Consider the following 288,358-nt stretch of genomic DNA (forward strand, 5'->3'; position numbering starts at 1 on the left):
ATACAATTCATTTGTGTACACAAAAATCCCCTAAAATAAACATTTTCATAATTATATGGTTAAATCGCATTCTCTATCTGCCCATTTAAGCTAAGACATGCTACCTATGCGTATTTCGCATAAACCAGACATTTGCTAAAAGAGAAAGAAATGGTTAAATTGCATCCTAGAGCTGCCCATTTAAGCTAAGACATGCTACATATCTGTTTGGAGCTAAAACTAGACATTTGCGGAAAGAGACAATTATATGGTTAAAGCGCATTCTCTATCTGCCCATTTAAGCTAAGACATGCTACCTATGCGTATTTTGCATACACCAGACATTTGCTAAAAGAGAAAGAAATGGTTAAATTGCATCCTAGAGCTGCCATAATATCAATGCACATGTATGATTCAATGACAAAAGTCATGTATGTGCATCCATTACTGATCATGTGTTGAGCCTATGTAGATTTGCTGTTCATGCAAGCATTTGAATTGAATAAATGAAATGTTATAATAGAGGTAAATGAGACATGTTTCCAATTGTCTACTGTTTGTGAATAATGAAATGTAAAAAATATTTTTCTGTCCGTTTAAATATGATGAAATTTTTGCTACCGATTTCGTATTGGTGTTAATGGCGATTTGCAGTTGATGTAATGTAAATTTATAGAACAATTTGATGTTGTAGTGAATTTCACACAAGTAAAAGCCATAAGTCCATAGGGAAATAGTAATTTCTTGATCTATTTGTCATAGCGGGACTAACGCAAGAAAGAATTAGTTGGTTTCACAATTGTAACGCTGGTATTACGGGTTTTCTTGTCTACGCATTTTACTTAGCTAAATCGTGTTTATTTCCTAATAAAAATCTTATTTGTGTAGGTAATGTGCTGTATATTGTTTGTATATATCGATTAGTGTATGTATGTGATAATATTTGTAGTTAGATGTAGCTAAATGAGTGTATGTTCCCGTCTGTCTCTGTAAGTCAATGGAAAATGGATTTGTGTTTTTTTTTTTCAAACACCCGAGATCTCGTAACTTTGATCCGTTCTATTTTGACATGAAAATGTAAAATCTGAAAATTAAATATTGTGTAATGTTTGCATGAGTGTAAGTGTACTTTGTGTAATGTTTTTGAAGTGATTCATGGATGTTTTTGTTAGCAGTATATGATTAACTACTGGATCTGGGTTTACGTTAATGATTTGAGTGGAGATGGTTATTTTTGTGGCGTTACGGAAACTCGTAATACCAGCGGTAGGGATAAAGCAGAGTTAGGAGGCTTTTTCATGCATAAAGCACAACTCGTAATCTAGCCGAATGTTTGAAAGTATTCCCTATGCATTGCATGGGTGGGGGGTAATCCAACAGCTGTGTTCCAATCCATCAGAGACATGTTTTTAACTTATTTCTAATATAGTTTTAGACTATTCTGATTTGGCAGCTTTTACCCTTTGAAAGCTATTTTTTTACTTATTTTGAACACCATTTCTTGGCTGTTCTTGAGACCGTTTTCATTGTTCATTTTTTTGCATATGCTTAGTTCCTATAATAAATATGATCATTTCCTGGTTTACAAAGTGGGCAAAAATATAATTTATGCTTACCTGATAAATTAATTTATTTCATGGTGGTGAGAGTCCATGTTCCATTAACCCTGGGAATCACTCTTCCTTACCACTAGGAGGAGGAGGCAAAGATTCCCAAACCCCAAGAAATGTATAAAATCCTTATTGGTAATCAGTCTTACATATAGCCAAGCAAAAAATGTAGGAAAAGAAATAAGAGCAAAAAAAAGGAGCAGAATAAAATAGGGTTGGGTCTTGTGGACTCTCGCCACTATGAAAGTAATTAAATTCATCAGGTAAACATAAAAACATCAGGTAAACATAAATTATGTTTTCTTTCATACAGATGGTGAGAGTCCACAATACGTTACTAATACCTAAGCAAAAAAGTCCACGAGTAGTGACGGCGGGAAAAGCATGACATTTAAATAAATCTAACATTCTCTTTTTCACAATACAAAATCAATCAGAGATTACTGTCTGAAAGACTACTTACCAAAAGCTGCTTTGGAAAAGCGAAAAAACTTCCAAAATAAAAGATAAAGAAAAAAGAATTCAAAGAAGACCAGATAGTTGTCTAGGAAATTTGCTCAACAGAAGGTTCAACAACTGGCCTGAAAAAAGGACAGAAATCCATTTAGGAGGAGACTGACCCACCTCTAAAAAAGATTTATGAAACAAATAAAGCTTGAATCAGGGGACGGGTCCGAGCTGCGATCCGGAGAGGAAGCTTATCCTTGCAGCTCTTTAGGATCACCAATAATCTGCTGATTATCTGACAATTTTGACAGCATCTTTTCTCCTGTTGTTCCCTAACTTAGTGGCAATCTACTTAAAGGGACACAGAAGGAAAAAAAACCTTTGCATTAATAAAAAAAATGCGGCTAAACAATACAATTGTTAATGAACTTTTTAATTTCAAATATTTACTGTTTTGCTGCATTCGTTAATTGATTTTTTTAATTTTTCCAAACCCCCTCTGGGGGTACTGGTTCCAGTAATCCTATCCGGGCTGACAACTCAGGTACGAATATGGCGGCATATAGCAGCAATGCGCCTGCGCAAGCATCAGCTATGTCAATGACTACGTCAGTCACTGATTCTCTAGATTGAAAGAAGAGCGTAAGAGGGAACTGCTCTGTCAAGGTAAGTGCGGTGCGCTGTGAGAATCTCCCTAGTTTTAACCAGCAAGTTATTATTGTTATTTTAATCAATAATGAATAAAAGGTTTCTGGCAGCAGCGGCTTCAAATAACTGTGCATGCGCGATAATGCCGGCCTGCCGAAAATTTATTTTAATTATATTCATGGAAACGTTAGCCGATTGGATTATGAAAAAGACAATTGAACAGCACATATTAGTGGGTTGGCTAGAATTACGTAATTATTAGTATTATAAAATCCTTTTTTACTATGTTACAGACATCGTTAGACAGTAAAAGTGAGTGAATTTGAGTATAATCATCACAATACTGTATTTATATTAGTTACACACACACACACAAAATTCAGTAAACCCAATTCTTTTCTTTCATGATTCAGGTAGATCATGCAATTTTAAGCAACTTTCTCATTTACTCCTATTATCAATTTTTCTTTGTTCTCTTGCTATCTTTATTTGAAAAGCAGGAATATAAAAATAAGGGGCCAACACATTTTAGATTCAGCACCCTGGATAGTGCTTTCTTATTGGTGGATACATTTAGCGACCAATCAGCAAGCACTACCCAAGTGCTGAACTAAAAATGGGCCAGTTCCTAAGCTTTACATTCCTGCTATTTGAAATAAAGATAGCAAGAGAACAAAGAAAAATTGATAATAGGAGTAAATAAGAAAGTTGCTTAAAATTGCATGCTCTATTAGAATCATTAAAGAAAAATCTGGGTTTCGTATCCTTTTAAGGCTTTTTTTTTGCTGTTTTTATGATTTAAGAGCATTGAATTGGAAAATGTGGGCTTAAATCGATGGCTTTGTATAAGGCCAGCAGGCACAGCTGGTTTGAAGAAGACTGCCACTGGTATGGTAGACACAGGTTTCTCCGCAGGCACAGGATACTCAGCGGGTACTGTTGGCGAGACTGTCACTGGATTCCAGACAGGTACAGCTTTAGGAACAAGGTGAGCATACACAGGTATCAGGCCAGTCTGCTTGGCTTTCAGGAACCAGGTGAGCATATGCAGGTGCAAGGTAAGTATGCTTGATCTCTGGAACAAGGCAAGCATACATAGGTATCAGGTAAGTATGCTTGGGACTCTGGAACAAGGTGAGCATACGCGGATACAAGTCACGTATGTTTGATCTCTAGAACAAGGTGAGCATACACAAGCATCAGGAAATGTGCTTGGTCTCTAGAACAAGGTTAGCATACACAGGTACAAGGTAAATATGCAAGAGTCTCTGGAACAAGGTGAGCATACACATGTACATAAAAAGTATGCAAAAGTCTCTGGAATAGAGTACCCAGAACTTTTAAAAATATTCTAGAAGATGTAGTCCTCCAGGTGGGAGTTCCTGTAATTAAGATGTGGCCCCTTTCAATCTAGGCAGATCATGAGTGGGTGCGCCTAGAGAGCTGCAGCCACAGCTGATGAAGAACCAGATTCTCAGCATTTCTCCATGTGAGACACCGAGATGGAAGGCACTCTCGGAATTTGCAGAGATCGAAGGCACCGGACTGGGAGGTTCAGGTAAATAACCTTACAATAGATGTGAAGCCCATATTTAAAAACACTGAGCCCAAGATACTGGCTAAGATACATGCCACGTATGATGGTACGACAACAGAGAAAATAAGCCCCCACATAAAGCAGGATATGGGGCAAATTCAGAAACCAAGCTTGTGATTACCTAATCCCTTAACTACTTTGAGCCAAACCACTGTGCAAGCGGCGAAACACTTTCATTGTGGGGTGTAAGGAACCACTGATCTGTGTAAGCATGCTGGTAAAGTAAACCAGCTGGAGAAAATTAAACCCAAAACCCGGCAATCTTAAGAGTAATAGAGTGAGGAAGGTACTGCCAGGCACATACTGGAAGCCATTGTGGATGAACCCCCTAAACTGATATAATTTCTTCAGCACACCTGACAAGTAGAGGAAACTTTGCCATTGAAACAAGCAAATGGAAAAGGATCTGATGCAACAATTGTTAGGCCTACAACTTCCATACAAAGAGCAACTGAAGGAAACAGAACAGACTGAAGATTTGAAGAAGCTGAAATAAACTTCAACCTTCTTTGTTCGGTCAGAAAGATTCTCAGAGAAACCGAGTTTATCTGGACACCCAGAAAAGTGATTCAGAACTGGAAAAGTGATTCTTCAACCATGCTGATGGAGAAACAACAAAAGACTATTGGAGAGAGATACTGCTATAAAAAAAAGACGGAGTCTGTACCAAGATATCATCCAGATAAGGAAATACTGAAAAAAACTCTGGGCTCCTATCACAGACAAGAGAGTACCAAGAACTTTTGAAAATATTCTAGAAGTAGTCCTTGAGTTCCTGTAATTAAGACGTGGCCCCTTTCAATCTAGACAGCTTCAAGCTCTCCCTAAAAACTCCACTATTCAGGGATGCTTACAACCAACACTAACCTTTCCTAACTCCATTGCTTTACCCTTAAACCCCTTAGAATGTAAGCCTACGAGCCCAGCTGTTTGCAGATCGCCTTCATAACAGCTGACTACAACAGTGAAACTCTCGGCAGGGCCCTCTACCTACTTGATCCCTACAAAAGCTATCCTGTATACCGACTATGTTTACAGTGCTGCGGAATCTGTTGGCGCTCTACAAATACCTGATGATAATAATAATAATAATAAAATCTAGGCAGCGCATGGGCCAAAGCCCCTGAGTCAAACCACTGTGCAAGGGGCAAAACACGTTCATTGTGGGGTGTAAGGAATCACTGATCTGTGTAAGCATGCTGGTAACATAATCCAGCTGGAGAGAATTAAACCCCAAACCCAGCAATCGTAAGCCGTAGAGTGATGAAGGTACTGCCAGGCACATACTGGCAGCCATTGTGGATGAACCCCCTAAACTGATATCATTATTCAGCACACCTGGCAAGTGGATGAAACTTGCCAGAACCGACCGGGGATTAACCCTGATACAGCGCTGGGACTAAATATGAGGTAGATGTAATCTGTTTGCTCCCCTGTTACAGTAAACAAATTCATGGATTGGAGCATGCAGTTATGCACTAAGAGCCCAAAGTAACAGTTGAAAATATTTATGTTGCCCTGCTGATGCCAGGTCTAAGTGCTCGGGACTCACTGCTGATGCTGATGCTGCAACCAGCAGATTGTGAACCGATGCAATCATTAAAAATCTGTGACTCGACATGATACACAAGAAATTTTCTACAAAAAGGTTTTATTTTATCCCAAACTTACAGATCAGTGAGATAGCCTGCATGAGTGGCCTACAACAGTTCTTGCGTCAGCCATGGCTGCCTCCGGGTGCTATGTTCGATGATCTCTGTGACAACAGACAACAGTCCTATTACCTAACTTCTTCTGTATAGGAGATTCATATGGTACTGTTGACATATTTATATCATCTATTGCCTTCATGGGTACCATAAGATACTATGCATATACACTTGATTTTGGTCAGAAAGAGCTAATGTGACAGGGTTTGCTAACTTCCAGAGCTGACCTTTAATTGTGATTATGTTTACAGCTCATTTAAATATGTTTACTAAGTTTACTGACATGATTGTTTATTCTTATATACCTCCTCCAAGGAGTTACACATCACTTTCTATTCAATTGTATTATCTATATTGTGACGACTAAGCCTATCCCCCCAGCCGTCACTATGGGGAGAGTGTGGGCATGAAGGGGTTAATAGCACTAAGCCTATGGTTCCCTTACCTTACACTTTTACCTCTACAAAGGACCTAAAGGGACACCAAATTAACCTTAAATCCTGCCTACTCCACCCCTTATTAACAATGCTGTCACCACCAAGAGTTTTGAATAAGGTTGTCTTAAAAAACCCAATAACTCACACGACTAACGATTAGGTAACGTGCCTTTAACCTTGTCTCTTCAGAGTGTGAATTCAGATATTAGAGCCCAAAAACAGAATTAGATTATTATATGTTTAATAACAAAAAACAAATACCAAATAAAAAAAAAAAACAGAAGACGTACAAAAAACAAATCAAGAATAAATGCAAAGATACAGTTCTTGAAAATAAAATGGGACACAAACTAAACATAATAGGTACACTTTAAACATATTACCAAGTTTCAATAGGTATGTGGAGAACTCCCTTCCAATGTTACTCCTTCTGTCCCAGGCAAGTTCTGAATACCTTTTCTGTAACATTTAATTATATCTCAGAGTCTCCCTTTGTCTTGTCAAGACCACGGCTCTTGTATTAATTTACGACTATCTAAAACACCCCTTGCAAGTCTTTAAACCATGGTACCAAGAGGAGGGGGGGAAGGGTTCATTAGATCACTGCATTCCTTAACAAACACAGATGTTACTCAAAGAAAGAACAGTGCAATGCTGAGACACCATACCACCTCTGCTGGGTAGCTATTCCACGTATTAACTACTCCTCCTGAGTGTATCATGACATATATATTTTATTATAAATAAGTATACATGAAGTATGGTGTTAATAAACCATTAGCCTCTATAACAAATTCTATGCTAATCGCATTGGTAATAAACAGGGTAATAGATAGGTATACCAAATATACGCCTAGATTTAGAGTTTTGTCAGTAAAGACCAGCGGTGCTAACGCTCCTTTTTTTTCCAGCGCACCCTTAAGACAACGCTGGTATTTAGAGTTGTCTGAATGGCTGCGTTAGCTTCAGAAAAGGGAGAGTTGAGCATAATTTAGCTCCACTTCAACTCTCAATACCAGCGTTGCCTATGGTAGCGGTAAGCTGGAAAAACATGCTCGTGCACGATATCTCCATAGGAAACAATGGGGCTGAGCTGGCTGAAAAAAAACCTAACACCTGCAAAAAAGCAGCGTTCAGCTCCTAACGTAGCCCCATTGTTTCCTATGGGGAAACACTCTCTAAGTCTACACCTAACACCCTAACATGAACCCCGAGTCTAAACACCCCTAACCTTACATTTATTAACCCCTAATCTGCCGCCCCCACTATCGCTGACACCTGCATTATATTATTAACCCCTAATCTGCTGCTCCGGACACCGCCGCAACGTACATTATCGCTATGAACCCCTAATCTACTGCCCCTAACATCGTCGACACCTATATTATATTTATTAACCCCTAATCTGTCCCCCCCCAACGTCGCAGCCACCTACCTACACTTATTAACCCCTAATCTGCAGACCGGACCTCGTCGCCACTATAATAAATGTATTAACCCCTAAACCGCCACACTCCTCCCTCGCAAACACTATAATAAATTGTATTAACCCCTAATCTGCCCTCCCTAACATCGCCGCCACCTACCTACAATTATTAACCCCTAATCTCCCGACCCAACGTCGCCGCTACTATAATAAAGTTATTAACCCCTAAACCTAAGTCTAACCCTAACACCCCCCTAAGTTAAATATAATTTAAATAAAACTAACTAAATTTACTATCATTAAATAAATTATTCCTATATAAAACTAAATACTTACCTATAAAATAAACCCTAATATAGCTACAATATAACTAATAGTTACATTGTAGCTATTTTAGGATTTATATTTATTTTACAGGCAACTTTGTATTTATTTTAACTAGGTACAATAGCTATTAAATAGTTAATAACTATTTAATAGCTACCTAGTTAAAATAATTACAAAATTAACTGTAAAATAAATCCTAACCTAACTTACAAATACACCTAACACTACACTATAAATAAATTAATTAAATAAATTACCTACAATTAGCTAAACTAAAATACAATTAAATAAACTAAACTATAATACAAAAAACCCCCACTAAATTACAGAAAATAATTTTTTTTTACAAGAAGTTTAAACTAATTACGCCTAATCTAAGCCCCCTAATAAAATAAAAAAGCCTCCCAAAATAATAAAATGCCCTACCCTATTCTAAATTACAAAGTAATCAGCTCTTTTAGCAGACCTTAAAAGGGCTTTTTGCAGGGCATTGCCCGAAAGTAATCAGCTCTTTTACCTGTAAATAAAAATACAATACCCCCCAACATTGCAACCCACCACCAACATACCCCTACTCTAACCCAGCCAAACCCCCCTTAAATAAACCTAACACTAACCCCATGAAGATCTCCCTACCTTGAGTCTTCTTCACCCAGCTGAGTCTAATTCTTAATCCAAGCGGAGCAAGAAGAGGTCCTCGATCCGGGAGAAGTCTTCATCCAAGCGGGGCAAGAAGAGGTCCTCCATCCGGTAGTAGTCTTCATCCAAGCGGGGCAGAAGAGGTCTTCCATCCGATTGAAGACTTCATCCAAGCAGCATCTTCTATCTTCATCCAGCAGCATCCTGAAGACCTCCGACGTGGAACATCCATCCTGGCCGACGACCGAACGACGGTTCCTTTAAATGAAGTCATCCAAGATGGCGTCCCTCGAATTCCGATTGGCTGATAGGATTCTATCAGCCAATCGGAATTAAGGTAGGAAAATTCTGATTGGCTGATTCAATCAGCCAGTCAGATTGGATCAGCCAATTGGATTGACCTCGCATTCTATTGGCTGTTCCGATCAGCCATCAGAATGCGAGGTCAATCTTGGCTGATTGGATTAGCCAATCGGTTTGAACTTCAATCTGACTGGCTGATTGAATCAGCCAATCAGATTTTTCCTACCTTAATTCTGATTGGCTGATATAATCCTATCAGCCAATCGGAATTCGAGGGACGCCATCTTGTATGACGTCATTTAAAGGAACCGTCATTCGTCATTCAGTCGTTGGCCAGGATGGATGTTCCGCGTCAGAGGTCTTCAGGATGCTGCCACTCTGCTCCGGATGGATGAAGATAGAAGATGCAGCTTGGATGAAGAATTCAATCAGATGGAAGACCTCTTCTGCCCCGCTTGGATGAAGCCTTCTACTGGATGGAGGACCTCTTCTTGCTCCGCTTGGATGAAGAATTCGGCTCGGCTGGGTGAAGACGACTCAAGGTAGGGAGATCTTAAGGGGGTTAGTGTTAGGTTTATTTAAGGGGGGTTTGGGTGGGTTAGAGTAGGGGTATGTGGGTTGTAATGTTGGGGGGTATTGTATTTTTAATTACAGGTAAAAGAGCTGATTACTTTGGGGCAATGCCCCTCAAAAAGCCATTTTAAGGGCTGGTAAAAGAGCTGATTACTTTGTAATTTAGAATAGGGTAGGGTATTTTATTATTTTGGGGGGCTTTTTTATTTTATTAGGGGGCTTAGATTAGGTGTAATTAGTTTAAACTTCTTGCAATTTTTTTTATTTTCTGTAATTTAGTGGGGGGTTTTTTGTATTATAGTTTAGTTTATTTAATTGTATTTTAGTTTAGCTAATTGTAGGTAATTTATTTAATTAATTTATTGATAGTGTAGTGTTAGGTGTATTTGTAAGTTAGGTTAGAATTTATTTTATAATAATATTTTTTAATAATATTATTATAATATTAATATTATTATTATTTTACAGGTAATTTTTTAATTATTTTAACTAGGTAGCTATTAAATAGTTATTAACTATTTAATAGCTATTGTACCTAGTTAAAATAAATACAAAGTTGCCTGTAAAATAAATATAAATCCTAAAATAGCTACAATGTAACTATTAGTTATATGAACTGGGTGGAATGCTGGCTTAAGGACAGAAAACAAAGTGTCTTAGTAAATGGAGTTCATTCAGCAGAGGGGGCTGTTACTAGTGGTGTTCCTCAGGGGTCAGTTCTGGGGCCTGTTTTGTTTAACATATTTATCTGCGATATCAGCAAAGGGCTACAGGGGAAAGTATGTCTCTTTGCAGATGATACAAAAATTTGCAACAGAGTGGATGTTCCAGGGGGGGTAGACAAAATGAGAAGTGATATACAACAATTGGAGGATTGGACAAACGACTGGGATCTAAAGTTTAACACAGCAAAGTGTAAAATAATGCATTTAGGGAAGAAAAATCCAAATGTTAATTACAGACTCAATGACACTTTACTGACTGTTACAGACGGGGAACAGGACTTGGGAATTATTATTTCAGATGATTTAAAACTTAGTAAACAATGTAGTAAGGCAGCGAGTAAGGCTAGCAGAATGCTTGGATGTATTGGTAGAGGTATTTGCAGCAGAAATAGTAAGGTTCTTATGCCACTTTATAGATCATTAGTTAGGCCTCATCTTGAGTATTGTGTGCAGTTCTGGAGGCCATATCTTCAGAAGGATATTAACAAACTTGAATCTGTGCAAAGGAGGGCTACCAAAATGGTACATGGTCTAAAAAATAAAACTTACCAGGATAGGCTCAATGACCTAAATATGTATAGCTTAGAGGAGAGAAGGGAAAGAGGTGATATGATAGCAACTTTCAAGTACATTAAAGGGTTTAGTAAAACTGAGGCTGTGGGTATTTTACATAAAATGGAAAATTCAAGAACAAGGGGTCATGAGCTCAAGCTAAAGGGTAGTAGATTCAGGAGTAATTTGAGGAAGCACTTCTTTACAGAAAGAGTGATTGATTTATGGAATAAACTTCCTCAAGAGGTAGTAGCAACAAACACTGTGGGGGACTTTAAAAATGCATGGGACAAGCATAGGGCTATCCTACGAACTAGATAAGTTTATACTGTTAGGTAAGGTGGGGCAGACTTGCTGGGCCTATGGCTCTTATCTGCCGTCAATATCTATGTTTCTATGTTTCTATGTTTCTATGTTTCTATATTGTAGCTATATTAGGGTTTATTTTATAGGTAAGTATTTAGTTTTAAATAGGAATTATTTATTTAATTATAGTAAATTTATTTCGCATTATTTAAATTATATTTAACTTAGGGGGGGTGTTAGGGTTAGACTTAGGTTTAGGGGTTAATAACTTTATTATATTAGCGGTGACGTTGGGGGCGGCAGATTAGGGGTTAATAATTGCAGGTAGGTGGTAGGGGTTAATACAATTTATTATAGTGTTTGCGAGGCTGGAGTGTGGCGGTTTAGGGGTTAATACATTTATTATAGTGGCGGCGAGGTCCGGTCGGCAGATATGGGGTCAATAAGTGTAGGTAGGTGGCGGCGATGTGTAAAGCATACACCATACACCAGGGGAAAAAAAGCCTTCCTAACCTAACTGAAAACCTTTCTGATCACAGGTCAACAAGCCAAAAATAAAGATTCAACTACAGAAACAGATGAAACCTGTTTAAGAACCAACCATTAAACCTCAAAACCAAGAAGCTTAGAAACTTGAGAACCCGATGAAAGAACGGACCTTGAGACAGAAGCCACAGAGAAAGAGGCCATGGAGGGCACATGGACATCTGAACTAGATCTGCAAACCTGATTCTGCATAGCCAAGCCGGAGCAAATGCAATCACAGATGAACTATCCTGCCTGATCCTAGCAATCCCCTTTGGAAAAAGAACCAAAAGAGAAAAAAGATATAGGGTTATATTTATTAAAGTGCGAACGGACATGATACGATGTAGCATATCATGTCCGCCGCACATCGATAAATGCCGACAAGTTATGGAGCAGCGGTCTTTAGAACGCTGCTTCATAACTTGTTTCCGGCGAGCCTGAAGGCTTGCTGGAAACAAGGGGCATCAAGCTTCATACGGAGCTTGATAAATATGCCCCATAGGCGGAAGGAAACATCCAAGAATCAATAAGAACCTACACAAAATTTGCCTGAGGAAGCCTGGACCTTGCAAAAAACCTGAGAAGCTAGATGATCAACATAAAAACCATCAGATCTACCTCTGGGAAACCACAAAAAATCATAATCTAATAGATAACATCCAGATAAATAAAGCATTCCCCTGACCACTGAGAAAAGCTGCTTCCTAATTACTCACCCCTAGAAAATAAACTGCAGAGATTAGACAAACAATTGTCCTCTGCTCAGGAAAGAATCCGATACACATTCCTCATGGCTAAGGAACTTTTTGTTACCCCTTAATGATAGATATATGCTACTGATGAAACAACATAAATTATGCTTACCTGATAATTTTATTTCCATCAAGGGGAGAAGATTCCACGTGTCATTCATTACTAGTGGGAATTAAGAACCTGGCCACCAGGAGGTGGCAAAGCTACCCCAGCCAAAGGCTTAAATACCTCCCCCACTTCCCTCATCCCCCAGTCATTCTGCCGAGGGAACAAGGAACAGTAGGAGAAACATTAGGGTATAAATGATGCCAGAAGAGAATATTAATTTAGGTCCGCCGATCGGAAATGCGTGCGGGGCCATGGACTCTCCTCCCCTCGATGGAAATAAAATTATAAGGTAAGCATAATTTATGTTTTCCATCTAAAGGGGAGGAGAGTCCACGGCTTCATTCATTATAGTGGGAACATATACCCACGCTCTAGAAGACACTGAATGAAACCAGGAGGGTAAAAGGTGGACCCCTAATCTGAGGGCACAGCCTGTAGAACCTTTCTCCCAAAAACAGCCTCTGCAGAAGCAAAAACGTCAAATTTGTAAAACTTAGTGAAGGTATGCAAGGAGGACCAGGTAGCCGCCTTGCAAATCTGCTCCATAGAGGCCTCATTCTTGAAGGCCCAAGATGAAGCTACCGCTTTAGTGGAATGAGCTGTAATCCTCTGAGGAGGCTTATGTCCCGATGTCTTCCCTGAATATACAACAAAAAGAGCATAACATCAGACTCTAGAGATTTGAAAAAAACATTTAACAAGCCTCACACCTAACATCAGATTTGCAAAGCCTAACATCAGACTCCAGAGATTTGAAAAAACATTTTACAAGGTAATTCATCTCACCAATCAAGACACTGAGTGGAATTATTTCTTATTTTTGTTGGGCTATCATGGAAATATTTTTAAATATCATTGTAATATTCCAATATTTTATTCTGCAAAATTTCTGCTAGATTACGAATCTTGCGTTAGCCTTAAAAAGCAGCGTTGAGAGGTCCCAATGCTACTTTTTAACGCCCGCTGGTATTACGAGTCAGGCAGGTACAGGTGTACTGCTCACTTTTCTTCCGCGACTCGAGCTTACCACAAATCCCCTTATGTAAATTGCGTATCCTATCTTTTTAATGGGATTTGCCTAACGCCGGTATTACGAGTCTTGGAAGAAGTGAGCGGTAGACCCTCTCCTGACAAGACTCCTACCACATTTAAAAGTCAGTAATTAAGAGTTTTATGGGCTAACGCCGTAACATAAAACTCTTAACTAAAGTGTTAGAAAGTACACTAACACCCATAAACTACCTATTAACCCCTAAACCGAAGCCCTCCCACATCGCAAACACTTAAATAAAGTTTTTAACCCCTAATCTGCCGACCGGACATCGCTGCCACTGTAATAAATATATTAACCCCTAAACCGCCGCACTCCCGCCTGTATATTTCAGTCCCTCATATTATAGTTGTTTTTATATGTTTTTCCCTACTTTAAGGATGTACTTCCTGCAATATCCTTTACACTTGAGTTTATCTCACCTAAAAGCCATAGTTGGCAACATAGTCTATTTATTAGAACAGAAGCTTATGCTTAATTTCTACTGCTGCTCTCAAAGGATTTATTCATGAAAAAAAACAATATAAGAAGACACAAGAAAGAGTGGAAAACTCAGATGCTTTACTAACAGAAAAAAATTGCAAAAAGAAACAATACTTTCCAAATCAAAAGCACATATGCATAGCCTCAAAAAAAGAGCATCTTGCAAAAACCCTAAAAATCTAATTAAAGGGACATGAAACCCAATTTTTTTATTTTGTGATTTAGAAAGAGCATATCATTTTAAACAACTTTCTAATTTACTTCTATTATCTAATTTCCTTCATTCTCTTGATATCACTTGCTGAAAAGCATATCTAGATATGCTCAGTAGCTGCTGATTGGGTGCTGCACATAGAGGCCTTGTTTGATTGGCTCACACATGTGCATTGCTATTTCTTCAACAAAGGATATCTAAATAATTGAGAAAATTAGATAATAGAAGTAAATTGGAAAGTTGTTTAAAATTGCATGCCCTATCTGAATCATGAAAGTTTAATTTTGACTAGACTGTCCCTTTAAGGTTCCAAGGAGGAAAAGAATAGCTTAAAACCAGGCTAAAATCAAGACATAAAATAATAAGAAGACTGACAACCTTCTTGTGAAACAAAAACAGAAAGAGCCAAAAAATGACCCTTTAAATAACTGGAGGAAAAATCCAAACAAACCTGAAAAAATACAGAATACTAGGATTTCTAAAAGAAAACTAGGATAAAACATACACCATACACCAGGGGAAAAAAGCCTTCCTAACCTAACTGAAAACCTTTCTGATCACAGGTCAACAAGCCAAAAATAAAGATTCAACTACAGAAACAGATGAAACCTGTTTAAGAACCAACCGTTAAACCTCAAAACCAACAAGCTTAGAAACTTGAGAACCTGATGAAAGAACGGACCTTGAGAAAGAAAATCTAGCCACAGAGAAAGAGGCCATGGAGGGCACATGGACATCTGAACTAGATCTGCAAACCAGATTCTGCATAGCCAAGCCGGAGCAAATGCAATCACAGATGAACTATCCTGCCTGATCCTAGCAATCCCCTTTGGAAAAAGAACCAAAAGAGAAAAAAGATATAGGGTTATATTTATTAAAGTGTGGACGGACATGATACGATGTAGCATATCATGTCCGCCGCACATCGATAAATGCTGTCAGCATTTATCATTGCACCAGGAGTTCTTGTGAATTGCTGGTGCAATACCATCCCCTGCAGATTCGCGGTCAATCGGCTGCTAGCAGGAGTTGTCAATCAACCCGATCGTATAGGACCGGGTTGATTTCTGTCCGCGGCCTCAGAGCAGACGGACAAGTTATGGAGCAGCGGTCTTTAGAACGCTGCTTCATAACTTGTTTCCGGCGAGCCTGAAGGCTTGCTGGAAACAAGGGGCATCAAGCTTCATACGGAGCTTGATAAATATGCCCCATAGGCGGAAGGAAACATCCAAGAATCAATAAGAACCTACACAAAATTTGCCTGAGGAAGCCTGGACCTTGCAAAAAACCTGAGAAGCTAGATGATCAACATAAAAACCATCAGATCTACCTCTGGGAAACCACAAAAAATCATAATCTAATAGATAACATCCAGATAAATAAAGCATTCCCCTGACCACTGAGAAAAGCTGCTTCCTAATTACTCACCCCTAGAAAATAAACTGCAGAGATTAGACAAACAATTGTCCTCTGCTCAGGAAAGAATCCGATACACATTCCTCATGGCTAAGGAACTTTTTGTTACCCCTTAATGATAGATATATGCTACTGATGAAACAACATAAATTATGCTTACCTGATAATTTTATTTCCATCAAGGGGAGAAGATTCCACGTGTCATTCATTACTAGTGGGAATTAAGAACCTGGCCACCAGGAGGTGGCAAAGCTACCCCAGCCAAAGGCTTAAATACCTCCCCCACTTCCCTCATCCCCCAGTCATTCTGCCGAGGGAACAAGGAACAGTAGGAGAAACATTAGGGTATAAATGATGCCAGAAGAGAATATTAATTTAGGTCCGCCGATCGGAAATGCGTGCGGGGCCATGGACTCTCCTCCCCTCGATGGAAATAAAATTATAAGGTAAGCATAATTTATGTTTTCCATCTAAAGGGGAGGAGAGTCCACGGCTTCATTCATTATAGTGGGAACATATGCCCACGCTCTAGAAGACACTGAATGAAACCAGGAGGGTAAAAGGTGGACCCCTAATCTGAGGGCACAGCCTGTAGAACCTTTCTCCCAAAAACAGCCTCTGCAGAAGCAAAAACGTCAAATTTGTAAAACTTAGTGAAGGTATGCAAGGAGGACCAGGTAGCCGCCTTGCAAATCTGCTCCATAGAGGCCTCATTCTTGAAGGCCCAAGATGAAGCTACCGCTTTAGTGGAATGAGCTGTAATCCTCTGAGGAGGCTTATGTCCCGATGTCTTCCCTGAATATACAACAAAAAGAGCATAACATCAGACTCTAGAGATTTGAAAAAAACATTTAACAAGCCTCACACCTAACATCAGATTTGCAAAGCCTAACATCAGACTCCAGAGATTTGAAAAAACATTTTACAAGGTAATTCATCTCACCAATCAAGACACTGAGTGGAATTATTTCTTATTTTTGTTGGGCTATCATGGAAATATTTTTAAATATCATTGTAATATTCCAATATTTTATTCTGCAAAATTTCTGCTAGATTACGAATCTTGCGTTAGCCTTAAAAAGCAGCGTTGAGAGGTCCCAATGCTACTTTTTAACGCCCGCTGGTATTACGAGTCAGGCAGGTACAGGTGTACTGCTCACTTTTCTTCCGCGACTCGAGCTTACCACAAATCCCCTTATGTAAATTGCGTATCCTATCTTTTTAATGGGATTTGCCTAACGCCGGTATTACGAGTCTTGGAAGAAGTGAGCGGTAGACCCTCTCCTGACAAGACTCCTACCACATTTAAAAGTCAGTAATTAAGAGTTTTATGGGCTAACGCCGTAACATAAAACTCTTAACTAAAGTGTTAGAAAGTACACTAACACCCATAAACTACCTATTAACCCCTAAACCGAAGCCCTCCCACATCGCAAACACTTAAATAAAGTTTTTAACCCCTAATCTGCCGACCGGACATCGCTGCCACTGTAATAAATATATTAACCCCTAAACCGCCGCACTCCCGCCTGTATATTTCAGTCCCTCATATTATAGTTGTTTTTATATGTTTTTCCCTACTTTAAGGATGTACTTCCTGCAATATCCTTTACACTTGAGTTTATCTCACCTAAAAGCCATAGTTGGCAACATAGTCTATTTATTAGAACAGAAGCTTATGCTTAATTTCTACTGCTGCTCTCAAAGGATTTATTCATGAAAAAAAACAATATAAGAAGACACAAGAAAGAGTGGAAAACTCAGATGCTTTACTAACAGAAAAAAATTGCAAAAAGAAACAATACTTTCCAAATCAAAAGCACATATGCATAGCCTCAAAAAAAGAGCATCTTGCAAAAACCCTAAAAATCTAATTAAAGGGACATGAAACCCAATTTTTTTTATTTTGTGATTTAGAAAGAGCATATCATTTTAAACAACTTTCTAATTTACTTCTATTATCTAATTTCCTTCATTCTCTTGATATCACTTGCTGAAAAGCATATCTAGATATGCTCAGTAGCTGCTGATTGGGTGCTGCACATAGAGGCCTTGTTTGATTGGCTCACACATGTGCATTGCTATTTCTTCAACAAAGGATATCTAAATAATTGAGAAAATTAGATAATAGAAGTAAATTGGAAAGTTGTTTAAAATTGCATGCCCTATCTGAATCATGAAAGTTTAATTTTGACTAGACTGTCCCTTTAAGGTTCCAAGGAGGAAAAGAATAGCTTAAAACCAGGCTAAAATCAAGACATAAAATAATAAGAAGACTGACAACCTTCTTGTGAAACAAAAACAGAAAGAGCCAAAAAATGACCCTTTAAATAACTGGAGGAAAAATCCAAACAAACCTGAAAAAATACAGAATACTAGGATTTCTAAAAGAAAACTAGGATAAAACATACACCATACACCAGGGGAAAAAAGCCTTCCTAACCTAACTGAAAACCTTTCTGATCACAGGTCAACAAGCCAAAAATAAAGATTCAACTACAGAAACAGATGAAACCTGTTTAAGAACCAACCGTTAAACCTCAAAACCAACAAGCTTAGAAACTTGAGAACCTGATGAAAGAACGGACCTTGAGAAAGAAAATCTAGCCACAGAGAAAGAGGCCATGGAGGGCACATGGACATCTGAACTAGATCTGCAAACCAGATTCTGCATAGCCAAGCCGGAGCAAATGCAATCACAGATGAACTATCCTGCCTGATCCTAGCAATCCCCTTTGGAAAAAGAACCAAAAGAGAAAAAAGATATAGGGTTATATTTATTAAAGTGTGGACGGACATGATACGATGTAGCATATCATGTCCGCCGCACATCGATAAATGCTGTCAGCATTTATCATTGCACCAGGAGTTCTTGTGAATTGCTGGTGCAATACCATCCCCTGCAGATTCGCGGTCAATCGGCTGCTAGCAGGAGTTGTCAATCAACCCGATCGTATAGGACCGGGTTGATTTCTGTCCGCGGCCTCAGAGCAGACGGACAAGTTATGGAGCAGCGGTCTTTAGAACGCTGCTTCATAACTTGTTTCCGGCGAGCCTGAAGGCTTGCTGGAAACAAGGGGCATCAAGCTTCATACGGAGCTTGATAAATATGCCCCATAGGCGGAAGGAAACATCCAAGAATCAATAAGAACCTACACAAAATTTGCCTGAGGAAGCCTGGACCTTGCAAAAAACCTGAGAAGCTAGATGATCAACATAAAAACCATCAGATCTACCTCTGGGAAACCACAAAAAATCATAATCTAATAGATAACATCCAGATAAATAAAGCATTCCCCTGACCACTGAGAAAAGCTGCTTCCTAATTACTCACCCCTAGAAAATAAACTGCAGAGATTAGACAAACAATTGTCCTCTGCTCTGGAAAGAATCCGATATACATTCCTCATGGCTAAGGAACGTTTTGTTACCCCTTAATGATAGATATATGCTACTGATGAAACAACATAAATTATGCTTACCTGATAATTTTATTTCCATCAAGGGGAGAAGATTCCACGTGTCATTCTTTACTAGAGGGAATTAAGAACCTGGCCACCAGGAGGAGGCAAAGCTACCCCAGCCAAAGGCTTAAATACCTCCCCCACTTCCCTCATCCCCCAGTCATTCTGCCGAGGGAACAAGGAACAGTAGGAGAAACATTAGGGTATAAATGATGCCAGAAGAGAATATTAATTTAGGTCCGCTGATCGGAAATGCGTGCGGGGCCATGGACTCTCCTCCCCTCGATGGAAATAAAATTATAAGGTAAGGATAATTTATGTTTTCCATCTAAAGGGGAGGAGAGTCCACGGCTTCATTCATTATAGTGGGAACATATACCCAAGCTCTAGAAGACACTGAATGAAACCAGGAGGGTAAAAGGCGGACCCCTAATCTGAGGGCACAGCCTGTAGAACCTTTCTCCCAAAAACAGCCTCTGCAGAAGCAAAAACGTAAAATTTGTAAAACTTAGTGAAGGTATGCAAGGAGGACCAGGTAGCCGCCTTGCAAATCTGCTCCATAGAGGCCTCATTCTTGAAGGCCCAAGATGAAGCTACCGCTTTAGTGGAATGAGCTGTAATCCTCTGAGGAGGCTTATGTCCCGATGTCTTCCCTGAATATACAACAAAAAGAGCATAACATCAGACTCTAGAGATTTGAAAAAAACATTTAACAAGCCTCACACCTAACATCAGATTTGCAAAGCCTAACATCAGACTCCAGAGATTTGAAAAAACATTTTACAAGGTAATTCACCTCACCAATCAAGACACTGAGTGCAATTATTTCTTATTTTTGTTGGGCTATCATGGAATTATTTTTAAATATCATTGTAATATTCCAATCTTTTATTCTGCAAAATTTCAGCTAGATTACGAGTCTTGCGTTAGCCTTAAAAAGCAGCGTTGAGAGGTCCCAATGCTACTTTTTAACGCCCGCTGGTATTACGAGTCAGGCAGGTACAGATGTACTGCTCACTTTTCTTCCGCGACTCGAGCTTACCACAAATCCCCTTATGTAAATTGCGTATCCTATCTTTTTAATGGGATTTGCCTAACGCCGGTATTACGAGTCTTGGAAGAAGTGAGCGGTAGACCCTCTCCTGTCAAGACTCCTACCACATTTAAAAGTCAGTAGTTAAGAGTTTTATGGGCTAACGCCGTAACATAAAACTAAACTAAAGTGCTACAAAGTACACTAACACCCATAAACTACCTATTAACCCCTAAACCGAAGCCCTCCCACATCGCAAACACTTAAAGTTTTTAACCCCTAATCTGCTGACCGGACATCGCTGACACTGTAATAAATATATTAACCCCTAAACCGCCGCACTCCAGCCTCGCAAATAATAGTTACATTTTATTAACCCCTAATCTGCCGCCCCCAACGTCACCGCTACTATATTAAATTTATTAACCCCTAAACCTAAGTCTAAGCCCCCTAACTTAAATATAATTTAAATAAAACAAAATAAAATTACTACAATTAAATAAATTAATCCTATTTAAAACGAAATACTTACCTATAAAATAAACCGTAAGATAGCTACAATATAACTAATAATTACATTTGTATCTATCTTAGGGTTTATATTTATTTTACAGGCAACTTTGTGTTTATTTTAACTAGGTAGAATAGTTATTAAATAATAATTAACTATTTAATAACTACCTAGTTAAAATAAGTACACATTTACCTGTAAAATAAATCCTAACCTACGTTACAATTACACCTAACACTACACTATCATTAAATTAATTTACTAAATTACCTACAATTAAATACAATGAAATTAAATAAACTAAAGTACAAAACCCCCCCACTAAATTACAGAAAATTACAAAATATTTACAATTTTTTAAAACTAATTACACCTAATCTAATCCCCCTAATAAAATTAAAAAAATACAAAAAGCCCACCAAAATAATAAAATTCCCTACCCTATACTAAATTACAAATAGCCCTTAAAAGGGCCTTTTGCGGGGCATTGCCCCAAAGTAATCAGCTCTTTTATTTGTAAAAAAAAAATACAATACCCCCCAACATTAAAACCCACCACCTACACACCCAACCCTACTCTAAAACCCACCCAATCCCCCCTTAAAAAACCTAACACTACCCCCTTGAAGATCACCCTACCTTGAGACGTCTTTACCCAGCCGGGCACAAGTGGACCTCCAGAGGGGCAGAAGTCTTCATCTGATCCGGGCAGAAGAGGTCCTCCAAGAGGCAGAAGTCTTCATCCAGACGGCATCTTCTATCTTCCTCCATCCGGAGCGGGTCCATCTTCAATCCAGCCGACGCGGAGCATCCTCTTCAAACGAAGTCCAAGCGAAGAATGAAGGTTCCTTTAAATGAAGTCATCCAAGATGGCGTCCCTTGAATTCCGATTGGCTGATAGGATTCTATCAGCCAATCGGAATTAAGGTAGGAAAAATCCATTTGGCTGATCCTATCAGCCAATAGGATTGAGGTCGCATTCTATTGGCTGATTGGAACAGCCAATAGAATGCAAGCTCAATCCTATTGGCTGATTGGATCAGCCAATAGGATTGAACTTCAATCCTATTGGCTGATTGGATCAGCCAATAGGATTTTTTCTACCTTAATTCCGATTGGCTGATAGAATCCTATCAGCCAATCGGAATTCAAGGGACGCCATCTTGGATGAGGTAATTTAAAGGAAGCTTTATTCTTTGCTTGGACTTCGTATGAAGAGGATGGTCCACGTCGGCTGGATGGATGAAGATAGAAGATGCCGCCTGGATAAAGCCTTCTGCCCGTCTGGAGGTCCTCTTCTGCCCGTATCGGATGAAGACTTCTGCCCCTCTGGAGGTTCACTTGTGCCCGCTGGGTGAAGACGTCTCAAGGTAGGGTGATCTTCAAGAGGTTAGTGTTAGGTTTTATTAAGGGGGGATTGGGAGGGTTTTAGAGTAGGGTTGGGTGTGTGGGTGGTGGGTTTTAATGTTGGGGGAGGGTATTGTATTTTTTTTACAGGTAAAAGAGCTGATTACTTTGTGGCAATGCCCCGCAAAAGGCCCTTTTAAGGACTATTTGTAATTTAGTATAGGGTAGGGAATTTTATTTATTTTTTTAATTTTATTAGGGGGATTAGATTTTTTCTGTAATTTAGTGTTTGTTGCTTTTGTACTTTAGTTTATTTAATTTAATTGTAGTTAATTGTAGTTAGTTTATGTAATTAATTTAATGATAGGGAAGTGTTAGGTGTAATTGTAATTTAGGTTAGAAGTTATTTTACAGGTAAATTTGTACTTATTTTAACTAGGTAGCTATTAAATAGTTAATAACTATTTAATAACTATTCTACCTAGTTAAAATAAATACAAAGTTGCCTGTAAAATAAATATAAATCCTAAGCTAGCTACAATGTAACTATAAGTTATATTGTAGCTATCTTAGGGTTTATTTTATAGGTAAGTATTTAGTTTTAAATAGGAATAATTTATTTAATTGTAGTTATTTTATTTAGATTTATTTAAATTATATTTAAATTAGGGGGGTGTTAGGGTTAGACTTAGGTTTAGGGGTTAATAACTTTATTATAGTGGCGGCGGCAGATTAGGGGTTAATAAGTGTAGGTAGGTTGCAGCGACGTTGGGGGGGGGCAGATTAGGGGTTAATAAATATAATGTAGGGTTTGGCGATGTTGGGGGCAGCAGATTAGGGGATCATAGGGATAATATAGGTGGCAGCGGCAGATTAGGGTTTAATAATATAATGTAGGTGTCTGCGATGTCGGGGACAGCAGATTAGGGGTTAATAAGTGTAAGATTAGGGGTGTTTAGACTCGGGGTTCATGTTAGGGTGTTAGGTGTAGACATAAAATTCATTTCCCCATAGGAATCAATGGGGCTGCGTTAGGAGCTGAACGCTGCTTTTTTACAGGTGTTTAAAAAAACCTGTAATACCAGCTTTGTCTTAAGGGAGCTTTAAAAAAAAAAAGGCTTGTTAGCAACGCACCCTTGTTACCGCAAAACTCGTAATCTCGGTGATAGTTTCCAAACCTTTTTTCCCACCCTGCTGTGCTTCAAACCACTCCCCCCCCCAAATATTCTCACCAGGCAAGTTTACCCTCTTTCTCTTTCCATAGCCTCACACCTAACATCAGATTTGCAAAGCCTAACATCAGACTCCAGAGATTTTCAAGCCCTAGCCCTCCAGTCCCTTCCCACCACCAACCCACCCTAGTGTTTACCTTAAAGGGACATAATACTCATATGCTAAATCACTTGAAACTGATGCAGTATAACTGTAAAAAGCTGACAGGAAAATATCACCTGAGTATCTCTATGTAAAAAAGGAAGATATTTTACCTCACAATCTCCTCAGCTCAGTATAGTTAGTTCTGTGTAAAAAGTTATACTCAGCTGCTCCCAGCTGCAGGTAAAAAAATTAAAAAAATGAAGAAATGAACAGCAGCCAATCAGCATCAGCAGTGCTGAGGTCATGAACTCTTACTGTGATCTCATGAGATTTGACTTAACTCTCATGAGATTTCATAGTAAGCTTCCTTTACCTGATTGGTGAAATAATATGAGAGTTCACGATGCTCATCCCTTCAGTTGTCCCGGGACAGACACACTAATATGCTGCTTAGAAATCCGTTACAATGGGAGGTGGCTACTGAGGATTTTTTGAGGTAAAATATCTTTCTTTTTTACATAGAGATGTTCAGGTGATATTTTCTAGTCAGCTTTTTACAGCTATTCTGCAACACTTTCAAGTGTTTAAACATTTGGGTATTATGGCCCTTTAATATATACACACACCTTCTAACAGGTGCAGCTGTCACTAATAATCCAGTATAAAGAAACCACTTCAGACTCACAGCATTTGTACTGACATTTTACCACATTCTTTTACACTTTTCCAAACGTCTTTTGCTAAGTCACCATGCACTTTCTTCCCTATATCATCACTCACTCTCAGTTTACCCTGCCTTATATCAGACTTATTCCCCTTCTGTGTCCATTCCCTCTCCTTTAGATTGTAAGCTTGAGAGCCTCTCTACCTGTAGGCTACTTTGTATTTAAAGTGAACTACTACTGATTATGATTCAAAGGGAAATAGACTGTTCAGTCTTAATGCTGTAAATATATATAAAGTGAAAGTTCAGAGGTGAAACCGACTCTGTCCAAGAGTCCCACTAATGCGGATGTCACCTAAACACTGTAAAATATCCAAGTAAAGTTGATCAAAAAAGAGGACTCACCCGATTGTAACCCTCTCGGTGCGGTATTGATTCCTTGTATCGTTTTGCAGGTATTCAGAGCAAACATGTATCCACCGGGCATTAGTATGCATACAGGGCTTTAATCCGGGGCCTCACAGAATATCAATATAATTCCGGTCTGGCTGCTAATACTAACACTGTTGCTGGGGGCTCTCCATACCCCTATATAGGCAAAGTCACAAACAGAAACAGGTATCGCAACAGTGTAGTAATAATATGGAAGAGAGATATGCAGGTAAAAACGTAATTTAATACATGTTACAAAGCGTACATACAAAATTTCAGGCACAGCAAACAAACCCCGCGGGGTTTGTTTGCTGTGCCTGAAATTTTGTATGTACGCTTTGTAACATGTATTAAATTACGTTTTTACCTGCATATCTCTCTTCCATATTATTACTACACTGTTGCGATACCTGTTTCTGTTTACTACTGATTATGCTCAAAGGCAGGCCACTCCTCTCCTTTTGTATAACTCAATTATTGCACCTACAACTGTTATTTACCCCTACTGTAATTGTTTTTGTATTACTGTATCCCTGTAATGTTTTTATTCTTTGTATAGTGTTGCATAATCTGCTGGTGCTTTAGAAAATAAATGATATTAATAATAAATTGTCTGAAATCCTTTGTGGCCTGAAGATAGAATTTCAAAGCACGAACCACGTCCAGATTATGAAGTAACCTCTCCTTGGAAGAAGAAGGGTTAGGACATAAGGAATGAACAACTATCTCCTGATTGATGTTAGGGTTAGACACCACCTTGGGGAGAAACCCCAAGCTAGTGCGAAGAACAGCCTTATCCGCATGAAACACTAGATAAGGGGGCTCATATTGCAAACCGATTCCATGGCCAACAGAAAGAGAACTTTCCATGAGAGAATTTTTATGTCAAGAGAATGCATAGGTTCAAACGGAACCTTCTGCAAGACCTTAAATACCAAGTTTAAGCTCCAAGGGGGAGCAGGCTGCTTAAAGACAGGCTTGATTCGAGACAGAGCCTTGTCAGGGCACAGGTAAATACATATTTATATATATATGTATGTCAATAAGACAGGGAAATGTGTTTATGTATGAAACCATATTTTTATCAGATATTACTGGAATAAGGTTTAAATTCTGATGTCAGGATTTGATTCGCAAAACCCCCACAAGTTTGAATAAACATTTCAGGACTAAACCACAGACAGGATGTCTCCAAAGGCTTGACACTAAAACATTTACTCAATAGATGAAAATACAAACATGTTTTACCATAATTGAGAGTTTAATATAGCCTTGGAGGCCCACTTCCTGCTGTGTCAAAGACAGCCTTTTGATACATAGATCAGGATACCATTTGTCTTTCAAACTGGAAAGGTGTGATAGCATTTCCAAAGTGACATGTTTTGTGAGAATGTCAGCATTACTCTCAGGTACAAAAATGACCCCATGTGGTGAATAAGAGACGAAGAGTCTAGGGAGGATAACACAGAGAAAACACATGGCTCACAATGAAATTTTAAAACAACTATGTTATAGGCAAGTAGAATACACTTCAGCATTATAAGAATATATATCTATTTTTAATGGATATGTGACGGTCTTTTATACGATAATAAATATAAACACATGAATATATATTGAAATTAAACACATTATATTAAATAGATAATTGCTGCATGGGATATTTATATAGGAAATAAATTCAGAATTAGTATAGATTAAATAACCATTTTAATAATCCCATATTTGAAATGCATATATATAACATACATTTTCTATTTTTCAGATGAATCATAGAGGAATACATGCAGGCAGAACTATTGGAAATGTGAAATAGGCTGAAATTGTGTAAATACATATATGACAGATGTTTAAATGCCATTAATTTCAAAATAGTTAGAAGCATAATTCTTTTAATATAATGTAATATTTAAAAAAAACAAAAAAAAACCATGATGTTTCATATCAAAACGATCAGGAAATTGGTCTGATGCTGCTCCATCTATAATTAATATTGGGAGAGATTAATACAAGAAATTATGGCAGTTATTACATAGTTTAACGAAATATTTCACTGTCTAAAAATGTTGGTTAAATGAATTTGTATGTATTGTCATGCTGCATGTATTGCTCTGTCTGTTTGTAATGCTGCCACCCGGTGTTGCCATACGAGAACTACAACCAGAAGGCTTTTTGGCTGTTTTAAAAATGAAATCTCAAAGAACCAATCCGAGACAAGGTTTCCGTTTGGGGCGTTTCCAATTTCACCAGTGAGGAGATCCCATATAAAGTGATTGCAACATAGAGAGATTTTTTCTGCTGAAGCTAAAACTTGTAACTGGTTCCTGCTGGGCGTGAAATACCATTTACTCAAGCAAAGCTAATCTACCTTTCTCATTGATTGCGATACACACTTATTGGGGATCTGAGGTAAAATAATTCCTATTAAGGAATATTGGATATCGACTGCTCTTTACCCTGGTAACGTATTCAAGGTTATTGGTAAGACTATTAGTTAAATTCACTGCAGTTTAAAGTACAGTTGAATGATTTAAAGTAAACATTTACTATTGCTGTATGTAGCAGAGTTAAGCAAAGAGTTTATATTTCAAGTTAGCATTTCATAGCCTATGTATTGTTAAACTAATCCCAATCTTAAATTGTTTATCTATGCAAATATATAATAATATTTCATAAGCCTAGGTATTGTTTAAATTTGTATCTGGTAGGCTAAGTGATTTATCTGTGAAAGTTCTGGTGTTTTAAATCAATATTGTATTAGGATAAATTGCAGTTAAATAGCATAATATATATATTATCCTATTGTTTATAAGCACTGTTTAGGATTGTATTGCTTCGATGTTAAAAGTTAAAGGTTTTAGTCCCATTGTGTTAACTGAATGAAAGGCTATTTGTAAATAAGGCTGATTTGTGAAGGTAAATTTTTCTGGGCTTTGTAAGAAGGATAGCATATCTTAATAGTTGGTTTTAACGTATATAATATTGTGTCATATTCTGGTATTGCAAATATATTTCAAAATGTTCATGGATATTAACTAAATAAAAGAATTCAGGTATTTATATTAATTGTATGGTTTCTAGTAGATGCATGTTGGTTAAGGGTTTCTATTTTTTAAGGATAATTATTAAATATATTGTGTTATAACCCTGCCATAAGCTGATATATTATTTGGAGAGCACTACTTAGATTTTCATAAATATACTGACAGCCTAAACAAAAGATTGGATGTCAGGGAGATCAGTGAGTCTCCTATGTAACAGAACAGATAAAGCCGAAATTTGCCCTTTTAGGGAACTAGCGGTGAGACCCTTCTCCAAACCCTCTTGAAGAAAGGACAAAATCCTGGATACCCTCACCCTGTGCCAAGGGTAGCCATTACTCTCACACCAGGACAAGTAAGTCCTCCACACCTTATGATAGATGCGACGAGTGACTGGCTTCCTTGCCTGAACCAGAGTGTCAATCACATTTTCAGAAAAAAACCTTTTTGCCAAGACTAAGCGTTCAATCTCCACACAGTCAACCTCAGAGAATTGAGATTTTGATGTAGAAAAGGACCCTGCTCCAGCAGATCCCTGCGACAGGGTAAACTCCACAGCGGAGAGGATGACATCCCCACCAGATCCGCAAACCATGTCCTCCTTGGCCATGAAAGAGCAATCAGAATGTAGGACGCTCTCTCCTGCTTTATACGTGCCACTACACGAGGAAGAAGCGGTAACGGAGGAAATATGTATACCAGACTGTTCCACCAAGGCATCGCCAATGCATCTATCAGCTCCACCTGGGGGTCCCTTGACCTCGATCCGTATCGGGGAAGCTTGTGATTCAACCTTGACGCCATGAGATCGATCTCCGGTGTCCCCCATCTGAGACAGATCTTTGCAAACACTTCGGTGTGGAGAGACCATTCTCCTGGATGAAAGGTCTGCTTGCTGAGGAAATCCGCTTCCCAGTTGTCCACACCAGGGATGTGGATCGCAGAGAGCGAACAGTATCCGAGATACCTCCCTCATTGCCAGGGAGCTCCTCGTGCCCCCCTGGTGGTTGATGTAGGCCACCGAGGTGATATTGTCCGTCTGGAACCTGATAAAGCTGAAGTCTCTTAGACGAGGCCACGCCTCCAAAATGTTGTAGATCACTCGAAGCTCCAGAATATTTATTGGAAGAAGAGACTCTATGCAAGACCACTTCCCCTGTGCTATCCTGGCACCCCAAACAGCTCCCCATCCCGCTAGACTCGTGTCCGTGGTAACAATCTCCCAGGACGGTCTCAGGAAGGATGTCCCAATGGACAGGTGATCCGGGAGGATCCACCAGGAGAGGGAAATTGAAGTCCGCGCATCCATGTATATCGGCTGCAATAGATCGGAATGATCGCAGTTCCACTGTCTCAACATGCACTATTGAAGAGGTCTGAGATGAAACCTGGCTAATGGAATGATGTCCATGCTGGAAACCATGAGCCCAATCATTTCCATGCACTGAGCTACAGACTGAAGGGCAAGACAGGTAGATGCCATCTTTGAGTGTCGCTTGTCTGTGAAAAGATCTTCATGGACATGGAGTCTATGATCGTGCCCAAGAACTCCACTCTGGTACTGGGAACCAGAGAACTCTTCTCTAGATTGATCTTCCAACCATGAGATTGAAGTAACTGCAGCAAGTCCCTGGTGTGGACCTCTGCCAGATGGGATGACGGCGCCTGAACCAGAATGTTGTCCAGGTAGGGCGCCACCGCTATGCTCTGGGATCTGGATACTGCTAGAAGGGCCCCCAGAACCTTGATAAAAACTCTCGGGCCGTCGCCAGACTGAATTGGAGGGCCACGAACTGGAAATGCTGATCCAGAAAGGCAAATCTGAGGAACCTGACATGGTCCCTGTGAATCGGAACATAAAGGTAGACATCCCTCAAGTCTATAGAGGTTATTAGGTGCACCTCTTGAACTAGAGGCAGAATGGATCTGATCGTTTCCAGTTTTAACGATGGAACGGACAGGAACTTGTTTAAACATTTGAGGTCCAGAATCGGGCGGAACGTGCCCTCCTTCTTTGGGACCACAAACAAATTGGAGTAATACCCTTGACCCCTTTCTGCCTGGGGTACTGGTACGATAACCCCTAGAGCGGAGAGATCCTGCACACACCCTTGAAAGGCCTCTCTTTTTTCCGGCCTTGAAGACAAGTTTGACAGAAGGAATCTGCCCCTGGGTGGAGAGGACTTGAACCCTATCCTGTATTATTATTATTATACTTTATTTATGAAGCGCCATCATATTCCGCAGCGCTGTCCATGGATACAGATCATTTAAATAAAACAATAGTATAAAACTTCTAAGACTAAGAGACAGGACAGAATTTACAAACACATACAGGAGGAATCAAGGGCCCTATTCCCGTGGGAACTTACAATCTAGAAGGGTAGGAGGTTGAGAAACATGAGGTGAGGACTGCAAGATTGAGAAAGATGTTAATGCAGAGTTAGAGGAGGGAAATTTTGTTAGGTAAAAGGAATATTATTGAGTTGGGTGGTAGGTTTCTCTGAACAGAAAAGTCTTCAGAGAGCATTTAAAGGAAGAAAGATTTGGGCAAAGACTGACAGCACGAGGGAGAATGTTCCAGAGGGTAGGTGCTGCACGACAGAAGTCCTGCAGTCTAGCATGAGAGGAGGTGATAGTCACAGAAGCAAGAAGCAGGTCATTGTTGGATCTTAGTGGGCAGGCTGGAGTATACTTGTTGATTAGAGAGGATAGGTAGAGGGGAGCGGAGTTGATGAGTGCTTTGTATGCAAGGGTGAGAATTTTGAATTTAATTCTGCTATGTATGGGGAGCCAATGAAGGGACTCACAGAGAGGTGCAGCAGATACAGAGCGACGGGAAAGGTGAATCAGTCTGGCAGAGGCATTTAGGATGGATTGAAGAGCTGAGAGGCGGGAAAGAGGAAGGCCAGTAAGTAGGTTATTGCAGTAGTCAAGTCGGGAAATAACAAGGGAGTGGATTATTTGCTTTGTGGTGTTAGCGCACAGAAAAGGTCGAATCTTAGAAATGTTGCGTAGATGGTTGCGGCAGGATGTAGAAAGCATTTGGATATGGGGGGTGAAGGATAGATTTGAGTCATGTGTAACTCAGAGGCTGCGAACTTGGGGCGATGGGGAAATGGTGATGCCGTCAACAGGGATAGAGAAGTCACAGGTCGGCGTAGAGCTTGAGGGGGGATAAGAAGGAGCTCAGTCTTGGACAAGTTAATCTTTAGGTGGTGAGAGGCCATCCAGGAAGAAATACCAGATAAGCAGTCGCTGACATGAGAAAGGACAGAGCGAGAGAGAGCAGGGGTGGAGAGGTAGATCTGGGTGTCATCAGCATAGAGGTGATATTTAAAGCCATAACTGTTGATAAGTTACCCAGTGAAGAAGTATAAATGGAGAAGAGTAGAGGACCCAGAACAGATCCTTGAGGTACTCCAACAGACAGAGGCATTAGAGAGGAGGAGTCATTGGTAAATGACACAGAAAAAGACCTGTGAAAAAGATAAGAGTGAAACCAGAAAAGAGCAGTGCCACAGAGGCCAAAAGAGCTAAGGGTCTGTAGGAGGAGGGGGTGGTCAACTGTGTCGAAGGCAGCTGAGAGGTCAAGTAGGATGAGTATGGAGTAGTGGCCAATATTTTTAGCAGAGAGATCGTTCGTAACCTTGGTAAGGGCAGTCTCAGTTGAGTGTTTGGGGTGGAATCCGGATTGCAGGGGATCAAGCAAGGAGTTGGCGGACAGGAAGTGGGTTAGGCGATTATAAACTAGTTTTTCAAGGAGTTTTGATGTTAGTGGGAGCAGTGATATTGGGCGGTAGCTTTCAGGAGAATTAGGGTCAAGGGAGGGTTTTTTGAGTATGGGAGTGACTATTGCATGTTTGAAAGAAGATGGGAATGAGCCGGTAGAAAGAGATAGGTTGAATATGTGGATAAGAGCAGGAGTGAGGGTAGAAGATAGGGAGGGTATTAGAAGGGAAGGTATAGGGTCGAGTGGGCAGGTAGTGAGGCGTGAGGAAGATAGCAAGGAGGAAACTTCATTCTCAGTGGCTGGATGGAGGATGCAGAGGGTGGCAGAGGGAGTGGCAGGGCCTGTTGATGGAGTATTGCAAGTTGGTGTTGTGATGTTGCCCTGGAAAGAATTTGTTTTGTTTAAAAAGTAGTCTGCCAAATCTTGAGCACTAAAGACAGATGAGGGGGGTGGAGCAGGAGGGTAGAGGAGAGAGTTAAAGGTGGAGAAGAGTCGTTTAGGGTTTGAGGAAAGAGTAGATATAAAGGAGGAGAAGTAGGTTTGCTTGGCTAAGTGAAGGGCACAAGTGTATGAATGAAGAATAAACTTATAGTGTATGAAGTCAGGTTCAGAGTGAGTTTTCCTCCAGACACGCTCAGCAGTACGGGAGCATTTTTGCAAATAGCGTGTTTGCTGAGAGTGCCAGGGCTGCAACTGACGGCGTGATGTTTTGCGCAGCTGGGGAGGGGCAAGTGTGTCTAGTGCAGAGGAGAGAGTTTTGTTATAGTGGGATGTTGCAAGATCAGGGCAGGTTATAGTGGAAGTGTGAGGGAGGAGATCTTGAATAGTTTTTGAAAATTGGAGCGGATCCTGTAGCCCTGTGAGACCACCTCCAGAACCCAGGGGTCCTGAACATCCTGCAACCAGGCGTCTAAGAACAGGGACAATCTGCCCCCCACTCGGTCCGCAGTCCAGTCGGGGGCCGCCCCTTCATGCGGACTTAGTCTCGGTGAGCTTCTTGTGCTGCTTAGACTTGTTCCAAGATTGAGCAAGCTTCCAAGCACCCTTGGATTGGTCCGTCTTTGCAGTCGGCTGTGGGCGTTGCGCCTTATCCCTGCGAAAGGGAGGAAAATTAGCACCCTTAGGTTTCACCTTCTTATCCTGGGGAAGGAAGGCACCCCTGCCCCCTGTAACCGTGGATATGATAGAGTCCAAACCTGGACCGAACAGGATCTTGCCCTTAAAAGTCAAAGACAGCAGCCTCGTCTTAGAGGTCATTTCTGCCGACCAAGATTTTAGCCACAGAGCCCTGCGAGCTAGAACCGAAAAACCTGATACCTTGGCATTCAGGGGCCTTAATCTTTTCCTGCACCTCCTCGAAAGAGGGTTCACCCTCAATCATGTCAAATAAGGCATTGCACCAATATGACGCAGCTCCAGCAACTGCGGCTACTGCCACTGCCGGTTGAAAGTCAAACCCCATGTGTTGAAACATCTTTTGTAACATGTTTTCCAACTTCTTATCCATAGGCTCCATGAATGAAGAACTATCCTCTAAAGGAATCGTTGTGCGCTTAGCGAGCGTGGAGATAGCTCCATCCACCTTGGGAATGGTCCCCCACAATTCTAGCTGGGCCTCCGGAATGGGGAAAAGCTTTTTAAATTGAGAAGGGGAAAAGGAAGAACCTAACCCCGCCCACTTGTTTTTTATAATGTTCGCCTTCTTGACAGGAACCGGTAAAGTCTGGGGAACCACCCTATCCTCGTAAACCTTATCCAGCTTAGGAATGGAGGGCTCCTCTGGAAGCTTGGGTTCCGGAACCTCTAACGTAGCCAGCACTTGCTTTAATAAGAAACGCAAGTTCTCTATCTTAAACCGAAAACCTGGCTCCTCCACTGCCAGAGGTTTAGATGACACAGACTTCGACCCCGAAAGGGCCTCATCCGATGCGTCGGACTGGGCCTCGTCCTCATACTACCCCTCTGGGGCGTCCGACAGAGACAAATCCTTGGTCGGGCCACTATGAAAAGCTCTACGCTTGCACTTAGCAGAATACGACAAGGCATGGATCACCCTAGCGACTGGCGTTTCAAGCTGGTCCACAAAATCCGGGGGCCAAGTAATCTCTCCCGAAGGGGCAACAGTTGGACCCTGGGGCGCTGCATTTGGCATAGGGGACACCATTGGGGAACACACCTTACGGGACGGAGATCCCTCAGAGGTGAACGGCTCAGTAGTGCTAGACATTCTCTTATGTTTGGAAGTCGTAGCCTTCTCAAGGCATGTGGAACACAGTTGCGCAGCCTGGTCTACCAAAACCTCACAATAAACACAGGTATAAGACTTAGATAGAGAGGGAGTACGCGTCAGAATCCTCCATAGCTTTTAGAAAGAAGATAAGATAGGCACCTTTATAACTACCAATGGCCGGGGCACTCACCACCTCCTATGAACCGGACTGCAGAAACCGCTTAGTCCCCTCCATCGCAGATCAGACCGGAAGTGAAGAGGCCCCATCCGGTCACAAGGATGTCTATGCAGGACCGCTCCTGCCGAGGAGAAAAACGCGCCAAAAAAAGACAGCACAAACTCCCGAAAGAGAACCTGTCAGTTCGACAAAAAATGCCAGAGCCACGTGCACATCATCCTACTTTGATAAAGTCATTACCCAAGAGTCAAATGCTGTGAGTTTGACGTATTGTGGCGGATGAGTCAAAAGTCCCTGTTAGACTCTCTGAAATGGGGCAAAAAATTCTTGAGAGGAGTTACCCTAGGGATTTAATTTCTAATACTATTGGAACTATTGCCCGGATGGACAGGGATTCCCTTCTTAAGCCCCAGCAATCCAAGAAGAATGGCAAAAAAGATAAGAAAGATAAGATAAACATTTTTGTGTCTGAATACTCTAGACAAAGCCAGAAGATAGCTAGTATTATTCGCAGACATTGGGACATCTTGTGTAAATGCAATCTGGGGGTTGATGAGGTCAGCTAATTGCCAATGCCAGCTTACAAGCAAAGTAGAAGCTTGAGAGATGTGTTGATTCGGGCTGACATTGGCTCTGGGAGGACTCTTACCCAACATTACATTACATTACCAAGAAATATTTGGGTTGTTTTCCCTGCCTTGGTTGCAGTAATTGCAATTCAATAATTAAAGGCCCTTACTTTCTACATCCACATACTGGTCATAAATGTTATTATAAGGAGCCCTATGCTTGCAATACCAGTTATGTGATATACATGTGGGCAGGCTTATATTGGAGAGTCCTCCAGGAGGGTCCGTGACCGTATTACGGAACACAAAAGTAACATAAGATGTAAAATAATGACAGCTCCTGTGGCACATCATTTTCTAGCAGCAGGTCATCACATTAGCCAACTTCGGTTCCAGGTTATTGAGCAGATCAAAGTACCTAGAAGAGGTGGCAATAGAGATCTATTGCTTAAACAACGTGAGACTTTTTGGATCTTTCACCTTAATAACCTGGAACCGAGGGGTTAAATAGAGATAAATTGGTCAGTTTTTTATTAGGCAAAGATTGTGTGCAACTTCTTCCTTTTTTCTGTGCTACATTGCTATTTTGATTTCTTGTATTTAAGTATACGATTTATGGTGAGCTTATAGATTTTATAGAGTGTATCTATTATTAGTTAAATTTATTAGATATATTGTAATGTTTAGGTTTCAATTGTTGTTAGGGATGCTGTATATATGGATATACACTATTTTTGTATTATAGCAAATTGAGATGGGCTCTGGAGGCTTCATAGCTATTGATGATATGTATATTTGTCAGATTTATCCTATGACATAACAATAGATGGCGCTATTTGTTACAAGCCAAGCTCTTGTCAAAGATTGTAAGGGTTAAACCCCAGGATGCTATTTAAACAGGTGAATCTGTACAATTGTTTAACACATGATTAAGGGGCATGAGCCCCGAAACGTTGTGTTTTTTTCTTGACCTTGTGATGATTTAATACATCACATTAAACACTTTTTGGCATATTTGGATATCCTCCTTCTTTCTTTTTGAATAACACAGCAATTACATAATAAACTTATCATGTGCATACCACCCGTTCAACAATCCCTATGTAGGAATATAACCCCTTGATTCTATAAAGATAAAGGCGCCACACTGTGGCCCTGACTTCTGTGTTATCATTATGTAAAAATGAAACGATCTTACCAGAATCTACGCCGTGGAACAGGAACACGGCCCTTCAAGTGTGACAGGTGGTAGCTGCACTCCTGACATGGACTTGAGAGAAGAAAGCAATCTGCGAAACTCGTCAACGCCGATTGCTATAGGAGCTGTTAATATGAGTCGGGATGGTGTCGCAAAGGGAAGCTCCCTCTGCATCTCTGGACTCTAACGTTCACCCAAGCCCTCAAACTGAGAAGCTTAAAGGGCTACTTAAACTCCTGTCCCATAGCGAAGGGTAGAACCGCTCATAAGAGACCTCCGATATTCCGGCACCTCCCTGTGACAAAAGGCAAAGAATGACTGGGGGATGAGAGGAGTGGGGGAGGTATTTAAGCCTTTGGCTGGGGTGTCTTTGCCTCCTCCTGGTGGCCAGGTTCTTAATTCCCTCTAGTAATGAATGAAGTTGTGGACTCTCCTCCCCTTTAGATGGAAATAGTCTAAGTGTAACTTCCTTTCCCCCCGACTGCACCCCAGCCTAAAAGACTGTGTATGTATTGATCACAGTCCAAATAGGAAAAACAAAAGAAACCCTCAGATTAATGGACTGATAATCCAGTCACCAAGACAGGCACAGTCTTCTCTTGGGCTCTAAATAAGTATTTTGAGAAAACTGAGCATGATCCCTGCACCATTGAAACAAGCAAATGGAAAAGCATCTGATGCAACAATCGTTAGGCCTAGAACTTCCATACAAAAAGCAACTGAAGGAAACAGAACAGACTGAAGATTTGAAGAAGTTGAAATAAGCTTCAACTTTCTTTGTTTGGTCAGAAAGATTCTCAAAGAAACTGAGTTTATCTGGATACTCAGAAAGTGATTCAGAACTGGAAACGTGATTCTTCAACCATGCTGCTGAAGAAACAACAAAAGACTATTGGAGAGAAATACTGCTATATAAAAAGATGGAGTCTGTACCAAGATATCATCCAGATAAGGAAATACTGAAAAAAAACTCTGGGCTCCTATCACAGACAAGAGAGTACCCAGAACTTGTGAAAATATACTAGAAGTAGCCAGAACAAATGTGAGAGCAACAAACTGAAAATGTTTGTCCAGGAATGCAAACCCATAGAAACTGATATGAAGGTAAGCATCCTTAAAATCTATTGTGGACATAAATTAACCTTGCAGCACAAAATCAGAATAGTCCAAATAGTTTCTAACTTGAAAGTAGGAACCATGAGGCTAGAAATCTGGTCAGAAAAAACCCTTCCTTCTTTGGAACAATGAAGAGATTGAATAGAAATCCAATCCCTGTTCCAAAATTGGAACTGGAACAATGACTTCCATGAATTCCAGATCTGAAATGAACTGAAGAAAAGCTTTTGCTTTTAAAGGAGCATTTGAAACATGAGAAAAAAGAAACCTTCCTCAGGAAGGCCTCACTCTGAAACTTATTTGATAACCCTGAGAAACAATATACAGAACCCAGGGATCCTAAACAAATTGGAGCCAAAACTCCTGAAAAACATAATTTATGCTTACCTGATAAATTAATTCCATGATCTATTACTCATGGGAATTACTCTTCTCTACCACTAGGTGGAGGCAAAGATTCTCAAACCCCAAGAGCTCTATAAAACCCCTCCCACCTCACACATACCTCAGTCTAACATATAGCCAAGCAAGTGAGGTAAGAAAAAGGAAAAGACAAAAAAGGAGCAGGGAAAAAAGATGCACTGAAAAAAATCTAACCTAAAAAAAACAAAACAAAGTGTGGTGAACTCTCACCACCATGAAAGAAAGGAATTTACCAGGTAAGTATAAAGTATGTTTTCTTTCATACAGGCAGTGAGAGTCCACGATCCATTAATCATAGGAACTAATACCAAAGCTATGGAGACCACGAGTAATAACATAAAGGGAGGGATTTAAAAAAAATCTTTTTTACTGAGAAAATAAATCCACAATCCCGAATAAATTCTTTTTTTTTTTTAATAATTAATAATGCACTTTCTACCAAAGGCTGCTTCAGATGTATGCATAGAAGACCAAGTAGCTGCCTTGCAAATTTGAAGCCTCATTCTTAAAAGCTCAAGAAGTGGCAAATGACCTAGTAGAATGAGCCATAATCTGCTGAGGGAGAGGCTGACCTGCCTCCAAATAAGCTCTGTGAATCAAAAGTTTTAACCAAGAGGGTAAAGAAAATAGCAGAGGCCTTCTGACCGTTCCTAGGCCCAGAGAAAAGAATAAACTAATTAGAAGTTTGTCTAAAAATCCTTAGTAGCATCAAGATAATATTTCAATGCCCTAACAAAATCCAGAGAATGTAAAGATCTTTCAGAAGCACTTTTAGGATTAGGAGACAAAGAAGAAAAATACATTTCTCTACCAAAGTTGTCTGAAGAAACAACCTTAGGCAAAAGATTAAATAATATCCATAAAACAGTCTTATCTTGATGAAAAAAATCAAATGAGGCTCAAAAGAAAGAGCAGACAAATCAGAAACTCTTCTAGCAGAGGATATAACCAAAAGAAACAACAGTTTCTAAGAAAGTAGTTTAATGTCCAATTTAAGCATAGGCTCAAAAGGAGGAGCCGGCAAAACCCTTAACACTAGGTTAAGATTCCAAAGAGGAGAAATAGGCTTGATAACAGATTAAATTTGAACCAGAGCCTGAAAAAAACAATGAACATTAGGAAGATTATCAAACTTTCTGTGGAACAAAACTGAAAGAGCTGAAATCTGCACTTTCTGGGAACTGGCAGATAAGCCCTTATCTAGGCCATTCTGCAAAAACTGAAGAATCCTAGAAAATCTAAAAGAATGCCCGGAAAAACATAATTTACGCACCAGGAAATAAAAGTTTTCCATACCTTGTGATAAATCTTCTTGGAACCCCTATGTTTTAGAACTAAGCGTTCAATTTCCATGCCATCAAGTTTAGAGACCCGGATGGAAAAAAGGACCTTTGACAGAAGGTCTGACCACAGAGGAAGAGGCCAACGAGGGCAGCTAGACATCTGAACCAGAGCTGCATACCAAATCCTGCGAGGTCATGCTGGGGCTATCAGGATAACAAATGACTTATCTAGCTGTATCTTGGAAATCACTCTGGGAAGAAGAACCAGAGGAGGGAGCAGATAAGCAGGCTGACATGTCCAAGGAACTACAAGAACATCCACTATCTCTGCCTGAGGATTCCTGGACCTTGCAAAGTACCTGGGAAATGTGTTGTTCAAATGAACGGCCATCAGATATATTTCTGGGAGACGCCAAAGATTCTGATTGAACTCATCCTGAAAAAGAGACTACTCCTGTGGATGTAGAGACTGACGACTGAGAAAGTCTGACTTCCAAATCTTCACTCCTGGTATGTGAATCGCATTAACTAGATAAGAAGCTGCAACAAGAGACCAAGTACTTCCATACACAGTCACTGAAGGGAACAAAAGAGACTGAAGGTTCATACAAGCGGACACAAATCTCTGTTAGAGAAAGACTCATGGATAATGAGTCTATTTGGAAACCCAGGAAAGCAACCTTTTTCTGAGGAACCAAATAACTTTTTTAAAACTTGATCCTCCAACCATGGTTTTGAAGAGTGTTTGGTGTGAAATTTGGCTAAAGGAAAAGACGACGCATGAACCAAGATATTGTCCTGGTAAGGAAATACTGCAATACACTGAGCTCTGATTGCAGACAAAAGGGCGCCCAGAACCTTGGTAAATTTTCTTGGAGCTGTAGCCAGACCAGATTGAGGAGCAACAAACTGAAAGTGCTTGTCCAGAAAAGCAAACCTCAGAAACTGGTAATGTTCTCTGTGAATTGGAATATGAAGGTAAGCATCGTTTAAACCTATTGTAGATATAAACTGACCGTGCTGAACAAAAGGCAGAATAATCCTGATAGTTTCTATTCTGAAAGTTGGAATTAGAAGCTTATTCAGAGTCTTTAGAACCAGAACTGGTCTGAAAGTGCCTTCCCTTCTTTGGAACAATGAAGAGATTTGAATAAAATCCCATCCCCTGTTCCAGCAAAGGAACTGGATTAATCAATCCCATATCTTCCAGAACTGAGACAGATTCAAGAGTTTTTAGAGGATTCCTTTGAACATTGGACAGAAATTTTTTTCCCCAGGGAGGCCTATAATTTGATATCCCTGAGAAACAATATTCTGAACCCAGGGATCTGGGACAGACTGAAACCAAATCTCCTGAAAGAGGTTTAATCTGCCCCCTAACAGAACTACTGGGTCAGGGGCCACACCTTCATGCGGTTTCAGAAGAGGGGACAGATTTCTTACCCTGTTCCAGTTAGCATTAGGTCTCCAGACTGAACCAGAGGAACTGTTTTGAACAGGAGTCAGTTTTCTGTTCTTTAGTCTGATGAAAGGAACGAAAACGATTATAAGCTTTGGTTTTTCCTTTAGACTTCCTTTATAGTCTAGATTTAGACACCATATCAGCATTCCAGGATTTAAGCCACAAGCCCCTCCTGGCAAGAATTGCTATTGCTAAAGACATGCTTTTTACATTGATTTTCATAATATCAAACACAGCATCACAAATAAAAGAATTGGCACTCTAAAGCAAACCCAATAGATTTGTACTAAAAGACAAACAGCAGGTAGGTAAAAGCAGCAGCCACATCAGCATAAGAAAGAGCTGGCCTGAGAATATAGCCAGCATGTAAAAAAGCCTTTCTATGAAATGATTCTAACTTTCTGTCTAAAGGGTCCTTAAAAGAAGTACTATCTTCCAAAGGAATAGTAGAACGTTTAACCAGAGTGGAAATGGCCCCATCCACCTTGGGAACTGTTAGACACACCTGTCTTAGACCATTCCCTAGCAATCATGTCAGAGACAACATCAGTCACAGCGAAAAACCTTAGAGAGATTAACAACAGTCCTAAAAACTGAATTTAAATGATTACAATGTTTATCATCACAAGTTTTAGGATCTTTAACCCTTAAAGTGACTAAGACCTCTTTTAAAAGAGAACAAATATGTTCAAGTTTAAATAAAAAGGGAAATATCAGGTTCCACTTCAGATGAAGAATCCTCATCCCAGAGAAAACTTCACCATCTGAAGATACAACAGTATCTATGGGAGCACTTGTAGAAGGTAAAATCTTAACTGAACTTTTACGCTTATTTGAAGGCGGAGAGCAGCCAACGCCTCAGAGACTACAGCCTTGATGACAGATTTCATGGAAGAAGGAACCACTTCAGTATTAACCAATAGACACTCATCCACTAGCAATCAAGTAGCAGACAGCCAAACTAGTACTGAAACATATCAGCAGAGGTTATGGAATAGTAGTATATATGTAGATCTATAAAGGGAGGCAGAAGAGATGTCCCTACGACCGATTACAGAGGGTTTATGAAAGATTTCCCATGAGGTAAAAACAAAGCAACATAAACCATACCCCAAATACATCCCACTGACAAGCCCTGTACTCTGAGGGGAATCGGGCCTCAATGTAGACTGAAAAACCCTCTCTCTGAAGAATCATATGCTTATCTTAATTTTCAACCATCTCCAGCTGAGGCAAAGTAAAGACTGAGGTATGTGTGAGGTGGGAGGGGTTTTATAGAGCTCTTAAAGGGATACTAAACTCAAATGTTTTCTTTTATGATTCAGATAGAGCATGCAATTTTAAGCAAGTTTCTAATTTACTCCTATTATCAATCATTTTTCGTTCTCTTGGTATATTTATTTGAAAAAGCAGGAATGAAGGATTAGGAGACGGACCATTTTTGGTTCAGCTCCCGGGATAGCGCTTGCTGACTGGTGGCTACATTTAGCCTGGTGTTTAATATCTCTTTAAGCTTTAATGTTGCTTCAATAGTAGCAGTGGTTACATTAAAATACTGTCATACATGGGTCACAACAATTACCCTGGTTCAAGGTCTTAAAAATATTCCTATCTTGTTCCTACTGTATCCTAATGCTCTATTGAAAACTACTTACCCCCTGTGAACCCACTTACCCCTCAGTGACAGACTTTACAGTGGCACCCACCCTTAACCCCTTAACGACACGAGTCGTACAGGGTACGTCGCACACAACCTGGTCTTTAAAGACCAGCGACGTACCCTGTACGACTTTGGGGATTAAAGCGGCTGGAAGCGTTCCTGATCGCTTCCAGCCGCTTTACGGTTATTGCAGTGATGCCTCGATATCGAGGCATCCTGCAATAACCTTTTTCCCCCATCCGATGCAGAGAGAGCCACTCTGTGGCCCTCTCTGCACCGGCATCGATGGCCGCAATCGTTGGTGGGTGGGAGCTGACCGTGGGAGGCCATCAATGAAAAACTGAAGAGAGAGGGGGGCGGGATCGGGGGCGGATAGTCGGGAGCGCGCGCGTGCACAGGGGGTGGCGGGCGGGCGCGTGCACGGGGAGGGAGCGGGTGGGAACCGCTACACTACAGCAAATACATGCTATATGAGTGGCAGTAAGGGGGGATAAAATCCCCAACAAAAGTAAATCTAAGGGATCTGGGAGCGGGTGGGTAATTGGTCTGTGGGGGGGGGGGGAAGCTACACTACAGAAAAAATTAAAAAAAAAAAACAAAAAAAAAAAAAACACATTTGTATTTGAAAACAGGGTACTGGCAGACAGCTGCCAGTAACCAAGATGGCTCCCAGTAAGGTAGAGGTGAAGGGTTAGAGAGCTGTTTGGGGAGGATCAGGGAGGTTGGGGGCTAAGGGGGGGTCCTACACAGCTGCATATGTAAATATGCAATACAATTTTTTTTTTAAATATACCTTTTATTTTAGTACTGGCAGACTTTCTGCCAGTACTTAAGATGGCGGGGACAATTGTGGGGTGGGGGAGGGAAGGGAGCTGTTTGGGAGGGATCAGGGGGTCTGATGTGTCAGGTGGGAGGCTGATCTCTACACTAAAGCTAAAATTAACCCTGCAAGCTCCCTACAAGCTCCCTAATTAACCCCTTAACTGCTAGCCATAATACACATGTGATGCGCAGCATTTAGCGGCCTTATAATTACCAAAAAGCAACACCAAAGCCATATATGTCTGCTATTTCTGAACAAAGGGGATCCCAGAGAAGCATTTACAATAATTTATGCCATACTTTGAAAAGTTGTTTGTAAATAATTTCAGTGAGAAACCTAAAATTGTGAAAAATTTTACGTTTTTTTTTATTTGATCGCATTTAGCGGTGAAATGGTAGCATGAAATATACCAAGATGGGCCTAGATCAATACTTGGGGTTGTCTACTACACTACACTAAAGCTAAAATTAACCCTAGACGCTCCCTAATTAACTCCCTTCACTGCTGGGCATAATACACGTGTGATGCGCAGTGGCATTTAGCGGCCTTCTAATTACCAAAAAGCAACGCCAAAGTCATATATGTCTGCTATTTCTGAACAAAGGGGATCCCAGAGAAGCATTTACAACCATTTATGCCATAATTGCACAAGTTGTTTGTAAATAATTTCAGTGAGAAACCTAAAGTTTGTGAAAATATTTGGGAAAAAGTGAACAATTTTTTTTATTTGATTGCATTTGGTGGTGAAATGGTGGCATGAAATATACCAAAATGGGCCTAGATCAATACTTTGGGATGTCTTCTAAAAAAATATATATACATGTCAAGGGTTAATGAGGGATTCCTGAAAGATATCAGTGTTCCAATGTAACTAGCGCTAATTTTGAAAAAAAGTGGTTTGGAAATAGCAAAGTGCTACTTGTATTTATGGCCCTATAAGTTGCAAAAAAAGCAAAGAACGTGTAAACATTGGGTATTTCTAAACTCAGGACAAAATTTAGAAACTATTTAGCATGGGTGTTTTTTGGTGATTGTAGATGTGTAACAGATTGTGGGGGTCAAAGTTAGAAAAAGTGTGTGTTTTTCCATTTTTTCCTAATATTTTATCATTTTTTTTAAAGTAAATGATAAGATATGATGAAAAAAATGGTATCTTTAGAAAGTCCATTTAATGGCGAGAAAAACGGTATATAATATGTATGGGTACAGTAAATGAGTAAGAGGAAAATTACAGCTAAACACAAACACCGCAGAAATTTAAAAATAGCCCTGGTCCTTCAGGGAAAGAAATTGAAAAATGGCCTTGGTCCTTAAGGGGTTAAAACCTTCTGCAATCCCATCATTAGTTAAATTAATGGGTTCAGATGTATGAAAATACCTTTGGTCATAACTGTGTTAGTCATGTGTCTCAAGGTTGTTTACTGTCCAGCTCGGCCCCAGATCAAGAAGGTTAATAACTATAAAAACATGGCGTACATGGCTGAACATAGAATTAGAAGCATGCACACGCATTTCAGTGCAGCGGGCGTTATGGCTTCTCATTGGCCATTCCACCTGATATCCTTAAAAAAAATCATGAAACACATATCACAAAAACAAGGAGAGAACATCCTTGATTGCATTTAGAAAATATTTATTTAGAATACATTGCAGTTACAGTGACTTACTTTAAAACAAAACTAATGTGTGCATATGGAACAGGTCATACTTTCCAATTTACTTTTTTTCCCATCAAATTTGCTTTGTTCTCTTTGTATTCTTTATTGAAAGATAAACTTAGGTAGGCTCACGTGCTAATTTCTTAGTCCTTGAAGGCTGACTCTTATCTCTGTGCATTTTCACAGTTTTTCACAGCTAGACTGTGCTAGTTCGTGTGTGCCATACAGATAAACACTAATTAGCTAAAATGCAAGTCTGTCAAAAGAACTGAGATGAAGGGGCAGTCTGCAAAGGCTTAGATACAAGGTAATCACAGAGGTAAAAAAGTGTATCAATATAATCGTGTTGGTTATGTGAAACTGGGGAATGGGTAATAAATGCAAAGTAGTTTAGCTGCAGACTGGAGCTCCACTCTAGACAGGAAACATGTGACCTCCACTGACCCTAGACAGGAAACATGTGACCTCCACTGACTTTTTTTTTTTAATCAACTTTAATGTAACACACAACCTATAGACAATCATTCTGAAAACGAAACATTTTGCAGTTTTCTTGTTCTTCTTAATGTGCACTCACAATGGTTTATGCTTGTCACGAATATCTCAGGATTCAGCTGCTATGGAATTAACTTTGTGTAGCTTGAACTCAAAACAGTTATTTGTTTTCAAGAAGAATTCTGTTTGTATTTTCTTTGAAGTGCCAGAAGCCCCCTAAATAGCCCACCAAATGTTATTGTGTATGCATTGAGTCATAAAACCACTGGAGCTCTTAGTCCCAGAGATACACAGGATAAAGTTTATGGCTTAAGCTGTCAATAGAATGCCTGATGCAAAACAGGCCCTTCATTACAAAAACTGACCAGGTCACTGACAGGACATTGGTATATTATGTACATATGTGTTAAAACTGTTATAACCTTAAAGGAAGGTAAATATGACAACCTATGGCATATTTGATATCAAACCGATTCTCCCAATAAAACTAAAAGGTTCTAGATATGTAAATATAGAAATGTCTTACCTAGCAGGAATTATAATGGATTGTATAATTTCAGGCAAGAAATTAGTCTATTGAAAGTCATAAAGACAGGGGGGTTTCTTAGCCCGCCCAGGAGGGTGTGGTTAATCAACCTGATCTCTGAAAAATAGGTTTAAGAATCTTATTTCTTAACAATAAGATGTTCATTCTTACAAGGGGAGCTGCTGTACAGAAATAAGGAGCCATCATTTTTATGCCATCCCCGGGCACAGAGCTTGAAGCTAGGAAAGTATTCAATTCTGTTTTTCTCCTTTTTATTTTAAAACACTGTTTGCGTGTGTAATTTTATTTGTAACAACTTTTTATTAATAATGCATTGTGCATAATATTTTTGGCATAATAAATAATTCCTTTATTAAGTTTGGCCTTTGTCTAATAATTGAACCACATTACTGAAAGAGACTGGAATATTAGAACTGTATAATTTAGGTTATTTTTTCCTGCTAAATTGTATTTCTAGAGTTAATGTGTAAAGTCTGGGTTTTTCCTTAGGATTTCCCTTTAATAAATGTTAAGTTGTGGCAGTATTGGAGCTATAGGATTGATAGTTTATTGTGGGTGGCATTAAAAGGGAGTGTTGGGCATTTCTCTTACGTCTAGTACAGATTAAGGGAGTGCGGTTAACTCTTACACCCACTAAACTGAATCACAAGCTTGCATGGTGTGGCTAGATTGTGACCTATTGGTGGCCGAGAGGGGGGTTGTTAACCCTTTCTGTGCCAAATAAGTGTCTGGCGCAGGGTTGGATAACCTTGGTTCGTCACAATGCTGATTGTCATTTATAAGGTAACCACTGTGAGTGCAAATTAAGAAGAACAAGAAAGCTGCAAAATGTTTTGTTTTCAGAATGATTGTCTATAGGTTGTTTGTTACATTAAAGTTGATTTAAAAAAAAAAAAAAGCTTTGAGTGGAGGTCACATGTTTCCTGTCTAGAGTGGAGCTCCAGTCTGCAGCTAGACCCTTCTCAATAAATGGGCAATAAAATTCTGGAGTAGACTATCCCTTTAATCTTTAAGACTACAAACTATGGTTAGGTTTAGACTGTAGAGGATGAAGAGTCGTTAGGCAGTGCAATGTGTTGAGACAGCCCTGTATGGATGTAACTAAGTTATGAGACAAAATAAAAAATGTGCCTTACTATAATTTTATTTTTAATGTCCCTTTACATAGATAGTAGTGCAATCTCAAGTGACTGTCTAGTGAGTGAATTTGCTGCAAACATAACAAAAATACAAACATTTCATTTCTCAAAAAACTTTTTTTTTTTTATTACTTCTCATTAAAACATTCATACATTGTATACCCAAATGGCACATCTTTCCCCCCTGACAAAATATCCCCAAAAATAACAGAAACAATAATAACAATAAATTAAAAAAACAAAAAAAATCCTCCTCAAAATAACACTGGTATCTCCAATCATGATAAATATATTTTCCAAGCCCTGTTACAAGACTGAAACATTCTTAAAGGATACAGTAATTTCCACATTTGTTTGCAGCATACTAAATACCTGTTTTTTCGTCTATTTATATTATGGACTTATTTTTAGATTGAGCTCGAATATGAAATTAGATTAATCACCTTGGATCTAAATGTAATCACTGTAGAAAGTATTTTTTTAATTTGAGATATTTTTAATTATGTTATTAGACTTCTAATGCCGAAGCCTGTTTGGCTGTGCATTCTTTATTTACTGCATGTGCAAATTATTTATATGCAAACCATCATAAAATAATTGGGAATCACTATTTAAAAGCCTATTGTATTAAACAAATGCTAAAAAATATATACCTCTGATCATAAATAAAGAAAAAAATGTTAAATAGATGTATTGAAAAGCTTTACTTAATATAGACCCTGTCTTATACACACCTTTTGGGGTTTATGACAATTGAAAAGACCTTACATAAAAAAATGGAAAATGAATCTATATTACTGCTGCCATACCATATACTGGTTACAACTTTTGGGTAGCTTTAGGGTTGTCAGATTCATGTATCAAGTGTAAACATACTTGTAAAGTGCAACAATTAAAATAAAGAAATAAGCGATTCATTTGAAAATTGTTGTTAACTCTTATATATTGGAACAATAAAGTTTTAGAACTGCCAGAACTTTTGTTCTAGAAGTGGCAGAACTTTTATATGACAAAATGTGATGTCTTTTTGAAGGAAACAGTTATTAGGAGTTTAGGCTCATGATGTGTCTGTGTGTGCGTGTATATATATATATATATATATATATATATATACACACATATGCTCTAGATAATTAGGAAATATTTTTAAAAGAACTAACTATTTTACATAAAAAAATGGAAAACGTGAATTTGTAGTAGTGGTTATCAAGTGCCAAAGCTCAAAAATAGAAATCAGCATTCAGTAGAAGTACTGAGTATCACAGATTCTAGTATACATTTTTTTGGTATATAGACTGTACTTACATTATAGTATTCAGTTATGCTGTCTGGGTGCTGCTAATTCTTTGAGCAGGATTTATGAAAGCACGTCTCCTAAAATTGTGCCTATAAATCTGCATATCACTGAATATTCTTATTTAGAACTGCAAAGTGTGCCTAAAATTGGCCAAGTCTGACTATACATTCCTCTCACTTCATTCACGTTCACCAAGGTACACTGGTGCTTTTAAAAAGGATTCAATTTGCTAGTTTTAATTGCATTTCCTAAAGTCCGCAGTAGCATTATGCACAGTTACCAATTTATCATTTTTTGTGCCTTTGGAGAACACAAAGGTCTCCTACAAATACGCAAATTATAGTTCTCCATAGATACTGAGGAGAACAGCATTAGAAATCATTATGTTTTTGAGCTTGTGTCATGTTCACATCTATTTTTGATGGAGTACTTTCTGATTGTTGCAGGTACATATGCCAAATATAGAATGCCAAATTCCCCCACAAAGAGCAAAATTATTTTAACAATTTGAATGCGTCATAGTTACAAAGGGTCATTATTATAACAGAGTTACATTTAAATTGTATTGTGGTAACACACATAGTCTCACCAAAATTAATGCGCAAATTTGTTCCATGTAAAATGCAAATGTAAAAGATTACTTGAAGAGGGCAACAAATACTACCTAAATAAACATGGGTTTGAAAATGATAAATCAGAAGAACTTCTTTTTTTCATGTGGAGAAATTCATCATAATCCGTCCCAGCTTGCCTTTCAAACAGCGCAAATTAATACTTTTTTTTTTTAGCAATTTGTGCGCACCAATGCGCCTCTCCAAGGACGAGCTGCAGAGAACTCGGAGGAGAATAAAAACAGAATTTATGTTTACCTGATAAATTACTTTCTCCAACGGTGTGTCCGGTCCACGGCGTCATCCTTACTTGTGGGATATTCTCTTCCCCAACAGGAAATGGCAAAGAGCCCAGCAAAGCTGGTCACATGATCCCTCCTAGGCTCCGCCTTCCCCAGTCATTCGACCGACGTAAAGGAGGAATATTTGCATAGGAGAAATCATATGATACCGTGGTGACTGTAGTTAGAGAAAATAAATCATCAGACCTGATTAAAAAACCAGGGCGGGCCGTGGACCGGACACACCGTTGGAGAAAGTAATTTATCAGGTAAACATAAATTCTGTTTTCTCCAACATAGGTGTGTCCGGTCCACGGCGTCATCCTTACTTGTGGGAACCAATACCAAAGCTTTAGGACACGGATGATGGGAGGGAGCAAATCAGGTCACCTAGATGGAAGGCACCACGGTTTGCAAAACCTTTCTCCCAAAAATAGCCTCAGAAGAAGCAAAAGTATCAAATTTGTAAAATTTGGTAAAAGTGTGCAGCGAAGACCAAGTCGCTGCCTTACATATCTGATCAACAGAAGCCTCGTTCTTGAAGGCCCATGTGGAAGCCACGGCCCTAGTGGAATGAGCTGTGATTCTTTCAGGAGGCTGCCGTCCGGCAGTCTCATAAGCCAATCTTATGATGCTTTTAAGCCAAAAAGAGAGAGAGGTAGAAGTTGCTTTCTGACCTCTTCTTTTACCAGAATAAACAACAAACAAGGAAGATGTTTGTCTGAAATCCTTTGTAGCCTCTAAATAGAATTTTAGAGCACGAACTACATCCAAATTGTGCAACAAACGTTCCTTCTTTGAAACTGGATTCGGACACAAAGAAGGCACGACTATCTCCTGGTTAATATTTTTGTTAGAAACAACTTTCGGAAGAAAACCAGGTTTAGTACGCAAAACCACCTTATCTGCATGGAACACCAGATAAGGAGGAGAACACTGCAGAGCAGATAACTCTGAAACTCTTCTAGCAGAAGAAATTGCAACCAAAAACAAAACTTTCCAAGATAATAACTTGATATCAACGGAATGTAGGGGTTCAAACGGAACCCCCTGAAGAACTGAAAGAACTAAATTAAGACTCCAAGGAGGAGTCAAAGGTTTGTAAACAGGCTTGATTCTAACCAGAGCCTGAACAAAAGCTTGGACATCTGGCACAGCCGCCAGCTTTTTGTGAAGTAAAACAGATAAAGCAGAAATCTGTCCCTTCAAAGAACTTGCAGATAATCCTTTCTCTAAACCTTCTTGAAGAAAGGATAGAATCTTAGGAATTTTTATCTTGTTCCATGGGAATCCTTTAGATTCACACCAACAGATATATTTTTTCCATATTTTATGGTAGATTTTTCTAGTTACAGGCTTTCTGGCCTGAACAAGAGTATCAATGACAGAATCTGAGAACCCTCGCTTTGATAAAATCAAGCGTTCAATCTCCAAGCAGTCAGTTGGAGTGAGGCCAGATTCGGATGTTCGAACGGACCTTGAACAAGAAGGTCCTGTCTCAAAGGTAGCTTCCATGGTGGAGCCGATGACATATTCACCAGATCTGCATACCAAGTCCTGCGTGGCCACGCAGGAGCTATCAAGATCACCGATACCCTCTCCTGTTTGATCCTGGCTACCAGCCTGGGAATGAGAGGAAACGGTGGGAACACATAAGCTAGGTTGAAGCTCCAAGGTGCTACTAGTGCATCCACTAGAGTCGCCTTGGGATCCCTGGATCTGGACCCGTAGCAAGGAACCTTGAAGTTCTGACGAGACGCCATCAGATCCATGTCTGGAATGCCCCACAATTGAATTATTTGGGCAAAGATTTCCGGATGGAGTTCCCACTCCCCCGGATGAAATGTCTGACGACTCAGAAAATCCGCTTCCCAATTTTCCACTCCTGGGATGTGGATTGCAGACAAGTGGCAGGAGTGAATCTCCGCCCATTGAATTATTTTGGTCACTTCTTCCATCGCCAGGGAACTCCTTGTTCCCCCCTGATGGTTGATATACGCAACAGTCGTCATGTTGTCTGATTGAAACCGTATGAATTTGGCCTTTGCTAGCTGAGGCCAAGCCTTGAGAGCATTGAATATCGCTCTCAGTTCCAGAATATTTATCGGGAGAAGAGATTCTTCCCGAGACCAAAGACCCTGAGCTTTCAGGGGTTCCCAGACCGCGCCCCAGCCCACCAGACTGGCGTCGGTCGTGACAATGACCCACTCTGGTCTGCGGAAGCTCATCCCTTGTGACAGGTTGTCCAGGGTCAGCCACCAACGGAGTGAATCTCTGGTCCTCTGATCTACTTGTATCGTTGGAGACAAGTCTGTATAATCCCCATTCCACTGACTGAGCATGCACAGTTGTAATGGTCTTAGATGAATTCGCGCAAAAGGAACTATGTCCATTGCCGCGACCATCAAACCTATTACTTCCATGCACTGCGCTATGGAAGGAAGAAGAACAGAATGAAGTACTTGACAAGAGCTTAGAAGTTTTGATTTTCTGGCCTCTGTCAGAAAAATCCTCATTTCTAAGGAGTCTATTATTGTTCCCAAGAAGGGAACTCTTGTTGACGGAGATAGAGAACTTTTTTCTACGTTCACTTTCCACCCGTGAGATCTGAGAAAGGCCAGGACAATGTCCGTATGAGCCTTTGCTTGTGGTAGAGACGACGCTTGAATCAGTATGTCGTCCAAGTAAGGTACTACTGCAATGCCCCTTGGTCTTAGCACCGCTAGAAGGGACCCTAGTACCTTTGTGAAAATTCTTGGAGCAGTGGCTAATCCGAATGGAAGTGCCACAAACTGGTAATGCTTGTCCAGAAAGGCGAACCTTAGGAACCGATGATGTTCCTTGTGGATAGGAATATGTAGATACGCATCCTTTAAATCCACCGTGGTCATGAATTGACCTTCCTGGATGGTAGGAAGAATTGTCCGAATGGTTTCCATTTTGAACGATGGAACCTTGAGAAATTTGTTTAGGATCTTGAGATCTAAGATTGGTCTGAATGTTCCCTCTTTTTTGGGAACTATGAACAGATTGGAGTAGAATCCCATCCCTTGTTCTCCTAATGGAACAGGATGAATCACTCCCATTTTTAACAGGTCTTCTACACAATGTAAGAATGCCTGTCTTTTTATGTGGTCTGAAGACAATTGAGACCTGTGGAACCTCCCCCTTGGGGGTAGCTCCTTGAATTCCAGAAGATAACCTTGGGAGTCTATTTCTAGCGCCCAAGGATCCAGAACATCTCTTGCCCAAGCCTGAGCGAAGAGAGAAAGTCTGCCCCCCCACCAGATCCGGTCCCGGATCGGGGGCCAACATCTCATGCTGTCTTGGTAGCAGTGGCAGGTTTCTTGGCCTGCTTACCTTTGTTCCAGCCTTGCATTGGCCTCCAGGCTGGCTTGGTTTGAGAAGTATTACCCTCTTGCTTAGAGGATGTAGAACTTGGGGCTGGTCCGTTTCTGCGAAAGGGACGAAAATTTGGTTTATTTTTAGCCTTAAAAGACCTATCCTGAGGAAGGGCGTGGCCCTTACCCCCAGTGATATCTGAAATAATCTCTTTCAAGTCAGGGCCAAACAGCGTTTTCCCCTTGAAAGGTATGTTAAGCAATTTGTTCTTGGAAGACGCATCCGCTGACCAAGATTTTAGCCAAAGCGCTCTGCGCGCCACAATAGCAAACCCCGAATTTTTCGCCGCTAATCTAGCCAATTGCAAAGTGGCGTCTAAAGTAAAAGAGTTAGCCAATTTAAGAGCATGAATTCTGTCCATAATCTCCTCATAAGAAGAATCTTTATTGAGCGACTTTTCTAGTTCATCGAACCAGAAACACGCTGCTGTAGTGACAGGAACAATGCATGAAATTGGTTGTAGAAGGTAACCTTGCTGAACAAACATCTTTTTAAGCAAACCCTCTAATTTTTTATCCATAGGATCTTTGAAAGCACAACTATCTTCTATAGGGATAGTAGTGCGTTTGTTTAGAGTAGAAACCGCCCCCTCGGCCTTGGGGACTGTCTGCCATAAGTCCTTTCTGGGGTCGACCATAGGAAACAATTTCTTAAATATAGGGGGAGGGACAAAAGGTATGCCGGGCCTTTCCCATTCTTTGTTTACAATGTCCGCCACCCGCTTGGGTATAGGAAAAGCTTCGGGGGGCCCCGGGACCTCTAGGAACTTGTCCATCTTACATAATTTCTCTGGAATGACCAAATTGTCACAATCATCCAGAGTAGATAACACCTCCTTAAGCAGAGCGCGGAGATGTTCCAATTTAAATTTGAATGTAATCACATCAGGTTCAGCTTGTTGAGAAATTTTCCCTGAATCTGAAATTTCTCCCTCAGACAAAACCTCCCTGGCCCCCTCAGACTGGTGTAGGGGCATGTCAGAACCATTATCATCAGCGTCCTCATGCTCTTCGGTATTTTCTAAAACAGAGCAGTCGCGCTTTCGCTGATAAGTGGGCATTTTGGCTAAAATGTTTTTGATAGAATTATCCATTACAGCCGTTAATTGTTGCATAGTAAGGAGTATTGGCGCACTAGATGTACTAGGGGCCTCCTGTGTGGGCAAGACTGGCGTAGACGAAGGAGGGGATGATGCAGTACCATGCTTACTCCCCTCACTTGAGGAATCATCTTGGGCATCATTTTCTCTAAATTTTGTGTCACATACATCACATCTATTTAAATGAGAAGGAACCTTGGCTTCCTCACATACAGAACATAGTCTATCTGATAGTTCAGACATGTTAAACAGGCATAAACTTGATAACAAAGTACAAAAAACGTTTTAAAATAAAACCGTTACTGTCACTTTAAATTTTAAACTGAACACACTTTATTACTGAATATGTGAAAAAGTATGAAGGAATTGTTCAAAATTCACCAAAATTTCACCACAGTGTCTTAAAGCCTTAAAAGTATTGCACACCAAATTTGAAAGCTTTAACTCATAAAATAACGGAACCGGAGCCGTTTTTATATTTAACCCCTATACAGTCCCTGGTATCTGCTTTGCTGAGACCCAACCAAGCCCAGAGGGGAATACGATACCAAATGACGCCTTCAGTAAGCTTTTTCTATGTATCTGAGCTCCTCACACATGCATCTGCATGCCTTGCTTCCCAAAAACAACTGCGCATTAGTGGCGCGAAAATGAGGCTCTGCCTATGATTAGAGAAGGCCCCCAGTGAAAAAGGTGTCCAATACAGTGCCTGCCGGTTATTTAACATAATTCCCAAGAATAAAATAACTCCTCAAAGCTATAAACTATTAAAAATGCTTATAAATCAATCGTTTTAGCCCAGAAAAATGTCTACCAGTCTTTAAAGCCCTTGTGAAGCCCTTTATTCTTATTTAATAAAAATGGCTTACCGGATCCCATAGGGAAAATGACAGCTTCCAGCATTACCAAGTCTTGTTAGAAATGTGTCATACCTCAAGCAGCAAAAGTCTGCTCACTGTTTCCCCCAACTGAAGTTAATTCCTCTCAACAGTCCTGTGTGGAAACAGCCATCGATTTTAGTAACGGTTGCTAAAATCATTTTCCTCTCACAAACAGAAATCTTCATCTCTTTTCTGTTTAAGAGTAAATAGTACATACCAGCACTATTTTAAAATAACAAACTCTTGATTGAAGAATAAAAACTACATTTAAACACCAAAAAACTCTAAGCCATCTCCGTGGAGATGTTGCCTGTACAACGGCAAAGAGAATGACTGGGGAAGGCGGAGCCTAGGAGGGATCATGTGACCAGCTTTGCTGGGCTCTTTGCCATTTCCTGTTGGGGAAGAGAATATCCCACAAGTAAGGATGACGCCGTGGACCGGACACACCTATGTTGGAGAAAAGGAGAATTTACCTAGCCCTTGATAAATCTAGCCCCTTATACTGACAGCATGTATTCCAATGCCCTCTCTCAATGATGTTAATTTTTTACTGAGAGAATGTATATAAATGATACAGGGAAAGTTTTAACAGTTATAAGAAATATTTTTTTTTAGAAAATTAATATTTTCGTGCAAATAGAAATATTTTATAAAATGTATTTAATCAAGATGTTCCTGCTACTTAATTGCAATTCTAAAATAATAAATTGTAGATAAGTGATCTGAAAACCCAAAATATTAAAGGGATTTAATAGAGATCATTGCAATATGTATTATTCATCATTTTAAAAAGATTTTTACCTTTTATTTCTTTTTTTTTTTTTAACTGTGGTCTATACAGGAAGACTAATCTAGCTTAATGCTAGAGAGACAGTAAGTCTGTTTTGCACATGCTCAGTAGAGGCAGAATGCAACTTAAGTTCAAAACATATCTACTCACTCTTATCTCCTGATGGCAGGGGCTACAATGAGAAATTTTAAGTGTTTAAGTTGCAAAAAAGTTTTTATGTTTACTTTGATTTAACATATTTTTGTTTACTATAGGAGCACTGTTTAATATCCCTTTAAAAAGAGAAGGTGCAGGAGACTAATAACAGGGAGTAACTATATGCCATTTTTTTTAAATCAAGTTATGATATATTTTTATTTTAACAGTTCTACAATTTTTAATATAAAATATGTTATGTGTTTTATTAGCAACATCGTGGCTGTCCTTTTAAATAATATTCCCTAAAAGGATATGATAAATGTTTTAAACAAAAGACCAAGAAAAAAAAAAAGAAACCTATAAAGCAAAATATAAAAAAAACATAATTTATGCTTACCTGATAAATTTATTTCTCTTGTAGTGTATTCAGTCCACGGGTCATCCATTACTTATGGGATATATTCCCTTCCCAACAGGAAGTTGCAAGAGAATCACCCAAAGCAGAGCTGCTATATAGCTCCTCCCCTCACATGTCATATCCAGTCATTCGACCAAAACAAGACAAGAAAGGAGAAACCATAGGGTGCAGTGGTGACTGAAGTTTTAGATCTGCCTTAAAAAAGACAGGGCGGGCCGTGGACTGAATAAACTACAAGAGAAATAAATTTATCAGGTAAGCATAAATTATGTTTTCTCTTGTTAAGTGTATTCAGTCCACGGGTCATCCATTACTTATGGGATACCAATACCAAAGCTAAAGTACACGGATGATGGGAGGGACAAAACAGGAACTTAAACGGAAGGAACCACTGCCTGTAGAACCTTTCTCCCAAAAACAGCCTCCAAAGAAGCAAAAGTGTCAAATTTGTAAAATTTTGAAAAGGTGTGAAGCGAAGACCAAGTCGCAGCCTTGCAAATCTGTTCAACAGAGGCCTCATTCTTAAAGGCCCAGGTGGAAGCCACAGCTCTAGTGGAATGAGCTGTAATTCTTTCAGGGGGCTGCTGTCCAGCAGTCTCATAGGCTAAACGTATTATGCTACGAAGCCAAAAGGAGAGAGAGGTTGCCGAAGCTTTTTGACCTCTCCTCTGACCAGAGTACACGACAAACAGGGAAGAAGTTTGACGAAAATCTTTAGTTGCCTGTAAATAGAACTTCAGGGCACGGACTACGTCCAGATTATGCAAAAGTCGTTCCTTCTTTGAAGAAGGATTAGGACATAATGATGGAACAACAATCTCCTGATTGATATTCCTGTTAGAAACTACCTTAGGTAAAAACCCAGGTTTAGTACGCAGAACTACCTTGTCTGAATGGAAAATCAGATAAGGAGAATCACAATGTAAGGCAGATAACTCAGAGACTCTTCGAGCCGAGGAAATAGCCATCAAAAACAGAACTTTCCAAGATAAAAGCTTAATATCAATGGAATGAAGGGGTTCAAACGGAACACCTTGAAGAACTTTAAGAACCAAGTTTAAGCTCCACGACGGAGCAACAGTCTTAAACACAGGCTTAATCCTAGCCAAAGCCTGACAAAAAGCCTGGACGTCTGGAACTTCTGCCAGACGCTTGTGCAAAAGAATAGACAGAGCAGAAACCTGTCCCTTTAACGAACGAGCAGATAAGCCCTTTTCCAAACCCTCTTGTAGAAAGGACAATATCCTAGGAATCCTAACCTTACTCCATGAGTAACTCTTGGATTCGCACCAATATAAGTATTTACGCCATATCTTATGGTAGATTTTTCTGGTAACAGGCTTCCGTGCCTGTATTAAGGTATCAATAACTGATTCTGAGAAGCCACGCTTTGATAGGATCAAGCGTTCAATCTCCATGCAGTCAGCCTCAGAGAATTTAGATTTGGATGGTTGAAAGGACCTTGTATTAGAAGGTCCTGCCTCAGGGGCAGAGACCATGGTGGACAGGACATGTCCACTAGGTCTGCATACCAGGTCCTGCGTGGCCACGCAGGCGCTATCAGAATCACCGATGCTCTCTCCTGTTTGATCTTGGCAATCAGTCGAGGCAGCAGCGGAAACGGTGGAAACACATAAGCCATGTTGAAAACCCAAGGGGCTGCTAGAGCATCTATCAGCGCCGCTCCCGGGTCCCTGGACCTGGATCCGTAATGAGGAAGCTTGGCGTTCTGGCGAGAAGCCATGAGATCCAGTTCTGGTTTGCCCCAACGATGAATCAGTTGAGCGAACACCTCCGGATGAAGTTCCCACTCCCCCGGATGAAAAGTCTGGCGACTTAGAAAGTCCGCCTCCCAGTTCTCCACGCCTGGGATGTGGATCGCTGACAGGTGGCAAGAGTGAGACTCTGCCCAGCGAATTATCTTTGAGACTTCTAACATCGCTAGGGAACTCCTGGTTCCCCCTTGATGGTTGATGTAAGCCACAGTCGTGATGTTGTCCAACTGAAATCTGATGAACCTCAGTGTTGCTAACTGAGGCCAAGCTAGAATAGCATTGAATATTGCTCTTAATTCCAGAATATTTATTGGGAGGAGTTTCTCCTCCTGTGTCCACGATCCCTGAGCCTTCAGGGAGTTCCAGACTGCGCCCCAACCTAGAAGGCTGGCATCTGTTGTTACAATCGTCCAATCTGGCCTGCGAAAGGTCATGCCCTTGGACAGATGGACCCGAGAAAGCCACCAGAGAAGAGAATCTCTGGTCTCCTGATCCAGATTTAGTAGAGGGGACAAATCTGAGTAATCCCCATTCCACTGACTTAGCATGCATAATTGCAGCGGTCTGAGATGCAGGCACGCAAATGGCACTATGTCCATTGCCGCTACTATTAAGCCAATTACTTCCATGCACTGAGCCACTGACGGGCGTGGAATGGAATGAAGCACACGGCAAGCATTGAGAAGTCTTGATAACCTGGACTCCGTCAGGTAAATTTTCATCTCTACAGAATCTATAAGAGTCCCTAGGAAGGAGACTCTTGTGAGTGGTGATAGAGAACTCTTTTCCATGTTCACTTTCCACCCATGCGACCTCAGAAATGCCAGAACTATCTCTGTATGAGACTTGGCCATTTGAAAGCTTGACGCCTGTATCAGGATGTCGTCTAGATACGGAGCCACCGCTATGCCTCGCGGTCTTAGAACCGCCAGAAGTGAGCCCAGAACCTTTGTAAAGATTCTCGGGGCCGTAGCCAACCCGAAGGGAAGAGCTACAAACTGGTAATGCCTGTCTAGAAAGGCAAATCTCAGGTACCGATAATGATCTTTGTGAATCGGAATGTGAAGGTAGGCATCCTTTAAGTCCACTGTGGTCATGTACTGACCCTCTTGGATCATGGGTAGGATGGTTCGAATAGTTTCCATTTTGAATGATGGAACTCTTAGGAATTTGTTTAAGATCTTTAGGTCCAAGATTGGTCTGAAGGTTCCCTCTTTCTTGGGAACCACAAACAGATTTGAGTAAAATCCCTGTCCTTGTTCCGTCCGCGGAACCGGGTAGATTACCCGCATTACTAAGAGGTCTTGTACACAGCATAGGAATGCCTCTTTCTTTATCTGGTTTTCTGATAACCTTGATAGATGGAATCTCCCTCGAGGAGGAGAAGCTTTGAAGTCCAGAAGATATCCCTGAGATATGATCTCCAACGCCCAGGGATCCTGGACATCTCTTGCCCACGCCTGGGCGAAGAGAGAAAGTCTGCTCCCCACTAGATCCGTTTCCGGATAGGGGGCCGTTCCTTCATGCTGTCTTGGGGGCAGTAGTAGGTTTTCTGGCCTGCTTGCCCTTGTTCCAGGACTGGTTAGTTTTCCAGGCCTGTCTGTAGCGAGCAACAGTTCCTTCCTGTTTTGGGGCGGAGGAAGTTGATGCTGCTCCTGCCTTGAAATTTCGAAAGGCACGAAAATTAGACTGTTTGGCCTTTGATTTGGCCCTGTCTTGAGGAAGGGTATGACCCTTACCTCCAGTAATGTCAGCAATAATTTCTTTCAAGCCGGGCCCGAATAAGGTCTGCCCCTTGAAAGGAATATTAAGTAATTTTGATTTTGAAGTCACGTCAGCTGACCAGGATTTAAGCCATAGCGCTCTCCGCGCCTGGATGGCGAATCCGGAGTTCTTAGCCGTTAGTTTAGTCAAATGTACAATGGCATCAGAAACAAATGCATTAGCTAGCTTAAGTGATTTAAGCTTGTCCATAATTTCATCCAACGGAGCTGTGTGAATGGCCTCTTCCAGAGACTCAAACCAGAATGCCGCAGCAGCAGTGACAGGCGCAATGCATGCAAGGGGCTGCAAAATAAAACCTTGTTGAACAAACGTTTTCTTAAGGTAACCTTCTAATTTTTTATCCATTGGATCCGAAAAAGCACAGCTATCCTCCACCGGGATAGTGGTACGCTTAGCTAAAGTAGAAACTGCTCCCTCCACCTTAGGGACCGTCTGCCATAAGTCCCGTGTAGTGGTGTCTATTGGAAACATCTTCCTAAATATAGGAGGTGGGGAAAATGGCACACCGGGTCTATCCCACTCCTTGCTAATAATTTCAGTAAGCCTTTTAGGTATAGGAAAAACGTCAGTACACACCGGTACCGCATAGTATCTATCCAGCCTACACAATTTCTCTGGAATTGCCACTGTGTTACAGTCATTCAGAGCAGCTAAAACCTCCCCAAGCAATACACGGAGGTTCTCAAGCTTAAATTTAAAATTAGAGATCTCTGAATCAGGTTTCCCCTGATCAGATCCGTCACCCACAGAATGAAGCTCTCCGTCCTCATGTTCTGCAAACTGTGACGCAGTATCAGACATGGCTCTTACAGCACTAGCGCACTCCGCATCTCTCCTAATCCCAGAGCTATCGCGCTTGCCTCTCAATTCTGGCAATCTAGATAATACTTCTGACAGGGTATTATTCATGATTGTAGCCATGTCCTGTTAAGTAATTGCTATGGGCGTCCCTGATGTACTTGGCGCCATATTAGCACGCGCCCCCTGAGCGGGAGTCGAAGGTACTGACACGTGAGGAGAGTTAGTCGGCATAACTTCCCCCTCGTCGTCTGGTGATAATTCTTTTATAGATAAAGACTGACCTTTATTATTTAAAGTGAAATCAATACATTTAGTACACATATTTCTATGGGGCTCTACACTGGCCTTCAAACATAGTGAACAAACAGATTCATCTGTGTGAGACATGTTTAAACAGACTAGCAATGAGACTAGCAAGCTTGGAAAACACTTTAAAATAAATTTACAAGCAATATAGAAAACGCTACTGCGCCTTTAAGAAGCACAAAAAACTGTCACAGTTGAAATAACAATGAACCAAATCAGTTATAGCAACCAAATTTTCACAGTAAATGTATTAAGTTAGCAGAGCATTGCACCCACTTGCAAATGGATGATTAACCCCTTAACACCCAAAACGGATAATCAAATAGAGAAAAAAACGTTTTTAACACAGTCAACACACTGTCACAGGTCTGCTGTGACTGATTACCTCCCTCAAAAATGACTTTTGAAGTCCCTTGAGCTCTCTAGAGACGTCCTGGGTTATGCAGGAAGAAGCAGGAAGACTGAGACTGAATTTTTACTGCGCAAAAAAGCGCTAAAATAGGTCCCTCCCACTCATTATTACAACAGTGGGAACCTCAGTTAACTGTTTCTATGCAGAAATATAAGTCAGCCATGTGGAAAAATTCATGCCCCAATAAGTTTTATCACCAATGTACCTCACAAAAACGATTAAACATGCCAGCAAACGTTTTAAACATCCTTTTTCTAAAGAGTATGTATCTCTATTGATAAGCCTGATACCAGTCCTTCTACTGCATTTTAAGGCTTATTACATTACTTCAGTATTAGTAGCATTTTCTTAGTCAAATTCCATTTCTTAGAAAATTACTTTACTGCATATACATTAATCAGCCTGATACCAGTCACTTTCACTGCATTTAAGGCTGTACTTACATTACATCGGTATCAGCAGTATTTTCTTAGTCAATTCCATTCCTTAGAAAAATATTTTACTGCACATACCTTATTTGCAGGAGACCCCGCACGCTATTCCCTTTCTGAAGTTACCCAACTCCTCAGAACGTGCGAGAACAGCCAGTGGATCTTAGTTACTTCTGCTAAGATCATAGAAAACGCAGGCAGATTCTTCTTACAAATACTGCCTGAGAAAAAAACAGCACACTCCGGTGCCATTTAAAAATAACAAACTTTTGATTGAAGAAATAATTAAGTATAAAATACCACTCTCCTCTCACGACCTCCTTCTATGTTGAGGGTTGCAAGAGAATGACTGGATATGACATGTGAGGGGAGGAGCTATATAGCAGCTCTGCTTTGGGTGATCCTCTTGCAAATTCCTGTTGGGAAGGGAATATATCCCATAAGTAATGGATGACCCGTGGACTGAATAAACTTAACAAGAGAAATATTCATTACAAAGCTCATGACAAATTGAGAAATAAAGTACATTTTAGTTACATTCATAATGACGGCTTAAATAGAAAGCTAATGATTTAAGTACATTCTTTCAAAACAAGCAAAAAATAAAAAAAATAAAAGCAGAAACAAATATTTATATAAAAATGAAAATGTCTTTCCTTTGCACTTTGAAATAAAATATTTGGTATGCAGTGTTACCATGTTTGCTATATTATTTTGGTACATGAAGTTAATCTTGGAAAATTATTTTTGAAGGCCTAAAAAAATAAAGTAACAATATGAAAAAACAATACATGGCAAAAGTGTTATACAAATTCTGGTGCTAAATTCCTCTAAATATAAATACTCCCCCACAAACAAGGTAGTACACATTTAATATCAAAGTATAAATTGCATAAGGCAGTGGGCCAGTAGCAGACAAAACCTGTACACAACTAAGCTTCAACAATCTGCTTCAGGTACCAGAATATTTAATACATACACATACCTGGAAAAAAAAGAAAGAAAAAAGAAAAGAAAAATAAAATATAAAAAGTTAGTAGTAAATTGGTATTTTATATTGAAGAATAAACATGGCATTTAAATAAAATCGAAAATAATTTTCAGCAAATAAATATTTAAACATAAAAAGCAAAATTAAACAAAGAAACATTACAGCAACAATACAAAAAAATATAAATATAATTTTAACTTAACATGATACCTCAGACAATCTTTTATCCCTTGACAGTATGTCAAAACTACTTAAAAAATACACATCTTCAATAGGGCATATTAATGTTAAAATGTAACACTATAAGATAAAATTGTGAATTAAAAATGTAAAACAGGAACTTTTTAAAATAAATAGTTATATTTACACATATAAATAGCAAATTAAATGTAATACATTTTAAAATAAAACTCCACAATGTAAAAAAAAAATATATCTGAAAACATAGTGCAATTAATTAAGAGTATGGGAGAAAAAAATGCAATAAATAAATTCCAGTCTGAATAACTGAGTAAAAAGTTACATTCTGAGACCCCTTTCTAATTCCACTTATATACAAAAATGTTTATATACACAGATAAATATTTGAAAGTTTATTACATTTTCAGAAAATTACCCTAAAAAGCAAAATCTTATTGAATCAATTTCAGTCCCCCAATAAAAATGCAAGTTTTAACTTAGAAATCAAAAAAGTTTACATATTTAGTTTACTTTCAGCAGTTTTTTCCCCACAATATATTTTGTTCCTATTACTCTGTAGTGTACTTCTGACATGGGATTAAAATACAAAGTCCTTCTGATTTTCCTGTTAAATGGTCAGTTAGATCACTAACCTTCCAGCCACTAAAAGACTTCTAATAAAGGGGTTACCTATCTGCAAACTCTCTCCCGATTATTTTTCCTCTACTCATTTATTCATTTCCTCTAGTCTAGATTTTGGATTATCTTCCTTCAGTTATATCAAAATATATAGGAGATGGCTTCCAGCCCTTTCAATGCTTGTAAGATAAATACCCTAACAAGATTTTTTTTCCAAAGGTTTTATAAAAATAAAGGTACGAAGCCACATCTACATTGATTGAAGTTCCAATACACTGGTTATATATTTTTACTTTTATATATTTGCTTTTGAAAACTATATCTACCCCTGTAAATGTTCATTACTATGATCACCCATCTCCAAACAAATTCTAACAATCGTCATGAATAATAAAGAGAAAGAACTGAAAAAAGAAATGTTTTCTTAGGAAAGAAAAAGAGATAACCTAGATTTGGTAAAGGTACGTGCTAAAAAAAGATGGTTATAATATCTGTGCATATATATTATTCTATAAATTATAAATTACAAGGCATACTGCAAATTATTGGTAAAAACTGCCATTATCACAAGACCTTTAACAACTATACCCACCTAGGTGGCATTAATATAGATAAGTATACATCACTTTCTCTAAATATTGCATTTGACATATAAGTAAAGTTAAAATAAAATTTTCAAGAGCAAATATATATTTTAAAAATATCTCAAATGTTTTAAATTAGGATTAAGTACAACTTTAACAACCATCACATTGAAATGTTTTGGATGAAGAGATGTACAGTAGAATAATTCTCCTACTTTAATTTTAATTTTGTCATTCTATCTTCCATACCATACACACCTCATCATGTACATCATGCTTGCCCAAATCTAGTAACATGTACATCAATATAATTTTTCTACAAATTAGAGGTTACAGGGAGAATATTTATTTCCTTGTTATTTTGAGCATTTAATCATTCTTAGACAATTGGATTGCTTAAGAACTATTAAACTTCACCACTCTTTCTTTCTCATAATTATTATATTCCGTAACTGTTTCCCACTTTCATATCATCAGGCCACTCTAAAATGCATATAGCACTTCAGAGCCTCTTGCCCTATGTCCTCTCACCCATCCCTCCCAGAAGAACTTATCCTTGCATGAAAAGCACTTCTCTTTCTGTCACCCACAAATGATCTCCTCCCCAGAGGAATACATATAATCTACGATACCATGCAGAGCCTCTTCTTCAGTTTTATCTCACCATTTACAGAGCAGATATTATTTTCTCATCTGACTCTCTCAACACCTAAATTTATTCCACTGATTCTTCTGGAAATATTATTTCTTAAATCCTAACTACTTTTTAATCACAATGACTATTTTACCCTCCATTCAACTTATCTCTTGTCATGGAGAGCTTTGTTCACCAGGTACCTCAAAAAGTCTCCTTTACCCCATACACACAGTTTATCTTTCTTTTTGCTCTTGCATAAGATCCCTATTTTCTCTGTGCGTCTTCTCTCCGCCCTTAACCCCATCCACAGGGATTCGACCAGCGTCCCTGGGAGAACAGCAAGTTGAGAGTAAGGGCACATGCCTTCAAATGGCAGTGTCCCATAACACAGCCTGTTGTCGGTGGCAGGGTGGGGTTCCCCCCTTGCGTCCCTCTGAACCCCGCCGCCAACTGGGAAGGATAGGCAAGCTTTCTTGCTTACACAGGCCCCTTTCAGCCTTTGGTTGCCGGGACTTGATTTCATGACACAAAAATCGTTTCCGTTCAATCACCTCCTGAAGCTTCCCATCACGTTCTCTGCCTCCTGTGGGCATTTGTGGAGTAGGTGAAGAAACAGCCTGATGGAAAGAGAGGGACCAATATTTAGCTACTTATCAGCAAAAAAAGTACAGTGTGAAAAGAGATAATAATCAAAAAAGAACATGGGTACAGGAACAAAACCCTTTATCCAAACCGGAAAAGGTTTAGATTTCAGAATAGCTGTAGAAATAGCTATTTGCATCAGTAAAATGGGACAGCTTGAAGAGGAGATGGGACCACGATAAACAACAATATTTAATATCATTTAGGCAATATTTAAATCTCATAATACAAAGGTAGGTTTATATACTTTGTAATACTTTTGTATACATAGTGCAGTCAGAAAGATAGGGCAGTACTGTAATCAGAAAGGTAATAGTTGTTTAAAATAAATAAATATATGCTAAATATATGAAAATAAACAAAACAAAGATGAAGGCAGAGAAGATTTTGACACTATCGGGGTGGGGGGAATTTGTACTTCTATAACTAAAAAAAAACATGTTACCTGGTTTTGCCTGTGGATGGATGTTTGTCGCATGCCGGAGGTTGAGGCAGAACGACCTAAGCGATAACTTCCACCAAAGTCTGGAAGAGACAGAGAGAAACATAGTAACAGGGCCAACCAGAAAAAAAATATTGTGACAGGAAGGTCAAAAGAAATGTAAAATAATGTGCAATAAACAGAGAAAACACATACTACTGTGCGGGGGGCGGCATTGCACAAGCATTTCTAGTAAAATGCTTGTGCAATGATAAACGCTGACAGCGTATGCTGTCTGCATTTATCGATGTGCGGTTGGCATGATCCGCTACAGCGGATCATGTCCGCCAGCACGTTGATAATTCTGCCCCTTAGTGCAGTGTAGTCTGTTTTATATTTAAACAGGGAAACACTTTTTATATGAAACCTCTCCGAAACACTTATACTTATCTTGATTAAATTCCATTAACAAGTTATTATGGTCAGTAGTTAATATGAGACCACAAGGCTAAAAGAAGTACACAATTAAAGCTTATGCTGCTAAACTCAACAATAGGTTGAATAAAAAATATAACTTATTTACAAATGGGTCCCTAGCTACGTAAAGTAAATGCCAAAACAACGGGTTGTACTCCCATATGAAAAATATAAACAGTTTATTGTGTAATATTCTCCAACTTGGTTTCATTATGCACAACTTTGTCACAGAAATCATAAGGTCTTTTAAAAAATCAGACAAACCTTTAAAATCTCTATCTACCTATAGGATTAATACTATGATTTTATGTTGCATATAAAACACAGGAAGTATTTATACAAAATTACTTTTTATGAAAAAACGGGAGGACACAGGCGAACACAACCAACACGAGGAATAGTGTACAATTCTACAAAAGGTCCTAATGTATGTATTATTGTTTCGCTAATAACATTTTGGTAAAGTGACCTATGACTGGTGACCTACACTTGTCCAGTTCGGTGCTTTCAGTTAAATCAGGATTAGAAACTTTTCATAGAGGAGATAGTGACAGAAAATGAAGTGCATATGTGTAGTTAATGAGACAGTTAAAAGGACATTAAACACTAAGGGCTAGATTATGAGTGGAGCGCTAACATTAATGAGCGAGAGATAAGGGTCTTATCGCGGGCGTTTGCTCATCTTGGTTTTTTCGCTCATATTACAAGATGAAGCTAACCGCAATCTTGAGCACAATTGAAGTTAATGCGCGTCGAGTTATCACAACCTCAGAGCTCTGGTTTACGGTTTGCAAAACAAAAAAGGGTCACAAAACACATAAAAAAATGCATTGAAATATACAGTTACACTCATAACACTTGTAATACAAGCGCTGCATCCGACGCACGCAAACACCAGTTTGCGTGTAAATGTTCGTGCTCCACACGTAATCTGGCCCTATATTAGTTGTTCAAATAATGAAAAAATAAGGGTAAAGTTAATGTCCATAAAGCAGTGGGCGTTGCCTTTTCTGCTAAAGCCAATTAGGAATAGCTTATTAGAGTGAACAACCAATGACTGTGTAGAATATAGCTGTGTCCGCATGATTAAACATAAATTGGAAAGCCCACAATATTCAGAATTAAATTACATGAAAGGAAAACAAAAAAAAATATTGAAAGTATATTGCAAAGTTGTTTTACTACATGTAATTAAACAATTTATATTAATATCTTGAGGTGTTTAATGTCCCTTTAACATCTTGAGATTCATATATATATAGAATTTTTTATTATGTGTAAAGAAACAACTTTGTAATGTATTTTTATTATTCATTTTGCCCTCATTTCATGTACTTTAGCTTTGAAAATTGAGCCTTGTTGTCTATGGGATAAAAGCCAAGATCGGCTCCTCCAAAAAAGGCAAATGGTGGGTGGACTTTGGCTATTGAAAAATAATTGCAGTAAAAAAGGATGTTAATTTGTATTAAACATGTTAAGACTTGGATGATATGTTATTCTATACTACAGCAACAGAAATGTCTTCAAATTACAAGGTGTTTACTGTCCCTTTAAACAGACAATAGTGTGATAAGAAAATATATTGATCCATTTACTTATTGTACACTGAAATTGTACTGTAAGACTACTGCTTTGCTGTAAAGTGTATTGGTTTTGTTGTGATTTCTCTCTGTTTATCCACTCTAATTGTTAAAGCTAAATTAATTCTCCTTCAATATGATAATAACTGAATCCAGCGCTATGGAATTTGGTTGCGCTATACAAGTAAATGATAATAATAATACTACACATGACGTCTGAAGAAGCAAAGCTTATGTGAAGGTCCCCTTAAAAGGGACACTCAAGTCAAATTAAACTTTCATGATTCAGATAGAACATGCAATTTTAAACAACTTTCCATTTTACTTCCATTAACAGAATGTGCACAGTCTTTTAATATTTACACTTTTTAAATCACCAGCTCCTACTGAGCATGTGCAAGAATCCACAGAATATACGTATATGCTCTTGTGATTGGCTTATGGCTGTCACATGAAACAGGAGGAGTAAAAAGAGACATAACTTTGAAATATATGTCAGAAAAAAATCTACTACTCATTTGAAGTTCAGACTAAGGGGCCAATTTATCTTGGCCCGAATGAGGCCAAATACATCTGTTTCAGAGCGAGCTTTCTTAAGACAGCTGCTCCTTAACTCGTACGCCTCCTATAAGGCGGCAGGCATCAATCCGCCCGATCGCATACGGTCGGGTTGATTGACACCCCCTGCTAGCAAATTTGCAGGGGGCGGAATTGCACAAGCAGTTCGCTGTCAGCATTTAACGATGTCTGGCGGACATAATCGATACAGCGTATCATGTCCACCAGGCACATGATAAATCGGTCCCTAAGTGCTATTGCATTGTCTTTTTATCATGCATTTGTTGATTATGCAAATCTACTGTATCTACTGGTCCTTTAAGAAAAATTACATTATACTTTCAAATCATAATGCGAGGTAAGGTACGAAGAAAACAGATCCCTGTTGTAAATACTTGTAGCTTGGGTTTATAATCCAGCAGAACATACTTATAGTGAGAATGTCAATACTTCTATTTTTATCTTCAACAACAAGTTAATTAAAAAATGAATAATATGAAACACAAACACAATGTAGTTTACTGCAATGGTCACTAGAGAGCAGGGCAAGGAAATGATTCTGTAAGGAGGAGAATTTGAGCTAGTTAAGTGGATCATTATGAAGGATTATAGGGCAATAGGAGATGGTATTAGAGAAGATTTTTTAGGACAGCTATAAGGTAGAGACAGTTATATGGAAAATAAATGGAATTATTAGGAGGTATTATAAAAAAAAAGTACAGTAGCAAGTGATTACAGGAGACTGAAATATGTCAGGTGTACATAATGTATAGAATAATTCAGTTTATAAATGTACTCATGCTAACTACATGCAATCTGACTTTCTTTTCTACATGTCACAATATATATGATTCTAGACCTGGGGTGTCTAAACCTCTAACATGAAGTTCCACAGTGAAATGTTTGTTTCACTGAGCAAAAGGCAGAAACACTCACTAGATTAAAGGTGCCTAATTCTCTAATCCATTGTTTTGCTCTCCATAAATAAATGTGGGAGATGTTCCTTCTCGGCTAATAAGATAAGTTGTGCACAAACATGAACCTCTTGTTAGTTTCAGATTAAATAGCTTTAACGTAACCTTTATTTAGAGTAAAACATATACAGTATAAGGTACAAACTGTGCTCTTTAGTTAATGCCCTCTTAACTGCATACCATTCACCTCTTCCCACTCTGTACTATATAATCCTGAGGTACAACTAGATTCAGCCCTTAAAGCTTAATAACATCTTGTTTTCAATCTACACGTCCAACCTCAGCACCATAACCATACTTGGATTGTGCATACACTATCATCTTAAACTACCTCCATTAGCTATATGTGTTCTCCACACAAGTACAAATGCAGTTTCTGTTATGAATCATAACACTATCACTAAAACGTGCCCCTCGAACTCATAGCTCCATTCAAATTGCAACAACTCCAATATGCCATGCAGGTGTCTTATTCAGTCACATAGTGAATACTGTTGCTTTGCTATAAACTATATCTTTAAATATTGTACAACCGTCCTCCTTGACAACGATCTGACTATACTCCAGTCCTCTGCCAAAGTCATCTACCTTGCAAACCATTGTGGAAAAGTGTGATCTAATCATATAATTCAGCCAGTTAACCCCTTGCTCAGTAAAACTCTTCCATCTATAATTGTTCCCCAAAACACTTTTTTTTCAGGCAAGCCTATGACCTAACCAGTTCAACTGCTTGTCTACTATAGGATGTGGGCATACAGATTCACTTTACTTCTAAATAAGTGTATATTTAAAGGGACACTGTACCCAAAATATTTCTTTCGTTATTCAGATTGAGCATGAAATTTTAAGCAACTTTCTAATTTATTCCTATTATCAATTTTTCTTCATTCTCTTGCTATCATTATTTGAAAAAGAAGGCATCTAAGCTTTTTTTTGGTTTCAGTACTCTGGACAGCACTTTTTTATTGGTGGATGAATTTATCCACCAATCAGCAAGGACAACCCAGGTTGTTCACCAAAAATGGGCCGGCATCTAAACTTACATTCTTGCATTTCAAATAAAGATACCAAGAGAATGAAGACAATTTGATAATAGGATTAAATTAGAAAGTTGCTTAAAATGTCATGCTCAATCTGAATCACAAAAGAAAATTTTTGGGTACAGTGTCCCTTTAAATGCATATAGTGTATATGTAAATATGCATATAGATATGTATAGATGTGTGTACATATGAATTTAGGTATTTGTGTGTTTTACTGTACATATGTACATATTTCACATTCCAATGTTCTTCACTTACAGGATATACTTTTTGCTGTAAATACATATTGTCTATATATATATATATGAACGAAACAGGCTTGTATAGTGAGTGATTTCTGGTTTGCTGTCATATTCCTGTTTAAAAGGATCGCTGTGTTAAAACAGTATTTTGAAGCAAAAAAACTGAGAATTTGCATACCTAATTTGCATATCTTACCCACAATTCTCTTGTGCATTGGAAACATTGCATATTAAGAATTTCTGGGGGCAAGCGGGGATACTTGCTTAGATGTACTAATTTCCTATGCAAATATTTACATTGATTTATATATATATATATATATATATATATATATATATATACATATATATATATATATATATATATATATATATACACACACCTTTATATCTATTCCTATAGATTTATAGGTATCAATATGTTTTTTACATGAAAAGTATCATCAAATATTTAATAATACAAATTACATTATTTTCTATGTAAAGAACATAGGAATGTAAAATATGTCTAATGTGCATCGGGGTTCGTAACTTAGGACTTTCGCGTCGGGTTAGCGCACATGAAAAATTGCTATCTTCAGTGCGCAATAATGAAATATTAAATATAAACTATTAAAAAATATTTTAAGTTATTATGCATACAATACAAATATATAGATATATTCTATGGATTATTTAGAATACTTTACAGTATGTATAATAATTTTAAATAATCTTTATTAATATTTTTAATAGTTTATGTTTAATATTTCAATAGCGCGCATTGAAGACAGCAATTCTTCATGTGTGCTAACCCAACCGCGTTAGTCCTAACTTGCGAACCCCAATGTGCGTTACGCATATTTTACTGTAATAATAATGTACTTTTTATTATTAAATATATATATCTACAGGGAGTGCAGAATTATTAGGCAAATGAGTATTTTGACCACATCATCCTCTTTATGCATGTTGTCTTACTCCAAGCTGTATAGGCTCGAAAGCCTACTACCAATTAAGCATATTAGGTGATGTGCATCTCTGTAATGAGAAGGGGTGTGGTCTAATGACATCAATACCCTATATCAGGTGTGCATAATTATTAGGCAACTTCCTTTCCTTTGGCAAAATGGGTCAAAAGAAGGACTTGACAGGCTCAGAAAAGTAAAAAATAGTGAGATATCTTGCAGAGGGATGCAGCACTCTTAAAATTGCAAAGCTTCTGAAGCGTGATCATCAAACAATCAAGCGTTTCATTCAAAATAGTCAACAGGGTCGCAACAAGCGTGTAGAAAAACCAAGGCGCAAAATAACTGCCCATGAACTGAGAAAAGTCAAGCGTGCAGCTGCCAAAATGCCACCAGTTTGGCCATATTTCAGAGCTGCAACATCACTGGAGTGCCCAAAAGCACAAGGTGTGCAATACTCAGAGACATGGCCAAGGTAAGAAAGGCTGAAAGACGACCACCACTGAACAAGACACACAAGCTGAAACGTCAAGACTGGGCCAAGTAATATCTCAAGACTGATTTTTCTAAGGTTTTATGGACTGATGAAATGAGAGTGAGTCTTGATGGGCCAGATGGATAGGCCCGTGGCTGGATTGGTAAAGGGCAGAGAGCTCCAGTCCGACTCAGGCGCCAGCAAGGTGGAGGTGGAGTACTGGTTTGGGCTGGTATCATCAAAGATGAGCTTGTGGGGCCTTTTCGGGTTGAGGATGGAGTCAAGCTCAACTCCCAGTCATACTGCCAGTTTCTGGAAGACACCTTCTTCAAGCAGTGGTACAGGAAGAAGTCTGCATCCTTCAAGAAAAACATGATTTTCATGCAGGACAATGCTCCATCACGCGTCCAAGTACTCCACAGCGTGGCTGGCAAGAAAGGGTATAAAAGAAGAAAATCTAATGACATGGCCTCCTTGTTCACCTGATCTGAACCCCATTGAGAACCTGTGGTCCATCATCAAATATGAGATTTACAAGGAGGGAAAACAGTACACCTCTCTGAACAGTGTCTGGGAGGCTGTGGTTGCTGCTGCACGCAATGTTGATGGTGAACAGATCAAAACACTGACAGAATCCATGGATGGCAGGCTTTTGAGTGTCCTTGCAAAGAAAGGTGGCTATATTAGTCATTGATTTGTTTTTGTTTTGTTTTTGAATGTCAGAAATGTATATTTGTGAATGTTGAGATGTTATATTGGTTTCACTGGTAAAAATAAATAATTGAAATGGGTATATATTTGTTTTTTGATAAGTTGCCTAATAATTATGCACAGTAATAGTCACCTGCACACACAGATATCCCCCTAAAATAGCTAGAACTAAAAACAAACTAAATACTACTTCCAAAACTATTCTGCTTTGATATTAATGAGTTTTTTGGGTTCATTGAGAACATGGTTGTTGTTCAATAATAAAATTAATCCTCAAAATACAACTTGCCTAATAATTCTGCACTCCCTGTATATATATCAGATAATGTTCATGTAAAATACATATCTATACTTATATATCTATAGGAATATATATATATATATATATATATATATATATATATATATATATAGTTATAAATAGAAATATGTATTTACAATAAATAGTACATAGTTCTGTATGTGAAAAACATTGGAATGTGAAATATTTATAATTCATGTCGGGTTTAGCGCACTTGAATAAACACGATCAGGTTAGCGCACGACTATGGGTGTTGGTTTTATTTCAGTTTGTGCGCTCCATTGAAGTCTATGGGAGAATACGTTAATGTGGTCGGGATATTCAAAGTTGAACTTTTGTGCATGTTGGGTATTCGCTTGCGGGCTAACTTTTTACTTTCAACTTGTAATATGAGCGCATCCCGACGCACGCAAAAAGCCTCCGTCTAGCACTCCACACGTAATCTAGCAGTACACGTATAGCAAACGGAAATGAACCCTTAGATTATAGTAACATACATTGTAGTAACCTGTAATGAATTACTTGGATTTTAACAACAAAAGTGTACAAGCATACCTAACCTTTTGGGTGCAAGTGATTAACACAGTGACCTGTAATTAACCCATCAAATATCAGAAAGATACAGTCATTTTTAATTAACCCGTTGGATTCCAGTAACAGGCAGATACCTGTAGCTAACATGGCCACCATATATAGTAAAAACAAAAAGACCGAGATCTGAGCCATGCCCACTGTAGTTTTCATCTGCAGCTATTTTACATATACATTTGCTGTCACGCACATCATTGAAAGTAAAAGGACAGTTAAATTGATATCACCCTAATAATTTGTGTCTCCAATGAATTGTTATACCAGCTGCAGAGTATGGGAGACTATTTGTATCTTTATTTTTGTATATGAAATAGCGGTTTTGCTCATTGAAAGCACAATCAATTTATATGAGCCGAGCTTGCAAAAAAAGAGCAGATATCCTTATCATATCTCTTTGTCTATGCACAAAGGCTGATGCTTAGAGAGGGCAATTGAAAATTAATATTTTAATATCTGTCACTTCCACCCCCACTGGATTCTGGTTTACATAGATTTTCTTTGAGAGAATACAACAGTATTCATATTTTCAGTGTTATTTTAACAAGCAAAATCAGCAATTTTGAATGACAAAATAAAGGCAAATGTGCTATTTGTAAACAGTTTAATACACTCCAGAAGGTGAAATGGATAATTTGAAACACATTTCAAGGGGAGAACCTTTAAAGGGGATATTCCTTTTAGAAGACAGCAAGGGAGATTTGACAAGCAGCACTGCTCCCTTATTAGAATGCACTGCTAAGGGAAGGAAAAAGGTGAGAAGGGATGATAGAGAGAAGCTGAACTCCCAACAACTGTATTGTTCTTGTGTAGTCACTCAAATTAGTGCCTTACCAAGGAATAACTCAGAGAACACAGAGCTGCATCTAGTCACTAACTGTTTATTATCCTAACTGAACTTGTTACCATATATGGTAGAAACACCAACAGCCAATCAACATTCTGTATGCAAATTGACAAACACATCACATGACATGTTAATAACATTACATCTCCCATTTTATGAAATTTTAGAATATCACATTTATATTTTATATTATAGGTCCAGAATGTTTCTAGGTTTTACCTTACGACCAGGGGCGCGATCCGATAAAGAGCGTAGTTTGCGGCGCAAGCAAGGGAACCCCCACCACCCGCAGTTTCAGCTTGCAACTCGTGCTATCCTATATACGGCGCCGTCAGAGGCTAAAGTGCCGTAAGTCTGACAAACCAGCGATCTCCAGAAATCTGCGTAAGTACAAATTTCTGGAGTCACCAGTGACTTACGGCACTTTAGAACCTGCCGACGCCTACAAAACCTGACTAAAGTTATTAAATCTCCCGTACTGTCTAACACGCCTCCCTAACATAGCCCGACACGTCTAACCCTCTATCCGCTATACCCCCTCACTATCCTAACAATAAAAAAATGTATTAACCCCTAAACCGCCGATCCCAGACCCCGCCGCCAGCTATATTAAATCTATAACCCCCTAATGTGATCCCCCTACACCGTCGCAAGCTACATTACATACCCCCTAATGTGAGTCCCTTACACTGCCGCCATCTATCTTACCTACCCCATAAACTGAGCCCCCTAACCCGCCGCCATCTATTTTACCTACCCCCTAAACTGAGCCCCTACCCCGCCGCCATCTACCTTACCTACCCCCTAAAGTGAGCCCCTTACACCACCGCCATCTATTTTAAAAATATTAACCCCTAATTTACTCCCCCTACACCGCCGCCAGCTATATTAACTATGTTAACCCTAATTATATTAGGGTTAATATAGTTAATATATTATATATATTAACTATATTAACCCTAATTATATTAGGGTTAATATAGTTAATATCGTTATTATAATATATATATTAAGTATAATAACCCTATCTAACGCTAACACCCCTAACTAAATTCTTATTAAAATAGATCTAATTAATATTAATATTATTAATTAAAATATTCCTATTTAAATCTAAATACTTACCTATAAAATAAACCCTAAGATAGCTACAATGTAATTAATAATTACATTGCAGCTATTTTAGGGTTTATATTTATTTTACAGGTAACTTGGTATTTATTTTAACTAGGTACAATAGCTATTAAATAGTTAATAACTATTTAATAGCTACCTAGTTAAAATAATTACCAATTTACCTGTAAAATAAATCCTAACCTAAGTTACAAATACACCTACACTATCAATAAATTAAATAAACTACAAATATCTAAACTAAAATACAATAAAATAATCTAAACTAAATTACAAAAAAAACAAACACTAAATTACAAAAAATAAAAAAAAGATTACAAGATTTTTAAGCTAATTACACCTATTCTAAGCCCCCTAATAAAATAATAAAGCCCCCCAAAATAAAAAAATTTTCCCTGCCCTATTCTAAATTAAAAAAGTTCAAAGCTCTTTTACCTTACCAGCCCTTAAAAGGGCCTTTTGCGGGGTATGCCTCAAAGAAAACCCACCACCCACATACCCCTATTCTAAACCCACCCAAACCCCCCTTAAAAAAACCTAACACTACCCCCCTGAAGATCTCCCTACCTTGTCTTCACCCAGCCGGGCCGAACTCTTCATCCGATCCGGGCGATGTCCAATGAAGCGGCAGTGAAGTCTTCTTCCATCCAGGCGATGTCTTCAATCAAGCGGCAGTGAAATCTTCCATCCGGGCGATGTCTTCAATCAAGCGGCAGTGAAGTCTTCTTCCATCCGGCGATGTCTTCTTCCACCCGGCGATGTATTCAAGCAAAGCGGCATCTTCAATCTTCTTTCTTCGCTCCTCTGCCGCGGAGCATCCATCCGGCATGAAGACTAAACGAGGAATGAGGTACCTTTAAATGACGTCATCCAAGATGGCGTCCGTCGAATTCCGATTGGCTGATAGGATTCTATCAGCCAATCGGAATTAAGGTAGAAAAATCTGATTGGCTGATTGAATCAGCCAATCAGATTCAAGTTCAATCCGATTTGGGGGGCTTTATTATTTTATTAGGGGGCTTAGAATAGGTGTAATTAGCTTAAAAATCTTGTAATCTTTTTTTTATTTTTTGAAATTTAGTGCTTGTTTGTTTTTGTAATTTAGTTTAGATTATTTTATTGTATTTTAGTTTAGATATTTGTAGTTTATTTAATTTATTGATAGTGTAGGTGTATTTGTAACTTAGGTTAGGATTTATTTTACAGGTAAATTGGTATTTATTTTAACTAGGTACAATAGCTATTAAATAGTTAATAACTATTTAATAGCTACCTAGTTAAAATAAACTATTTAATAGCTATTGTACCTAGTTAAAATAAATACCAAGTTACCTGTAAAATAAATATAAACCCTAAAATAGCTACAATGTAATTATTAATTATAGGTAAGTATTTAGATTTAAATAGGAATATTTTAATTAATAATATTAATATTAATTAGATCTATTTTAATAAGAATTTAGTTAGGGGTGTTAGCGTTAGATAGGGTTATTATACTTAATATATATATTATAATAACGAGGTGCTCACTTTAGGGGGTAGGTTAGATAGATGACGGCGGGGTAGGGGGCTCAGTTTAGGGGGTAGGTAAGGAAGATGGCAGCGGTGTAAGGGACTCACATTAGGGGGTATGTAATGTAGCTTGCGACGGTGTAGGGGGATCACATTAGGGGGTTATAGATTTAATATAGCTGGCGGCGGGGTCCGTGTGCGGCGGTTTAGGGGTTAATAACTTTATTAGGGATTGCGGCGGGGCTTCGCGGTTGACAGGTAGATAGACATTGCGCATGCGTTAGGTGTTAGGTTTTATTTTGCAGGTAGTTTAGGGAGTAACGGGGCTCCAATAGACAGCGTAAGGCTTACTACGGTTGCATTTTGTGGCAAGGTGAAAATGGAGTAAGATTTCTCCATTTTCGCCACGTAAGTCCTTACGCTGTATATTGGATACCAAACTGCGCTGGTTTTGTATACCTGCCTATGGCCCAAAAAACTACGGGCGACGGCAGAAATATACGGGCGTAACTTCTAGGTTACGCCGTATATAGGATACCAAACCAGCGCAAATTTCGGCGTCGCCGGCTTTTGCGGGCGACGCTGCATATCGGATCGGGCCCTTGAACGTGTGAATTGAAAATCTGCTGTGCATGTTTCAGCATTGTCAGTGTCTTCTTTCAGTTGTTCTGGGATTGCAGGTGTATTTGTGGTTGTGCTTGGGATCTCAAGGGTTGGCTGATGTGCTTCTAGTAGCGGTTCTTTAGTTTCCATCAGGTGTCGTCGGTTGCGACGGAGAACTTGATCATCGCTGTTGCGGATGAGGTAAGATCTTTGTGTGTCTGCAGGCTGCAGAATAGTGGCAGGCACCCATTGACCACTGGCTTGCTGAAAACGAATAGTATTTTCTTGTGTCAATGTGGACAAAGGCTGTGCAGTGCGATTATAGTAATGTCTTTGTTTAGCTTGTGTCAGGGTGCCAGGAATCAGACTGAGACGAGAAGTGCAAAAATAATCACACCTTTATTAATAGCAAAAAATAATAAAAAGTCCACAAGTCAAATAACAAGCCAGGAGTCAAAACCAGAGCTGGTAGTCAGACGAGCCGAGTCAGGAGCCAAAGCGAATAGTCAGACGAGCCGGAATCCGGAACAAGGAAAACAGCAGAGTCAGGAACAAGCCAGGGATCAGGAACCAGGAAGGACGTCAGGCAGACAGGTAATACACAGGAACTCTCACAAACAGGTCTGAGACAACACAAAGGCAAAGCATACTGAACAGAGGCCCTTTAAATAATAAGTGATGCCATCACAATTTTGAGACTGCATCCTGTCTCACATGGATGATGCACACCAGTCTGGCCATAAAAGGAAGTGTAGGAAATGAGCAGCATCCCCCACAATGCACCATAGTCAGGAAGAGAGGCGAGTAAAATGGCTGCCAGCAGCACATGGCAAACAACAGGGATAAAACCCTGACAGTACCCTCCCCTCAACAACCCCTCCCCCGCGGGAGGACAAAAGGCTTATTGGGGAAACGGGCATGGAAGGCACGGAGGAGGGCGGGAGCATGAACATCAGAGGAGGGAACCCAAGAATGCTCCTCCGGACCGTAGCCCCTCCAGTGAACCAAATACTGTACACAGCCCCTGGACATACGAGAGTCAATAATGCTGCTGACCTCATACTCCTCATGGTTGTCAACAAAGATAGGACGGGGACGAGGCAACACAGTGGTAAACCGATTACAAACCAATGGTTTCAAGAGGGAGACATGAAAAACATTGGAGATGCGCATAGCAGGAGGAAGGTCAAGAGCGTAGGCCACAGGATTAACCCGTCGGAGTATTCGAAAAGGACCAACATAATGGGGAGCCAATTTATTGGAAGGCACACGAAGGTTCAAGTTGCAGGAGGACAGCTCTCTCACCAACCTGGTAGGAAGGTGCGGGCAGACGCCTACAATCAGCTTGGAACTTTTGGCGCTGCATAGAACGATGAAGGCAATCCTGAATCTGCACCCACGTGGAACGGAGTTGCCGGAGATGCTCCTTCAAAGCCGGAATACCCTGAGACATGAATGAATCGGGCAACAAAGATGGTTGAAACCCATAATTCGCCATGAACGGGGATAACTTGGAGGAAGCATTAATAGCCCTATTACGAGCAAACTCTGCCCAAGGTAAAAGTTCAGACCAATTATTGTGGTGATCTGAGACATAGCAACGGAGGAACTGTTCCAGACCTTGATTAGACCGTTCCGCAGCCCCATTGGATTGAGGGTGATATGCCGAGGAGAAGGAAAGCTGGATCCCCATTTGAGCACAAAAGGAATACCAAAATCTGGAGACAAACTGGCTACCCCGGTCCGAAATACTATCTCCTTGGGTAACCCATGTAAACGGAAGACCTCCCGGGCAAAAATTGAAGCAAGGGAATGCAATGTGACATTTTAGAAAAACGGTCAACCACCATAAGGATAACAGTATTGCCATTGGAAACAGGGAGCTCGACAATGAAGTCCATGGAAAGATGTGTCCAAGGACGCTCACCATTAGCAATAGGTTGAAGAACACCCACAGGAAGACGTCGAGGAGTTTTATTCTGTGCACAAACTGAGCAGGAGGCAACATACGCAGCAATATCAGAACAAAGACCTGGCCTCCAGAATTTTCGAGTGACAGACCAAATCATTTGTTTCTTGCCTGGGTGACCTGAGGCTTTAGGATAGTGGTAAGTGTGCAAAAGTTTAGTTTGAAGATTCTCAGGAACAAAACACTTACTACTAGGTTTCTCAGGAGGTGCATTGGTTTGTGCAGCCAGGATCTCCTCCCCCAAGGGAGAAGTCAAATTAGTACGTATGGTAGCCAAAATATGGTCAGGAGGTATAACAGGAGTAGGTACAGACTCCTCCTTGGACAGAGGCGAAAATTGTCGAGAGAGGGCATCAGCCCTAACATTCTTACTACCAGGCAGGTAGGAGACCACATAATTAAACCGAGACAAAAATAGTGCCCATCTGGCCTGTCGGGGCGACAAACGTTTTGCTTCAGATAGATAAGTTAAATTCTTGTGGTCAGTAAGAATGAGCACTGGCACGCTAGTACCCTCGAGAAGATGCCTCCATTCCTTGAGTGCCAAAATTATGGCCAGTAATTCCCTGTCGCCAATTTCATAATTGCACTCCGCTGGAGACAATTTCTTAGAGAAGAAACCACACGGATGCAAGGAACCGTCATGCGTTGAGACAAGAGGGCACCTACTCCAGTCTCAGATGCATCAACCTCAAGAACGAAAGGCAGGACAGGGTTAGGATGAGCCAGAACTGGAGCGGCAGCAAAGGCAGTCTTAAGACTATCAAAGGCCTTAATGGCAGTAGGTGACCAATGGAGTGGATCATTCTCTTTACGGGTCATGTCTGTGATAGGTTTGACCAAGGAAGAAAAGTTTTTAATAAACTTTCTATAGTAATTGGCGAACCCCAAAAAACGTTGAATAGACCGAAGACCAACTGGGCGAGGCCACTGCAGAACTGCAGATAACTTATCAGGATCCATGGAGAACCCTGCAACAAAGATAACATAACCTAGGAAGTTTACTTGAGTCTGATGGAACTCACATTTCTCGAGTTTACAAAACAGGCCGTTCTCACATAGTCTCTGAAGAACCTGTGTAACATCAGAACGATGAGCTTCAAGTGTGGGTGAGTGTATGAGGATGTCGTCTAAGTACACCACAACACACTGTTGCAACATATCTCGTAGGACATCATTAATAAATTCCTGAAAAACCGCAGGAGCATTACATAGGCCAAAGGGCATTACAAGATACTCATAATGCCCGCTCCTGGTGTTAAATGCTGTTTTCCATTCATGACCCTCCTTAATCCTAACGAGATTGTACGCTCCTCCCAAATCAAGTTTAGTAAAGACCGTAGCTCCCTTGAGGCGGTCAAAGAGTTCCATAATGAGCGGAATAGGGTAAACATTCTTAATGGTAAGACGATTAAGACCCCTATAATCGATATTTGGTATTAACTCGCCACCCCTTTTCTTCACAAAGAAGAAGCCAGCCCCTGCAGGAAAGCAGGATTTGCGGATGATTCCCCGCGACAGAGCATCGGCAACATACTCCTCCATAGCACAATTCTCTGCAACAGACAGAGGGTACACCCGGCCCCGAGAAGGAATGGCACCTTGTCAAACATGTCTAGGAACTCTCGGTACTCCTCTGGCAATTGAGATACCGAAGAAGTGCACAAGACTTTAAGTGGAAATACATTGCGGGGACCACGACAAAATTTCGGACCTGCGCCAGTCGAGACTGGGATTGTGCTTTTGGAGCCACGTATAACCCAGAACAACCGGAAAATGCGGAGAGTTAATCACCTGGAACTGGAGGGTTTCAAAATGGAGAGCCCCAACAGCCATGGACAACAGAGCAGTTTCGTGAGTAACGAGTGCGGGCTGAAGGGGCATGCCATCAATGGCCTCAATAGCAAGCGGAATGGACCGAGGAAAAACAGGAATGGAGTGCTTTGATACAAAAGCACTGTCAATGAAATAGCCCGCAGCACCGGAGTCAACAAGAGCCTGAGTGACTATGGAGGAGTCCACCCAGGAAAGGACAACCGTGACAAAAGGTTTCTCCTTAAGCGGTTCCGGGGACGAGGATAAACCACCCAAGGTCTGCCCCCGACAGGACCTTAGATGTGAGCGTTTCCCGGCCTTGTAGGACAAGACTTCAAAAGGTGGCCCTGTAACCCAAAATAGAGGCAGAGCCCCTCCCTCCTCCTGGTGACTCAGGACCAGGAGGCATGGGAGGAGAGGGAGGCATGGGTGGGAACGAACACGTAGGAGACAACGGAACAGGAGGCTTCCGCAAGCGCTCCTTGAAAGAGGGCCTCTCTCTGAGTCTGATGTCAATTAGGATCAAAAAAGACACCAATGCCTCGAGATCCTCTGGTAAATCTCTGGCAGCAACTTCATCTTTAATCGCTTCAGAGAGCCCATGAAAGAAGGCGGCAACTAGGGCTTCATTGTTCCAACCTACCTCTGCAGCAAGCGTACGGAACTCAATAGCATACTGAGCAACAGATCTTGTACCTTGCTGAATGGACATGAGTCGTTTAGCAGCAGAGAAGGAGCGAGCCGGAACATCAAATACCCTTCGAAAGGAGGCCACAAATTCAGGGTAATTAGAAATCACAGGTTTATTAGTCTCCCACAAGGGATTAGACCAGGCAAGAGCTGTGTCAGAGAGCAACGAGATGAGAAATCCCACCTTAGCTCTGTCAGAGGGAAACGCCTGAGGTAACATCTCAAAGTAAATGCCCACCTGGTTCAAAAACCCTCTGCACTGAATAGGATCGCCTCCATATCGCTGAGGTAGAGGTGCATAACCGGACATGCTCCTGGTAGGCATAGGTGCAGCAGCGGAAACAGGAGCAGCCATAACTTGCGGGACACTTTGGTCCAAATGTGCAGTGCGAGTCAGCAGGGTTTGCAGGGCTAGTGCAAATTGATCTAAGCGGTGATCCTGTTCATCCATCCTGGAAATGATGGAAGGTAAAGGTGGATTATTAGCACCATCAGGATTCATGGCCTTTGCGTAATCTCAGGGTGCCAGGAATCAAACTGAGACGAGAAGTGCAAAAATAATTACACCCTTATTAATTGCAAAAAATAATAAAAAGTCCACAAGTCAAAAAACAAGCCAGGAGTCAAAACCAGAGCTGGTAGTCAGACGAGCCGAGTCAGGAGCCAAAGCGAATAGTCAGACGAGCTGGAATCAGGAACAAGGAAAACAGCAGAGTCAGGAATAAGCCAGGGATCAGGAACCAGGAAGGACGTCAGGCAGACAGGTAATACACAGGAACTCTCACAAACAAGTCTGAGACAATGCAAAGGCAAAGCATACTGAACAGAGGCCCTTTAAATAATAAGTGATGACATAACAATTCTGAGACTGCATCCTGTCTCACATGGATGATGCACACCAGTCTGGCCATAAAAGGAAGTGTAGGAAATGAGCATCATCTCCCACAATGCACCATAGTCAGGAAGAGAGGTGAGTAAAATCGCTGCCAGCAGCACATGGCAAACAACAGGGAAAAAACCCTGACAGCTTGTTTATGTTCCCTTTTGGCACGCACACATTTTTGATCAACTACGTGAGGCTGCAGTTGTTGCCAGTTGTAGGCAGGATAGAACGTAGACGTCTACTCATGAGCAATTGTGAGGGAGACTTGAATCCATCCACAGGGGTATTTCTGTGTTCCAGCAGGCTGAGGTACGGGTCCTTTCCTTCAGCTTTTGCTTTGTTTAGTATGGTCTTTGCTGTTTGCACTATCTTTTCTGCAAGACCATTGCTTTGTGGATGGTGGGGACTGGACGTTACATGTGCTAAGTCCCAATGAACTGCAAAGTTTTCGAAGTCATCTGATTTATATTGCAGACCATTATCTGAAATTACCTTTTCAGGTATACCATGTCTTGCAAATATAGCCTTTAGCTTGCGGATTATGGTCGCTGATGTGGTTGAGTGGAGTCTTTCCAATTAAAAAAATCTGCGGTTGTAATCAACAGCGATTAAGTAGTACTGACCATTCCACATAAAAAGATCTTTTGCAATGATTTGCCATGGACGCTCTGGAATCTGATGAGAGATCATGGGCTCTTTAGGGTTAGACTTTCGGCATTCTAAGCAGGTAGGGCATTTTTCGACCATATCCTCAATTTGTTTGTTCATTCCTGGCCAAAATAATATGTCTCTAGCTCTTTGCTTACTCCTCTCAATTCCCATATGCCCAGTGTGTATACGCTCTAGCATATTTGGCCTCAGCACAACTGGGACAATGATTTTCTCGCCTTTGAATAGGATCCCTTCAATCTCTGAAATTTTATCTCTGTGATTCTAGTATTCAACAAGGCTGGAAGGACATCTTTTCCTTACGTTAGGCCACCCAGATTTGATTATGTTTTTCAGCATGAGTTGAGGATCCTGTTCTGTAGCTGTTCGAATGTCAGTCAGTTTCCTGTCACTAATAGGGAGTTTGGTTATGACTGTGTGAATCTGTGCATCCATTCCTTCATTCAGTGATTCAAGTCTGTATGGCATTGATTTCCTGGACAGGTTGTCAGCTATTGGAATATCTTTTCCTGAACGATGTACTATTTCAATGTCATACCTCTGTAGTTGCAAGATCATTCTCTGAAGGCGTGGTGGTGCAGCTGCAAGGGGTTTCTTCATTATGGGTATTAAAGGTTTATGGTCAGATTCAACAACAATCTTTCTGCCATAGACATACGTGTGAAAATGTTTGCATCTAAACACCACAGCATATAACTCCTCAATTTGAGCATAGTTTTCTTCTGTTGGTGTGAGAGATTTAGAAGCATAGGCAATTGGCTTACCTTCTTGGAGCAATACAGCACCTAGGCCACTCTTTGACTTATCAACCTGCAGGCAGAGCTCTTTGCTAGGATTATAGTAACATAGAATGGGACCAGGTTCCTTTGTAATCAGCTCTTTCATTTTATCAAATGCTTTTTCGTCCCATACAAACTCATTTGTCTGTTTCAGAAGCTGCCTCAATAGCGCATTAATCTCAGATAAGTTTGGTACGAACTTGGACAGATAATTAACCATACCTAGGATGGTCTCCAGCTCTGACTTGTTCTTGGGAGGAAGCATATCTTTTATGGCATTAATCTTCTCTGGATCAGGTTTGAGGCCTTCACTTGTTAGCTTGTGCCCAAAATAACTGACCTCTGAGACACATATCACACTTTTCTCTGGGTTAAGGTGTACTCCTTTTTAACGGGTTCTCTTGAGTACGGCGTGCAAGTTTGCATGATGTTCCTCTTTTGTTTTTCCAAACACTAGTATGTCGTCAACAATGGCTGTTACCCCCTCAAGCCCTTTATAAGTCTCATCAATCTTTCTCTGAAATTTGTCTTGAGCTGAAATCAATCCAAAGGGTAAGCGGAGAAATCTGTATCTTCCGGCCACTGTATTAAATGTTGTTAGCTTGGATGATTCTTTTGAGAGTTTGACCGCCCAGTATCCAGATTTTGCATCCAGTACACTGAAGAATTGTGCTCCAGCAAGTTTTGCGGTGATGTCATCCAAAGTTGGAAGAGGGTAATGTGGCCTCTTGATTGCTTTATTCAAGTCTCTGGGATCTAAACAAACCCTGAGTTTTCCAGTGCGGGGTTTTTCCACAACTAGCAGGGCATTGACCCAGTCAGTGGGTTCAAGCACTTTCACAATAATCCCTGATTTTTCCATATTGTCTAGCTCCTCCTTGAGGCGACTACACAGCATGAATGGAATTCTCCTGGGTGGGTATACAACAGGGACTGCTGTGGGGTTTAGGTGTATAGTGCATTCACCTGGAAACTGTCCAATGCCTTGAAAAACATCAGAAAATTCCTGTATTATAGCACAGAGTTTATCTACATCTGCGCACACTGAGAAGACAAGCTTAATTAACCCCATGTCTAGACATGCTCTCAAACCAAGTATAGGTGGGGCGTGTGTGTTGACAATGTAGAATTCAAGCACAGTTTTAGTGTCTTTGTATTTACATTTTAACTGACAGGTCCCTTTAACATCAAGCAACTCACCTCCATAGCCTGTAAGACGGCGTGCTGTGGGCTTCAGTGCTACAGTACTGAGGAGATTTTAAAATCTGTTGGTAGGAATTATATTTACCTGAGCACCAGTATCTAATTTAAATTTGACTTTATCTGCTTGTGCACCTAACTCAATTTCTGCGAAAGCCTGCTTACATTCTTTGTCTTTGTGCTCTTTGTTAACTGCATCAATAAACAGTTCATCCAGCTCTTCAATATTTGTGTTTTGAACTGTATGTACAGTTTTACGTGTATCTGGCGGCCTTGACTTACATGCCTTTGCAAAGTGGTTTAATTTATTGCATATTTTGCACTGACGTCCTTTTGCAGGGCACGTGTCTTCCTGGCTGTGTTGAAGAGCACAATGACTGCATAGCCTGTCTTTAGTGATGCTCCTGTCACTTCCTTCCACAGTTGTCCAATGCTTTTGCTGGGCTGATGCTGTTTTTTTACTAAACACTGCATGAGCTGACTGGCTCTGGGTTGCCATTGCACATGTGTTTATTGTCTTAAGCTGCTCTTGTGCAATTTCGTGCGACCGTGCTATATCAATGGCTTTTTCAAGTGTCAGATCAGCACCCTGATAAAGTAATTTCTCTCTGACTTTTGGAGAATTAGTGGCAAAAACAATGCGGTCTTGTACCATCTCATCACTGTTAACATATCCACAGTCTTTTACAAGCAATTTAAGTTCTGTTACAAAATGTTCAAATGTCTCATGTTCCCCCTGCATTTTTTGAGGAAACTTGTATCTTGCAAAGATTGGATAAGCTTTGGGCATAACATATTCCTCAAATTTGTCATAATAAGACTTCAACTTTTTAGACTCCTCAAATGTTAATGTCCAAGTATTATAAACATCTCTCCCTTTTTCACCTACCCAGAGAAGCAAGTAGCTGCACAAGGTTTCCTCAGGCTTGCCACAGAGAGGGTCAGAAAATATGAGCTGTACATGCTGGCGAAATCTCCTCCATGCATCTGGTAAATTTTTTGAGTCCCAATCCATCTGTGGCATAGGCACACCTGATAAATCCATTTTGCAGAAAGAAACCAGCTTCTGACACAATGTATTGTTCTTGTGTAGTCACTCAAATTAGTGTCTTACCAAGGAATAACTCAGAGAACACAGAGCTGCATCTAGTCACTAACTGTTTATTATCCTAACTGAACTTGTTACCATATATGGTAGAAACACCAACAGCCAATCAACATTCTGTATGCAAATTGACAAACACATCACATGACATGTTAATAACATTACAACAACCATCCAGCTTCAGTGACAGAGGAGGCATAATACTGAAACAGGTTGTTGGGTACCAAGTTCCAGGTTTTAGTCACCATGGTGACCTGGCATTTGATATTGGTCAATCTGCATTAGTGTAATAAAATAACATTAAAAAAAATCTTCAAAGTTAGGAGAATATCTGGTCAATTTTACACTACTTATCAAGGCTGGAATATTATGCTTAATCCATAAACAATTTGTCTTTTCAATCTCAATCCTAATGTTAGGATTCCCTTAAGTCAGTGAGACCTCAGTGTGGTCAGAAAAGAGGTCTACACAAAATGCATCTGTAAGGTAGAGAAGAGTTGACAAGTACTTTTTAGTAGACAGACAAGTGGATTTGTATATGTGTTTATATACAGAATAATCCATAAAGTTAGGAGCCAGAAGTAAAATTCTAGAACCTGTGAATTCCTGGCACTATGATGTTTCTACCCTGGTGCTATAGGAAACCAACATAAATATAAATCAAATCACAAAGCAAAATCCTAGGTATTGAAGAAACATGCACCCTCTTGAGCCTATCTCAGTATGCCCTCATGGAAATAATGCCTCTATTTGAGGTCAAATTTCAAATAGATGTAAATTGTACAAGTCATGGACGTTTACTTTTGAATTCCTTGTTTCTTTGATAAAACTGTAATTGTCCTAATATACATTTATTAAAAAGCTTCTTTTAAATAAGTACAACAAGAAATCTGTACGCAGGGACCCCTATTGCAAACAGTTGTGACTCATGAATGATCAAAATGATGGCAAAAAAAATAGAATAAAAAACACACAGCTCACACGAAACTGTCTTTATACTTTCTATGGAACATGCAAAATGCATTTAACACAAGCATCACTTGCAAATCGTTGATATGAACATGCAAACTGGTTTCATCATAAATGATTTGACCTGGTGTAAGTCACAAAGCAGGTACTAGTATTTTCCCTGTTTCTTCTGATGCTCTCAAACAACCTAATTACATACTCCCATTGCATTAACCTTAAAGAGACATGAAACCCAACATTTTTCTTTCCTGATTAAGATAGAACATCATACATGCAATATTAAATAACTTTCCAATTTACTTCTGTTATCAATTTTGCTTCATTCTCTTGATATTCTTTATTGAAGGTGCAGCAATGCACTACTGGGAACTAGCTGAACACATTGGTAAACCAATGGCAAGAAGTATATATAAGGACAAAGGATAACAACAGAACACAGCAAATTAGATAGAGAGATAGATAAGTACACTGGAAAGTTGTTTAAAATTGTATACTGTATCTGAATCATGAAAGAAAATATTTGGGTTTCATGTCCCTTTAACCTTTCCCACTGCCATAAACCCAAACCACAACCTTCCTCACCTTAACTTTTAACCAGAACTACTACACTGTGCAAGTTACCTCCAAGTACCTAATATACTCCGGCATCCATTGTGTTCATGACTTTTAATAATAGCCACAAAGCACAGTAGTTCTCCCCATAGTGTCAAACGCCTACCCATTACCTATGGGCACTACCCTCCACAGCCCCACACAACTGACACTTACCTGACACCCAAGGATATTACCCTCCATGTCCCTTTCCAGTGCAGGGAAATCCCTACCATCCAAGGAACTCCTCATTGCAAATGCTTGCACCCTAAAACACTTACCAATTACAAAAACCTAGTATCCAAATAAAATCCAGGACCTTAAAACTACCTATAAACCCAAAAATGTTCTTCCCTATCTTAAACCTTGTTCCTGCAATTATTTAATTGTTGTCTTGAAGAACCATCACTAATCTCTAACCTCATTCAGGCACTTTTGGATGGAGAGTTCAGTAGTTTTGCGATAGGGCTCAGATGTTACCCTTAATTCATATTCAATTTCATATTTTTGACCAGCTTGTGAGACACCTGTGCATGCATAAAAAACTGGACCCTCAGAGGGCTAGATTACAAGTGGGGCCCTAAATGTAGAGTGCAAAAGATAAGGGGTTTATCCCGGCTCTTTGCGCACATCAGAAGTAGCGTGTGTATTACATGTTGAAAGTAAACGCATTTGCTTGAGCACAGTCGGGATAGAGCAACTTCAGAGTGCTGATTAACTGAAAAATACATTCTACAGTTACACTCATAATAAAACTGTCTGATAAAAATTATTTAAAAATTATTGCATAAAAAAAAGTTATAAGGGCTCAAAGATATGACGTCTATGCAAAGGGCTTTAACATAGAGATACATACATACACATGTCTAAATATGTATATATATATATATATATATATATATATATATATACACAGTGGATATAAAAAGTCTACACACCCCTGTTAAAATGTCAGGTTTCTGTGATGTAAAAAAATGAGACAAAGATAAATCCACCTTTAATGTGACCTATAAACTGTACAAATCAATTGAAAAACAAACTGAAATCTTTTAGGTAAAGGGAAATAAAAAAAATAAAAAAAATAATATGGTTGCATAAGTGTGAACACCCTTTCATAACTGGAGATGTAGCTGTGTTCAGAATTAAGCAATCACATTCAAAATCATGTTAAATAGGAGTCAGTACACACCTGTCATCATTTAAAGTGCCTCTGATTAACCTCAAATAAAGTTCAGCTGCTCTAGTAGGTCTTTCCTGACATTTTCTTAGTCGCATCCTACAGCAAAAGCCATGGTCCACAGAGAGTTTCTAAAGCATCAGAGGGGATCTCATTGTTAAAAGGTATCAGTCAGGAGAAGGGTACAAAAGAATTTCCAAGGCATTAGATATACCATGGAACACAGTGAAGACAGTCATCATCAAGTGAAGAAAATATGGTGCTACCAAGAACTGGATGTCCCTCCAAAATTGATGAAAAGACAAGAAGAAAACTGGTCTGGGAGGCTGCCAAGAGGCCTACAGCAACATTAAAGGAGCTGCAGGAATATCTGGCAAGTACTGGCTGTGTGGTACATGTGACAACAATCGCACGTATTCTTCATATGTCTGGGCTATGGGGTAGAGTGGCAAGATGGAAGCCTTTTCTTACAAAAAAAAAAAATCCAAGCCCGGCTAAATTTTTCAATAAGACATCTGAAGTTTCCCAAAAGCATGTTGCAAAAGGTGTTCTGGTCTGATGAAACCAAAGTTGAACTTTTTGGCCATAATTCCAAAAGATATGTTTGGCGCAAAAACAACACTGCATATCACCAAAAGAACACCATACCCACAGTGAAGCATGGTGGTGTCAGCATCATGCTTTGGGGCTGTTTTTCTTCAGCTAGAACTGGGGCCTTAGTCAAGGTAGAGGGAATAATGAACAGTTCCAAATACCAGACAATATTGGCACAAAACCTTCAGGCCTAGATTTAGAGTTCGGCGGTAAAAGGGCTGTTAACGCTCCGCAGGCTTTTTTCTGGCCGCACCATAAAATTAACTCTGGTATCGAGAGTTAAAACAAATGCTGCGTTAGGCTCCAAAAAAGGAGCGTAGGGCATTTTTACCGCAAATGCAACTCTCGATACCAGAGTTGCTTACGGACGCGGCCGGCATCAAAAACGTGCTCGTGCACGATTCTCCCATAGGAAACAATGGGGCTGTTTGAGCTGAAAAAAAACCTAACACCTGCAAAAAAGCAGCGTTCAGCTCCTAACGCAGCCCCATTGTTTCCTATGGGAAAACACTTCCTACGTCTGCACCTAACACTCTAACATGTACCCCGAGTCTAAACACCCCTAACCTTACACTTATTAACCCCTAATCTGCCACTCCCGCTATCGCTGACCCCTGCATTACACTTTTAACCCCTAATCTGCCGCTCCGTAAACCGCCGCAACCTACGTTATCCCTATGTACCCCTAATCTGCTGCCCTAACATCGCCGACCACTATATTATATTTATTAACCCCTAATCTGCCCCCCACAACGTCGCCGACACCTACCTACACTTATTAACCCCTAATCTGCCGAGCGGACCTGAGCGCTACTATAATAAAGTTATTAACCCCTAATCCGCCTCACTAACCCTATCATAAATAGTATTAACCCCTAATCTGCCCTCCCTAACATCGTCGACACCTAACTTCAATTATTAACCCCTAATCTGACGACCGGAGCTCACCGCTATTCTAATAAATTGATTAACCCCTAAAGCTAAGTCTAACCCTAACACTAACACCCCCCTAACTTAAATATAATTTACATCTAACGAAATAAATTAACTCTTATTAAATAAATTATTCCTATTTAAAGCTAAATACTTACCTGTAAAATAAATCCTAATATAGCTACAATATAAATTATAATTACATTGTAGCTATTTTAGGATTAATATTTATTTTACAGGCAACTTTGTAATTATTTTAACCAGGTACAATAGCTATTAAATAGTTAAGAACTATTTAATAGCTAAAATAGTTAAAATAATAACAAATTTACCTGTAAAATAAATCCTAACCTAAGTTACAAATAAACCTAACACTACCCTATCAATAAAATAATTAAATAAACTACCTACAATTACCTACAATTAACCTAACACTACACTATCAATAAATTAATTAAACACAATTCCTACAAATAAATACAATTAAATAAACTAGCTAAAGTACAAAAAAAAAAAAAGAACTAAGTTACAGAAAATAAAAAAATATTTACAAACATAAGAAAAATATTACAACAATTTTAAACTAATTACACCTACTCTAATCCCCCTAATAAAATAACAAAGCCCCCCAAAATAAAAAATTCCCTACCCTATTCTAAATTAAAAAAGTTACAAGCTCTTTTACCTTACCAGCCCTGAACAGGGCCCTTTGCGGGGCATGCCCCAAGAAGTTCAGCTCTTTTGCCTGTAAAACAAAACATACAATATCCCCCCCAACATTACAACCCACCACCCACATACCCCTAATCTAACCCAAACCCCCCTTAAATAAACCTAACACTAATCCCCTGAAGATCTTCCTACCTTGTCTTCACCATCCAGGTATCACCGATCGGTCCTGGCTCCAAGATCTTCATCCAACCCAAGCGGGGGCTAGACATCCACTGAAGAAGTCCAGAAGAGGGTCCAAAGTCTTCCTCCTATCCGGCAAGAAGAGGACATCCGGACCGGCAAACATCTTCTCCAAGCGGCATCTTCGATCTTCTTCCATCCGGTGCGGAGCGGGTCCATGTTGAAGCAGGCGACGCGGATCCATCCTCTTCTTCCGATGTCTCCCGACGAATGACGGTTCCTTTAAGGGACGTCATCCAAGATGGCGTCCCTCGAATTCCGATTGGCTGATAGGATTCTATCAGCCAATCGGAATTAAGGTAGGAATTTTCTGATTGGCTGATGGAATCAGCCAATCAGAATCAAGTTCAATCCGATTGGCTGATCCAATCAGCCAATCAGATTGAGCTCGCATTCTATTGGCTGTTCCGATCAGCCAATAGAATGCGAGCTCAATCTGATTGGCTGATTGGATCGGCCAATCGGATTGAACTAGATTCTGATTGGCTGATTCCATCAGCCAATCAGAAAATTCCTACCTTAATTCCGATTGGCTGATAGAATCCTATCAGCCAATCGGAATTCGAGGGACGCCATCTTGGATGACGTCCCTTAAAGGAACCGTCATTCGTCGGGAGACATCGGAAGAAGAGGATGGATCCGCGTCGCCTGCTTCAACATGGACCCGCTCCGCACCGGATGGAAGAAGATCGAAGATGCCGCTTGGAGAAGATGTTTGCCGGTCCGGATGTCCTCTTCTTGCCGGATAGGAGGAAGACTTTGGACCCTCTTCTGGACTTCTTCAGTGGATGTCTAGCCCCCGCTTGGGTTGGATGAAGATCTTGGAGCCAGGACCGATCGGTGATACCTGGATGGTGAAGACAAGGTAGGAAGATCTTCAGGGGATTAGTGTTAGGTTTATTTAAGGGGGGTTTGGGTTAGATTAGGGGTATGTGGGTGGTGGGTTGTAATGTTGGGGGGGATATTGTATGTTTTGTTTTACAGGCAAAAGAGCTGAACTTCTTGGGGCATGCCCCGCAAAGGGCCCTGTTCAGGGCTGGTAAGGTAAAAGAGCTTGTAACTTTTTTAATTTAGAATAGGGTAGGGAATTTTTTATTTTGGGGGGCTTTGTTATTTTATTAGGGGGATTAGAGTAGGTGTAATTAGTTTAAAATTGTTGTAATATTTTTCTTATGTTTGTAAATATTTTTTTATTTTCTGTAACTTAGTTCTTTTTTTTTTTTGTACTTTAGCTAGTTTATTTAATTGTATTTATTTGTAGGAATTGTGTTTAATTAATTTATTGATAGTGTAGTGTTAGGTTAATTGTAGGTAATTGTAGGTAGTTTATTTAATTATTTTATTGATAGGGTAGTGTTAGGTTTATTTGTAACTTAGGTTAGGATTTATTTTACAGGTAAATTTGTTATTATTTTAACTATTTTAGCTATTAAATAGTTCTTAACTATTTAATAGCTATTGTACCTGGTTAAAATAATTACAAAGTTGCCTGTAAAATAAATATTAATCCTAAAATAGCTATAATGTAATTATAATTTATATTGTAGCTATATTAGGATTTATTTTACAGGTAAGTATTTAGCTTTAAATAGGAATAATTTATTTAATAAGAGTTAATTTATTTCGTTAGATGTAAATTATATTTAAGTTAGGGGGGTGTTAGTGTTAGGGTTAGACTTAGCTTTAGGGGTTAATCAATTTATTAGAATAGCGGTGAGCTCCGGTCGTCAGATTAGGGGTTAATAATTGAAGTTAGGTGTCGACGATGTTAGGGAGGGCAGATTAGGGGTTAATACTATTTATGATAGGGTTAGTGAGGCGGATTAGGGGTTAATAACTTTATTATAGTAGCGCTCAGGTCCGCTCGGCAGATTAGGGGTTAATAAGTGTAGGTAGGTGTCGGCGACGTTGAGGGGGGCAGATTAGGGGTTAATAAATATAATATAGGGGTCGGCGGTGTTAGGGGCAGCAGATTAGGGGTACATAGGGATAACGTAGGTGGCGGCGCTTTGCGGTCGGAAGATTAGGGGTTAATTATTTTAAGTAGCTGGCGGCGATGTTGTGGGGGGCAGATTAGGGGTTAATAAATGTAATATAGGGGTCGGCGGTGTTAGGGGCAGCAGATTAGGGGTACATAAGTATAACGTAGGTGGCGGTCGGCAGATTAGGGGTTAAAATTTTTAATCGAGTGTCGGCGATGTGGGGGGAGCTCGGTTTAGGGGTACATAGGTAGTTTATGGGTGTTAGTGTACTTTAGGGTACAGTAGTTAAGAGCTTTATAAACCGGCGTTAGCCAGAAAGCTCTTAACTCCTGCTATTTTCAGGCGGCTGGAATTTTGTCGTTAGAGCTCTAACGCTCACTGCAGAAACGACTCTAAATACCGGCGTTAGAAAGATCCCATTGAAAAGATAGGCTACGCAAATGGCGTAGGGGGATCTGCGGTATGGAAAAGTCGCGGCTGCAAAGTGAGCGTTAGACCCTTTAATCACTGACTCCAAATACCAGCGGGCGGCCAAAACCAGCGTTAGGAGCCTCTAACGCTGGTTTTGACGGCTACCGCCGAACTCTAAATCTAGGCCTCAGGCTTCTGCTAGAAAGCTGAACATGAAGAGGAACTTCATCTTTCAGCATGACAACGACCCAAAGCATACATCCAAATCATCAAAGGAATGGCTTCACCAGAAGAAGATTAAAGTTTTGGGATGGCCCAGCCAGAGCCCAGACCTGAGTCCAATTCAAAATCTGTGGGGTGATCTGAAGAGGGCTGTGCACAGGAGATGCCCTCGCATTCTGACAGATTTAGAGTGTTTTTGCAAAGAAGATTGGGCAAATATTGGCAAGTCAAGATGTGCCATGCTGAAAAACTCATTAACAAAAAAGACTGAGTGCTGTAATAAAATCAAAAGGTGCTTCAATAAAGTTATTAGTTTAAGGGTGTTCACACTTATGCAACCATATTATTTTATTTTTTTATTTTTATTTCCCTTTACCTAAAAGATTTCAGTTTGTTTTTCAATTGAGTTGTACAGTTTATAGGTCACATTAAAGGTGGAAAAAGTTCTGAAATGATTTATCTTTGTCTTATTTTTTTACATCACAAAAACATGACATTTTAACAGGGGTGTGTAGACTTTTTATATCCACTGTATATGTTTATATGTGTGTACATATTGTGACAGGAACACTTTTAACCACGGTCTTCTAGGGCACAAATGCAGCACAGGACAATCCACTGTAGTTTAAAAGGCTTTATTTTTCACAGCAATAACAAACAGGCAGTTAATTTTCAAAAGAGGGAAATCCTTCCTCTGCAGCAAAGTTAAGTACTTTTAAATGTGTCCCAGCACTTCACAGCATTCCACAAGTGCTTTGTAAAAATAATGTCTTTTTACAGTTCACAGGAACAAAAGTCTTTTACACAGTGTAACAAACACACACACAAGCTTTTGTAGCTGGTAACTCTCTCTCAAGGCCTAAGTGAGGCTGCTATTTAAACCCTCACAATTTCTAATTAGCCACACCTGTGATTAGCTGCTGGACAGCTTCACAGCTGTCTGGGATAATCAAATACACACTCTTTCTTCCTGGGGTTTTAACTTAAAGGAGAAATAGCATGTACAATGCTTTGTCTTAAATATCTTCCATTTATAACCAGGCCTTGCTTTCTGTCACATATCCTCCCCCCCAGGTCACACCCAGTGGGTTGAGCGACCATGGACATCAATGAATGTACCCGAGACAAACCATCTGCATTGCCCTGCAAAAGACCGGCCCTGTGCTCAACAGTAAAATTGAAGGGTTGCAAGCTAAGAAACCACCTAGTAACCCTTGAATTTGTTTCCTTATTCTGACTCATCCATGTGAGAGGAGCATGATCTGTTATTAATTTAAATTTTCTTCCCAACAGATAGTACCTAAGGGTCTCTAAAGCCCACTTAATGGCAAGGCATTCTCTCTCCACTATAGAATAGTTCTTTTCCTGTGAAACAAGTTTTCTGCTTAGGAAAAGGACAGGATGCTCTTCTCCCTGACACTCCTGCGAGAGAACTGCTCCTAAACCAACATCAGAGGCATCTGTCTGTACAATAAAATCTTTATCGAAATTGGGGGTTACCAAAACTGGATGGGCACAAAGGGCATCTTTCAAATGCTTAAAAGCTTGTTCTGCTTCTGGGGACCATTTTATCATAATTGGGGCCCTTGCTTTTGTGAGATCTGTCAAGGGTGCCGCAATTGTAGCGAAATTCGGGATAAACCTTCTATAATAACTAGTTATCCCAATAAATGCTCTTACTTGTTTTTTAGTTAGAGGCTGTGGCCAGTTCTGTATGGCCTCTACTTTTGTTGTCTGAGGTTTAACTAATCCTCTACCAATAGTATAACCCAAGTACTTAGCTTCCTGTAAACCAACAGTACATTTTGCAGGATTGGCAGTTAACCCAGCGGACCGTATTGCATCAAGTACTGCTTGAACTTTTGGAAGATGGGATTCCCAATCTGTACTATAAATTATAACATCATCCAAATATGCTGCCACATAACGAACATGGGGTTTCAGAATTCTATCCATCATCCTCTGGAATGTTGCCGGGGCCCCATGTAAACCAAATGGCAACACCGTATACTGAAATAAGCCCTCTGGGGTTGAAAAAGCTGTCTTTTCCTTTGCTTGACTAGTGAGAGAGGCACCTGCCAATACCCTTTCGTTAAATCAATTGTAGTGAGATAACGTGCTTTTCCTAGCCTTTCTATTAACTCATCTACTCTAGGCATTGGGTAGGTGTCAAATTTGGAAACACAATTAAGCTTACGAAAGTCATTACAGAACCTTAATGAACCATCCGGCTTTGGAACAAGCACGATTGGACTGTTCCACTCACTTTGTGATTCCTCAATTACCCCAAGCTTTAACATTTTTTCTACCTCCAGTTTAATAGCCTTTCTATGAGCCTCAGGGACCCTATAGGGTTTAAGGCAGACCTTCTTCCCTGGTTCTGTTATTATGTCATGCTTAATAACATTAGTTTTTCCCGGTACCACAGAAAATACCTCTTTGTTTATTCTAATAAAATCCTTGACCTCTCGCTTCTGATGTACAGATAGGGTTTCCGATATATTTACCTCTGGTTCAGTGACAGGGAGTTCTGTAGGTTTTAAGGCAACTAAAACTTCCCTATCTTTCAAAGGTTTTAACAGATTTATATCATATATTTGCTCAGGTTTCCTTCTCCCTGGCTGACTTACTTTGTAATTAACATCACCCACTTTCTCAATTATCTCATATGGGCCCTGCCAAGTAGCCAAGAATTTATTTTCAACTGTAGGGACCAGAACTAACACCCTATCCCTAGGTTGAAACACCCTGGCTCTAGCATTACGGTTGTAGCTGTACTTTTGTGCTTCCTGTGCTTTTCCCATATGTTCCCTTACAATGGGCATGACAGCTTCCATACGATCCTGCATTTGGGAAATATGTTCAATAATACTTCGATAAGGTGTTGTCTCTTGCTCCCAAGTCTCTTTAACTATATCTAGTAATCCCCTGGGATGCCGCCCATATAACAGTTCAAATGGGGAAAAACCTATAGAAGCCTGGGGAACCTCCCTGATAGAGAACATTAAATAGGGTAACAGAAGGTCCCAATTTCTCCCATCTGTGTCAATTACCTTTCTTAGCATACTTTTGAGAGTTTTGTTAAACCTTTCAACTAAACCATCAGTCTGAGGGTGATATACTGAGGTCCTTAGTTGTTTTATCCCAAACAACTTACACAATTCTTTTGTAACCCTGGACATAAATGGAGTTCCTTGGTCTGTCAAAATTTCCTTAGGTATCCCGACCCTGCTAAACATTAGCATGAGTTCTTTTGCTATGGACTTTGCAGAGCTGTTACGAAGGGGAACTGCCTCAGGATAGTGCGTAGCATAATCAAGGATTACCAGTATATACTGATGTCCTCTAGCAGATTTAACCAGCGGACCCACTAAGTCCATAGCAATTCTTTCAAAAGGCACATCAATTATAGGCAAGGGCACTAAAGGGTTACGAAAATCTTTAGCAGGAGCTGTAAGTTGACACTTAGGGCATGAAGCACAATAATCCTTGATGGCTACAAATATCCCTGGCTAATAAAACCTTCTAAGAACTCTCTCTTTGGTTTTCTCAACTCCCAAATGCCCCCCTAGAATGTGGTTATGTGCAAGATTTAATACAGTGTTCCTAAAAGTCTGGGGCACCAAAAGTTGTTTAACAATGTCTGTTCCTTTCTTCTCTACACGATATACCAAATCATTAACTGCTTCAAAATAAGGATAGGGTAATACATTTTCTGGCTGTGTCACAACATCATTTATAACCCTGATATTATTTCTTGCCTCTACCAATGTTGGATCCTCCCATTGGGCTTTTTTAAAATTACCAGGGCCACCAACCAGATCTATCAAATCATCAATATTTTCCGAGCTAGTACTTGGTACTTCATTACTCTGAGAAGGTTGATCACCTACTAATACAGGCATAGGGCAATAAATCTTATTTTTCTCCTTTTCAATGGAACCCCCTTCAAAATCAGTTTCAGAGAAAGGAAATACATACATATCAGAAGTTTGACATATTTCTGGAGATTCCCATAACTCCAGAAATTTTGGAAAATCTCTCCCTATCACCACCTCATGGGCTAAATTTGGTACTACACCAACACAATATTTTAATTTACCACACTGAGTCTCAATCTCCACCTCAGCTGTAGGATATTCCCGTTTATCTCCATGAACACAGATAATTCCCATTTTTTTCCCATAATCTAATACTGCATCTGGTACTAAAGATTTAGCCACTAGTGTGACCATACTTCCTGAATCAAGCAAAGCCCTAGACACTTTACCATTAACCGTCACAGTACACCAATGAGAATCATTATTAACAGAGCTGTTGCTATTAGACAATAGTGAATGTGCAACATTACAGTCCATAAATTCATCTTTATCACAGTCTCTAGCAATATGCCCAACCTCATTACATTTAAAACATCTTACAGGTTGGTTATATTTAAATGTTTCCTTAATTCCTGGGGAAATGTCTCTGGTGTTTTGCCTATACACCTGCTGCTCTCTTATCCCCTTTATCCCCTGAACAGTCTTACCAGTTCTTGTAGAGCTCTGGGACTTGGGATTGTGGGGCTGATCCATTGAAGATTGTTGCAAAACTTCTCCTGAAGCTATAAACCTTTCGACCAATACAATCAACTGATCCGCTGTTTGAGGATCACCTTGATTAACCCACCGCCGCAGGGAAGCAGGTAATCCACGCTGAAACCGGTCCATCACCAGTAGTTCCACTATTTTGGTAGCCAAATTAACCTCTGGTTGCAGCTACTTCCTGGCAAGGTGTATAAGGTCGAACATCTGGGATCTTGCAGCATTATGAGATGAAAACATCCAGGAATGGAATCTTTGTGCACGGACTGCCGAAGTCACCCCCAGGCGTGCAAGGATTTCTGCTTTCAATTTCTCATAGTCACTGGCTTGTGCTGGCTCTAAATCAAAGTAGGCCATCTGAGGTTCACCACTAAGAAATGGCGCAAGTATACTCGCCCACTCAACTGTCGGCCATTTTTCTCTTTCTGCTGTGCGTTCAAATGCCAAAAGATACGCCTCAACATCATCAGCTGCTGTCATTTTTTGAAGATAATGACTAGCCCTTATTACTCTGGAACCTTGGCTGCCACCAACATATTCAGAGTTCAGTATTTCTGATATGGCTTGAACCTCTCGTTGCAGAGTCTGTGTAGCACTTTGCTGCTCCTCCCGGGTCTTCCTGAATGTCTCAGCTTGCACAGCAACCATCTGTTGTATCAACAATTCAGTGTTCTCCTTCTGCGATTTAGCCAGCAGCATAGCACTCTCTGACTGGTCCAAGACCAACTGTTGCAGTGCTGCACTATTTTCAGCAGCTTTTCTGTTAGTCTCCTGCTGTATAGCATTAGAATGGATCAAAGCTTTAATGACTTCCTCCATGTTGCTTGCAGATTATTATGCCCACAGACATACAACGTGGTTGCCCGTATTCTCCACCAAGTGTGACAGGAACACTTTTAACCACGGTCTTCTAGGGCACAAATGCAGCACAGGACAATCCACTGTAGTTTAAAACGCTTTATTTTTCACAGCAATAACAAACAGGCAGTTCATTTTCAAAAGAGGGAAATCCTTCCTCTGCAGCAAAGTTAAGTACTTTTAAATGTGTCCCAGCACTTCACAGCATTCCACAAGTGCTTTGTAAAAATAATGTCCTTTTACAGTTCACAGGAACAAAAGTCTTTTACACAGTGTAACAAACACACACACCAGCTTTTGTAGCTGGTAACTCTCTCTCAAGGCCTAAGTGAGGCTGCTATTTAAACCCTCACAACTTCTAATTAGCCACACCTGTGAATAGCTGCTGGACAGCTTCACAGCTGTCTGGGATAATCAAATACACACTCTTTCTCCCTGGGGTTTTAACTGAAAGGAGAAATAGTATGTACAATGCTTGGTCTTAAATATCTTCCATTTATAACCAGGCCTTGCTTTCTGTCACAATATGTATTTATGCATTTATATGTGTATATATGTATTTACAGACATATATACACATAAATACATATTTATAAATAAATGTCTTACTCCAAGCTGTACAGGCTTGAAAGCCTACTACCAATTAAGCATATTAGGTGATGTGCATCTCTGTAATGAGAAGGGGTGTGGTCTAATGACATCAACACCCTATATCAGGTGTGCATAATTATTAGGCAACTTCCTTTCCTTTGGCAAAATGGGTCAAAAGAAGGACTTGACAGGCTCAGAAAAGTCAAAAATAGTGAGATATCTTGCAGAGGGATGCAGCACTCTTAAAATTGCAAAGCTTCTGAAGCGTGATCATCGAACAATCAAGCGTTTCATTCAAAATAGTCAACAGGGTTGCAAGAAGCGTGTGGAAAAACCAAGGCGCAAAATAACTGCCCATGAACTGAGAAAAGTCAAGCGTGCAGCTGCCAAGATGCCACTTGCCACCAGTTTGGCCATATTTCAGAGCTGCAACATCACTGGAGTGCCCAAAAGCACAAGGAGTGCAATACTCAGAGACATGGCCAAGGTAAGAAAGGCTGAAAGACGACCACCACTGAACAAGACACACAAGCTGAAACGTCAAGACTGGGCCAAGAAATATCTCAAGACTGATTTTTCTAAGGTTTTATGGACTGATGAAATGAGAGTGAGTCTTGATGGGCCAGATGGATGGGCCCGTGGCTGGATTGGTAAAGGGCAGAGAGCTCCAGTCCGACTCAGACGCCAGCAAGGTGGAGGTGGAGTACTGGTTTGGGCTGGTATCATCAAAGATGAGCTTGTGGGGCCTTTTCGGGTTGAGGATGGAGTCAAGCTCAACTCCCAGTCCTACTGCCAGTTTCTGGAAGACACCTTCTTCAAGCAGTGGTACAGGAAGAAGTCTGCATCCTTCAAGAAAAACATGATTTTCATGCAGGACAATGCTCCATCACACGCGTCCAAGTACTCCACAGTGTGGCTGGCAAGAAAGGGTATAAAAGAAGAAAATCTAATGACATGGCCTCCTTGTTCACCTGATCTGAACCCCATTGAGAACCTGTGGTCCATCATCAAATGTAAAATTTACAAGGAGGGAAAACAGTACACCTCTCTGAACAGTGTCTGGGAGGCTGTGGTTGCTGCTGCACGCAATGTTGATGGTGAACAGATCAAAACACTGACAGAATCCATGGATGCCAGGCTTTTGAGTGTCCTTGCAAAGAAAGGTGGCTATATTGGTCACTGATTTGTTTTTGTTTTGTTTTTGAATGTCAGAAATGTATATTTGTAAATGTTGAGATGTTATATTGGTTTCACTGGTAAAAATAAATAATTGAAATGGGTATATATTTGTTTTTTGTTAAGTTGCCTAATAATTATGCACAGTAATAGTCACCTGCACACACAGATATCCCCCTAAAATAGCTATAACTAAAAACAAACTAAAAACTACTTCCAAAACTATTCAGCTTTGATATTAATGAGTTTTTTGGGTTCATTGAGAACATGGTTGTTGTTCAATAATAAAATTAATCCTCAAAAATACAACTTGCCTAATAATTCTGCACTCCCTGTATATATATATATATATATATATATATATATATATATATATATATATATATATATATATAATATATACACACAGTTGTGCTCATAAGTTTACATACCCTGGCAGAATTTTTGATTTCTTGGCCATTTTTCAGAGAATATGAATGATAACACAAAAACGTTTCTTTCACTCATGGTTAGTGTTTGGCTGAAGCCATTTATTATCAATAAACTGTGTTTACTCTTTTTAAATCATAATGACAACAGAAACTACCCAAATGACCCTGATCAAAAGTTTACATACCCTGGTGATTTTGGCCTGATAATGTAACTATCCTCACCTGTGATATGTTTGCTTGTAATTAGTGTGTGTGTATAAAAGGTCAATGAGTTTCTGGACTCCTGACAGACCCTTGCATCTTTCATCCAGTGCTGGATGAAAGATGCGACGTTTCTGGATTCTGAGTCATGGGGAAAGCAAAAGAATTGTCAAAGGATCTGCGGGAAAAGGTAGTTGAACTGTATAAAACAGGAAAGGGATATAAAAAGATATCCAAGGAATTGAGAATGCAAATCAGCAGTGTTGAAACTCTAATCAAGAACTGGAAAATGAGGGGTTTTGTTGAAACCACGGTCAGGTAGACCAACTAAAATTTCAGCCACAACTGCCAGGAAAATTGTTCAAAGACAAACCCACAAATAACTACAGGTGAAATACAGGACTCTCTAAAAACATGTGGTGTGGCCGTTTCAAGATGCACAATAAGGAGGCATTTGAAGAAAGATGGGCTGCATGGTTGAGTCGCCAGAAGAAGGCCATTACTACGCCAAACAGCACAGAGACAAGCCTCAAACTTTCTGGCACAAAGTCATTTGGAGTGATGAGACCAAAATTGAGCTTTTTGGTCACAACCATAAACGCTACATTTGGAGAGGAGTCATCAAGGCCTATGATGAAAGGTACACCATTCCTACTGTGAAACACGGAGGTGGATCGCTGAAGTTTTGGGGATGTGTGAGCTACAAAGGCACAGGAAATTTGGTCAGAATTAATGGCAAAATGAATGCAGTATGTTATCAAACAGAACCCCTCATTTTCCAGTTCTTGATTAGAGTTTGAACACTGCTGATTTGCATTCTCAATGCCTTGGATATCTTTTTATATCCCTTTCCTGTTTTATACAGTTCAACTACCTTTTCCCGCAGATCCTTTGACAATTCTTTTGCTTTCCCCATGACTCAGAATCCAGAAATGTCAGTGCAGCACTGGATGAAAGATGCAAGGGTCTGTCAGGAGTCCAAAAACTCATTGACCTTTTATACACACACTACACTACTTACAAGTAAACAGATCACAGGTGAGGATGGTTACCTTTAATAGCCATTCAAACACCTTTGTGTCAACTTGTGTGCATGTTATCAGGCCAAAATCACCAGGGTATGTAAACTTTTGATCAGGGTCATTTGGGTAGTTTCTGTTGTCATTATGATTTAAAAAGAGTAAACACAGTTGATTGATAATAAATGTTCATCACATAAGGGAATATGTTCTATGTATTTTTAAATCGATAATCCTATATATATCTAGATCAATAAATATATATATATATATATATATATATATATAGATTTGGGTTGCAACAACTAATCAATATAGTCAATAATGATGGATTATAAAAATAGTTATCAATGAATCTCATTATTGATTAGTTGGTTTGCAATTACTTTGTCTGTACACGGCACCAGCTGCTTCCCTCCAATGAGCTCCTGCACATGTTATTGTTTTTTATGGTTATGCCCTTGGCCTAAAGGATGTCTACAGATGTTAACTTTTCACTTTTTCAGGACAGTATATGTTTACAACTACTCCTGGTTTATGTGCAACCCAGAAATAATAGGAGTCATCATTTGGATTATTTTAATAGTTGTTTTATATTTTTCATTAATTGTAATATGTACCAGATTTAACCTCTATAAGTATATAACTTATTTTAAGAGCAGACTATATATTCTTCCCCTATTTACTACTGCATATAGATATTCAAGATATATTTATGTTAGAATGAAGTCCAGGCTTGCTTTGTTAAGAGGCACCTTGCATTGGTGGAGAGCTAACAAAGATAAATATCCCACCTTGGTGAAATTGGCAAAACCCAATTTATGCATCTCTGGCACCTCAACAACATCTGAGCGCCTCTTCTCTGCTGCAGGCAAAATAGCTTGCAGAAAAAGAGAGCCAGCCTCAGGCAGGAGTATGTTGACATTTTTGCATTTCAAAAAGTGAATAACAGAATGTTATAAACAGTGATAGTCTACCTATTTCTAGATCTTCATCTTTTCAAACAGGTTGTGGTTTTGTTTTGCTTAATTATAAAAATTTGTTTGGCTGCTTAAAAATTAGACAAACAGTTGTGTTAATGTACAGTTTTAGTCTGAAATTTATTTATTTGTAACACTCAGCATGTGGATTTTATTTTAAATATAGGATTCTTTTTTTTTTATCCGATTAATCAAAAAAATTATCGCCCGATTAATCAATTATGAAAATAATCGTTAGTTTCAGTCCTAATATACGGCTAGATTACAAGTTTTGCGTTATGATCGGTGCGGTACTAACTTGCAAGTTATTGTCATTGCCCACTTACCTACAGCGCTGGTATTACAGGTTTACAAAAACCCGGTGTTAGCAGGCAAAAAGTGAGCGTAGAGCAAAATTGAGCTCCATACCGCACTCCAATACCAGCGCTGCAGTGAGCGGCAGTAAGCTGGTTTTATATGCTCATGCATGATTTCCCCATAGACATCAATGGGGAGAGCCGGCTAAAAAAAAGCCTAAAACCTGCAATAAAGGAGCGTAAAGCTCCGTAACGCAGCCCCATTGATTCCTATGGGGAAACTAAATTTATGTTTACACCTAACACCCTAACATGAACCCCGAGTCTAAACACCCCTAATCTTACACTTATTAACCCCTAATCTGCCGCCCCCGACATCGCCGACACCTACATTATACTTATTAACCCCTAATCTGCCGCCCCCGACATCACCGACACCTACCTACATTTATTAACCCCTAATCTGCCACCCCCAACGTCGCCGCCACTATACTAAAGTTTTTAACCCCTAACACTAAGTCTAACCCTAACCCTAACACCCACTAACTTTAATGTAATTAAAATAAATCTAAATAAAAACTACTATTAATAACTAAATAATTCCTATTTAAAACTAAATAATTACCTGTAAAATAAACCCTAAGCTAGCTACAATATAACTAATAGTTACATTGTATCTAACTTAGGTTTTATTTTTATTTCACAGGCAAGTTTGTATTTATTTTAACTAGGTACAATAGTTAGAAAATAGTTATTAATTATTTACTAGCTACCTAGCTAAAATAAATACAAATTTACCTGATAAATTAACCTAACCTGTCTTACACTACAAATAAATTACATTAATTAAATACAATTAACTAAATTACAAAAACCAAGCAAACACTAAATTACACAAAATAAAAAAAGAAATTATCAGATATTTAAACTAATTACACCTAATCTAATAGCCCTATCAAAATAAAAAAGCCCCCCAAAATAAAAAACCTAGCCTAAACTAAACTACCAATAGCCCTTAAAAGGGCCTTTTGCGGGGCATTGCCCCAAAGAAATCAGCTCTTTTACCTGTAAAAAAAAAATATACAAACAACCCCCAACAGTAAAACCCACCACCCACACAACCAACCCTCCAAATAAAATCCTAACTAAAAAAACCTAAGCTCCCCATTGCCCTGAAAAGGGCAGTTGGATGGGCATTGCCCTTAAAAGGGCATTTAGCTCTTTTTCAAGTGCCCAAACCCCTAATCTAAAAATAAAACCCAGCCAATAAACCCTTAAAAAAGCCTAACCCTAACCCCCGAAGATCCACTTACAGTTTTTGAAGACCCGACATCCATCCTCAACGAGGCGGCAGAAGTCTTCATCCAACTGGGCAGAAGTCTTCATCCAGACGGCATCTTCTATCTTCATCCAATCGGCACGGGTCCATCTTCAAGACATCCGGCGCGGAGCATCCTCTTCAATCGACGTCTTCTTCCGAATGAGGTTTCCCTTTAAATGACGTCATCCAAGATGGCGTCCCTTAGATTCAGATTGGCTGATAGATTTCTATCAGCCAATCGGAATTAAGGTTGAAAAAATCCTATTGGCTATTGCAATCAGCCAATAGGATTGAGCTTCAATCCTATTGGCTGATCCAATCAGCCAATAAGATTGAGCTTGCATTCTATTGGCTGATTGGAACAGCCAATATAATGCAAGCTCAATCCTATTGGCTGATTGCAACAGCCAATAGGATTTTTTCGACCTTAATTCCGATTGGCTGATAGAAATCTATCAGTCAATCTGAATCTAAGGGACGCCATCTTGGATGACGTCATTTAAAGGGAAACCTCATTCAGAAGAAGACGTTGATTGAAGAGGATGCTCCGCGCCGGATGTCTTGAAGATGGACCCGATCTGTGCCGGATGGATGAAGATAGAAGATGCCGTCTGGATGAAGACTTCTGCCCAGTTGGATGAAGACTTCTGCCGCCTCGTTGAGGACTTCTGCCGGCTTCGTTAAGGATGGATGTCGGTTCTTCAAAAACTGTAAGTGTTTCTTCAGGGGTTAGGGTTAGGCTTTTTTAATGGTTTAATGGGTGGATTCTATTTTTAGATTAGGGGTTTGGGCACTTGAAAAAGAACTAAATGCCCTTTTAAGGGCAATGCCCATCCAAATGCCCTTTTCAGGGCAATGGGGAGCTTAGATTTTTTTTAGATAGGATTTTATTTGGGGGGTTTGGTTGTGTGGGTGGTGGGTTTTACTGTTGGGGGGTTGTTTGTATCTTTTTTACAGGTAAAAGAGTTGATTTCTTTGGGGCAATGCCCCGCAAAAGGCACTTTTAAGGGCTATTGGTAATTTAGTTTAGGCTAGGGTTTTTTTTTATTTTGGGTTTTTTTTCTTTTATTTTGATAGGGCTATTAGATTAGGTGTAATTAGTTTAAATATCTGATCATTTCTTTTTTTTATTTTCTGTAATTTAGTGGGGTTTTTTTGTAATTTAGGTAATTGTATTTAATTAATGTAATTGATTTAATTGTAGTATAAGGTTAGGTGTTAGTGTAAGGCAGGTTAGGTTTTATTTTACAGGTAAATTTGTATTTATTTTAGCTAGGTAGTTAGTAAATAGTTAATAACTATTTAGTAATTATTCTACCTAGTTAAAATAAATACAAACTTGCCTGTAAAATAAAAATAAACCCTAAGCTAGATACAATGTAACTATTAGTTATATTGTAGCTAGCTTAGGGTTTATTTTACAGGTATTTAGTTTTAAATAGGAATTATTTAGGTAATGATAGTAGGTTTTATTTAGATTTATTTTAATTATATTTAACTTAGGGGGTGTTAGGGTTAGACTTAGGTTTAGGGGTTTAGAAATTTAGTATAGTGGTGGCGACGTTGGGGGCGGCAGATTAGGGGTTAATAAATGTAGGTAGGTGGCGGCGATGTTAGGGGCGGCAGATTAGGGGTCAATAATATTTAACTAGTGTTTGTGATGCGGGAATGCGGTGGTTTAGGGGTTAATATGTTTATTATAGTGGCGGCGATGCCGGGAGCGGCAGATTAGGGGTTAATAATTTTATTTTAGTGTTTGCAATGCGGGAGGGCCTCGGTTTAGGGGTTAATAGGTAGTTTATGGGTGTTAGTGTACTTTTTAGCACTTTAGTTATTATGAGTTTTATGTTACGGCGTTGTAGCATACAACCCATAATTACTGACTTTCAGTTTACGGTATGGATCTTGGCGGTATAGGCTGTACCACTCACTTTTTGGCCTCCCAGGCAGACTCGTAATACCGGCGCAAAGGAAGTCCCATTGAAAAAGGACTTTTTGAAAGCTGCAGTAATTATGTTGCGTTATGGTCCAAAAAGTGTGGTGATATAGTTATAGTTATATATTTTACCAAAAAAACATCAAACATATATAGAAATATTTATCTATGAATAAATAGAACATATTATTCAATGCAAAATATTAATATTTCATAACGAGTTAGTGCACTTGACTAAACGAGATTGGGCTTGTGTGCAAGTAAAAAACTAAATTTATGCTTACCTGAAATTTATTTCTTGACACGATGAGTCCATGGATCATCATTACTGTTGGGAATATAACTCCTGCCCAGCAGGAGGCGGCAAAGAGCACCACAGCAAAGCTGTTAAATATCACCTCCCTTCCCTCCCACCCCAGTCATTTGACCGAAGTAAAGGAGAGAAAGGAAGCAACAAGGTGCAGAGGTGTCTGAAGTTTATAAAATACTAACAACCTGTCTAAATAACAGGGCGGGCCGTGGACTCATCGTGTCAAGAAATAAATAAATTTATCAGGTAAGCATAAATTTTGTTTTCTTTCTAATGACACGATGAGTCCACGGATCATCATTAATTACTGTTGGGAATCAATACCCAAGCTAGAGTACACAGATGATAAAGGAGGGACAAGACAGGAAACCGAAATGGAAGGCACCACTGCTTGAAGACTGAAGAACCTTTCTCCCAAAAAAACGTCCCTAGCTGAGGTAAAGAGTCAAATTTATAAAAGTTTGAACAAGTGTGAAGACAGGACCCAATTGCCTTGCAAATCTGTTCCATAGATGCTTCATCTTTGAATGCCCAGGAAGAGGAAACAACCCTCGCAGAAAGAGCCATTACTCCCTCAGGAGGCTGCTGTCCAGCAGATTCATAGGCAAAGCAAATGATACTCTTCAGCCACAAGGAGAGAGAAGCAGCCGTAGCTTTCTGCCCCTTATGTTAAGCAGAAGACTGATGAAACTCCTTAGTCGCCTGTAAATAGACTTGTAGTGCACAAACCCCGTCAAGACTGTGTAGAACCTGTTCTTCCTGAGAAGAAAGATTAGGACACAAGGAAAGAACAACAATCACCTGATTAATGTTCCGAACTGCAACTACTTTAGGGAGAAACCCTAATTCAGTAATAAAGCCACCTTGCCTGAAGAAAAGTAAGGTAAATGAACTCATACTGTAACGCAGAGAGCTCTGACACTGTATGAACAGAAGAATAGCAACAAGAACCGAACTTCCTAAGATAACAACTTAATATCTAAGGAAAGCCTAGGCTCCAACGGAGCCCCTTAAGAACTAAAATAAGGCTCCAGGAAAGCGTAACTGGTTTGAACACAGGTCTGGGCCTGACTAAGGCCTGACAAAAAGATTGCACGTCTGGGATATCCCCAGACGCTAAATTAACAAAATAGAGAAGGCAGATATTTGACCCTTTAGGGAACTTGCCAATAAACCCATCTCCTACCTTCTTGGAGAAAAAACAGAATTGTAGGAATCCCACCTCTACTCCAAGAGTAGCCTTAGAATTCTCACCGATATAGCTATCTTATCGAAAATGTTTCTAGTCACAGGTTTACGTGAATCAAGGTCTCAATGACCAAGTCCGAAATTCACGCTTTGATAAATTTAAGCTTTCAATCAATCAGACTCTGAGAAACTAAATCTGTATGAAAGAAGGCCTCTTGAAATAGAAGGTCCTTCCCCGGCTGAAGTCTCCAAGGTGGAAGAGATGACATGTCCACCAGGTCTGCATACCAAATCCTGCGAGGCCACGCTGGTGCAATGAGGGTCACCGACGCCCTCTCCTGCTTGATTCGAGCAATGACTCGAGGGAAAAAAGGCGAACGGAAACAATAGGTATGCGAGATTGAAAATCCAAGGTACCGCTAGAGCATCGCTCAGTACCATACCTCGAAAACTTGGCATTCTGCTGAGATGCCATGAGATCCAATTCCTGCTGACCCTATTTGAGAATCAGGTTGGAAACACTTCCGTATGGAGCTCCCCCTACCCCTGTTGAATGGTCTGCCTGTTTAGGAAGTCCGCCACAGCAATTGTGGGACTCTGCACACTGAATAATCTTGGTTACCTCTATCATGGCCAAGGAACTCCTAGCTCCTCCCTTATGGTTGATGAAAAACAACTGAGGTTAAATTGTCCGACTGGAACCTGAAGAACCGGGCCGAAGTTAACTGAGGCCAGGTTAGGAGAGCATTGAAGATTGCTCTCAGTTCCAGAATGTTTATGGGAAGAACACGCTCCAACCGAGTCTCTGTTTTCTGAGCCTTTAGAGAGCCTCCCAGAAGGCTGGCATCTGTTGTCCCAATCACCCACAAGGTTCTGCGAAAGCAGGTTCCCTGGGAAAAATGATCCAGAGACAACCACCAAAAATAGAGAATCCCTTGCCTCCTGCTCCAGCAGTAATCGCGGAGACAGATCCGCATAATCTCCGTTCCACTGCCTGCGCCTTAACTGCAGAGGTCTGAGATGGAAAATGGATGACCGGGATGATGTCAATTGCCGCTACCATCAGCCCGATTACCTCCATACACTGAGCCACTGATGGCCGAGCAGAGGACTGAAGTGCTAGGCAAGAATCTAAAATCTTTGATTTCCTGACACTGTCGGAAAAATCTTCCTTGATAAGGAATCTATTATGGTTCCCAAGAAAACACCTTTGTATTTGGAACTAAGGAACTCTCTTCCAAATTCACCTTCCATCCGTAAGACAGCAGGAAGGATAACAACCTTTCAGTGTGAGATCTTGCTTGTTGAAAGGAAGACGCCAGAACTAGAATATAGTTCATATAAGGTGCCACTGCAATGCCCCGCAATCGGAGCACCACTAGCAGGGATCCCAGAACCGTTGAGGAAATTCTGGTAACTGTGGTAAGACCAAATGGAAGAGCTGAAAGTGTTTGACTAGAAAAGCAAACATTAGAAACTTGTGATGGTCCCTCCATAGGGGAACATGCAGGTATGCGTCCTTTAAATCCACCATTGTCATAAATTAACTTTCCTTGACTAAAGGAAGAGTGGAACGAATAGTTTCCATCTTGAAGGACGTCACTCTGAGGAATTTGTTTAGACTCTTGAGGTATAAGATCAGACTGAAGGTTCCCACCACGAACAGATTGGAATAGAACCCCACACCTCGTTCCTGCGTTGTAACAGGAACCCTCACTCCGAGGTCGAAGAGGTCCCAAACACAGTGTAAGAACGCCTCTCTCTGTGTCTGGTCTACAGATTATCTGGAAAGCAGAAAACTGCCCCTGGAAGGAAAGGTCTTCTGTATCCCTGGGACATGATGCCCACCGCCCAAGGATCCTGAACATCTCGTACCCAAGCCTAAACGAAAAATGAAAATCTGCCCCCCCCAAGATCCGGTCCCGGATCTTGGACAGACCCCCTCATGCTGCTTTTGATGTCAATAGCAGGCTTTTTGGATTGTTTTCCCCTGTTTCAAGACTGATTGGGACTCCAGGAAGGCTTGGACTGCTCATGCTTGGAGGAGGAAGTGAGAGGATTTCCTTGACAAGTCAAAGGAACAAAATTACTCTGACATCGCTATTGATTATTTATCCTATCCTGAAAGTCCCTTTCCTCCCGTGATGTCAGAAAGTATATCTGTCAACCCTGGCCCAAACAAAGTCCTTCCTTTGTAAGGAATCGCCAAAAGTTTAGGCTTAGATGATACATCCGCAGACCAAGATCTGCGTGCCAGTGCAAAAAACGAAAATTTAGCTTCCAGCTTAATAACTTGAAGGGAAGCATCCGTGGTAAAGGAGTTGGCCAACTTAAGGGCCTTTATCCTAACCTGGACTTCTTTAAGGGAAGAGTCTGATTAAAATAGATTCAGAAAAGGTATCAACAGTATGCTACTGCACTATAGACAGTAGCCATACAAATCACGGGTTGTCATTGTAAACCCTGTGGTACATATCCTGTAACTTCTTATCCATAGAATCCTTAAAGAAGCAACTATCCTCTATAGGAATAGTAGTTCTCCTGGATAGCGTGGAAATTGTTCCTTCCACTTTGGTTATCGTCCGACAAGATTCCTTGATAGAACCTGTTATAGGAAACCCTCTAACTACAGGTGATGGAGAAAAAGCGGATACCCAGTCTCTCCCATTCCATAGCAATAATCTCAGTAGCTCGACCTGGTACAGGAAAAAACTTCCACTATGGAAGGTACATCAAAATACTTATGTAGCTTACTGGAACTTTTAGGATTGACAACAACCCTGGTGACGTTGTCATCCAGTGTAACTAAAACCTCCTTAAGTAACAGACGGAGGTGTTCTAGCTGAAAACTGAAGGATACAACTTCAGAATCAGTAGGAGGAATTACACTGTCAGATTTCGCCTTCAGATGCTATCGAAGTATCCTCCTCCTCATCTAGGAGGGGGCATTCAAAATAACAACAACAGCGTCAGTAACCTCACTACTGAATGTTTACTTTTCCTCTTGCGCTTTCCCTGCAGCACGGGGAAAGCAGACAACGCAACAAAGACTGTCAAGGACATAAGGTAAGCGATGTCTTGCAACTTGACTCCAGGTGGAGTTAGAGGAAAACGCAGGGCACTGTAAGAGTGGGCAATAAATTATATGCACACATGAGGAGAAAACTGCGGAATATATTAAACATAGTCGTTAGGCACCTGAACAGTATCTGCCTAGACAATGTTGGCTCAGATAAAAAAAATTCTATCCCTGTAATATAAAGTTCTGTTAAAACATAAGAAACAGAAGGGATAGGTGGTTCTACATTATCATCAAAACAAGTATTTTGCAAGGCATCTTGGTCCATCTGACTCACAATGGAACAAATAATCACAAAGAAATACATAATTTTTACTAAAATTTTAAACACAAAAAAACGTTACTGTCACTTTAAATTTTAAAACGTTTTTCTTTTTCCTTTTATTTGCATTTTGTCATAAGCAACTGAATAACGTGGTTGCAACAATTATTAACAACCTGTACACCTCAGCTTAGTTTTGCTGAGGTGCCTAACTGCCCTGCTGAAAGAGGATAAAATTTCTCTAAGACAAGATCCGGAACTCGCAATAGCCCTTATGCTGCTTAACAATCTCAGCGTCTGCAGCATAGAGGCAGCTGTCCGGTCCCAAGAGCGCAGACAAACTTAATATGCGCCCTTCAGAGAAATCAATACTAGGTCACAGTACGACAGGGAAAAATGGCGCGCACTAGTAAAGTGCCATCTCAGATAGCCCCACCCATCATGGGCGCCTGCAAAATAAAAATATCGGTCGGCATAATACTAAGTCGAGCAGAGTGGAACCAAATAAAATGAACCATATTTTAAAAACCTCAGCCCCAGTGCTATAACATACTGCCAAAAGTAAGTTCCCCTTAACCTACAGGGGAAAAAACTGTGTGTCCTTATAGAAAAAAGTGCAGACTTTTTCCTGATTGTTTATCCCAGAAAAATAAAGTCGGCACTTACCTCATAAATCTGCCAGGCAGCATGGCAGCTCACTAGGTTTGAGAGGTCCTCTCCCTCACATGGACTTGTGGAAAAAGGAGATAAATACTGAGTAATCCTACTCAGACTGTCAGTATTAGGACAGCATTAACCATATGGAAGACGCAGTGAGAATAATGTCCCACAAGTTCCCATTGCTCTAAAGCCTCCACTGCTCTACTGAAGAGACTGATATGGACTACGGCTACACCCCAGAACAAAGCAGTACAATCTTGCACTGCTTAAAAAATAATAAACTCTTGATTGAAGAATCTTTTACTAACACCTAACTTTACCACTTCCTTTCTCTAACATAGGCAAAGAGAATGACTGGGGTAGGAGGGAAGGGAGGTGATTATTTAACAGCTTTGCTGTGGTGCTCTTTGCCGCCTCCTGCTGGGCAGGAGTGATATTCCCAACAGTAATTAATGATGATCTGTGGACTCATCGTGTCATTAGAAAGAAATCACAACATGAGTTTTCTAAATATTTTGCATTTAAGACATCTCTTATGCTGGGCTTACCATATTTGGTATGAAATGTATGGTCCATTATAACGTTTCTGGGGTTAGCAGCACCTGAATATAAAATATAGTGTATATATATATTTTAAGCTAGTTTTGGTATGAGTTTATGACCCCTTGTAAAAGCCCATCCCAGAGTCCCCTGTGTGCCTCCCCAGCAGGGGCAGAATTAGCAACCTGATATCACTGATATTATTTATAAAATATTTTGGAGAACTAAGAACTTTGTCATTTATAAATGGGATCCTGTGTAAAACAGCAAAACTGACCATCTTTCTGTGCCAAGCTCCTTTGAGACAGATATCTAACGAAGTACAGTGATAGGCTCTGTTTTTTTACTCCTTTTTATTTTTTAAAACTGTTTTGCTTTTGTGTTTCTGTGTTTGTTAATTCCTTTTCTATATAAATGCACTGTGACTCTTTTTTGTTCATAATAAATGTTCCTTTATTAAGTTGTCTAATATTTGAACCACATTACAGAAGAGACTAGTAATAACAGTATTATGTTTTTAGATCGATTTTTACCAAATTGCGTTTTGGGGATTTTTAAATCTGTTAGTCTGTGTTTTTCTTTAGGATTTCCCAAATAATAATCTTAAGGTGGAGGCAGCAGAGTTAGTTTAGTGTGGGTGGCATTAAAGGGAAGCTTGGGAACTTTTCTGGGTCTAGTACAGATGAGAGAGTGTTTGTTAACCCTTGCACCCACTGAACTATGTTACATGCTTGTCTGTAGTGGCTAGACTGTGAAAAACTGCTTAAGGTGATAAGGTTCAGTTAACCCTTTCTGTGACAAATTGGTGACTGGTGTAGGGTTGGTCAACATTATTTTGAGAGCTTTAGCTTAAGAATTATGAGTTTTGGAGTGCATAAATAAACATTAGAGCCTTTTTGTCTTCAAAAACCGAGTAATGCAATTTTAAGATTTCAACCACAGTACAGTTTTGCATCATTGGTCTTTTAAAAAAATAAAAAAAAATAAGACAAATGTAATTTGGTATCTAAGTGTAAAAAGTAATCACAATTCTCTTTTGCAAAGAAATGGAAACGATTTCATACTTCATACTGCTAATTTATATATTTATGCTTATAAATGTACATTCTGTTCTATGGTGCATAATAGATGTATATTAATAAAAAAAATATCCCAGTACATAAATATATTATTTTACATTTTTCTCTGCTACTCTTTTTGATACATAAATGTTTTTCTGAAGCATAGTCAGAGCATTAATTTCATATCAAACCCTGTAAATCTGCTTGTTTCTCCGTATTCATAAATGAACAAACCTGATGACAATATTATTTCCATTTCAACTTTCAATGACCACTTCGTTTTATAACAGAAATTGCATATCAGTCTCCTTCCCCTCAGAGCTACTAAGATGTTTCTCATTCAATGTCAAAATACATTAGTCTACAAAAATGTACCACAACCAGCAGTAGAATTACAGGATTAGACCATCATTAAATGAGTAATTATGAATTAATTATATGAATTTAGGAAAAACAGTGTATTGATGGAAGTGATTTCTTGAAGATGGTATAAAGTATAGGAAATGGATATATGGGAGATAACTTATAAGAAGAATGTATACATATGGTGGAGGATTTACCTGTGTTCCGGTGACAAGCTGGGAATGTTTGACAGGGCACAGGTAATCCAGTCCTGCCCACACCCCTGCCAATTGCACTATCCAAACTCTGCTGACTACGGACAGGGATACCTGAAACCATAGTTCCATGACCAGTCTTTTCTGACCTCCCAGGCGTCCCATTCCATACACGTGATCCATCTGTCAATGCTAGAAATAAAGGGTAATGGTCATTATATTAGTGTAATAATAATGATAATTAAGAATAATAAAAATTCGCCACATACTCACAGTTATCTTGTGTTTTATAAAGGCCACCCCAAATGTACTAGTTTTGTTTAGTCAGTTATGTTTTTTGTATCTTATATTATCACAAATTTTTGTCATATAGCCCTATCTCTGTACTCAGCACTACAGAATTTTGTGGTGCTATACAAATAAATTATGATAATAATAAAAATAATAACTAGGATTTTCTAGCACTGAAAATGTTTTTCCTAAGCGGGGGAGCAGATCTGGCCCAGAAACAATAAACAAGAGAAATAAATAGGGAGGGTGAGAGAGCTCAGCTGGTTATTGAGGGAGAGAGCAGGTTGTCCACAGTGGGAGCTGTCCAGAGAGGCAGGTGCTGGAAAGAGAAGTATGAAGTGGGGGAGGAGAGGCAGACTTGCAGGAAGATGGTTGATTCCATAAAAGCACATAGTGATGCATTCTGCAGTACGATATTAGTAAATAGGCTAAATAATACCCCATGAATGAGCGACAATAACAGAAACGAGATATGAATCTATTTTGCCTAGTATGCCCCAGTACACAAAGATACACCAATAAAGATGTCTGCCCAGGGAAACACTGTCAAAAGGAACAAGTACAGGCCTCCCATAAATGGTTACTCATTAATGAACCCAGAAAGAAATCAATTACCATGAAGGTATTGGATCCTACATTAAATAAAAATTCAAATAACTCAACAGAGAGCAAGTATTTTGCAATTCCTTTATTACTGAGAAGAGCTACAGTACTGTGCAAAAGTCTTAAGCCACCATTAGATTTGTTGTTTTAGAAAAGTTTTAATGACCATCCATATTTATTTTTTTCGGTCTCTATATTAAGATATATACAGAAAATACAGGAAATATGTACAAAATATATATATATATATATATATATATATATATATATATATATATATATAAAAAGAAATTTTCAGAACAAAATGGCTTCTTCAGGCGAAAGTCAGTATTTAGTGTGACCTCCATTGGCACTAAGCACATCTTGAACTCTTTTGGGGAGACTGCCCTGAAGTTTACTGAAGTAATCTTCTGGTATATTATACCAGGCTTCTTTCAGCACTTACCAGAGTTCTTTAGATTTAGGCTGTCTTTTATTTCTTTTTCTGTCCAGGTGATCCCATACTGTCTCTATAATATTCAGGTCTGGACTATGTGGAGGCCAGTCTATGACTGTCAGTATTTTATTAGCTGTTTTTTCTCTCCAAATATGATTTCATTGCATAAGCAGTGTGCTTAAGATCGTTATCATGCTGAAAACTAAACCCATTTCCAATCAGACGCTTTTCAGCATTCATGATCCCATCAATTCAGACAAAATATCGCCAAGACCACTGGCAGAAATGCAGCCCCAAACCAGGGCAGACCCTGTTTCACTAAAGGCCACAAGCACCATCTCTCTCCAACTCTACTTCTCACATATTGTCGATGATTGGACCCAAAAATTTCAAACTTGGATTTGTCACTCCATAATACTCTTTTGCACTGATCTTCATTGTAATCTTTATGAGCTTTAGCATATTTAAGCCTTTTCACCTGTTCCCCTTCCGAAAAAGTGGTTTCTTGGCTGCTACCCTTCTACAAAGACCATTCCTGATCAAGCTTCTTCGGACTGTAGTAGGGTCAACTTGGCATCCCGATGAAGCTGCCAGATGCTGAGCCAGGTCCTTGCTGGACATTTTTTTCTGGTTTCTCAAAGAAGAAACTCTGAGAAACTTCTCATCAAATGTTGAACGTTTTCTTGGCCTTCCAGTCATTTTTTGTCCTTGACCTCTCCTTATTCTTCAAATTTATTTATAACAGCTTGAATACCACATCTTGAGTATCCATTTTGTTTGCTAATTTCCCTTAGAGAGTGGCCTTACTGATGCAAAAGTATGTCTTTATGTGTGTCAAATTCTGTAATCTTTGGCATTTTAAGGGAATTATGTGATTGAAAGTTGGTCTTATTAGCAAACTTCCAATGAATTAAACTCATACCACATGTGTATGTAATGTTCAAACACGTCTTGCACAAACCTGGTGTAATAGACCTTTTTCACAGCAGTCATTTTGACATGAAAAAGTAGGACAAATACATGTGTTAGAAATTACATTAATTAGGGTTCCATTCCATTTGAGTTTACGAGAGCCAGGTTCCAGGGCTAACTGGAGTAGGCGTGGTCAGCTTTGTATTGACTGCTGAGTTACCCAATGGAAACCAATTAGGCTTGTGGGTACCTGAAAAATTATAGGATTTGCCTTAAACCTTATGAATTCCTCCGCAGTAAGAGTTGAGACTGCTGCGGTGTTCTGACATCCTGACACAGGCGGAAGACAAGCCAAGGAACATACGGGTAAATACAGACACCTGGAGCATCTGACCGCATTTGTAGCTGCTGCCCTGCCACTGACACGGACTGTAGCGTGGCTAGCCAGACAGACCCCCTGACAAAAGCAGCCTTAACAAGTATTACAGGTATCCTGCGTGCTATGTGCACTTAAGAGCGGATACGCTATTTTTACCAACATCTAAATCGGCTGGAAACGCTGTGACTAGGAGAACTGCCCTGACCAATAGGATTACAGGATCAGGACAGCTCCCACACACGTGACTTCATCGGCTACATACTGGTATCTCTACGGAGGTGAGAAGTCTTGTGAGTCTGTTGGATTGGGACACTATCCGGACGAATAAGGTAATAGAAATCCTGATATTTGGGACTGCCTGGCCATTTGTTTGGATGCTCATGTCCTTTGGAACTGTTTAGTGGCCGACAATGGCTTTTTTTCTCCCCCCTGTATTTTGTGGTGGCAACATTAAGGTTTTATTTATTAACATCGGAGACGTCCGATTTTTACATTTAGTTTTATATGTTTTATTGCTTTATTGCTTGATATTTCTAAATTGGCATAGCCTTTTGTATATTTTTTTATATTTTACTCACACAAAGACTTTTGTCTTTTCACATTTGCTTTGATTGAAGGGATATCTTTTTTATCTTATTTGTCTTTAATACACCTTTAGCCTTGGCGCTCCTATTTACTGTGTTTTCTACTGGGCACACACAGTCTTAATACTGTCACAGTCAAAAGTTCTCTGCTTATATTTGTGTGAGAAACTGTGCCAGTGTCATGTAAGATGCCAAGCTAGTGCCATGTGCTGTTTTAGGTGTGCACTATGCAGCACTGAATGCTAAGCCCTAACTCGGCATCTAGCCAATCCCACTGCATCAGAAAAGTTCCTGCTGGGGTTGCGACTGTTACCAGGTAACTGCTCTGGTGGTGGGGATTGTTCAGGGTAGGGCTGACTGTAGGCATGCAGCAGAAAGCTGGAGCGGCAGGCAAGTGAGGATTTGAACATCTGTGCAGCTGCAGACACTGCTCTCTTCAGTCTTGAGGCTGTGTGACTCGTCTCACACTGTATCCCTGCAGCCTTGGACAGACAGCATCCAGTCTGCTTGTCCCCTTAGCCCTGCTCTTTCTGTTGTGGCCCTCAGATCAACAAACTGAAGTTTGTTAGGGGAACAGTGCTTTGTAGAAAGATGTCAGTGGGAAGAATAAGTGAGTGCACACATGCCCCTCCCCCATGCAGCATTGTCTAGTGCAGGGTTAGAGGGAACGTGTACCTAGCAGAGAAGTTACATGTGCTGCTGTGGCTGATGTATAGTGCCATGCTGATACTTTACAATTAAGGTAAGGTTTATTTTTTATAGATTTTTTTCTCTCTGTCTCAGATTTTACAGCTTCCCATAGCAGTTTTGCTGTTTCAGTCAGTAAACTTATATTTGTCTGCACCTCCAACCATGATTCCTCCTTAGTCTTTACCTTGCTTTGCTCCTATTGTCTGCCCTAAATTTGATTGATTAGATGATCCATAGCTGATCTTGTTCTCCCCAAATGTCAGGATTCCCCCTTACAGGTCAGACACACCTCAGTATACTGCACAGTGCACAAATACTTGTATTTTTAGTATTGGCCCCAGCATAGATTACTAGAGCCATTTCCACATTCATTGGAAAAAAAAAAACACCCCATCTAAATGTGAGATGAATTCTGTGAGATGCCATTTAGTTGTCGTTTATTTAACGTGTGCTGCTTGTTATGCCAAGTGTGGTTATATTATTATGTATGCTGTAAAGTATGTGTGTGTAAGAGGGAATGTGTGTGATTGTAGTATCTGTACATGTATATGATTATATACAGTGTGTACATACTTTTGTGTGTGTGTACATGTATATGTGTATGCTCTGGAGAGTGTGTGTTTGTGTGTACATGTGTATGCTCTGGAGAGTGAGTGTTTGTGTGTACATGTGTATGCTCTGGAGAGTGAGTGTTTGTGTGTACATGTGTATGCTCTGGAGAGTGAGTGTTTGTGTGTACATGTGTATGCTCTGGAGAGTGAGTGTTTGTGTGTACATATGTATGCTCTGGAGAGTGTGTGTTTGTATGTACATGTGTATGGTCTGGAGAGTGTGTGTTTGTGTGTACATGTGTATGCTCTGGAGAGTGTGTGTTTGTGTGTACATTTGTATGCTCTGGAGAGTGTGTGTTTGTGTGTACATGTGTATGCTCTGGAGAGTGTGCGTTTGTGTGTACATGTACATGTGTATGCTCTGGAGAGTGTGTGTTTGTGTGTACATGTGTATGCGCTGGAGAGTGTGTGTTTGTGTGTACATGTGTATGTTGCTCTGGAGAGTGTGTGTTTGTGTGTACATGTGTATGCTCTGGAGAGTGTGTATTTGTGTGTACATGTGTATGCTCTGGAGAGAGTGTTTGTGTGTACATGTGTATGCTCTGGAGAGTGAGTGTTTGTGTGTACATATGTATGCTCTGGAGAGTGTGTGTTTGTGTGTACATGTGTATGCTCTGGAGAGTGTGTGCTTGTGTGTACATGTGTATGTTCTGGAGTGTGTGTGTACATGTATATGTGTATGCTCTGGAGAGTGTGTGTGTGTGTATATGGGTTAGGGGAGTTTGTTATGTTAGGCATTCCCTTGGTATTCATAAAAGTGGTAATTTTGCTGTACAGTGGCTGTCTAAACAATAAATATGTAGTGAATATCCCAAAACTGGTGAGATGCTTTTAGGAGGCCCAAAATAAATTCTTGCACCGGAGCCCTCTAGACATTAGGTCCGCCACTGATTTTTACTATGCGATGCCGTGCATCGCATTAAATTTGATATACTTAAAAATATATAATGTATAATATATAAATAAATGAAAAACCAACATTTAATTAATTAATTAGTAAATAAATATATTAAATTAATCCACAGTGGAGGACTTTATATATTTATTTATTTATTAGTACTGCTTAGGTCCAGTTTCACATATTGCAATTTATTTCATTTTTTTTATTAAAATGATTAGCCCAGCAGTGCCATCATTTAAAAAAAAAAAAAAATTGATTTAGTGATGTTGGGGTGGAGAGCGAAATTGCATGGGGGGGGGGGGGGGGCAAGAAAATGTTTGCCCAGAATCCAGTCAATATTAAAGACAGCCCTGTGTGCAGGTTTGGGTGCATATTACACGTTGAAAGTAAAATATTGTTTTTTCGAGCGAAACCCGATACGCTAACATCAGGACTTTTGATACTGCGCATTTTCGAAAAAACCCTTAACGCGCATTGTTCCTGCGCTAAATTGACACTGTGTTAGACCTATAGCACTTACCCCGAAGGTAGTTATGAATATTTTACATTAAAATATTCTTTACGTAGAAGAAAATGTTCTTTTCATTTTTAAATATATATTTCTATATTTTTTTTAAAAAAACCTAAATTTATGCTTATCTGATAAATGTATTTCTTTCCGGATCTGGTGAGTCCACGGCTTGAGTAATTACTGTTGGGATATCTCTCCTGGCCAGCAGGAGGAGGCAAAGAGCACCACAGTTAAACTACCAAGTATCACTCCCTCACCCACAACCCCCAGCCATTCGACCGAAGGGAAATGGAGAAAAAGGAGTAACACAAGGTGTAGAGGTGCCTGAGGTTATAGTAAAAAAAACTGTCTTAAAATAAAGGGTGGGCCATGGATTTTGTTTTTCTTTCCTAAGAAATGGCGAGTCTACGGCTTGAGAAATTATTGTTAGAAACCAATACCCAAGCTAGAGGACACGGATAAATAGGGAGGGACAAGACGGGCAGTCCTAAACAGAAGGCACCACCGCTTGAAGAACCTTTCTCCCAAAAGAAGCCTCAGCCGAGGCAAAAATATCAAATTTGGAAAAAATATGTAGAGAAGACCAAATTGCAGCCTTGCAAATTTGTTCCAAAGAAGCTTTATTTTTAAAAGCCCAAGAAGAGGAAACAGCTCTTGTGAAATGAGCCGTAATTTTCTCAGGAGGCTGCTGTGCAGCAGTCTCATAAGCCAAACAAATTATCCTTTGTAACCAAAAAGAAAGAGTAGTAGCAGTAGCTCTCTGACCTTTACGTTTCCTAGAGAAACAGACAAGAGGGCAGAGGACTGGCGAAAATCCTTAGTCGCCTGTAAGTAGAATTTAAGAGCACGTACAACATCCAGATTGTGTGACAAATGTTCTTTGGAAGAAGAAGGAATAAAACACAGAGAGGGAACAACAATTTCCTGATTGATATTTCTATTAGAAACAACCTTAGGAAGGAAACCTAACTTAGTACGAAGAACTGCATTATCGGCATGAAAAATAAGATAAGGGGAATCACACTGCAGAGCTGAGCATTCCGTGACTCTTCAAGCAGAAGAGATAGCAACAAGAAACAAAACCTTCCAAGATAACAACTTAATGTCTATGGAAGCTTTAAGAACAAGGTTAAGGCTCCAAGGAGGAGCAACAGACTTAAAGACAGGCCTGATTTTGACCAAGGTCTAACAAAAAGACTGCACATCCGCCAAACATTTATGTAGTAAAACAGATAAAGCAGAAATCTGACCCTTCAGGGTACTGACTGACAATCCCTTCTCCAGGCCTTCCTGAATAAAAGATAAAATTCTAGGAATTCTAATGCTACTTCAAGAGTAGCCCTTGGATTCACACCAATAAAGATATTTACGCCATAACATGGTAAATCTTTCTAGTAACAGGCATGTGAGTCTGAATCATGGTCTCAATGACCGACTCAGACAGAATTAAGTGTTCAAACTCCAAGCAGTCAGCTTCAGAGAAACGAGATTTGGATGAAGGAAGGGACCCTGAATCAGGAGGTCCTTCCTCAGAGGTAGTCTCCAAAGTGGGAGAGATGACATCTCCACTAGGTCTGCAAACAAGCTCATGCAAGGCCACGCCGTGGCTATTAGAATCACTGACGCCCTCTACTGTTTGATACGAGCAATGACTCGTGGAAAGAGAGAGCAAACAGAGGAAACAGGTATGCCAACCTGAAAACCCAAGGAACTGCAAGAGCATCTATCAGAACGTCCTGCGGATCTCTTGACCTTGAACCGTACCTTCGAAGCTTGGCATCCCATTTGAGGACTAAGCTGGAAAACACCTCCGGATGGAGTTCCCACTCCCCGGGATGAAAAGTCTGTCTGTTTAGAAAACCCGCTTCCCAGTTGTCTACTCCTGGAATGTGGACGACATATAGACAGCAATTGTGGGTGTCTGCCCACTGAAGAATCAGAGTAACCTCCTTCATGGCTAAGGAACTCTGAGTTCCTACCTGGTGATTGATGTAAGCCACAGAGGTTATGTTGTCTGACTGAAACCTGATCAACTGGGTTGAGGACAACTGAGGCCAAGCCAATAGAGCACTGTAAATCACCCTCAACTCCAAGATGTTGATGGGAAGAGCAGACTCCTCCCGAGTCCAAAGGCCCTGAGCTTTTAACGAGTTCCAGACTGCTACCCAGCCCAGCAGGCTGGCGTCCGTGGTCACGATCACCCAGGAAGGTTTCCGAAATCATGTGCCCTGAGACAGATGTTCCTGAGAAATACACCACGGGAGAGAGTCCCTTGACGACTGATCTAACTCTATTCTCTGAGATAGATCCGCATGGTCGTCATTCCATTATCTGAGCATGCACAACTGGAGCGCTCTCAAATGGAATCGAGCAAAAGGAATGATGTCTATGGAAGCCACCATCAGACAGATTACCTCCATACATTGAGCCACTGAAGAATGAGCAGTAGCCTGAAGAGAGAGGCCAGGGGAAATGATTTTGTTTTTCCTGACCTCTGTCAGAAAAATCTTCATCAATAGAGACTTTATTATGGTCCCTAAGAACACTACTTTTGTAGCAGGGGAAAGGGAACTTTTTTTTCCAGATTTACATTCCATCCGTGGGAACAAAGAAAAGACAACAATATCTCTGTGTGAGATTTTGCTTGTTGAAAAGATGGCGCCTGAACCAATATGTCCTCCCGGTAGGGTGCCACAGCAATCCCAACGGATCACTGCCAAAAGAGCCCCCAGAACCTTTGAAAAAATTCTGGGAGCTGTGACTAGACCAAATGGAAGGGCCACAAACTAAATGTTTGTCCAGAAAGGCAGATCTCAGGAATCTGTGATGGTCCCTGTGAATAGGAATATGAAGATATGCATCCTTTAGGTTTATGGTTGTCATGAACTGACCCTCTTGTACTAAAGGACGAATGGAGGGTATAGTCTCCATCTTGAAGGATGGAACATTGAGAAACTTGTTTAGACACTTCAAGTCTAGAATGGGACGGAAAGTTCCCTATTTTTTGGGAACCACAAATAGGTTGGAGTAGAACCCAAGACCTTGTTGCTGCACTGGAACTGGAACTATCACTCCCAGGGAGGAAAGATGTTGTATACATTTCAAGAACACCTCTCTCTTTATCTGGTCTGCAGATAATCTTGAGAGATGGTATCTGACTCTAGGAGGAAAAGTCTTGAATTCCAATTTTTAACCCTGGGATACTATGTCCACAGACCAGGGATCTAGGACATCTCGTATCCAGGCTTGACAGAACTGAGAAAGTCTACCCCCCACCTGATCCGATTTGGAATCAGATGCGAGTTTCTTTGATTGTTTCCCCTTGTTGAATTTCCAAGAAGACTTGGATTGTTCCTGCTTGGAAGAAGAAGGGGAAGGCTTTCCTCTGAAGTTACGAAAGGAATGAAAATTACTCTGACGTTGTTTAGGCCTGTTCTTCTTATCTTGAGGTAGGTAGAAAAGACCCTTTTCCACCCGTAATATCAGAGATAATTTCTGCCAAACCGGGTCCAAACAAAGTTTTGCCCTTGTAAGGAATTGCCAAAAGCTTGACTTTAGAGGAAACGTCCACACACCATAAAGCCCTACAGGCTAGGACAGCGAAACTAGAAGTTTTAGCTCCAAGTCTAACAACCTGTAAAATGGCATCTGCAATAAAGGAAATGGCCAATTTAAGAGCTTTAATCCCATCTTGAATTTCATCCAAGGAAGTCTCTACTAGAAGAGAATCAGACAAAGCGTTGAACCAATAAGATGCCGCACTAGTCACGGTGGCAATACACACCGCAGGTTGCCATTGGAGACATTGATGAACATAAATCTTTTTCATATAAGCCTCCAGCTTTTTGTCCATCGGATCCTTAAAAGAGCAGCTATACTCAAATGGAAAAGTTGTTCTCTTAGCCAGAGTGGAAATGGCCCCTTCAACTTGGGGTACAGGATACCAAGGGTCTTTAATCGAGTCCTCAAAATGAAACATTTTCTTAAAAATTGGAGACGGGGAAAAAGACACCCCTGGTGTCTCCCATTCCTGTGAGATAATCTCCCTGTAATCTGGGAATGGAAGCTAATGCCGCAGATACCGCTGAAGATACCTGGGCAGCAATTTCTGCTTTTAAATAAACTCCACTAGGAGTTATAGAGGAACCGCAGGGCACAGCATGTGATGCCATTGAGGTTTGGGACGTAGCAGGAGAAAGCTGAGGTATTATTTTAACAGCATCATCCTGAGAGACATTAGGCTAAAAAATGTTACCTTTATTTCTCCAACATAGGTGTGTCCGGTCCACGGCGTCATCCTTACTTGTGGGATATTCTCTTCCCCAACAGGAAATGGCAAAGAGCCCAGCAAAGCTGGTCACATGATCCCTCCTAGGCTCCGCCTACCCCAGTCATTCTCTTTGCCGTTGTACAGGCAACATCTCCACGGAGATGGCTTAGAGTTTTTTAGTGTTTAACTGTAGTTTTTATTATTCAATCAAGAGTTTGTTATTTTGAAATAGTGCTGGTATGTACTATTTACTCAGAAACAGAAAAGAGATGAAGATTTCTGTTTGTATGAGGAAAATGATTTTAGCAACCGTCACTAAAATCCATGGCTGTTCCACACAGGACTGTTGAGAGCAATTAACTTCAGTTGGGGGAACGGTGAGCAGTCTCTTGCTGCTTGAGGTATGACACATTCTAACAAGACGATGTAATGCTGGAAGCTGTCATTTTCCCTATGGGATCCGGTAAGCCATGTTTATTAAGATCGTAAATAAGGGCTTCACAAGGGCTTATTAAGACTGTAGACTTTTTCTGGGCTAAATCGATTCATTATTAACACATATTTAGCCTTGAGGAATCATTTATTCTGGGTATTTTGATATAATAATATCGGCAGGCACTGTTTTAGACACCTTATTCTTTAGGGGCTTTCCCAAATCATAGACAGAGCCTCATTTTCGCGCCGGTGTTGCGCACTTGTTTTTGAGAGGCATGACATGCAGTCGCATGTGAGAGGAGCTCTGATACTTAGAAAAGACTTTCTGAAGGCGTCATTTGGTATCGTATTCCCCTTTGGGCTTGGTTGGGTCTCAGCAAAGCAGATACCAGGGACTGTAAAGGGGTTAAAGTTAAAAACGGCTCCGGTTCCGTTATTTTAAGGGTTAAAGCTTCCAAATTTGGTGTGCAATACTTTTAAGGCTTTAAGACACTGTGGTGAAAATTTGGTGAATTTTGAACAATTCCTTCATGTTTTTTCGCAATTGCAGTAATAAAGTGTGTTCAGTTTAAAATTTAAAGTGACAGTAACGGTTTTATTTTAAAACGTTTTTTGTACTTTGTTATCAAGATTATGCCTGTTTAACATGTCTGAACTACCAGATAGACTGTGTTCTGAATGTGGGGAAGCCAGAATTCCCATTCATTTAAATAAATGTGATTTATGTGACAATGACAATGATGCCCAAGATGATTCCTCAAGTGAGGGGAGTAAGCATGGTACTGCATCATTCCCTCCTTCGTCTACACGAGTCTTGCCCACTCAGGAGGCCCCTAGTACATCTAGCGCGCCAATACTCCTTACTATGCAACAATTAACGGCTGTAATGGATAATTCTGTCAAAAACATTTTAGCCAAAATGAACACTTATCAGCGTAAGCGCGACTGCTCTGTTTTAGATACTGAAGAGCATGACGACGCTGATAATAATGGTTCTGAAGGGCCCCTAACCCAGTCTGATGGGGCCAGGGAGGTTTTGTCTGAGGGAGAAATTACTGATTCAGGGAACATTTCTCAACAAGCTGAACCTGATGTGATTACGTTTAAATTTAAGTTGGAACATCTCTGCATTCTGCTTAAGGAGGTATTATCCACTCTGGATGATTGTGACAAGTTGGTCATCCCAGAGAAACTATGTAAAATGGACAAGTTCCTAGAGGTCCCGGGGCTCCCAGAAGCTTTTCCTATACCCAAGCGGGTGGCGGACATTGTTAATAAAGAATGGGAAAGGCCCGGTATTCCTTTCGTCCCTCCCCCCATATTTAAAAAATTGTTTCCTATGGTCGACCCCAGAAAGGACTTATGGCAGACAGTCCCCAAGGTCGAGGGAGCGGTTTCCACTTTAAACAAACGCACCACTATACCCATAGAGGATAGTTGTGCTTTCAAAGATCCTATGGATAAAAAATTAGAAGGTTTACTTAAAAAGATGTTTGTTCAGCAGGGTTACCTTCTACAACCAATTTCATGCATTGTCCCTGTAGCTACAGCCGCATGTTTCTGGTTCGATGAGCTGATAAAGGCGGTCGATAGTGATTCTCCTCCTTATGAGGAGATTATGGACAGAATCAATGCTCTCAAATTGGCTAATTCTTTCACCCTAGACGCCACCTTGCAATTGGCTAGGTTAGCGGCTAAGAATTCTGGGTTTGCTATTGTGGCGCGCAGAGCGCTTTGGTTGAAATCTTGGTCAGCTGATGCGTCTTCCAAGAACAAGCTACTTAACATTCCTTTCAAGGGGAAAACGCTGTTTGGCCCTGACTTGAAAGAGATTATCTCTGATATCACTGGGGGTAAGGGCCACGCCCTTCCTCAAGATCGGCCTTTCAAGGCAAAAAATAAACCTAATTTTCGTCCCTTTCGTAGAAATGGACCAGCCCAAAGTGCTACGTCCTCTAAGCAAGAGGGTAATACTTCTCAAGCCAAGCCAGCTTGGAGACCAATGCAAGGCTGGAACAAGGGAAAGCAGGCCAAGAAACCTGCCACTGCTACCAAGACAGCATGAAATGTTGGCCCCCGATCCGGGACCGGATCTGGTGGGGGGCAGACTCTCTCTCTTCGCTCAGGCTTGGGCAAGAGATGTTCTGGATCCTTGGGCGCTAGAAATAGTCTCCCAAGGTTATCTTCTGGAATTCAAGGGGCTTCCCCCAAGGGGGAGGCTCCACAGGTCTCAGTTGTCTTCAGACCACATAAAAAGACAGGCATTCTTACATTGTGTAGAAGACCTGTTAAAAATGGGAGTGATTCATCCTGTTCCATTAAGAGAACAAGGGATGGGGTTCTACTCCAATCTGTTCATAGTTCCCAAAAAAGAGGGAACGTTCAGACCAATCTTAGATCTCAAGATCCTAAACAAGTTTCTCAAGGTTCCATCGTTCAAGATGGAAACCATTCGAACTATTCTTCCTTCCATCCAGGAAGGTCAATTCATGACCACAGTGGATTTAAAGGATGCGTATCTACATATTCCTATCCACAAGGAACATCATCGGTTCCTAAGGTTCGCATTCCTGGACAAGCATTACCAGTTCGTGGCGCTTCCTTTCGGATTAGCCACTGCTCCAAGGATTTTCACAAAGGTACTAGGGTCCCTTCTAGCTGTGCTAAGACCAAGGGGCATTGCTGTAGTACCTTACTTGGACGACATTCTGATTCAAGCGTCGTCCCTTCCTCAAGCAAAGGCTCACACGGACATTGTCCTGGCCTTTCTCAGATCTCACGGATGGAAAGTGAACGTGGAAAAGAGTTCTCTATCTCCGTCAACAAGGGTTCCCTTCTTGGGAACAATAATAGACTCCTTAGAAATGAGGATTTTTCTGACAGAGGCCAGAAAAACAAAACTTCTAGACTCTTGTCGGATACTTCATTCCGTTCCTCTTCCTTCCATAGCGCAGTGCATGGAAGTGATCGGTTTGATGGTAGCGGCAATGGACATAGTTCCTTTTGCGCGCATTCATCTAAGACCATTACAACTGTGCATGCTCAGTCAGTGGAATGGGGATTATACAGACTTGTCTCCGAAGATACAAGTAAATCAGAGGACCAGAGACTCACTCCGTTGGTGGCTGTCCCTGGACAACCTGTCACAAGGGATGACATTCCGCAGACCGGAGTGGGTCATCGTCACGACCGACGCCAGTCTGATGGGCTGGGGCGCGGTCTGGGGATCCCTGAAAGCTCAGGGTCTTTGGTCTCGGGAAGAATCTCTTCTACCGATAAATATTCTGGAACTGAGAGCGATATTCAATGCTCTCAAGGCTTGGCCTCAGCTAGCGAGGGCCAAGTTCATACGGTTTCAATCAGACAACATGACAACTGTTGCGTACATCAACCATCAGGGGGGAACAAGGAGTTCCCTAGCGATGGAAGAAGTGACCAAAATCATTCTATGGGCGGAGTCTCACTCCTGCCACCTGTCTGCTATCCACATCCCAGGAGTGGAAAATTGGGAAGCGGATTTTCTGAGTCGTCAGACATTGCATCCGGGGGAGTGGGAACTCCATCCGGAAATCTTTGCCCAAGTCACTCAGCTGTGGGGCATTCCAGACATGGATCTGATGGCCTCTCGTCAGAACTTCAAAGTTCCTTGCTACGGGTCCAGATCCAGGGATCCCAAGGCGGCTCTAGTGGATGCACTAGTAGCACCTTGGACCTTCAAACTAGCTTATGTGTTCCCGCCGTTTCCTCTCATCCCCAGGCCGGTAGCCAGGATCAATCAGGAGAGGGCGTCGGTGATCTTGATAGCTCCTGCGTGGCCACGCAGGACTTGGTCTGCAGATCTGGTGAATATGTCATCGGCTCCACCTTGGAAGCTACCTTTGAGACGAGACCTTCTTGTTCAGGGTCCGTTCGAACATCCGAATCTGGTTTCACTCCAGCTGACTGCTTGGAGATTGAACGCTTGATCTTATCGAAGCGAGGGTTCTCAGATTCTGTTATCGATACTCTTGTTCAGGCCAGAAAGCCTGTAACTAGAAAGATTTACCACAAAATTTGGAAAAAATATATCTGTTGGTGTGAATCTAAAGGATTCCCTTGGGACAAGGTTAAGATTCCTAAGATTCTATCCTTCCTTCAAGAAGGATTGGAAAAAGGATTATCTGCTAGTTCCCTGAAGGGACAGATTTCTGCCTTGTCTGTGTTACTTCACAAAAAGCTGGCAGCTGTGCCAGATGTTCAAGCCTTTGTTCAGGCTCTGGTTAGAATTAAGCCTGTTTACAAACCTTTGACTCCTCCTTGGAGTCTCAACTTAGTTCTTTCAGTTCTTCAGGGGGTTCCGTTTGAACCCTTACATTCCGTTGATATTAAGTTATTATCTTGGAAAGTTTTGTTTTTAGTTGCAATTTCTTCTGCTAGAAGAGTTTCAGAATTATCTGCTCTGCAGTGTTCTCCTCCTTATCTGGTGTTCCATGCAGATAAGGTGGTTTTGCGTACTAAACCTGGTTTTCTTCCAAAAGTTGTTTCTAACAAAAACATTAACCAGGAGATTATCGTACCTTCTCTGTGTCCGAAACCAGTTTCAAAGAAGGAACGTTTGTTGCACAATTTGGATGTTGTTCGCGCTCTAAAATTCTATTTAGATGCTACAAAGGATTTTAGACAAACATCTTCCTTGTTTGTTGTTTATTCCGGTAAAAGGAGAGGTCAAAAAGCAACTTCTACCTCTCTCTCCTTTTGGATTAAAAGCATCATCAGATTGGCTTACGAGACTGCCGGACGGCAGCCTCCCGAAAGAATCACGGCTCATTCCACTAGGGCTGTGGCTTCCACATGGGCCTTCAAGAACGAGGCTTCTGTTGATCAGATATGTAGGGCAGCGACTTGGTCTTCACTGCACACTTTTACCAAATTTTACAAGTTTGATACTTTTGCTTCTTCTGAGGCTATTTTTGGGAGAAAGGTTTTGCAAGCCGTGGTGCCTTCCATTTAGGTGACCTGATTTGCTCCCTCCCTTCATCCGTGTCCTAAAGCTTTGGTATTGGTTCCCACAAGTAAGGATGACGCCGTGGACCGGACACACCTATGTTGGAGAAAACAGAATTTATGTTTACCTGATAAATTACTTTCTCCAACGGTGTGTCCGGTCCACGGCCCGCCCTGGTTTTTTTAATCAGGTCTGATAATTTATTTTCTTTAACTACAGTCACCACGGTACCATATGGTTTCTCCTATGCAAATATTCCTCCTTAACGTCGGTCGAATGACTGGGGTAGGCGGAGCCTAGGAGGGATCATGTGACCAGCTTTGCTGGGCTCTTTGCCATTTCCTGTTGGGGAAGAGAATATCCCACAAGTAAGGATGACGCCGTGGACCGGACACACCGTTGGAGAAAGTAATTTATCAGGTAAACATAAATTCTGTTTTTGCAAGGTTTTCTTGACACATGAAGAACAAAATTGCATAGGAGCTGCAATTTGTGCATCTAAACATAAGCATGAATTCATGAGAGCAGGCTCTTGCTCCATATCAGACATGTTGTGAAACAGTAAATAAACTTGTACAGATAAGTTTCAAAGATTTTTATATTCAATTAAAATAAGCCAAGGAAAAAATACACTTTAAATTTTATCCCAAATTAGGATCGATCCCCAGCTAAAATTCTGTAAGATAAGTTAAGAAAAAACATTTAATAAACATCAAATAAACTTCTAAAATACCCCTCAGGCAACCCCACACCTCAATTACTGAGGTGCCTTACCGCTATCAATTAAGACCGGATCACCCAGAAATGGAGAAAAATTACTTTTTAAAGTAAAGCCGGTCATGTGACTGCAACTGCCGAGCTCAAATTACTGCTGCTACACAGAGAGGCACTAAAAATAGCTTCTTGGTACACCGAGTACCAGAAATATCCGGTTTTTCAAACCTGACAGTTTAAAATGTTGCATCGTTTTATTTTAAAGCAAAGAGGAAATGAATAAACTGCTGAAATAGAAAATTCAGCCTTACTTTCAGTTTAAACTTCTATTGTTTTATCAAGTAAATATGTGCCAGAAAATAATGCCTAATAAAAACATTTTACCCTTTCTATTTAAGAGAGTTTAAATGTTAGTCTCACACATGCTATAGTGCCTGCTTCATGCCCCAGTGTAACCCATACAACAGGATTATCTATGTCCCAATAAAAAAGCAGTGTCTTTGGAGGCGGAGCTTGCCACAAGATGGAGAAGACGTATATTCTTTAAGATCAGTGTTCAGAGTCTCAGATTGCCCATATTCTGATAGCCTATGTCACTCATTTTATCCCTACTCCAGCCCTTAAACTCCTTATTAACGATGGGACTTGCTATTTCGATCCCTGTCACTAGACAAACTGTGTATCCAGACTACACTTCCAAGAACTGACAGGTCTGCTTGGCGCACTTGTACGCAACCTATACTAACAGGAAGGCCCTTGCTTGAATACGGCGCAGATTCACCCGGCAAGGAACGGATCATCTCTGAGTAAGCCGATTTTTGTCTATACCGCTCCTTCTGACTCTCCGGACAAGTCTGAGTGGTGTCCATGTGAAGGATCATACAGCCACACTCTTGACTCAGTCACGAGACGTGAAGCCTGTGGCCTATAATCGGCGGCCGTAATGTACGGGCGGCTGTACGCCATCTAGCGAATGCAACATCAGGAGGTCTACATTAGCTACCTGACATAATCTACCACATCCAGCCCCTCCTGATATTGCTCCCATAACATTGACTGCAGTTTTGAAGGCCCGAGGAAAATCGCATACACAATTCTGGGGGATATAAAAACTATGTAAAACATCTTACTTGATAAGGGCTGTGCAACCCACAACTGTTAGGGTCGATCTGCAACAAAACCTATTAGTGGGTCATCTCATCTAGACTGGACCGAGGCAACTTTTTAGTGGCTCAGTAGAAGACAAGAAGCTCTGCTCCCCCCCCCCAGGGTTACCGGGTCTCTCCTTGTTGAACTTGTAGTGAAAATGTGCGAGAGTTTTGACAGCCTAGGCCGATTGTTAAGGGCAAGTGAGGTAATGGACGTTGGTGAAACGTTGGGATATGTTGTGCTGGAGGAGGTGCAAAGTTATTCTTCAACCACTAATACTGAGGTAGCCTTGGCATGGAATTCGGAAAAAAATAAAACTCACCAGCATGTTACATAGAATTCTCTAAATAGGGTCCTGAAACCTGGTGTAGCCTCAATCCTCCTAATAAAAAGCGAGCAGTCTGCTAAGAATCTTGTAGCTAAAAGAGTAGCGGTTTCTGTAGTGCAAGGGCCCTCAACCATATTTGCTGCGACAGGCACTAGTGCAAGCTATTCCCAAAATGGGGCTGTTGTTCTTTTGCGCCCAGAAGATAGGCAGAAAAGTGTGGCCGACCTCCTAGCCTTTACATGGGACTTACAACAGAAGAAGCACCATACTTTTAACATGTGGAGACAATTTATTCTGGAACTCGGATCACTCAGGAACCTTTGCACAGACTTTAGATGTCTCCAAGAATTAACACTGGTCATTTACCCCAGAGGACTGACTGCTCCTCACGCTACCGATATTGCCAGGTCCGGAGTGGGCTAATAGTAATAGCAGCAAAAAGGAAGTTTGCTAAGACTGTTAAGTAGTCATTAAGGATATAATTTTATTTGTTAGTACAGTTTAGCACCTCATATATAAATCCTTACCTAGCTTCTTCTGTATAACGTGTCTAAATAGCCCCTGCAAGGTTTGCCTTTCCGAGGTAAGAATTGAAGTGATTGCCTATGAAGTGACTATATTACATGAAGACTTACTCTGATTTTCCATAGTCACAACATAATACTCCTCATGTCTCTTCCATCATAGCAATGGGTATAAAGATAGTTAAATCAGTTAATCTTCCTATTCACTACCCTACTTAATTTCCTATGTGTTACTGACTAATATACCACACCATAACGAGCACACACAAACTAATTACAGTTATTGCTTTACTATATATAATAATGGAAGCTAAATTGAATCCGACTTTTCATCCTCACTAATGGATTCCATAGTATATTAAGGGAAAAGCCCATCACTGAATAGGTCTGGATTCTAGTGATTTTTTTTTAGATCATAATACTAAAAGCAAACACCTAAGGATGGGTCAAGATTTGGGTGGGGGTGTTTATATCGCAAAATATATATATTGCCGTGTGCACATATACTTACGTAGGAGAGCTCATATAGCAGTTTACCAATAGTTTATCCTTTCCGCTTCAGTACCGTACAAGAGTCATAACTAAATAAGTTTGTAGGTTTTTCTAATTTTATTGCATACCAATCTCATTTATAGTACATTTCTGCAAGCAGTGTTTATCTGCTGACAAACATGCAAATGCATGTTCTTAAGTATTAAGTGACATTAGACCCACTAGGGTCACAAGCATGGCTATTAGGTTTAACCAGTAATACCTACATCAAAGGGTCCATATGTGGCCAACTAATTAGTCATATAAAAAAAGCTTTAAAAAAAGGTGAAAATGAGGTTTCATTTATGATTGTTTGACCAGATTGACACTTGGTTATTTGCTGTTACTAAGTATGTTTTAAATGTATGCACTCAGTTTGCCAGTTAATATTACCATATTGTTATCCCTGAAGTAAGGCTGTGTATCATTTTCTGCAAACTGTATTTTCTTAGCCTGAAAGAACCCAAATTTTTTTCTTTTGTGATTCAGATAGAGCATGCAATTTTAGGCAACTTTCTAATTTACTCCTATTATCAATTTCTTTCTTCATTCTCTTGCTTTCTTTATTTGAAAAAGAAGGCATCTAAGCTATTGTTTTGGTTCAGACTGTTATAAACAGTACTAGTGAGTCCCACACATTGTAAATGGCACTCAATGCACGTAAGCAAATATATTACATAGGAGGATGTACAGTTGAGGCAGGCAGAGATTTTAAACACCTCACCCGTGACCTCGGAGTGAAATTCCTCTGAAGTAATGCTAAACTCACATGGTTTGCATCTTGATTTGCCGCACTTATACATCCCCCTATGTCTGAGCCAGGACCCTTGTTCATTAACTGAACTGCGAGGTAGTTCAGATGGAGATAGAATATTTCCTAAAGTTCTGCTTTATCTAAAGGAACAACGTAAACCTTTGTCTACACAACTCACCAGCCTGTCATCAGCTGATAACAGTCTAAAGTTTTTACTCACAATATTGCAGATGTCTTTATACTCCGTACTGTAATCTGTGACAAAGGTTACCCTATCAAGGGTTTTGTGGAGTATATATTGAGGGTCACACGCTTTATGCTCACACATAACTATTTTCGTTTTGAGGATACTTTTTATCAGCTATGGAGGCCAAATTTGCGCCCTCATATGCCAACCTTTTTATGGGTTGGTGGGAGCTGTCCCACATCTATGGAGATGAAAACCTAGACAAGGATCATATCGCCTTTTATAGGCGTTACATAGATGATCTCTTTGTGTGGCGAGGCACCATTTTTGATTTTGTAGATTTCATCGATAGACTCAATGTGAATACCGTGGGCTTAAGTTTTACGTTTGACCATCATTCGACTGTTATAAACTACTTGTATCTCTCCTTGACAATAGATAAGGGAGGACGAGTCCTCAGCAGTATTTACAGGAAACTCATTACTAAGAATACTTTATTGCACGCCAAAAGCTGCCACCCTAAACATGTACCATTGACAGTAGCTAAGGGTGAATTAATAAGGATTAAGAGAAATTGTACTGAAGAATCAGTCTATTGTACACAAAGTCAAGACCTAAGGAAAAAATTACAAGAGAGGGGTTATCCTAAATATGTCATTGACCAAGCACAATTACAGGTAGACAGAATAGATAGAAAAACGCTACTCAGAGGCCCTAAATCCACTGCAAAACAACAGGACATCTTGTCTCTTGATAGGGTAACCTTTGTCACAGATTACAGTACGGAGTATAAAGACATCTGAAATATTGTGAGTAAACACTTTAGACTGTTATCAGCTGATGACAGGCTGGTGAGTTGTGTAGACAAAGGTTTACGTTGTTCCTTTAGAAAAAGCAGAACTTTAGGAAATATACTGAAGTGAATGCCAGGATACGCAACCACCTGTGTACTATTAAAATCAGAGAAGCAACAACTCCCCTTGTAAAACACTTCAAATTTGTTCATAACAAAAGTAGCGCCACCTTGAGGTGGCAAGCCATTGAATGGGTTAAAACTCCCTTACCTGGAGGTGATAGAGGTCAGATTTTAAGCAAACGAGAGATGTTTTAAGTATTCAAGTTACAGACTCGAGTCCCCAAGGGTCTTAATTCTGAATACGACCTAATCAATTATTGGAAGTAAGAGGTTGATCAGATATATGTGAATAATATTCAATGCTTATATGTTTGTCACCTATGATGGAATACCTGATTATTGGTATAAAGGGCACTTATTGAGGCCATAGATGTATATACTTATATTAATGGCTTTATATTATTCCATAACTTAAAAGTGCTCACTCCATCTGTACTCTTATCTCTTTTTCCCATTTAAATCCTCCTAAGTTTTTATTTTTATTTTCAATTTCTAACTTTCGATTTTCAAACAACATAATCTCTATTATGTTTTCTTATTTTTTCTGATTGTACCCTTTTGCCTCTGTGATTTCACTTATAATTGGTAATGCTCTAACACACAAATTTTTACATAGACTTTTATTATTTCTATATACAGTTGTTACATTCCTTGTTCTCTTCATTTCCCTAATATTATTTACAAGTTGTAGCATATAGAAGGCAACCAACTCTTGATGTTAGTAAGAAGGCTCAGATTGTTTTGGTACAATAGCATATAGTATATGTTTGCCTATAAAAAGGAAATTTATGCTTACCTGATAAATTGATTTCTTCTACGATACGACGAGTCCACGGATTTCATCCTTACTTGTGGGATATTATCCTCCTGCTAACAGGAAGTGGCAAAGAGTACCACAGCAGAGCTGTATATATAGCTCCTCCCTTCCCCTCCACCCCCAGTCATTCGACCGAAGGTTTAGGAAGAGAAAGGAAAAGCTAAAAGGTGCAGAGGTGACTGAAGTTGTAAAAATAAAATATAATCTGTCTTAAAATGACAGGGAGGGCCGTGGACTCATCGTATCGTAGAAGAAATCAATTTATCAGGTAAGCATAAATTTCCTTTTCTTCTACAAGATACAATGAGTCCACGGATTTCATCCTTACTTATGGGATACAATACCAAAGCTATAGTACACGGATGAAAGGGAGGGACAAGACAGAGACCTAAACGGAAGGCACCACTGCTTGAAGAACTTTTCTCCCAAAAACAGCCTCAGTATCAAATTTGTAAAATTTGGAAAAAGTATGAAGGGAAGACCAAGTCGCAGCCTTACAAATATGTTCAACAGATGCATCGTTTTTAAAGGCCCATGTGGAAGCCACAGTCCTAGTAGAATGAGCCGTAATTCTTTCAGGAGGCTGCTGTCCAGCAGTCTCATATGCCCAGCGGATGATACTCCTCAGCCAAAAAGAAAGAGAGGTAGCCGTAGCTTTCTGACCCCTACGCTTTCCAGAATAAACAATGAATAATGAAGATGATTGACGGAAATCCTTAGTTGCCTGTAAGTAAAACTTCACGGCACGGACCACGTCCAGGTTATGTAACAGACGCTGCTTCTTAGAAGGATTAGGACACAAGGAAGGAACAACAATTTCCTGATTAATATTCTTATTTGAAACAACCTTAGGAAGAAATCCAGGATTGGTACGTAAAACCACCTTATCAGAATGAAATATAAGATAAGGCGAATCACATTGTAACGCTGAAAGCTCAGAAACTCTTTGAGCAGAAGAAATAGCAACTAAAAATAGAACTTTCCAAGATAGCAATTTAATATCTATGGAATGCATGGGTTCAAACGGAACCCCTTGAAGAACTTGAAGAACTAAATTTAAACTCCAGGGAGGAGTAATTGGTCTAAATACAGGCTTAATTCTAGTTAGAGCCTGACAAAAAGACTGAACATCTGGCACATCTGCCAAACGTTTGTGAAGCAAAATTGATAAAGCAGAAATTTGTCCCTTTAAGGAACTTGCTGATAATCCTTTCTCCAATCCTTCTTGGAGAAAGGACAGAATCCTAGGAATCCTAATCTTACTCCATGAGTAACCCTTGGATTCACACCAATAAAGATATTTACGCCATATCTTATGATAGATTTTTCTAGTGACAGGTTTTCAAGCCTGTATCAAAGTATCAATGACCGAATCAGAGAATCCTCGCTTAGATAGAATCAAGCGTTCAATCTCCAAGCAGTCAGCTGCAGAGAAATTAGATTTGGAACGGACTTTGAATGAGAAGGTCCTGTCTTAAAGGAAGTTTCCACGGTGGTAGATAGTATGCGGATCTAGTGGACATGTCCTAAGTCCTGCATGGCCACGCAGGCGCTATCAGGATTACTGAAGCTCTCTCCTGTTTGATTCAAGCAATCACGCATGGAAGGAGAGGAAACGGTGGAAACACATAAGCTAGGCTGAACGACCAAGGCACTGCTAGGGCATCTATCAGTTCGGCCTGTGGATCCCTCGACCTGGATCCTTAACGTGGAAGATTGGCATTCTGACGAGATGCCATCAAATCCAGTTCTGGTCTGCCCCACAATGAAGCAAACACCTCCGGTTGGAGTTCCCATTCCCCCGGATGAAAAGTCTGCCGACTTAGAAAATCCGCTTCCCAGTTTTCTACTCCTGGGATGTAGATTGCCGACAGATAACAAGAGTGGGCCTCTGCCCATCGGATTATTTTGGATACTTCTATCATCGCTAAGGAACTCCTCGTTCCCCCTGATGATTGATATAGGCCACAGTCGTGATGTTGTCAGACTGGAATCTGATGAATTTGGCCGAAGCCAACTGAGGCCATGCCTGAAGCGCATTGAATATTGCTCTCAGTTCCAGGATATTGATTGGAAGTAGAGGCTCCACCTGAGTCCAAACACCCTGAGCCTTCAGGGAATTCCAGACTGCACCCCAACCCAGAAGACTGGCGTCCGTTGTCACTATCACCCACAAGGGTCTGCGGAAACATGTACCCTGGGAAAGATGATCCAGCGACAACCACCAAAGAAGAGAGTCTATGGTCTCTTGATCCAGATTTATCTGAGGAGATAAATTTGCATAGTCCCCATTCCATTGTCCGAGCATGCACAGCTGCAGTGGTCTGAGATGAAAGCGGGCAAACGGAATGATATCCATTGCCGCTACCATTAATCCAATGACCTCCATGCACTGAGCCACTGATGGCCGATGAATGGACTGAAGTGCTCGGCAAGTATTCAGAATCTTTGTTTTTCTGACCTCCGTCAGAAATATTTTCATGTCTACCGAGTCTATAAGAGTCCCTAAGAAGGGAACCCTTGTCCGTGGAACTAATGAACTCTTTTCTATGTTCACTTTCCAACCGTGAGTTCTCAGGAAAGACAATATTATGTCTGTGTGAGATTTTGTCAATTGATAAGTTGACGCCTGAATCAGAATATTGTCCAGATAAGGTGCCACTGCTATGCCCCGCGGTCTGAAAACCGCTAGAAGAGACCCTAGAACCTTTGTGAAGATTCTGGGTGCTGTGGCTAACCCGAAGAGAAGAGCCACAAACTCATAATGTTTGTCCAGGAAGGCAAATCTTAGGAACTGATGATGATCCTTGTGGATAGGGATATGAAGGTAAGCATCTTTCAAGTCCACGGTAGTCATATATTGACCCTCCTGGATCATTGGTAAAATAGTTTGTATAGTCTCCATCTTGAACGATGGGACTCTGAGAAACTTGTTTAGACACTTGAGATCTAAAATGGGTCTGAAAGTTCCCTCTTTTTTGGGAACCACGAAAAGATTTGAGTAAAACCCCTGTCCCTGTTCTGGTTTTGGAACGGGACAAATTACTCCCATGGTAGAGAGGTCTTTTACACAGCGTAAGAACGCCTCTCTTTTTATCTGGTCTACAGATAATAGTGAAAGATGAAATATCCCTCTTGGAAGAAAATCCTTGAATTCTAGTTGATACCCGTGGGTCACGATTTCCAGCGCCCAGGGGTCCTGAACATCTCTTGCCCAAGCCTGAGAAAAGAAAGAAAGTCTGCCCACTACTAGATCCGGTCCCGGATCGGGGGCCGCCCCTTCATGCTGTCTTGGTAGCAGCAGCGGGTTTCTTGGATTATTTACCTTTATTCCAAGTCTGGTTGGGTCTCCAGACTGACTTAGATTGGGCAAAATTCCCTTCCTGCTTTGTGGAGGAAGAGGAAGCAGAGTGCCCTCCTTTAAAGTTTCGAAAGGAACGAAAATTATTTTGTTTACCCCTCATTTTAACAGACTTATCCTGAGGTAGGGTATGGCCTTTACCTCCAGTAATGCCAGAAATAATTTCCTTTAACTCAGGCCCGAATAGGGTCTTACCTTTAAAAGGAATAGCTAAAAGTTTAGATTTTGATGACACATCAGCAGACCAAGATTTGAGCCATAACGCTCTACGTGCTAGAATGGCAAATCCTGCATTTTTCACCGCTAATTTAGCAATTTGAAAAGCGGCATCAGTAATAAAAGAATTAGCTAGCTTGAGAGCCTTAATTCTATCCAAAATGTCATCTAATGGAGTCTCAACCTTCAGAGACTCTTCTAGAGCATCAAACCAAAAAGCTGCTGCAGTAGTTACTGGAACAATGCAAGCCGTAGGTTGTAAAAGGAAACCCTGATGAATAAATAATTTCATTAGAAGACCCTCTAGCTTTTTATCCATAGGGTCTTTGAAAGCACAACTGTCCTCAATAGGTATAGTTGTATGCTTAGACAGGGTAGATATAGCTCCCTCCACCTTAGGGATCATTTGTCACGAGCCCCGAATGGTGTCTGATATGGGAAACATTTTCTTAAAATTAGGAGGGGGAGAGAACGTTATACCTGGTCTATCCCATTCCTGTTTTACAATTTCCGAAATTCTTTTAGGAACCGGAAAAACATCAGTGTAAGTAGGCAGATATTTGTCCATCTTACACAATTTCTCTGGTGGTATCACAAAAGCTGCTATAAATCTCTTTGGGGAAATCCCACACAGGAATTCCTAGCAAACTATAACATCTTAATCGAAACAGCAAAAAAAGACGAATTGATAGACAAGAGAGAATACAAATTCCTAAGTGTCAGTAACCCTAAAGTAGCGACGCTATACTTGCTACCAAAAGTGCATAAAAATCAGAAAATACCTCCAGGCAGACCAATTGTGTCAGGCATTGGAAGCCTATGTGAACAGGCATCAGGATATATTCATCTAAGACTTAGGGACATAGTACTCTCTCTCCCCTCATATACAAGGGACACTATGGACATTCTGAATAAAATTGAAGGCATGACCCTTAACTCTGATACTTTGCTTGCAACATGCGATGTTGAGTCCCTATATACGTTGATAGAGCATAAATGGGGATGTCACGCAGTGGAATACTTCCTAGAAATGGAACCAAGTGCAAACATACTCAATTTTGAACAAACATGTTCACATATTACATACTGATGGAGATCTAGCCAAAAATGTGGGAGATAAGGTTGCCATCAGTTGGAAAAAGGCTCCAACAATCAGAGACAAAATAATGAAGAGTCATTTTGCAAGGAGACCTAGCACTAGAAAGGATGGCCTAACGGGCACCTATCCATGTGGTGCATGTAAATTTTGTATCTATATGAAGAACATCAAAGAAATGCCCATCTTCCCAGAAGGTGTGAAAAAAATCAATGACTTATTCAACTGTAGAACGTACAATGTAATATACTGCTTGGAATGCAGCTGCAACAAAAAATACGTGGGAATGTCCACTAGAGAACTCAGAAGAAGACTAGGTGAACACCTGGGAAATATAAAAAATGCAAAGAAAGATCTTGAGAAAGATAAAAAAACTCACATCTGTTGCAAGACACTTTTTAGAATGTCATGACAGTAAACCAGAATTAAAATGTTGGGTCTTACAAAGACTCACTTTGGGTATCAGGGGAGGTGGGAGCTGAATCCAAGTGGATCTTTTGGTTACAGAGCATGAAACCCAATGGTCTGAACGAAATGATACAATATAGTGCATATCTACATTAATCCTCACAATTACTAATTCTTGTACCAAAAGAGGATTAAGCCAAAACAAGATCATTCTGTACCATATCAAATATATATATGAAAACATAAATAAAGATATAAATGAAAGATTTAATAATCCAACCACACTGATATATTTGTGGGACCCTAGTCCAAGTAATATACATAACATTGATTGGAGTCTAATAATAATATCAAGAAAATATAGAACCAGCCTGATATGGATTGATATACATTATCTAATGGAATATCAAAATGGGGTTGGCCTAATTTTTAACCCTAAAATTCAGGATATCGTGCGTAACCATATAATTCTAAAAGTGTAATCAGTCAACTATAAGTAAGAATATTCCAACAATTTGAGAATTTCATGTATAACGATATAACATATCCCACCAGCATAGAAATTATGTTATATGAGTTTTATGTCTCTGACCACACAAAGACTCAAACATTGAATTAAATTGTAATTTCATGTCCTTCTAACATTAAAGATATGAACACAAACCTTGCAGTAGAAACATATTGTAAAAAATTAATGTAGAATGAAATGTAACATAACTACATAACAACTATTGTGGAAATAATAGTGATGCCACAATAGCGATGAATTGCCCCTCTGCCATGTATCAGAATTGCACATATGTATAAGTAAACCGTTATTAATGCTGATCGTCAAATGTATATGAATAAAGAATTGATAGGAGTACACAAATCATCCCATCATAAGATCCAGTAGAAAGGGCAAGGTAATAGCCGCGATAAAAATGGGAGTGTTAAAGTATTATGATCTCTACTTTGGCCATCAAGCAATATATATTGTTAACCTTTACGAACAGATGTTCTGATACTTGACCGGTACTTAATAATAAACATATGGGGTATTTGTAACTCCCGTTGATCGCTTAAATGCACGTCATGACAAGCTGACATGAAAACATAAACACCACACAAGAAATCTATTGGACCACGATAACAGACACCCCCCCCGCATCTTATAGGCCACAGCTGACGATGACGCTACCATGTCATCGTAACAATGTAAAATGCAAGAGAGCAGCTGATAGGTTGATATCTACTGGCAAGAATATAATCGGCCATGTGATTGGCTGATGATCCTTTAAAAGTAGCGTGTGGCGGTCGGGCCGGACGCCTCTGCTCCTCTCACTTAGTCCGTCAGGCGTTCGCACTGCTCCTCTCACTTAGTCCGTTGGGTTTAATATTAATTGTTGGCCTCTTTTAGGCACTTTATCTTTAACCTTAAAAACTTTAATTTAAATCATTGGTAATCCACCATAGCGAGTATTAGCCTGCAAACAATATTGAATTAGGTTCAAGTTAGCCTTACTTGTATCGGAGCACATTGCTCAAACTTTAGGCTATCGCTAGGGGACAGATTATCTTAGTACCAATCGATTCTGGGTAATATTCAAGTATAACAAACAGCACTTTTTCCAAAGAGTGATATTTATATCTTGAGTTTAAATGGTTTTGGCTACTTAGCCTCATAATATAATTGTGTATAATTCAGGCTATCGCTGTCCATAAGCCTGTATAGTGCTACTTGACTCTGTACAACCTTAGAATCATACGTTTTTTGTATAAACATCTATTTGAATTCAATTAGAAACAAAAGTGCAAACAGTGTCATCAAAAACACGAATAAATAATCACACTTCCAGTAGCAAAAAAATCTTTTTCTCTGAATGATTTTTATTGAAAAGCTAATCTGATATATACGTATCCTTTATAAGTCATTCTCTATACAATTAGAATTTAGTGATCTGTGCTACAACTTCAAGGTCACAGACACCTACCAATAAAATTGTACTGGACACAATAACACTTTTTCCAATTAAAACTGTAAATAATCATGTTGTGATAACAACATACTCCTACATAAATCAAAGTAGTGGTTTAAATAGAGTTACATCCTCATTATACTCTTAACCTATGGAAATGGAGTAGGATTGGAATGTACAATTATCACTTGCTATCATTTACTAATATAACCAATGGTTATGGTACTAACATCTTATGTGAATAAAATTTAGTTAAGGTTATTTGTATTGATTTTGTTGAATTACCCTAACAGGACAGTGTGATACAGACTGATCACTGTATCACACCTGAGAGGAGCCTTTGCGTACCGAGTATCACTCGGACACAATTTTAACATATTTTTAAACACCCAATGGCGGAAATCTCCACATTTTTTTATTCAAATTGATATAAAAGTTAAGTTTTAATAATACACGACACACCACACTGCAATATAGTATTGGTTTTGACCCTTATAAGTGTGCCCAATATGCTTCACTTTCTCTGTCCTTCTTTTGTTAATAATACTGATTATTTGGCATAAGGCACTACCTACTGTAAACACTCAGGTCCTGTTTCAATAGGTTCCAAGGGACAAAACCCAAATACCCCCCCTCTTTCCCTAGAGGTCATAGGGACTCCACAAACAGGTATCACAATAGGGTCACAATCATCCAGAGTCGCTAAAACCTCCCTAAGTAACAGGCGGAGGTGTTCAAGCTTAAATTTAAAGGACATAACATCCGAATCTGTCTGAGGTAACATATATTTCCTGGGTCTGAAAGTTCTCCCTCAGACAGCAATTCCCTAACCCCCAACTCAGAACACTGTGAGGGTACATCGGAAATAGCCAATAAAGCATCAGAGGATTCAGTATTCACAGCAATACCTGACCTACTGTGTTTACCCTGTAATACTGGTAATTTAGATAATACCTCTGTAAGGGTAGTTGACATAACTGCAGCCATCTCCTGCAGAGTAAAGGAATTAGACGCACCAGAGGTACTTGGCGTCGCTTGTGTGGGCGTTAAAGGTTGTGACACTTGGGAAGAATTGGATTGCATATCCTGATTCTCTTCAGACTGAGAATCATCCTTAGGTACACTTTCTTTACCTAAAATATGCTTTTTACATTGTAAGGCCTTTTCAGTACAAGAAGTACACAAGGTAAGCGGGTGTTCCACAATGGCTTCTAAACACATAGAGCAATTAGTATCCTCAATGTCAGACATGTTGAACAGATTAGCAATAACCACAATAGTCGTTAAACACTTGATTTATTGATTTCAATGATTTTACAAAAAAGTGTACTGCGCCTTTAAGAAATAAAAAAGCGTACAAATTTCCCAAAACTGCCTAAAAATGCTAAATAACGCAATAAGAATACATACACATGTTCAATGTGGCCAAAAATTATTGCACCTTAAGAGCAAAGGTCTAAATTGAAAAAATGACCACTGCACCTCGCCAGGCCTACCTGCCCTCAGGGTACCGCAAAACGACTCTATAATGATCCGGTCATCAGAACATAAGTTTAGGCCCAACCGGAGCTAATGCCTGCTGCCTTCTCAGTCAGAGTATACTGCGCGTCTGAGCGCGCGAAAATAGGCCCCGCCCATCATGGACGTCAAACAAGTAATCTGTAATACCGCATGGGAAGTGGTTAGAAAGAAAATCCATGTGGTCCCCAAAAAAACATAATTTATGCTTACCTGATAAATTCCTTTCTCCTGTAGTGTAGTCAGTCCACGGGTCATCCATTACTTATGGGATATTAACTCCTCCCCAACAGGAAGTGCAAGAGGATCACCCAAGCAGAGCTGCTATATAGCTCCTCCCCTCTACGTCACACCCAGTCATTCGACCGAAAATCAAACGAGAAAGGAGAAACTATAGGGTGCAGTGGTGACTGGAGTATAATTTAAAATTTAGACCTGCCATAAAAAACAGGGCGGGCCGTGGACTGACTACACTACAGGAGAAAGGAATTTATCAGGTAAGCATAAATTATGTTTTCTCCTGTTAAGTGTAGTCAGTCCACGGGTCATCCATTACTTATGGGATACCAATACCAAAGCTAAAGTACACGGATGACGGGAGGGACAGGCAGGATCTTTATACGGAAGGAACCACTGCCTGAAGAACCTTTCTCCCAAAAACAGCCGCCGAAGAAGCAAAAGTGTCAAATTTGTAAAATTTGGAAAAAGTATGAAGAGAAGACCAAGTTGCAGCCTTGCAAATCTGTTCAACAGAGGCCTCATTCTTAAAGGCCCAAGTGGAAGCCACAGCTCTAGTAGAATGAGCTGTAATCCTTTCAGGAGGTTGCTGTCCAGCAGTCTCATAGGCTAAACGTATTATGCTACGAAGCCAAAAGGATAGAGAGGTAGCAGATGCTTTTTGACCTCTCCTCTGTCCAGAATAAACGACAAACAGGGAAGAAGTTTGGCGAAAATCTTTAGTTGCCTGTAAATAAAATTTCAGGGCACGGACTACGTCTAGATTGTGCAGAAGTCGTTCCTTCTTTGAAGAAGGGTTAGGGCACAATGATGGAACAACAATCTCTTGATTGATATTCTTGTTAGTGACTACCTTAGGTAAGAACCCAGGTTTAGTACGCAGAACTACCTTATCTGAATGAAAAATCAGATAAGGAGAATCACAATGTAAGGCTGATAACTCAGAGACTCTACGAGCCGAGGAAATAGCCATTAAAAACAGAACTTTCCAAGATAACAGCTTGATATCAATGGAATGAAGGGGTTCAAACGGAACACCCTGTAAAACGTTAAGAACTAAGTTTAAACTCCACGGTGGAGCTACAGTCTTAAACACAGGCTTAATCCTAGCCAAAGCCTGACAAAAAGCCTGAACGTCTGGAACTTCTGACAGACGTTTGTGTAAAAGAATGGACAGAGCTGAGATCTGTCCCTTTAAAGAACTTGCAGATAAACCCTTTTCTAAACCTTCTTGTAGAAAAGACAATATCCTAGGAATCCTAACCTTACTCCATGAGTAACTCTTGGATTCGCACCAGTGTAAGTATTTACGCCATATCTTATGGTAAATTTTCCTGGTAACAGGTTTCCTAGCCTGTATTAAGGTATCAATTACTGACTCCGAAAATCCACGCTTTGATAAAATCAAGCGTTCAATTTCCATGCAGTCAGCTTCAGAGAAATTAGATTTTGATGTTTGAAAGGACCCTGAATTAGAAGGTCCTGTCTCAGAGGCAGAGACCAAGGTGGACAGGATGACATGTCCACTAGATCTGCATACCAGGTCCTGCGTGGCCACGCAGGCGCCATTAGAATCACCGATGCTTTCTCCTGTTTGATCCTGGCAATCAAACGAGGAAGCATCGGGAAGGGTGGAAACACATAAGCCATCCTGAAGGTCCAAGGTGCTGTCAAAGCATCTATCAGGACCGCTCCCGGGTCCCTGGACCCGTAACAAGGAAGCTTGGTGTTCTGGCGAGACGTCATGAGATCCATATCTGGTTTGCCCCAACGTCGAAGTATTTGGGCAAAGATCTCCGGATGAAGTTGCCACTCCCCCGGATGAAAAGTCTGGCGACTTAGGAAATCCGCCTCCCAGTTCTCCACTCCTGGGATGTGGATCGCTGACAGGTGGCAAGAGTGAGACTCTGCCCAGCGAATTATCTTTGATACTTCCATCATCGCTAGGGAACTCCTTGTCCCTCCCTGATGGTTGATGTAAGCCACAGTCGTGATGTTGTCCGACTGAAACCTGATGAACCTCAGAGTTGCTAACTGAGGCCAAGCCAGAAGGGCATTGAGAACTGCTCTCAATTCCAGAATGTTTATTGAGTCTATGATCCCTGAGCCTTCAGGGAATTCCAGACAGCGCCCCAACCTAGTAGGCTGGCGTCTGTTGTTACAATTGTCCAGTCTGGCCTGCTGAAGGGCATCCCCCTGGACAGATGTGGCCGAGAAAGCCACCATAGAAGAGAATCTCTGGTCTCTTGATACAGATTCAGAAGGGGACAAATCTGAGTAATCCTCATTCCACTGACTTAGCATGCACAATTGCAGTGGTCTGAGATGCAGGCGTGCAAAAGGAACTATGTCCATTGCCGCTACCATTAAGCCGATTACCTCCATGCATTGAGCCACTGACGGGTGTTGAATGGAATGAAGGACACGGCAAGCATTTAGAAGCTTTGTTAACCTGTCCTCTGTCAGGTAAATTTTCATTTCTACAGAATCTATAAGAGTCCCCAAGAAGGGAACTCTTGTGAGTGGTAAGAGAGAACTCTTCTCCTCGTTCACTTTCCACCCATGCGACCTTAGAAATGCCAGTACTAACTCTGTATGAGACTTGGCATTTTGGAAGCTTGACGCTTGTATCAGAATGTCGTCTAGGTACGGAGCTACCGAAATTCCTCGCGGTCTTAGTACCGCCAGAAGAGAGCCCAGAACCTTTGTAAAGATTCTTGGAGCCGTAGCCAACCCGAAGGGAAGAGCTACAAACTGGTAATGCCTGTCTAGGAAGGCAAACCTTAGATACCGGTAATGTTCTTTGTGAATCGGTATGTGAAGGTAAGCATCCTTTAAATCCACTGTGGTCATGTACTGGCCTCTTTGGATCATGGGTAAGATTGTCCGAATAGTTTCCATTTTGAACGATGGAACTCTTAGGAATTTGTTTAGGATCTTTAAATCCAATATTGGTCTGAAGGTTCCCTCTTTTTTGGGAACCACAAACAGATTTGAGTAAAACCCTTGTCCGTGTTCCGACCGCGGAACTGGGTGGATCACTCCCATTAGTAAAAGGTCTTGTACACAGCGTAGAAACGCCTATTTCTTTATCTGGTTTGTTGACAACCTTGAAAGGTGAAATCTCCCTTGTGGAGGAGAAGCTTTGAAGTCCAGAAGATATCCCTGAGATATGATCTCCAATGCCCAGGGATCCTGGACATCTCTTGCCCAAGCCTGGGCGAAGAGAGAGAGTCTGCCCCCCACTAGATCCGTTTCCGGATCGAGGGCCCTCACTTCATGCAGTCTTAGGGGCAGCAGCAGGTTTTCTGGCCTGCTTGCCCTTGTTCCAGGTCTGGTTAGGTTTCCAGCCTTGTCTGAAGCGAGCAACAGCTCCTTCCTGTTTTGGAGCAGAGGAAGTTGATGCTGCTCCTGCCTTGAAGTTACGAAAGGCACGAAAATTAGACTGTCTAGCCCTAGGTTTGGCTCTGTCTTGAGGCAGGGCATGGCCTTTACCCCCGTAATATCAGCGATAATTTCTTTCAAACCGGGCCCGAATAAAGTCTGCCCCTTGAAAGGTATGTTAAGTAATTTAGATTTAGAAGTTACATCAGCTGACCAGGATTTTAGCCACAGCGCTCTGCGTGCCTGAATGGCGAATCCGGAAATCTTAGCCGTAAGTTTAGTTAAATGTACTACGGCATCCGAAATAAATGAATTAGCTAGCTTAAGGGTTTTAAGCTTGTGTGTAATCTCATCTAATGGCGCTGAGTCAAGGGTCTCTTCCAGAGACTCAAACCAAAATGCTGCCGCAGCCGTGACAGGCGCAATGCATGCAAGGGGTTGCAATATAAAACCTTGTTGAACAAACATTTTCTTAAGGTAACCCTCTAACTTTTTATCCATTGGATCTGAAAAGGCACAGCTATCCTCCACCGGGATAGTGGTACGCTTAGCTAAAGTAGAAACTGCTCCCTCCACCTTAGGGACCGTTTGCCATAAGTCCCGTGTGGTGGCGTCTATTGGAAACATTTTTCTGAATATAGGAGGGGGTGAGAAAGGCACACCGGGTCTATCCCACTCCTTAGTAACAATATCAGTAAGTCTCTTAGGTATAGGAAAAACGTCAGTACTCGTCGGTACCGCAAAATATTTATCCAACCTACACATTTTCTCTGGGATTGCAACTGTGTTACAATCATTCAGAGCCGCTAACACCTCCCCTAGTAATACACGGAGGTTTTCCAGCTTAAACTTAAAATTTGAAATGTCTGAATCCAGTTTATTTGGATCAGATCCGTCACCCGCAGAATGAAGCTCTCCGTCCTCATGCTCTGCAAATTGTGACGCAGTATCAGACATGGCCCTAGCATTATCAGCGCACTCTGTTCTCACCCCAGAATGATCTCGTTTACCCCTAAGTTCTGGCAATTTAGACAAAACTTCAGTCATAACATTAGCCATGTCTTGTAGAGTGATTTGTAATGGCCGCCCTGATGTACTTGGCGTTAAAATATCACGCACCTCCTGAGCGGGAGATGCAGGTACTGACACGTGAGGCAAGTTAGTCGGCATAACTTCCCCCTCGTTGTCTGGTGAATGTTGCTTAACATGTACAGATTGACTTTTATTTAAAGTAGCATCAATGCAATTAGTACATAAATTTCTATTGGGCTCCACCTTGGCTTTTGAACATATTGCACAAAGAGATTCCTCTGTGTCAGACATGTTTAAACAAACTAGCAATTAGACTAGCAAGCTTGGAAATACTTTTCAACTAAATTTACAAGCAATATGCAAAACGTTACTGTGCCTTTAAGAAGCACACAAAAACTGTCACAGTTGAATAACAATGAACCGGAATAGTTATAGAAACCAAATTTTCACAGTAAAAGCATAAATTTAGCAAAGGATTGCACTCATTAGCAATGGATGATTAACCCTTAATATCAGAAAAAACGGATAACAATTGAAAATATAAGCGTTTTTATCACAGTCAAAGCACAGTCTCACAGGTCTGCTGTGAGTGATTACCTCCCTCAAAACTAGTTTTGAAGACCCCTGAGCTCTGTGGAGACGTCCTGGATCATGCAGGGAGAAAAAGGCAGACTGTGACTGAATTTCTGATGCGTAGTAAAAGCGCCAAAATAGGCCCCTCCCACTCACAATACAACAGTGAGGGAAGCTCAGTAAACTGTTTTAATTTAAAACAAACGACAGCCATGTGGAAAATAACGCCCAAAACAATTTTTCACCAAGTACCTCAGATAATTAAACGATTTAACATGCCAGCAAACGTTTAAAATCTAATTTATGAAATGTCATTAAAAGCCTGCTGCTAGTCGCTCCCACTGCAAGTTAGGCTAAAAGTTATATGCATACAGTATTTTCCCAGTGAAGTGCCATTCCCCAGAAATACTTAAGTGTAAACATACATACATATCAGCCTGATACCAGTTGCTACTACTGCATTTAAGGCTGTACTTACATTATATCGGTATTAGCAGTATTTTCTCAGTCAATTCCATTCCTTAGAAAATAATATACTGCAACATACCTCTTTGCAGGTGAACCTGCCCGCTGTCCCCTGATCTGAAGTTACCTCACTCCTCAGAATGGCCGAGAACAGCAAATGGATCTTAGTTACGTCCGCTAAGATCATACACAAAACTCAGGTAGATTCTTCTTCAAATTCTGCCTGAGAAGAAAATAACACACTCCGGTGCCGTTTAAAATAACAAACTTTTGATTGAAGATATAAAAACTAAGTTTAATCACCACAGTCCTCTCACACATCCTATCTATTAGTTGGGTGCAAGAGAATGACTGGGTGTGACGTAGAGGGGAGGAGCTATATAGCAGCTCTGCTTGGGTGATCCTCTTGCACTTCCTGTTGGGGAGGAGTTAATATCCCATAAGTAATGGATGACCCGTGGACTGACTACACTTAACAGGAGAAAAAAACAGCACAGTAATGCTGCAGCCATACTGATATTTGTGTCTCAAATAAAACGATAAGCTGCCTCTCCCAGTGTCCCTTTTTATAACACTTCAGCCCAGAACTATGTCAATAAAAAACGTTACATAAGAAAAAGAACTCGGTAGTGCTGAGAAACAAATACGTGAGTAACCACTTCTGGTCAGCTAATATTATGGTAGATTCCAAACGGTGTACCAGCTTTCAGAAAACTTTCATAAGTGACTGCAGAAGCAATTTGTCAAAATCAATCACCCCACTGTTGCCCAAGCCTGCTTACTCTACCGGAAATTTTGGGATCTGCGATGCACGGGTACCTTGTACCACCTCCAAGTGCTCGTCTCTCCACCGGCTCAGCTGCTTGGCGTCCTCGTGGGTCTGCAGATGTACAGCGTCTCTCCTTCTTGATGAGCGCTAGATCCTATTGGCTGGTATTAGTGTCAATCAGCGGGAACCAATCCATGGTAAGAAACAATGCTGAAAGTTCACCAATGTCTATTAGCTGCAGACACACACCTCCCCACAGCTCAGCAATCCAGGATTCACTGGCAAAATAATGAAATATAGAAAAACGGTAGTCCTGGAGAGTATAATTAAAACGTCTTTATTTCAAACTCAGATTAAAAGCGAATGGCAAAAACAAGTAAAAGCATAACAGGTGTGGCACTGTCTGGCTTACGCGTTTCGGCTAGGAGCCGTAGTCATAGCCTATAGTGCTATGTGACACACCTTTCTAAATACCCATACCTAAAATCCCATTGGTTAAAAAATAAAACACACCTGTTAATTACCTACTCTATACATAGTGAAACTAATTTCTACAAAACCTCCAAAGCAATTGAGCACTAACAAAAGTGCCAGTAACACGATTACATATGACAGGGAAATAAACATAGTGAAATGAGAAAATACACACAATAAACTTGATAGAACAATACTGAGTAATGGTTAATAAATGAAGACAAAATAATGGTAATGCGGTATACAATCAGAAAGACCAAAAATGAAAAAACCAAAAAATCAAAAAAGTGTACCAAAGTCAAATGTACAAGTGATCTATGAATCAAAAAATATATAAGGGGTCAGAGGGCTAACATAAAAGTGTATTTACACATTGAAAGATATATTTAAGATGAACCCTCACCCTATAGCACAGGATTTTAAGTAACAATCTTTGTGTACAGGTCTACTTCTTACCCCTTCCCTTGCAGGGAATAAAATGTCAGCCAATTCTGAAATAACAGGTCTCCTCAAAAATAAAAGACAGAACATACCTCAATGCTTGTAGCATGCAACCATTCTCCACACTGAAGATTTCTCTTGCACTACCTTCAGCACTCTGTGGGAACCAACATGGATCTTAGTTACGACTGCTAAGATCATCAACCTCAGGGCAGAAATCTTCTTCCATATCTCCCTGAGGAAAATAGTATGCACCGGTACCATTTAAAAATAAAAAACTTCTTGATTGAAGAAACTAAAACTAACACCTCACTTTACCTCTTCCTAGTATAACACAGGCAAAGAGAATGACTGGGGGTGTAAGTAAGAAAAGAATAAGGTTATCTTATCCACTTAAGTTTAATACTTTGCAACTGTGTATGTGTATATATATTTCTTGCCCGGTATGACAATGGTTAAAGTTTAAAGTTTTATGTTTACCAACTCACACATTGGAAAACGTTCCAATTAACCAATGAAAATGTTTTCTGCTTTTTAAATAGAACAGCACAGGTGCATACAATCAGCTATGATTACGACATTACGCCGAAACATGTTAGCTTGAAGTACCATGTGCTGACTGTTTGTACTGACCCCCATGGGTTATTTTATCCTATTTGGAATACAATAAATATTGAATTTTTTAATGACCTCCAGATCAACTTTCTTATATATATATAAAAAAAATAAGTGTAGCAGTTTATTTGAATGTATAAATGTTGTGTTTAGTGCACTTTTTTTTTTTTTTTTTAGCACTTAGCCTTTTCACAAAGGGGCCGATTTATCATTGGTCTGTCTGACATGATCCGCTCAGTGGATCATGTCCGACACACATCGATTAATGCCGACAGCATACGCTGTCTGCATTTATCATTGCACAAGCAGTTCTTGTGAACTGCTTGTGCAATGCCGCCCCTGCAGATTCGCGGCCAATTGACCGCTAGCAGGGGTGTCAATCAGCCCGATTGTATAGGATCGGGCGGATTGATGTCCTCAGCCTCAGAGCAGGCGGACCAGTTATGGAGCAGCGATCTTAAGACCGCTGCTTCATAACTGCTGTTTTCTGCTAGCCTAAAGGCTCGCGCAGAAACAGGGGCATCAAGCTCCATTCAGAGCTTGTTAATTCGGCCCAAGGTCTTTAATTTAGCTAACCTGATGAGCGCAAATTTAGTTTGCGTTAAAGCGAATGAGTTTACATTAGTTAGCCCGGTCACAATATCGCTTATCGCAACTTGCGCAAACAATAGCGCCACTTGCAATCTAGCCCTCTGTAATTAAAGCAAGTTTGTTATATTAATATACATCCTTTATATGAACCAGATCTCATGAACAAGATATTAATATATCTACCTATGGGTATATATATATATATATATATATATACACATACATACAGTGGGGCAAAAAAGTATTTAATCAGCCACCAATTGTGCAAGTTCTCCCACTTAAGAAGCTGAGAGAGGCATGTAATTTTCATCATAGGTATACCTCAACTATGAGAGACAAAATGTGGAAACAAATCCAGACAATCACATTGTCTGATTTGGAAAGAATTTATTTGCAAATAATGGTGGAAAATAAGTATTTGGTCAATATCAAAAGTTCATCTCAATACTTTGTTATATATCCTTTGCTGGCAGTGACAGAGGTCAAACGTTTTCTGTAAGTCTTCACAAGGTTGTCACACACTGTTGCTGGTATGTTTGCCCATTCCTGCATGCAGATCTCCTCTAGAGCAGTGATGTTTTGGGGCTGTTGCTGGGCAACATGGACTTTCAACTCCCTCCAAAGGTTTTTTATGGGGTTGAGATCTGGAGACTGGCTAGGCCACTCCAGGACCTTGAAATGCTTCTTACAAAGCCACTCCTTCGTTGCCCGGGCAGTGTGTTTGGGATCATTGTCATGCTGAAAGACCCAGCCACGTTTCATCTTCAATGCCCTTGCTGATGGAAGGAGGTTTGCACTCAAAATCTCACGATACATGGCCCCATTCATTCTTTCATGTACACGGATCAGTCGTCCTGTTCCCTTTGCAGAGAAACAGCCCCAAAGCATGATGTTGCCACCGCCATGCTTCCCAATAGGTATGGTTTTCTTTGGTTGCAACTCAGCATTCTCTCTCCTCCAAACAGTTCTACTTTGGTTTCATCTGACCATATGACATTCTCCCAATCCACTTCTGGATCATCCAAATGCTCTATAGCATGCTTCAGACGGGCCTGGACATGTACTGGCTTAAGCAGGGGGACACGTGCACTCAAAATCTCACGATACATGGCCCCATTCATTCTTTCATGTACACGGATCAGTCGTCCTGTTCCCTTTGCAGAGAAACAGCCCCAAAGCATGATGTTGCCACCCCCATGCTTCTCAATAGGTATGGTTTTCTTTGGTTGCAACTCAGCATTCTCTCTCCTCCAAACAGTTCTACTTTGGTTTCATCTGACCATATGACATTCTCCCAATCCACTTCTGGATCATCCAAATGCTCTCTAGCATACTTCAGACGGGCCTGGACATGTACTGGCTTAAGCAGGGGGACACGTCTGGCACTGCAGGATCTGAGTCCCTGGCGGCGTAGTGTGTTACTGATGGTAGCCTTTCTTACGTTGGTCCCAGCTCTCTGCAGGTCATTCACTAGGTCCCCCTGTGTGGTTCTGGGATGTTTGCTCACTTTTCTTGTGATCATTTTGACCCCACGGGATAAGATCTTGTGTGGAGCCCCAGATCGAGGGAGATTATCAGTGGTCTTGTGAGAGCCAGAAATCTTGCTTGTTTGTAGGTGACCAAATACTTATTTTCCACCATAATTTGCAAATAAATTCTTTCCAAATCAGACAATATGATTGTCTGGATTTGTTTCCACATTTTGTCTCTCATAGTTGAGGTATACCTATGATGAAAATTACAGACCTCTCTCACCTTCTTAAGTGGGAGAACTTGCACAATTGGTGGCTGACTAAATACTTTTTTCCCCACTATATATATATATATATATATATACATATACAAAACATGGAAGGGGACTGCACTCTCATACCAGACCGGGTACACATCCCATGACCCTGCAACATGCTCAGCTCTGGGTGCTCACGGGCACTCACAGGAAGCTGTGCTGTCCCCAGAGTCACGGCCAGTTAACCCCAGACAGGTCTGGGTGCAAGAACCATAGGGAAAATTACAAAACAAATTAATACAACACACAGAGAAAGTCCAGCACTCACTTACAAGCTCTCAGCTAAGATTTAAAAGCAAAAATGGAAAGGTTAGTTACCGCATTTGGCCAAATGGGACAAGCCCAGGTACCACATCAGGTCTGGGTGCAAGAACCATAGGGAAAATTACAAACCAAATTCTTGCACCCAGACCTGTCTGGGGTTAACTGCTTGTTACATCATTGAAGCAGAATCTAAGGTTTTACCAATTTGAGGTGAATCAGTGATTGAGCAGTGGTCTAACCTAGGCAGGGAAATACTCAATATATTTTATGGACTCTTTTTTTTCTGGACACGTTTTAACATCTTCCAATGAGAAGCCGGGCCAACAGACGTAGTTGGAAGACACACACGCCCCTTCATCTGAGATCGCATGTGCTAAATATTTTTTGAGTCAACGTATTCTAATTTGCATGCACTAGATTCCCAGGAGTCTTTCGAAACAAAATATCATACTGTCAGAATAACATCGCAGCAGCGCATATACCTGTCAATATGAACTGCTGTGATGTTATTCTGACAATGCAGCGTTTCCCTGTTACGAGTGCTCTAGGGTAGAAATGAGAAGCACACCTTACTCTGATATGTCATGCTTACAATAGCTACATCAGGAAAAAAATAATGAAGCCCAATCACTGGAGTACCCCTTGCCAATTCCCCAAGTACCACAGGTTGAGAAACTAGGCCATAGAAGACAGTAGACGCAGCTTTCTTGTTTTGCAATAATGTGCTTTTTAAACGTTGCACTGTGTAAAATGTGTTTTTGAAAGAAAACATATTAAAATAGAACAGTGCAGTCACGATATTAGAACTAAAAAGTTATTGTGTAAACCTGTATCTTTAGAAATACAATGTAAAATAAGCCATCTTCTTTAAGAAAACATAATTTATGCTTACCTGATAAATTTATTTCTCTTGTAGTGTATCCAGTCCACGGATCATCCATTACTTGTGGGATATTCTCCTTCCCAACAGGAAGTTGCAAGAGGATCACTCACAGCAAAGCTGCTATATAGCTCCTCCCCTCACTGCCATATCCAGTCATTCGACCGAAACAAGCCGAGAAAGGAGAAACCATAGGGTGCAGTGGTGACTGTAGTTTAATTAAAATGTAGACCTGCCTGAAAAGGACAGGGCGGGCCGTAGACTGGATACACTACAAGAGAAATAAATTTATCAGGTAAGCATAAATTATGTTTTCTCTTGTTAAGTGTATCCAGTCCACGGATCATCCATTACTTGTGGGATACCAATACCAAAGCTAAAGTACACGGATGATGGGAGGGACAAGGCAGGAACTTAAACGGAAGGAACCACTGCCTGTAGAACCTTTCTCCCAAAAACAGCCTCCGAAGAAGCAAAAGTATAAAATTTTTAAAATTTGGAAAAAGTATGAAGGGAAGACCAAGTTGCAGCCTTGCAAATCTGTTCAACAGAGGCCTCATTTTTAAAGGCCCAGGTGGAAGCCACAGCTCTAGTAGAATGAGCTGTAATCCTTTCAGGAGGCTGCTGTCCAGCAGTCTCATAGGCTAAACGGATTATACTCCGAAGCCAAAAAGAAAGAGAGGTCGCCGAGGCCTTCTGACCTCTCCTCTGTCCAGAGTAAACAACAAAGAGGTTAGATGTTTGGCGATAATCTTTAGTAGCCTGTAAGTAAAACTTCAAGGCACGGACTATGTCTAGATTTATGCAAAAGACGTTCCTTCTTTGAAGAAGGATTAGGACATAATGATGGAACAACAATCTCTTGATTGATATTCTTGTTAGAAACCACCTTAGGTAAAAACCCAGGTTTTGTACGCAGAACAACTTTATCTGAATGAAAGATCAGATAAGGAGAATCACAATGTAAGGCAGATAACTCCGAGACTCTTCGAGCCGAGGAAATAGCCATCAGAAAAAAGAACTTTCCATGAAAGAAGTTTGATATCAATAGAATGAAGGGTTCAAACGGAACCCCTTGAAGAACTCTAAGAACCAAGTTTAAGCTCCATGGAGGAGCAACAGTTTTAAACACAGGCTTAATTCTAACTAAAGCCTGACAAAATGCCTGAACGTCGGGAACTTCTGCCAGACGCTTGTGTAAAAGAATAGACAGAGCAGAAATCTGTCCCTTTAAAGAACTAGCTGATAATCCATTGTCCACACCCTCTTGGAGGAAGGACAATATCCTAGGAATCCTAACCCTACTCCATGAGTAATTCTTGGATTCACACCAATGAAGATATTTACGCCATATCTTGTGGTAAATTTTCCTGGTGACAGGCTTTCGTGCCTGTATTAAAGTATCAATTACTGACTCAGAGAAGCCACGCTTTGATAGGATCAAGCGTTCAATCTCCATGCAGTCAGTCTCAGAGAAAGTAGATTCAGATGATTGAAAGGACCTTGTATGAGAAGGTCTTGTCTCAGAGGCAGAGTCCATGGTGGAAAGGATGACATATCCACTAGGTCTGCATACCAGGTCCTGCGTGGCCACGCAGGCGCTATCAATATCACTGATGCTCTTTCCTGTTTGATTTTGGCAATCAGACAAGGGAGAAAAGGAAACGGTGGAAACACATAAGCCAGGTTGAAGAACCAAGGCGCTGCTAGAGCATCTATCAGTGCCGCTTCTGGGTCCCTGGACCTGGATCCGTAACAAGGAAGCTTGGCGTTCTGGCGAGACGCCATGAGATCCAAATCTGGTTTGCCCCAACGGAGAACCAATTGAGCAAACACCTCCGGATGGAGTTCCCATTCCCCCGGATGAAAAGTCTGATGACTTAGAAAATCCGCCTCCCAGTTCTCTACACCTGGGATATGGATCGCTGACAGGTGGCAAGAGTGAGTCTCTGCCCAGCGAATTATCTTGGAGACTTCTGACATCGCTAGGGAACTCCTGGTTCCCCCTTGATGGTTGATGTAAGCCACAGTCGTGATGTTGTCCGACTGAAATCTGATGAATCTCAGTGTTGCTAGCTGAGGCCAAGCTAGAAGAGCATTGAATATTGCTCTTAACTCCAGAATATTTATTGGGAGGAGTTTCTCCTCCTGAGTCCATGAACCCTGAGCCTTCAGGGAGTTCCAGACTGCACCCCAACCTAGAAGGCTGGCATCTGTTGTTACAATTGTCCAATCTGGTCTGCGAAAGGTCATACCCTTGGACAGATGGGCCCGAGATAACCACCAGAGAAGAGAATCTCTGGTTTCCTGATCCAGATTTAGTAGAGGGGACAAATCTGTGTAATCCCCATTCCACTGACTGAGCATGCATAATTGCAGCGGTCTGAGAGGCAGGCATGCGAATGGCACTATGTCCATCGCCGCTACCATTAAGCAGATTACTTCCATGCACTGAGCCACCGTGAGGCGCGGAATGGAGTGAAGAACACGGCAAGCATTTAGAAGTTTTGATAACCTGGACTCCGTCAGGTAAATTTTCATTTCTACAGAATCTATTAGAGTCCCTAGGAAGGAAACCCTCGTGAGAGGAGATAGAGAACTCTTTTCTTCGTTCACTTTCCACCCATGCGACCTCAGGAATGCCAGAACTATCTCTGTATGAGATTTGGCAATTTGAAAGCTTGACGCCTGTATCAGGATATCGTCCAGGTAAGGAGCCACCGCTATGCCTCGCGGTCTTAGGACCGCCAGAAGTGAGCCCAGAACCTTTGTAAAAATTATTGGGGCTGTAGCCAACCCGAATGGAAGAGCTACAAATTGGTAATGCCTGTCTAGAAAGGCAAACCTCAGGAACTGATGATGATTCTTGTGAATCGGAATGTGAAGGTAGGCATCCTTTAAGTCGACTGTGTTCATGTACTGACCCTCTTGGATCATGGGTAAAATGGTTCGAATAGTTTCCATCTTGAATGACGGAAATCTGAGGAATTTGTTTAGGATCTTTAATTCCAAAATTGGTCTGAAGGTTCCCTCTTTTTTGGGAACCACAAACAGATTTGAATAAAACCCCTGTCCTTGTTCCGTCCGCGGAACTGGATGGATCACTCCCATTACAAGGAGATCTTGTACGCAGCTTAGGAATGCCTCTTCCTTTATCTGGTTTGCAGATAATCTTGAAAGGTGAAATCTCCCTTGTGGAGGAGAAGCTTTGAAGTCCAGAAGATATCCCTGAGATATGATCTCCAACGCCCAGGGATCCTGAACACCTCTTGCCCACGCCTGGGCGAAGAGAGAGAGTCTGCCCCCTACTAGATCTTAGAGGCAGCAGCAGGCTTTCTGGCCTGCTTGCCCTTGTTCCAGGACTGGTTAGGTTTCCAGGCCTGCTTGGATTGAGCAAAAGTTCCCTCTTGTTTTGAAGCAGAGGAAGTTGATGCTGCACCTGCCTTGAAATTTCGAAAGGCACGAAAATTAGACTGTTTGGCCTTTGATTTGGCCCTGTCCTGAGGAAGGGTATGACCCTTACCTCCAGTAATGTCAGCAATAATTTCTTTCAAACCAGGCCCGAATAAGGTCTGCCCCTTGAAAGGAATGTTGAGTAATTTAGACTTTGAAGTGACATCAGCTGACCAGGATTTGAGCCATAGCGCCCTACGCGCCTGGATGGCGAATCCAGAATTCTTAGCCCTTAGTTTAGTCAAATGAACAATGGCATCAGAAACAAATGAGTTAGCTAGCTTAAGAGTTCTAAGCTTGTCAACAATTTCAGTCAATGGAGCTGTATGGATGGCCTCTTCCAGAGCCTCAAACCAGAATGCCGCCGCAGCAGTGACAGGCGCAATGCATGCAAGGGGCTGTAAAATAAAACCTTGTTGAATAAACATTTTCTTAAGGTAACCCTCTAATTTTTTATCCATTGGATCTGAAAAAGCACAACTGTCCTCAACCGGGATAGTGGTACGCTTTGCTAAAGTAGAAACTGCTCCCTCCACCTTAGGGACAGTCTGCCATAAGTCCCGTGTAGTGGCATCTATTGGAAACATTTTTCTAAATATAGGAGGTGGGGAAAAGGGCACACCAGGCCTATCCCACTCCTTACTAATAATTTCTGTAAGCCTTTTAGGTATTGGAAAAACATCAGTACTCACCGGCACTGCATAGTATTTATCCAGCCTACACAATTTCTCTGGCACTGCAATTGTGTCACAGTCATTCAGAGCAGCTAATACCTCCCCAAGCAATACACAGAGGTTCTCAAGCTTAAATTTAAAATTAGAAATCTCTGAATCAGGTCTCCCCGATTCAGAGACGTCACCCACAGACTGAAGCTCTCCGTCCTCAGGTTCTGCATATTGTGACGCAGTATCAGACATGGCTCTTACAGCATCTACGCGCTCTGTATCTCATCTAACCCCAGAGCTATCGCGCTTGCCTCTCAATTCAGGCAATCTGGATAATACCTCTGACAGGGTATTATTCATGATTGCAGCCATGTCCTGCAAAGTAATCGCTATGGGCGTCCCTGATGTACTTGGCGCCATATAAGCGTGCGTCCCTTGAGCGGGAGGCGAAGGGTCCGACGCGTGGGGAGAGTTAGTCGGCATAAATTCCCCCTAGACAGACCCCTCTGGTGACAATTCTTTTATAGATAAAGACTGATCTTTACTGTTTTAGGTGAAATCAATACATTTAGTACACATTCTCCTATGGGGCTCCACCATGGCTTTTAAACATAATGAACAAGTATCCTCTGTTTCAGACATGTTTGTACAGACTAGCAATGAGACTAGCAAGCTTGGAAAACACTTTAAAGCAAATTAACAAGCAATATAAAAAACGTTACTGTGCCTTTAAGAGAAACAAATTTTGACAAAATTTGAAATAACAGTGAAAAAAGGCAGTTACACTAACAAAATTTTTATAGTGTATGTAACAAGTCAGCAGAGCATTGCACCCACTTGCAAATGGATGATTAACCTCTTAATAACAAAAACAGAATAATAAATGACAAAAACATTTTTTAAACACAGTCACAACTGCCACAGACTACTGTGATTGTTACCCTCCTCAAACACGACTTTGAAGCCTTTTGAGCCCTTCAGAGATGTCCTGTATCATGCAGAGGGAAGCTGAATGTCTCTGTCAGTATTTTTATCTGCACAGAAAAGCACTAAAATAGGCCCTTCCCACTCATATTGCAACAGTGGAAAGCTTCAGGAAACTGTTTCTAGGCAAAAATCAAGCCAGCCATGTGGAAAAAAACTAGACCGCATTAAGTTTTGTCACCAAACACATATAAAAACGATTAAACATGCCAGCAAACGTTTTATATTACATTTTTATAAGAGTATGCATCTCTATTAATAAGCCTGATACCAGTAGCTATCACTGCATTTAAGGCTTAACTTACATTAATCCGGTATCAACAGCATTTTTCTAGCAAATTCCATCCCTAGAAAAATATTAACTGCACATACCTTATTGCAGGAAAACCTGCACGCCATTCCCTCTCTGAAGTTACCTCACTCCTCAGAATATGTGAGAACAGCAATGGATCTTAGTTACTTCTGCTAAGATCATAGAAAATGCAGGCAGATTCTTCTTCTAAATACTGCCTGAGATAAACAGTACACTCCGGTACCAATTAAAAATAACAAACTTTTGATTGAAGTTAAAAAACTAACTATAATACACCACTCTCCTCTTACTACGGCAATCTTTGTTGAGAGTTGCAAGAGAATGACTGGATATGGCAGTGAGGGAAGGAGCTATATAGCAGCTCTGCTGTGGGTGATCCTCTTGCAACTTCCTGTTGGGAAGGAGAATATCCCACAAGTAATGGATGATCCGTGGATTGGATACACTTAACAAGAGAAAACTTGTTTTACATAGTGCAAAATTTAAAAAAAAAAAAAGCTCTATTTTAAAAGGAAAAAGTAGTAGCTATTCTATGGGATATTAATTAATAACCCATTCACAAAATCTTGTTCATAAAAAGAAAAGAACATGCTAAAAGTTAAAAACAATTTTTTTTATATAATAAACATACTTTAAATGCATATTATACTATTTTACATTTGATATGTACAAATAACACACCATATACACATGTACAATTTACCCACATTCCCCCAGCTCATATAGATTTATTATTAAGGCTTTTTTTTTTATTTGAGAATTAAGTGAGTTTGGGGGATGGCAGAATTTATTTTACTGTGACAGGTATCCCGTGTATTATTATCTGTATAGTAGCAATTAAATGCTTAATTTATTACAAGGGAGGCCTGTTGTGGTTGACTGGTTAAAAGAAGTATATAACAACTAGTTAAAATATTTGTAACAGAGGATACAATCCAGTTTAAAGAAAGAACCAGTTACCACAATGGTGTAATACCAAAGGACTCTGCTATGACAGAGATTATATAAATGTTAAAAAATGTTCCATATCATTCATACATTTAAATTTTATTGTTAACAACTAGGAACATGCACACATTCAGTAGCAAGGCTGAAGATTAAAAACACTTAAACTCAGTGGATTGCACAATCGCAATGAGTACTAGTATAAGTAATAAACCATAGTATTAAGATATCCTCAGTCCATAAATTATTAGCAGTAAACTAAGCCCTTACAATCCGAGGGCTGATTAAATTTTACTTCTATTTCTTATAAGGACCGGAGGATATGATACTAAGTCTTTAAATTAATAGTACATAACTATTATCCACATAAGCAAGCAAATTAAAAAAGGACAAACAGGAGAGACAGAGCTGCTCCTGACGGACCCCTGATGCGCGTTTCACGAACGCTTCCTCAGAGGGGGTGCGGGCCGCTGCTACTCAGCGTGGTATATTGCAGCAATTATCCCACCTCCTTCTGATCATTGGACTATGCGGTAGGTGTTGTCTGCCTCTGATTGGACGTAGCGGCTGTCAATCAAATGAATCAAGTTTAAACAACTCCCACACTAAGCGTCATACAGTAGGCGTATTCCGACCAGTGTTTGGATCAATGTGTCATCAATGCTGTTGGCCAATCAATAGATAGTAATAGATGTCAAGAATGGGTGTGTGGAAATAGGCTAATATTATTGGCAGATCATGTAAACACAATATCAACCTTGATGCAGCAATATTAATCGTTTGGATATCAATATGTAAAACATCCTTGATATAAAATTATACACATTATATGCATGAATAGAGTATGTCCCGGTGGGTAGTCGGAAAATAAAGATTTAAAATATGCAGATTATAATGTGCATAGATCGGGCTCAACAGGTCACGGAAACCATATGAGGATACTTGTAGTTTTCAATTAAAGGGACAGTCTACACCAGAATTGTTATTGTTTTAAAATATAGATAATCCCTTTTTAAACCCATTGCCTAGTTTTGCATAACCAACACAGTTATATTTATATATTTTTTACCTCTGTGATTATCTTGTATCTAAGCCTCTGCAGACTGCCCCTTTATTTCAGTTCTTTGACAGACTTGCAGTTTAGCCAATCAGTGATGGCTCCCAGGTAACTTCACGTGCAAGAGCACAGTGTTATCTATATAAAAAACATGAACTAACACCCTCTAGTGGTGAAAAACCTGTTAAAATGCATTCTGAAGAGGCGGCCTTCAAGGTCTAAGAAATTAGCATATGAACCTCCTAGATTAAGCTTTCAACTAAGAATACCAAGAGAACAAAGAAAAATTGGTGATAAAAGTAAATTGGAAAATTGTTTAAAATGACATGCCCTATCTGAATCATGAAAGTTTTTTTTGGACTAGACTGTCCCTTTAAGCACAAAGATAGAGGCAACCTGATACAATGAGACTGTAGTGCTTTTGTTAACTCATTTTATGTATTACTTGAATGGTCACAAAGTTGAATCCAAGTGGATGGATTCTTTACTCCATATACAGTTTTACCCGAGGTTTTTAATTCACACTCCCAGAAAATATTAATATAACTTGATGATTGTCTGTATTCTAAATAATCGCTTTCTTGGTACTTATAACTTGTATTGAATGATGAAATATGGGGAATACCGATAAGTGTATAAATGAAACTATAGTCATAACAGTATCTAACCAGGTCTCAAAGTGAAGGAATTTTATATGTGTTTAAAATAAAGGGGGCAGAAAAGTGACTGTGTGATATAATGTGACTTGGTACCGTTACAGAATTGTAGAAATATCTCTAAAGGGAAAGAGTGTAAAAGGTGAAAAACAAATGATGACGTATTGCAATGTGAATAAACACTGATTAAAGTGTTAAAAAAATTGAATTTAAGATTAATGTGCTAAGGTGAATTGTTTGACAGTGAGGTGACAATAAAAAATGAAAAATAATAAACGGATAGGAGTGTTGAATATAATAAATGTTATAATGCGTTGATAAAAATAGAAAAAATAGCAAAAATTGAAAAAAATTTTTTAACACTTTAATCAGTGTTTATTCACATCGCAATACATGTCATCATTTGTTTTTCACCTTTTACACTCTTTCCCTTTAGAGATATTTCTTCAATTCTGTAACGGTACCAAGTCACATTATATCACACAGTCACTTTTCTGCCCCCTTTATTTTAAACACATATATACACATATAAAATTCCTTCACTTTGAGACCTGGTTAGATACTGTTATGACTATAGTTTCATTTATATACTTATCGGTATTCCCCATATTTAATCTAATCTTGAAAATAATATCCGTCAGCTTAGGTGAACCTTTTCCTATTTACCTGTCTCGTCACCCTTTTAGTGGTGAGATTAGCAATTGTAAGAAATCTACTGCATTTACAATGAAACTTGGTTTCAATACATATTTTTTTAACTAATTTTTATATTTATTGAATGCACGGAATGTTTTGTGTAAACATGCTTTGAAAACATGCCCCCAGAACACTGCCAAGATCTCCATTCACTGACGGTGTGATCGGATTGTTAAAAAGGCAGCAATCCCTATACTATCCTATGGAAGGCACATTGCCACCCGTCTATATAGTGAGGGTTAGCAAACTTTTTAATAAAATTTCACCCAGTGGGCGATTTGCGAGACTGAAATGTGTATTTGTGGCGAACCTTACGATACTTTAAACATTAGGCTCTCAGAAACAATTTTCTGCTAATCTTACTAATCACCATCAGAACATGTCATAAAAAAAATTAATTTTCCCAATATTAGAGTAATGTTACTTACGTTCCCCAAGTTGACTCCTTCGTCCACACGACATCCGTCTCTGTAACTCCCACACTGATCCCATCCTTTCTTCATCCACTGCACTCACAGCTCCTCCTCTGTTATCAGTTGTCTGCACTGTACCTGCTCCCCTGGTGGTTTTAACGCTGTTCTCATATGCTGGTGGCCTCCTGCCTGCAGGATATGTCCAAACTGTGGGAGATGCCTGCTCCCCATGCCCCTGGTGGATGTTTGCTGAAGGTGGGCGGCTAGGCAACTGTGTTCCTGCCACCCGTGATGTTGGGCAGATGAGTCCAGCGAGCACAGAGATTTCTCTCTCTGTTTTCTCTTCCATTTGTGAAGCTGGAAGAAGGGAATGTGTCACCTTAACAGATGAGTAGACCATAGTATAGGAGAGGGCTTTGTCTCTTGTATGGCCATGGGGGATAGGCAACATTGATGAACCCTTCTCTTGTAGGGAGCCACGAGAACATGGAGTTTCAGATTCTGGTCTGCGTTGTGCAGAAGTCTGAGGGGGTAATGGAGTCGAGTGGCTGCGGGCACGGCCAGAGGGAGGCAAATGAACAGAAGACATGGAAGAAGAGGGCTGATCCTTATGAGGCACAGGTAATTTAGAGGAGATTTGTGGTGTATGCTTGGAGATCTTGTGTCCCTTCCCAGAGGGAGCTCCAAGGAGAGCTGGACGATGCTGAAGGAGGTTTGGAAAAGGAGGGGGAATATCTACTTCAGGAGTCCTAGGAGGTGGTGGCCTCCTGCGTTGTGGATGACGTGGGTGTGCTGTGTTTTCCTCATGCACTGGATACTTCATTTCCTCATAAATGGCCTCTTCACCTCCATCTGATTCATCATCTGGCGGGGCGGGAGTGGGAGGAGGTGGAGGAGCCCTAGAAATATTGCCCACCATTTCAATGTACACAGGCTCCTCTGGAGAAGGGTCAGAGGGTCGAGGTGTGGGAGGTAGCACAGATGATGAGGAGGCTGGTCGGCTTGTGCAGCTCTCATCAAAAGAGGTGGAAAGGTGTGTGTGGGGGCTGCGCTGTGGCTTTTGAGGGGGCATCTTGCGAGACTCAGAGGAATATTTTAGAGAACCTAAAAAGAAAATCCAATATGGAAATTACAGTAATTCCTAGGTAAATTAAAGGGATAAATATTAGAGCAAATCTATACAAAGTAACTAACTTCTAAGACTGGCATAAGAATGTAAGCATGCAATAATTGCCCCTTTTACAATACATAGAATGGATAACATGTTTGCATACTGCAGTAAAATCAAGAAATACCCAGTCTAATTTTCCGAAAACTAACATCTAAGTGCTAAACTGTTAAAATGTGCAACATTAAGATTGGTACGGATAATGGCGCATTTGTATATTGTCGTTAAACACTTTTAGACCTCTTACCTTCTTTTCTAATTCTGCGTTCATCCTGTGTCCTCCCATCTCCCCCTAAGCTTAGTTTTGTGCTGGGGTTCCTTTTAGGTTTAGCTGGGGGTCTCCTCCCTGGGGCACCTCCTTCAGCCCCACTTTCCTCAGGAGCGCTACCCACAGAATGGCAAGACAAGGATCGAGGGGCCATAGCACTAGCACAAGGTAGCGGATCTCGTTCCTGAGAAGCCGGCATTGTCATAAAACCCATTCGGAAGTGCTTGCGGAATGAGGCCATATCCCGAACCTTCCCCAAGCTATCAAAAAAAATTAGACGTAAAAAAGTTAGACATAAAAACACACATAACCTTATCCAAATTCAATCAAATTCCTCTGTATTAATTCTGATAATCCCATTTAGTTCTTTCTTGCTTTCTCACTGTTATATAACTTGCTCTAGTATCCACTCCCCAACACACTGTTTCTGTATTTCTCCTGTCCTGATTACCTTGCTTTCTTGTATGACTCCGTCTTTTATCATATATACATACAGTATATATACATAATAAGGCCAAATGTATGTAGACACCTGATAGTCACACCTATATGAGCTTGTTGGACATCCCAATTCAAAACCATAGGCTTTAATATGGACTTGGCCGCCCCTTTGCGGCTATAACAGCTGCAACTTTTCTAAAAATGGCTTTCCACAAGATGTTGGAGTGTGTCTGTAAGAATGTGTGCCTATTCAGCCAAAATGAATTTTTGTGACTTTAAGCACTGACATGAAAGTCTGGCACAAAATCAGTGTTCCAATTCATCCCAAAGGTGTTCAGTGGGGTGTAGGTCAGGGCTCTGTGCAGCCCACTTAAGTTTTTCCACACCAAAATAATCAAACCATGTCTTCATGGACCTCAATTTGTGCAAAGGAGCACAGTCATGCTTGAACAGGAAATGGCCTTCGCCAAACTGTTGCCACAACGTTGGAGGAACTCAATTGTCAAAAACATCTTTTATATCCATTAGCATTAAGATGACCCTTTACTAAAACGAAGTGGCCAAGCCCAAACCCTAAAAAACAGCCCTAGTCCTCCTCTACCAAACTTTACAGTAGGCACTATGTATTCCAGTAGGTAGCATTCTCCTGGCATCCTCCACACCCGTTCTTCCATTAGACTGCCAGATAAAGAAGCATGAGTCATCACTCCAGAGAACACATTTCCACTGCAGCAGCTTTTCAACACTCCAGCTGATGCTTGGCATTGCGTATGTTGATGTGAGGCTTGTTTGCATCTGCTCAGCCGTGGAAACTTATTTCATGAAGCTCCATACACACAGTTCTTGTGGTTGCTTACAGAGGCAATAGATGATAGGTGATTTTTACATGCTATGCGCTCCAGCACTCAGCAGCCCCGCTCTGTGAGTTTGCATGGTCTAACACTACCTGGGACAGTTCACTTCACTTGTTAGTAATGGGTGTGGCCTCAAAACCTGAACTCAACATTTAGCCGGGGTGTCCCCATACTTTTGGCCATATAGTATATATAAATATATAACAAATATTTAACTAATTTACCGTTTAAATTCATCTGCAATACATCATGTTCTTTGCAAGATCTCACCTCTTTTTAGGCTCTTCTTCTTTCTGTCTCCACTCCACCCTACTCTTTCTGTACAGCAGATTCATGGCTCCACCCTTGTCAATCCCAAGAACGCTCACAAGTTCAGAGGAGCAGGGGGTCATCTTCTAGAGTCAGACAAGTAGACCCCAGAGGAGGAGGAAGCTGCTTAAGAAAAATGTACAGGTTCAATTAACTGTAAAAAGGTTAATGGAATGGTAAAAAAAAAAGGATACAAATGGTTAGAAGATAGACGATTAATGGGCCACATCAGGGAATGTGTGTTATTTAAAGGGATACTAAACCCATTTTTTTTCTTTCATAATACAGATAGAGCACTGGTTTTTTAAACCTGCCCTCAGGCCTCCCAACAGTCCAGGTTTTCTGGATAACCTTGGCTGAGAGCAGGTAAAATAACCATGTTTACTATACAGCTGATTATTTCACCTGTGCTCTAGTTCAGATATCCACAAAATGTGGCCTGTTAGGGAGGCCTGAGGACAGGTTTGAAAACCATGCAATTTTAACCAACTTTCTAATTTACTCATATTACCAATGTTTCTTTGTTCTCTTGCTATTTTTCTTTGAAAAGCAGGAATGCAAAGTTTAGGATCTGGCCCATTGTTGGTTCAGAACCTGGGTAGCACTTGCTGATTGGTGGATGAATGTAGCTACCAGTAAGCAAGCGCTGTCCAGGGTGCTGAACCTAAAATGGGCCGGCTCCTAAGCTTTACATTCCTGCTTTTCAAATAACGATAGCAAGAGAATGAAGAAAATTTGATATTAGCAGTAAATTAGAAAGTTGCTTAAAATTACATGCTTTATCTGAATCATGAAAGAAAAAAACATAATTTATGTAAGAACTTACCTGACAAATTAATTTATTTCATATTGGCAAGAGTCCATGAGCTAGTGACGTATGGGATATACATTCCTACTAGGAGGGGGCAAAGTTTCCCAAACCTCAAAATGCCTATAAATACACCCCTCACCACACCCACAATTCAGTTTAACGAATAGCAAAGTATTGAGGTGATAACAAAAGGAATAAAAAAGCATACAAAAAGAGGAACTGGAAATATAATTGTGCTTCTATACAAAAAAAAACATAACAACCATAAAAAGCGTGGGCCTCATGGACTCTTGCCAATATGAAAGAAATTAATTTATCAGGTAAGTTCTTACATAAATTATGTTTTCTTTCATGTAATTGGCAAGAGTCCATGAGCTAGTGACGTATGGGATAGAAATACCCAAGATGTGGAAGTCCACAGAAGAGTCACAAGAGAGGGAGGGATAAAATAACAACAGATATTTCCACTGAGAAATTAAATCCACAAAATAATTAAGTTTTTCTTAAAAAAACTTAAATCAAAAGCAGTAGAATCAAACTGAGACAGCTGCCTGAAGAAGTCTTCTACCAAAGACTGCTTCAGAAGAAGCAAATACATAAAAAATGGTAAAAACAAGAAATGTATGCAAAGAAGACCAAATTACTGCTTTGCAAATTTGATCATCTGAAGCTCCATTCTGAAAAAGCCCAAGAAATGGCTACTGAACTTATTAGAATGAGCTGTAAATCTCTGAGGCAGAACCTGCCCTGCTTCCAAATAAGCCTTGAGAAACAAAAGCTTAAACCAGGATGTCAACGAAATGGCAGGGGTTTACATCCAAAGAATGTAAAGAACTCTCAAAGAATTCTTAAGGATTAGGACACAAAGAAGGAACAACAATTTCTCTACTAATGTGGTTTAAATCCACAACCTTAGAAAAAAAAGAAGTCCACAAAACAACTTATCTAGATGAAAAAAATCAGATAAGGAGACACACAGGAGAAAGCTGATAAATCAGAAACTCTTCTAGCAGAAGAGATAGCCAAAGAAACAACACTTTCTAAGAAAGTAGATAATCTTCAAAGAAAATATAGGCTCAAAAGAAAGAGCCTGCAAAATCCTTAAACCAAATTAACGGCTAGATTTAGAGTTCTGCGGCCAAAGGGGTGCGTTAGCAACGCGTGCTTTTTTTCTCCCGCACCTTTTAAATACTGCTGGTATTTAGAGTTCACAGAATGGCTGCGTTAGGCTCCAAAAAGGGAGCGTACAGGCATATTTACCGCCACTGCAACTCTAGATACCAGCGTTGCTTACGGACGGGGCCAGCTTCAAAAACGTGCTCGTGCACGATTCCCCCATAGAAAACAATGGGGCTGTTTGAGCTGAAAAAAAACCTAACACCTGCAAAAAAGCAGCGTTCAGCTCCTAACGCAGCGCCATTGTTTGCTATGCGGAAACACCTCCTAAGTCTGCACCTAACACCCTAACATGAACCCCGAGTCTAAACACCCCTAACCTTACACTTATTACCCCTAATCTGCCGGCCCCGCTATCGCTGACCCCTGCATATTATTATTAACCCCTAATCTGCCGCTCCGTACACCGCTGCCACCTACATTATAGCTATGTACCCCTAATCTGCTGCGCCTAACACCGCCGACCCCTATATTATATTTATTAACCCCTAATCTGCCCCCCTCAACGTCGCCTCCACCTGCCTACACTTATTAACCCCTAATCTGCCGAGCGGACCGCACCGCTACTATAATAAAGTTATTAACCCCTAATCCGCCTCACTCCCGCCTCAATAACCCTATAATAAATAGTATTAAACCCTAATCTGCCCTCCCTAACATCGCCGACACCTAACTTCAATTATTAACCCCTAATCTGCCGACCGAATCTCGCCGCTACTGTAATAAATGGATTAACCCCTAAAGCTAAGTCTAACCCTAACACTAACACCCCCCTAAGTTAAAACATAATTTATGCTTACCTGATAAATTTATTTCTCTTGTAGTGTATTCAGTCCACGGGTCATCCATTACTTATGGGATATATTCCCTTCCCAACAGGAAGTTGCAAGAGGATCACCCAAGCAGAGCTGCTATATAGCTCCTCCCCTCACATGTCATATCCAGTCATTTGACCGAAACAAGACAAGAAAGGAGAAACCATAGGGTGCAGTGGTGACTGGAGTTTTAATTAAAAATTAGATCTGCCTTAAAAAGACAGGGCGGGCCGTGGACTGAATACACTACAAGAGAAATAAATTTATCAGGTAAGCATAAATTATGTTTTCTCTTGTTAAGTGTATTCAGTCCACGGGTCATCCATTACTTATGGGATACCAATACCAAAGCCAAAGTACACGGATGATGGGAGGGACAAGGCAGGAACTTAAACGGAAGGAACCACTGCCTGTAGAACCTTTCTCCCAAAAACAGCCTCCGAAGAAGCAAAAGTGTCAAATTTGTAAAATTTTGAAAAAGTGTGAAGCGAAGACCAAGTTGCAGCCTTGCCAATCTGTTCAACAGAGGCCTCATTCTTAAAGGCCCAGGTGGAAGCCACAGCTCTAGTGGAATGAGCTGTAATTCTTTCAGGGGGCTGCTGTCCAGCAGTCTCATAGGCTAAACGTATTATGCTACGAAGCCAAAAGGAGAGAGAGGTTGCCGAAGCTTTTTGACCTCTCCTCTGACCAGAGTACACGACAAACAGGGAAGAAGTTTGACGAAAATCTTTAGTTGCCTGTAAATAGAACTTCAGGGCACGGACTACGTCCAGATTATGCAAAAGTCGTTCCTTCTTTGAAGAAGGATTAGGACATAATGATGGAACAACAATCTCCTGATTGATATTCCTGTTAGAAACTACCTTAGGTAAAAACCCAGGTTTAGTACGCAGAACTACCTTGTCTGAATGGAAAATCAGATAAGGAGAATCACAATGTAAGGCCGATAACTCAGAGACTCTTCGAGCTGAGGAAATAGCCATCAAAAACAGAACTTTCCAAGATAAAAGCGTAATATCAATGGAATGAAGGGGTTCAAACGGAACCCCTTGAAGAACTTTAAGAACCAAGTTTAAGCTCCACGGAGGAGCAACAGTCTTAAACACAGGCTTAATCCTAGCCAAAGCCTGACAAAAAGCCTGGACGTCTGGAACTTCTGCCAGACGTTTGTGAGAGAATAGACAGAGCAGAAATCTGTCCCTTTAACGAACTAGCAGATAAGCCCTTTTCTAAACCCTCTTGTAGAAAGGACAATATCCTAGGAATCCTAACCTTACTCCATGAGTAACCCTTGGATTCGCACCAATATAAATATTTACGCCATATCTTATGGTAAATTTTTCTGGTAACAGGCTTCCGTGCCTCTATTAAGGTATCAATAACTGACTCCGAGAAGCCACGCTTTGATAGGATCAAGCGTTCAATCTCCATGCAGTCAGCCTCAGAGAAATTAGATTTGGATGTTTTAAAGGACCTTGTATTAGAAGGTCCTGCCTCAGAGGTAGCGACCATGGTGGACAGGACGACATGTCCACTAGGTCTGCATACCAGGTCCTGCGTGGCCACGCAGGCGCTATCAGAATCACCGATGCTCTCTCCTGTTTGATCTTGGCACTCAGTCGAGGTAGCATCGGAAATGGTGGAAACACATAAGCCATGTTGAAGACCCAAGGGGCTGTCAGAGCATCTATCAGCGCCGCTCCCGGGTCCCTGGACCTGGATCCATAACAAGGAAGCTTGGCGTTCTGGCGAGATGCCATGAGATCCAGATCTGGTTTGCCCCAACGATGAATCAGTTGAAGTTCCCACTCCCCCGGATGAAAAGTCTGACGACTTAGAAAATCTGCCTCCCAGTTCTCCACGCCTGGGATGTAGATCGCTGACAGGTGGCAAGAGTGAGACTCTGCCCAGCGAATTATCTTTGAGACTTCCAACATCGCTAGGGAACTCCTGGTTCCCCCTTGATGGTTGATGTAAGCCACAGTCGTGATGTTGTCCGACTGAAATCTGATGAACCTCAGTGTTGCTAACTGAGGCCAAGCTAGAAGAGCATTGAATATTGCTCTCAACTCCAGAATATTTATTGTCCATAATCCCTGAGCCTTCAGGGAGTTCCAGACTGCGCCCCAACCTAGAAGGCTGGCATCTGTGTTACAATTGTCCAATATGTCCTGCGAAAGGTCATCCCCTTGGACAGATGGACCCGAGAAAGCCACCAGAGAAGAGAATTTCTGGTCTCTTGATCCAGATTTAGTAGAGGGGACAAATCTGAGTAATCCCCATCCCACTGACTTAGCATGCATAATTGCAGAGGTCTGAGATGCAGGCGCGCAAATGGTACTATGTCCATTGCTGCTACCATTAAGCCGATTACTTCCATGCACTGAGCTACTGACGGGCGTGGAATGGAATGAAGGACACGGCAAGCATTTAAAAGTTTTGATAACCTGGCCTCCGTCAGGTAAATTTTCATTTCTACAGAATCAATCAGAGTCCCTAGGAAGGAGACTCTTGTGAGTGGTGATAGAGAACTCTTTTCCACGTTCACCTTCCACCCATGCAACCTCAGAAATGCCAGAACTATCTCTGTATGAGACTTGGCAATTTGAAAACTTGACGCTTGTATCAGAATGTCGTCTAGGTACGGAGCCACCGCTATGCCTCGTGGTCTTAGCACCGCTAGAAGTGATCCCAGAACCTTTGTAAAAATTCTCGGGGCCGTAGCTAACCCGAAGGGAAGAGCTACAAACTGGTAATGCCTGTCTAGAAAGGCAAATCTTAGGTACCGATAATGATCTTTGTGAATCGGTATATGAAGGTAGGCATCCTTTAAGTCTACTGTGGTCATGTATTGACCCTCTTGGATCATGGGTAGGATGGTTCGAATAGTTTCCATTTTGAATGATGGAACTCTTAGGAATTTGTTTAAGATTTTTAGGTCCAAGATTGGTCTGAAGGTTCCCTCTTTCTTGGGAACCACAAACAGATTTGAGTAAAACCCTTGCCCTTGTTCCGTCCGCGGAATTGGGTGGATCACCCCCATTACTAAGAGGTCTTGCACACAGCGTAGAAATGCCTCTTTCTTTATTTGGTTTGCTGACAACCTTGAAAGATGAAATCTCCCTTGTGGAGGAGAAGCTTTGAAGTCCAGAAGATATCCCTGAGATATGATCTCCAACGCCCAGGGATCCTGGACATCTCTTGCCCAAGCCTGGGCGAAGAGAGATAGTCTGCCCCCCACTAGATCCGTTTCCAGATCGGGGGCCCTCACTTCATGCTGTCTTAGGGGCAGAAGTAGGCTTTCTGGCCTGCTTGCCCTTGTTCCAGGGCTGGTTAGCTTTCCAGCCCTGTCTGTAAAGAGCAACAGGTCCTTCCTGTTTTGGAGCGGAGGAAGTTGATGCTGCTCCTGCCTTGAAGTTACGAAAGGCACGAAAATTAGACTGTTTGGCCTTTGATTTGGCCCTGTCCTGAGGAAGAGTATGACCCTTACCTCCAGTAATGTCAGCAATAATTTCTTTCAAGCCGGGCCCGAATAAGGTCTGCCCTTTGAAAGGAATATTAAGCAATTTAGATTTAGAAGTCACGTCAGCTGACCAGGATTTAAGCCATAGCGCTCTGCGCGCCTGGATGGCGAATCCGGAGTTCTTAGCCGTTAGTTTGGTTAAATGTACAACGGCATCAGAAACAAATGCATTAGCTAGCTTAAGTGCTTTAAGCTTGGCCATAATCTCATCCAATGGAGCTGTGCGAATGGCCTCTTCCAGAGACTCAAACCAGAATGCCGCAGCAGCAGTGACAGGCGCAATGCATGCAAGGGGCTGTAAGATAAAACCTTGTTGAACAAACATTTTCTGAAGGTAACCTTCTAATTTTTTATCCATTGGATCCGAAAAAGCACAACTATCCTCCACCGGGATAGTAGTACGTTTAGCGAAAGTAGAAACTGCTCCCTCCACCTTAGGGACCGTCTGCCATAAGTCTCGTGTGGTGGCGTCTATTGGAAACATTTTTCTAAATATCGGAGGAGGGGAAAAGGGCACACCGGGTCTATCCCACTCCTTGCTAATAATTTCTGTAAGCCTTTTAGGTATAGGAAAAACGTCAGTACACACCGGTACCGCAAAGTATCTATCCAACCTACATATTTTCTCTGGAATTGCAACCATGTTACAATCATTCAGAGCCGCTAATACCTCCCCTAGCAATACACGGAGGTTCTCAAGCTTAAATTTAAAATTAGAACTCTCTGAATCCAGTCTCCCTGGATCAAATCCGTCACCCACAGAATGAAGCTCTCCGTCCTCATGTTCTGCAAATTGTGACGCAGTATCGGACATGGCTCTCACATCATCAGCGAGCTCTGTCCTTAACCCAGAGCTATTGCGCTTGCCTCTTAATTCAGGCAATTTAGATAATACCTCTGTCATAACAGCAGCCATGTCTTGTAAAGTGATTTGTATGGGCCTCTCTGATGTACTTGGCGCCACAATATCACGCGCCTCCTGAGCGGGAGGCGAAGGTACTGACACGTGAAGAGAGTTAGTCGGCATAACTTCCCCCTCGTTGTCTGGTGATAATTTCTTTACAGATAAAATTTGACTTTTATTCAAAGTGACATCAATACATTTAGTACACATATTTCTGTGGGGCTCCACATTGGCCTTCAAACATAGTGAACAAACAGATATGTTTAAACAGACTAGCAATGAGACTAGCAAGCTTGGAAAATCCTTTCAAATAAGTTTACAAGCAATATAAAAAACGCTACTGCGCCTTTAAGAGCACAAAAAATCATCACAGTTGAAATAACAATGAACCAAATCAGTTATAGCAACCAAATTTTCACAGTAAATGTATTAAGTTAGCAAAGCATTGCACCCACTAGCAAATGGATGATTAACCCCTTAATACCCAAAAACGGATAATCAATTTAACAATTAACGTTTTTATCACAGTCAAACACACTGTCACAGGTCTGCTGTGACTGATTACCTCCCTCAAAATGAATTTTGAAGACCCCTGAGCTCTCTAGAGACGTCCTGGATCAAGGAGGAAGAAGCAGGAAGACTGTAACTGAGTTTTTACTGCGCAAAAAAAAGCGCTAAAATAGGCCCCTCCCACTCATATTACAACAGTGGGAAACCACAGTTAATCGTTTCTATGTAGAAATAAACGACAGCCATGTGGAAAATCATGCCCCAAAAGATTTATCACCAAAGTACCTGACAAAAAAAACGAATAACATGCCACTAAACGTTTTAAACAGGCACTTTAAAAGTTAGGTAGTGTTATTAATAAGCCTGCTACCAGTTGCTTCTACTGCAGTTAAGGCTCATACATTACCTCAGTATTAACAGTATTTTCTTAGTCAATTCCATTCCTTAGAAAATTACTTATTGTACATACATTCATCAGCCTGATACCAATCGCTACTGCATTTAAGGCTGTACTTACATTACATCGGTATCAGCAGTATTTTCTTAGTCAATTCCATTCCTTAGAAAAATAATTTACTGCACATACCTTGTTTGCAGGATTCCCCACACGCTATATTCCCTTTCTGAAAGTTACCCCACTGCTCAGAATGTGCGAGAACAGCCAGTGGATCTTAGTTACTTCTGCTAAGATCATAGAAAACGCAGGCAGATTCTTCTTCCAAATACTGCCTGAGAACAAACAGCACGCTCCGGTGCCATTTAAAATAACAAACTTTTGATTGAAGAAATCAACTAAGTATAAAAAACACCACAGACCTCTCACAACGTCCTATCTAGTTGAGTTGCAAGAGAATGACTGGATATGACATGTGAGGGGAGGAGCTATATAGCAGCTCTGCTTGGGTGATCCTCTTGCAACTTCCTGTTGGGAAGGGAATATATCCCATAAGTAATGGATGACCCGTGGACTGAATACACTTAACAAGAGAAATTTAATTTAAATCTAACGAAATAAATTAACTCTTATTAAATAAATTATTCCTATTTAAAGCTAAATACTTACCTGTAAAATAAACCCTAATATAGCTACAATATAAATTCTAATTATATTATAGCTATTTTAGGATTTATATTTATTTTACAGGTAACTTTGTATTTATTTTAACCAGGTACAATAGCTATTAAGTAGTTAAGAACTATTTAATAGCTAAAATAGTTAAAATAATTACAAAATTACCTGTAAAATAAATCCTAACCTAAGTTACAATTAAACCTAACACTACACTATCAATAAATTAATTAAATACAATATCTACAAATAAATACAATGAAATAAACTAACTAAAGTACAAAAAATAAAAAAGAACTAAGTTACAAAAAATAAAAAAATATTTACAAACATTAGAAAAATATTACAACAATTTTAAACTAATTACACCTACTCTAAGCCCCCTAATAAAATAACAAAGCACCCCAAAATAAAAAAAATGCCCTACCCTATTCTAAATTAAAAAAGTTCAAAGCTCTTTTACCTTTCCAGCCCTTAACAGGGCCCTTTGCGGGGCATGCCCCAAAGAATTCAGCTCTTTTGCCTGTAAAAAAAACACATACAATACCCCCCCCAACATTACAACCCACCACCCACATACCCCTAATCTAACCCAAACCCCCCTTAAATAAACCTAACACTAAGCCCCTGAAGATCTTCCTACCTTATCTTCACCATGCCAGGTTCACCGATCCGTCCTCGGAAGTCTTGATCCAAGCCTCGGAAGTGTTGATCCAAGCCCAAGCGGGGGGCTGAAGAGTGACGTCCATCCTCGGGCTGAAGTCTGGATCCAAGCGGCGGCTGAAGAAATCCATCATCGGGCTGAAGTCGGAAGTCCATCATCGGGATGAAGTCTTCTATCAAGCAGCATCTTCAATCTTCTTTCTTCCGGAGCGGAGCGGAGCCATCTTCTTCCCAGCCGACGCGGATCCATCCTCTTCTAACGACGCCTACTAGCCGAATGACGGTTCCTTTAAATGACGTCATCCAAGATGGCGTCCGTCGAATTCCGATTGGCTGATAGGATTCTATCAGCCAATCCGAATTAAGGTAGGAAAATTCTGATTGGCTGATGGAATCAGCCAATCAGATTGAGCTCGTATTCTATTGGCTGATCGGAACAGCCAATAGAATGCGAGCTCAATCTGATTGGCTGATCGGATCAGCCAATCGGATTGAACTTGAATCTGATTGGCTGATTCCATCAGCCAATCAGAATTTTCCTACCTTAATTCCGATTGGCTGATAGAATCCTATCAGCCAATCGGAATTCGACGGACGCCATCTTGGATGACGTCATTTAAAGGAACCATCATTCGGCTAGTAGGCGTCATTAGAAGAGGATGGATCCGCGTCGGCTGGGAAGAAGATGGCTCCGCTCCGGAAGAAAGAAGATTGAAGATGCTGCTTGATAGAAGACTTCATCCCGATGATGGACTTCCGACTTCAGCCCGATGATGGATTTCTTCAGCTGCCGCTTGGATCCAGACTTCAGCCCGAGGATGGACGTCACTCTTCAGCCCCCCGCTTGGGCTTGGATCAACACTTCCGAGGACGGATCGGTGAACCTGGCATGGTGAAGATAAGGTAGGTAGATCTTCAGGGGCTTAGTGTTAGGTTTATTTAAGGGGGGTTTGGGTTAGATTAGGGGTATGTGGGTGGTGGGTTGTAATGTTGGGGGGGGTATTGTATGTGTTTTTTTTACAGGCAAAAGAGCTGAATTCTTTGGGGCATGCCCCGCAAAGGGCCCTGTTCAGGGCTGGTAAGGTAAAAGAGCTTTGAACTTTTTTAATTTAGAATAGGGTAGGGCATTTTTTTATTTTGGGGGGCTTTGTTATTTTATTAGGGGGCTTAGAGTAGGTGTAATTAGTTTAAAATTGTTGTAATATTTTTCTAATGTTTGTAAATATTTTTTTATTTTTGTAACTTAGTTCTTTTTTATTTTTTGTACTTTAGTTAGTTTATTTCATTGTATTTATTTGTAGATATTGTATTTAATTAATTAATTTATTGATAGTGTAGTGTTAGGTTTAATTGTAGATAATTGTAGGTATTTTATTTAATTAATGTATTGATAGTGTAGTGTTAGGTTTAATTGTAACTTAGGTTAGGATTTATTTTACAGGTAATTTTGTAATTATTTTAACTATTTTAGCTATTAAATAGTTCTTAACTACTTAATAGCTATTGTACCTGGTTAAAATAAATACAAAGTTACCTGTAAAATAAATATAAATCCTAAAATAGCTATAATATAATTATAATTTATATTGTAGCTATATTAGGGTTTATTTTACAGGTAAGTATTTAGCTTTAAATAGGAATAATTTATTTAATAAGAGTTAATTTATTTCGTTAGATTTAAATTATATTTAACTTAGGGGGGTGTTAGTGTTAGGGTTAGACTTAGCTTTAGGGGTTAACCTATTTATTACAGTAGCGGCGAGATTCGGTCGGCAGATTAGGGGTTAATAATTGAAGTTAGGTGTCGGCGATGTTAGGGAGGGCAGATTAGGGGTTAATACTATTTATTATAGGGTTATTGAGGCGGGAGTGAGGCGGATTAGGGGTTAATAACTTTATTATAGTAGCGGTGCGGTCCGCTCAGCAGATTAGGGGTTAATAAGTGTAGGCAGGTGGAGGCAACGTTGAGGGGGGCAGATTAGGGGTTAATAAATATAATATAGGGGTCGGCGGTGTTAGGCGCAGCAGATTAGGGGTACATAGCTATAATGTAGGTGGCAGCGGTGTACGGAGCGGCAGATTAGGGGTTAATAATAATATGCAGGGGTCAGCGATAGCGGGGGCGGCAGATTAGGGGTTAATAAATATAATATAGGGGTCAGCGGTGTTAGGGGCAGCAGATTAGGGGTTCATAGGGATAATGTAGGTGGCAGCGCTGTGCGGTCGGCAGATTAGGGGTTAAAAAATTTTAATAGAGTGGCGGCGATGTGGGGGGACCTCGGTTTAGGGGTACATAGGTAGTTTATGGGTGTTAACCAAAACCAGATGGTGTATAACCTAGGCCATACACCAGAGGGCGCTATGAGCTTTACACAGACTCCTATATAACCCTAAATCACAATAAACATACAAATATATATGCTAAATACATACAATATCCCTCAAGGAAAAGAAATCTGTCCAATTTATGAAAGTCCAAAGTCTTTTTTCAAAGTCCAAATTACAGAGTTGGTTTCACACTTAGGGGCTTGTATACCGAACACCCAGGCTGCTCTCTCCCTTCCTCCACTGTGTGGTAGTAGCTCTGAAAAGACAAAAACACAAGAGAGGCGCCCAAATGTGTGTATCCGTAGCAAACTGTGATATGAAGGTGTGATATGTTTTAACACAAACTACTCACAATTTGAAAGAGCACACTTATGTGCTTGTAGTATCGGGCTGAATATCTGAGCTACCCAGCTGGCTCCCTCCGGTCTCCACTCACTCCCAGTCTGTAAATACAAACACGCCCAAATGTGTGTATCTGTGATAGTATAATCAATTAGCACCAAACATTCCACACAGGGTACTCACAATTTGTTAGAGCACACCTATGTGCTTGTAGACGCAGGCTGGTTATTTAGAGCTAACCAGCTGGCTCCCTCCGATCTCAGAACTCCTCCACTGCAGGTGTATGGTAATACTAGGCTCACCCAATGAGTATCAAAGCCAATAGATAAAAACAAAGTATTTTATTCTTGTAACAATAATGGCTATGATACAATAGTTTGTATGGGTGGGCATACAGAAATATGCTACGCGTTTCTCGGCTATGACGGCCGTTTCATCAGGCCTGCGTCTACAAGCACATAGGTGTGCTCTAACAAATTGTGAGTACCCTGTGTGGAATGTTTGGTGCTAATTGATTATACTATCACAGATACACACCTTTGGGCGTGTTTGTATTTACAGACTGGGAGTGAGTGGAGACCGGAGGGAGCCAGCTGGGTAGCTCAGATATTCAGCCCGATACTACAAGCACATAAGTGTGCTCTTTCAAATTGTGAGTAGTTTGTGTTAAAACGTATCACACCTTCATATCACAGTTTGCTACGGATACACACATTTGGGCGCCTCTCTTGTGTTTTTGTCTTTTCAGTTTATGGGTGTTAGTGTACTTTAGAGCACAGTAGTTAAGAGCTTTATAAACCGGCGTTAGCCCAGAAAGCTCTTAACTACTGTTTTTTTTCTGCGGCCGGAGTTTTGTCGTTAGATTTCTAACTCTCACTTCAGCCACGACTCTAAATACCGGCGTTAGAAAGATCCCATTGAAAAGATAGGATACGCAATTGACGTAAGGGGATCTGCGGTATGGAAAAGTCGCGGCTGCAAAGTGAGCGTTAGACCCTTTCCTGACTGACTCCAAATACCAGAGGGCGGTAAAAACCAGCGTTAGGAGCCTCTAACGCTGGTTTTGACGGCTACCGCCCAACTCTAAATCTAGCCGTAAGACTCCAAAAAGGAGAAATGAATAAATGAACAGGCTTGATACAAACCAAAGCCTGAACAAAACAGTGAATATCAGGAAGTTTAAAGGGACAGTCTACACCAGAATTTTCATTGTTTTAAAAGATAGATAATCCTTTTATTACCCATTTCCCAGTTTTGTATAACCAACACAGTTATAATAATATACTTTTAACCTCTGTGATTATCTTGTATCTAAGCCTCTGCAAACTGCTCCTTTTTTCAGTTCTTTTGACAGACTTGCAGTCTAGCCAATCACTGCCTGCTCCCAGATAACTTCTCGTGCACGAGCACAGTGTTATCTATATGAAATACGTGAACTAACACCCTCTAGTGGTGAAAAACTGTTAAAATGCAATCTGAAAGAGGTGGGCTTTAAGGTCTAAGAAATTAGCATATGAACCTCCTAGGTTAAGCTTTCAACTAAGAATACCAAGAGAACAAAGCAAAATTGGTGATAAAAGTAAATTGGAAAATTGTTTAAAATTACATGCTCTATCTGAATCATGAAAGTTTATTTTGGCCTAGACTGTCCCTTTAAACAATCTTTCTAGGAAATAAAACAGAAAGAACAGAGATTTGTCCCTTCAAAAATTTTGCAGACCAACTTTATCTAAACCATCCTGAAGAAACTGAAAAATCCTAGGAATTCTAAAAGAATGCCAAGAGAATTTATGAGAAGAACACCATAAAATATAGGTTTTCCAAACCTGATGATATATGTTCCTTGAAACAGACTTATAAGCCTGCAACATAGTGATAAAAACGGAGTCGGAGAAACCTCTATGACTAAACACTAATCAATTTCCATATCTTCAAATTAGTAATCTGAGATCCCAATGGAAAAATGGCCTCTGAAACAAGAGGGCTGGCCAAAGAGAAAGCGGCCAAGGATGGCAACTGGACATCCGAACAAGATCCACATACCAAACCTGTGTGGCCATGCTGATGCTATCAGAAACACATGAGACTGTTCCAATATGATCTTGGAGATCACCCTTGAAAGAAAAAAACAGAGGCGGAAAGATGTAGCCAGGTTGCAAAGCCAAGACACTGCAAATGCATCCACCATTTCCGCATGAGGATCCCTGGACCTGAAAAGGTATCTGGCAAATTGAGGAAACACATTTGTATAGAGATACCACTCTCCCGGATGTAAAGACTGACGGCTGAGATAATCCACCTTCCCAATGTCTAAACCTGAAATAAAAATCCTAGAAATTAGACAGGAGATGAATTCCATCTAAGAACGTATTCAAGATACTTCTTAAACTGCGAGTCCCTATTTGATGATTGACATATGCCACCGTTGTGATACTGTCTGTCTGAAAGCAAAATGAAAATTCTCTCCTAAAAGAGGCCAAGCCTGAAAGAGCTCTGAAAATAGCACTGAGTTCTAAAACATCGATTGTAAATCTTGCCTCTTGAAGTTTCCAAACCCATTGTGCTGTCAGAGACCCTCAAACAGCTCCCCAACCTGTAAGACTTGCATCCATTAAGAATACAGTCCAGGAAGGACGAACAAAAGGAGGCCCCCTGAATAAAACAATGATAATCTAATCACCAAAACAGAGAGAGAGTTGAGTGTTGAGATTTAAGAATATCAACTGTGATATCTGAAACAATCCCTGCACCATTGATTAAGCATGCAAAGCAAAAGAGGTCTCAGATGAAAAACGAGCAAAGGGAACCACGTCCGATGCTGTAGTTATGAGACCTAAAACTTCCATGCACATAACCACTGAAAGGAATGTTCTAGACTGTAAGTTAGACAGGCTAACACCAATTACAATTGACTTTTGTCCGATAAAGACAAAGTCATGAACACAGAATCCATCTAAAAACCCAAAAAAAGATGACCCTTGTCTGAGGAATCACGAAACTCTTAGGTAAATTAAATCCTCTAACCATGTCTTGAAGAAACAAAACTAGTTGATTCATGAGAGATTCTAATAAAAGAAAAGATTAAGCTAATACCAAGATACCATCCAAACAAGTAAACACCACAATACCCTACTGTCTGAGAGCTGGCTCTGAGGCCTTGGCTCTGAAATTCAAAGTGGCTCTGAATTATAAGTGGCCGAGTTAAGAAATGGAGTTAAGAAACTGGAGGGGAAACTGCAGACCCCACTAACAGGTAATCATTACTAACTGTACACCTGCACAATGCTCTCTATGTCCTTTCTGATCTTTCTGTCTGCCATCTTCCTAAAACTCACTGCATGCCCTTATAACATCAATAATCCCCACACTATCCTTATCTCTCCCTCCCTCCTCTCATCCCCTATGCTGTCCTCTCATGAACTACTCTGTTTCCTTAGAAACACTTCCCCATCTTACTCTCCTGTGTCTAGTCATACGCGCTCCTACAAGTCTCACTCTCACCTTCTGTCACTCTCACTGCTACTACTGCTTGCTTGTGGTGACATCTCTCCTAACCCTGGCCCTGCAGCAATCACCACACTCATACACTCTCGCTCAGTCCCCCACAATACAAACTCAAGGTCACGCAATCCCAACAATCTCATCTCCATTAACCCACAGCGCTTATCCCCTCTCTTTTCTTGTGCCCTCTGGAATGCACGCTCTGTCTGTAACAAACTTACAACTGTTCACGACCTGTTTGTTTCTAACGCTTTCAATCTTCTAGCAATTACTGAAACCTGGCTTTCTTCCTCTGACACTGCTTCCATTGCTGCTCTAACGCACGGCGGTCTCCACTTTAGCCACACACCTAGGCCAGGTGAGAGACATGGTGGCGGTGTTGGAATCTTACTGTCCCCTTCCTGCTCCTATCAGCACCTCCATCCTCATCCATCTCTCTCCTTCTCCTCCTTTGAAGTCCATTGCATCCGCATTTTCTCCCCCCTCTCCCTCAAGGTGGCAGTTATCTATCGCCCCCCTGGACCAACCTCCCAATTCCTCGACAACTTTGCTGCCTGGCTTTCTCACTTTCTCTCTACAAATACACCTGCTCTAATCTTAGGGGACTTCAACATCCCCATTGATAACCCATCTACACCTGCTGCCTCTAAACTTCTCTCACTCACAAATTCCTTTAGTCTTTCACAATCCACCCTATTCCCTACTCACCGTGACGGACACTCTATTGATCTGGTATTCTCCTACCTCTGCGCCCCTTCTGATGTCACCTGTCGCCTATTTCCCATCTCAGACTGCCATCTGCTCACCTATAATCTCAATGTACAGGCTAAACCTATTTCTACCCCTCGCCTCCGCACCTGTAGAAATCTGCACACTGTGGATCCTCTCCAACTTTCTAACCTTATTCAAAAACACCTTCCCCACACTTCCATGGTATCCTGCCCTGACCTTGCTACAGACCACTATAACAATACTCTTTCCTCTGCACTCGACACCCTTGCTCCTCCACAAATACGCAAAACCCAACGTCGTCAGCTCCAGCCCTGGCACTCTCAGCAAACACGCTATCTACAAAAATGCTCCCGTGCTGCTGAACGTGCCTGGAGGAAATCCCGCTCTGAACACGATTTCCTACACTATAAGTTCATTCTTTATTCTTACTCCTCTGCCCTTCACTTAGCCAAGCAAAACTACTTCTCTTCTCTCATATCTTCTCACTCCTCAAACCCTAAACGTCTCTTCTCCACTTTCAACACTCTCCTCTATCCACCTGCACCACCCCCCTCATCTGACTTTAGTGCTCAAGACTTGGCAGATTACTTTTTCAACAAAACACTTACCATCAGAAGCAACATCCCACCACAAGACTGCAACCTTTCAACTGCACCCCCGGTCACCCCCTCCAACACTCTCAGTACCTTCCCCCCAACCACTGAGAATGAAGTGAGTTCCCTAATATCTTCCTCACACCTCACTACATGCCCCCTTGACCCTATCCCTTCACATCTAATACCCTCTCTGACCTCTACCCTCACCCCAGCTCTTACTCACATATTCAACCAATCCCTTACTACTGGGTCATTTCCATCATCATTCAAACATGCAAAGGTCACCCCCATCCTCAAAAAACCCTCCCTCGACCCCAATTCTCCTGCAAACTACCGCCCCATATCACTACTTCCGCTAGCTTCTAAAGTCCTAGAAAAACTAGTTTTCGATCGCCTAACACACTTCCTATCCTCCAACTCACTGCTTGACCCCCTGCAATCTGGCTTCCGTCCCCAACACTCAACTGAGACTGCCCTCACCAAAGTTACGAACGATCTTCTTTCTGCTAAAAACAATGGCCACTATTCGATACTTATCTTACTTGACCTGTCTGCTGCATTTGACACTGTTGACCATCCCCTCCTCTTACGGACTCTCAGCTCCCTTGGACTCTGTGACATTGCCCTCTCCTGGATCCACTCTTATCTCTCTAATAGATCCTTTTCTGTCTCATTTGCTGGTGACTCATCCTCTCCACTGCCTCTGTCTGTTGGAGTACCTCAAGGCTCTGTTCTAGGCCCTCTACTCTTCTCTATTTATACTTCCTCGCTGGGTCAACTTATTAGTAGCTATGGCTTCAACTATCACCTCTATGCTGATACTCAGATCTACCTATCCACTCCTGCACTCTCTCCGTCTGTCCTTTCCCACATCAGCAGCTGCTTATCTGGCATTTCTTCCTGGATGGCCTCTCACCACCTAAAAATCAACATGTCCAAGACTGAGCTTCTTCTAATCCCCCAACTAATTCTACTCCAGTTTCTAACTTTACTATCACTGTCGGTGACACCACTATCTCCCCATCACCCCAAGTCCGCTGCCTTGGAGTTACACTCGACTCCAATCTGTCCTTCATACCCCACATCCAATCGCTCTCTTCATCCTGTCGCAACCACCTACGCAATATCTCCAAAATCCGTCCTTTTCTGAGCGCTGAAACTACTAAACAGCTAATCCATTCCCTAGTAATTTCCCGGCTTGACTACTGTAACAACCTACTAACTGGCCTTCCTCTCTCCCGCCTCTCCCCCCTTCAATCCATACTAAATGCCTCTGTATCTGCCGCACCCCTCTGTGAGTCCCTTCACTGGCTCCCCATTCACAGCAGAATTAAATTCAAAATTCTCACTTTGACCTACAAAGCCCTTACCAATGCAGCCCCCCCCATACCTGTCCTCACTCATCAACAAATATACTCCAGCCCGTCCCCTAAGATCCAACAACGATCTACTCCTTGCCTCTTCTACCATCACCTCCTCTCATGCTAGACTACAGGACTTCTCTCGTGTGGCACCAACCCTCTGGAACGCACTTCCTCGTGCTATCAGACTTTCCTCCAACCTCTCCTCCTTTAAACGCTCCTTAAAGACCTTCTTGTTCAGGGAAGCCTATAACCAAATCAGTAACTAATGAATTCCACTTGCCTAATAGTTGCCCTCATCTAACTTCACACTAACATCACTCCCACCTTTGCAGCCCCCACCTCCTGTTTCTCACCCTCCTACCCATTTAGATTGTAAGTTCCCACGGGAACAGGGCTCCCAATTCCTCCTGTATTTGTTTGTTAAATTTTGTCTGGTGTCTCATATTGTACTGTCCTTTTATCTTTGTTACCTATGAACAGCGCTGCGGAATCTGTTGGCGCTTTATAAATAAAGAATAATAATAATAATAATAATACTGTCTGATTACAGAATGAAGGGCACCCAGAACCTTTGAAAAGATTCATAAAGCTGTCGCTCGACCAAATGGAAAAAAAGAGACAAAATTGGTAAAGCTTATCTAAAAAAAGAGAATCTCAGAAACCAAAAGAGGTCTAAATGATATAAAATAGAAGGATAAACGTCCTGTAAAATTGAGTGGACATGAAATTACCTTGCTGAACAAAAGGCATAATAGTCCTTATAGTCGCCAACTTGAAAGTTGAGACTCTTACAAAACAATATAAAGTCTTCAGATCCAAGATTGGACTGAATAAACCTTTCTTTTTTGGGACAAAGAATAGAATTGAATAGAAGCCCAATCCCTGTTCCTGCTAAAGAACTGGTATAATCACTCCTAAAAAAAATGTACAGAGTGTACTGAGATAGAAAGAATCTTCCCATAGAAGGTCTCATTCTAAAAATCTATTTAAACCCTAAGAATAATATAGATTTTGGACTGAATTCATCCAAAAACAATTTAATCTGCCCCCCACCAGAAGGACTGGTTTGAGAAACCGCACCTTCATGCAGTCTAATAACTAGTACTTATATAGCGTTTTTCTCCCAGAAGGAAACAAAAAAACAAACGCTTTTTCAATGCTTGCATTCAGAGTTAACCAAATTAGCAGCTAATAAAAACAGTTGTTAGTATTACCCAAATAAATGGTACACAATAAATTGACCTGAAAAGGCCGAAGGGCTGTATTAACCCTGCCGGGATATGAATCTATTACCCTTGGATCTAGAACAAGTGTTTGTAGACAGGACATTCACCAACTGAACTACATCACCGGACTAAAAGTAGTGCAGAAAAAACTCTAAACCTCCAGAAATAATGGAGATAACAGAAATCAAACAAATTATTATCCTAACAAGATTGAGATCCCAGAGGCAGAACTTTTTTTCACTTTCTGCAATGAGATTTTTTTTGTGCAAATGTTTCTGCAGGTCATTTTTAAATAAAATTCAATTTTAAATTAGGCAGTTACACTAAAGCACCAGTACAATTGCAATATGTTGGTTAACTGGAGAATAAAGCCATTTTTAAAGTTTTATAATATAGTGCAGTAGTTGAAAATTGCATTGGCAATTAGCTGCAGACAAAAAAAAAATGGTAAAATGTCCCTTGAATAAATTTGTTTCCTTTTTCTCTTTATCTAACATAGAAGTGTAGTATTAAAAAGGTGCATTGCGCATACTAACGTCTTACATTCAGAAAAAACAGCTCTGCAGACTGGGAAAGGCTAGGGGGGCGGGTTTGGAAAAATCCCTGAGAGCCAGTCAACAATCCATACACTGCTGCTTTGGAGCTCTACTGCATATTTGACTGTTCACTTCAAACAGCACTTTGCTCTGAATGCACTGAGTTAAGAAAAACGTACACAATGCAGCCAAAGCACAGCTCTTTTTGAAAAGAACAGCCTAATGTGGAGCAGTGCTGCAAAGTTAAATCGCTGACAGTTCCTGCATGTGTCCCATTCTTTATGCAGAAATGCTGCATTTTCTGCGATGACATCTCAGATCACTGTATGTTCTGCCTTGGGGATTTATCACTATACACCCTGCACATCTATGTGTTTAAACCTCACAAAAGGGTTAAACCCACAGGTAAAGTATGACTTAGGAGTCACAGAGAACTGCTGGTCCAAATCAGAAACTGTTGGTAACCCAATCAGCAGCGTTAGTCACACAGATGGGAGAGTGTAACATAGATTGTATTATGTATATTCTATATAAGGTGATTTTTGGTAAAAGTATTTTGTATTTGCTCACTTAGGTTTAGTGTTGTATCTCTTTGAAAACCACAACTCATTAAAGAACCAGTAAACACAGTAGATTTGCATAAACAACAAATGCAAGATAAAAAGACAATGCAATAGCACTTAGTCTGAACTTCAAATGAGCAGTAGATTTTTTTCTGACAATTTTAAAAGTTATGTCTATTTCCACTCCCCTAGTACCATGTGACAGCCATCAGCCAATAACAAATGCATAGACGTACCATGTGACAGCCATCAGCCAATCACAAATGCATATACATACCATGTGACAGCAATCAGCAAATGCATATACGCTTAGTCTGTGAATTCTTGCACATGCATAATAAAATATATTTGAAATCATAATAGATATAGTAAAAATAATAAAATTAATACATCAGAAGTAAATAAACAGTTATATACTTGAGAATTTGAAACTGCTTATGCTAATTGTTCAACAACAAAAAGGTTGAAAGAACAGTAATGTCAGCCACAGAGAAAGCTGAGCTAAAAATATAAACAGTACGTGAATATGCTCTACTAAGGTTATATTCAAACTCTAAAGAATCCTAAAATAAAGTACCAATTTCTATAGAAATAGTACAGTCCCAAAAGGGAATCAGGATAAACCATTATTTAGAACATAATACAGATAGTATATTGAATAGGAAAAAACCTTAGGAGCAAATTAAAATCTTAAAATAAAGATTTTAAAATAACATTCGGCTAGATTACAAGTTTTTGTCGGTAGGGCTGTGCGGTGCTAACGAGGCTTTTTTTTCTTACCGATTACTTAAGACAAAGCTGGTATTACAAGTTTTCTTCAAGCCGGCGTTAGCCTCAGAAAAGTGAGCGTTGAGCAAAATTTAGCTCCACATCTCACCTCAATACCAGCGCTGCTTAAATCAGCAGTAAACTGGCAGAACGTGCTCGTGAACGATTTCCCCATAGGAAACAATGGGGCTGAGCTGGCTCAAAAAAAATCTAACACCTGCAAAAAAGCAGCGTTCAGCTTCTAACGCAGCCCCATTGTTTCCTATGGGGAAATTAATTTTATGTCTGCACCTAACACCCTAACATGAACCCCGAGTCTAAACACCCCTAATCTTACACTTATTAACCCCTAATCTGCCGTCCCCGACATCGTCGCCACCTACATTATATTATTAATCCCTAATCTGCCGCTCCGGACACCGCTGCCACCTACATTATACTTATGAACCCCTAATCTGATGCCCCCAACATCGCCGAACCCTACATTATATTTATTAACCCCTAATCTGCCCCCCCCCAATGTCGCCGCAACTATATTAAATTTATTAACCCCTAATCTGCCACCACCAACGTCGCCGCCACTATAATACATTTTTTAACCCCTAAACCTAAGTCTAACCCTAACACCCCCCTAACTTAAATATAATTTAAATAAATCTAAATAAATTTACAATTAAATAACTTAATCCTATTTAAAACTAAATACTTACCTATAAAATAAACCCTAAGCTAGCTACAATATAACTAATAGTTACATTGTAGCTATCTTAGGATTTATTTTTATTTTACAGGCAACTTTTTATTTATTTTAACTAGGTACAATAGTTATTAAATAGTTATTAACTATTTAATAACTTCCTAGTTAAAATAAGTACAAATTTACCTGTAAAATAAATCCTAACCTAAATTACAATTACACCTAACACTACACTATCATTAAATTAATTAAATAAATTACCTACAATTAACTACAATTAAATAAAATAAACTAAAGTACAAAAAACCCCCACTAAATTACAGAAAATAAAAAAAGATTTACAATTTTTTAAAACTAATTACACCTAATCTAATCCCCCTAATAAAATAAAAAAGCCCACCAAAATAATAAAATTCCCTACCCTATACTAAATTACAAATAGCCCTTAAAAGGGCCTTTTGCGGGGCATTGCCCAAAGTAATCAGCTCTTTTACCTGTAAAAAAAAGACAATACCCCCCCAACATTAAAACCCACCACCCACACACCCAACCCTACTCTAAAACCCACCCAATCCCCCCTTAAAAAAACCTAACACTACCCCCTTGAAGATCACCCTACCTTGAGCCGTTTCCACCCAGCCGGGCACAAGTGGAAATCCAGAGGGGCAGAAGTCTTTATCCGATCCGGCCAGAAGAGGACCTCCAGACCGGCAGAAGTCTTCATCCAGCCGGCATCTTCTATCTTCTTCCATCCGGAGCGGAGCGGGTCCATCTTGAAGACATCCAACGTGGAGCATCCTCTTCCATTCGACGGCGACTGAAGAATGAAGGTTCCTTTAAGTGACGTCATCCAAGATGGTGTCCCTTCAATTCTGATTGGCTGATAGAATACTCAGCCCATCAGAATTAAGGTAGGAAAAATCCTATTGGCTGATGCAATCAGTCAATAGGATTGATCTTGCATTCTATTGGCTGTTCCAATTACAGTTTGATAGGCTGAGTGTTTGGTTGTGATTGTGTGTGATTGAACTGGGAGTGAGTGTGTGTAGTGTGACGATGGCAGGGAGAGGTAGGGAGGTGGGGAGAGGAGTGGCAGGGAGAGCAATATTAGAGTGGACAGGAAGAGCAGTGGGCCCCCCGTCAGTGAGTAAGTGGAGTGGGGAGAGCTAGAAGGGATGATGAGAGGGGAGATGCCCGAGAGCCCCAGAAAGCAGGCACATCTAGGAGAGGGACAGAGTGTACACATGGGGACAGAAGGGGGGAGGAGGGAGAGGATAGGGATGAACCCACACCTGGGACATCACAGGGAGGAAGCCAAGTGTCCATGGAGGATGAGAAATGTTGCCCTTGTCCAGGCCATCATGGACAATTACAGTGCCCTCTTCGGGTAGGAGAATGGCAAAGGCATTGCCAGAAAGAGAAAAATGGCATGTTTGGCGGTAGAGGATGCCGTCAACAGTGTAGCCCCACAGAGGAGGATTGTTGAAGACCTGAAAAAGCGGTGGAATGACTGCAAGAGGCAGGTCAAAGAAAAGATGGGGCAGGAAGCTATGTACCAGAGGGGAACAGACAGTGGCCCATCCCTGGATATTGAGTATAACACCTGGCAGGAGATGATACGCAGGTCCCTGAGTATCACAGCAGTCCGTGGACTTCCAGGGGCTCGTGACTCAGGGGCTGCAACCATAGCACATCATGCTGGTGAGTAACATCCCACACAACAGTATTATATATATTTGAGATATAACATCCTTTAATATCACACATTCATGTACACAATGAGGAGCATGGTATTTGGCCTACTAACAAAAACATCTACAATTATATTTGACATTACTCCTACTTAACACAATGCAATTCATGATATGAGGTGGAATAGTGCAATACACAGTCTCACAAGTCTCAGAATAACACAAGACACATGTTATAGAGTTTGACATGAGAATCAGTATAGGCCCTAGCATGTATCAATGTATATTGTATGCCCACGTGGACATATATCTGACTGTACTAATCCCTCTCATCCTTTGACTCCTTCACAGAACCTTCTGTCATGAGGATACAGACATCCATGCCGCCACCACCAGTCTTCAGGCAACCGCAAGAACAGTATGCTCCCAGGCATGAGCATGGCTGGATGGCTTCAGTTGAGGACCCGGGAGTGATGCCACCACCATTGCCATATGACCCCTGGCAAGATTCCTGGCCAGATGGAATATCCTCCCTTTGGCTTTGAGGGGGAGCCAAGACAGCCACAAAGGGTCCATGTATTTACTCCCCCACAACACAATCTCATGGCAGTCAGGGATTCTACCCACAAACAATGTCACAGGAAGTGCCAATTGTACAGGCTGAGTCATCACACACTGGTCACCAGTGGGACTATCAACCAACCATGAGAGCTCCACCATCATCAGCAATTGGCCAAGCTCCACCATCATCAGCAATTGGATGAGCTCCACCATCATCAGCAATTGGACGAGCTCCACCATCGGCAGAGGGAAATATAGCAGAATCTACAGCTGCACCTTAAGCACCATCAGATGCAGGTGACCCTGCCCCACATGAACCAGCAGCTGAAGCTGACCGTGCACCTCCAGCAACAGCAGATGCAGGTGACCCTGCCCCACAAGCACCTAGAAGCCCTGCTGCTCAAGAGACTGTGGATGCATTGTATTCTCCCCTGGGTGAGAAATACATAGCACTCCAGAGGAGGCTCATAACAAGCACCGAGAGCATACAAAGAGGCCAAGAGAGGTTTATCAGGAACCACGAAAGGTTCATCAGGAGCAAAGAGAGGATACAACAACATAGCATAGAGCTACAGAGGGACATGGCAGCATCGTTAAGTGCAAGTGTTCATAACCAGTCACAGATAATGCGAATTCTGTCTGATATGCAGATGCAAATGGACAATAGATGGAGAGAACAAAATCAACTCTTGGGTGTGTTGGTTGAACACTTTACACACCAGCAGGACACTACCTCCAGTCTATCATTGTGGCCAGCACACCAGCAGAAACATCAGAATCTTCTCAAACCAGGAGAACAAGGAAATCCACTAGTCACCTCAGCTCCCTCATCCAAAAAGCCAAAAAAGAAATAAATATTCTTATAGTTCACCATAAATCTTGTCCTCTGTTATTTACCATATAATTTTAATCCACACCCATGTGAGGTGTGTTTTAGTACACTAATATTGTTAAAACATATAATATGACCTGTGTGGAAATGGCAATAAAAACAGGTAATATTATCATGTTTATGACATATTCTTGTACTATAAATCACATCCACAATAGTTGTTTATGAAGGGTACATATAGTAATATATTTACTTCTAAGATGTAAATCAATGTATCTCACATCCAATATAAATTGACACATGGATAAAATAGTGATGTTACTGATAGGGTATGCATTATCAGGTGTTTTAAGGCTGCAGGTGAGAGGTTCTGTTGTCTGTGATTGGTTTGCCACAATTGCAAAGAGACGGCCTTCAAGAAGGTCTTAGACATTATCATATGAGCCATCCTAGGTTTAGCTTTCAACTAAGAATACCAAAAGAACAAAGCAAGTGTTAGGATTAAATCTGAAAGTAGTTTGAAATGACATGCCCTATTTGAAACAAGAAGGTTTTCTTTGAACTTGACAGTCCCTTTATATATTTTGGCATCAATGCCAAGCGGTGTTAACATTAGAATTAATTACACTCCAGTGGGTTCTAAAGAGATGAAGGTAATACAATTATGATTTCCCTTTGTTCTCTCCTCGAAGTATTGTTGATTGTTTTGAGAACAAATGTAAAGTAAATAAGCAAGTATATGTACACAATGTGATAAAGTGATGAGATCTGGTTCTACCTACAAGCTCAATCCATTTGATTATGTTGTGGCTTCAAACAACAAAATCAGCTATTTCAAATACACAAATAAACCTTAAAAACCAATATCATAGTATACTGTCCCTTTAACCTTGAGATGCTGCTTAAATGTATGTGTTTGTTAAGGCTTCCAGGGAGTTATGTTGCTTTTTTAGTCAGTGCAAGGGTTGCTGCGCCTGCAATATGTGGCAAGATGAGAATGGAGTAGATTTTCTGAATTCTGCGTGCGTAAGTCCTTACGCTGTATATTGGATACCAAATTGCGCGGCTGTTCTATTTTACTCTATGGGAATAAAAATTACGGCCGAAGGGTGAAATATACATGCGCATACATAGACCTGACTCATGGCAAATATAAGTAAAATACATGTATTTAAAACTTTATATTAATATCCTATATAATAAAAGGCCAAGTGTGTTTGTCTGAAGCTGTAGTAGAGACTGTGCGCAAGGACAAACACAATTGGCCTACCTCACCTGGCATCTGGCGTGGAGTGGACGTAGCCGGACGGGCGTGATGTGGGCGGGGTCGGACATGACGTGGGTGGGGCCGAATGCTCCGTGAGAGATAGAGAGTTCTAAAGAGGGGGGATAGAGAGCAGAAGATGGGGGATAAAGAGAAAGGGGAGAGACAGCAAAAGAGAGGGGGAGAGAGCAAAAGAGGGGCATAGAGAGAGCAAAAGAGAGCGGGTAGAGAGCAAAATGAGGGGGGGAAGAGAGAGCAAAAGAGAGGAAGAGAGACAGCAAAAGAGAGATGGGAGAGAGAGCAGAAGAAGGGGAGAGAGAGAGCACAAAAGAGGGGGAGAGAGAGCACAAAAGAGGGGGAGAGAGCATCAAAGAGAGGGGGGGTAGAGAGAGCGCAAAAGTGAAGGGGGAGAGAGCGCAAAAGAGAAGAGGGAGAGCGCTAAAGAGAGGGGGGAGAGAGAGCTAAAAGAGGGGGGAGAGAAAAAGCAAAAGAGGGGAGAGGGGGAGAGAGAGAGAGCAAAAGAGAGGGGGGAGAGAGTGCAAAAGAGAGGGGGGAGAGAGAGCGCAAAAGAGAGGGGAGAGAGTGCAAAAGAGAGGGGAGAAAGTGCAAAAGAGGGGAGAGAAAGCGCAAAAGAGGAGGGAGAAAGCGCAAAAGAGGGGAGAGAAAGCGCAAAAGAGGGGGGAGAAAGCGCAAAAGAGGGGGGGGAGAGCGCAAAAGAGGGAGGGAGAGAGCGCAAAAGAGGGAGGGAGAGAGCGCAAAAGAGGGGGGAGAGAGCAAAAGAGAGGGGAAAGAGCGCAAAAGAAAGGGGGAGAGGGAGCAAAAGAGAGGGGAGAGGGAGCAAAAGAGAGGGGAGAGGGAGCAAAAGAGAGGGGAGAGGGAGCAAAAGAGAGGGGAGAGAGCGCAAAAGAGAGTGGGGAGAGAGCGCAAAAGAGAGTGGGGAGAGAGCGCAAAAGAGAGGGGGAGAGAGCACAAAAGAGAGGGGGGAGAGAGCGCAAAAGAGAGGGGGGGGAGAGAGAGCGCAAAAGAGAGGGGGGGGAGAGAGAGCGCAAAAGAGGGGGGGAGAGAGAGAGCGCAAAAGAGGGGGGGAGAGAGCAAAATAGGGGAGAGATAGCAAAAGTGGGGGAGAAAGAGAGAGCAAAAGAGGGGGGAGAGAGCAGAAGAATAGCGGGGAAGAGAGAGCAAAAGAGAGGGGGGAGAGAGAAAGGGTTGGAACCGCGGTACTTAGAAAATTTGGCCCGTGTACACGGGCTTTAGAACTAGTCCTATAATATAAAAGGCCAAGTGTGTTTGTCCGAAGCTGTCATGCGCAGTAGAGACAGCACGAGGACAAACACACCCGGCCTTACCTGGCATGCTGTTTGCGGCGGTGAGGCGGAAGTGGGCGTGGCCGGCGTGGCTGGGGGCAGTCTGCACAAGAGAGAGGGGAGAGAAATAGAAAGAGAGGGGGAGAGACAAAAAGAGATAGGAAAGAGTTAAAGAGAGGGGAAAGAGCAGAAAAGAGGGGGAGAGGGAGCAAAAGAGAGGGGAAAGAGCAAAAGAGAGGGGAAAGAGCAAAAGAGAGGGGAAAGAGCAAAAGAGAGGGGGAGAGAGAGAGCAAAACAGTGGGGGGGAGAGAAAATAAGAGGGGGAAAGAGAGAGAGAGCAAAAGAGAGGGGAAGAGAGAGCAAAAGAAGAGAGGGGGAGAGAGAGCAATAGAGAGGGGAAGAGAGAGAGCAAAAGAGAGGGATGGAGAGAGAGCATAGAGAGGGGAAAGAGCAAAAGAGATTGGGGAGAGTAAAAGAGAGGGGAAATAGCAAAATAGAGGGAAGATAAAGAAAAAGAGAGGGGGAGAGAGAGCAAAAGAGAGCGGGGAGAGAGAGAAAAAGAGAGGGGGGAGAGAGCAATAGAGAGGGGGAGAGAGAGAGCAAAAGAGAGTGATGGAGAGAGAGAGCAAAAGAGAGGGGAGAGAGACAGAGCAAAAGAGAGGAGGGGGAGAGAGCAAAAGAGAGGGGGGAGAGAGAGAGCAAAAGAGAGGGGGGAGAGAAAGAGCAAAAGAGAGGGATGGAGAGAGAGAGCAAAAAAAGGGGAGAGAGACAGAGCAAAAGAGAGGGGGGAGAGAGAGAGCGCAAAAGAGAGGGGAAGAGCGCAAAAGAGTGGGGGAGAGAGCGCAAAAGAGAGGGGGAGATCGCAAAAGAGAGGGGGAGAGCGCAAAAGAGGGGTAAGAGAGTGCGCAAAAGAGAGAGACAGAACGAAAAGAGAGGGGGAGAGAGAGAGCATAAAAGAGGGTGGAGAGAGAGCGTAAAAGAGAGGGGGGAGAGAGAGCGTAAAAGAGAGGGAGAGAGCACAAAAGAGAGGGGGAGAGAGAGCAAAAGAGAGGGGGGAGAGAAAGCAAAAGAGAGGGGGAGAGAGAGAGCATAAAAGAGAGGGGGGAGAGAGAGCGCAAAAGAGAAGGGGAGAGAGAGCAAAAGAGAGGGGGGGAGAAAGCAAAAGAGAGGGAGGAGAGAAAGCAAAAGAGAGGGGGAGAGAGGGAGCAAAAGAGAGGGGGGAGAGAGAGAGCAAAAGAGAGGTGGAGCGAGAACGCAAAAGAGAGGAGGAGAGAGAGCAAAAGAAAGAGGGGAGAGAGCGCAAAAGAGAGGGGGAGAGAGCACAAAAGAGAGGGGGAGAGAGAGCAAGGGGTGGGACCACTGTACTGCAAAAAATGGCCCGTGTAAATGGGCTTTAGGACTAGTTAATACATAAAGCGCCAAACCATAGCGGAGTGTGTCTTAAACAATGAATCAATGATACATACTTACCGAAAAGACACCCATCCACATATAGCAGATAGCCAAACCAGTACTGAAAACTATCAGCAGAGGTTATGGTATATAAGAGTATATATCGTCGATCTGAAAAGGAAGGTAGGAGATGAATCCCTACGACCGATAAGAGAGGACCCTTGAAAAGATTTCCTGCGAGAGAAACCATAAAATCAATACTCTCTTCACAGCCCTCTGACAAACACTGTACTCTGAGAGGAATTGGGCTTCAATATGCTGAGAAGCGCTTATCACAGAAGAAAAATCAAGCACAAACTTACTTCACCACCTGTATAGGAGGCAAAGTTTGTAAAACTGAATTGTGGGTGTGGTGGGAGGTGTATTTATAGGCATTTTGAGGTTTGGGAAACTTTGCCCCCTCCTGGTAGGAATGTATATCCCATACGTCATTAGCTCATGGACTCTTGCCAATTACATGAAAGAAAAACATAATTTATGCTTACCTGATAAATTTATTTCTCTTGTAGTGTAGTCAGTCCACGGGTCATCCATTACTTATGGGATTATATCTATTCCCCAACAGGAAGTTGCAAGAGGATCACCCAAGCAGAGCTGCTATATAGCTCCTCCCCTCACATGTCATATCCAGTCATTCGACCGAAACAAGACGAGAAAGGAGAAACCATAGGGTGCAGTGGTGACTGGAGTTTAATTAAAAATTTAGATCTGCCTTAAAAGACAGGGCGGGTCGTGGACTGACTACACTACAAGAGAAATAAATTTATCAGGTAAGCATAAATTATGTTTCTCTCTTGTTAAGTGTAGTCAGTCCACGGGTCATCCATTACTTATGGGATACTAATACCAAAGCTAAAGTACACGGATGAAGGGAGGGACAAGGCAGGAACTTTAAACGGAGGGAACCACTGCCTGAAGTACCTTTCTCCCAAAAATAGCCTCCGAAGAAGCAAAAGTGTCAAATTTGTAAAACTTTGAAAAAGTGTGAAGTGAAGATCAAGTCCCAGCCTTGCAAATCTGTTCAACAGAAGCCTCATTTTTAAAGGCCCAGGTGGAAGCCACAGCTCTAGTAGAATGAGCTGTAATTCTTTCAGGAGGCTGCTGTCCAGCAGTCTCATAGGCTAAACGTATTCTGCTACGAAGCCAAAAAGAGAGAGAGGTAGCCGAAGCCTTTTAACCTCTCCTCTGTCCAGAGTAAACGACAAACAGGGAAGAAGTTTGACGAAAATCTTTAGTTGCCTGCAAATAGAACTTCAGGGCACGGACTACGTCCAGATTATGCAAAAGTCGTTCCTTCTTTGAAGAAGGGTTAGGACACAATGATGGAACAACAATCTCTTGATTGATATTCCTGTTAGAAACTACCTTAGGTAAGAACCCAGGTTTAGTACGCAGAACTACCATGTCTGAATGAAAAATCAGATAAGGAGAATCACAATGTAAGGCAGATAACTCAGAGACTCTTCGAGCCGAGGAAATAGCCATCAAAAACAGAACTTTCCAAGATAACAGCTTAATATCAATGGAATGATGGGGTTCAAATGGAACGCCTTGCAGGACGTTAAGAACTAAGTTTAAGCTCCACGGCGGAGCAACAGTCTTAAACACAGGCTTAATCCTAGCCAAAGCCTGACAAAAAGCCTGAACGTCTGGAATTTCTGCCAGACGCTTGTGTAGAAGAATAGACAGAGCAGAAATCTGTCCTTTTAACGAACTAGCGGATAAGCCCTTTTCTAAACCCTCTTGTAGAAAAGACAATATCCTAGGAATCCTAACCTTACTCCATGAGTAACTCTTGGATTCGCACCAATACAAATATTTACGCCATATCTTATGGTAAATTCTTCTGGTAACAGGTTTCCTAGAATGTATTAAGGTATCAATAACCGACTCCGAGAAGCCACGCTTTGATAGAATCAAGCGTTCAATCTCCATGCAGTCAGCCTCAGAGAAATTAGATTTGGATGGTTGAAAGGACCATGAATTAGAAGGTCCTGCCTCAGAGGCAGAGACCATGGTGGACAGGACGACATGTCCACTAGGTCTGCATACCAGGTCCTGCGTGGCCACGCAGGCGCTATCAGGATCACCGATGCTCTCTCCTGTTTGATCTTGTCAATCAGTCGAGGAAGCATCGGAAATGGTGGAAACATATAAGCCATGTTGAAGACCCAAGGGGCTGTCAGAGCATCTATCAGCACCGCTCCCGGGTCCCTGGACCTGGATCCGTAGCAAGGAAGCTTGGCGTTCTGGCGAGACGCCATGAGATCCAGATCTGGTTTGCCCCAACGATGAATCAGTTGAGCGAAGACCTCCGGATGAAGTTCCCACTCCCCCGGATGAAAAGTCTGGCGACTTAGAAAATCCGCCTCCCAGTTCTCCACGCCTGGGATGTAGATTGCTGACAGGTGGCAAGAGTGAGACTCTGCCCAGCGAATTATCTTTGAGACTTCCAACATCGCTAGGGAACTCCTGGTTCCCCCTTGATGATTGATGTAAGCCACAGTCGTGATGTTGTCCGACTGAAATCTGATGAACCTCAGAGTTGCTAACTGAGGCCAAGCTAGAAGAGCATTGAATATTGCTCTTAACTCCAGAATATTTATTGGGAGGAGTTTCTCCTCCTGAGTCCATGATCCCTGAGCCTTCAGGGAATTCCAGACTGCGCCCCAACCTAGAAGGCTGGCGTCTGTTGTTTCAATCGTCCAATCTGGCCTGCGAAAGGTCATCCCCTTGGACAGGTGGGGCCGAGAAAGCCACCATAGAAGAGAATCTCTGGTCTCTTGGTCCAGATTTAGTAGAGGGGACAAATCTGAATAATCCCCATTCCACTGACTTAGCATGCACAATTGCAGCGGTCTGAGATGCAGTCGCGCAAATGGTACTATGTCCATTGCCGCTACCATTAAGCCGATTACTTCCATGCACTGAGCTACTGACGGGTGTGGAATGGAATGAAGGGCACGGCAAGCATTTAGAAGTTTTGATAACCTGGCCTCCGTCAGGTAAATTTTCATCTCTACAGAATCTATAAGAGTCCCTAGGAAGGGAACCCTTGTGAGTGGTAATAGAGAACTCTTTTCCACGTTCACCTTCCACCCATGCGACCTCAGAAATGCCAGAACTATCTCTGTATGAGACTTGGCAGTTTGAAAACTTGACGCTTGTATCAGAATGTCGTCTAGGTACGGAGCCACCGCTATGTCTCGCGGTCTTAGTACCGCCAAAAGTGAGCCCAGAACTTTTGTAAAGATTCTTGGAGCCGTAGCTAACCCGAAGGGAAGAGCTACAAACTGGTAATGCCTGTCTAGGAAGGCAAATCTTAGGTACGTGAAGGTATGTGAAGGTAGGCATCCTTTAAGTCCACAGTGGTCATGTACTGACCCTCTTGGATCATGGGTAGGATGGTTCAAATAGTTTCCATTTTGAATGATGGAACTCTTAGGAATTTGTTTAGGATTTTTAAGTCCAAGATTGGTCTGAAGGTTCCCTCTTTCTTGGGAACCACAAACAGATTTGAATAGAATCCCTGCCCGTGTTCCGTCCGCGGAACTGGGTGGATCACCCCCATTAGTAAGAGGTCTTGTACACAGCGTAGAAACGCCTCTTTCTTTATTTGGTTTGCTGATAACCTTGAAAGATGAAATCTCCCTTGTGGAGGAGAAGCTTTGAAGTCCAGAAGATATCCCTGAGATATGATCTCCAACGCCCAGGGATCCTGGACATCTCTTGCCCAAGCCTGGGCGAAGAGAGAAAGTCTGCCCCCCACTAGATCCGTTTCCGGATAGGGGGCCCTCTCTTCATGCTGTCTTAGGGGCAGCAGCAGGTTTTCTGGCCTGCTTGCCCTTGTTCCAGGACTGGTTAGTTTTCCAGCCCTGTCTGTAACGAGCAACAGCTCCTTCCTGTTTTGGAGCGGAGGAAGTTGATGCTGCTCCTGCCTTGAGGTTACGAAAGGCACGAAAATTAGACTGTTTGGCCTTTGATTTGGCCCTGTCCTGAGGTAGAGCATGGCCCTTACCTCCCGTAATGTCAGCGATAATTTCTTTCAAGCCGGGCCCGAATAAGGTCTGCCCTTTGAAAGGAATATTAAGCAATTTAGATTTAGAAGTCACGTCAGCTGACCAGGATTTAAGCCATAGCGATCTGCGCGCTTGGATGGCGAATCCGGAGTTCTTAGCCGTAAGTTTGGTTAAATGTACAACGGCATCAGAAACAAATGCGTTAGCTAGCTTAAGTGCTTTAAGCTTGTTCATAATTTCATCCAATGGAGCTGTGCGAATGGCCTCTTCCAGAGACTCAAACCAGAATGCCGCCGCAGCAGTGACAGGCGCAATGCATGCAAGGGGCTGTAAGATAAAACCTTGTTGAACAAACATTTTCTTAAGGTAACCTAATTTTTTATCCATTGGATCTGAAAAGGCACAACTATCCTCCACCGGGATAGTGGTACGCTTAGCTAAAGTAGAAACCGCTCCCTCCACCTTAGCATGCACAATTGCAGCGGTCTGAGATGCAGTCGCGCAAATGGTACTATGTCCATTGCCGCTACCATTAAGCCGATTACTTCCATGCACTGAGCTACTGACGGGTGTGGAATGGAATGAAGGGCACGGCAAGCATTTAGAAGTTTTGATAACCTGGCCTCCGTCAGGTAAATTTTCATCTCTACAGAATCTATAAGAGTCCCTAGGAAGGGAACCCTTGTGAGTGGTAATAGAGAACTCTTTTCCACGTTCACCTTCCACCCATGCGACCTCAGAAATGCCAGAACTATCTCTGTATGAGACTTGGCAGTTTGAAAACTTGACGCTTGTATCAGAATGTCGTCTAGGTACGGAGCCACCGCTATGTCTCGTGGTCTTAGTACCGCCAAAAGTGAGCCCAGAACTTTTGTAAAGATTCTTGGAGCCGTAGCTAACCCGAAGGGAAGAGCTACAAACTGGTAATGCCTGTCTAGGAAGGTAAATCTTAGGTACCGATAATGATCCTTGTGAATCGGTATGTGAAGGTAGGCATCCTTTAAGTCCACAGTGGTCATGTACTGACCCTCTTGGATCATGGGTAGGATGGTTCAAATAGTTTCCATTTTGAATGATGGAACTCTTAGGAATTTGTTTAGGATTTTTAAGTCCAAGATTGGTCTGAAGGTTCCCTCTTTCTTGGGAACCACAAACAGATTTGAATAGAATCCCTGCCCGTGTTCCGTCCGCGGAACTGGGTGGATCACCCCCATTAGTAAGAGGTCTTGTACACAGCGTAGAAACGCCTCTTTCTTTATTTGGTTTGCTGATAACCTTGAAAGATGAAATCTCCCTTGTGGAGGAGAAGCTTTGAAGTCCAGAAGATATCCCTGAGATATGATCTCCAACGCCCAGGGATCCTGGACATCTCTTGCCCAAGCCTGGGCGAAGAGAGAAAGTCTGCCCCCCACTAGATCCGTTTCCGGATAGGGGGCCCTCTCTTCATGCTGTCTTAGGGGCAGCAGCAGGTTTTCTGGCCTGCTTGCCCTTGTTCCAGGACTGGTTAGTTTTCCAGCCCTGTCTGTAACGAGCAACAGCTCCTTCCTGTTTTGGAGCGGAGGAAGTTGATGCTGCTCCTGCCTTGAGGTTACGAAAGGCACGAAAATTAGACTGTTTGGCCTTTGATTTGGCCCTGTCCTGAGGTAGAGCATGGCCCTTACCTCCCGTAATGTCAGCGATAATTTCTTTCAAGCCGGGCCCGAATAAGGTCTGCCCTTTGAAAGGAATATTAAGCAATTTAGATTTAGAAGTCACGTCAGCTGACCAGGATTTAAGCCATAGCGATCTGCGCGCTTGGATGGCGAATCCGGAGTTCTTAGCCGTAAGTTTGGTTAAATGTACAACGGCATCAGAAACAAATGCGTTAGCTAGCTTAAGTGCTTTAAGCTTGTTCATAATTTCATCCAATGGAGCTGTGCGAATGGCCTCTTCCAGAGACTCAAACCAGAATGCCGCCGCAGCAGTGACAGGCGCAATGCATGCAAGGGGCTGTAAGATAAAACCTTGTTGAACAAACATTTTCTTAAGGTAACCTTCTAATTTTTTATCCATTGGATCTGAAAGGCACAACTATCCTCCACCGGGATAGTGGTATGCTTAGCTAAAGTAGAAACCGCTCCCTCCACCTTAGGGACCGTCTGCCATAAGTCTCGTGTGGTGGGGTCTATAGGAAACATTTTCCTAAATATGGGAGGAGGGGAAAAAGGCTCACCGGGTCTATCCCACTCCTTGCTAATAATCTCTGTAAGCCTTTTAGGTATAGGAAACACGTCAGTACACACCGGTACCGCATAGTATCTATCCAACCTACATAATTTTTCTGGAATTGCAACCGTGTTACAATCATTCAGAGCCGCTAATACCTCCCCTAGCAATATGCGGAGGTTCTCAAGCTTAAATTTAAAATTAGAAATCTCTGAATCCAGTCTCCCTGGATCAGATCCGTCACCCACAGAATGAAGCTCTCCGTCTTCATGTTCTGCAAATTGGGACGCAGTATCGGACATGGCTCTCACATCATCAGCGCGCTCTGTCCTTAACCCAGAGCTATCACGCTTGCCTCTTAATTCTGGCAATTTAGATAATACTTCTGTCATAACAGTAGCCATGTCTTGCAAAGTGATTTGTAAGGGCCTCCCTGATGTACTTGGCGCCACAAAATCACGCACCTCCTGAGCGGGAGGCGAAGGTACTGACACGTGAGGAGAGTTAGTCGGCATAACTTCCCCCTCGTTGTCTGGTGATAATTTCTTTGCATGTAAAGACTGACTTTTATTTAAAGTTACATCAATGCATTTAGTACACAACCTTCTATGGGGCTCCACATTGGCCTTCATACATAGTGAACAAACAGATTAGTTATAGCAACCAAATTTTCACAGTAAATGTATTAAGTTAGCAAAGGATTGCACCCACCAGCAAATGGATGATTAACCCCTTAATACCCAAAAACGGATAACAATTTAATAATTAACGTTTTTATCACAGTCAAACGTCTGCTGTGACTGATTACCTCCCTCAAAATGAATTTTGAAGACCCCTGAGCTCTCTAGAGACGTCCTGGATCATGGAGGATGAAGTAGGAAGATTGTGACTGAATTTTTACTGCGCAAAAAAGCGCTAAAATAGGCCCCTCCCACTCATATTACAACAGTGGGGAAGCTCAGTTAACTGTTTCTATGCAGAAACAAAAGTTATCCATGTGGTAAAAATCATGCCCCAATAAGTTTTATCACCAAGTACCTCACAAAAAAACAATTAACATGCCAGTAAACGTTTTGAACATACATTTTAAAAGTTATGAAGTGTTATTAATAAGCCTGCTACCAGTCGCTTTTACTGCAGTTAAGGCTCACACATTACTTCAGTATTAACAGTATTTTCTGAGTCAAATTCCATTCCCTAGAAAAATACTTCAGTGTACACACACTCCTCAGCCTAATACCAGTCGCTACCACTGCATTACATTGGTATCAGCAGTAATTTCTCAGTCAATTCCATTGCTTAGAAAAATAATTTACTGCACATGCCTCGTTTGCAGGGGGGCCCTGCATGCTATTCCCCTTTTCTGAAGTTACCTCACTCCTCAGAATGTGAGAGAACAGCCAGTGGATCTTAGTTACGTCTGCTAAGATCATAGAAAACGCAGGCAGATTCTTCTTCTAATGCTGCCTGAGAAACAAACAGCACACTCCGGTGCCATTTAAAATAACAAACTTTTGATTGAAGAAATAAACTAAGTTTAAAAACACCACAGACCTCTCACAACGACCTATCTTTAGTTAGGTTGCAAGAGAATGACTGGATATGACATGTGAGGGGAGGAGCTATATAGCAGCTCTGCTTGGGTGATCCTCTTGCAACTTCCTGTTGGGGAAGAGATATAATCCCATAAGTAATGGATGACCCGTGGACTGACTACACTTAACAAGAGAAATTGGGTTTAGTATACCTTTAAAAGGGACAGTCTACAATAAAATTGTTATTGTTTTAAAAGTTAGATAATCCCTTTATTACCCATTCCCCAGTTTTGCATATCCAACACAGTTATATTAATATACTTTTTACCTCTGTGATTACCGTGTATCTAAGAACCTTCTTCCAGCCCCTGATCACATGACTGTGACTGTTTATTATCTATTGGCTTGCATTTAGCATTGTGTTGTGCTAAATCTTAAATAACTTTCTGTGCCTGAACACAGTGTTATCTATATGGTCCACGTGTACTTTCAGTCTATTTGTGTTGAAAAGCAATTTAAAAAGCATGTGATAAGAGGCAGGCTTAGAAATTAGCATATGAGTCTGTCTAGGTTTAGTTTCAACTAAGAATACCAAGAGAAAAAAGCTAATTTGATTATAAAAGTAAATTGGAAAGTTGATTAAAATTACAAGTCCTATCTGAATAATGAAAGTTTAATTTTGACTAGACTGTCCCTTTAAGGATAGCAACACTTCAAAACACCTTATATATTTAAAGATATTTTAGCTACGAAGAACAATTCACCCTAAAATTCATTTGTGTACAACCCATATCAACAACAGAGAACTGCATTGCAAAATATCCATGTACAAAAGAAATATTTTAAAATAACACTTATTTTGTTAGCACCGTTTACAAGGTTTTGCAGTTCATGTTCATAGTATAATTTGTTGTGGACAGATATAAATGACATCTAAGCAATCACTCTATAGAATGTTGCATTTTACCATGTTTAACCTCTTAAGGACATATGACGGAATTTTTCCGTCATAAAACAATTGAGCAAACTGAAAGCTGTGTCCTTAAAGGGTTAAAGGGACAAAAACGTTTTTTGTTGCATATAAAGTGGCTGGCATTTTAAAATGTATTACAGTGTTTTGCTTTTGGAAAACGGATGTTCCTACACTGGTTAGTATGCTCGTGAAGCATGTCACTGTCCACCAGTAAAGCAGTGGGAGATCTATTTATCAGACAGTGAACAATCAGGGCTTATTTGCACTTTCTTTTACCTTTACAATTATAATGCATTAACTTACTGTATTTTAATGGGAAAAAACACAATATATATTTAACATGTTTAAATAGTGCTACTTTATTTGCATGATAGACATTTTCAGAGCTTTCTGTCACTTTAAATAGGATGGAGGCATTCCAGCCTCTCTGGGAGGTACCACATTTTTCAGCTGTATTTTACAACAAAAAACAGGGAAAATAAGTGATTATTGTTTACTAAAATGCTATTTTATTTTCCAAAATTAAAAGTTTTAAGGGAGATTCCATTTTTGCATTTAAAATGATTGTAAAGTTTAAGGAATTATTGCCCAGTATCTAAAAATAATCTTAAAAACAGGGGCAGTATCCCTTTAAAATTCATTAAACTTTGCAAACGCTTCTTTTTTAAAATACTTACCATTGCATTATGGTAAACATAATGCCGATCCTCCGCCTGCATCTCCTACTGTATTGAGCAGATCGATGATGAATCTGACCTCCTCCAATCATTGCGTGCCCCCTTTGGCGCCCAGCTCGTGGGGCATGCAAGAATTGGAGGAAGCCGGATTCAACATCAATATGCTAAATACAGCAGGAGATGCGGACGGAGGATCAGCGTTATGTTTACCATAACGCAATGGTAAGTATTTTAAAAAAGAAGCGTCTTTGCAAAGTTTAATGAATTTTAAAGGGATACTGAAACAAATATTATCATTTTTTTCTTCGTTCTCTTGCTATCTTTATTTGAAAAAGAAGCATCTAAGCTAAGGAGTCAGACAATTTTAAGTTTAGAACCCTGGACAGCACTAGTTTATTGGTGGGTGAATTTATCCACCAATCAGCAAGAACAACCCAGGTTGTGAACCAAAAATGGTCCGGTATCTAAACTTACATTCTTGCTTTTCAAATAAAAATACGAAGAGAAGGAAGAACAATTGATAATAGGAGTAAATTAGAAAGTTGCTTAAAGGGGCAGTAAAGTTATAAACTAATGTTATATAATTCTGCACATAGTGCAGCATTATATAACATTAGCTCAAATCCACATTTATACTTTAAAGGATTGCAGAGAAATTGTAACTAAAACCTCCTTTTACCAGAACGCTGCTCCTTGATCTACTGAGCGGGTCTGGATTTTACACAGTGCATCTCTGCAACACTGTGTGCCCGGTCACGCCATTAAAATTAAGGTATCTCGCTCCCGCTCTGGTCTAGTAGTGAGAGCAAGCTACATTCATTTTAATGGTGCGACCGGGCACACAGTGTTACAGAAATGCACTGTATAAAATCCAGACATGCTCAGTGGAGCAAGGAGCAGCGTTCTGGTAAAAGGATGTTTTAGTTACAATTTCTCTGCAATCCTTTAAAGTATAAATGTGCCGGTAAGCTAATGTTATATAATTCTGCACTATTTGCAGAATTATATACATTAGTTTGTAAGTTTACTGCCCCTTTAAAATTGCATGCTCTCTCTGAATCATGGATTAAAAAAATTGGGTTCAGTGTCCCTTTAAGATTATTTTTAGATACTGGGCACTAATTCCTTAAACTTTACAATCACTTTAATGTTCCTTTAACTATCAAAATCTATCGACATAAAAGTATCCATATGATATACAGATGATGCCAGGTTTAGTTCAAGGTAGTCCCCCTCTGGAATGTAAACATGACGATATAAAAGACCTTTATACACCTTCTGCTTCTGTGTAAAACTGGTGCTTTGGCCACACTCCCTAGAGATTCCACAAAGCAAATTTTATAACACACAAATGCTGCAAATCAAATAGTTGGTATACGCAATTTACAGCATTTTGAAAACCTAGATCACAGCTTGCGTTTTGACCTCTCTAGGGAGTGTTTAACAAAGAACAATTTGTACACTGAAGTTTAATGTCCCTTTAAGTTCTAAACCACATGGGCTGCAAAATTATTCTATAGATCTAATAACATTAAAAGAAAAATCATACAGTGGCTGTATACGGATTTTATAATTCATCACTCAGTATGGTTTTAATATAATTCATTTTTATTAATAAAAAAATATAGATTTATATATATATATATATATGACATGCAGTAGTCTTACCTTGGGGTCTCTCTCTTCAGCTTCCTCAACCCCCACCCATTGCTCTGGATGTAGCATCTGGGTAATTAGAAATATAAAAAAAAAAAAACCTCACGAGCCTTACTGTCACATTCTCATGCTCAGTTTCCAATCATTGCTAAAGGAATAAACTCCTTACTCCAAACATCTGGAAGTTTGTCAGTAGCACATTGTTTGAGAAACTTTACAGGGTTTTTTTGTGCCTTCTAACAGGAAAATCTTTATATAACCGATTTTCCTACCAAAGTCATATTTTGTATCATATGAAAAAATTAAGATACATTCTTCATTATGTTCCTAGGGTAAAAATAAATAAAGAGCGTCTTCTTTAATCCGGAACTTTTTTAGAAGAATACAAGTTTGTTAGAAAAAAAACTCCCTTATATAGATATATTCTTCTGGATTAATATGAGACCAACCTCTGTTTCCTATAGATAATATTAATTCAGTCTCAAATCCAGTTTTTTCCCAATCCCAGTTGACTTGTATCTTTTGTACACAGAAAAGCTGAATACGTTCATTTTTGGGGGGTTGACATGGTTGTAAAATATATAAACAAACAATCAATGCGAAAACAAATTTCTACTTCTGAAAAGATGGGATCTCAATGTTGTCACTAGTATAATGTGAAATATTTTTCAATCAAATAGACTTGTTCATTGTAGTTTAGTGAAAGTGAATTATTTTTTAAATCCCTGTAAACTCACAAGGCACTGTGCAATCTAAAATCAAATCAGATTTCCATTCTTCTGTTGCTTATATACGGAAAATTAATTTGGTAATTCAGGCCGAGGTTGGCAGCAGCTGGGTCCAGATATAAAAGTACCCAAGGCTGAATCATGGAACAGAAGATGTGCTGGATACCATTATAAGAAAAACAACTGTGTATCTGTCATCTGCAAATGTTACTGGAAACTGTTTCATGGGAATCCATAGTAGATTGTCCTATGATATCCTAGTTGTAGAGAAGAGTCTGTTGCTTTCATCTCAGTCGAACTGTTGAGGGAATATCTACAGAATGAAGACAGACAATTGACAATTCACAAAATTTAATTTAAAAAAAATCACAAAATGTTATTTAAAAAAATAATCACAAAATGTAATTAAGATAGTGTTTAACTTACTAAATAACAAGAAAAAAATCAGGCAGAATCCCATCTATATTTAAGACAGACAATAATATATTTTTGGTCAAGCTGAGCCTTCTTATAGTAACTATATTATTTATATTTCTTTCATGATTCAGATAGAGAATGCAATTTTAAAAATGTTTTCAATGTACTTCTATCATCAAATTTGTGTTGTTCTTATGTTATACTTTGTTAAAGAGATATCTAGGTACAGTGTCCTCTACTAATATTAGCACCCTTGGTAAATATAATAAGATTATTTTTATTGTTTTACAGTTTGATCTTTTGTTAAAAAAAAATACACAAAAATACTCTGCTCTCATGAATATCAAACAACGCAGGTTTATCGAAAAAATAAATAAATCTTTCTTAAATATATGTGTGGCCCAATTATTGTCACCCTTTTAGTCAATACGTTGTGCTACCTCCCTTTGCCAAGATAATAGCTCTGTGTCTTCTCCTATAATGCCTGATGAGTTTGGAGAATACATGACAAGGGATCTGAGACCATTCCTCCATACAGAATCTCACCAGATCCTACAAATTTCGAGGTTGACGCTGGTGGACTATTCTTCAGTTCACCCCACAGGTTTTCTATGGGGTTCAAGTCACGGAACTGGGATGGCCTTTGCAGGACCTTGGTTTTGTGGTCAGTAAACCATTTATGTGTTTATTTTGATGTAGGTTTGGATCATTGTCCTGCTGGAAGATCCAACCACGGCCCATTTTAAGCTTTCTGGCAGAGGCAGTCAGGTGTTCATTAAATATCTCTTGATATTTGATAGAGTCCATGATGCCATGTATCCTAACAAAATGTCCAGACCCTCTGGCAGAAAAGCAGCCCCAAAACATTAGAGCCACCACCATATTTAACCATGGGCATGAGGTACTTATCCATATGGCTACCTCTCTGTGTGTGCCAAACTCACCATTGATGTTTATTGCCAAAAAACTCTATTAACTCAGACCATAGAACACAATCCCATTTGAAGTACCATTAGTTTCTGGCAAACTGAAGATGCTTGAGTTTGTTTTTGGATGAGAATAGAGGCTTTTTTCTTGAAAGTCTTCCAAACAACCTGTGGTAATGTAGGTGACGTCAGGTTGTAGTTTGGAGACTTTCTGACCCCAAAATCAGCTGTGATCCTTGGAGATACTTTGGCCACTCCAACCATCCTCTTCACAATGCGTTGAGACAATATAGACACAAGTCCTCTTCCAGGATGATTCATAACATTTTCAGTTGACGGGAACGTTTTAATTATTGTCCTAATGGTGGAAATGGGCATTTTCAATGCTTTTGCTATTTTCTTATAGCCACTTCCCATTTTGTGAAGTTCAACAACCTTTTGACACACATTCCTCGGTCTTACCCATTGTGATGAATGACTAAGGGAATTTGGCCTCTGTGTTACCTCCTATTTATACCCCTGTGAAACAGGAAGTCATGGTTGAACAATTTCCTGTTCCTAGTCATCCAGGTGTACTAAAAAATGTAAAATATCAATGGGAATATACTTCAAATATTTGTCTCATATTAATTCATAGGGGTGCCAATAATTGTGCCACACATATATATTTAACAAAGATTTTTTTTATTTTTCAATAAACCTGTGTTGTGTTTGCAATTATTTGATATCCATGAGAGCAGAGTATTTTTGTGTATTTTTTGAACAAAAGATGAAAAGGTTAAACAATAAAAACAAATTTTCACAGCCTTCTTTGCTCATATTTACCAAGGGTGCCAATATTAGTGGAGGGCACTGTAGGTAGTGTGCAAATACATGTCTGGAGCACTACTTGACAGGAAATAGTGCTGCCATCTAGTGCTCTTGTTTATGTATAACATTGTTGCAAAACTGATGCCATATTATACTTCAGACATGTGCACGCTACTGAACTGACCTCCCTGCTTTTCAACAAAGGATAACAAGAAAACAAAGTAAATTTGATACTAGAAGTAAATTGGAAAGTTGTTTAACATTGTATGCTCTATCTGAAACATGAAATACTTTTTTTGGGTTTTATGTACCTTTAAGAAATATAGGGATAGATTACAAGTGGAGCGCTAATTTAATGTGTGCCTGTAAACAGACAAATTTGCCCGTTTACGGGCACAGGTTAAAGGGACAGTCTACACCTTAGTCATCTTAAAGTCTTACCTTAGATTAAACTGCAAATAGCCTCCTGCACCTTTTCTATATCATGCAGCAGGAATGTTAAAAAAAACTTATGTTAAAGGACCACTTAATGCAGTAGAATTGCATAATTAACAAGTGCATAATAAAAAGACAATGATTTAGCACCTACTCTGAATTTCAAATAAGCAGTATTTTTTTTTCTGACAAATGTATTTTTTCTCCCATTTTCCGGCCCCCTGTATCATGTGACAGACATCAGCCAATCACAGACTAGTATATGTATACCCTGTGAGCTTGTGCACATGCTCAGTAGGATCTTGTTCCCCTGAAAGTGTGTATATAAACAGACTAATAAATCTAATAATGGAAGTAAATTGGAAAGTGTCTTAAAACTGCATGCTCTATCTGAATCATAAAAGTTTATTTTGACTTGAGCGTCTCTTTAAAATGAATATTGTTTCTGGACGCCTTGAAATGGCTGCCAAGCACTCTGCTGAATAGCATTGCCATATGCAGCCCAGATCGTGATGTCATCACTGGGCAGAGCTTGGCAGCCATTTCAAAGTGGCAAGAAACAATATTTATTTTAAAAAAACTGTTTTACCATTCCTGCTGCATGATATATAAAGAGGTGCAGGAGGCTATTTGCAGCTTAATCTAAGGTAAGACTTTAGGATGACTAAGGTGTAGGCTGTCCCTTTAAATAACCAGCCATTACAAGTGGCTGGTTAATGCAACCGCAAGCTAGTTGTAGCAATAAACGCTCCGAGGTCAGACCTCTGGTTAATTTAAAAAATGACCCCCAATTGCCCCCAAAATACAGTGTAGTGTGCCTTAATAAAAACAGTAGTAGCATCTTTATTTTATTAAATAATAACTGGACAAAGCAGTTATAAGGGGTTAAAGTGAGCGGGTGTGGAGTGTTAGGAAAAAAACGACACTGAAAAGTGCCTTTACATCGCAGTCTATGGGAACTGTGTTAAAACTGCAAATATATGTGTATAATATATGCTTATATACATATATATTTTACATTTGCTGCCCATCACTGTGTGACTTACCCCCTTCACTGTTCTAGGTTCGGTGCTGTGTATGACGGCATCGGAATGAGGCTCCCATTGGAGCCTATGTAATCGCAAAGCATTGCATTACGCTTTACCTTTAATACCAGCGTATTACAAGTGCTGGTATTACCAGTGGAGCACAAATATCGCTCTCGCGAAAGCACAATTTTGCGCCCCATTCGTAAACTGGCCCATAATGTTCTACATGTGCTCAGCAAAAAAAAAAAAAATAATAAATAATATATATATATATATATATATATATATATTTGTTTAAACATGTAATTTACAGGGACACCACTGTTAGCGTATGAGTTTTGCATTACTAATCCTAGCCAACTATGGGGTTGATCATGATTTGCACTTATTTTCAGCAGATGATTTCTGAACTTTAGACAGTATTGTCAGTGTGTTTTTCCAGTGACCACAATCCCAAAATGATTCTACTATTAATACGACTGAAGCTCTAAATCATGCCTCAAAAAAATAACACAAAATTGTTGCCTGCATATTTCCTAATCCAAAACCCAAATAAAATACTGATGACAAACAAAATGGTCATGTGGTTGGTTTACCAATTACATTGCAGGTTGCAAGACAAGTATAGTGTGCAGAGATGCTAGTTGTGATGTGTGCAGTTAGAGATATGTGTGTATGCCTTTCTCTTATTAAGTGATTTGAATAGAGATATTATGGGTACAGTGGGCATGTGTGTTTGTTGGGTTACTGATTTTGCCAATTATATTATTGTGAAAGTGCTTATTATTATTTTTAATTTTAAAAGGCCATAATAGCCGACAAATGTGCAAAAGCATTTTCATTAACCCCTTAAGGACAAGGCCATTTTCCAATTTCTTTCCCTTAAAGTGAAGGTAAAGTTAGCATCTTTCGATCATTTCAAATGTAAATAGCCTAAAAAATAATGGTAGTTTAATTCATCAATTTCGTTCAAAATCAATATTTACCGTTTTATCCGCTTTTTCTAACTCTACTCTCCTCGTTCTGTAATCTGCCCGTATTTTTTATTTTTTTTGGCAGCCAGGTCCCGTTGTTCTAGTATCCAATTATCTGTCTGGCCGTTAGGCGGCCGTCATTTGACGTCACTGCATAACTATTTGTTCTGCGCATGCGTTAGATACACTTCCTGTATCTTATAAGCAGTGCTCGTTCCAGCTTTGCGCATGCGCAAATCGCCTTCACTCAAGCAATGGTAATAGTTTTTAGTCGCGCAGGCGCAAATTGAGGTTGAGGCGTAATGTGCGCATGCGCAAGATTTAAGAAAATCGCGAACGCGCATTTACCATACGTATAGAGCGGGTGGCAACGCTGTATACGTAATACATCAAGAAAGCAGGAAATAACTGGAAGGAGGAGCTTTAATCGGCCGGACATGAAAAGAAAAAGTATTTATTTTATATTTATATATATAGAAATATATCCTACCAACTTAGCGATCTTGCTATATTTTGACCAATTAGCACACTACTGCTTTCATTTCCTGAAAACTTTACCTTCACTTTAAGGACCAGGGCCATTTTTACATTTCTGCGGTGTTTGCGTTTAGCTGTAATTTTCCTCTTGCTCATTTACTGTACCCACACATATTATATACCGTTTTTCTCACCATTAAATGGACTTTCTAAAGATACCATTATTTTCATCATATCTTATAATTTACTATAAAAAAAATTATAAAATATGAGGAAAAAATTGAAAAAAACACACTTTTTCAAACTTTGACCCCCAAAATCTGTTACACATCTACAACCACCAAAAAACACCCATGCTAAATAGTTTCTAAATTTTGTCCTGAGTTTATAAATACCCAATGTTTACATGTTCTTTGCAAGTTATAGGGCAATAAGTACAAGTAGCACTTTGCTATTTCCAAACCACTTTTTTTCAAAATTAGCGCTAGTTACATTGGAACACTGATATCTTTCAGGAATCCCTGAATATCCCTTCACATGTATATATTTTTTTTAGAAGACATTCCAAAGTACTGATCTAGGCCCATTTTGGTATATTTCATGCCACCATTTCACTGCCAAATGAGATCAAATAAAAAAAATTGTTCACTTTTTCAGAATTTTTTTCACAAACTTTAGGTTTCTCACTGAAATTATTTGCAAACAACTTGTGCAATTATGGCATAAATGGTTGTAAACGCTTCTCTGGGATCCCCTTTGTTCAGAAAAAGCAGACATATATGGCTTTGGCTTTGCTTTTTGGTAATTAGAAGGCCGCTAAATGCCACTGCGCACCACACGTGTATTATGCCCAGCAGTGAAGGGGTTAATTAGGGAGCATGTAGGGAGCTTCTAGGGTTAATTTTAATTTTAGCTTTAGTGTAGTGTAGTAGACAACCCCAAGTATTGATCTAGGCCCATCTTGGTATATTTCATGCCACCATTTCACTGCCAAATGCGATCAAATGAAAAAAAACGTTAAATTTTTCACAATTTTAGGTTTCTCACTGAAATTATTTACAAACAGCTTGTGCAATTATGGCACAAATGGTTGTAAATGCTTCTCTGGGATCCCCTTTGTTCAGAAATAGCAGACATATATGGCTTTGGCGTTGCTTTTTGGTAATTAGAAGGCCGCTAAATACCTCTGCGCATCACACGTGAATTATGACTAGCAGTGAAGGGGTTCATTAGGTAGCTTGTAGGGAGCTTGCAGGGTTAATTTTAGCTTTAATGTAGAGATGAGCCTCCCACCTGACACATCACACCCCCTGATCCCTCCCAAACAGCTCTCTTCCCTCCCCCACCCCACAATTGTCCCATCCAAAATAAAAGGTATTTAAAAAATATATATATATTTTAGCATATTTACATATGCTGATGTGTAGGATCCTCCTTAGCCCCCAACATCCCTGATCCCCCCCCCCCCCCCAAACAGCTCTCTTACTTACTGGTAGCCATCTTGGGTCTGCCAGTACCCAGTTTAGTAAAAAAACATAATTTATGCTTACCTGATAAATTTATTTCTCTTGTAGTGTATCCAGTCCACGGATCATCCATTACTTGTGGGATATTCTCCTTCCCAACAGGAAGTTGCAAGAGGATCACCCACAGCAGAGTTGCAATATAGCTCCTCCCCTCACTGCCATATCCAGTCATTCGACCGAAACAAGCCGAGAAAGGAGAAACCATAGGGTGCAGTGGTGACTGTAGTTTAATTAAAATTTAGACCTGCCTTAAAAGGAAAGGCCGGGCCGTGGACTGGATACACTACAAGAGAAATAAATTTATCAGGTAAGCATAAATTATGTTTTCTCTTGTTAAGTGTATCCAGTCCACGGGTCATCCATTACTTGTGGGATACCAATACCAAAGCTAAAGTACACGGATGATGGGAGGGACAAGGCAGGAACTTAAACGGAAGGAACCACTGCCTGTAGAACCTTTCTCCCAAAAACAGCCTCCAAAGAAGCAAAAGTATCAAATTTGGAAAATTTGGAAAAGGTATGAAGCGAAGACCAAGTCGCAGCCTTGCAAATCTGTTCAACAGAAGCCTCATTTTTAAAGGCCCAGGTGGAAGCCACAGCTCTAGTGGAATGAGCTGTAATCCTTTCAGGGGGCTGCTGTCCAGCAGTCTCATAGGCTAAACGGATTATACTCCGAAGCCAAAAAGAAAGAGAGGTTGCCGAGGCCTTTTGACCTCTCCTCTGTCCAGAGTAAACAACAAACAGGTTAGATGTTTGATGAAAATCTTTAGTAGCTTGTAAGTAAAACTTCAAGGCACGGACTACGTCTAGATTATGCAAAAGACGTTCCTTCTTTGAAGAAGGATTAGGACATAATGATGGAACAACAATCTCTTGATTGATATTCTTGTTAGAAACCACCTTGGGTAAAAACCCAGGTTTTGTACGCAGAACTACTTTATCTGAATGGAAAATCAGATAAGGAGAATCACATTGTAAGGCAGATAACTCAGAGACTCTCCGAGCCGAGGAAATAGCCATCAAAAACAGAACTTTCCAAGATAAAAGTTTGATATCAATGGAATGAAGGGGTTCAAACGGAACCCCTTGGAGAACTTTAAGAACCAAGTTTAAGCTCCATGGAGGAGCAACAGGTTTAAACGCAGGCTTAATTCTAACTAAAGCCTGACAAAATGCCTGAACGTCTGGAACTTCTGCCAGACGCTTGTGTAAAAGAATAGACAGAGCAGAAATCTGTCCCTTTAAAGAACTAGCTGATAATCCTTTGTCCAAACCGTCTTGGAGGAAGGACAATATCCTAGGAATCCTAACCCTACTCCATGAGTAATTCTTGGATTCACACCAATGAAGATATTTACGCCATATCTTGTGATAGATTTTCCTGGTGACAGGCTTTCGTGCCTGTATTAAGGTATCAATGACTGACTCGGAGAAGCCACGCTTTGATAGAATCAAGCGTTCAATCTCCATGCAGTCAGCCTCAGAGAAATTAGATTCGGATGATTGAAAGGACCTTGTATGAGAAGGTCTTGTCTCAGAGGCAGAGTCCATGGTGGAAAGGATGACATGTCCACTAGGTCTGCATACCAGGTCCTGCGTGGCCACGCAGGCGTTATCAGAATCACCAATGCCCTCTCCTGTCTGATTTTGGCAATCAGTCGAGGGAGCAGAGGAAACGGTGGAAACACATAAGCCAGGTTGAAGAACCAAGGAGCTGCTAGAGCATCTATCAGCGTCGCTTCTGGGTCCCTGGACCTGGATCCGTAACAAGGAAGCTTGGCATTCTGGCGAGACGCCATAAGATCCAGTTCTAGTTTGCCCCAACGATGAACCAATTGAGCAAACACCTCCGGATGGAGTTCCCACTCCCCCGGATGAAAAGTCTGACGACTTAGAAAATCCGCCTCCCAGTTCTCTACACCTGGGATATGGATTGCTGATAGGTGGCAAGAGTGAGACTCTGCCCAGCGAATTATCTTGGAGACTTCTAACATCGCTAGGGAACTCCTGGTTCCCCCTTGATGGTTGATGTAAGCCACAGTCGTGATGTTGTCCGACTGAAATCTGATGAACCTCAGGGTTTCTAACTGAGGCCAAGCTAGAAGAGCATTGAATATTGCTCTTAACTCCAGAATATTTATTGGGAGGAGTTTCTCCTCCTGAGTCCACGATCCCTGAGCCTTCAGGGAGTTCCAGACTGCACCCCAACCTAGAAGGCTAGCATCTGTTGTTACAATCGTCCAATCTGGTCTGCGGAAGGTCATACCCTTGGACAGGTGGACCCGAGATAACCAACAGAGAAGAGAATCTCTGGTTTCCTGATCCAGATTCAGTAGAGGGGACAAATCTGTGTAATCCCCATTCCACTGACTGAGCATGCATAATTGCAGCAGTCTGAGATGCAGGCGCGCAAATGGCACTATGTCCATTGCCGCTACTATTAAGCCGATTACCTCCATGCACTGAGCCACCGCAGGACGCGGAGTGGAGTTAAGATTACGGCAAGCATTTAGAAGTTTTGATAACCTGGACTCCGTCAGGTAAATTTAAATTTCTACAGAATCTATAAGAGTCCCTAGGAAGGAAACCCGTGTGAGAGGAGATAGAGAACTCTTTTCTTCGCTCACTTTCCACCCATGCGACCTCAGAAATGCCAGAACTATCTCTGTATGAGACTTGGCAATTTGAAAGCTTGACGCCTATATCAGGATGTCGTCTAGATAAGGAGCCACCGCTATGCTTTGCGGTCTTAGAACCGCCAGAAGAGAGCCCAGAACCTTTGTAAAAATTCTTGGGGCTGTAGCCAACCCGAAGGGAATAGCTACAAATTGGTAATGCCTGTTTAGAAAGGCAAATCTCAGGAACCTATGATGATTCTTGTGAATCGGAATGTGAAGGTAGGCATCCTTTAAGTCCACTGTGGTCATGTACTGACCCTCTTGGATCATGGGTAAGATGGTTCGAATAGTTTCCATCTTGAATGATGGAACTCTGAGGAATTTGTTTAAGATCTTTAGATCCAAAATTGGTTTGAAGGTTCCCTCTTTTTTGGGAACCACAAACAGATTTGAATAAAAAGCCTGTCCTTGTTCCGTCCGCGGAACTGGATGGATCACTCCCATTACTAGGCGGTCTTGCACGCAGCGTAGGAATGCCTCTATCTTTATCTGGTTTGCAGATAATCTTGAAAGGTGAAATCTCCCCTGTGGAGGAGAAGCTTTGAAGTCCAGAAGATATCCTTGAGATATGATCTCCAACGCCCAGGGATCCTGAACATCTCTTGCCCACGCCTGGGCGAAGAGAGAAAGTCTGCCCCCTACTAGATCCGTTGCCGGAAAGGGGGCCGTTCCTTCATGCTGTCTTGGAGGCAGCAGCAGGCTTTCTGGCCTGCTTGCCCTTGTTCCAGGACTGGTTAGATTTCCAGGCCAGCTTGGATTGAGCAAAAGTTCCCTCTTGTTTTGAAGCAGAGGAAGTTGATGCTGAACCTGCCTTGAAATTTCAAAAGGCACGAAAATTAGACTGTTTGGCCCTTGATTTGGCCCTGTCCTGAGGAAGGGTATGACCCTTACCTCCAGTGATGTCAGCAATAATTTCTTTCAAACCAGGCCCGAATAAGGTCTGCCCTTTGAAAGGAATGTTGAGTAATTTAGATTTTGAAGTCACGTCAGCTGACCAGGATTTAAGCCATAGCGCCCTACGTGCCTGGATGGCGAATCCGGAATTCTTAGCCGTTAGTTTAGTCAAATGAACAATGGCATCAGAAACAAATGAGTTAGCTAGCTTAAGTGTTCTAAGCTTGTCAATGATTTCAGTCAATGGAGCTGTATGGATGGCCTCTTCCAGGGCCTCAAACCAGAATGCCGCCGCAGCAGTGACAGGCGCAATGCATGCAAGGGGCTGTAAAATAAAACCTTGTTGAATAAACATTTTCTTAAGGTAACCGTCTAATTTTTTATCCATTGGATCTGAAAAAGCACAACTGTCCTCAACCGGGATAGTGGTACGTTTTGCTAAAATAGAAACTGCTCCCTCCACCTTAGGGACCGTCTGCCATAAGTCCCGTGTAGTGGCGTCTATGGGAAACATTTTTCTAAATATAGGAGGGGGGGAAAAACGGCACACCGGGTCTATCCCACTCCTTACTAATAATTTCTGTAAACCTTTTAGGTTTTGGAAAAACATCAGTACACACCGGCACTGCATAGTATTTATCCAGTCTACACAATTTCTCTGGCACTGCAATTGTGTCACAGTCATTCAGAGCAGCTAACACCTCCCCAAGCAATACACGGAGGTTCTCAAGCTTAAATTTAAAATTAGAAATCTTAGAATCAGGTTTCCCCGAGTCAGAGATGTCACCCACAGACTGAAGCTCTCCGTCCTCAGGTTCTGCATATTGTGACGCAGTATCAGACATGGCTCTTACAGCATCTACGCGCTCTGTATCTCGTCTTACCCCAGAGCTATCGCGCTTGCCTCTTAATTCAGGCAATCTGGCTAATACCGCTGACAGGGTATTATCCATGATTGCAGCCATGTCCTGCAAAGTAATCGCTATGGGCATCCCTGATGTACTTGGCGCCATATTAGCGTGCGTCCCTTGAGCGGGAGGCAAAGGGTCCGACACGTGGGGAGAGTTAGTCGGCATAACTTCCCCCTCGACAGAACCCTCTGGTGACAATTCTTTTATAGATAAAGACTGATCTTTACTGTTTAAGGTGAAATCAATACATTTAGTACACATGCTCCTATGGGGCTCCACCATGGCTTTTAAACATAATGAACAAGTAGTTTCCTCTGTGTCAGACATGTTTGTACAGACTAGCAATGAGACTAGCAAGCTTGGAAAACACTTTAAAACAAGTTAACAAGCAATATAAAAAACGTTACTGTGCTTTTAAGAAAAACAAAATTTGTCAAAATTTGAAATAACAGTGAAAAAAGGCAGTTACACTAACTAAATTTTTACAGTGTATGTAACAAGTTAGCAGAGCATTGCACCCACTTGCAAATGGATGATTTACCCCTTAATACCAAAAACGGAATAATAAATGAAAAAAACGTTTTTAAAACTAGTCACAACAACTGCCACAGGTCTACTGTGGTTGTTACCCTCCTCAAACACGACTTTTGAAGCCTTTTGAGCCCTTCAGAGATGTCCTGTATCATGCAGAGGGAAGCTGAGTGTCTCTGTCTGTAATTTTAGCAGTGCAGAAAAACGCTAAAATAGGCCCCTCCCACTCATATTACAACAGCGGAAAGCCTCAGGAAACTGTTTCTATCAAGCCAGCCATGTAGAAAAAAAACTAGGCCCCAATAAGTTTTATCACCAAGCATATATAAAAACCATTAAACATGCCAGCAAACGTTTTATATTGCACTTTTATAAGAGTATGTATCTCTGGTGATAAGCCTGATACCGGTCGCTATTAAATCACTGTATTTAGGCTTAACTTACATTAATCCGGTATCAGCAGCATTTTTCTAGCAAATTCCATCCCTAGAAATATGTTAACTGCACATACCTTATTGCAGGATAACCTGCACGCCATTCCCCCTCTGAAGTTACCTCACTCCTCAGAATATGTGAGAACGGCAGTGGATCTTAGTTACTTCTGCTAAGATCATAGAAACCGCAGGCAGATTCTTCTTCTAATGCTGCCTGAGATAAAATAGTACACTCCGGTACAATTTAAAAATAATAAACTTTTGATTGAAGTTGAAAAACTAACTATAATACACCACTCTCCTCTTACTACCTCCATCTTTGTAGAGAGTTGCAAGAGAATGACTGGGTATGGCAGTGAGGGGAGGAGCTATATAGCAGCTCTGCTGTGGGTGATCCTCTTGCAACTTCCTGTTGGGAAGGAGAATATCCCACAAGTAATGGATGATCCGTGGACTGGATACACTTAACAAGAGAAAAACTGCTTTTTTTATTTTTATTAATTTTTTCTGTAGTGTAGCTTCCCCCAGCCAAAGACCAACCCCCCACCCCCTCCCAGATCCCTTAGATGTCTTTTTTAAAATTAATTTTTACCCCACTCTATCCTACTTTTTTTAAAAAATATTTCTTTAGTGTAGCCGTTCCCACCCGCTTCCACCCCGTGCACGCGCCCTCCCCTGCCCTCCCATGCACGCGTGCGCGACTCCGTGCGCACCCCGACGTGCACGCCCACAATCCCGCCCCCCTCAACGTCATATGGCCTATCGATGGCTGCCCACCCGCCTCCTACGTAAGCTCCCACCCACCAACGATACCAGCCATCGATGTCCGGTGCAGAAAGGGCCACAGAGTGGCTCTCTCTGCATCGGATGGCCAAGGGGTGTTATTGCAGGATGCCTCGATATCGAGGCATCACTGCAATAACCGGAAAGCGGCTGGAAGCGAGCAGGATCGTTTCCAGCCGTTTTAAACCCCTAATGTTGTACAGGGTACGTTGCTGGTATTGAAAGTTTTGTGTGCGACGTACCCTGTACGACATGCGTCGTTAAAGGGTTAAAAAAAGACTATCAACCGCAAACGGGTTAAAAACACAGTAGAAGTACCACAGCGCACTGCTTGTCCTGAGGGAAAACTGATGCTGATCCAATCAACAGCGCTAGTTCCACATCTGAGTTGTGGGACTAATAGTGTTGATTGGATTAACAATGGTTTCCACTCTGTACCAGCAGTGCTCTGGGTACTTCTACTGTGTTTCGAACTTGTTTGAGGGAGTTAAATACACAGTAGCTTAGGGTCTAAAGTCTTAAAATTACATGCTCTAACAAATTAATTGATTAAGCAGGTAGTATCTCTATATGTTTGGTGACCTTGCTTCCTAACACCATCCAATAATTTCAGTGTGCTTTGCTCATGCGCAAATGTTATGTTCAAAAACTTTTTTGGGGTACTTGGCAATATTTGAAAAGTTTGGGTTTATCAAGTCCTTTAAGCTGCTTATTTGAAAAGTTAAAATTGACCTTGTAAAGGTGCTGTTAAGTATTGAGAATCTGATTTATAATCAGCCAAACGGGACTGGCACATGTTAAGTGCTAGACCGACAATGGAAAAAAGGCTGCTGATAAACAACCAAAAATGGATTGTGATCACGTAGACATCAAAAGGACTCATCATAGATAATGATCAATTGATAAATTGCGATCAACCACTCAGTGATTAAAGGGACATTCTGGTCAAAATTAAAATGCATATAGATGATTTACATATTTCCTTAGAAACGTGTCCAATATTCATATATTGGCAAAAATTATTCTAGTAAAAGTTATCACTGTTTTAGTGTTAACATTTCTTGCTGCATGTGAAGCATAGAAATATTCTCAGTGCACCAGCATTTTAAATATTGCAGCTGCTCAGAGAGCCAGTGGGGCTTGTATCAAGTCAACAATTATTCAAATTGAGTCATTACCAGATGATACAAGCAGCTTAGGACCTCTGAGCAAGTGCTGCATTTAAAATGCTGGTACACAGAGCAGTGCGACAAACCCAGACGCCAGGAAGTCCCTGGCTCCTAGCATCTTACCCCTAGCTCCTAACTGTTTTGGTTATTCTCCATAAATCTACATACAAATAACACTGTATGGCTTATAAAAGTATGTCTGGCTCCTAAATATTCTTACTGGATTCAACATTTAAAACATATTTGTCTATCCCTGACTTAAAGGGACATAAACCCCCCCCAAAAAATCTTTCATGATTCAGATACAGCATACAATTTTAAACACCTTTTCAATTTACTTCTATTATCTAATTTGCTATTTTCTTTTAATATCCTTTGTTGAAAAGGATACCTAGATAGGCTCAGGAGCTGGGAGCTAGCTGCTGATTGGTGGCTGCAAATATATGCCTCTTGTCATTGGTTTATTGATGTGTTCAGTAAGCTCCCAGTAGTGCATTGCTTCACCATCAATAAAGGATACCAAGAGAATGAAGCAAATTTGATAATAGAATGAAATTGGAAAGTTGTTTAAAATTGTATGCTTTATCTGAATCATCAAAGAAAAATTTGAGGTTTCATGTCCCTTTAAGTACACTCTTAACCCCTTGAGTGCTAATGACGGCTCAGAGCCGTCATTAGCACTCAACTACTTTTTTCCAATCTGGGGGCCCCCACCAGCTCCTACCCCGGCGATCGGGCCTGCATAGTGACAGGCATCGCCGGGGCTTCCTGTTACACGCGGTGACGTCACGCGCAATGACGTGATGACGTCACCACGCAACTTTATTTAAAATTGTCCATACAAACCTGTATCTCAGGGATCTAAGCAGCTACAGACCCCCAAGAACTACCATTGGAAAGGTAATCGCCTAACCTTTCCAATGGTATAAGTCTTGGGGATCTGGGGGGGAAAATAAAAAAAAAACTAAGTAAAAAACTGAAAAATATAGAATTCAGCTTAGCACTCAAAGGGTTAAAACAGCTATAGCTTTAACTAGAAGCATTTTTGCTAATACATGTATATTGCAAAAATGATTCTATTTAAAACTGAAATGCACCCATGTGCATTTCAATTTTGGCTGAAATGTCCCTTTAAGATCATAGGTAACACCCACCAGTTCAGCTTCCAATATAAACTTGACCAGTGATTGGTAGGTTGTGTGACAGATGCTCCTGATTGGTCTGGAGCTGCAATGTTTGTGGCTGGCACACAACAGAGGACTAGATTACAAGTGAAGTGTTATCTTTATCATGAGTCACGCAAACAATATCGTCGTGAGGCTGCGATAATTTTATCAAATCCGTATCACAAGTCGGGCATTAAAAAAAAAAAAAATTTCAGAAAGATATAGTTTCAATGACAAACACCAAGCAGAAACTAACATTTGCATTACAAGTTAATGTTTAAGCATTAGAACTAAACTAAAGTCGTAAAGTCAATGTGACTGCCCATACAGGACTTATTTATTGCATAAATAACAAGTTCATGATAAAAAGACAATGATGTCACACATAGGGGTCAATTTACTAAAGTGAGAGCGGACATGATGTAGCGTATCATGTCCGCTGCACATCGATAAATGACAGAAGTTCTTGTGAACTGCTGGTGCAATACCACACCCTGCAGATTTGTGGTCAATCGGCTGCTAGCAGGGGGTGTCAATCAACCCGATCGTATTCGATTGGGTTGATTTCTGTCCGCCGTCTTTAGACCGCTGCTTCATAACTTCTGTTTCCGGCGAGCCTGAAGGCTTGCCAGAAACACGGGGCATCAAGCTCCGTATGGAGCTTGATAAACTGACCCCCTACTCTAAATTTCAAATAAGTGGTAGATTTTTTTCTTACCATTCCCCCCCCCCAATTTTCTGCCCAGTGACAGACATCAGCCAATCACAGACTAGTATACCCTGTGAGCTTGTGCACATGCTCAGTACGATCTTGCTCCCTAGAAAATGTGCATATAAAAAGATATTGTGCAAAATTTGATAATGGAAGTAAATTGGAAAGTGGCTTAAAACTGCTGCTCTATCTGAATCATAAAAGTTTATTTCGACTTGAGTGCCCCTTTATAATAAACAGAAAACGGAACAAGGGCCATTATACACTCATTTTTTCTTTGCATAAATGTTTTGTAGATGATCTATTTATAAAGCCCATAAAGTTTTTTTTTTTTAAAATGTATAATTTTGCTTATTTTTAAATAACATTGCTCTGATTTTCAGACTCCTAACCAAGCCCCAAAGTTTTATGTGAATACCGTCAGCTACCTTCTCCAGCTTGCTCCTTTTTGTGTAAAGGGTCTTTTCATATGCAAAAGAAGGGGGAGGGGGGGTGTCTTATTTCCCACTTGCAGTGGGCTCTCCAACTGCCTTTTCAACAGAGCTAAACTGAGAGCTTCTAAGTAAGTTTTTAAACCGTTTTATACTGGATTTTTATATCAGTATCTGTGCATCTTATTCTTTATAGTAGTGTCTATTACATGCAGTTATATGAAAATGAGTGTATACTGTCCCTTTAAAGACATTTTAGAAAGAAGCATTGCTTTTGTGGATGGGCAAAACACACAGATGACATTTTAGATGTATTTAATATACAATGGTTTAAATTCGTTATGGCTTTATTCGTATCTGTTTTATAGTTCTTCCGTATTGTATGACACAAATTAATTATTCGCCGACACAATAAACACCACTCTCTCAGCAGACATTTGAATCCTGATCCTCTAGTCCAGTGTTTCCCAACCGCGATCCTCAAGTACCCCCAACGGGCCTGGTTTTCATTATAGCTGAACTAGAGCACAGGTGAAGTAATCAGCTGATCAGTAACCAACCTGCTCTCATCCATCAGCTGATTATTTAACCTGTGCTCTAGTTCAGCTATAATGAAAACCAGGACTGTTGGGGGTACTTGAGGACCTTAAGCATATGTGTTTATGCTGCTGAAACAGTAAAAACTTTTACTAGAAGCATTTTTTCTAATAGAAGCATTTTTGCAATATACTTCTATCTAACATTTAAATGCATCCATGCACCTTTCAATTTTTAACTTTCTATCCCTTTAAGTCACTTGGCTGAAAGTACCACACACTGAACAGGGAATATACACCTGCAAATGCATCACTGAAGCCTCAATCAATTTCATAGATGCAAAATGGCAGAAAAAAAGAGCTACTGCCCATTTGCAGCGCCACTCTTCTCTAGCAACATATTGTAGTTGTAAACTATTGAGGCATAGGTGACTTTTAAAAATCATAGATACCAATCAGAGGACCTAAAACACTGCACGTTTATGTGAACAGCATTTTTTTTAGATTTTGTTAAAAGTACTGGACTATCCAGTCCAAACTTGGACACCTGGCAACCCTCATGAGACCACTTACTTAATTATGAGAAGAATATCCCCTTTCAACTAATGGGTTACATGATCCACTAAACAAGAGCTCAACATACCCGGGAGACAGGGAGCCACTGGCTCCTAGACGTTTACGGCAGCTCCTAATTTTGTGTGTTATTCTCCATATATCTATATACAAACACCACTGTCTATTCTTACTGGCTCCTAAATTTTAAACAGTTCTTTCAACCCCTGCACTAGACCTAATAATAAGCTAATAATAATATCCCTATTTTTTCTTCATATATTTAGCTAAAAACACGCAGACCACATAAGTATCCCCATATCTTCTGGAGAGAGGTAATCTCTTGATGTGTTGTGTGTGCCCTGACGATCAGATGATTTACTTATCAAGCTGTGTATGCAGCTTTAGAGCTATTGCCCTTAAATAGGACACATTTACTTATGCCCTTCCTGTCTTTTTTTTTTTTTTTTTTTTAAACAAGTCAGCCATCATTACAGTCAATCAGGAGGCCTTTTTAAACTAAGCAGAATATTCTCTCACATTAAAGGGATAGGAAACCCCAACATTTTCTTTCATGATTTGGATAGAACATACAATTTTAAACAACTTTCAAATTTACTTCCATTATTAAATTTGCTTCATTCTTTTGTTATCCTTTGCTTAAGGAACATCAATGCACTACTGGCAGCAAAGTGAACACATCTAGTCAGCCAATCACAAAAGACAAATGTGTGTAGGCACCAATTAGCAGCAACTCCCACTAGTGTAGGATATGTGCGTATTCTTTTTTTAACAAGGGATGCCAAGAGAACAAAGCACATTTGAAAATAAAAGTGAATTTAAAGGTGTCTTAAAATTGCATGCTCTATCTGAATAATGCAAGTTTAATTTTGACTTTTCTATCCCTTTAATGTCAAACAGAGAGAAGCACTAAAGTCCAATATGAAAAGAGAAACAGTCTTTTCCTCAGAATGAAACAATGTAGCAAAGTTACAGTCTTACTTGGTATAGATGATAAAGCAGGTAATACGTAGGTAAATTAAAGGGAGAGGAAACTCCAAATTTTTCTTTCATAAATTTGGATAGAACATACAACTTTAAACAATTTTCCATTTACTTCTATTATCAAATTTGCTTCATTATCTTGTTATCCTTTGCTGAAGGAGCAGATTTGCACTACTGGCAGCTAGATTTACACATCTAGGGCGCGATCAGATATAGATCGTAGTTTGCGGCGCAAGCGAGGGAACCCCCACCGCCCGTAGTTTCAGCGCGCAACTCGAGCTATCACATATACGGCGCCGTCAGATGCTAAAGTGCCGTAAGTCGGATAAACCAGCGATGTCCAGAAATCTGCGTAAGTACAAATTTCTGGAGTCGCCAGTGACGGCGCCTACAAAACCTGACTAAGTTATAAAATCTCCCGTACTGTCTAACACGCCTCCCAAACATAGCCCGACACGTATACCCCTCTATCCCCCTCACTCTCCTAATAATAAAAAATGTATTAACCCCTAAACCGCCGCTCCCGGACCCTGCTGCACCTAATAAAGTTATTAATCCCTAAACCGCCGCTCCCGGACCCCGCCGCCACCTACATTAACTACCCCCTAATGTGAGCCCCTTACACCGCCGCCACCTACATTACCTACCCCCTAATGTGAGCCCTTACACTGTCGCCAGCTATATTAAATTATTAACCCCTAATCTAATCCCCCTACCCCGCCGCCAGCTATATTAAATTATTAACCCCTAATCTAATCCCCCTACCCCGCCGCCAGCTATATTAAATTAATTAACCCCTAAAATACTAAACTATCCCTACCACTAAACCTAAGTCTAACCCTACAAATAGCCCTGAAAAGGGCTTTTTGCGGGGCATTACCCCAAAGTAAACAGCTCTATTGCCTGCCCTTAAAAGGGCTTTTTGCGGGGCTTTGCCCCAAAGTAATCAGCTCTTTTACCAGCCCTTAAAAGGGCTTTTGGGGGGGCATTGTCACAAAGTCAACAGCTCTTTTGCCTATAAGCTAAATCCCCCTACACCGCCGCCACCTATAATAACTGTATTAACCCCTAATCTAGCTATTATAGGATTTATATTTATTTTACAGGTAACTTGGTATTTATTTTAACTAGGTACAATAGCTATTAAATAGTTAATAACTATTTAATAGCTACCTAGTTAAAATAATTACCAATTTACTTGTAAAATAAATCCTAACCTAAGTTACAAATACACCTACACCACATATACATACACACACATACATGCATATATATAATCATCCAAACACCAGCATATCCCACACATTGACAACCGCTTGGGTGCAAACATATATACAGTATATAATAGATCATTATAGTTGAAAAATGACATGGTCTAAGACTATCTACCACAAAGGGGTTAAATAAAAAACACTATAGAAGTACTGCTCATGAACCGCAAAGTACTGATTGAATAGGCAGCGCTAGTCGCACTTCTCAGATTCTCATAATTTGTGCTGCTGAGCTGTGATTTCTGCTCTGGACCAGCAGTAGCGCAAGGTTGAAAGTATTAAAAAATATATGCTCTAAGATTAAAATTACAGCTTGTAATTTTTTGACTATGATGGCGCTTCAATACTTACTTGAGACTTTCATTATTTATTTTGTCCCCTTTTCCTGCATTGTGAAATTTCCAATTTTCCTGAGTTTCTATGAAGTAATGGGTACTGCCATGTTAAAAAGTAGTTATCCCTTGTCTAGTCTCTTCTACTGAGGACAATTGAAGACAAAAAGTGTGCAAATGAAAACTTTTAAAATATAGCAATGCTAAAGAAATGTTTTAAAATGATAAAATTACTTTAACATTTGTTTCTTCCACAAACCATTGTTTGCACAGTTGCACACTCTATAATGTCCCTAATTGCCCTCAGCAGAAAAGATTAGATAAGAGAAACCTAGGTTTTAACATGTCAGTGCCTATTTCTTTATAGAAGCTAAAATTGTATACATTAGTTCTTAAAATTTAAATTTGTATTTTAAAGATACAACATCTACATATCCCTAAGGTAACCTTTGCTTTCATTATATCACAACTTCATAATTATTTTTCCCAGAGGGAAAAAAATAACATTGCAAACCCCTGATTCAATGAACACATCACCAGGTCAATAAAGATGCAATAGTTTTGGCTAATGTTTTTGGTAAGGTAACCAAAATGGTTCTTTAACCAGCTGAGCCTGAAAGCCATAGTCAACCACAGTGATCACATTTTATTCACATGCGGCTAGAAGGAGGAGCTTAGAATAAAAAACAATGTTTTTTTAAAAAAAAAGCACAGGTCTACAAAATCCCAGGCAAAAAGCTCTTTGTGAAAGACAGACAGTACTTTTTAAAACAACAGTTATTCTGAAGTCTGAACAAAATGACAGATCATGCTTTGCATTTTCCTTTTAGCACGGATTTCATGGCTCAGATGGCTGCTATGAAATTTCCTGCTGGGGTATGTAGTCAGGCTTAAAAGAAAATGATTCACTTTTTTTTATACAAAACATCATGCAGCATGAGCACCATAGTTAGTAACTATATACCAGCCAGCCAGGTCCCAGGATTTAGGAACTAAACATTTTGCTGATCATCTTCTTACTATCACGTCTGACTCTTATGGACAGTTCTGACTCTTACTATATCACCGGGACCACAACACGCTCATCACCCCCCTCCTCACCAGTCCTCCCACCTGGTCACCCCTGCCCTGCTGGCCCCTCCCTCCTCACCAGTCTTCTCCGCTCCGGCCTCGGTGACTGTCCTCCTGGGCTGAGTCCTGACTCCTATTCGATCCCACTCACACTGCGATCATGCGTATCAGTGCGTTCGATCCTCACAGCCGCACCTCACTGCCCTGGGAGGGAGATCACGTGCGTGTCTCCCTCCATCCATGTGCTCGCTAGTCGGCAACAGTCTGGGACAGGAAGGCGGGCGGCGGAAGTAAGGAAAACGTCACGTGACCTCGGCAAAAAGCCGGGTCACGTGACCGCAGAACGAAAATTATTTTTTTTATAAATTTACCGGAAAAAAAATAAAAATATAAAAAAAAAAAAAAAAAAACAGTTGAAAGTGCCACTTTGCCGCCCCCCAAATATGTCGCCCTAGGCACCGGCCTTGTTGGCCTAGGGATAAATACGCCCCTGACCTACACTATCAATAAATTAGATAAACTACAAATCTCTAAACTAAAATACAACTAAATACACTAAACTAAATTACAAAACAAAAAAACCCCACTAAATTACAAAAAATAAAAAAAGATTACAAGAATTTTAAGCTAATTACACCTATTCTAAGCCCCCTAATAAAATAAAGCCCCCCAAAATAAAAAAATGCCCTACCCTATTCTAAATTAAAAATTAACCAGCTCTTTTACCAGCCCTTAAAAGGGCTTTTTGCGGGGCATGCCCCAAAGTAAACAGCTCTTTTGCCTGTAAAAAAAAAACAATACCACACCCCAACATTAAAACCCACCACCCACGACATACAAACACCCAGTCCAGGATCCGCTGACCTATGCCGATAACAAGACCAACATTCTGGGAGGGGAGGAGTGCCGGACCGCCACAACTGTTAATACCGCTCATCATAAGAGAGAGATGCTTACCTTTACTATTCACACTTCGAGACCAGAGGACATTTGTCAAAATTTATATGGACTTTATTTTAATTTCCCCTTCTTTTTTGTTAAGATTATGTTAACAGTTTGATTAACTCATTTATCTGAGTGATGCTCAAATGGATGCAGAAGGAGCCTTTTGCCTACTTGCCCGGCTTACTGATGAAACCTATGGTGTCTTAACACTGGGACACCTCATGCACTTAGTGGGGAAAGTGGACTCCTTGCAATATTGAACTATGCTATATTTGATACTAATAATGTTATATTTTATGGTTGATGCTTCTTGACTTGTACATCACTAATAAAAAATAATAAATTAAAAAAAAAAAAAACACCACCCACATACCCCTACCCTAAACCCACCCAAACCCCCCTTAAAAAAACCTAACACTAAGCCCCAGAAGATCTCCCTACCTTGAGTCTTCTTCACCCAGCCGGGCCGAACTCTTCATCTAATCCGGGCGATGTCTTCATCCAAGCGGCAAAGAAGAAGTCTTCCATCCGGCGATGTCTTCATCCAAGCGGCAAAGAAGAAGTCTTCCATCGTGGCAAAGTTTTCCTCCAAGCAGCATCTTCAGTCTTCTTTCTTCAGCCCTCCGACGCGGAACATCCAGCTGGCCCGACGACTGAACGACGAATGAAGGTTCCTTTAAATGACGTCATCCAAGATGGCGTCCGTCGAATTCCGATTGGCTGATAGGATTCTATCAGCCAATCGGAATTAAGGTAAGAAAATCTGATTGGCTGATTCAATCAGCCAATCAGATTCAAGTTCAATCCGATTGGCTGATCCAATCAGCCAATCAGATTGAGCTCGCATTCTATTGGCTGTTCCGATCAGTCCACGGATAAACCACTAGGATGGTCAGACAGGCAGGGTTTGGCAACAGAGAGGCAATCCAGAGCAATAGGAGTTAATCCAGCAGAGTAGTCAGACAGGCAGGGTTCAGCAGCAGTATATCAATCCAGCAGTTTAGGGGTTAACAGGCAGAGTGGTCAGACAAGCAGAGTTCAGCAGTAGTATATCAATCCAGTAGTTTAGGGGTTAACAGGCAGAGTGGTCAGCAACAATATAACAGTCCAGCATACAGCAACAATAACACCTATACTTTGGCAGTGATAGGTAACAAGTGAGTAACTTACATAAGCAGGATCAGTGCCACAGGAGATCCTGACCGGTTTCAGAACGGAGGAAGCATGTGACGATGACGTCAACCCCGCACACAGACAGGAGCCGACTCCCCCCTAGGCAACGAGTAGAACAGCAGGCGCTGCGTCCCTAGCAACAGCTAGAGCGGCGCAACAGAAAGTGCATTAAGAAATACTTGAAATAGCATTGTTCTTCACCTAGAAGAAAATGTTATTTTTAAATATATATATATATATATATATATATATATATATATATATAATCCAATTAGCACGTGTTCCAGCACTCCAGCTTCAACTAATAATGAAGCACCTGGGTGCAATCCTCAATGGATTGTAGATAAGAGTTAGGAAAGGGAGGGCACTCTCAGGATTTATATACATCAAAGTTAGTTTATTGTTTATAACAACAACGTTAGAAAGTCATAAGGATAGGTCGACGTTTCGGCTTACATAGAAGCCTTCATCAAGACAGATGAACAGAATGTTTTGTTGGTGGTGTTGTGTGCGTTGTGAGTTGTTCATCTGTCTTGATGAAGGCTTCTATGTAAGCCGAAACGTTGACCTATCCTTATGACTTTCTAACGTTGTTGTTATAAACAATAAACTAACTTTGATGTATATAAATCCTGAGAGTGCCCTCCCTTTCCTAGCTCATATATATATATATATATATATATATATATATATATATATAAAAACATCTGAACAGAATGCACTCCTGAGGTCCCAATGTTAATGCCCTGGGTGCTGCTCAAAAAATTCAAATATCTCCAGACAGAAGAGCACTCCAAGGGTCTTGATGAAAAAAAGTCACTTTTATTGTCAATAAAAGTGATTTTTTTCTGGAGATATATATAAGCAATAGTTCAAAAAATATATGCACTCTCACCACCGTCCTGCAACTGCCAGGGTGCTCTTAAGGACTGTATAGCAGATTATCAAGATTGAAGCACTCACTGGACTTTGGATATCAAAATAGAATAATTTATTTGTAACGTTTCGGGACCTCAAACGTCCCTTCTTCTGACAACCAGATTGTGTAAGTGATCAAACATAAATAGGCCTATCTGCCTCTCCCCCAATAAGGTCACCAATCACAGGAGACCGTGTGCAAAGATTAAGGGACTAAACCAACTGGCTATCCCAAACATAAGTAAAAATGTAACATCATCAAATATAATAACATAACAGGTTATAGTCTCAAACTTAGTGTTGACATACTATAATAAAAATTAATAAAGTGTCTGTTTATAATATAAATGCAAAAAGTGGACAGTGATCACACATATCCCCCGTATCCCTCACTTGACTCAGCCCCGGTTCAGTGTATAAATGGTACATACCGCACAGAAACTCATTCTATTGGGCATCTCCAAAGCTATACAAATGCGCACACACACACACAAACATATACATACATATATATACATATATATATATATATATATATATATACATACATACACACAAATCAATTGCACTCACAGGAATTTTGGATATCGCCAGTGTCAAACTTTGACTTTTCAGGGACTACAATATCCCCTTCATCAGAATATCGGGATATTGTAGTCACCTAAACGTCAAATAAAGTTTGACACTGGTGATATCCAAAATTGTGCAATTGATTTGTCTACGTATCTGAACCATAGTTGCACCGAGGTGGCTGAAATTAAAGGGTGGACTATATATAATATATATATATTGGCCATTTTATTAGGTACGGCCCTACTATGTACACAATTGGTTTGTTCCACTACGTTTCACGTCACGTGGCCACAGTTTTGCAGAATAACCTTCCTACTATCAGTTAAGCATACAAACCGCAGCAAGAATGGGTAAGAGCAGTGATCTAATGGACTTGGAACGTGGCATGATAGTAGGTGCAAGATGTGCTGGACAAAGCATATCTGAAATGGCAGTACTCCTGAACATTTCACATACCACAGTTTCAAGGGTGTATCAAGAATTGAGGAATTAACAAAAAACATCCAGTCAGTGGCAATACTGTGGAAGAAAAACGCTTGTTGATGAGAGAGAGGTCGTAGGAGGATGGCTAGACTTGTGCAAGCAAACAGACAAGCCACAATTTCTCGAATCACATCAGAATTCAACCTTGCTGCAGAGAAAAACATATTGCAACGCACCATTAGGCGCACCTTGTCGTGGATGGACTACAACAGCCGGTGGCCACGTCGGGTGCCGTTGTTATCAGTAAAGAACAAGAGAGCACACCTTTTGTAGGCACAACACCAGCACCGGACCATCGAAGACTGGAAAAAGGTCGCTTGGTCTGACAAGTCAAAGTTCCTAGTGAGTGATGTTGATGAAAGGCTCAAAATTTGGCAAAAACAACATGAATCCATGGACCCTTCATGCCTGATGAAAATTGTACAAGGTGGTGGGGGCATGGTATGGTGTGGTTGGGAATATATTCCTGGCACACGTTGGGTCCATTGTTACCCCTAAATTCACGTTTGAATGCCACAGCGTAGTGCATCTGTTCATGTTGACAGTTTATCCTCAGGCAGATCGTTACTTCCAGCAGGATAATGCGCCGGTGCACAAAGCCTGCATCAATATGGGATGGTACCTGGAATATGACAATTACTTTTTTTGCTGCACTGGCCCCCTCAGTCCCAGATCTCAATCTTATTGAATATCTTTGGAATTAGCTGGAAAGGGCTATTTGCTGCAGGCCTACACCTCCGTCAAATCTCCAGGAGTTGCGTGACACACTTATATCTTCATGGTACACAATACCGCCACAACATTTTCAGCATCTTGTTGAATCCATGCCTAGACGAATTCAGGATGTTTTGAAGGCTAAAGGAGGCTCAACACGCTACTAGGTAGCTGTACCTAATATATATATATATATATATATATATATACTGTATATATATATATATATATATATATATATATATATATATATATATATATATATATATATATATATATATATATATATATATATATATACACACACACACCTTTGAGCTCTTCCCTGTCAAACACCTTGACATATACTATATCCCTTTAAAACACTTTTTAAACATTTTAATTGTAAATATACATTTTATATTTAACATGTATATGTATCAACATAATACTTCATTTTAATATGTTTTACATGTGTTTTGATATACTTTTATTGTAGTCCTAACACTTTACTTCAATTCTCAAGTCACACTAACTTTTGTATCGCTGTTATAACTTTCAACTTGTCATATGGGCGAAGTTTAGCGCGGTTGCTCTATCCATTGAAATATACAGTGCACTAAACTGTTGTTGGCAGCGCTAAACATTCTCTGGTAATTCTGTTTTACCATGGACTTGTAATACCAAGTTGTGCGCTAATCTTACCACAGTCCTGTGATACTGAAAGTGCACCCTGTGCGATCAATAGCACTCAACTTGTAATATAAGCCAAAATATCTACAATCCTATCTCTATTTTAACTCCCTTATTCTACACTCTCTTACACACACACAATGGGCGTAAACATGTTTGCGCTTGTTAAAAGTACTGTGATGCCATTTTGGTACTCAGCAGATGCAGTGAATCTGGTAGTCTATTACTGTGGGGAAAAAAACTTGCTAATTTAGCTCTAAAAAAGAAAACTCACGAAAGAAAGAAAAATCCAATTATGAGTAAAAAAACACAAATGAGAGAAGACATACGCTGCAGGTAAAAACAGAGATTAGATTTAAGGGACATGAAACCCAAAAGTTTTCTCTTCCATGATTCAGATAGAGAATACAATTTTAAACAACTTTCCAATTTACTTCTATTAGTTAATTTGCTTCCTTTTCTTGTTATCCTTTGCTAAAAGTTTTATCTAGGAAAGCTCAGGAGCAGTAAAAAACATAGGTTATAGCCGTTGATTGGTGGTTGCATATATATTGATTGTCATTGGCTCACCCATGTCTTCAGTCAGCAACCAGTAGTGCATTGCTTCTCATTCAACAAATAACACCAAGAGAATGAAGAAAAATTGATAATAGGAGAAATTTAGAAAGTTGTTTAAAATTGCATGCTCTATCTGAATCCCCTTTATTTGTTCCAATCGTAAATGCTAACGTTTTACAAACACTAGGTTTTACAATCACTTTAAGCTAATTACATGAAGTGCAATAATATTGTACAATAAAAAGAAAAGCAATTAATCTCTCAAAGTAATGTATAGGGAATGTCACAATTAATTTACAGAAAAAGATTTCTAGGCTGTGGCTAGTTTTCTGTGGGGTATGGCAAAGAGGGAGGTACAGCAGTATGGGGGACAATGAGAAAGTGAGATGACTAATAGGGGGTGAGGGGAGATATGGGAGGTGACCACATGGGGAGAGAAAATAATGCAAGATAACACATTTAGAACACGCTTACAATGTACTCAAACATTGTGCTATAAGAGTAAACTAATTTGCAAAGCAGCTACAGCAACACCCTTCAAATGGGCTGGGCGCTCTCTCCCAACCCCACCTCCCACTAGCAGGTTGATTTCTGCTACTGTCTTTTGTCTCATAGCATTTCTAAAGCTAATATTGCAGTATTAGAATTTTCAGAATATGTGGTGGCAGTAGCGGACCTACTCAACAAAGGGCCCTGGTGCAAGTTTTTTTGGTGGCCCCCAAACTTAACTCAATAAAAAGCAAAAGTAATAAAATACATTCTGCTCAATTTTAATGATTTTGAGGATAGATAGATGGACCTGCAACTTGCACTAATAAAAGGCTTCCCTGCATTAGGATTGTACACATTCTGCATACGCCTATGTGTAGGCTGGCTTTTATGGGCCCCCTCCAACTCTTGGGCCCTGGTGCCACTGCAACTGCTGCACCAATGGTAGTTCCAGCCCCTGGGTGGTGGTTTCTACAAGTTCTACAAGTAAAAGACGCATTTTCAATAACACAATAAAAGGTAAATAAGTTATTTGTAAACAATTAACATATTCCAGTAAGTAAAAGGGATAATTGAGAACATTAAAAGGTAGACATTTACAGTGCAATATCCCTTTAAGCATCTAGAATTCCTCTTAGTAGATATCAAGAATATACACTGGGCAAGATTCTAAAAACAAATGAAACCACTATTATATGCAGATCGAGAAAACATTGTGACTACATTTTTGCTTTAATAATCCACTCCACTAGCCATAAAGTTTCAAATATTGCTTATAACAAAACTGCCACTCTTTTTGTGTTTACAATTTAGTTTGAAACATGGTAGCCACCTAAAATAGAAGATAGCCCTATATTTTAAACATATCTTCCAAAATTTGTAGCTGGGTATCAGGGACTCAGGAGGTTGATGGTGACCTGTATTTGTTTTGTGGGTGGAGCTGTGTTGGGAGGAGTAGGATCATGGGCGATTAGTAAGCGGGATTGTGGGTGTGTCTGGGTGGTCACTGGGTGTGTCTGGGTGCTCCGTGGGTGGGGCTAAGGGAAATTCTGCAAATAGAGACACATGACTGTCTCAGAGCGAGAGTGGGGCAGAGCTCAGAAACAGGGACTGTCCCATCTCAAATAGTAAAACAGTTGGGAAGTCTGTTTTTATGAGCCAATTATCTAACATTTTAGGAGGCGTTATCAATATAGCTTTGCAGGATGTGTTGGCACTTTCCAAATAAATTATAAGTTTAATACGAAGCAAGGGATTTGTGGGTTAACAAAACCGTGACCCCCACACACACACGCATTAACTATTTACTACCTGCACCCCTATCAGAATCACACTTTAAAGCACTAGCCCCCCCATTGCTATGAATACATTACTAAACTAGCCCTAATCTTTATAACCCCTTACCACTATGACCCCCAGCATTAACCTCTTGGTCTAATAGCCTCACTGTCTCGCATGCTGGTGGTGAGAGTAAGGTCTTGGATGTCCTGGAATGCCTATCCATGAACTCCATCTTTTTGTATAGTGCTTGCTTGCACCAGACTCATCACCTAATAGGATGTGCATTTTCCTGCTACACCCCTTTTATGACAGTTCCAGTGCCAATGAGAAAGAACGGAGCCCAGACCCTGAAAGCTCTGCCACCACCCTACCAATCTCCTTTCCTTCCCAGTGAAGTATGTACACTTGCACTGACACATGCCAGTAACATCCCTGTCCTGTCCGCCCCAGGAAGATGCAGGGAAGTGATATCTAGCAGGAAGCATGCAGTATACAGTTTACACTCATTTAAACAGGACAAAATAAGGAGCAGAAAGCATTCCCTTACATTTGTGTGTATTACTTAACCATGGGGTAAATTAATTTCATGTGTGTTTCTAGAAAAACCAGCAGGTTAATTTATGTGACATGTGATAAAGGGTTAATTAATAGTTTATGTTACTGGCGTGCAAGGAGTTAATCAACTATCTCTGTGTTACTCTTGACCAAGAGGTTAATTTTCTCTGTCTTACTGACAAGCAAAGTGTTAATTATGTTTCTGCGTGTTAATAGCAATCAAGAGGTTAATGCTCTGTGTTACTGGCACCATAATGGGGTTAAATACTGGCAATAAAAGGGTTAATGAAAAACAAGGGTTTATATACTTTTCTGTGTGTTACTGAGCAATGGGTAACATACATTTTCTACATAACTGGTAGCCATAAAGTGTGTCATTGGAAAATAGGGTGTTAATGTTATGTATATATTACGTGTGTGTGTGTGTGTGTGTGTGTGTGTGTGTGTGTGTGTGTGTGTGTGTGTGTAAATTTGCAGTGTGTAAAAGTGTATGTGTTTGTACACTATATGGCTACAGAATTATTTTTGGCCTAGGCTTCTATATTTTAAACAAATTTGACAAGCCCTGCCTAGCATACACCTAATCAAATAGTGCAAAGCTGTAATTCCAATACATGTGTATATAATGGAAAAAACAACATATAAATAATATACAACATCATATTATAATTGTCTTCTACAGCAACGGCCACACACTATTCCACTGCAAATTTGCCAGTAAATACACGACCACCTCCTATGTGGCTACATGGGTATGCAATGCATTTCTATTTTAATACAGCATAATATGTGACACCTTCATTCCAAGCAAGGCCTGTTATGTTTTGTGTATTGAAAGATGCTTAAATATACGTTGTATGTATTTAGGTGTACGTGATAAATAGGTTTACAGGGGCACTAGTAAGGGGGACATTAATAAATAACAAGGAGAAGAATACCCCATTTGGCTGCAATTAAAATAATAATAGCCATTGACGCACCTTTCTGGGTCCGTCCGCCTTGTTTTCCTTTTAAGTCCTCGCCTCCTGGATGTGCTTCTTCTCCCTCCCCTTACCTCCGTTACACCGGCAGGCAGGCGGGGGGAGGGATGAGGTGACGGTCCGGTGGGCAGGGAGGTGTAAAGGGAGGGTGCGGGGAGAGATGACGGGGAGGGGAGACTGACTGCACACTGCAGCTGTCTGATCTTCGCGCATTGTGTGTGAGGCGAGTGTATGGGAAATAGAGGGTGATCAGGGTATGTGACAATGTGTGTAAATATGTGTGTCAGTATCCAGTGTTTGTTATATGCTCCATAAGCACCTTGTTTGCGGGAATCCGTTTAAGAGCATGCAGAGATAGATATCATCTATATGGATGTGAGCATTTATATGTGTGGCAACGTCTAAGCTTTTTATGCATGGTGAATGTGACTATATTCCTGTAATCCTGAGAGCATTTTATGTGAACATATGTATGTGTGACAGCTCCCTAGCCAGATTAACCATAAACACTATACTGTACTGCTGTAGATATCATTAATCCTATCCCCAACACCAAAATAAACCATTCATAGTATACCCACCCACTATATCCCCTAACCAGGGTTCCCAGCTGTCCTCCACAAAAATGTGACCTGGCACAATGACAAGTGGGGTCACACAATGCTTCCCTAAGGCTCTGCTCTTTTATTCCAGTCCACCATATATATTTTACAACATTTATTTTCATCCATTGGCTGCCAGTAAACAAAAACAATAAACACACATAAACAATAGTGATTTGACCCCTTTGACTGCCCCTCACTTCTTTCTTTTGCATATTTGTAATGCATTGTTGCATTGTACTTGTTATATTTAGCTGATAATCAGGGACTTTAAAAAACTGGACATTTAAGTGACCAGCATTTTTTTCAAGATTTTACAGGACAGCCTGCTACCCTAGCCCTTATTAAGAGGCCTCAACCAAAAGGGACATGCCACCCACATTTTTTCTTTTATGATTTAGAAAGATAATGCAATGTTAAACATATTTCTAATTTACTTATATTATCTAATTTGTTTTATTCTCTTGATATTCTTTGATGAAAAGCATATCTAGATATGCTCACTAGCTGATGATTGGTTGCTCCACATAGAAGCATAATGTGATTGGCTCACCATGTACATTGCTTTTTCTTCAAATAAGGATATTTAAAAAATGAACCAAAATAAATTATGGAAGTAAATTGTAATTTTGTTTACATTTATATTCTCTATATGAATCATGAAAGAAAGATTTTTGGTTTAGTGGCCCTTTAACTGACTTAAACCCTAACTATAAAACATTTAAAACCAGACACAGCACCTTAAAGTAAAGGTAAAGTTGCGGCTCTCGGATCATTCATATATGTAGCCTATGCGCTAATATATGAAAACGCTAACTTTTAATAAAAAAAAAATAATTGTAAAATTATATTTTTTATATATTACATTTGCTATTGACAGCACCGTCGCTCCACCCTCGATTTGACTTCCTGGTAAGTGCTCTATCCCATGTAGAAAGCGGCCCCACCCGCTTTCTACGTAAGCAGCCAGGCTCACTCCCTATTAACTAAGATGTGCGCATTGTGTTGGGCATGCGCTGTAGATAGAGGGGGCGGTTTGTCTACAATCGTGGGCACCTAATGGCCAGGATTTCAATTGGATGCCGGCGTTTACGTCACCATAACAAAATATGTGACACAGAGCCGGGCATTACGCTGAACTCTAGTATTCAAGGTTTGCAATGTCATTATATCGTTTATTATTCAAAATGAAAAAAATTTATGAATTAAACTTATGTTTATTTTTATTGATCTTTCAAAGCCTGCTTTTCATATGGTGCAACTTTACCTTCACTTTAAAGTAAAGGTAAAGTTACCTTCATGTCTATCTATTATATTATTCATTTTTCCAAATAAATATAACTTTCATTCATTAATTTTTATCAATTTGCTTGGAAAGAAAGTTATTACCGTTTCTAATCTTTTTCTGAAGGTCACGAAAATAAACCTGTTTTTTTTTCTGTCTTGATCACGCTTTTCTGTGATCCAATTGAAAATCTTTCCGTTAGGTGGCCGTCACTTCACGTCATCCAACTCATTTCTCATATGCGCATGCAGTATTCATTTTTTCGGAAGCTAGGAATCCATGATCGCTCCCATTTCACGCATGCGTATTGGTATTGTTTAGAAATTCCGATACAACGTCATCGGCATAATACTGAAGGCTCCGATTCAACGATCTGTGAAAAAAGCAGCTCCTCTCTGTCTTGCATAACATAGTACTGAATGAATACATTTATTCATTGGATACTATGTTACAATTAAGATTGACGCATGTGCAGTTTAGAACGGGTTCGCCGATTATCGCATGCACAGAAGAAAGTGAGATCGCCGATAAGCGCATGCTCAGTTAATCTGAGCATTGTGAACGCGTTTTTCAGAGACGTAGAGATCGGGTGGGATCGCTCTATACATTAGAGGGCAGAAAACCAGGAAATAAGGGCTGGGAGGAGTCAGTATGGAAATGGTAGGGATTTTTATATATATATCTTCTGAAAAATAGAAAAGTAATAGATAAAATAAATTAGGGATTAGTTTCTGGTCATATTAGCAAATGCATTGATGTGTTCAAATTGGAAAAACTTTACCTTCACTTTAAAGGGACACTAAACCCAAAAAAATTTCTTTCATGATTCAGATACACCATGCAATTTTAAGCAACTTTCTAGTTTACTCCTATTATCATTTTTTTGTTCTTTTGGTATCTTTATTTGAAAAAGCAGGAATGTAAGCTTACGAGCTGGCCCATCTTTGGTTCAGAACCCTGGATAGCACTTGCAGATTGGGGCCTGCATTTAGAAAGAAAAAAAATCAAAGGAGGCAACCTCAAGGCAATATTGCCTGTAAGGCATTCTTTCCACGGTTCCACCCATAATAACTCTAATGCAAACCCACTTAAACCTCCCAAAATCCCAATATTGCAGATAGCTTTTAAGGATCCCCTAACAACTTCACCCAAAAGGTATTTTGCCAATCCATGCAGTTCCTTTTGTTTTGATTGAAGCATTGTCTCCCTTTTCAGCCTCTCTATTCACTGAGGTCCTGTAAAGTAGTCCACTCCTTGCCAACTGAGAATAAGGGAAAATGGCCTATAATAAACCCCCTCCCAAAAGACATTTGAAAACCATAATAAACCACTATTTGGAAGCTTGCTCGAGAAATGAAACATTTATGAAAATTCATCAATTTATGAGGGCCATTTTCCCTTATTCTCAGTATATCATATATATTTTCCCTTATTCCTTCACCCATAATACACCTGCAGATACAATTTATAGGTGCAGGTGTATTATGGGTGAAGGGGTGTTTTGAGTTAGGGAGGTTTTAAAGTGGAGTTGTGAGTGATGGGGTTATGCATCAGCGTTTCTTAGTATTAGTGAGGGGTCCATTATGGGTAGGGGGAAGCAACTTAGGTTTTAGATGTAGTTTAGAGAAGGAAGAGGTCAATGCAGTTAGGGGTTATTGGGTGATGGATGGTACATTATGGCTGTGTTATCCTGTAAGGGTGCAGGTGTGGCTTGACCTTTCTTTACGTGAGTAGTAGCTGTTTAAGATACAAAGAGATTGACGAGATGTGTGGTGGAAACTATTTGGATTTATTAGGAGTTGTAGATTTTCTTGGTGGGAATATATATTCATTCTCTCTCTCTCTTTTTATATATATATATATATATATATATATACATATATATATACATATATATATATGTAATTATTATTAATATTATTATTTTTATTTGTTTATTTAAATTATGGCTTGTCATGTAGCGGTCAATGAGTGCTAAAGGGCTTCACTGGGTGGAAGACCATTACGGCTCTCACTCCTAACCCTAACCAAACTTGCAACCTACACCCGACTACCATCTCATGCCTAGCATCCCTGCCACACTAGCATTTTTACAACACCAGCCCCAGCATTCTCAGTTCACTTACATCTCCAGCACAACTAGCACTACAAGAATTTCCAGCCCCACTTGCAACCACTACTGCATATAAACCCAGCTTCCTTCCATTAGCAACCCTAGCCCTCCTACCTGAACCCTCCCTGTTCAACCACTCTATCACAAATATGGTACCTAGTTCCTAAGGGAACCTCCCTAACAAGAAGCCTCACACCTTAACTCTGCACCCAAAAAATACAACCCTATTAAAAAAACACCCCTTCCATTATATATGGAACACTAACATTAATTTCCCTCCTAGTGTAAGACCTCTGGGTCTCAACACAAAGTAGGTTCCTACATTAATCATGGTTCTAGTTTTGTATTGTTCTTTATTCAATCTTGATTTCAACCATTGTTTCTCAGCGTCACCCCCACAAAAAAATGGGTTCCTTCTCTTAGCAGTCCTTTACAAAGCAAAATTACTGTAGTGGGATCATACCATTGGGAGAAACCCAGTCATGGTTATAGACATTGATTATTTAATACTAATTGATTATTTATGTAACCAACCAATAAAGGGACTGCAAACACCTTGAAATTAAATGACATTTCAATTGTGTTGCTATAGAGAAGCATATCAGCCAAGTCTAAAGGACCATTGAACTTAACATTTTAAAAAAATGTATTGAAATATATAGTTATTGTAGTATACATTTATTATTTATTTTGCACCCTTTTGCTGTAAAATACATCTTAAAATTGTGCTTGTTCCACTTTCTCCCAGGGGGGCTTGGGCTAATAATTTTAGCTAACATTCTGTGAGCCTTTGTTTACCCCCTCCTCCTTCACATTATCTGTACTCATTTGCTCTTTTAAAAGGAAATGACACCCAAACATTTTCTTCCACGATTCAGAAAAAACATGTGATTTTAAACAACTTTCTAATTTACTTCTATTATAAAATGTACTTAATTCTTTTGTTGTCATTTGTTGGAAAATAAACTATGCATTACTGGGAGCTAGCTGAGCATATTTGGTGAAACAATGACTAGAGGCATTTGTGTGCAGCCACTGGCTCCCTGTAGTGCACTGTTGCTCCTGAGCCTACCTAGGTATGCTTTTCAACTCCCCCTGCAGGGTTTAACACACAGTAGTCTATGGCCGATAGTCTTAAAATGACATGTTCTAACAGATTAAAGCATGCCAATTTTTTACTATAATGGCCCTTTAAGCCGAATCAGTGCTAAACCACCTTAAGGGAAGGTTATACCAGTCTCTTTCCTTAATTGCACATGTGCAACATGAGTTAATGCAATATGTGTGTATTCGTTTGTGATTGGTTAGCAAGGGTTCTTTTGTTCTGGGGGCAGGAAAATCAGTTAAAAGAATAAAAAAAGCATAAACAAAATGCTAATTTGATCAAATGAAGCTGCATTGTTCATTGAAAAATTATTCTCCAATATGAAGGTACGTTATCATATACAAAAAAAAAAGTTTAGTTAACAAAAACAAAGCCTCAGGAAAGCTGTGCTGCAAGTAAGTTTCTCTGCAGTAAGAGTCGTGGAGGTGATGCATACCTTATGACCACAAGAAGAAGCAGTGGTACATATCCCTTTAACATGATTCAGTGAACTGGGACATTGTAAATCCCCAGTTTGCTCCTTAAAGGGACAGTCTACTCCAAATTTGTTATTGTTTTAAAATATAGATAATCCCTTTATTACCAGTTCCCCAGTTTTGCATAACCAACACTGTTATAGAAATATACTTTTTACCACTGTGATTACCTTGTATCTGAGCCTCTGCAGACTGCCCTTTTATCACATGGTTATTTATTTATTATCTTTTGACTTGCATCTTAGCCAATTAGTGTTGCTTCCTGCACAACTCCACGTGAGTGACCACAATATTATCCATATGGCACACATGAATTAGCAGTGTCTTGTTGTTAAAAGCTAATACAAATGCATGTGATAAGAGGCTATGGGGTAGATTTATTATACCCCGGGCGGATATGATTGGCTATAGAGAATCATGTCCACCCTGCATCACTAAATGCAGACAGCATACACTGTCGGCATTTAACATTGCACAAGCAGACCTGGTGAACTGCTTGTACAATGCCACCCCCTGCAGATTCGTGGCTGCTAACAGGGGGTGTCAATAAACCTGATCGTATAAGATTGGGTGGATTACTGCCCGCCACCTCAGAGGCGGCAGACAAGTTAAGGAGCAGCGATCTTAAGACCGCTGCTTCTTAACTCCTGTTTCTGGCTAGCCTGAAGGCTCGCGCGGAAACAGTCACATTTAGGCCATTCGGCTCTTGTTTAATCGGCAACTGTGTGTAGTGGCTTAGAAACAGGAAGAAAATTAGAGGTTTAATGTTATAAAGTATATAAATATAACAAGGCTGGTTGTGCAAAGCTGGGGAATGGATAGTAAAGGCGTTATCTATCTTTTTAAACAATAAAAATTTTGGTGTAGGGGGCGGAGCTAACCGCCATTCTGCATAGTCGCATGTAGCTGGAGCTCTCCCAGAGACTGCTAATTAAAATCCTGAGATTTGTGTCTAAATTAGCTCCAGCTTACCTATTTTTATTAGCCATCAACTACACAATACTCCTGCATACTCCAGGAGAAGAGGGGCAGCCCCTTGGAGGTCCCTGACCGAGTTTGAGTGGCTTCGCTATACCCGCCATTAGGCCTGCAACTAACGACTGGAAACCCACCCACAGAGCGATAGCCAGATTGCAACTAGGCATTTGTCCTCCGGAGGGTCAGGGCTCCGCTCCGGGGACCAGCTGCTCACGACTGAGACACCACCTGGCTGTGCCTGCGACCTATACCTCGGGGCCTAGGACCGGAACACCGGGAGGTCTGTTCCGTCAGAGTGAGGAGCTCTTACCCCGCAAGCTACCCCTGCCGAGCCTTACAGAACTCTCTTTTTCTGCACCGGAGGGTCGGGGCTCCGCTCCGGTGCACTTACTACCAACCGCCACTTACCGCAGACCAGGCTTTGAGAAGACCGTTACACGGCACCCACGTGGCCTCCCCTGAGGCCATCCGACGCAGACTGTCGGCTTCCGCTGCCCAGCAGTGCAGAACACAGCAGTGATCACCACTTGGGCCGGGGAGGGGGGGCCGCATCTCCGGTCTACCCCACCACTGACCCACCTGCCAAAAACCTCTAACTGAGAGGACCGGGAGATTAGAGATAGCCGCCATCTTACCCCCGCGGCCTACTGAACCTTCAGCCCCCTGAGGCCCTCACAGCCAAGAGACGCATCTATCACTGGCTGCCTCGGACTTCACATAGGTGAGCCATATTTGCCTTTTGACTCTAGCCTGGTCCCAGGTCCTCTTTCCCCTCCCGTGTGTAGGCTGCTGCGGGAGGGAGCTGCTGGGGCTGCACGTCTGCCTCCTTCCACCGGGCCCTTCCTACTGCCCCTGGCCCCCTAAGTCTACCATCTCTGGGAGGGTGCTGTTTTGGTGCTTTGTTCAAGCGGTTTCACTGGGGCACTAAAAATCCCCCCTCTTTTTGCAACCATCTTGAGCTCTATACTAAGGATTCCTCTGCAGAGCCCAGATTCACTCCTCAACTTGCCCTATTTAGGGCCTGCAATCCTGAGCACCATTCCATAGGCTGGGCCTGCTCATATAAGTATCACTGCAGCTCATTTAATCTCCCTACTTATTTGCAACTCTCAAGCAAGTGGTAAAAACAGCTGCAGTACTTTTCCACCTAGCAGACCTCTCTCCCAGGTTTTGGCCTGCAAAGTTATACCCTCCTATATCTCTCAGACTGGTTTGCTTATACCCATTGCTGAACTTAATAACAGGGGGCATTGTCATATAAATGTGATTAATTGTGCTGCTGCGTCAGCTTCTGTTTCTCTGGTGCCCAGGCCCAGAGTGGAGTGTTTATTTTACCTTTTATAAAATGCATTCCTCACATACACTCAACTAGTTGATGATACTTGCTTAATTCTAGCCCTTCTCTATTAGTACATCTCAGACTAGGATCTAGATTCCCTTACCTAGACCACACATATCTACTTAGTTCTATACCTCTATCTGAGTGGTAAAGCCCAGTTCCTCAACCCACATACTTGCTTCCCCCCCCCCCGCCCCCCTAGAATAACATTTTGGCTGGGTTAGCTACATAGGTGATTACAGTAATCTGACACATTTGTGATTTCCCCTCACCTCCCCACCCTCATCCTACTAACCTGACACTTAGGCCCTCACTCAATATATTAAAGGATAACCCATTAGTTCTGGCCTCGGATTACTTAATCCCCAACACTTGAGGCGTAGTGCTCCCCATCATTTCTACCCAGTTATCTACTAGGGCCTTTGCTACCTAGAGCTGTTCTAAACATTGAAGCATTTTTTTGTGTGTCCTTATTGCTCTGTGTTTTTGTGATAATCCTGTAGGTCCCGCTGCACGGGACGGGCCGCATTGGTCCCCCTCGCGCCTCCACCGCTCCGGCCCAGCTTGTCTGGGTTGGTCACTTCCACTTCCCCTTTTCCCTTCCTCTTGGTCGTATCCCTCTCCCTGAGGTGCGTGGGGGCTCTTTGGAGCCGTCAACATTACTGAGGTGTAGTACTATGTGCTAGGTGTCACTCCTTACGAGGACAGTGCGGGCCCCGCTCTTACAATATACCATATAATGCTAATGTATTACCCAGGTGTTGAAGCTTAACCCTTCTTTCTCTCTGAGTTTAATCCAGGGTTTTAACGACTTCTCTGTGGGTACATGGTCAGGGTGGATCTTATCTCCACCATACCGACAAACTCCTTGGTCTCCTTTAACTATCAATCATGTCACACTCAGCTAGAAAAAATACCAAGTCCCAAGCGGCCTCGAAGCAGTCTGTTCTAGACCATTTCTCTCAACCGTGCAAGAAACCTCCCTCTATGAGCAAAGACATTAGCGACCCAGAATCTCAAGATGAGGGTTCGCAATCAAGTTCCTAGTCTGTTGCGCATCTCAACCACTACATCACTGAAAGTACTCTCCAGAAACTCCTTGCAGCTCAGACTAAATCTATCACTGCTGAGATTCAGAGAAGTTCGGCTGAACTTAAGAAGGAATTCCAAGAAATAGGAGATAGGGTTGATTCCCTCGAACGGCAACAAGACGACCTGGCCACTGATAACTCGAACCTCCTGGCCTATGCAGAAAATCTAGCCGAACAAATCTCCCAGCTGGAGCTGAAGCTGGCAGATGTAGAGGACAGAGCTAGGAGGAACAATATAAGATTTAGAGGCATACCTGAGACGATAAATACGGGTGGTTTACAGGAATTTCTCACAGCTTTGTTCACCGCATACTTGGGCCCCCTGGAGGGCAACATGAATGCTATGGAGAGGGCCCACAGGGCTCTCCGGCCACGTTCCGTATCATCGGATAGACCGAGAGATGTGGTCGTCTGCTTCCACCACTTTACCTTCAAAGACCGGTTGATGCAGGCAGCATACAACAGACCTACTTTGCCCGATAATCTCAAAGATATCCAACTCCTACCTGACCTCTCCTCACATACCTTGCAACAACGAAAGCTCTATGCTCCAATTACTACTCAGCTGAGGAAAGCAGGGATCAAATATAGGTGGGGATTCCCCACTAAGCTGATCGTGACCAAGGACAATCAAACCCACACAGTCTCTTCACCCTCTATGGGAGGTACTCTACTAGCTAATTGGGGCCTTCAAGCTGCCCCCAGCAACCAGCAGGACTCTCGCTCCAGATTGAGGGTTACAGCTCCTGAATGGTCTGTCAAAGAACAGAGACCAAAGCGGTCAAAACCGAACCCCCCTGACCACACCCTGAGGCCTCAAGCCTCACCCACTTGAGAGTGTCGGCATGCCTTTCAATACCACTGTCAGGTTCATATATTGTGATTTGTTTCCATTTTCAATATTTATTGTAACTAATTTAAGTTAGAGTTCAAGTTGTTATATATGGTTAATTAACTATTCTGTGATTTTCTTACAGTTGAGCGGGGCTACTTGCACTAGTCCCTCTGTCTTTTAGACAAGGTTAACTCCCCCCCCAATTTCTGGTGCCCATTCTAGGGCCCCACATAGGTGGACTACTTCCACTTGCTATCCTTCATCCCTCATCCCCCCTCCAACCAACCTTTGATATTTCTCTCCCCCCCCCCCAAGAATTCTGAATGGCCTCCCTCAGACTCCTCACTCATAATGTCTCAACACTGTGGGCAAGAGATGCCTTCCATTACGATCCCTCCGTCACCACGGAGTGGACGTGGCCTTCCTTCAGGAGACGCACCTCCTGGCGGACTCCCCCCCCCCCCACATTTCCAAGGACTTCCCAGTCTTTGAGGCGGCTTCCTTCACAAAGAAAGCCAGAGGGGTAGCCGTCTTAATACACAAAAGAGTGGCTTACGAGCCCCTCTTTATATTCAGAGACCCTCAGGCTAGATATCTCATCCTTATATGTAATTTGGATCATGTCACATATACCCTCGTTTCGGTCTATCTCCCAAACTCACTTCAACCCAGATACCTCAGGAAAGTCCTTCTGCATGTGGAGAAGGTCAAACAGGGCAGAGTTATCCTCGCCGGTGACCTGAACATGGTATGGGACGAAAAGATAGATAGGAAAACAGGCTCCTCTAAGAGACTCCCCTCCAACCATGACCCTACCAGTCGTAGGTTCCGGGAACTCATTTGCCAGTTCACGTATTTTGACATTTGGAGGTCCCTATATCCTCTAGATAAAGATTTCACCCACTTCTCCCACCCTCATTCTACACACTCTAGGCTTGATTACTTTTTCTGCCACCCCACCGACCTGGATCTGGTCCGCTCCGTGAATATTCACCTTACCCCGTGGTCAGACCATGACCTTATCACCTTAGACATTGACTCCAGTCATACTACTAAAACCAGAGCCCCATGGAGACTGCCACACCATCTCCTTTCGGATGTCCCGTTTAGGGAAGAGATCAGGAAGGAGATTGGCTTTACCCTCCAGACCAATGATACCCCAGAAGTTAGTGATAATACTATATGGGGGGCATTTAAGGCTACTCTACGAGGCCTTTTCATTCGAAAGCAAGCTCATCTCAGGAGACAAGCAGGCCTTTCCCTCTCCCAAGCACATTGCAGACTGCGGGTGCTTGAAACCCAACGGCGGATCCCGGACTCGATAACCTACAACTCTGAGGTGGAAGACCTTAGACGGCACATATGCCAATTAGAATTTCGTAAAACACAATCCAATCTCCTCCGTCTGAAACACCTCCTATACTCAAAGTCAATAAAGCAGATTCTTTACTAGCCAATAAAATCAGACAGCGTGCAGGTGCCACTCGTATCCATGAAATCAAACAGGGTGGCTGTTCAGTCCGACTTCCTTCCCAGATTGGCCAACAGTTTCATAAGTTTTATTCTGAACTCTATAATATCGGCAATACCGTGACACCCGTGAAAGCCCCCTCGGAAAACATAGATTCTTTCCTTCACTCCCTTGAGCTTCCCACCCTCGATGACTCCCATAAAGAGTGCATTGACTCCCCGATTACTAGCCAGGAGGTTAAATCGGTTATTAAAAAACTAAAATCCCTTAAAACCCCTGGACCTGATGGCTTCACGGCCATTTTCTACAAGACATACCTAGCAGAACTTGCCCCTATGCTTACCAGATTTTTCAATAAGGCTATGTCCACAGGGAAATTCAACAAGGAATTCCTTGAGGCCTCTATCATCACCATTCCCAAACCCAACAAAGATCCTACCCTCTGCGCTAATTATCGACCCATTTCACTCATCAACACAGACGTTAAGATCTATGCCAAAATCCTGGCTAATCAGCTAGCAAAATTACTCCCAACACTTATTAACCCAGACCAGGTCGGGTTCATACCAGGAAGAGAAGGCCCAGATAACACCAGGAGGCTCCTTAACATACTCCTAGAGGCCAAGAGACTGAATAGGCCACTTGCGGTGCTCTCTCTGGATGCCGAGTAGGCCTTCGACCGCGTCAGATGGGAATACCTCTGGCGGGTCTTAGAGAACTTCCAGTTCCCTGCACGAATTGTCTTGGCAATTAAACCTTTGTATTCCTCCCCAGTGGCCTCGGTGAGAGGACTGGGATTTGACCCTACTCCCTTCCCTATATCTAATGGCACCCGTCAGGGTTGCCCCCTTTCCCCGATCCTGTTCGCACTGGCCATGGAGCCTCTGGCTGCGGCCATCAGGACAGATAACGAGATTTCGGGAATCACCCTACACGGTACGGTCCACAAAGTTGCCCTATTTGCAGATGATACTACCCTGTTCTTCTCCAGTCCCTCTCGAGAGATCCCGAGACTCCTGTCCATCTTAGAGACATTTAGTTCCCTGTCGTACTATAAATTAAATCACTCGAAATCTGAATTGTACACCTCTGGGTTTCCCGAGGAGGTCTCCAAAAACTTATGTAAAAAATATAAGTTTAGCCCCAGCCATAAGTACGTATCCCACCTCGGTGTTAAATTATCCAACTCTCTCCCTCAAATTCTTGAAGATAATCTCAAACCACTTTTGACCGAGCTAAGGTCCCTGCCCACACGTTGGAACTTCAAATGTGTATCCTGGTTGGGACGCATAGCAGCTCTAAAGATGAGCTATCTTCCTAAACTCACGTATGCACTACGGTGTCTACCAATAAGAGTTCCCAGAACCCTTTTGGTACAGTTCCAGAGTGCCTGTACCAAATACATTTGGCAGGGTAAATCCCCCAGAGTTGCTCATAACGCCCTGCAATACCCTAAAATACACGGAGGGGTTGCCTCTCCCTCTATTGTTAGGTATGCGGATGCCGCTATGCTCACCCACATCTCTCAATGGGGTGTCAAAGACTCAGACAGCAAATGGAGGTCTATTGAACAAGCCTCCCTGCCACATAACCTTACGTTAAGGGACCTAATATGGACACCACCCCATTGCAGAAGGAATCTGGGTGCCTCTAATCCGATTATACAGGAATGCCTAATCACCTGGGACCGCCTAAGGCATAACCCCAAGGTAGCCCCTCACCCTTCCCCAATTACCTCCATAACTGGTCTTCTGTCCGGTTTACCGGACTCCCATCCAAATGCTTGGGCTCGGCTGGGTATTATGAAGGTGGGTGACCTTTGGTCAACCCCGCCACATAAACCTTTCCTCCCTACACTCATCTCAACGTAACCCCATCTACACCCTTGTATATGAAATTTGAATACTCCAGAGTTACAAGTTTCTTATCTAGGTGGGGTTTCAAACCATCTCTGCCTTGACAGCCTACCATCTGGGAAACTAGATGGCAACAGGGGCTCAGACTAGGCAAACCATTGTCCTTACACTATTCCCTTATGGAAGGCGCGGCCCCAGTTGACAAAGCCCAACATATCCTGAAATGGGAACGGAGGTTAGACTTTACGAAACCCTCTTTGGAGTGGCAACGCACACTCCTTTTTACAAAGAAAACCCTTCATTGCATCACCATCCTTGAAACCTACATCAAGGTGCTCACACACTGGTATTATGTCCCAGCTAGGCTTGCGAAGATCTTCCCAGAGGCCTCCCCCACTTGTTGGAGAGACTGCTCGCACATAGGAGATATGATCCACATTTGGTGGAGCTGTCCCAGACTCCAACCTCTCTGGAATAAATGTTTCTCCACATTAACCAGTCTGGGTATTAACCTACCCAGAACTCCTGAGACGGCTCTGTTTCACTTGGGCGTATGTAAAATACCCAAACATTATGGTGCACTCTGTATTTACCTTCTATCAGCTGTTAAACTTAATATAGCGAGATCTTGGAAAAGATCCCTTCCCCCAGCCTGGTCGGATATTTTATCCACTATGGCATACATGTACTCTATGGAGAAGAGTATATATTATGCCTCGGGTAGGACTGATTTCTTTGAGCTGATCTGGTCCGATTGGAAAAACAGATTTGATACTCTCTGGCTCCCCACCTTTGACACCTAAATGGCAGTACACCCCTAACCACATAAGCAGTAGATCTGACCTCACCTTTGCACATCTGAATTAGCCCCCCTTTTAAAGTCAGCTTAGCGTATCTTCCTACCCTTTTCCCCTTCCCTTTCTCCCCGCCCTCCCCACCTATCCTATGTCCTGTCAAGACACTGACTCCCTTTTCATAGAAATTTACATTATGTCTGAAATGATTACGTAAATGCTATGATGTATTTGTACTTGATGTACTATTGTCTCGTACAGTTGTTGTATCTATCACTCTTCTTTTCTATTAAAAATCAATAAAAATTACATTTAAAAAAAATAAAAATTTTTTTTTTGGTGTAGACTGTAACTTTAAAGCACAAGTTAGTGCTGCTTCACTTGTTAGTATGTTGGTTATCATACTGATTGCAGAGGCTTGCAAGTGAGTTATTGATCTGCACTAGGAGGTGCTTTCTATGATTTTTTTGTATTACAGAGTTTTGATAAGGTACATTGCCATGAAGCTTACAATTTGTGTTTAATGTCCCTTAACATTTTTAAAACAAAAAAATATATTTTTTTACTATAATTCCACCCACCATTTGCCTTATTTGGAGGAACCAATCTGTGCTTTAGTCCGCAGACAACAATGCTAGCTACGATCATAAGGTTAGTATAAAATGAATTATTTTGCACTTGTTATCTGAAAAAGCCAATTAGGGACATATGTAGCAGAGTTAGCCTTGGAAAGTCAACAAGGTGTATTCCAAGTTCTGAGAATTAGAAATTGCTCAATTTTCAGAGATAAATTACATGAAAAGGGGGCAAAATAAACAATGAAACTCTGAGGAGGAACTTAGAAATAACAAAAAAAATGTATTTCATTGCCCCCTCATCAATCATGACTGGTGAATCTGTTAACCAATCATAATTACCTTACATTCCCAAAAACAGAAATAAATGCCAGAAAGATGAAAAGCAATGCAATGGAACCAGTTACTGTGGCCAAATGAATATATATTGACTATGTGGGATTATTTATATATATATTTTATTAATAATGTTTTTTTCTGTAGCATAAACACAGCAGCTTTTTTCAGTCCAGGAGGCAGACCCTAACGAAGAGGTAGAAGGTACTGGTAAACCAATCTTTACCTAGGGCTAGCGTCCTGTATGTGACTCACGAGATAAAGTAGAAACCAAAGAGCTGACGATTAATGTTAGCTTTATGTACTTAGGCCAGCAGGTGAAACCAAGTGCTTTCAGGCTACTACTGATACACAGTACAGACAAGCAGGCAAGACAGGGAATCCAGAAGAATAATCTGTAAATAGTTCATGGTCAAAAAAAAATGTATGCTTACCTGATAAAATATTTTCTTTCGGAATGATGATGGTCCACAGTCCTCCATAACATATGGGATATATTTCCTGCCACTAGAGCCCATATCAGAGCTTAAAATCGCTTCCACCATCTCCCTCTAGTTTAACGTATAGGTGAGTAGAGAATAGGAAACATATAGGTAGGAAAGACAAAGAATATAACTATAGAAGTGTCATTAGAACTGTTGCCGGTGTTCCGGTGGGAGGAGCTAGCATCATGCAGGTGCTGGTAAGCTGTTCACGAAAAAGCACTGTCCAACTGACCCACGAAAAACGGAGGATTCCTTAGCCTAAATTTCACTGGGCCTGGAAGCTTGTGTATACAAACAAGTGTATCCGAGTGCCTGGGCACTCTTGCATCAATAGAGGTCCCTTGGGAGAGACGCTCAAACGGATCTACCCTGTGAGCCACAGCCTGCGAGATCTTGCAGAGGAAACATCATCATTTACGAGGCGCTTATATGCTTACACGGCAGTGGGGGCATAAGTGACACTAACTGGGGACACTTACTGGTGAGAGAGATATACGAGGAGGAAAAAACACTGGATACAGTCTTTGCTGTAGGATAGCGGACATACACAGCCGATACCCCTGGTTCATTGTGCTACTGCTGTAAAGGAGATAGCAGAGAGCTGTCAACAGGGGATTATACAACGCCCTGGCGAGAACTGTACCCACGGGCTGGGACGCAAAAGGCAGTCAGCCTGCAATACAAGCTAAACGCAAGTATCCATCTTTTATTCATATCAGGATCTGTCTGTGTCGTATACCTCCCCAGTAGTGTATTTCTAAAACCTGAACTACAGCCGTACTCAGGACACTTATAGCCCCAGAACTCAGGCAATATTCCGCACCTCTACCTGTTGAAGGAAAGGACGCCGAGTAAAAGGTATCATTAGAGGGTGATATTGAGTACCGTGGAGTACCATACTATCGTACCCACAGCCTGGGAAGCAGCATTTCTCGGTTAATACTGGGCAAATACTGAGAACATAACAAAGGGAAGAAGGTGGAATATCATCTTTGTTGTTTAAATGAACTGGATATCTGATTTAGTTTAGAGTGGCAAAATGTTGTGGGTAAAAAACAGATCTCCCTGTATCTAAAAAGAATACAATATGGCTAAACAGCTAAAATAGATCTGTATCAGAACATACGGGTTTACAGCGGATCCTGTCCACCAAAGGAAATTCCTAAGGAGGGACTTGTGTCTCTTGAATGAGAAATTGGGGACAGTTTAGTTTGTTAAAACCTCCACTATATAACTACATGCCCTATTATGGAGTTCTGGACAAACATAGAACTGTAAATAGGCATTGGGAATAAGGCCTTAATAAGTATGTAAGAAGTGGTTCTGGAGCCTTTAATATATTATAGAGTTTTAATAGAAGAGGTCCTTTCTTTTTGCTAGGTTTAATTACTGGTTACCTTTAGATTTTTAGGTTGTATCCTATACCATTAACTATATTTATATTCAAAGAGGATCTCTATACCATAGAAATCTAGTTAATTCAAACTAGTCCTCAAAAGGTACAATCTAACAGTAAAGATTCCACAGGTTTCAGTATAGTTTTTGTTTATTGAAAAGTTAAGTGAAACTTTGGCAATCTCAAGATTTGGTTAAGGAATGCAAATGTATATAATAAAACATGATTGCTGGTTTTGTTGAAAATATTGGGGTTGGAGCTCTTAATTCCCCTTTTTAGGGTCATATTTGCTCTTCACTGTCAGAGGTTTCTGTTTTTTCTTTTTCTCTTTTTATATATATATTTGTTAATTCACGTGTGTATTGTTCTGATAATGACTATATTGCACAGGCTTCACTATTAAAGGGCCATAATACCCAAATGTTTAAACACTTTAAAGTGATGCAGTATAGCTGTAAAAAGCTGACTAGAAAATATCACCTGAACATCTCTGTGTAAAAAAGAAAGATATTTTACCTCAAAAGTTTCTCAGTATCCACATCCCATTGTAAAGGACTTCTAAGCAACAAATCAGTATGTCTGTCCCGGGACAGCGGAAGGAGCGAGCATTTGTGCACTCTCATCTTATTTCCCTATTCAGTGTAAGGAAGTTTACAATGAAATCTCATGAGAGTAAAGTGAAATCTCATGAGATCACAGTAAAAGAGTTCATGACCTGCTGATGCTGATTGGCTGCTGTTCATTGCTTCATTTTTTTTTTTTTACCTGCAGATGAGCAGCATCTGAGTATAACGTTTTACACAGAACTTACTCTGCTGAACTGAGGAGATTGTGAGGTAAAATATCTTCCTTTTTTTACATAGAAATTCTCAGGTGATATTTTCCTGTCAGCTTTTTACAGTTATACTGCATCAGTTTCAAGTGATTTAGCATATGAGTATTATGTCCCTTTAAATTAATCTTGGTATAGAGGTAAAATTCACTCTACTCCACTGTAATCTGAATTCTCAGGCTCAAGAGAGCCCTTAAATGGATACATTTGTTTCACTGAATAAATCTAAATCACCTGCAATGGCCCCAAAAATTAAAGATAAAAAATCTTATGTATCTAAAAACACAGATACAATTATGACTATGAATGAAGAAATACATTTGAACACCTCAGATAACCAATCTTTAGTACAGCAAATTGCTGACCTAATGAATCCCCAGTTAGAAGGAATAAGAAAGGAAATATCTAATCTAACAACTGAAATTTTAATATTTTCATCTAGGCTTTCAGAACTTAGAAGACCAAGTAAATATAACAGATAGCAAAGCCACTGCCCAGGGAAAAGAGATAGCTGTACTGTGCTCAAGGACTGAGGATCTTGAGGATAGATCAAGATGTAACAATATTAAAGTGATAGGTCTACCAGAAAGCACAGAATTTAGAGATCAGTAATGATCTGTCCTGTTCCTTTAAGGAATAGCTACCAAGGTTATTTAAAGGGACAGTCTACCATAGAATTGTTATAGTTTTAAAAGATAGATAATCCCTTTATTACCCATTCCCCAGTTTTGCACAACCAACACAGTTATATTAATATACTTTTTACCTCTGTGATTACCTTGTATCTAGGAACCTTGTTCCAGCCCCCTGATCACATGACTGTGACTGTTTATTATCTATTGTCTTAAATTTTGCATTGCTTTGTGCTAGATCTTAAATAACCCCCTGTGCCTGAACACAGTGTTATCTATATGGCCCACATGTACTTTCTGTTTCTTTGTGTTGAAAAGAAATGTAAAAAGCATGTGATAAGAGGAAGCCCTCAAAGGCTTAGAAATTAGCAGATGAGCCTACCTATGTTTAGTTTAAACTAAGAATACCAAGAGAAAAAAAAGCTAATTTGATGATAAAAGTAAATTGGAAAGTTGATTAAAATTAAAAGTCCTATCTGAATAATGAAAGTTTAATTTATACTAGACTGTCCCTTTAAGGCTCCTCCTTATCCTTTCTCGGGGCTAAGTATTTTGACTTTGAAGGTAGAACAGCCGGATCTCTAGCATTCTGCTTAGCCCTAAACCAGGATTTATCCCTGATATCCACATTCCCAGCTACTGGAGCTGGAGTTCAAGAGAAAAGCTTTATTGCAAAGTAGATAACAACAAAGTTGCTAAGCACGGTGTCCAATTTGTAACTAATCACGCAGCTAACGCTGCACTCGAGGATACACAGCCTCTCGCCACTACGACACACATCCGGAATAGAGACACAGAACCACGCTGTGTACAACACGCTGTCTCTCATTACCGCTCCTCTCAGTTACTGAGTCGGCAGCTCACCCGCTCTGTCAGCTTCACGATTGCCCGGACTCAGGAAGAGTGCAACATACCCCGGTCTCCTCCGGATGTGTCTGTAAGCCTGCACACAGCAAAACCGCAAGTATTTCAATTTAAGCCTCTCTGTCTTGCACCTCCCTCTCAGAGGAGACAAACTACCTCAGTGTCTAACAGTAAGCCACATAAGTTACGGCAATGATTGCCTGAATAACAATTACGCAGTGAACCTTCAGAGACTGTCTGGATTTATTCAAACATACACTGTTGTTTACAAATTGATCAGGACTGTCTAAACTGGTGTTTGTTCTAATAACCTGATACCCTTAAACCGCTGATCTTAGTCTAAACAACATTTCTTACAAAAACATAAAAAGCCAATCTTTACTTTATTGGCAATCTTGCAGATAACTAAACTCTCCTCAGCTACTGAAACCTACGCTATCTTCTGCTTGCTGTGCCACTCCTTCTATATTGTATCACTTATCACGATTAGTCACTCTCACATACTTTTCAGACTACTCTTAGTCCCCTCACGTCTATGAGCAAGATCTTGACTCTAAATAATCATAGAGTCACAGGTTTGGTGTGAGACTGAGCGGAACACATAGGTTGCATGCATTACAGCTCTGAGACAAACCTTACATACCTTACAAGATCTTCTCTCCTTTGCGTCAGTGCAGCTACCCCAAATTCTAGGCTTAACTGAGAACACCACTTTAATAATAGAAAGAGCACACCGGATAGGTCCAGTCAGAAAAGAGATGGAAGGCAATAATAAAGGTCGCCCCATTATGATTCCTTATCTTAACTTTCAAGATAAAGTTAATATCCCCAGGAATTACTGTAAATTGAGTGAGTGCACATTTTAAAATCCTACTCTTCCAAGATTATTCGGCAGAAACAGCGGCAAAAAGGAAGGAAATGGCCCTGTTCTGCACTCGCTTAATCAAAGCTAATGCCAGATTAATTTACCCGGAAAAAATCCTCCTTGACCTAAATGGGGTAACGGGAGTTTTAAATAACACTTCTGAAGCTGAAATTGTATTCAGAGAACTTAAATTAGAATAAAAGATTGTGTTAAATATATATTGCAATGATGTACAGGAGTAGATTGCGTGTTTTTGGTTTTATCTTTTTTTTTCTTTTCTACTCTCTCTTCTCTCTTTTTCTCTCCTTATCCCCCCCCCCACAACATCTTTTCGTGGAATGTCGGGGGGATACTAAAGCAGTTAAATACATTTCACGCCCAGATAGCTTTAATACAAGAGACACACTTGAATCTTTTGGAAGTTGCGAAACTTAGAACTTATTGGGTAAGAAAAGGTTTGTATACACCGTACTGTGGACTTAAAAGGGGGGTTAGAATCCTTTTCCATAAAAAATTAAATTACAATATCATATCACAAGATATAGATTCTTCCACTAGGTTTATAATTATCGAGATCAATATACAAAACACTAACCTTGTTATCTGCAATGTGTATGGACCAAATAAACCAGACAGTATAGGAACAACTGAGAACCAAATTGATGAATTACAATAGGAACAAAATTATAGTTGCAGGTGATTTTAATATGTCTCCTAGTCATTTTCTAAGATAGACCTCTTCCTGGTAACATATAATCTGATGGGCAATAACATTAAAGCAGATATTAAAGAAATTGAGGTTTCAGATCATGCTGTGATCTCCCTACAATTACAGTGCTATCCATGTGCTCCTCCTAGACTTTCCACTTTTTTTCCCCCCAGATACTTAGCAGACGACTATCATTTTAATAACTGGTTAAAGGAATAGTGGAAGGAATATGCATATAACAATAGAGAAGCAATAAATAAGCCTGAGATCTATTGGGGAGCTTTTAAGGCATTTATTGGAGGGGAAATTATAGCTTATCTTTGTAAATGGAAAAACATTTTTTAAAGCTAGAGATATCCAGCTGGCACGGCAGGTGAAAAACAGTTACAAATCCTATATAAATTCACCAACTAAAAATACTTGGGAGAGATATCTAAAGAATAGACAAGAAAGAGAACTGTTTTTGAAGCAAAGGGCTAAACAAGAAGATAGAAAACAAAAAATTAAATTCAGAGGGAATTATGGAAAATCGGCCAAATTTTTTGCCTACTAATGAAAAATGATACTAGCTATAACTCGATAGCGGCAATTAGAGTAAATGATCAGATAATTACCGACCAGAAGATGGTTAGAGAGTGTTTCTTTAAATACTACCAAGGGATCTATACTAAAAGCGAGGTAAATTTATAAAACAAAGATACATTTTGGAAGAAATGTATCACCCCTGTCTTAAACCCACAGGATTTCTTAGAATTAAACACCCCCATCTCTAGGGACAAAGTCCTAGCCCATATACAAGCTGCCAAGGGAGGTAATTCACTAGGACTTGATTTTATTCCGGCCAAATTATATGTGTCTAAAAGAACAGATAACCCCTGCTCTGGTCAAGCTGTTTAATCAATACTTTATTAAAAACAAAATTAATTAAAAGTATTTTACTGCTTCCACAATCACGTTAATCCTTAAAAAACCCTGCAGATGTAACTTCTCAGGGCCGCCACTGGAAATTTTGTGGCCCCTGACTTAACCATTGATCAGGCCCCCCCCTCCTTTGACATGTGCAATTTTTTACCAAGTGACTAAAACGTATATGCATTTTATTCTTAAGTGTCTTTTTAAACTTGGAAATGTTGTAAAGGTAGTAACATGCACACACACAGACACACTCATACACTGAAACACACACACTCACACATAAGGATTCACATATAGACACTCTAGCAGACACGTAAAGAAACACACTCAGACACAGACACCCAAACAGACACTCAACACTTGTTTACATTGACCTGACAAGTAATGAGGTAAACTTCAGTTTTGTAAAAAAAAGAAGATTTAGAAAACAAAATATGGAGTTCTGATTATGTTTTTGTAAAGGAAGATGCCAACTAAATGATGACAACAGCATGCAGTTGCTGATAAGGGCCCTGAACTGACTAAACAATAATTTAAAGGTTAAATGGTGGATTGGTGACTTCCGGAAAGGTCTTGTTAGTCTCAAAGTCTGTAGAAAGATGCGAATAATCAGTAGTAAGGTCAAAATGTCCTAAAAAGGAACAGACAATGGACACACACACACAAACTCAAACTTTCACATACACCCAAGGAAACACCGACAGAGACAGCCTCAGAAAACACACAAAGACATACACACACAGAGACACCCACAGAAAACACACAAAGACATACACATACAGAGAGACAACCACATAAAACACAGAAAAACATACATACACACACCCTCACTGAGCCATCCACAGAAAACACACAAAGACATATACACACACAGAGACACCCACAGAAAACACACAAAGACATACACATACAGAGAGACAACCACATAAAACACAGAAAAACATGCATACACACACCCTCACTGAGACATCCACAGAAAACACACAAAAACATACACACACCCTCACAGAGACACCCACAGAAAACACACCCCCTCACAGAGACATCCACAGAAAACACAGACATGCATACATACACACACACACCCACCCTCACAGAGACATCCACAGAAAACACAGACATACACACACACCCTCACAGAGGCATCCAGAGAAAATACACAAAGACAAACATACACACACCCTCACAGAGACACCCATAGAAAAAGCTCAAAGACATATGCACACACCCTCACAGACATCCACAGAAAATGTACAAAGACATACACACCCACCCTCACAGAGAGACCCACAGAAAAAAAAATACATACACACTCATAGAGACACAAACCAAAGCAAAAAGACATAAACACAGACACCCACAGAAACACTCACAGGAGGAAACATTTATGCACCTTGCATCCCCTAAATCAACATGCATGATAAAAAAATTGCAGAAATTAAGAGATCACTTTTTAAAGAATCATATTTGTAAATGTGCTAACAAAAATAATTCTGTGAATTCAAAATTGTACATTAATCATCTGGGTAGATGGCTAGATGAAGAAAAGTACTTTTAAAAGGTTGACATGTGTTTGTTTGTTTTTTCCACATTTTCCCCAACCAAGAGCACCACTTGAAACATAGTGTAGAAATGTCAGCTGTACTTATGGATTTTGAAAATGCTGTACTCTATATGGTCTTGGTGGAACCATAAGCTGTGGTACTCATACCATTAGATCTGGTTAAATGGAGGATTTAGGTTTGTTGGTATGTATTTCAAAATTAATTCAGCTGTAGTGTAAACTGAACAGTTTTAAGTTAACCTGTCAAACACTAAGCAATCTTAGTCTGAGAGTATAACATTTTATGCAGATCTAAAAATCTTAGATAAAATGCCTCCTTGCATCTGGAAAGTCATTGCATAAAGAGGCAGTAAACTGGAATGATATATATATATATATATATATATATATATATATATATATATATATATATATATATATATATATATATATATATAAATTAATTAATTAAAAAAATGCATATCTGCCAAAAGGGCACCTACCATTTGGTATTGAGGAGGAAACATTTCTGCATGGTTTTAAATATAGAATTTCTACAGCATTGTCAAATAATCATAAATACACTGCTGCTAAAAAATGCGGTTTTATGGACCCCTGGCCCCAGCATACAACTACTACCACACTGAAGTTAAAATTCAAAATTGCACAAAGAAATAAAAAACATTTGCTAAGTAATTCCTACCTCCTCTGCAAATGAAAGTGATCTGCCCTCTGACTCAGGCACACACTGTACAAACAAAGTGCCAAGTCTGTCTCACACTGTGCATAGTGGTTTAGTGCACATAAATCCTCTCAAATGCTAATACTTTACTCCTTGCAATAACATTTCCCATGCTCAATTAGCACTCTGCTGTAGTACCCACTGGTGGCTGCCAAAATTTAAAAAAAAAAAAAAAAAGTTTTTTTTGCTGTTGTTTTTTAGTACTTGCCTCATTGGGCCCCTGACAGGAGTCACCCCTGTCACCCCCTGATGGCGGCCAACTTCTTATAAACCTATTTCCCTCCTTAATAATGATGATAAAATTGTAATGTCTATACTGTCCGATAGAATGAAAAAACATCTTGGATCATTAATACACGAAGATTAGGTGGGCTTTATGAAGGGCAGAAACATCTCTAAAATAATCCGTAGGGTATTTACGATAACAGAATATATTTGGAACAAAGAGACTGAGAACAGGAGGAAAAGCAAACCTGACCTAGCAATACTTTCAGTGGATGCCGAGAAGGCATTTGACCTAATTAGCTGGGACCATCTTTTTATGGCTCTGGAACGATTTGGGTATCAGGGGAATTTTTTACAAATAATCCAATTATTTTACCAAAAGCCTATTTCTAATTTGAAAATCATTAATTGCCGTACTGAAAATTTGACCTTAGAGAGAGGGACATGGCAGGGGTGTCCGTTATCTCCCCTCCTTTTTAATATCTCACTGGAACCTTTTGCTCCTACGCCAGGAGATAGCGGGCATCCTTGTTGGACATTATACATCTGTATTGACTCTTTTTGCAGATGGCTTGTTATTATTTTTGATCAATACAAAATCCTCTATTAAACTATTTCTTGAGCTTGCGGATTTATTTGAATCATTTTCAGGCTACAAAATTAACCCGAATAAATCAGAGATGCTATGGATCTCACCACCAAGGCTAAAAAGCTTTCAATGTCCCTTCAAAATAGTTGATACAATGAACTATCTTGGAATTAAAATATGTAAAGACCCAGATAGATGGTACAACTTGAATCCCCCCCCCCCCCCCCACTGTTTTCTGGACTGATTGAGAGCCTTAAAAGATGGAGCCAGCTACCAATTTCTTTATCAGCTAGAATAGCTCTGATCAAAACTATCCATTTCCCCAAGTTACTATACCTTTTACAAAATCTACCTTGGTCAAGCGATCCTCTTTTACAGTGACCTGGAGAGAATTACAGTGTAATCTTTTAAATAGAGTTTATATAACACCAGCACAAATTGGTAGATGGGCTCCAAGTAGCCCATCAAATTGTAACAGATGTAATTTTGTGCCAGCAGACTTAATACATTGTTTCTGGCTCTGTCCTAAAATTAGACAATACTGGTATAAAATCAACTACTGGCTAAATAGGGCACTGGAGGGGAATTTTAAAATTGACAGGAAAACTATTTTTTTCCTATGTCCAGTGGAAAGACTTAGAAACTATAAACTAATTAATACAGCTATTTTGCTAGCAAGAAATCTTATTCTTGCAAATTGGAAAGCAAAACAGGCCCTATCGTTTTCTAGGCTCTCTAAGGAAATGCTAGACCTAATAATAATTGAACAATATCTAGTATCAACAAATATAGATAAATCCTTAAATCGTTACTTAGGCAAATGGACAGGAGTAATTAAGTCCTACCCCGCAGAGACACAACTACAATTAATAGCCCCCCTCAGAAAACTACAAACATTTAGGTATATGTCTCAAATGGGGATCCTCCCAAGATTCTGGACTGAATAGTAAGCTGTAAATAAACTTTTTTCTTAGAAGGGGGAAAGGGGAGGAGAGAGATTTCCCTTTTTTTGTGTTTTTTGTTTTGTTTGTTTTTTCTGTATACATCCAGATAGAGTATGGATATATAGGAACTATATGATGTGGAATATATTCTCGGATTTAATAGAAATGTAATGTAGGTAGGAAAAAGAAGAAAGCCTTATAGTCCTTGTCTGATATTGCCGCTTAAAATGGATAGACAAGTAATATGAGCGGTAAGAAGGGTTATTATATTGTTCCAGAAATATCTAATGTACAGAGACAATGATATTTCCATGACGCATTTTGTATTAAGATGTAGATAAAATATAAAATTCCAACAATGTAAACATAAGAAAGTATATATGTCAAGTTAAAAGAGAATGTTGTCAGGATCCACTTGTATAATATTTGTAATTTTTTTCTTTTTCTGTTGTTTTTTTCCCTGCCCTACGTGACATTGACTGTGTTTATATATTTTGGCATCATTGTGGGTTTTAAATAAATTTAAAAAAAAACAACAACAAAAAAAAACTGTTGCCTATACAATAAAACGGGCAGGGCTTGTGGACCATCATCATTCTGAAAGAAAATAATTTATCAGGTAAGAATAAATTTAGTTTTCTTTCTTAAAAAAATGATGATCCACAGTCCTCCATAAATATGGGATTAATACCCATGGCGATGGTCTATATTACAGAAAGGGTGGGACAATTGTTTCTGGAAGTTCTTATTCTGCCGACACTGCAAAATGCTGCTTGCAAAAAAACAAAACCTCAAAGCGATAAACTCTGAAAAAAGTACACAGAGAAGACATGTTGCAGCTCTGCAAATCTGCTCCAAAGATGCATAAATTTTAAAACCCCACAATGTTGAAACTGCTGTTTTAGAAGAGCCGAATACACTTACGAGGGAACTTTCCCGCCTTCAAGTAAGCCTTGAGAATCACTTGTTTGAGCCAAGAGGCCAACACTAACTTAGTCTATGACTACGGTAGTTTGGGCCAAAACCGGTCAGATGTATTTTTACTAGCTCTTATTTTTATGGAGTCTGTATGATTCTTATCCATATACAATAAAGATTTTCTAATTTTTACTACTTTTTACTTCTGGATTATTACACCCACTTCCCTACCTGGACGTGCAACAGGATTTATTTTTTTCTCACTAACTTTCTGCCCCTTACGAGTCCCAGAGCATTGAAAAAACAAACTAGAAGTTTGTCTGAAATCTTTAGTAGCTTGAAGATAGAACTTCAAAGCATTGGCTATCTCAAGATTATGTAAGAGCCGCTACTTAGAGTTAGCAGGATCTGAACACAATAAAGGAACAACCATTTCTTGATTGGTGTTTTCCTTTGAAACTACCTTAGGAGGAAATGTATATTTAGTACAAAGTATAGCCTTCTCCTTGTGAATAAGTAGAAATGGAGATCACAACATTAAAAACTCAGAAATTCTCCTTCCTGAAGAGCTTGTTAATATTAAGAGTACTTTCCAAGGTAAAAGTACATATCAATAAAATGCATTAGTTCAAACAAAGAACCTTGTCATGCAAAGAATAGTAGATTCAGATTTAAGTATACAGAAATAGGAATCATAATTGGAGGCCCATTTATCAAGCTCCAAATGGAGCTTGTGGGCCTGTGTTTCTGGAAAGTAACAGCAGTTATGAAGCAGCGGTCTAAAGAATCGCCGCAATTCAACCTGATCAAGTACGATCAAGTTAATAGATACCTCCCTGCTGGCGGCCGATTGGCCGCGAGTCTGAAGGGGGCGGCATTGCACCAGCAGCTCTTGTGAGCTGCTGGTGCAATGCTGAATACGGAGAGCGTATTTCTCTCCGCATGCAGCGATGTCTGTTGGACCTGATCCACACTGTAGGATCAGGTCTGACAGACATTTGATAATTCGACCTCTTGGCCTAATTCTAATGAACACCTTAACAAAAGTCTGGTCCTCTGGAAGTTTAGCCAACTTCCTATGAAAAAGAAAAGATAAAGCAGGAATTTGATCTTTTAGAAATTTGTGAACAAACCTTTGTCAATGCCATCCTCAGAAAAACTGAAGGAGTCTAGGAATCCTAAGCGAATACCAAGAAAACCTTCTGGAAGAGCACCATTAAAAAAAAATTGCCTTCCAAAATCCAGTAATAAATTATTTGTGTTACAGACTTTCTGGCCTGCATCAAAGATTTTATAACCAAATCCGAGAAACCTCTGTGTCTCAAAATTAGGCGTTCAAGCTTTACGCCATTAAATGTAGAGATTAGAGGTCTTGTCTCAGAGGAAGAAGGTATGGAGAGAAAAAAAATAATCTGCACAATATCCACATGCCAAGTCCTGCAGAGTCAGGCTGGAGCAATTAATATTACTGATGTTGACTCCTGTTTGGTTCAAGTATGATACTTGGAAACAGGTATGCTAAATGTCCCATAGAGACACCAAGGTGCTATTAGGAGAGCCTTTGGATCTTTTGATCTTGCACAATAACTTGGAAGCATGTGATTTAAATGGTCATCAGATCTATGTCCTGTAATCCCATTTTGATCTCTGAGTGATTGAAAATGAGCTAATGGAGAGACCACGCTCTTGAATGGACCGATAGACCACTGAGCTGATCCACCTCCCAGTTGTTCACACCTGGTATGTGAATTACCAAAAGAGTCATCTCTTCCTATGACAGAGTTTTAGACACTTCCTGCATGGCCAATGGACTGTGAATATCCCCCTTGATAATATATGTAGAACACCACCAAGATGTTTTTCAACTGGAAACTGATAAACTTTTGCTCAAAGTTTCAGAATATTGATTGGTAACCTTGCCTCTAGAGGAAACCCAACTCCTTGCACTCTTCAAGAAATCCAGACAGCCCCCCAGACAGAGAGACTGGTGTCTTTCGGCACAATAAGCCAAGACTTATGACGGAAGGATGTCCAAAGGGTCAAAGACATACTTTGTATCCTAAAGAAAAAGATTGACTGACGGAAAATCAACAGCAAACCGTATGCCAAATGTAAATAATTATTTGACCACTGATGTAGCAAACCATTAAAGGGGTCTTGAGTAAAAATGGGGCAAAATAAACTGCGTCTGAAGCAGCTACCATTATTCCCACTGCCACCAGGCACTTAGCTATTGAGGGGAGGTATTTCATGGTAGGAAGAGACACACCCTCTGAATCCTACATTGCAAAGTTCTGTCAGGAAGCTAGATGCATAAGGATTGAGTCTAATATGACTCCTGTAAATGCTACCCTTATAGAAGAATATAATGAGCCTTTGGGGTACATCAATACTCCAACCATGCTTTTGAATGAAGACAGAAGCTGGAAAGTATGAACAATAGCTATTTACAGGAAATAAACTTGTACTAGTGTCATTCAGATAAGGAGCAACTGAAATGTCCTGATTCTGAGTATGACAAGATTTCATCCAACACGACTGGTAAACTGGCAAATTTTTGCAGATATACAAACCTCATGAATTGAAAGTAATTCCTGTGTATAGGGTTGTGCAGATAAGAATCCTAGAGGTCTATACTAGCCATAAATTGACCATTTAGATGAAGGGTAAAAAACATTGAGGAATGTTCCCATTAACCCTGACCAACATGTTTAGGGATGTTAAATTCGGAACAGGACTGTAAATCCATTTGGACAATGAATTGATTGGGGTAAAAACTCTTAACCCTGAAGTTACACAGGTACTGGGATTAATTTATTCCCCTATCCTCCAAATTCTTATATAAAGGCTGCCACCTCAGAAGGATCTTTGGCAACATGAGATAAGACCGCTGGTCAAAAAGGAGGACTCTGCTTCAAAGAGAACAAAACTCTTGATGGAGAATCAGTCCGGATATCCAAACAATTTTTCCTGCAGGATCTAAAATATATAAACTTATACAAAGCTTATTGAATCTGCACATGTTATTAGTAGCAGCTGTGGTATACATGTACCTTCTTAAGAATTTGCACATGAGATACTTGTAACTCCACGTCCAGATAAGTAAAGACTGCGTATACTTTAGAAAGTAAATACACAATCTACATGATCCATGAAAATATTCATGAACAATGCTCAGTGTCTGCTTGATAAATTGATTTGCAGACATATAAATTACCCATACAATAGATATAAAAGAGATACCAATAGACCATATCTCTAATTGATGTCCACTGAAAAGGACAATATTCATGATCAATGATCAATATCTTCATGATAGAACCTAAGTGCAAATATATAAATTTCAAATAACATTCGGCTAGTTTACGAGTTTTGCGTTATGAGTGAAAAATCCTCATAACACTGCTTTTTCACTACCGCTGGTATTACGAGTCTTGCAGGTATAGCTGTACCGCACACCTTTTTGTCCGTAACGCAACGTAACTACCGCAGCTTTCCTTTTTCAATGGGACTTTCATAGCGCCGTTATTACGAGTTTTGCCTGGGAGGCCAAAAAATGAGCAGTACACCCTATACCGTCAAGATTCGTACCGCCATCTAAAGTCAGTAGTTATGGGTTTTACGTTATAAATCTGTAGCATAAAACTTATAACTAAAGTGTTAAAAAGTACACTAACACCCATAAACTACCTATTAACCCCTAAACCGAGGCCCTCCCGCATCGCAAATACTATAATAAAATGATTAACCCTAATCTGCCACTCCGGACATCGCCACCACTATAATAAACATATTAACCCCTAAACCGCCGCACTCCTGCATCGCAAACACTAGTTAAATATTATTAACCCCTAATCTGCCGCCCCCAACGTCACCGCCACCACTATGCTAATGTTATAAACCCCTAAACCTAAGTCTAACCCTAACACCCCTAACTTTAATATAATTAAAATAAATCTAAATATAAATTACTATAATTAACTAAATAATTCCTATTTAAAACTAAATACTTACCTATAAAATAAACCCTAAGCTAGCTACAGTATAACTAATAGTTACATTGTAGCTAGCTTAGGTTTTATTTTTATTTCACAGGCAAGTTTGTATTAATTTTAACTAGGTAGACTAGTTAGTAAATAGTTATTAACTATTTACTAGCTACCTAGTTAAAATAAATACAAAGTTACCTGTAAAATAAAACCTAACCTGCCTCACACTAACACCTAACATTACACTACAATTAAATAAATTAGATTAATTAAATACAATTTACTAAATTACAAAAAAATAAACACTAATTTATACAAAATTAAACTAATTACACCTAATCTAATAGCCCTATCAAAATAAAAAAGCCCCCCAAAATAAAGAAACCCTAGCCTAAACTTAACTGCCAATAGCCCTTAAAAGGGCCTTTTGCGGGGCATTGCCCCAAAGAAATCAGCTCTTATACCTGTAAAAAAAAACAGACAACCCCCCAACAGTAAAACTCACCACCCACACAACCAAACCCCCCAAATCAAATCCTATCTAAAAAACCTAAGCTCCCCATTGCCCTGAAAATGGCATTTGGATGGGCATTGCCCTTAAAAGGGCATTTAGCTCTTTTTCAGCCCAAATCCTAAGCTAAAAATAAAACCCACACAATAAACCCTTAAAAATAAACTAACACTAACCCCCGAAGATCCACTTACAGATTTTGAAGACCGGACATCCATCCTCAACGAAGCCGAGAGAAGTCTTCATCCAAGCGGCAAGAAGTCCTCAACGAAGCCGGGAGAAGTCTTCATCCAAGCGGCAAGAAGTGGTCCTCCAGAATTCTATCAGCCAATCGGAATTAAAGTTGAAAAAATCCTATTGGCAGATGCAATCAGCCAATAGGATTAAGCTCGCATTCTATTGGCTGATTGGAACAGCCAATAGAATGCAAGCTCAATCCTATTGGCTGATTGGATCAGCCAATAGGATTGAAGCTCAATCCTATTGGCTGATTGCATCAGCCAATAGGATTTTTTCAACTTTAATTCCGATTGGCTGATAGAATTCTATATTAATTCCGATTGGCTGATAGAATGCAATCAGCCAATAGGATTGAGCTTGCATTCTATTGGCTGATTGGAACAGCCAATAGAATTGAAGCTCAATCCTGTTGGCTGATGCAATCAGCCAATAGGATTTTTTCAACTTTAATTCCGATTGGCTGATAGAATTCTATCAGCCAATCGGAATTCAAGGGACGCCATCTTGGATGACGTGCCTTAAAGGAATCTTCATTCTTCAGTAGCCATCAACAGAAGAGGATGCTCAACGCCGGATGTCTTGAAGATGGAGCCGCTCCGCATCATAAGGATGAAGATAGAAGATGCCATCTGGATGAAGACTTCTGCCCGCCTGGGGGACCACTTCTTGCTGCTTGGATGAAGACTTCTCCCGGCTTCGTTGAGGACTTCTGCACGCTTGGATGAAGACTTCTCCCGGCTTGATGAGGATGGATGTCCGGTCTTCAAAAACTGTAAGTGTATCTTCGGAGGTTAGTGTTAGGTTTTTTAGTTGAAATTCTTTTTATTTGGTAACAAAAATGCACAATAATCACAGTGGAAGGTTTCACAAATCATATGATATTATACAATCTTCACATTCATTTATATTTTCTAGTGAAGACCTCTATCCACCGTTTCTAAATGACTTAATCAGAAACCATTTTGTATTAAGAAAGCTACAAATATTTTAAACAATAAACAATAAAACGTACTAACTGAGTCGTCTGCTGCATGTGGTCAAGATCTGCTAGTTTTGAAGCTAATAACAATCTACATACTAGTCAAGTGGTGTGAACTGTTGTCAGATGTATAAAATTCTATGAGTCTAAGCTTATGTACAGATATCTCAGGGAAGCCCATGTTTAATATCAGCAATTTTGTACCCCTTCATCCCTTACTATTCATGATCCAGTAAAACCAGACCCTGTGAAATTGGTCCTTGGTGCCCTGAAGCCATGCAATTTCTTCTGACATAGTATATATGAATTTAATTTTTCCATGATTTCCTTCCAATTGGGAACTCCTACCCTCCAATGTCTTGCAAGTTCTAGTGGCTGTGCAACTTATCTTAATAAATTTATTAATGGGGGTATTGAATCGAGGAAAACCCTGATTCAATAACGCTTGAGAGATATTAAGGGAAATAGGTTCGTAAAGTAGTGTACTTAGCATATTATTTAGTTGATTCCATATATCTTTTACTTTGACACAATCCCACCACATATGACTATATGAGCCCAGTTCCTCACAGCCCCTGTAAAAAAAATTTGACTTAGTGGGGGAAAAGTGCGACGTTTTTATGGGGGTTAGGTACCACCTAAAAGAGGTCTTTATGCTGTTTTCCCTTAGATCTGCACTAACTAAACCTCTACATGAGTCAAACAAGATCTGATCCCATTCATCCTTCGGGAGTGTATTGCCTGTGTCTATTTCCCATTTCTCGATAATGGATGATTTAGATTTGTATTTATTCTCTTGAAATGTAAGGTACAGTTTAGAAATAGTGTGCTTGTCTCTATTAACGGATTTACAGAGAAGTTCTAGCATTGTGTATAAGTCCTTCCCTCCAGGAGTGACATAACTGTTGAGAGCAGAGGATATCTGCAAATAGACAAACCAATGTAATTTGAGTGGAAATAATTTCTCTTGCAGTTGATTAAATGTGATCATGCATCCCGCTATCATGACGTCGGCTACGCTGTAAAGCCCCTTGTTCGCCCATTTGTCTAAGTGACCATGGATTTCTTGAGGTAAAAGGTGTTTAAGTGGTATAACCCATGTCCTAGCAGGGATCAGGGTTAGAGTTTTAGTCAGTCTTTTCCACAGGCTCATCATATCTGTAGTGATGGGTGATTTGTTTGGATCGGCAGTGTTGTCTGCTCTTAAGCTCCACATGGTGTCATCAGTCCCACTAACTCCTGCTAGATCCTTCTCTATTTTTGTCCACAAAATATTTAGTGTCTGTTTACTAATGAGGGTGGTCTGCACTAATCTAGCTGTTTGGTAATAATCTAGTAAATTCGGTAGTCCCACCCCACCCAATTGACGGTGTTGAGCTAGTATGTTGGATGCAATTCTCACTCTCCTGTCTCCTCTGAGAAAGGAAGTTAGATCTGCTTGTAATTTTTGAATATCTGGGGGTGGAATCTTTATGGGTAATGCCCTAAAGAGATTCAGAATTCTGGGTAGAATATTCATTTTTAGAGCCGAGAGACGCCCGTACCACGAGAAATTGCATTTTTTCCATGCCTTCAGGTCTTTTCTAATCTTTTTATATAGTGGCACAAAATTCAGACCATAAAGCTTCAAATAGGAGTCCGCCAGCTTAATTCCCAAGTAAGATAGTGAGTTTTTGGTCCAGCCTATATTAAAGTTGATTTCAATCAGTTTCTGGGTGTGATGAGCTAGTGATAGAGGCGGAGCCTCACATTTATCTAGATTCATTTTGTACCCTGAAATTTCAGCAAACTCTTGTAACGTTTTATAAAGGGATGTCAGGGAATCTAAAGGCTTTGTCAATGTCAGTAAGATATTGTCCGCAAACAGCGATATCTTTTATTCCTCCTCTTTAATTTTAACCCCTTAGAGCCTCTGATGTACGATGCCAACGGCTCAATACATAGGGCGAACTATAGTGGCGACAGAACGAACATCCTTGTCTGGTACCATTGAGTATATTAATCGATCTAGATTGAAAACCTGCCGCACCTATCGTAGCTGTAGGTCTGGAATAAATGCCACCAATCGCCTGCATAAACTGACCTTCAAACCCCATCTCTGTCAAAACTGCTGTCATATATGTCCAGTCCACTCTGTCAAACACCTTCTCCGCATTCAGTGAAAGAAGCAGAGAAGGCATTTCTGTCCTTGTAAGATACTCAGTCAGGACTATTGTTCTTCTAATGTTATCTGGTGCTTCTCTGTCTGAGATGAACCCCACCTGATCAGGGTGCACCAGTCTTGGGAGTATGGTCTTAAGTCTGTTGGCAAAAAAATTTGCAAGGATTTTAATGTCCTGATTGATCAAGGAAATAGGTCTATAACTCTGGCACAACTTTGGGTTCTTCCCTGGTTTGGGTATCACAATAATCTTAGCCCTAAGGATATCCTCCGGTATGTCAACCCCGTGCATGATGTCATTGCAGAATTTTTCAAGGTGTGGGATTAGGGTGGGTTTGAACAATTTTTAGTATTTGCCCGGGAGGCCATCCGGCCCAGCCGCTTTCCCTGATTTAAGCTCTCTAATGACATTGTTAATCTCTTCCTTTGTTATGTCTGCGTTTAATTTGTCTCTTTCTTTAGAGCTAATCACTTGAAGTTTAGCTTTTTGTGAAAACCGGGCCAATAATCTATATGTATGTATGGAGTGTTTAACTTTTTGTCCATCGTATAGTGTTGCGTAATATGTTGCGAAAGTGTTCGAGATCTCCTGCGGGTTTGAGGTCTGCGTCCCGTCCGGCAGTTGTAAGACTTGTATAGAATGTGATTTTGTTCTCTTCCTTAATTTATGAGCTAAGTATTTATCTGGTTTATTTGAAAAGAGGAAATAATTTGCTTTTATTTTTTGGGTCGCTTTTACCGCTGAGTTATTTAGAATTTTTGCTAACAGATTTCATTTGGTTTAAAGCAATTTAAATATGGCCACAGAAGAAGTTTGTTTATGCTGTTGTTCTAAGGATTGTATTTCCACTTGGAGCTTGTCAAAAGAGTCATGTGCCTGTTTAATAAGTTTGGCTTTTTCTTTTATCAGTATGCCTCTTAAAAAATGTCTTATGGGCTGCCCACGGGGAGATTGGGTTGTCAGTAGAGTGTTCATTATGGTGCCAATATTCTTTCATGGACTTCAGTATTTTGCTAAGTGTTTGGTCATTCTTTAAAGTATAAGGGTCAAAAGTCCATGAGCGTTGTCGTTGTGTATTGATAATACCAGTCATTTTTATTTGGACCACCGAATGGTCGGACCACACACAAGGGAGTATTTCAGAATGAGTGATGTTTGGGATCAGTGTTTGGTAAACCAACACATAATCAAATCTTGAATATGAGTTGTGAGCATGAGAGTAGAAAGTATGATCAGTGGTAGTCCCATCATCAGTATCAATAATATTATGGGCCGCTAATGAATCACATATGGATTTGGAGATCGAGTTTTGTCTATGATGTTTATCAGAGAGCTTGGTTCCTACAGTATTGGAGTGTGGTGTCAGTGAGATGTTGAAGTCTCCTTCCAATATTATTCGTGTTTGGGACCATTGAGTTAAGAGATGTGAGACTTGGTGGAAGAAAGTGTGTTGTTTTTTGTTTGGGGCGTACACATTACACAAGGTGATCTGAGTGTTTTGTACTCTGCCCCTCACTATCAGGTATCTACTCTCCTGGTCCCTAATAACCTCCTCAGTCGTGAATTGTAAAAATTGATGTATAAGTATCAAAACACCTCTTTTCTTGTGGTCTGTGGTGGAGTGGAAATGAAGGGGAAAATGTATGTCCCAGTATTTGGGGATTAAATCATGAGTAAAATGGGTCTCTTGTAAGTATATTACTTTTGCTTTTAGTTTTTTATATTGATTTAGGGCTGTCTTACGTTTTATATCCGTATTTAGTCCCCTCACATTATGTGTGAGGATTATTAGTTCAGAGCTCATTACATGTGAGTGGGTATCTTGCCTAGTATCAGATCTAGTTTATCGTGATAGACCCCCTGAATTCTTCTATCATTGTTCTGTAATGTTGAGTGTGTAGGACATGATCCCTGCTCCCTTGACTCAAAGAATAGTTGGAAAACACCAATGACCAGTTTAACCACATTCAGACAGAAATTGAACGACAAACATTTAACATAATAACACAACAACAGATACAATGGGACCTATTTATCAAAGGTCTTGTGGACCTGATCCGACAGTGCGGATCAGGTCCGTAAGACCTCGCTGAATGCGGAGAGCAATACGCTCTCCGTATTCAGCATTGCACCTGCAGCTCACAAGAGCTACTGGTGCAACGCCGCCCCCTGCTAACTCGCGGCCAATCGGCCACCAGCAGCGGGGTGTCAATCAACCCAATCGTACTTGATTGGGTTGATTTCCGGCGATTCCTGTCCGCCTCATCAGAGCAGGGGGACAGGGTTATGGAGCAGCGGTCTTTAGACACTGGCCCACAAGCTCCGTTCGGTGCTTGATAAATGGGCCCCATTACCTGAGTTTTGGGTGATTGCATTGAAATGTTGTTAAATAAACATTAATTAAACAGTGCAAAATTAAATATATATTAGAATATCTAGTTAGTAACAGATTACTCAAACTGAAGCCTTGTGTGCCTCATTTAAGGGGGGTGTTTTTTTCCCCTTCAGAGGCTGTTAACGGCTTTCCCAACCCCTCTCACCACAATCTCTCCAAGCTTCTGACCTGTGTCTTTAGATGTGTCACAATAATGTCCCGGATGAGTAAGACCTTCACTCTAGACACATCCATTCTCAAGCCCATGTTCTGAATGTCACCATAAGATCATTACTACATTTAGGTAGCTAGTCTAGTGATTAGCAAAACCGCAGTCCCCTGCCGAGGCCTGGAGAACATCTTTAATAACAAAGGTCATACTCATCTGTCTAGAAGGTCCCCTGCAAGATGAGACAGATCCAAAAATGTTCTTATTTCCAGCCTTGGTCGAAGCTCTCTCATTTTGGCTTCTTCTTTGTGACCCTGTTCCACTTGGTTTTCATATTACTGTCTCCCTTTGTGGAGTGAGGTTCCTGCCAGTTTCTCGAGATGTTGTAGGTGAGTCTGGTACCTCCAGACCAAGGTATGAGCAAATATCTGGGATGTCCTGCTGGTTCTTTATCGATAGTATCTTGTTTTCGTGGGAGATGTTCAGAGCAAATGGGAACCCCCAACGGTAGGTGATCTGATTCTTCCGTAGCAGCTGGGTGAGCGATCTCAGTGCACCCCTTCTCTGTAGCGTTCTAACACAGAGGTCCTGATAAAACTGGACCACCGTGCGCTGGAACTTAAACGTCAGATTTTTTCTAGCAGCCTGGAGGACAGCCTCCCTTTCTGGGAAACGCCACATTTTAACAATGACATCTCTCGGCGGGTAATCTCCTCTCGGTTTAGCTTTGAGGGCCCTATGCACTCTTTCCAATTGAAAGCTGTCTTCATCAGTCTGGCCTGTTATGGCCTGAAATAGCTGTCTGAGGTAGTTTTGCAATTCTGGCTGTGTTATGGTTTCTGGGATGCCTTTGATTCGTATATTACTTCTCCGAGAGCGGTTTTCCAAATCCTCCATCTTGTCTTGGAGCTCCTCTAATTCTTGCTGGTGTGTGACGACATGGTGAGATAGATTGCTAATATGTTCTTCTCTAGTGGTTTCATTGTCTTCCAAGGAGGAGACTCTTGGATTTCCTGCTTTATTTCACCCAGGCTACTAGTTACAGTTGTTTGGATGGCATCCATTTTTTCCCACATTTTTTCAAAATTGGCCGCTATGTCCTGTTTTGATACCAACGCTTTAATATTAGCTTTTGTGGCTGGTATGAAATCATCCTCACTTGTTTGTTTGCTATTCTCATGTGCTATGTCCTCTGCCATATCTGCCTCTGGATGATTGGGTAGTGGTCCCCCTCTGGAGGGCTTAAAGAAAATACTAGCTGCGGCAGATTTCCCTGTTGTGACGGTTCTTGGTAGCTTTCTGGCCGACATATTCAGCAAATCAATAGGGCCGTGCATTCAAAAAAGGGGTTACTGTATTCACTCAACTGTCTTAATAATGCTCAAGATGGGGAGCAATGTTGGTCTATAGACAGTTAATGCAGGTGTCTCCCAGCATTGTGTATCGTTTGTTATAGGTTTACTTTACCTAGGAGCGTCCTACTCCCTTAGGGGCAATTCAGAAGATATTGATTAAATGAATGAGGTATCCCACTGCTCCGTCATTGCTCATTTGTATGCTCAAGTAGTAGTCTTTCTTCTATAACCCCTTAGGTGTCATCCAGCTTTGCGGTCCTAGCAGGCTTTAATTTCGCATTCTTTTTATAAATGTCTGTCGCCAGATGTCCCAGCTTGCCATTGTCAGTGTGGAGCTAAAGTCCGGAGCCCTTATTTATGTGTGATCTGTGCTTGTTTCACAATCATGCAGGCTTACCGTGTCTGATTTAGTTTATCTGGATAGACTGAAAACACCCCACACTGATTTTCAAGATGGCGCCGCCATGCTGCTCTCTAAGAGTTTGACGCTGATATCTTAGCACGGTCCCATGACGCCACGCTGCCAAACTTGTTTCACAAGCTCTTATAGTAGTCCGGGGCTGGTATCCATTCTGCAGAATAAGTTTTAGGCACTTTTGATAAGCTTAACAGCTCTCTGTTTTGCGGTTTGCACGGAGCAGTCTGATTATGCGACCATCTCCGTCTCCGGTCTGACTCCGCCCTGTGTTAGGTTTTTTAAAGGGTTTATTGGGTGGGTTTTATTTTTAGCTTAGGGTTTGGGCTGAAAAAGAGCTAAATGTTCTTTTAAGGGCAATGCCCATCCAAATGCCATTTTCAGGGCAATGGGGAGCGTAGGTTTATTAGATAGGATTTTATTTGGGGGGTTTGGTTGTGTGGGTGGTGAGTTTTACTGTTGGGGGTTGTTTGTATATTTTTTTACAGGTAAAAGAGCTGATGTCTTTGGGGCAATGCCCCGCAAAAGGCCCTTTTAGGGCTATTGGCAGTTTAGGCTAGGGTTTTTTTTATTTTGGGGGGGGGGTTTATTTTGATAGGGCTATTAGATTAGGTGTAATTAGTTTAAATATTTGATCATTTCTTTTCTATTTTGTGTAATTTAGTGTTTATTTTTTTTGTAATTTAGTTAATTGTATTTAATTAATGTAATTTATTTAATTGTAGTGTAAGGTTAGGTATTAGTGTAAGACAGGTTAGGTTTTATTTTTACAGGTAAGGTTGGATTTATTTTAACTAGGTAGCTAGTAAATAGTTAATAACTATTTAGTAACTAGTCTACCTAGTTAAAAAAAAATACAAACTTAGCTGTGAAATAAAAATAAAACCTAAGATAGCTACAATGTAACTATTAGTTATATTGTAGCTAGCTTAGGTTTTATTTTATAGGTAAGTATTTAGTTTTAAATAGGAATTATTTAGGTATTAATTGTAATTTTTATTTAGATTGATTTTAATTATGTTAAAGTTAGTGGGTGTTAGGGTTAGGGTTAGACTTAGGCTTAGGTTTAGGGGTTAATAACTTTAGTATAGTTGCGGTGGCGTTGGGGCGGAAGATTAGGGGTTAATAAGTGCAATGTAGGTAGCGACGACATTGGGGGCGGCATATTACGGGTTAATAAGTGTAGGTAGGTGGCGGCGATGTTGGGGGCGGCAGATTAGGGGTTAATAACGGTAATGTAGATGGCGGCGATGTCAGGGGCGGAAGATTAGGGGTCAATAAGTGTAATGTAGGTGTCGGTGATGTCAGGGGCAGCAGATTAGGGGTGTTTAGACTCGGGGTTTATGTTAGGGTGTTAGGTGTAAACATAACTTTTCTTTCCCTATAGGAATCAATGGGGCTGCGTTACGGAGCTTTACACTCCTTTATTGCAGGTGTTAGGCTTTTTCTTAGCCGGCTCTCCGCATTGATGTCTATAGGTAAATCATGCATGAGCACGTAAAACCAGCTCAAAGCAGCGCTGGTATTTGTGTGCGGTATGGAGCTCAACGCTGCCATATTGCCTGCTAACGCCAGGTTTTTGCAAACCTGTAATAGCAGCACTAAAGGGAGGTGAGCGGTGCAAATAACTTGCAAGTTAACAGCGAGCCGCTCATAACGCAAAACTCGTAATCTAGCCGATAGTTAGAAAAGAGATACAAATAGATCTAATTTCTAAAGGATCTCCATTGTTGTATTAAAATACGGATAAATCCTGCAGAACTGCATTAGGAAATAAACCTGCAGAGTATAATGCATGAAAGGTATATCTCTAGAGGTTATATACTATAGAATTAAGTACACTAATAGTATAGGATATGTAATGCCTTGCATATCTACAGACACGAGTTATATCTAAGTAAACATTATTATTTGTTCATGCAATGCACATAGACAGCTCTTAGCAATTTGTATATCCCAATAGAGTACCAAAACTTCCATAATGTACATTACTGCAAATAATATTCCAAAGAGCATTTGTTTACATCCCCTGGCAATAGTGGGAGTACAAGGCTTAATTGACTTATAAATAAGTATTAATAGCGCAGATAGTTATAATAAATGGTAATAGCACCATATGTCATTATGTTCAGTACAATATAAAATTGCAAATATTATAGTAAATTGGGTACACTGTATAGATCATATAAGAATGTTCTATGGCGTACAGCTGCCTAAAGGTCCTTGCAAAAAACACCTATATATAGGATGTTATCAAATCTGAACTTATAGGTTATCAGTATAAGAAATATTTTGCACAATAAGATAGAGATGGAGACCGCTATTACATCAGCTCAGTGTTTACAGGTTGTGGTTACCAAAAGGCTCGGAGAGCCCACGAAGGTGAAAATGACAATCAGATGCGGTTTTGGGTTATATGAGAGTTGGTGCATTGCACTAAAACTTGGCTCTGGGACTTATGCTATCACCACTGACAAGGTACAATCTATAAACTGGGACCCTGGAGAATAATAGCGTTCTGTTCTGAGGGGATGCATTTAAATGAGATAGTTTACATAATTACTGCTTCTTACGAGATGTGACACATATAGTTATGGTAACAGAAACTTCCCCTGGGATCATATATTAGGTGGCCACTCCACACTCAACGGTAGCCATTAGATGTAGAGGAGACATGTAACCGTCAGTGTTGTTTTAATGCTATCTGATCAACAAGTGAACAAAATAAATAGCGCTTTTATGACCCCCTCATTATCCACACAGAACTAGCCTGTCATTTAATCTCTATGAATGAGTTATCCAATATGTGTATAAAATGGTTTGTAATGCTTTTGGGAATTATAGCGGGCATGTCTAATGCTGTCTTTGAAATGTGTTCTATATATACGTTGATCTGGCACACCATTCTATCGACCTAATGCATTTGCCACTTCTGGGGATTTCATAGCGAGCTCCAACACTTCTGAAGACAACACTGTAACTCCCAGCCTATGGATTCATAATGCATCAATGCAGGATGTAAGACATTGCAAAACTAAGGTTGCCACCCGTCCCTTAAAATACAGAACACTTATAAGTTACACATGCTGCAGGGTGTGCAAGGAGGAATATGAATAGTGCTGTCCAGAAACACAATACATGTTCCTTCCTGCACACCCTGCAGCATGTGTAACTCAAAAGTGTCCAGGAAAACATGGCTGAGGTGGCAACCCTACAAAAGACTGCTTTCACCAGTCCCACAATCTATTCCTCCTAGGTCCGGAGGGGGTTTATAGTTAACTTATGGTTAATACTTCATGATATTTCATGCCTTCAAGCTTTTACCACAATGTTTACCATAGTATACTATATATGCACATATTTGTTAAGGATGGGTTAGTTTAAATGCTGAGTAATGCACTGCTGACATAATCGCTTATGATGATCATCCTATTACACGCAGCCTCGTTTAGACCTTACTCCTTGGCTTACTGGGATACAAACAAGCCTAATAATATTTTATCTTTTCATAGTTTTATGCCCTTGATACGGCTAAGTTCACTGGAGAGCACTAGTGTTGCTAAACCTCATATATATGCTTAGCTACAGATATTAAACCCATATGTTGGTGCTGGTTTATAGCCCCATTACTCTTTAGATACCATCATCCTAGTCCATATTTTTCAAAGCCCCATAAGTTCAGGGGAACTCATATACTTGAGAGGCATTCAACATAGAAACCTCATCCCCTCTTCCACATTCCTTTACCCAGAAATCTGATATTGTTTGCGAATACATCTCTATATGTGTATCTATTTTCTAAGAGCCTGTGTGTCCTTAATCTTATTTTCTATAATTACACTTTTTGTTTGTATGCTACTCTAACCTATTGTACAAGATTTATTCAACATTTGCTTTATATTCTGTTATTTTGTTTAGTACAGTTGTAAGTGTTGACCTTTTGTCATAGAATACATGCTGTATATTTGAAGTTCTTAATAAAGCTTGCTTTATTTAAAAAAAAAAAAAGATTTTTCTAATAATAAAAAAAAAATAACAAAAAAAGAAATATTTTGCACATATACCTCAGGAGACTGAGTTGTTAAATCCCCAGATTTATACTTACGCTTACTTATTTTGGGAACAGACGCTAAACAAACTGTCACTATTTTGTATATTTGTTTTTAGTTTCAGGAGTAAAAAAACTGTAGTTTCCCCTGAATGACTAGTACAGGGGAAATTCCTTCAGGAAAGTTGTGGCTGATATGTATGCAAAATATGAGATTTACAATTCTTACAGATCTGAGTGACCTAGCATGCTGGAACATATTGGTAAAATAGCGTATATATGTAGATAGAGGGGTATCAGAAAAATGACTCCTCATTAGAGATAGCAATGAGAACAGAATAATTTAGTTTCAGATTTTACTTATAATAAAGTATGCAAAGACACTGTATATAAGTATTAGTACAGAAAATACCTAGTAGAGAGTCCTCTACACTAACTTTACACTGCAATTCACACAGTGTAGAAACTACTACAGCCCCTATATATTTTATATAGCTTTTGAGTACCCCCTGGCAGCTCCTGTATGGGTACCCACCCCCTCACCCTGTATGTCAGTTTGTGCCTTTTAATAGTGCTTATTAATGCTGATGGGTGACGTGTGTTATTAACCTGTTGTGCTCTAAAAGAAAAAATAATTGTGCATTTCTCTTTAAGGGATTTTAACAGGGGTATAATGGGTATAGTGGTCATGTGTGTGTTGTTGGGTTATTCATAATTTTTATTAGTGTAAAAATAATTATAGTTTTTTTAACTTACCCAATGATAAAAGAATTGTCAGAACCACGAGAAATGCCATATTTTTTCTTGACAGTCTTGAAATCTGTGCATCCGGTGATATTTTATAAACAGACCCTCTCTGTCCCTACTTGTAGTGATGTGCCTTCCATAGGAAAAAACAGGGATCACTATCTGCCCATATCGCCAGTGAACTTGGATCTCGGCAGTGGGGAGGGGGTGTCTATATGTATGCAGTTTCTTATATGTATGTATTATATTGTAAAACACTATAATATCTATATAAAGTCATTTCGTGATTTAAATAAACATCTTTTTAACTTTTGAAGTGTTCTCTTTTTAGGCAGAAGATTTAGCGTACAGGATGTGGACTCTCACAATCTTGAAATAAATGATATAGTATGCAGAAGTTTTATATTCTTTCATTAGATGGTTAGAGACAACAATTTTGGGATCCAGTACCCAAGCAGTGAAGTTTACAAGAGCACCATGAAGTGGAATGGGACAATACAGGTAGGCAGATGTGTGATTGATAAGGCACAACATCCTGTACTACGTTACTGGCAAAAGCCATCTCAGAAGATGTATAAACATTGAAATTGTAGAATTTGGCAAATGTATGTAAGAAGACCAAGTGGCCAAATTATCAAGCTCCGAATGGAGCTTCATGCCCCTGTGCCGGAAACAGCAGTTATAAAGCAGCAGTCTTAAGACCGCTGCTCCATAACTTGTCCCCCTGCTCTAAGACTGCGGCATCAATCCGCCCGATCATATACGATCCCCTGACATCACCCCTGACATCACCAGAACTGCTTGTGCAATGTAAATGCCGACCGTGTATGCTGTTGGCATTCATCGATGTCTGTCAGACATGATCCAATGAGCGGATCATGTCGGACAGACCGATGATAAATCGGCCCCCAAGTAGCTACCTGTAATGATAATCATAACACAAAAACGATTATGGGGCCTATCTATCAAGCTCCGTATGGAGCTTGAGGCCCCGTGTTTCTGGCGAGTATGCAGGCTCGCCAGAAACAGCAGTTATGAAGCAGCAGTCTAAAGACTGCTGCTCCATAACCCTGTCCGCCTGCTCTGAGCAGGCGGACAGACATCGCCACAAATCAACCCGATCGAGTACGATCGGGTTGATTGACAACCCCCTGCTAGCGGATTGGCAGCAAATCTGCAGGGGAAAGCGTTGCAATGCTGAATACATAGAGCGTATTGCTCTCCCGTGATCGCCAGTTATGGACCCCCCCCACAGCCTCACCCCACCTTTTTTCTGTAGCATAACACCCCTTCCCTCCCTCTCCCTTTATTTTTTATTTTCTGCAGTGTAGGGCCCTCCCACTCCCTACCCCCCTAAGCTGTTGGGCTGTTCACCCTCCTCCCAGATTCCCTCCCATACCTCCTGCCGGCACCAGCAGCTGATCACTACACATAGTGACACAGACAGTGTCACTGTGTGTAACGATCTGGCATCTGCCCTCATCTGCCACGGAAGCACCGATCATGCTCCGGTTCCATATGCAGGCAGATGCCTAGAGCTCAGGAACTCCAGCTCTCGGCTGTTAAGTTACAGACTGCTGAAGTATATATACGTTGTGTGGTACGATAGCCAAAGTACTGCACAACGTATATATACATCTATTTGGGTGAAGGAGTTAAAACAAGAAGTCACTAGTTAGAAAAATAGCTTTAATTCTCTCCTTAGTTTCTCAGTTGTTTAATAAGGGTACATATATGATGTTTAGTCTCACTTACTGCCCAGCCTATATATATATATATGTGTGTGTGTGTGTGTATATATATATATATATATATATATATATATATATATATGTATATATATATATATATATATATATATATATATATATGTGTGTGTATATATATATATAAATATATGTGTGTGTGTATGTGTATATATATATATATATGTGTGTGTGTGTGTGTTTGTGTTTATATATATATATATATATATATGTGTATGTGTATGTGTATATATATATATATATGTATGTATATATATATATATATATATATATATACATACAAAACCAAAGGGAACTCAGGACAAATGGTTAATATAAATGTGTATCAAAACCAATATCAATTAATTAATGTAGGCATCATTAACAACTTAATTAACTTAGGCCTAGATTTGGAGTTTGGCGTTAGCCGTGAAAACCAGCGTTAGAGGCTCCTAACGCTGGTTTTGGCCGCCCGCTGGTATTTGGAGTCAGTGATTAAAGGGTCTAACGCTCACTTTTCAGCCGCGACTTTTCCATACCGCAGATCCCCTTACGTCAATTGCGTATCCTATCTTTTCAATGGGATCTTTCTAACGCTGGTATTTAGAGTCGTTTCTGAAGTGAGCGTTAGAGCTCTAACGACAAAACTCCAGCCGCAGGAAAATAGCAGTAGTTAAGAGCTTTCTGGGCTAACACCGGTTCATAAAGCTCTTAACTACTGTACCCTAAAGTACACTAACACCCATAAACTACCTATGTACCCCTAAACCGAGCTCCCCCCACATCGCCGCCACTCGATTAAAATTTTTTAACCCCTAATCTGCCGACCGCCACCTACGTTATACTTATGTACCCCTAATCTGCTGCACCTAACCCCGCCGACCCCTGTATTACATTTATTAACCCCTAACCTGCCCCCCACAACGTCGCCGCCAGCTACTTAAAATAATTAACCCCTAATCTTCCGACCGCAAAGCGCCGCCACCTACGTTATCCCTATGTACCCCTAATCTGCTGCCCCTAACACCGCCGACCCCTATATTATATTTATTAACCCCTAATCTGCCCCCCTCAACGTCGCCGACACCTGCCTACACTTATTAACCCCTAATCTGCCGAGCGGACCTGAGCGCTACTATAATAAAGTTATTAACCCCTAATCCGCCTCACTAACCCTATAATAAATAGTATTAACCCCTAATCTGCCCTCCCTAACATCGCCGACACCTAACTTCAATTATTAACCCCTAATCTGCCGACCGGAGCTCATCGCTACTATAATAAATGGATTAACCCCTAAAGCTAAGTCTAACCCTAACACTAACACCCCCCTAACTTAAATATAATTTACATCTAACGAAATTAATTAACTCTTATTAAATAAATTATTCCTATTTAAAGCTAAATACTTACCTGTAAAATAAATCCTAATATATCTACAATATAAATTATAATTATATTATAGCTATTTTAGGATTAATATTTATTTTACAGGTAACTTTGTAATTATTTTAACCAGGTACAATATCTATTAAATAGTTAATAACTATTTAATAGTTACCTAGTTAAAATAATAACAAATTTACCTGTAAAATAAATCCTAACCTAAGATATAATTAAACCTAACACTACCCTATCAATAAATTAATTAAATAAACTACCTACAATTACCTACAATTAACCTAACACTACACTATCAATAAATAAATTAAATACAATTGCTACAAATAACTACAATTACATAAACTAACTAAAGTACAAAAAATAAAAAAGAACTAAGTTACAAAAAATAAAAAAATATTTACAAACATAAGAAAATTATTACAACAATTTTAAACTAATTACACCTACTCTAAGCCCCCTAATAAAATAACAAAGCCCCCCAAAATAAAAAATTCCCTACCCTATTCTAAATTAAAAAAGGTAAAAGCTCTTTTACCTTACCAGCCCTGAACAGGGCCCTTTGCGGGGCATGCCCCAAGAATTTCAGCTCTTTTGCCTGTAAAAAAAAACATACAATACCCCCCCCCCAACATTACAACCCACCACCCACATACCCCTAATCTAACCCAAACCCCCCTTAAATAAACCTAACACTAAGCCCCTGAAGATCTTCCTACCTTGTCTTCACCATCCAGTTTCACCGATCCGTCCTGAAGAGCTCCTCCGATGTCCTGATCCAAGCCCAAGCGGGGGGCTGAAGAGGTCCATGATCCGGTCAAAGTCTTCATCCAAGCGGGGCAGAAGAGGATCTTCCATCCGATTGAAGTCTTCATCCAGGCGGCATCTTCTATGGTCTTCTATCCGGAGCGAAGCGGCAGGATCCTGAAGACCTCCAGCGCGGAACATCCATCCGGCCCGACGACTGAACGACGAATGACTGTTCCTTTAAGGGACGTCATCCAAGATGGCGTCCCTCGAATTCCGATTGGCTGATAGGATTCTATCAGCCAATCGGAATTAAGGTAGGAATTTTCTGATTGGCTGATGGAATCAGCCAATCAGAATCAAGTTCAATCCGATTGGCTGATCCAATCAGCCTATCAGATTGAGCTCGCATTCTATTGGCTGATCAGAACAGCCAATAGAATGCAAGCTCAATCTGATTGGCTGATTGGATCAGCCAATCGGATTGAACTTGATTCTGATTGGCTGATTCCATCAGCCAATCAGAAAATTCCTACCTTAATTCCGATTGGCTGATAGAATCCTATCAGCCAATCGGAATTCGAGGGACGCCATCTTGGATGACGTCCCTTAAAGGAACAGTCATTTGTCGTTCAGTCGTCGGGCCGGATGGATGTTCCGCGCTGGAGGTCTTCAGGATCCTGCCGCTTCGCTCCGGATAGAAGACCATAGAAGATGCCGCCTGGATGAAGACTTCAATCGGATGGAAGATCCTCTTCTGTCCCGCTTGGATGAAGACTTTGACCGGATCATGGACCTCTTCAGCCCCCCGCTTGGGCTTGGATCAGGACATCGGAGGAGCTCTTCAGGACGGATCGGTGAACCTGGATGGTGAAGACAAGGTAGGAAGATCTTCATGGGCTTAGTGTTAGGTTTATTTAAGGGGGGTTTGGGTTAGATTAGGGGTATGTGGGTGGTGGGTTGTAATGTTGGGGGGGGTATTGTATGTTTTTTTTTACAGGCAAAAGAGCTGAAATTCTTGGGGCATGCCCCGCAAAGGGCCCTGTTCAGGGCTGGTAAGGTAAAAGAGCTTTTACCTTTTTTAATTTAG

At 40.5% G+C, this 288,358-nt stretch overlaps 1 protein-coding gene across 1 annotated transcript; it reads right to left on the bottom strand.

Annotated features, from left to right (window-relative positions):
* Positions 1–63,264: 63,264 nt before the first annotated feature.
* Positions 63,265–239,983, bottom strand: NYAP1 (neuronal tyrosine phosphorylated phosphoinositide-3-kinase adaptor 1). The gene is made up of 8 exons (XM_053718361.1): positions 239,872–239,983; positions 208,746–209,774; positions 168,402–168,566; positions 166,816–167,096; positions 165,416–166,504; positions 114,624–114,812; positions 64,703–64,782; positions 63,265–64,232 (listed from the first exon to the last, which is right to left on the bottom strand). The coding sequence occupies exons 3-8, from the start codon at positions 168,521–168,523 to the stop codon at positions 63,981–63,983; spliced, it is 2,013 nt and encodes a 670-aa protein (XP_053574336.1). The 5' UTR covers positions 168,524–168,566; positions 208,746–209,774; positions 239,872–239,983; the 3' UTR covers positions 63,265–63,980.
* Positions 239,984–288,358: the final 48,375 nt, after the last annotated feature.

Source organism: Bombina bombina, chromosome 6 (genome assembly GCF_027579735.1).
Source record: "Bombina bombina isolate aBomBom1 chromosome 6, aBomBom1.pri, whole genome shotgun sequence".
NCBI classification, from domain to species: domain Eukaryota; kingdom Metazoa; phylum Chordata; class Amphibia; order Anura; family Bombinatoridae; genus Bombina; species Bombina bombina.

Coding starts and splice junctions, on each gene's coding strand:
- NYAP1 (XM_053718361.1), bottom strand. CDS start 168,523: ATGACCCCCTGCTCCTCTGAACTTGTGAGCGTTCTTGGGATTGACAAG. Junction 114,813..165,415: donor AAGGAGTCAACTTGGGGAAC/GTAAGTAACATT, acceptor CTTTATTTCTAG/CATTGACAGATGGATCACGT. Junction 64,233..64,702: donor CCATCCACAGGCAAAACCAG/GTAACATGTTTT, acceptor TCTTTCCATCAG/GCTGTTTCTTCACCTACTCC.